The 280766-nt window shown below is 46.2% G+C and overlaps 12 protein-coding genes across 35 annotated transcripts; 8 read left to right on the forward strand and 4 right to left on the reverse strand.

Moving 5' to 3' along the window:
• Window positions 1-8396: 8396 nt before the first annotated feature.
• Lamb2 (laminin subunit beta 2) lies at window positions 8397-19996 on the forward strand. 4 transcript variants are annotated; one of them, XM_013116966.3, is made up of 33 exons: window positions 8397-8515; window positions 8604-8689; window positions 8822-8994; window positions 9078-9213; window positions 9297-9370; window positions 9768-9956; window positions 10058-10121; window positions 10364-10566; window positions 10655-10775; window positions 11082-11270; window positions 11436-11615; window positions 11732-11844; window positions 12061-12140; window positions 12211-12343; window positions 12526-12684; window positions 12761-12888; window positions 14739-14868; window positions 15023-15215; window positions 15291-15434; window positions 15620-15851; window positions 15928-16091; window positions 16181-16405; window positions 16492-16709; window positions 16799-16895; window positions 16984-17356; window positions 17448-17632; window positions 17706-17947; window positions 18028-18376; window positions 18654-18861; window positions 18939-19080; window positions 19259-19435; window positions 19513-19672; window positions 19749-19996. In XM_013116966.3, the coding sequence occupies exons 2-33, from the start codon at window positions 8605-8607 to the stop codon at window positions 19883-19885; spliced, it is 5403 nt and encodes a 1800-aa protein (XP_012972420.1). In that variant the 5' UTR covers window positions 8397-8515; window position 8604; the 3' UTR covers window positions 19886-19996. The 4 variants fall into 4 exon arrangements, with proteins under 4 accessions (XP_012972420.1, XP_021085641.1, XP_040596016.1 ...); XM_021229982.2 differs by having other exon boundaries at window positions 19516-19672; XM_040740082.1 differs by having other exon boundaries at window positions 8438-8521.
• A 193-nt stretch (window positions 19997-20189) lies between these two features.
• Usp19 (ubiquitin specific peptidase 19) lies at window positions 20190-32728 on the forward strand. Of its 7 annotated transcripts, XR_005874855.1 has the most exons (28): window positions 20190-20345; window positions 21936-22195; window positions 22404-22436; window positions 22571-22699; window positions 22786-22919; window positions 22997-23302; window positions 23460-23676; window positions 23805-23961; window positions 24054-24125; window positions 24240-24355; window positions 24454-24674; window positions 25135-25330; window positions 25410-25543; window positions 25639-25797; window positions 25879-25989; window positions 26608-26718; window positions 26808-26909; window positions 28321-28461; window positions 28546-28664; window positions 28891-29028; window positions 29109-29422; window positions 29525-29635; window positions 29724-29940; window positions 30019-30171; window positions 30264-30424; window positions 30503-30681; window positions 31603-32091; window positions 32254-32384. XR_005874855.1 is itself a non-coding variant. In XM_040740087.1 (27 exons), the coding sequence occupies exons 2-27, from the start codon at window positions 22072-22074 to the stop codon at window positions 32368-32370; spliced, it is 3972 nt and encodes a 1323-aa protein (XP_040596021.1). In that variant the 5' UTR covers window positions 20190-20345; window positions 21936-22071; the 3' UTR covers window positions 32371-32728. The 7 variants fall into 7 exon arrangements, 6 of the variants coding, with proteins under 6 accessions (XP_040596021.1, XP_040596022.1, XP_040596017.1 ...); XM_040740087.1 differs by lacking the exon at window positions 31603-32091 and having other exon boundaries at window positions 32254-32728; XM_040740088.1 differs by lacking the exon at window positions 31603-32091 and having other exon boundaries at window positions 24460-24674; window positions 32254-32728.
• Window positions 32729-37550: 4822 nt separating this feature from the next.
• Qars1 (glutaminyl-tRNA synthetase 1) lies at window positions 37551-45076 on the forward strand. The gene is made up of 24 exons (XM_005074941.4): window positions 37551-37711; window positions 37899-38046; window positions 38387-38496; window positions 38651-38726; window positions 38934-38998; window positions 39596-39649; window positions 39787-39847; window positions 40149-40220; window positions 40337-40422; window positions 40555-40641; window positions 41776-41875; window positions 41992-42070; window positions 42152-42260; window positions 42359-42489; window positions 42588-42680; window positions 42977-43114; window positions 43201-43288; window positions 43371-43514; window positions 43616-43720; window positions 43901-43993; window positions 44107-44234; window positions 44328-44394; window positions 44468-44593; window positions 44937-45076. The coding sequence occupies exons 1-24, from the start codon at window positions 37595-37597 to the stop codon at window positions 44985-44987; spliced, it is 2328 nt and encodes a 775-aa protein (XP_005074998.1). The 5' UTR covers window positions 37551-37594; the 3' UTR covers window positions 44988-45076.
• Window positions 45077-46167: 1091 nt separating this feature from the next.
• Qrich1 (glutamine rich 1) lies at window positions 46168-84143 on the forward strand. Of its 4 annotated transcripts, none has more exons than XM_040740303.1 (11): window positions 46168-46334; window positions 47796-47855; window positions 59930-60259; window positions 62181-63209; window positions 70112-70289; window positions 70845-70999; window positions 72835-72949; window positions 80810-80918; window positions 81262-81413; window positions 81837-81927; window positions 83158-84143. In XM_040740303.1, exons 3-11 carry the CDS (start codon window positions 59951-59953, stop codon window positions 83348-83350), a joined length of 2331 nt encoding a protein of 776 aa, XP_040596237.1. In that variant the 5' UTR covers window positions 46168-46334; window positions 47796-47855; window positions 59930-59950; the 3' UTR covers window positions 83351-84143. The 4 variants fall into 4 exon arrangements, with proteins under 4 accessions (XP_040596237.1, XP_040596236.1, XP_040596238.1 ...); XM_040740304.1 differs by lacking the exon at window positions 46168-46334 and adding an exon at window positions 46760-47033; XM_040740302.1 differs by lacking the exon at window positions 47796-47855.
• Window positions 84144-84386: 243 nt separating this feature from the next.
• Impdh2 (inosine monophosphate dehydrogenase 2) lies at window positions 84387-89803 on the forward strand. 2 transcript variants are annotated; one of them, XM_040740312.1, is made up of 15 exons: window positions 84387-84560; window positions 84947-84995; window positions 85668-85769; window positions 85870-85944; window positions 86261-86467; window positions 87240-87327; window positions 87399-87598; window positions 87682-87772; window positions 87860-87955; window positions 88162-88233; window positions 88874-89017; window positions 89100-89244; window positions 89332-89475; window positions 89565-89648; window positions 89738-89803. In XM_040740312.1, exons 1-15 carry the CDS (start codon window positions 84463-84465, stop codon window positions 89757-89759), a joined length of 1617 nt encoding a protein of 538 aa, XP_040596246.1. In that variant the 5' UTR covers window positions 84387-84462; the 3' UTR covers window positions 89760-89803. The 2 variants fall into 2 exon arrangements, with proteins under 2 accessions (XP_040596246.1, XP_005075001.1); XM_005074944.4 differs by lacking the exon at window positions 88162-88233 and having other exon boundaries at window positions 84388-84560.
• Window positions 89804-90089: 286 nt separating this feature from the next.
• Ndufaf3 (NADH:ubiquinone oxidoreductase complex assembly factor 3) lies at window positions 90090-91706 on the reverse strand. Its single transcript, XM_005074947.4, has 5 exons — window positions 91138-91706; window positions 90843-91038; window positions 90631-90697; window positions 90426-90526; window positions 90090-90345 (listed from the first exon to the last, which is right to left on the reverse strand). The coding sequence occupies exons 1-5, from the start codon at window positions 91344-91346 to the stop codon at window positions 90229-90231; spliced, it is 690 nt and encodes a 229-aa protein (XP_005075004.2). The 5' UTR covers window positions 91347-91706; the 3' UTR covers window positions 90090-90228.
• Window positions 91707-91842: 136 nt separating this feature from the next.
• Dalrd3 (DALR anticodon binding domain containing 3) lies at window positions 91843-97036 on the forward strand. Of its 5 annotated transcripts, XM_040740311.1 has the most exons (13): window positions 91843-92119; window positions 92351-92491; window positions 92782-92909; window positions 94446-94741; window positions 94844-95097; window positions 95172-95251; window positions 95328-95456; window positions 95693-95766; window positions 95862-95923; window positions 96034-96116; window positions 96200-96376; window positions 96452-96562; window positions 96661-97036. In XM_040740311.1, exons 3-13 carry the CDS (start codon window positions 92904-92906, stop codon window positions 96871-96873), a joined length of 1485 nt encoding a protein of 494 aa, XP_040596245.1. In that variant the 5' UTR covers window positions 91843-92119; window positions 92351-92491; window positions 92782-92903; the 3' UTR covers window positions 96874-97036. The 5 variants fall into 5 exon arrangements, with proteins under 5 accessions (XP_040596245.1, XP_040596243.1, XP_040596244.1 ...); XM_040740309.1 differs by having other exon boundaries at window positions 91843-92491; XM_040740308.1 differs by lacking the exons at window positions 91843-92119; window positions 92351-92491; window positions 92782-92909 and adding an exon at window positions 94172-94368 and having other exon boundaries at window positions 96661-96729; window positions 96822-97036.
• Wdr6 (WD repeat domain 6) lies at window positions 96583-103099 on the reverse strand. Its single transcript, XM_005074950.4, has 6 exons — window positions 102879-103099; window positions 98352-100833; window positions 98157-98246; window positions 97954-98070; window positions 97753-97871; window positions 96583-97674 (listed from the first exon to the last, which is right to left on the reverse strand). Exons 1-6 carry the CDS (start codon window positions 102976-102978, stop codon window positions 97208-97210), a joined length of 3375 nt encoding a protein of 1124 aa, XP_005075007.1. The 5' UTR covers window positions 102979-103099; the 3' UTR covers window positions 96583-97207.
• Window positions 103100-103266: 167 nt separating this feature from the next.
• P4htm (prolyl 4-hydroxylase, transmembrane) lies at window positions 103267-118610 on the reverse strand. Of its 3 annotated transcripts, XM_005074952.3 has the most exons (9): window positions 118133-118610; window positions 117835-117916; window positions 109551-109741; window positions 108756-108852; window positions 107620-107782; window positions 105060-105245; window positions 104360-104450; window positions 104085-104208; window positions 103267-103699 (listed from the first exon to the last, which is right to left on the reverse strand). In XM_005074952.3, exons 1-9 carry the CDS (start codon window positions 118484-118486, stop codon window positions 103479-103481), a joined length of 1509 nt encoding a protein of 502 aa, XP_005075009.1. In that variant the 5' UTR covers window positions 118487-118610; the 3' UTR covers window positions 103267-103478. The 3 variants fall into 3 exon arrangements, 2 of the variants coding, with proteins under 2 accessions (XP_005075009.1, XP_040596247.1); XM_040740313.1 differs by lacking the exon at window positions 105060-105245 and having other exon boundaries at window positions 118133-118517; XR_005874935.1 differs by lacking the exons at window positions 103267-103699; window positions 104085-104208; window positions 104360-104450; window positions 105060-105245 and adding an exon at window positions 107861-107963 and having other exon boundaries at window positions 107640-107782; window positions 118133-118521.
• Window positions 118611-124659: 6049 nt separating this feature from the next.
• Arih2 (ariadne RBR E3 ubiquitin protein ligase 2) lies at window positions 124660-180143 on the reverse strand. Of its 5 annotated transcripts, none has more exons than XM_040739498.1 (16): window positions 179979-180143; window positions 177292-177355; window positions 172295-172638; window positions 144540-144607; window positions 141447-141510; window positions 140220-140370; window positions 138996-139117; window positions 137968-138077; window positions 135280-135397; window positions 133827-133877; window positions 133714-133735; window positions 130372-130523; window positions 129898-130041; window positions 129372-129440; window positions 127136-127219; window positions 124660-126940 (listed from the first exon to the last, which is right to left on the reverse strand). In XM_040739498.1, exons 3-16 carry the CDS (start codon window positions 172541-172543, stop codon window positions 126869-126871), a joined length of 1476 nt encoding a protein of 491 aa, XP_040595432.1. In that variant the 5' UTR covers window positions 172544-172638; window positions 177292-177355; window positions 179979-180143; the 3' UTR covers window positions 124660-126868. The 5 variants fall into 5 exon arrangements, with proteins under 5 accessions (XP_040595432.1, XP_040595430.1, XP_040595433.1 ...); XM_040739496.1 differs by having other exon boundaries at window positions 172295-172641; XM_040739499.1 differs by lacking the exon at window positions 177292-177355.
• Window positions 180144-182876: 2733 nt separating this feature from the next.
• Window positions 182877-203256, forward strand: Slc25a20 (solute carrier family 25 member 20). Its single transcript, XM_005074953.4, has 9 exons — window positions 182877-183126; window positions 187996-188088; window positions 192016-192143; window positions 196807-196897; window positions 198633-198750; window positions 200805-200877; window positions 201239-201348; window positions 201957-202081; window positions 202945-203256. The coding sequence occupies exons 1-9, from the start codon at window positions 183022-183024 to the stop codon at window positions 203005-203007; spliced, it is 906 nt and encodes a 301-aa protein (XP_005075010.1). The 5' UTR covers window positions 182877-183021; the 3' UTR covers window positions 203008-203256.
• Window positions 203257-213659: 10403 nt separating this feature from the next.
• On the forward strand, window positions 213660-276383 carry Prkar2a (protein kinase cAMP-dependent type II regulatory subunit alpha). The gene is made up of 11 exons (XM_005074954.4): window positions 213660-214210; window positions 243089-243124; window positions 246880-246932; window positions 251493-251576; window positions 255302-255408; window positions 259815-259968; window positions 264252-264353; window positions 264503-264577; window positions 269174-269239; window positions 271777-271918; window positions 272962-276383. The coding sequence occupies exons 1-11, from the start codon at window positions 213955-213957 to the stop codon at window positions 273093-273095; spliced, it is 1209 nt and encodes a 402-aa protein (XP_005075011.1). The 5' UTR covers window positions 213660-213954; the 3' UTR covers window positions 273096-276383.
• Window positions 276384-280766: the final 4383 nt, after the last annotated feature.

Genomic DNA, 280766 nt, shown 5'->3' on the forward strand with positions numbered 1-280766 from the left:
GCTGCCAGCATTATTTGTACCCTAGCTCTACGTCCTGCAAACCTCGCTTGGTGGCGGGACCTGTGCCCTGGAGGCTGGCGATGTGAGCACACACGGAGGGAATGAGGAAACCTCAGCTGGTTGTGGTCTCCCCTGCATAGATACTGTGAGTCTTTCTTCTCTTTACATTGCACTGTGACCCCTGGACACTGTCCCTATGTGGTATCAGACTGAAACCAAAACTTGTTTCTGCAATCGAACCAGCAAGCAGTCCCCCTGCCATACTCACACCCTTAGGTTTACTTATTTTTCCTCTCTCTTTTGAAATCTTGGGGAAACCTAGGGCTCCAAATTTGGCAGTTGCAATGCTCAAGACACTTTGCAACCAATGTGTCATGTAGTATGCGAGCCTCTGTCATATAGAGCATGTGACATTAACCAGTTTTGTGGGAACACATGCCTACCTATGATGATGGTATGTGGCTTATACCTGCTATTAGTGGCCATGTTATCGAGAGTACTAGTGTATGTGGCTACAAACAGTTGTGAGTTTTTTGTCTGAGGATGCATTTGCCCAGTCATATGTCATATGTATTATGCATTATTGTTCGGACAGTCTTATGAATGGGTCATAGCAAGCAGTGAGCATGATAGGGTGGGTAGGTGGGGTTGAGAACAACCTGAAGAGGCATAAGAGGAGAGTTAGGATGGAGAGCTGGTACATGCAGATCCCTGGAAGCAAGTGTTTCTAGGAAGTACATGGTCAGTGACGGAATGGGATGAAGTCTTAAGCATATTTAGACCTTAGTGAGATCGGGGTAGAAGTCATCATTAAGGGGTGAGCTGGGTGGTGGCACACTGTTTTAATCCAAGCACTTAGGCGGCAGAGGTAGGTGGATCTCTGTGAGTTCAAGGCCAGCCTGGTCTACAGAGTGGAGTTCCAGGAGAGCCAGGGCTACACAAAGAAGCCCTGTCTTGAAAAATCAAAAAAAAAGTTATTTTGTTGTTGTGTTTTGAAAGAGATGTCTAGTTCATCTGGCCTTGAAGTTGATGCTTATTTATTTATTTATTTCGTATGTGTATATGGATAATTTGCATGTATGAATGTCTGTGTACACAGAGAGTATGAGAGTCCATTGGAACTGGAGTTACAGACTATTGTTAGCCACCATGATGGTGCTGGAAATTGAACCCAGGTTCTCTGGAAAACAGTCAGTGCTCTGAACCACTGAGCCCTCTCTCCAGTCCCAAGGATGCATCTTTACTAGCTGTATCACGTGGGTACCACAGCAGAAAGGACATCTCCAGAGTAGGTGGCTACAGTAGTTCCCTTCTACACCGCAAATCCTGCCCTGCCTGCTTTACTTCCTGAGACCAATGCCTGGTTCTCCTGCAGCTGCAGCCTAGGATGTGACCACCCGTGCAAGGAGATCTATGACTTTGATATTCGCATGTCCTACAGAAGGCACCGCGTCAGGTGCAGGGACTAACGGGCAGTCTCCTGTCTCTGGGGGGCTATGCAGCAACCTGTGAGGTAGACAGGGATTCAGGCAAGGGATCTGGAAACGGGAGAAATTTGGAATTTCTAGTCAGCTTTTCAGAGTCCAGATACACAAGGTCACAAGATGGCCTGCTTGAGTTTGGAGTCTAGTAGTCACAGAACAGAGGCTATCTCTAGCCGGGCTAATGCTGACTCTCCCTGTAGGCAGGTTCTGACTGTATTGTCCTGGACACTGTGTGCCATGAACAGAGTACCTCAAAGTATTATGCTGGGTATTAGACCAGGTCAACAGCTTGGCTTGGCTTAAGAGGGCCATAATAGTGGAGGTGAGGCCAGGTAGGCACATGTGTGGGCAACAGTAAAGGAAAAATTGGTTAGGCTATGACAGGAGGAAGAAACATAGGCTGTGTACTATATGTATTTGAGTGTCCAGGTAAATTGAACTTACCACAGACAAGGAGCACTAAGTACCCCTCTATCTACCTATTCCATCCCCCACAGATACTGAGATCCAGGCTCAGTTTTTGAGGGAGACCATGCTCAGAGTCCAGGATGTAGAACACTCAGAAGACTAAATAGCACCCTGGTGCAGGCCTAAGAGGAACTGGTCAGCTCACAGGGTCAGCTCTGTGGGAATTGAAAAGAAATTGGTCAATAGATGTATCCACCTAGGTACAAAAATACATTCTTCAGTATGTTGTCCATCTTGTTTGCAGTAATACAGAGCCAGGGACTTGGTGGCCCATGTTTCCATGCTCCTGTCTTGGCTAGTTTTGGGTGTCAGCTTGACACAAGCTAGAGTCAACAGAGAGGCAGGAGACTCCATTGAGGAAATGCCTCCACGAGATCCAGCTGTAAGGCATTTTCTCAATTAGTGATCAATGGGGTGGGCAGCCTACAGTGGGTGGGGCCATCCCTGGGCTAGTGGTCCTGGGTTCTATAAGAAAGCAGGCTGAGTCGGGCGTTGGTGGCGCACGCCTTTAATCCCAGCACTCGGGAGGCAGAGACAGGCAGATCTATGTGAGTTCGAGGCCAGCCTGGTCTACAGAGCGAGTTCCCGGACAGCCTCCAATACAATACAGAGAAACCCTGTCTTGAAACACACAAAAAAAAAAAAAAAAAAAAAGAAAAGAAAGCAGGCTGAGCAAGCGATGGGAAAGAAGCCAGTAAGCAGGCAGGACCCAACCATGGCCTCTATATCAGTTCCTGAATCCAAGATCCTGCCCTGTTGGAGTTCCTGTAAGTTTAAGGCAAATAAACCCTTTTCTTTCCAACTTGCATCTCCGTCATGGTGTTTCCTCACAGCAATAGAAATCCTAAAACACCTCCTTACCCGTGAGCCCTATCTCCTGCACAGGAAACTCTGATTGCCTCCCACAGGTTGTGTCCTGTAACCTGGACACAGCAGTCATGAATTTGGAGCAGTATCAGGAATGGATACATTATTCAGATATGGTGGCACACGCCTGTTACTCAAGAAGCAGCAGGAGGGTGAGTTCAAGGTTAGCCCCAGAAACAGGAGATTTTGTCTGAAAAATCAAAGAGAAAAAAGAAATTGGCAGTTAAGGAGACTGATTTGAAACCTGCAGCAGTTTTCATGGTGTAACCTACCATGATTGCTTTCGGGGCACATACTGTTTTAACAATGAGTTTGCCAGGTTTCTGCACAGTTCCTAATTATTTTTCTTTTAGTTAGTGTCTTACTATGTAGTTCGGGCTGCCTTGACCTCATGGTGCTCCTCCTTGTACCCTGAGTTTGGAGACTACAAGACTTTGGTACCCAGCCTGGCTCTAACAACTGGTTCTTGTTAAAGGCACGTGTTACCAGCGCCCGGGCCACCCGGCCCTTCTGTGTATCTTACTTTCATTCTTACGCTGTGGCTGGCCCTTGTTCTTTATTAGATCATACCTCTGAGTAATTGTTAGAGGCAGGAATGATCTGTGAAAGGTTAGGACAAAGTTACGTTACATTATCTGTAAGCGGAGTTTTCCAATCCCACAGTCATTCTCAAATTATCACTCAGAGGCTTAGTATTACTTATAAATGCTCAGCTGATAGCTTAGGCTTATTATTTTCTAATTCTTACAACTTAAATGAACCCATTTCTATTAACCTATATCTTGCCATGTGGCTTCATGGCCTTACCTGTTCTCTAGTTCATCTTGCTCCTCTGGCGACTGGCTTGCCTCTCTCTGACTCCACCCTTCTTTCTCTGTGTTTTCAGTTTGGCTCTCCCACCTAGCCTTATTCTGCCTTGCTATAGGCCAAATCAGCTCGTTTATTAAACCATTCACAGCCACATATATTCACACAGTGTAAAGGAATATTATTTTAAGGTGCGTTACATTTGTTTATGTTGCATTTAACTCTGTGAAGCTGTGATTCTTCGTCTGTCTAAAACACCTGATGATCTAATAAAGCGCTGAACTGCCAATAGCAAGTCAGGAGAAAAGATAGATGGGTCTGGCAGGCAAAGAGGATAAATAATAGAAGGAGAAATCTGGGGCAAAAAGGAGAAAGAAGCCGGGCCATGGTGGCGCACGCCTTTAATCCCAGCACTTGGGAGGCAGAGGCAGGTGGATCTCTGTGAGTTCAAGGCCAGCCTGGTCTACAGAGTGAGTTCCAGGAAAGCCTCCAAAACAATACAGAGAAACCCTGTCTCAGAAAATCAAAAATCAACGAGAGAGAGAGAGAGAGAGAGAGAGAGAGAGAGAGAGAGAGAGAGAAAGATAGGGCTAGCCACAGAGTAAGAGTGAAAGTAAGATATACAGAAGTGCCAGGTGGCACAAGAGCTAGTTCGAGGACAGCCTCCAAAGACACAGGGAAACCCTGTCTCAAAAAAACCAAAAAAAAAAAAAAAAAGAAGTGCCGGGTGATGGTGGTGATGGTGACACCTTTAACCCTAGCACTTGGGAGGCAGAGGCAGGTGGATCTCTGTGAGTTCAAGGTCAGCCTGGTCTGCAAAGTGAGTTCTAGGACAGCCAGGGCTGTTACACAGAGAAACCCTGTCTGGAAAAACTACACACACACACACACACACACACACACACACACACACACACACACACACACACACACACACGAGAAAAGACCAGAGCAAAAAGTAGTCAGGATAAATTAAGTAAAGCTGGCTAGCAACAAGTCAAGCTAAGGTTGGGCATTCATAATTAAGAATAAGACTCCATGTGTGATTTACTTGGGAGCTGGCTGGTAGCCCCCAAAAGAGCCTAAAGAACAAAAAAGCCAAAGCATGGAAAACAACCAAGTACACCCCAAGCACTTATCTGTCAAGGCTCTTGTGTAGGTCTGTGATCCCTACACTCTTCTCCAGGACATTGCAAGTGTGGAACTGGGCTTGTGCAGGCTTTGCCTCTTCCTTATGTTGGGGCACATACCCCACTTCTCCATCTCCACGCTCTTTTATCTAGTCAAAGGCTACTGTGGGGTTAAGAGTGCATGCTGCCCTTGCAGAGGACCAGAGTTCACTTCCCAGCACCCACATTTGGCAGCTCAAAATTGCCTGTAAATCCAGTTCCAGAGGATCCAACACTATATCATCTGAACTCTACAGGCACCTGCACAACACATTACATACCTACACACACACACACACACACACACACACTCACACACACCCCCTAAAAAAAGTACTTGCCAGGTTGTGGTGGAGAATGCCTTTAATTCCAGAACTCAGTAGGCAGAGGCAGGTGGATTTCTGAGTTCAAGGACAGCCTGGTCTACAGAGCAAGTTCCAGGACAGCCAGGGCTACAAAGAGAAACACTGTCTGGAAAAACCAAACAACAAAACAAAAACCCTACTATTATCCCCATTCTCTCCTGGGCTCTTCCACCATGTGCTAATTACCCATGAGATGAATACTGAACCTAGTTGCTACTTTGATGTGACTTCTCTACAACCCCAACTCTTTTGCTCCAGGTGACCGGAGTATTAAGCTACTAGTTGATATGACCTTGTTGTAGAGCATGTGTCCAATGGAGCTGAGGATCTCACCTAAATTTAACATCAGAGCAGGCAATATGAGCCATGGGCATAGCTAGAAACCCAGGCAAGGTGAAATGGTGTATTGGGTTCTTAAGAACCTTTCTGGAACAGCAGAAGTAGGGTTCAGGATGGGGCTGAGCTATATGGGGCTAACGCACAGGGGTCCAGTTCTAAACTTACTGCCTCCCAGCAACCTTGAGCAGTGATTTACGTAGGTAACTAGAGTCTGGAAAGGATATGATGCTCAACATTGCTCTACAAGTTCCAGATGGCCAAGCAAGTTTGGTAGAGCCGCAGAAGGGCAAAGGCAGCCTGATAGCCATGTTGTATAAGAGCTGGTACAGGCAGAAGCTGAGGGTCAGGAACTGTGGCGAAAGGCAGAGAGTAGCTGGAGCCACCTCGAGTGATGTAATGGGCTTTAGTGGGACAGGCTGGAACAAAGACATATGGGCCATTGTCAGAGTCAGACTTCTATGGAGATGTGAGCTGCAGTAAAGTTTGGAGTCAGGGCTCACTTAAGTTTAAGGCTGGGGTCACAGATGTAATGGAGATTTGGGTCAGGGTCAGAAGTCACATCTCGGGCTCAGATGGCTTGATCTCCAGAGCTGGCTTATTGCCTGGCACAGGGTGACCAGGTCCTGGAGAAGGCAGCCCATCTGCAGGCCCCAAAGCAGCGACACTTTAAGAGCATATTCTCCACAGCCGTGCCAGCAGCTGACTGCCATCTATGGACATCAGCTAAAAAGGAACGTGGCACAGCGGGAGAAGTTAACAGTTAAGTGTACTGGCTGCTCCTCCAGAGGACTTGAGTTCTACTCCCAGCACCCACATGGTAGTTCACAGACACCTGTTAACTCCAGTTCCAGGGGACCTGATGCCCTTTTCTGGCATCTTTGGGCGCCAAACCTGGAAGTGGTTCACAGGCATGCATACAGACAAAACATTTAGATACTTAAAAATCAGAAACATAAGAAGAGCCAGGTGTGGTGGAGCATGCCTTTAATCCCAGCACTTGGGACACAGAGGCAGAAGGATCTCTGTGAGTTCAAGGCCAGCCTGGTCTACAAAGTGAGTTCTAAGATAGCCAAGGCTGTTACTCAGAGAAACCCTGTTTTGAAAAAAAAAAAAAAAAAAAAGGACTCTGAAACCACCTGGGTTGTACTATAACCAAGAAATCTCATCTTGTACCCTCTGCCCTAAATGTGACTCTAGGATGTCCCCCATTGGCCCTCTAACCTTGCAATAGAGCTATCGAGTAACCCTCTTGACACCCTCTGAAGCCTTAACCCCACCCTACCACCTCTAACGCCGAGTTACCTAAAATTCTTTTTGTTTTTGTTTTGGCTACATGATCTTTTTTATTAATTAATTAATTTTACATCCTGACCACAGCCTCCCTCCTCTCTTCCCCACTTCTGTCCTTCCCCCACAGCCACCCTCTCCTTAATTGCCCAGAAAGGAGCAGAAAGGAGCAGGCCTCCCATGGACTTCAGCAAAGCATGGCATACCAAGATGCCATACGACTGAGCACCTCCCCCTGCATTCAGGCTGGGTAAGGCAATCCGGCATGAGGAATGAGTTCCCAAGAGCCAGTCAAAGCACAGGGGACAGCCTGATCTAAAATTCACCTTGAGTATCCCAGAGCTTCCCTCGGTAACACACAGGACCCCTCTAGGTGACTGCAGACTCTACTCAAGTGACAGAGAAAATCCAACGGATTGATGGTCCCGCCCCCATTCTCCTTTGTGAAGCGGAGAGCTTTCTCTGAAGAACACTCAGCATTCCCACAGGCGCCAGCAGCTTCTAGTAATCTTTGCTTGATCTCTAGCAATCTGTTCATAGCTGTGGCACTCAAAACAAGCTTCACAGACCCTGGACCCACCCTCTTCCCGCCTGAAGTCCCAGGGGTCTGGGTGGGGCGCAGCGCCTAGTGGGTGCACGCATTCCAACTCTACGCTCCCGGGCTGCCAGAGGACTGGAAAGTCCGAAATGGATAAATAGCCACAAGATTCGTATTCACTCACAGCTGCTGGGGTCCAGCGTCTGTCACCAGATCCCATATCCGGGTAGCTGAGTAGCCGCTGCCCATTTTAATCCGGAAGCAGGCAATGTTTCTTGCAACTCATTTGCTGTAGTGACTACCCACGTTCCAGTTCCACAGAGCTGTGTTTCAGCACTGTGTGGTCCACCCAGTGTCGCCCAGAGCTCAGTCCTACCGGTCCTTTGGGTCGCCATAACCTTCCCCCAGGTCCACGAGAATTTCAGTTTGCATCTACTTCATCTCCCTGCTGGTGCGGTAACCCTGGGAGTCTGCAGATAATTTGACGGTGGTTTTCATAGTGACACCACAGACAAAGGCCATAAGCTCCTCAGATCTGCCTTCCATGTCTCAAAGATCACAAACCCCCTATTTACCTTTTCCATTCCCCCAGTTCCATAAGCCCCCTTCCTGCCACTCCATCTTGCCCTGGTCTCTGTACAAATCTGGACTTTACGGATACATTGAAGATACACACCCACGAGTTCTCTGTCTTTGAGTAGACTACTCCAATTCTCTTTGGACTCCTCCCTTGTCTTTTTCTTTCTTTCTTTCTTTCTTTTTTGGCTTTTCGAGACAGGTTTCTCTGTGAGCTTTGGAGCCTATCCTGGCACTAGCTCTGTAGACCAGGGTGGACTTGAACTCACAGAGATCCGCCTGCCTCTGCCTCCCGAGTGCTGGGATTAAAGGCGTGCGCCACCAACGCCTGGTCTACTCTTCTAAATAAGTCTCACCTTTAAAAAATTGTGGGTAAAGTGGACAATGTCTGGTTCGTGGGATTAGGGTTGTTTGCAAAGCACAGAGATGTGGTAGGGGTTGGGGACTCTATCCTGTTATAATCCAGTCCAAAATCCACTCCATGTTTTCCTTCCTTCCCTGCTTTCCAACTTTACCCAAAGTCGTCAGACTCTCTCAGATTGTGGAGGAGTGACTGCTGGACAGACCCTGGGACAGACTGAGGACCTGGAGGGAAAGCAGCCCAGTGCCTACGAGGTCAGGGTCAGCATCAACCCCAAGGAAGGTAGTGGGCTTCTTCTTTGGACTCTTTATCTCTCCTTATCTCCATTTTCCTTCTCTTCAGGATGGAGTGGGCCTCAGGAGAGCCAGGGAGGGGCCAGCAGGGACAGCCTCTGCCTTGGGAACTTCGCTTGGGCCTACTTCTAAGTGGTGAGGGGCCTGGTGAGGCCTAAGGTTATGGGGTGTGACGGTAGGTCCAGGGGTGGCTGTCTGTCCCAGGGACCCGAGGGATGTGGCTGCCTCTTAGAGTCACTGCTGAACTGCTTAACCCACTGCCCCCAGTGCTGGCTGCCACACTGGCCCAGTCCCCTTCCTTGGATGTACTTGGCTGTTCTCGAGGAAGCTGCTACCCAGCCACTGGTGACCTGTTGGTGGGCCGTGCGGACAGACTGACTGCCTCGTCCACCTGCGGCTTGCACAGCCCCCAGCCCTACTGTATCGTCAGTCACCTGCAGGTGCTGCGGGGGCCTGGGTGAGCCTGGATCAGGGTGGGGTTGGCACTGGCTGAGGTACTGGTATTAACCTCCATCCAATACAGGATGAGAAGAAGTGTTTCCTGTGTGACTCCCGGCAGCCCTTCTCTGCCCGAGACAACCCCAACAGCCACCGCATCCAGAATGTAGTCACCAGCTTCGCACCACAACGCCGGGCAGCTTGGTGGCAATCGGAGAATGGTGAGTCCGTGGGTAGGTCATTAGAGTGATCAGGGCTTGTATATCAGTAACCTCAAAACCTTGACCTCTGCTTCCTGCTGTAGGTATCCCAAGGGTCACCATCCAACTGGACCTGGAAGCTGAATTCCATTTCACCCATCTCATTATGACTTTCAAGGTGCCTGCATAGCAGTGAACCTGCCCCAAATGCCCTGCTCTGCTCCCCAATGCCCCCGGACAGAGCCCTAACTCTACAACCCAGCTTCCCTGAATGTGCTCCTGTGCTGTGTTCTGACTACGTATGAAACGTGGTCATTTCTTGCATAGTTTCCATTGCTGAGCACGCTCCAAGCCTTTGACATCTCCTGTGCCGCATTCCTAGACTAGGTCAGATCCTAACCTACCAGTTAGAGGCAGCTGCCCCCCTGGTCTGATCACTGCCTGGTTTTCAGTCACCCCCACTTGTCTGTGAGCTACTTGGCAGAGATCATAACTAAGCAGGGCTCTCAGCAGCCCGGGCTGGGCTGAGGTCCCGGTTCCTGCGGATCAGGCATGTCCCCCCCCTCCCCAACCAGACCTTTCGTCCTGCTGCCATGCTGGTGGAGCGCTCTGCAGACTTTGGCCGCACCTGGCACGTGTACCGATATTTTTCCTATGACTGCGGGGCTGACTTCCCAGGAGTCCCACTGGCCCCACCACGGCACTGGGACGATGTGGTTTGCGAGTCTCGCTACTCAGAAATTGAACCATCCACTGAAGGCGAGGTAAAGGCTGGGGTCTGGGCGGAGGGTAGGAAGGGCTCTATGGGGTCTGTGGTGTATCTGAAGCAAGGTCCGATGCCTCTGTGGGCTTCCTGCCACGCCAGGTCATCTACCGTGTGCTGGATCCTGCCATCCCTATCCCAGACCCCTACAGCTCACGGATTCAGAGTGAGTGCTCTACTCTACCCCTGGAGACTGGCACAGGCCCAGTGTCCGGATGGATAGGGACTATTTGGGGCCTCAGTAACTATTTTGGGTGCTTCCTAGGGCAGATGCCAAGCCCAGTTTAGCTCTGGTAGCAATAGAAAAGAGGGCTCCCAAGGTGACCTTGGCAGCTGCAACCCCTGGGTGGGTATGAGGCTACCAGAGCTTGCCCGTCTAGTTGGACAAAACCCTCTTTCCCTTCTTAGACCTGTTGAAGATCACCAACTTACGAGTGAACTTGACTCGGCTTCACACACTGGGGGACAACTTGCTGGACCCTCGGCGGGAGATCCGGGAAAAATACTATTATGCCCTCTATGAGCTTGTTGTCCGTGGCAACTGCTTCTGCTATGGACATGCCTCACAGTGCGCCCCTGCACCGGGGGCACCAGCCCATGCTGAGGGCATGGTAAGGGTCTCTAGTGACTGGAGTGGGGTTATGGGGAGGTGTGGGCATGGCTAGATAGTGCTACCAACCTTCCTGAATGTCTTCACAGGTACATGGGGCCTGTGTCTGCAAACACAATACTCGTGGTCTCAACTGTGAGCAGTGTCAGGATTTCTATCATGACCTGCCCTGGCATCCTGCTGAGGACGGCCATACTCATGCCTGTCGGAGTGAGTGAGACACAACCCTAGAGCCTGGCTGTGGCCTGGTTCAAACCAAATGTGGGTTGATCAAGCCCTAAATTCCTAGGCTGTGGGTAAAGGGTGTCCAGGCCTTGATACCCCTGATGACCCTCAGGCCTCCTCTATAGTCTGCTCTGGCTACTAGTCCCATATGATTCTGAAGACTTGAAGTCCTGAAGCTGCCACCTACTAGTTCTGGCCTAGGGTTCCGACTAAAGTGATGACACTAACCCCCTTCCCTCGTCGCTTACCCTAAGGGCCTGGCTTCTCAATTGGCCTTTGCTTTCTTCCCAGAGTGTGAGTGCAACGGGCATACCCGTAGCTGCCACTTTGACATGGCTGTGTACCTGGCGTCTGGGAATGTGAGTGGAGGTGTGTGCGACGGTTGTCAGCACAACACAGCTGGGCGCCACTGTGAGCTCTGCCGCCCCTTCTTCTACCGAGACCCAACCAAGGACCTGCGGGACCCAGCCGTGTGCCGTCGTAAGGCTGGGACCGGGGGCGAGGGAGAGAAAACTGAGTCAGGAGCTAGGAAGCCAGAATTTGTGTGGTAAGGGCTTGGGGTGGACCCAGAACAGCAACAGGGAAGGCTTAGGACTGATGCTGGGCCATCGGGCTAGCATGATTTATACTCTCCTTTGTTCTCAGCCTGTGACTGTGACCCTATGGGCTCTCAAGATGGTGGTCGCTGTGATTCCCATGATGACCCTGTGCTAGGGCTAGTCTCGGGCCAGTGTCGCTGCAAAGAACATGTGGTTGGTGCTCGATGCCAGCAATGCCGCGATGGCTTCTTTGGACTTAGTGCCAGCAACCCTCTGGGATGCCAGCGTATGTGCTTCCTGCCATAACTCCTATGCTGACCCTTAACCCCTGGCCTCTTATTTCTGAAGCAGATGAACCTGAGCACTTCTTTCTACAGTGCTAATGGGCCTCTTTGACTACAGGTTGTCAGTGTAATTCACGGGGCACAGTGCCTGGGGGCACCCCTTGTGACTCCAACAGTGGAGCCTGTTTCTGCAAGCGGCTGGTGACCGGACACGGCTGTGACCGCTGCCTGGTGAGGCAGGGGGATCTGAGGCTCCAGGGTCCAGGACTTGTCCTCAAAGCACATGGCTGGGGGCGAAGTCCAGTGGGTGGGGACTGAGAACTTAGGGTCTAGTTCTGAATGAGAAGCCTCTGGTTTGGGCGGCCAAGGGTATAGAGCAGTGGTCTGGGGACTGGCTGGGAGTGTGGTTGGATTCACTGAGAGCCTCCATCAATCCCTTCTTCCCAGCCTGGCCACTGGGGCCTGAGCCATGACCTGCTTGGTTGCCGTCCCTGTGACTGCGACGTGGGTGGTGCCTTGGATCCTCAGTGAGTGCTGTGTGATGGGGGAGGGGGGAGGCAAAGGGGGTGGCCCTTCAGTAACCACAGCATCCCTCAGGTGTGATGAGGCCACAGGCCAGTGCCGCTGCCGCCAGCACATGATTGGACGGCGCTGTGAACAAGTACAGCCTGGCTACTTCCGGCCTTTTCTAGACCATTTAACTTGGGAGGCTGAGGATGCCCGAGGGCAGGTGGGAGCACTCACAAGATGTGGGTGGAGTGGCTAGAGGGGAGGGGTGCCTTGCAGGGACTGGGATGCTGTCCAGTCTTAGGGGGGCCTTGGCGGGAGAAATTGTGTTTGGGGCTGGCTGTGGCAGCACAGGTGGCACTTCACCTCAGTCCTCATCCCTGCTGTGACCGTGTCGACTCTCAGGCCCTTGAGGTGGTAGAGCGTCTGGCTACCAACAGAGAGACTCCATCCTGGACTGGCGCGGGCTTTGTACGGCTTCGGGAAGGTCAGGAAGTGGAGTTCCTGGTGACCTCTTTGCCAAGGGCCATGGACTATGACCTGCTACTGCGCTTGGAGCCTCAGGTTAGACCCTGTGACAGCTGACCCGTGCAGACATTCTGGATGTGGAAGAATCCTCTCCACGCTCCTCTTCCACCAGGTTCCTGAGCAATGGGCAGAGCTGGAACTGACTGTGCATCGCCCAGGGCCCGTGTCTGCCCACAGCCCCTGTGGGCATGTGCTGCCTAAGGATGACCGAACTCACGGCATGCTCCAGCCAAACACCCGGTGAGGGCACAGTGGCAAGGCTGCAGGTGCAGCCATTTTCCATGCAAATCTCCCGAAAGACCACATTGCTTTCTTACCTGTTCCTTCTTTCAAATCCGTCCTTCTGGGCGCTGCCTGCCAGGTCCGTGGCTATGCTCACAGGAAAGTCATAGATAAAACGGTCTGCTTTCTCAATGTGAGTTTCAGAGGTCAAGGCATTAATTGACCGGAAGTCATCCTATGGTAGTGATGTTTGCAAGGCAGTGGTATTAGAGAAAGGGTGTGACTGGTTAAGGTTTGTTACATTTTGCAAGTATTGCCGGGCATTGGTGGCGCACGCCTTTAATCCCAGCACTTGGGAGGCAGAGGCAGGCGGATCTCTGTGAGTTCGAGGCCAGGCTGGACCGACAATCAGAGAAACCCTGTCTCGTTAAACAAAAAACAAAACAACAACAACAAAAAAACATTTTGCAAGTATTTGTTTCCTATATCATTAGCTTTTTCATTACTCTGTTGGCCATCCTGGGCCTCTCTCCTTCTTTTTCTTTTTCTTTCTGTCTTTTTTTTTTTTTTGAGACAGGGTTTCTCTGTGTAACTTTGGCTATTCTGGAACTCATTCTATAGATCGGACTGGCCTTGAACTCACAGAGCTCTGCCTGCCTCTGCCTTCAAGAGCTGGGATTAAAGGTGTGCGTGCCCAGCTCAGATCCAAGATCTTTTTGTTTATTTGTTTTTGGTTTTGTTTTGTTTTTTGAGACGTGGATTCTCTGTATTATTTTGGAGGCTGTCCTGGAACTCGCTCTATAGACCAGGCTGGTCTCAAACTCACAGAGATCCGCCTGCCTCTGCCTCCCGAGTGCTGGGATTAAAGGCGTGTGCCGCCAACGCCCACCCATGTATCTCTTGACATTATAATCTGTCAGGTTTTCTTTTTTCTCATTTGTTATCTTTACGTATGTATGTATGTATGCATGCATACGTATAAGTATTTGTATGTGTATGCACATGAGCATGCGTGCACTGTGTGTGTGTTCTTGCACTTCATGTGTGCAGGTGCCCACAGAAGTTATTGTTGGATCCCTTGCAACTAGAGTTACAGGCTGTTTCAGCCTTCCAATGTGAATGCTGGGAGCCAAGTCTGGGTTCTCTGAAAGAACAGCAAGTGTTCTTAACTCCCTTCTCCAGCCCTGGGTTTTGGATTTTTGTTTTTTGTTAATTTCTTTGTTGTTTGTTTTTTTGTTTTTACGAGACAGCGTTTCTCTGTATTGTTTTCAAGGCTGTCGGTCCTGCCCAGCCTCGAACTCACAGATATCTGCCTGCCTCTGCCTCCCGAGTGCTGGGATTAAAGGCGTGTGCCACCACCGCCTGGCTTGTTTTGTTTTGTTTTTAAAGACCCAATTAAGCCAGGCATTGGTGGTTAAGCCAAAAAAAAAAAAAAAAAGAGAGAGAGAAAAAGAGAGAGAGAGAGAGATACATGGTTGCAGGCTCTGTATTTTAGGTGGCATTGGTCTGTGTGGCTGTATGATTCCAGAAAGCCACATCTATAGGACTCTTCTGTTCAGATTTCCTGTCAGGGACTCAGCAGGTACATGTTGGTACATGTTGGCTAGTCTGGCTCAGTAGTCTTTGCCTTGGTCAATTGGTTCGATTGCTATGAGTGGCAGTGTTAATGGCTGAGGATAGGATCTCTGTTGAGTTCAAGGCCAGCCTGGTCTACAGAGTGAGTTCCAGGACAGCCAGGACTGTTACATAGAGAAACCATGTCTCAAAAAAAACAAAAACAACAAAGTCAAAACAACAATAACAAAAATAACCATATGATAGGTGCATGGGCCCTGAGTGTCATCCTATGCTCTGCTCCCCACTCCCAGGTCTTTGGTGTTTCCCAGACCCATCTGCCTTGAGCCTGGCATCTCCTACAAACTGAATCTGAAACTGACGCGAGTGGGGGGACGTGTCTATCCCGAAACCTACTCTGGGTCTGGGCTACTCATTGACTCGGTGAGCGATCTTCCGCTCCTATCAGCAGCGATGGCGGGGCCTTTGGGGTGGAGATCATGGTGATGGTGGTGCCTGGGAGGCTCTGTGGCAGAAAAGGTAGGCGCTGTGGCAGCACTGGAGTCCGATGCGAGTTCGCTCTTGTACATCTCTTCAGCTGGTACTGCAGCCCCATGTCTTGGTGCTAGAGATGTTCAGTGGGGGTGATGCTGCCGCCTTGGAGCGCCGTGCCACTTTTGAACGCTACCGTTGCCATGAGGAAGGTCTGATGCCCAGCAAGACCCCTCTCTCTGAGGCCTGCGCCCCCCTCCTCATCAGCCTGTCCTCCCTGATCTACAACGGTGCCTTGCGTAAGTACTCTGGTTATGACTTGGCAGGCAGAGGTGGGGACCTAGCCTAATCTGCTCTTTCTCTCCCGCTCACAGCGTGTCAGTGTAACCCTCAAGGCTCACTGAGCTCTGAGTGCAACCCTCATGGCGGCCAGTGCCTTTGCAAACCTGGAGTGGTTGGACGCCGCTGCCATGTCTGTGCCACTGGCTATTATGGCTTTGGCCCTGTAGGCTGTCAAGGTATCTGTCTGTCTTTTAATCGTCCCTATTCTCTTTCCTTTCCCACTTCAAGATTCCCTCTTCCCCCTCGCTTCGCTCTTCCTTCTTCAACTCCACCTTGGATCCTATACTCTTGGGTTGGAGTCCCCTGTACTTCCCTATGATTCCTCAACCTCCCCACCCTGACTTCTCTACCTTATCTCCAGCCTGCCAGTGTAGCCCTGATGGGGCACTCAGTGCCCTGTGTGAAGGGACGAGTGGACAGTGTCCCTGCCGAACTGGTGCCTTTGGTCTTCGCTGTGACCGCTGTCAACGTGGCCAGTGGGGATTCCCTAACTGCCGGCCGTGTGTCTGCAATGGGCGTGCGGACGAGTGTGATGCCCACACAGGCGCTTGCCTGGGCTGCCGTGATTACACCGGGGGCGAGCACTGTGAAAGGTGAGCCTAGAGCAGCTGTGAGCGGCTGGTGGCTGGGCAGGCGGCCTGAAGATAACCCCCGCTCGTTTCCCTGCAGGTGCATCGCTGGTTTTCATGGGGACCCGAGGCTGCCGTATGGAGGCCAGTGCCGGCCTTGTCCCTGCCCTGAAGGTCCTGGGAGCCAGCGGCACTTTGCTACTTCTTGCCACCGGGATGGATATTCCCAGCAAATTGTGTGCCACTGCCGAGCTGGTTACACCGGTGAGTGGGTAGGGCACAGGTACGGGATTAGGGTGAGGTGGCTAAGCTTAGCACTCATGGATGGTCTCTTTCCTCTTGACTGTGGACAGGGCTTCGGTGTGAAGCTTGTGCCCCCGGGCACTTTGGAGACCCATCAAAGCCAGGTGGACGGTGTCAACTGTGTGAGTGCAGCGGAAACATTGACCCCACGGACCCTGATGCCTGTGACTCCCACACGGGGCGATGCTTGCGCTGTCTGCACAACACAGAAGGGCCCCACTGTGGCCACTGCAAGCCTGGCTTCCATGGGCAAGCGGCCCGACAGAGCTGTCACCGTAAGTTTGGCTGTGGGAAGAGATGGTTGGGGTGGGTTCTGCTGGGGACAGATTCCCTGGATTCTTGTGTCTCTTGACTTGCCCAGGCTGTACCTGCAATCCTCTCGGCACCAATCCCCAGCAGTGCCCATCTACTGACCAGTGCCACTGTGACCCAATCAGTGGGCAGTGCCCATGCCTCCCCCACGTCCAAGGCCTTAGTTGTGACCGTTGTGCCCCTAACTTTTGGAACTTCACCAGTGGCCGTGGCTGCCAGCCTTGTGCGTGCCACCCAACCAGGGCTAGAGGCCCCACCTGCAATGAGGTATGGAATCGTGGGTAGAGGGAGCCCGTCATCTGCCTCACAGGCTTAACTTTTGCTAGAGGCTCTGAGCCTTGCTGTTTATGTCCTAGTTCACAGGGCAGTGCCACTGTCATGTCGGCTTTGGTGGGAGGACTTGTTCTGAGTGCCAAGAGCTCCATTGGGGAGACCCTGGTCTGCAGTGCCGTGGTGAGAAACCCGGAGAGACGCGGTGGATAAAGACTGTCTTGGTATGCGTCACGGCAGCCCTCATTCTATGGTTCGTCTTTTTCTGCAGCTTGTGATTGCGATCCTCGAGGCATAGACAAACCTCAGTGTCACCGTTCCACGGGCCATTGTAGCTGCCGTCCAGGCGTGTCTGGTGTGCGCTGTGACCAGTGTGCTCGTGGCTTCTCGGGTGTTTTTCCTGCTTGTCACCCCTGCCATGCATGCTTTGGAGACTGGGATCGTGTTGTACAGGACCTGGCTGCTCGCACACGACGCCTGGAGCAGTGGGCGCACGAGTTACAGCAAACGGGTGTGCTGGGTGCCTTTGAAAGCAGCTTTTTGGACATGCAGGCGAAGCTGGGCATGGTACAGGCCATCGTGGGTGCCCGCAATGCCTCAGCTGCCTCTACTGCGAAGCTTGTAGAGGCCACAGAAGGACTGCGGTATGGATGGGACTAAATAAATACGGTGGGGTGGAGCAAAGGCCAAAAGACTTGGACTGAAGCCTCTCTAAACTGTCCCCTATTGATTTAGCCACGAAATTGGGAAGACCACTGAGCGCCTGACTCAGTTAGAGGCTGAGCTAACAGATGTACAGGATGAGAACTTCAATGCCAACCATGCAATCAGTGGTCTGGAGAGAGACGGGCTTGCGCTCAATCTCACACTGAGGCAGCTTGACCAGCATCTGGATATCCTCAAACATTCGAATTTCTTAGGTGAGTTTTTGGTTAACTAGGCAGGTGTACCAGAGCGAATTTTCAGCTGACTGACCTCTCTGACCCAACTTAGGTGCCTATGACAGCATCCGACATGCCCACAGCCAGTCTACAGAAGCGGAGCGCCGTGCCAACACCTCCACCCTTGCAGTACCCAGCCCAGTGAGCAACTCAGCAGATACCCGGCGTCGGACAGAAGTGCTCATGGGTGCCCAAAAAGAGAACTTCAGCCGCAAACAGTTAGCAAACCAGCAGGCGCTGGGTCAGCTCTCTTCACGTACCCACGCCCTGAGCCTGACAGGCATAAACGAGCTGGTGAGGTGCAAGTATGGAGTGGGGGTAGGTAGGGGTGGGTATTCTTCCCACGGAACCCTGATTTGTTTTGTGCCTGGCAGGTATGTGGGGCGCCAGGGGACGCACCCTGCACCACCAGCCCTTGCGGGGGTGCCGGATGCCGGGATGAGGATGGGCGACCCCGTTGTGGTGGCCTCGGTTGCAGTGGGGCAGCAGCCACAGCAGATCTAGCACTGGGCCGGGCTCGGCACACACAGGCCGAGCTGCAGCGGGCACTGGTAGAAGGTGGTGGCATCCTCGGCCGAGTGTCTGAGACTCGCCGGCAGGCAGAGGAGGCACAGCAGCGGGCACAGGCAGCCCTGGACAAGGCTAATGCTTCTAGGGGCCAAGTGGAGCAGGCCAACCAGGAGCTTCGGGAACTTATCCAGAATGTGAAGGACTTCCTCAGCCGTGAGTCTCCCCTGCGGCTTCCCTCGTGTCTGTGTGTACTTGAGGCTCAGGGTCTGCAATGGGCATGAGTTATGACCCTATGTCTTGCCCCTGAGTCCTTGTCCAGTCAGTGTCCCTAGGTCTCTGCCCATTGTACAGTCCCTATTCTCTGTTCACATCCTTATCCCTTTCAGCAAACTCCTATGGCATGTGCACTCTGAGAACCCACATATCAAGCTTATGTTTCCAAGCTCATGCTGGGGAATCTGTTCTTAAGCTCTTGCCTGTGTCTCCACAGAGGAGGGAGCTGACCCTGACAGTATTGAAATGGTAGCCACACGGGTACTAGAGCTTTCCATCCCAGCCTCACCTGAGCAGATCCAGCACCTAGCAAGCCAGATTGCAGACCGTGTCCGAAGCCTGGCGGATGTGGACACAATCCTGGCACATACTATGGGCGATGTGCGTCGGGCTGAGCAGCTACTACAAGACGCACAGCGGGCACGGTCTGACCCCAACCCTGGCCCCCATTCCTGAAACCTGGCCCTGATATCTGCAGACCCTGATCTCCCCTTTTCCTCAGGAGCCGTGCCGAGGGTGAGAAACAGAAGGCAGAGACAGTACAGGCAGCACTGGAGGAGGCTCAGAGGGCACAGGGTGCTGCTCAGGGAGCCATCCGAGGAGCAGTGGCTGACACAGAGAACACAGAGCAGACCCTGCACCGGGTACGGTCTCCCTAGGACATCAGGGGGACATGTACTCCGGATGTTTTGTTGTGTTTGGAACCAGGTCTCACTATGATAGCCCTGGACGGCCCAGAACTCACAGAGATCAACCTTCCTCTCCCTCTGAACCACTGGGACTAAAGGTGGGTCTGTTTCAACCTGGACCCCTCTGTGGCAGGTGCAAGAGCGGGTAGCAGGTGCAGAGCAGTCACTGAACTCTGCAAGTGAGCGGACTCAGCAATTGGATGCTCTCCTGGAGGCCCTGAAACTGAAACGGGCCGGAAATAGGCTGGCAGCGTCTACAGCTGAAGAGACAGCAGGCAGTGCTCAGAGTCGTGCCAGGGAGGCTGAAAAGGTAAGTTGAGGCAAAGCCACCCTGAGGGTTAGGACTCCACTGTGCTAGCATACTGACCCTGTCTTTTACATCTACAGCAGCTGCGGGAACAAGTAGGCGACCAGTACCAAACTGTGAGGGCGCTGGCTGAACGGAAGGCTGAAGGTGTGCTGGCCGCGCAAGCCAGGGCAGAGCAGCTGCGGGATGAGGCTCGGGGCCTGCTGCAGGCTGCTCAGGACAAGCTGCAGCGGCTGCAGGGTGAGGACCGTGCTGGGGGGAGCTAGGGAGGTGGGATTGCCGGAGAGAGACCTAAACTATTTCTTGACCCTTCTAGAACTGGAGGGCACCTACGAAGAGAATGAACGTGAACTGGAGGGCAAGGCGGCCCAGCTGGATGGGCTGGAAGCCCGGATGCGCAGTGTGCTTCAGGCCATCAACCTGCAGGTCCAGATCTACAACACCTGCCAGTGACCCCTCCCCGGGGCCCAGCCTTGTCCCCAAGCTCTGTTCCACACTCATGTCTGTCCACACGTTAAAGAGCTTTTGGCTAGCAAGTGCTTTCAATAAACCAGTGTGACCTTCCGCTGTGTTGTCTGGACGTTGATGGGAGGGGCGAAGGACCTAGGTACCTGGTCCTGAGTAGAATTCTAGCAAAGGCCAAAGCACCGGAACCCCTCTTCTTCCTTTCCGGCCCTCCCCAGAACTGCCCTTCACTACAGCACCCACCCTTGCCGGAAGTGCGTCATCAGCTCGCAGCTCCGCCTCCCATAGTCTTATCTAGAAGTCGAAACAAAACAAGCGGCTGAAGCGGCGGCGGCGGAGCCGGGACGGGGGAGGGGCGCGCCGGAACCGGAACCGACTCGACGCCGGAACCGGAATCGAGAGCGGGTTGCCAGGGCCCGAAGAGGGCTGGTGGTGGCTGTCTCGCTCGGTGAGTGGTGCGGGCCGCAAGTCGCTGGTTTGGCCGCAGTGGGAAGGCCGCGGTGTTGGCCTGCAGCGGCCTGCTCAAGGTCACGGGCCGTGCCAGCCTCGACATCTCGAGCCCCGCGGAGTGAGGGGCCCACCGATGCCGACTGAGCCGTTATGCTACATCTGTGGCCGGCTTCTCTGTTTTTAAGAGGACTAGCGGCGAGCGAGGGTGGCTTCCTGGAGGAGGTGGTGGCAGGCCTGGGATTCGGAGGTTGGAGTCGGATAGCAGCCTTCTTGGGGCGTTGGTCTGTGGTCAGTAACTCTGCGCAGCCTCTCCGACCATCTGGGATCTCTGGATAGTCCCTCTCCCGCTCTGACGTCCTGGGAGCATGGGGGAGGGACTGAACTTGTGAATAGGGCCTAGGTGTAAGGAGGAAACGGAGGGTGTTCTGCCCTCAGGCCTGGGCAGGCTGTTACCAGATTCAGCTCATCTCTCTGGCCTGACAAGGGTATTTTTATCACCCCATCTTCCCCAAGGGATCACAGACTGGTCATATCTCTTCTGGCTGTGCTAGCCGGGCTTGAGGCTGCCAGGGGTCCTAGGTCTACATTCCGTTCCGTCTCCACTCTCCCCTCAGTGTCTGCTTTCGAAAACTTCATTTTGTGTGGAGAGAGCCAGAATCTACACAGAGATGGGAAACTGATTAGGCTTCTGTGGATCAAAGCTGATGAATGAAGGAACCTGGAAATAGGGTGATGTCTGTTTCAGTGTCAAGCTGGATGCCCACCACCATGTCTCAACACTTGAGTTCACTGGTCTTTGGAGCTGTGGAGAGAAACTCCCATTTTAGTTGGAAACAAAGACCAGTTAGTTTCAGAAGCACGTTTCTGACAGCAGTGGGAGCCGGCAGGAAGCAGATTAGTCACCTGAATACCAGGGCTGTTTCTGGGCAGTGCAGCACCTGCGGAGGGTCCGTTTTCAGCTGGGGTCTGGCCTCTCCACAGCTGCTTGATGATCTCTGCCTCTCCTGCTTGCCTCCTTCACCTTCTCCTTGTCTGGTGACTAAGCAGCCAGTGAGAGTGAATGAAAGGACGCTCTGCTCAGCGTGCCAGTCCTGTGGGTTGGAGCCGTGGCTCCTGTCCAGAGGGTGAGCCTGGGCCCGGGCGGTGACTGCCTTGACCTAGCGCTTCCTCAGTGCAGCTCCCAGCATTCGGGATCTTTTTTTTTTTTTTTTGGTTTGTTTTTTGAGACAGGGCTTCTCTGTATTGTTTTGGAGGCTGTCTTGGAACTTGCTGTGGAGACCAGGCTAGCCTCGAACTCACAGAGATCTGCCTCCTGAGTGATGGGATTAAAGGCGTGGGCCACCAACGCCCGGCGCATTCTGGGTCTTTTGTAGATACTCAGGAGGTGTGGCCTGAAGCGGTTGCTGTTGCTTGAATTATTTATTTCCTCATAGGGTAGTCTCAGAGTGGGCATGGCTGCCTCAGATGGTGACAAGATATTAACCTTTAAAAGGCCAAGAGTGTCCTCAGTTGCTGATTCTGATTCCTGGTTGTAGGCAGGGAACAAATTGTTTGGCTTTGGCAGTGATTCCTGGTCTATTTTCATTAGGCTGTTGGTTCCTTGCTGAAGAATTTGGCTACAAAGAGTTGCCAAGATAGCTGGGCCAGGAAGAAAGCGCCGTAGCCCTGACCCAGACGCTGTTGCCGACCCTGGGGCACTCTGGCTGGCTACCAAGCGGCTCAAGATGTCTGGTGGGGCCAGTACTACAGGCCCAAGGAGAGGGCCCCCAGGATTGGAGGAAGCCACTAGTAAGAAGAAACAGAAGGATCGAGCAAACCAGGAAAGCAAAGATGGAGATCCCAGGAGAGGTAGGAGTGGCATTTCCGGAGTTCTCATGGTCCCTTCTTCCCATGCCTCTGGACATGCAGTGTAAAGGTCTGTGTCCTGCCTCCTTTATTATGGGTTGGTGCTGAGAGAAATACCTCAGCTTTAAAGACAAGGAGCTTGGCTAAGATCCAGATGGTGGGGTCTTGGGATCCGACGCCTCCTCATTGTCTGTTTTCCTCTTGTTGCCAGCGTCTACACCTCGAAAGGAGCAGCCCAAAGAGGGTGAGAAACGAATGGGGCTTTTGAGCGCTGCTTGAGGGAAGGGAGAATTCAACTCTCAGGTGGAGCAGTAGGTTTGGCTCTTTTACCTGTCTGTCATCATTAGCAGCAACTCTTCTGATCTCTTCTCCATATAGAATTGTTGCTTGATTGGAAACAGACCGCAGATGAGGTGACTGTTAAACTGCGGGTAGGAGCAGGTCCCCTACGTCTGGAGGAAGTAGACGCTGCTTTCACAGACACAGACTGTGTGGTGAGGCTTCCAGGTGTGTTCTTCTGCCCAGAGTGCAGTATTACCTTTGAGTTCTCTAGTATCCCTACCTCAGATCACTGTTAACACTCCTTTTTCCAGGTGGTCAGCAATGGGGTGGTGTCTTTTTTGCTGAAATACAAAGTTCTTGCACCAAAGTGCAGGCTCGTAAGGGTGGTCTTCTACAGTTGACACTACCCAAGAAGGTGCCTCTGCTCGCCTGGCCCTCTCTCCTGGTAAGCTCCCATTGAGTGTATGGGGGCTGGGGATACCCAATGTATTTAACAGGGCCTAACTGTTGTATCTTTGGCAGAAAAAACCTCTAGGCACCCAAGAGCTGGTGCCAGGGTTGCGGTGCCAGGAGAATGGACAAGAGCTGTCTCCCATTGCCCTGGAACCAGGCTCTGAGCCCCGCAGAGCTAAACAGGAAGCCCGAAACCAGAAGCGGGCCCAGGGCCGTGGTGAGGTAGGCTCAGGGACTGGCCCTGGAGCACAGGCAGGGCCCAGTGCCAAGAGGGCCGTGCATCTCCGCAGAGGGCCAGAAGGGGAAGGGCCCAGGGATGGCCCTGGTCCCCAAGGTGATGCTCCACCCTTTCTGTCTTCTGACTCGGCCACTCAGGTGAGAGTTAGGCACCTGTTTGGGTGTTTGGAGACTGGGGAAGGAATGTGGATTAGAGTGGGTGTCACCTGCCAGACCCAGGGCTAAATTTTGCCCTTTTCTCTCCCCTCCCTTCCCCTCCCTTCCTCTCCTGTCCCCTCCCTTTGTGTGTGGTTAGGTTGAGATTGAGGAGCAGCTCCATGTATCACCACTGAACCCTCAAACCAGTCTCCTGGGCTCAGAGAAGGATTTAGCCCATTTGACAGGGGAGAAGACAGTGGCCTCCAGGAATGGCCCAATCTCCCCAGCCATGGTCCAGAGCAGAGACTGTGAGAGAGATGACCACATCAAAGAGGAGATGGCAGTAGGAGCAGAGTCTGCAACTTTGGTGGATGGTAAAATGGGGATTGGCCCGGTAGACCCCCAGGTTGGGTTGCAGGGTTGATGGGTGGGTAGGGAGGAGTATAGTAACAGGCTGGAATTTGTCTTGGGTTGGTGGCACTGAGCCATGGTCTCAACATAGAACCAGAGTCCATGGTGAACCTGGCATTTGTCAAGAATGACTCCTATGAGAAGGGACCGGATTCAGTGGTGGTGCACGTGTATGTGAAGGAGATCTGCAGGGACACCTCTCGCGTACTTTTCCGAGAGCAGGACTTCACGCTCATCTTCCAGACCAGGTGTGTGACTGGGGCTGGGACAGACAGTGCCTCAAACAGGGATGTGTTTCAAGCTTCCTCTGTTCTTCCCCTTCCCCGCTCTGCCTCTGCAGGGATGGAAATTTCTTGAGGCTGCATCCAGGCTGTGGGCCCCATACCATCTTCCGCTGGCAGGTGAAGCTCAGGTTGGTGGTGCCCGGCCCCGTTACTGAGTCTCTCACTTGGGTTTCCATCTCTCTGGTTGTTCTAGCCTGGTCCCTGCTTTAGTTTCCATCTCTGAACTCGGCTTTCCCTGACAGGAACCTTATTGAGCCAGAGCAGTGTACGTTCTGTTTCACGGCCTCTCGCATCGATATCTGCCTCCGGAAGCGGCAGAGTCAGCGCTGGGGGGGACTGGAGGCCCCAGCTACACGAGGTCTGCACACGAGCTCCTTTCATTGCCCCAGCCTTGCCGATCAGAACCCCTGCCACACATGCTGCTAACCACCAGCCCTCTCATTCCCCCTTTTTAAGGTGCAGTGGGTGGTGCAAAGGTTGCCGTGCCGACAGGTCCAACTCCTTTGGATGCAACCCCTCCAGGAGGTGCCCCCCACCCCCTGACAGGCCAGGAGGAAGCCAGGGCTGTGGAGAAGGAAAAGCCTAAGACCCGATCTGAGGACACAGGGCTTGATGGTGTGGTGGCCCGAACCCCTTTGGAGCATGTAGCTACAAAGCCAGAACCACACTTGGCCTCGGTGAGAATCTTGGGTAGGGAAGGGCCAAGAATGAGGCTGGAAGCCAGGTGGTGGCACACGCCTTTAATCCCAGCACTTGGGAAGCAGATGCACGCAGATCTCTGAGTTTGAGGCCTGCCTGGTCTACAAAGCAAGTTCCAGAACAGCTAGGGCTGCTATACAGAGAAACCCTTGTCTCAAAAACCAAAAAAAAAAAAAAGGTAATAATAATAGTGAGGCTGGGCTGGGCGGTGGTGGCGCACACCTTTAATCCCAGCACACGGGAGGCAGAGGCAGGTGGATCTCTGTGAGTTCGAGACCAGCCTGGTCTACCAAGTGAGTTCCAGGACAGGCTCCAAAACAATACGGAGAAACCCTGTCTGGAAAAACCAAAAAAAAAAAAAAAAAAAAAAAAATAATAATAGTGAGGCTGGAGAGCATTAGGGTTGGTTGCTCTCTGATGTTTCCTTTGCTCCCACAGCCCAAACCCACATGTATGGTGCCTCCAATGCCTCATAGTCCGGTGAGTGGAGATAGTGTGGAGGAAGAGGAAGAGGAAGAGAAGAAGGTGTGTTTGCCAGGCTTCACTGGCCTTGTCAATTTAGGGAACACCTGCTTCATGAATAGTGTCATTCAGTCCCTGTCCAACACTCGGGAACTTCGTGACTTCTTCCACGGTGAGGACCAGGGCCAGGAGGCTGGGGCACAGGCAGGAGGGGCATCATTGCCTCTTACACCCTTGCTTGACTGTTGTAGACCGATCCTTTGAAGCTGAGATTAACTACAACAACCCACTGGGGACTGGTGGGCGACTGGCCATTGGCTTTGCTGTGCTGCTCCGAGCCCTGTGGAAAGGCACTCATCAAGCCTTCCAGCCCTCCAAGCTAAAGGTGATTTGTGATTGTTCCCACTCTTACTCAGCTATCCAGGGGCCTGGTGATTGGACACTAAGGCTTCTCATTAACACTTTGGCCTCCCTGTGCAGGCCATTGTGGCAAGCAAGGCCAGCCAGTTCACAGGCTATGCACAGCACGATGCCCAAGAGTTCATGGCTTTCTTGTTGGATGGGCTACATGAGGACCTAAATCGGATCCAAAACAAGCCCTACACTGAGACTGTGGACTCCGACGGACGTCCTGACGAGGTCAGTCAAGGCAGGCTTGTAGGATGGGGTTTTGTGTGTCTCAGACCTTAGGTCTCCTCAGTTCTCACCGTTTTTTCTCAGGTGGTGGCTGAGGAAGCATGGCAGCGACACAAGATGAGGAACGACTCATTCATTGTGGACCTGTTTCAGGGCCAGTACAAGTCAAAGCTGGTGTGCCCAGTGTGTGCCAAGGTGCGGTGGACTCCCCCAGAGAGACGCTCCCTAGTTGGGTGGGCTGGTTTGGATCAGATTTAGTTGAAGTTTGTGCATTTTCAGGGAGTGCTGGGCAAAATTGGGAAGGAAGGTGGCAGAGAGGCCTGAGGTTGTCTGTGGTCTAGAGAAGTCAGTAAGCGTCCTGGCTGAATGAAGTCAGAGGAGGGGGGATTTGGATGGAGTTGTGTGGTGTTGCAAAGAGAAATAAGGTGTGGCTCAGTCTGGAAAGGCATGCGGGATGCAGATGAAGGGACATTGGGACAGTGGCTAAGCTGCAGAGAAGGAACTGTGCCAGAGCAGGGGCATTGGGGGTCTAGTGCTCTGAGTGAGACTCGGGGTTTGCTGGCTGACTGTGGGAGCCCTGCATTAGGTCTAGTGCTCTGAGTGAGACTCGGGGTTTGCTGCTTACTGTGAGAGCCCTGCATTAGGTCTAGTGCTCTGAGTGAGACGCGGGGTTTGCTGCTGTGAGAGCCCTGCATTAGGTCTAGTGCTCTGAGTGAGACGCGGGGTTTGCTGCTGTGAGAACCCTGCATTAGGCTCTCCAGGATGAGCATCTTGATGGTTGGTGTCACCCTAGTGTCACCTTCGCATCCACAGGTCTCCATCACTTTTGACCCGTTCCTTTATCTACCGGTGCCTTTGCCACAAAAGCAAAAGGTTCTCCCCATCTTCTATTTTGCTCGGGAACCCCACAGCAAACCCATCAAGGTCAGTAACGAGCTTCTCCCCTCTGGGCTCTCGTAGAAAAACATGACTCTCCTCATTCCCCCACACTGACTTTACCTTTGTTGCCAAAGTTTTTGGTGAGTGTTAGCAAGGAGAACTCCAGCGCCAGTGAAGTCTTGGATTCCCTCTCTCAGAGTGTCCATGTGAAGCCTGAGAACCTGCGACTGGCTGAGGTATGTCTCTTTACTAAGTTTCTGCGTGTGTGGCCACATAAGGTGCTTTTGTTTTATGAGTATTTTAGCTGCTTATGTATATGTGTGTATGTGTACCATGTTATGTACCTGGTGCCCTTAGAGGCCAGGAGACAGAGTGTTGGATGTCTTGGAACTGGAATTATGAATGGTTGTGAGCTGCCAAGTGTGTGCTGGGAATGGACACTGCCCCCCCCATCTCAAAGAGCAGCCTTAACTGCTGACCGTTTTTCCGGCTCCACATTTGCATTGAAGCACAGACAGACAGACAATGTATCCTTAGTGGCATCTAAACACATGTACATGAATATAAATGCTTCTGCAGAAACCTAGATTGTGTGTTTTTATTTGATGAGACATTATTGAAACCAGGCATTGGTCTGTGTAACATAGGTTCCCTGAGTTCTCGGCCACCATTGGTTTATTCCCTGTGTAAGTGTGGATCGAATCTGCCCTTCCCTCTGGGTAAGGGGCTTTGGCAGAGCTCGTGCTTGCCAGGACTATCTTGCCCCCCTCTTCTTTCTTTCTCTTTCTCTCTCTCTCTCTCTCTCTCTCTCTCTCTCTCTCTCTCTCTCTCTCTCTCTCTCTCTCTCTGTCTCTGTCTCTCTCTCTCTCTCTCTCTCTCTCTCTGTCTCTCTCTCTCTCTCTCTCTCTCTCTCTCTCTCTTCTCTCTTCTCTCTTCTCTCTCTCCTCTCCCTCCTCTCCCTCCACTCTCTCCACTCTCTCCCCTTACTCTTTTCTCTCTCCTCTCTCCTCCCTCTCTCTCCCCCCTCTCTCCTCTTCCCCCCTCCTCTCCTTTTCTGTTCTCCTCCCCTCCCCTTCCTTCCCTTCCCCTCCTCTCGCCTCTCCTCTCTCTCTCTCTCTGTTTTTCTTGACTGGGTTTCTCAGTCCTGGAACTTGCTCTGTAGATCAAGCTGGCCTGGACTCACAAGAGATGCTCCTGCCTCAGCCTCCTGAGTGCTGCTGGGATTAAAGGCATGTGCCACCACTGCCCAGTTTACTTTCTCCATTCTTTCTCTGTTGAGTTTTCTCTGAAATCATCCCAGATCTGCATGCCAGTCTTCCCTTAAAGTTCAGCAGTTCCCATATTTCCTCTGAAGTGTGAGTGTGGAAGAGGCTCTTTGAATGTGAACCTTCCCTGATAACACCTTGTAGTCTTAGCGGGGACTTGCTAGTTATCATAGAGGCAGAGGCCCTCATTATGGAGGGTCAGTGGAGTTGACTCTTGCTCAGGCACTGTAATGTACTCTCTGCCACTGGACAAGCATATTCCTCTTTAGGCCGTAGGTCCTGTTCTTCCCATCCCAGTAGACTCCTTTGCAAGCAGGACTGAGGCCTTCCTGGCCTAGGGGAAAGGCTTATCCCGAGGCATCTTTATGTTCTTTATCACTAGGTAATTAAGAACCGTTTCCACCGTGTTTTCTTGCCCTCCCACTCACTGGACACTGTGTCCCCAACTGACATGCTCCTCTGCTTTGAGCTGCTGTCCCCAGAGTTGGCTAAGGAGCGGGTAGTGGTGTTAGAGGTGCAGCAGGTGAGTGGACCAGCCTGACCCCACAGGGCCTGGTGGGGGCTGGTCACTCCTGCTGGCTTTGCTGAGCCAGATGACCCACCCTAGCGCCCCCAGGTACCCAGCATCCCTATCTCCAAGTGTGCAGCCTGCCAGCGGAAGCAGCAGTCAGAGGATGAAAAACTGAGGCGTTGTACCCGTTGCTACCGTGTGGGCTACTGCAACCAGTGAGGAACCCCATGCTCCCCCACTTCCTCTACCTGCCACTTGCCATCGTGCCCTCCTCTCCACACAGCGGCACATATTTTAAGCCCTCCACCCGTTTGTCCATTTTATCAGACCTTGGGAGAGCCAGGGATGGCATACTTAGCCCCCAGGGCTCCAGAAAAGCCCTAATATATAGTTACAGCACTTAGGAGTAAAGCCCTAGTCTTACCTTCTTCATCCCTCCAGGTTCTGCCAGAAAACCCATTGGCCTGACCACAAAGGCCTCTGCCGCCCTGAGAACATTGGCTACCCCTTCCTGGTCAGTGTTCCTGCCTCACGCCTCACTTATTCCCGTCTTGCCCAACTCCTAGAAGGCTATGCCAGGTAAGAGCTCAGAGGACTAGTATGGGTGCTCAGTGTTGACCCAGCAGGTCAGAATTCTTATTTGCCTTGTCTGCTGCCAGATACTCGGTGAGTGTATTCCAGCCACCCTTCCAGGCTGGCCGTATGGGCTTGGAATCACAGAGTCCTGGCTGTACCACATTGCTTTCAACCAACTCCCTGGAGGCTGGAGATAGTGAGAGAGAACCCATTCAGCCTTCTGAGCTCCAGTTGGTTTCTCCTGTGGCTGAGGGGGATACAGGGGCTCCCCGTGTGTGGGCACCCGCTGATCGGGGTCCTGTACCTAGCACCAGTGGAATTTCTTCTGAGATGCTGGCTAGTGGGCCTATTGAAGGTTGTTCGTTGCTTGCTACTGAGAGGGTGTCCCGGCCTGAAGGTAAGATCTGCTGAAATGCTTTGGGTACTGCAGTAAAAAGTTGGGGAAGGTTGTTTAGAGCACAGTGAACAGATAAGCATTGATTATCATGCTTTGTCTTAGCTGCTGTGCCTGGGTACCAACACTCAAGTGAAGCCACGAATACCCACATGCCCCAGTTTTTCATCTATAAAATTGACGCATCAAACCGAGAGCAGCGGCTTGAGGACAAAGGTGTCTGATGCTGTGGGTGGAAGTTGTAGGGCACCTTGGGTTGGCTGCTCTGCACAGCTGTGTGACTCCTGTGTCTGCTCATCTGCAGGGGAAACACCACTGGAGCTAGGTGACGATTGCAGCCTGGCTCTGGTGTGGCGGAACAATGAGCGTCTACCGGAGTTTGTGTTAGTAGCCTCCAAGGAGCTGGAGTGTGCTGAAGACCCAGGCTCTGCTGGTGAGGCTGCCCGTGCTGGCCACTTTACCCTGGACCAGTGCCTCAACCTCTTTACTCGACCTGAAGTGCTAGCGCCTGAGGAGGCCTGGTGAGGACGGGGCAGCAAGCAGGTGGTGGCGCGGGGTGGAGGGAAACTTGTGGTTCTGACTTCTCTGTCCCCTACCAGGTACTGCCCACAGTGCAAACAGCATCGCGAGGCCTCCAAACAGCTGCTGCTATGGCGCCTACCAAATGTCCTCATTGTGCAGCTAAAGCGCTTCTCCTTTCGTAGTTTCATTTGGCGCGACAAGATCAATGACTTGGTGGAGTTTCCTGTTCGGTGAGCAGTGAGTGAGCCCTGGTGGCTGTGGACAGGGAATGGGGATCATGGGGCATACTAACTGCCTCACCCTTCTCTGACTGGGACTACAGGAACCTGGACTTGAGCAAGTTCTGTATTGGCCAGAAAGAGGAGCAGCTGCCTAGCTATGACTTGTATGCTGTCATCAACCATTATGGAGGCATGATTGGTGGCCACTATACTGCCTGTGCACGCCTGCCCAGCGATCGCAGTAGCCAGCGCAGTGACGTGGGTGAGGGCACACACAGTCAGTAGGATAGGTGGTGGGGTGGTGGTACAGGCCGTGTTCACACTCTCCCACCCTGCGTAGGCTGGCGCCTGTTTGATGACAGCACAGTGACAACAGTGGACGAGAGCCAGGTGGTGACACGCTATGCTTACGTGCTCTTCTACCGACGGCGGAACTCTCCTGTGGAGAGACCCCCCAGGGCAGGTCACTCTGAACACCACCCAGACCTAGACCCTGCAGCTGAAGCTGCTGCCAGCCAGGTGAGGCATTGGGGGAGGCCTTATAGGCTAGTTTGGGGACAGGGCTGGAGAATATGGCTTTCTTTATCCTAGTTATAAGCCCTTCAAGCCTACAGAAGTTAGAGATGGGGTTCCTTGACATTCGGGCCTCACCCAGGGGCATCCTGGAAGATACCCTAGGGACACAGTCAAAGGTGTACATACATAAACATGCTGGCACCAGTGTGCACAAAATTACAGGTCAGAAAACTGCCCTGAACCTCAGCAGGCACAGTAAGTACTCTAAGCTGACTAAACCTGACTTCTCCCAGCTCTCCCCCACATTCTCCATGTGCCAGCCTAGAGACCCTACTTTGTGATCACCTTCATGTTGTGTGTGCTCAAGATACATATCCCTGTCAGAGATGGCTGTCACCTCCAGTGGCTGTCAAACTTTCTGTGGTAACAGCCATCCCCACTGAACCTTCAGATCTTCTGTCTCATTTGCTGACAGTGTTCCATAGGTCCATGAGCATGGTCACTTCCTAGACCATCAACCTCCTTTCTATCACCTGTACTCCCTTGAGACCTCTCTGTCAGGCTCAAGAGACACCACACAGTGATCAGGATCTGGACATGGCTAATCCTGAGGAGAATGCCATGGGTTGGCTACTTATCCTCTGTGAGCTGGTCCCTTCTGTGGGAGGTCTGGACTAAGATCTTACCAGGTAACTCTACTGCCTTGCCTGTGAAAAGCTAAATGTGGATTGAAAGCTGTCTGGAGGAAGTCACAGGCTGTCAGGATTCTCATACTTAATGTTCCTGCTTACTTCCCTGCTACTTGATCTGGAACATGGGGTCCTAGGCCCAGTCACCTTGATGTGACTGCCTTGGCTAGGGGTCTCATGGAAACTGGGGCCTCCCCATCCTCTGGGTGCTGATGGCCCTTTCCACATACCATAGGCTTCCCGGATTTGGCAGGAGCTCGAGGCCGAGGAGGAGATGGTGCCCGAGGGGCCTGGGCCTCTGGGTCCTTGGGGGCCCCAAGACTGGGTGGGGCCCCCGCCACGTGGCCCTACCACACCAGACGAGGGCTGTCTCCGATACTTTGTCCTGGGTACCGTGGCGGCTTTGGTGGCCCTTGTGCTCAACGTATTCTATCCTCTGGTGTCTCAGAGTCGCTGGAGATAAGCTCATCTGCAGGCGCCTCTTGTGAGCTGGCCTACCTGCCTGCTCACCAGGCCACGCCTACCTTTGTGGTAGGGAACAACTCTGGGCTCTGGGCCTCAGTGTATGTATCTGATGGGAGATCTGTGGGGACTGCAGCCTCTGCAGGGGCAGAGTATCCTAGGGTATATGTCCATCCAGTTGTCTGTTCCTCCTGTTTCTCTGACCCTTGTCCTAGGGCTTGGCCCTGCTGCAACTATTTCCTGTATTTAAAGTGTTAATAAAGTGAGTATTCAGGCCCGATCTCGTCTCTCTGTCTAAACGCCGCTGCTGTCTGCGCCTGCCTAGGGGCCCTCCCTTGGGTGCCGGGGCTCTGAGCCAGCACCCCCGGGATGCCAGGCAGTATGCTGGGCAACCCCCAACCCCTGTCCTCGTATTCTGTTGCAGGGACTAGGCCCTGGCCAGGCCCCCGAGGTGGCCCCTACGCGGACAGCCCCTGAACGCTTCGCCCCCCCTGTGGACCGCCCAGCCCCCACGTACAGCAACATGGAGGAGGTCGATTAGCAGGTCCCTGGCTGATGGAGGGACTGGTTTGGGGGATCCCCTTCAGAAGGCCATGTCTTTGCCACTTTTCCTTCTGTCACTCAGAGGACACTGGCTCCACCAATGGGAAGTTGGAGGGCATGATTTGGGGGTGGGAACCTCACAAATTGTGACCTCATGTCAACTTGGTCCCTAGATTAGTGGGCCGTGGCTTTTTCAGCCGCCTTCAGTGCTGCGTGTTTCTGAGTTGTACCTTTGATTCTTTCTGACCTGCATTATAAACATTATAATTTTATTCTAAAAATTGTAATTTTTTTGCATTTTGGAAGTGATTGCTGCTGTTTAAATATATTTTAAAAATAAATAATAAATAAGCAGACTTAGTGACTGATCCACAACATGTTGTGGCCCTTCCCCTCCCTTCCACACTATCTGGTATATGTGTGTGTTTGTATTAAAGATCCTGAAGTTCTCTGATCTGAGGGGAGATAGGGTCACAGCTCATTTTCTCTGGGTCATTGTAGAACTTTCATTGTTGCTATGACAAACTGTCTGCCAGAAGCAACTTAAGGAAGAAAGGGTTTATTGAGGCTCATAGTTTGAGGGTGAAGTTGTCTTGGTAGAAAAGGCATGATGCAGTTGGTTTCATTGCCTCTGATATAAGGAAGCAGACCCTCACCTAAGTGGTAAATGGTACTACACTTTTTTTTTCCCAGACAGGGTTTCTCTGTATTGTTTTGGAGGCTGTCCTGGAACTCAGAGATCCACCTGCCTCTGCCTCCCAGTGCTGGGATTAAAGGCGTGTGCCACCAACGCCCGGTGGTACTGCACACACTTAATATCGAGTCTCCCAGGTGATTCTAGATTGGGTCAAGTTTACAGTGTTAGCCATCATAATAATGAAGCCCCCCCCCCCACCTTCTGTAGTATCATTCCCTGGAGGCTCCCTGCTACCTAGCATCCCATTGGTTCTGGCTTCCATGTTGAAGTGGCTGTAATTGGCATTAAGATTTTAGGGCATCCAAAGAAAGAGGAGTACCATGCATGGGTTAAAAGATGCAAACCCAGTTGGGCAGTGTTGGTTCCTGGCCTTAATTCCAGTACTTAGAGGAGGCAAAGGCAGGCAGATCTCTAAATTCAAGGCTAGCCTGGTCTATAGAGCGAGTCCAGGACAGCCAGGGCTGTTACACAGAGAAACCCTGTCTTGGTTCTAGGGAGGAAGATACAAACCCTGGATCGGGCTGGGGATAACCAAACAGCAGGTTAGAGACTACTTGCAGGGAAGGAAACCCCCCCCTCCCTAGGGGAACTCTCACTTCTTTCTTCTCTAGGTTCTGCAGTTTAAAAACATCTTCATCCCTTAAGAGAAAACACTAGGAACAAAAAGAGGATAAGCAGAGGACCAGAGACAATCATACTTGATTTCCTACTTTGGAGGGGTTCTGGGCTCAGACAATGGCTTTTGGCATTTGCCCAAGGCTACTCACCCATAGGTCGGCAGGCATACTTGGCCTCAAGGTCTCTGCATGTACCCTTGTACACTTTGTTCCAGTACCAGGGGTTTGTGTAGTCAATTGCTTTACCACTGAGCCAAGTCTCCAGCTCCTGTACAAACACAAGAAACTTCGCTTCTGTCTGGATCATACTGTCCCTCTGTAACCTCCGATTACTTGAGAGTAGAATGGGCCTCTTTAGAGGATGGTGGGCAGCAAAGGTAAGAAGCAGGTATTTGGGAGCAGAGCTGGAGAGAGATGGCTCAGTGGTTAAGTACTTGCTCGGCCAGGCTTTCTGAGGACCCGAGTTTGATTCCCAACACCCACATGTTAGGCAGCTCACAACTGCCTAAAACTCCGGCTTCAGGAATCTGACCCTCCCTGTCCTTGGGCACCTGCATGTCCACCTCCACCCCCAGCCAGAAACAAAGACTAGAGGCCAAGGTGTGGCTGGAGCCAGCAGCATCCTCAAGGCCACGGAGCCGACTACATGAAGCTCAGCATGCGGATCTCACTAGTTCTCCCCTTAGACTAGTTTGGGGTAGCAGTGAACTACTGGAAAACCCTAGTCACATGATCATAATTAGCTTTTTCCAGTGGGGACCCAGTATAAAAAGGCCACGTGGTGGTGGTGGCTGGGTGAGGGACCTTGTAGAAATGGAAATGCTAAATTGGGTTGGTGTTGTTAACTATGACTGCTGGAGGACCTGGTAGGTATAACAGGATTGTGTTGGGTCTGTAGTATGTGCAGCACTGTTATTCTTGAGCCCATGACACTGCCATTCTGTGGCCTCTGATACCTGTATGCTGTTAGTCTGTGCTTTTTAGACTTGTTTACGCACCTGGCTGCCCCCGTGCTATGACAGGTTTTGCTGGCTGCTACAGCTTTTCTACTTGGTCATTTCTTGGATGAAGCCTTCACATAGGAAGGGTACCACGTGGGCTTGGACCAGATAACTGCTTCTCACTTCTGTTCTATTAAGTCATGGTTCCTGAGGTCTGTTGTCACCTATCTCTTGTGACATGGCACTGGTGGAACTACTATCTCATGCTGTTACACTGAACTATTGAACCCATGGGGTGTCATGACCCTATTCAGGAGACCACTGCCAGGCCTGCAGGGTTTAGTGATTTTGGCAACTGAGTTGTAATGATAATCTTTGGGGTGGCATCAGGTATTGAGGAAACATTGGCAGTGGAAAGTTACTTGTTTTTTGTTTTGAGACAGGGTCTTGCTATGCAGCTAAGGCTGGCCTCAATCTCATGGCAATTCTGCCTCAGCCTCTTAAGTGCTAGGATAACAAGCATGTGCGACCATGCCTGGCAAGGTGGTCTGTATGGCTCTACTCATTGTGGGCACCTTTGTGTTGTGTTGGCTGGGTTTCTGCAACTGCAAACTTGTCACAGTGCTGGTGCCTGTCTGACACCACTGCCCTGCATCATTTATCCAACTTCCAAACCTGGCTTTCTACATGAATGCACTCTAGGGTAAGATGGTGGCCTCAAGATACAGGGTTGGATCTGGGCAGTGGTTTAACATGTGGCTCTGGTGAGAGCCTGGCAAGGTGGCCATTATGTGAGACTCATATGTAAACTCAGACATGAAACTTGGTCATTGGTGGGATGTCAGCACAAAGCAGGTCACAGGATATGGTTACAGCTTGTCAGACTCCTGCCCAGCCCTTGAAGATCCAGAACATCAAGGCTGAACTCCAGGTCTGAATTTGGGGATTTCTTCATCATTCTATTAACAGCAGCTGGCTTTCTCACTTTTCACATGAAGAACTTGTTTTGTCTCAGTCAGCAAGTCTTGGAAGTTAGAAGACTGGAAGATTGCAAGCACTATAGCCATAACCAGGGTCAGCCCCTTTCTGTTTCACACTGTCCCTGCATCAAAAGCCCTATGGAGGGATATGCTTGTGGGTTATGTTTTGTTTGCCTGTGTGTGTGGTATTTGCCTTCTCTGAAACAGGCAAGTGTTGGCACTAGTTGGCCTTCAATTCAGAGACATCACCTGCCTCAGCCTGAGTGCAGGGATTAAAGGCCTATACTTCCACAAATGATGATTTATTTTTACTGTATGTGTGTTTGCATGAGTATGTATCATGGGTACCAACCACATGTGCAGTGCCAGAGGAGGCCAGAAGAAGGCCTTAGGTATCCTGGAACTGGAGTAACAGGTAGTTGTGAACCATCATGTGGACCCAAACCTTGATCTTACAGAAACAAGACCATTAAGTGCTATTAATTCAATTAAAAATTTTAAGTGTGTGTGTGTGTGTGTGTGTGTGTGTGTGTGTGTGTGTGTGTGTGTATGCAGTACTCTGAGTCAGTTCTCTAATGCCACTATCTAGCCCTCAGTTTGTCAGACTTGTGCACAGGCCTGTATCTACATGCTGAGCCTTTATGTTTTGAGACAGGTCTCCTTGTATTGCCCAGGTTAGCCTCTAAGTTAGTATCCTAGCCTCACTTGTCAGGGGAAGCTTGGATTACAGGTGCAGGTCACCAGACCTGACACAAGATTTCTTTCTTTCTTTTTTTTTTTAAATAGAGAATCTTTTATTTTTAGTGTTTTCTTTTCATTTAAAATTTTATATTATGTATATAGGTATTTTGCCTGTATGTATGTCCACCACTTGCTTGCTTGCATGTGTGGTGCCTGTGGAGGCCAGAAGAGGGCATTAGATGCCCTGCAACTAGAGATATAGATGGTTGTTAACAGCTAGTATTGAGGGTGCTAGGAGTCAAACCCAAGTCTTTTGGAAGATCAGTTGAGTGTTCCCCTTAACGGAATGGAACCCAGGTCTTTTTGAAGAGCAGTGAGTGTTCCTCTTAACTGCGGAGAAATCTCTCCAAGCCCCCAGGTTATCTTTTATTTATTCCTTGACAATTTCAAATATGTAAACTGTATCTTTTTGTTTTCTTATTTCTTGAGACAGTTTCACTGTGTAGCCCTGGTTGGCTTTGAACTCACATGGAATTCACCTGCCTCTGCCTCTGGTATTTAAGGTGTGTATGCAGCCTCTCCCAGCAACAATGTATCCTACTCCCCAACCCCCCCCCTCTTATTATCCCTACAAACTTCAACTTGTTTGTTTGTTTTGGTAACCCAATGGATTCGATCAGTGCTGCCTGCAGCATGTTGGTGGATCTTGTTTGCAAGAGATCACAGAACTTCCTATGAACTCACACCTGGTCTTCCTTCCCTTCCCTCTCCCAGTAGGCACCTAAAAAAATGCTAAGTTTATGTGGTCCCAAATAGGCCATTTTACACATTTTCTGCAGAGATCTGGACCAGGACATTCAGGGAATTTATTTTTATCACGTTTCCATGACAATTCAAAAGCTTTGACGTTGAAAAACGCGACCGGAACTCACTTTTGCTCTCCGAGAACAGGATGGGGTTGGAGTCTTAGGGCTGAGACAGAAGAGGCCAACCGAGGCTGAGTCTTCCTGTAGCTTTGTTTCTAAACACTTTCACTACTCACGCCCGAGGCAGATTTCCTAAAGTTGCGTGGACTCCACCCTGCCAGCTGCCCATAGCAAGAGAGGCGGAAACCAACTGCCCGGAAAAGCCGGTCCAGACGGCTCTCCGGCTCTTAAATGGCGTTGGCTGGCTGGCGGGCCCCGCCCCTCCCTCTGAGGAAGGCCACCATTGGTTCTCTTCCAGGCTTCTCTTTTGATTGGTTAGTGAGCGAAGGTCGCTGTGCAGATGCGGCCTAAAGTTTCTTTTGGTTTCCGGTGCCCCTGCTATGGCTACTCCGGATTCGCTAGCGCTGTTCACCGGCCTCGGCCTGAGCGAAAACAAGGCGCGCGAGACGCTCAAGAACGCGGCTCTGAGCACTCAGCTGCGGGAGGCGGCGACCCAGGTGCCTACCCTTTCCCCGTGGCCTCAGCTGCTTCCTGTGCTCCAAAGCAACGTGGGACTGGGTCCAGATCTCGGTTTGCTCCGGGTTTCCCCCGGACGAGGGGGACGAGGAAACTGAGCGTCCCAGTAAAGTGATTCATCCTAACTCGCTGGGCTTGGGGCTTTTTCCCTGATCCCTCTGACTCCAGGCACAGCGGACACTGGGCTCTGCCATTGACAAGGCTACTGGGACTCTGCTATATGGTTTGGCCTCCCGACTCAGGGATACCCGGCGTCTATCTTTCCTTGTGAGCTATATAGCCAATAAGAAGATCCACACTGAGCTCCAGCTGAGCGGTGAGAGCCCTACCTGTGTTACCAGTTGCACCTTCGGTCCCTCCCTTCTGCCAAGACTCCTGTTTGCTTCTTCTGTCAAGTTGCTTTCCGGACATCAGGTTCTGGACAGGCACTGGGGCATGGAGGGAGAGACCTAGTATCCATAGGAGAGTTATCACAGCGAGAGGCCTGCTTCAGAGCACATGCCTCTTCCCTGTGGCCTCGGCTCTTTACCGTGGTCCCAGGACTTAACCTCTTAAGCACCCAAGTAGCCAAAATAATTGAAGTTTCATGGCATGAAGGCCCTATCTATCCACTTGTCACTCGTAGCTGCGATGTCCAATTGCCTTTCCTTTTTCAGCTGCTCTCGAATATGTGCGGAGTCATCCCCTGGATCCCATTGATGCTGAGGACTTCGAGCAGGAATGTGGTGTGGGTGTGGTGGTGACACCAGAACAGATTGAGGAAGCTGTAAGTCCTTTGCCCCAGGCTTCAGATGTCTCCTGGTTCTGGCCCCTGGAAAAGAGTGCTGTTACTTCTCTACCCAGACCTAGAGCAAGAGTGTGGGTCTCTAGAATGTTTCTGAAGAGAGTCATTCCTGAACCATATGGTTGGCTTTCTGCAGGTGGAGGCCACCATAAATAGGCATCGTTCTCAGCTCCTGGTGGAACGGTACCATTTCAACATGGGGCTGTTGATGGGTGAGTAGGATCTAAGGCAGGGAGTTTCTTACAGGTTGACCATTCTGGTCAACGTGTCTTCTGTTTGGGGCATATATGAAAGGGAGGTAAGAGGAGGAGCAGAGGACACCTTAAGTGTTGGTTCTGATCCCTGTGTTAGCTAGAACCTCCTTGAGGGGGAGGGAAGAACCCTTTGCCCCCTGCAGCTTCTTGTGCCCATACCCTTAGGAGAAGCTCGGGCTGCACTCAAGTGGGCTGACGGCAAAATGATCAAGCACGAAGTGGATATGCAGGTGGGTACCTCTCTAAGCGGAAGCTGGAATCCACTGAGGGTAGCGGAGGCAGTGTGGAGGGGGTAGTGTCTGTGTTGGGCCTCTGAGTTAGCATAACTCACTTTCTGTGAAGCTGTTTCCTCATCCCACAAATGGGTGATGTGGCCTTCCCCTGGATACGCTGGCAAAGAATCACAAGAGGACGACGACTGAGGTAGACTGTTTGTCTTGAGGCTGGGCCCACATTGTTCCTCTGTAAATGGTAACATTTGACACCTGGGCCCAGGATAAGTCTTCAGAAAGGAAAAAGCATTCAAGACTAGTAGGACCACATGAAGAAGCCTCATGGGCAGAGGCAGGCGGGTCTTTATGAGTTCAAGGACAGCCTGGTCTACATACTGATGCCAGCCAAGGCTACATAATGAGGTCCCATCTCAAATAACAACAAAAGAAACACCTTGAGGAGATAGGGAGGTAGGATGGGTTATATAGTATATAGGCTCTTGTGATGGTGCTGGCAGAGAGGCCAGGAAGCCCTTGATTCTGTGGGAAGGACTCCATCAGGAGATTCTTGAGAGAGGCCCCTTCTGGCTACACTTTACTCTGCTGTCTGCTCAGGTCCTCCACCTTCTGGGTCCCAAGATGGAAGCTGATCTGGAGAAGAAGCCCAAGGTGAGCTAGGCACTGCTCAGGATCTGGGGCTGAAGTAGAAACAGTGAGACTTGTGGCTGCAGAAGGGAGTGCTTGAGCCCATTTCATCAGCAGATCTTGTCCAGATAGAGTCTGGCCAATTCCTATTCTTCCCTTAGGCGGCAAAGGCTCGGCTGGAAGACACGGACCGGAAGACCGCAAAAGATGTGGTGGAGAATGGTAAGAAGCCTGCGGTGCTCAGCTCTGACTTGTGGACACTGTCTGAAGGACCTTACGGCACAGGCCTGTCAGGCCCTCTCTCTTTTTCTCAAGATTCCTGGAGTTTCCTTTGTTCCCTTTGCCCAGAGACTGGCATTAGAGACCTGAGGAGTTTGGCTCTATGGTTTCTGTCTCTGGGAATTGGAGACGAGGCGCCTGCTCAGATCTGGTTTCAGGATATTGATAGAAGCCATGGCTGTTTACCTGAGTTGGGTATGGTAGTTATATCTAGTAGGCAAGGTTCTTGATTTCTTCCCTTTAGGTGAGGTTGCTGGCCAGACCCTGTCTCTAATGGAGCAGCTCCGGGGGGAGGCCCTTAAGTTCCATAAACCAGGTAAGGAGGTACCTTGAAACTCTGGGGTGGGCTGGTGATTAGCATTATAGCTAGTCCTGTAGAGTCAGGATCCTTGGCCGACAGCCTGGTCATCAGATTTGTTCTGATCCTGGCAGGTGAAAACTATAAGACTCCAGGCTATGTGACCACTCCACATACGATGGATCTTCTGAAACAACACCTAGAGATCACTGGGGGACAGGTGTGTAGGGATGTGGCCAGGCAAACGCTGACTTGAGTCCCAAGCTGCCTCTACTCTGTGGTGAGCTCCCTAGGAGGGGGCGTCTGTTTCTGCAGGGTGATCTGAGCTCTAATTTCTGTTCCCTTCACTCAGGTACGTACCCGGTTCCCCCCAGAGCCCAATGGAATCCTGCATATTGGACATGCCAAAGCCATCAATTTCAACTTTGGTTATGCCAAGGTAATTGTGTGTCTATATCCCCTGGCAAGTAGTATGACTGCTGGCTACTTCTACTACTGTGTTCCAGAAAGCTATCTCTGTCTTGCCTTTTGTAGCTGATGACAGAGGCCATAGAGGGAAATCATATGTAACAGGTATCCTCAGGAAATGCTGGGTTCATTGGGAAAAAAACTAAAATAGTTCTTTAGATAGGGTTTTTACAGGCTGGAGAGATGGCTCAGAGGTTAAGAGCACTGACTGCTCTTCCAGAAGTCCTGAGTTCAATTCCCAGCAACCAATTGGTGGCTCACAACCATCTGTAATGAGATCTGGTGTCCTCTTCTGGCCTGTGGACATATATGCAGGCAGAATATTGTATACATAATAAATAAATAAATCTTTACAAAAAAAAAGATAGGGTTTTACTATGTGGCTCTAGATGTCTTTGAAATCATATTCACCTGCCTCTGCTTCTCAAGTGCTGGAATTAAAGTCGTGTATCACTGTGCCCTTTGGATGATGGGAGAATTTTTTGAATTCCTTTTAATTAACTTTTTAAATTTTTAGTGATCATCAAAAGAAGACACTAATTAAAAAATATTCTTCGTCCAGGTGTTGGTGGTACACGCCTTTAATTCCTGCACTGGGGAGACAGAGGCAGGCAAATCTCTATGAGTTTGAGGCCAGCCTTGTCTACAAAAAAATAAAATAAAAAAAAAATTCTTCAGGCTGGGAGGTGGTGGCACACATCTTTAATTCCAGCACTCAGGAGTCAGAGACAGGCGGACCTCTGGGTTTGAGGCCAGCCTGGTCTAAAAGCGAGTTCTGGGACAGTCAGGGCTGTTACACAGAGAAACCCTGTCTGAGAAAAATCAATTGTGTATGTGTGTACACATACCTGCACTTGTGCATGCACTTATGCACACTCTTTCTATTGCAAAGCAAAGACTGCGACTTGGTTCTTCCCATCATGATTTTTCAGATCAAACTCGGGTCCTAAGGATTGTGTAGCAACTGCTTTTGTCCGCTAAACTATCTCCCTGGCTGTATTTTATATTTTGATAAGCTCGAGCTATGAGAATGTCTGAGTTTGATGATGTGGACTGTAGGGGCTGATGGCTATGTGGGAGCTCACAGATGCTCCAACTCTTCTAGGCCAACAATGGTATCTGTTTTCTGCGCTTTGATGACACCAACCCTGAGAAGGAAGAAGCAAAATTCTTCACTGCTATTTATGACATGGTGACCTGGCTGGGTATGGACTGGTTGAGGCCTGGGCAGGGCTGGTGGGGAGTGGACTTCTTTGTGGGCCATGGCTTTGCCTGTCACTGTCTCTTGCTGGCTGTTCATACCATGTCTCTGCTGCTCCAGGTTACACACCTTACAAAGTGACGTATGCCTCTGACTATTTTGACCAGCTGTATGCTTGGGCTGTGGAACTCATCCACAGGTGAGGCGAGGCCCATAATGTTGAGCCAAGTAAATTGACCAGGTCATGGGCCACCTGCACATTCATGTCCCTTTTTCACAGGGGTCAAGCTTATGTGTGTCACCAGAGAGTGGAGGAGCTCAAAGGCCACAACTCTTTACCTTCACCATGGAGGGAACGGCCTATTGAGGAATCACTGCTGCTGTTTGAGGTGGCGTCCCACAACAGCAGCTTGGTTTGGGAAGGCCAGTGTGCTAAGGATGAGATGCTCCTGTGTTTAGAGGTAGCCTGAGTTCCTGTTCTCCTTAGGCAATGTGCAAAGGCAAATTTGCAGAGGGTGAGGCCACACTTCGGATGAAGTTGGTGATGGAGGATGGCAAGATGGACCCTGTGGCCTATCGAGTCAAGTATACTCCACACCATCGCACAGGGGACAAATGGTACACATTGGCATGGGGGTGGTGAGCCTGTGGATAGGGCAGTAGCCAGCGGGATAGGGCGGAGGGACTCGCTGGGGTCTACTGCCTATGTTCCACAGGTGCATCTATCCCACCTACGACTATACACACTGTCTTTGTGACTCCATTGAGCACATCACCCACTCACTGTGTACCAAGGAGTTCCAGGCTCGGTGAGGAGGCTGAGGTTATGGGAGGGCAGGGTCGGGGTCTCTCTTTTGTTTAGAGTGTGCATATGCATGTGAGTGGGTGTGTGGGTGCCACAGCCTGTGCGCTCTGATCAGAGAACAACTTGTGTGAGTCAGTTCTCTCCTTCCACTAAGTAGATTCCAGGGATGCAACTGGGTTCTTCAAACATGGCATTCAGGGTCTTTACCCGCTGGGCACTCTCACTGGCCTCTCGTGCCTTTTCCATGGTCTCTTCCTGACCACACAGGTGGCTAGTTCTAACCCTGCTTTTCCATCCTAGACGGTCTTCCTACTTTTGGTTATGTAATGCGCTGGATGTCTATTGCCCTGTTCAGTGGGAATATGGCCGTCTCAACTTGCACTACGCTGTTGTCTCAAAGCGGAAGATTCTCCAGCTTGTAGCAGCTGGTGCTGTTCGGTAGGTGTGGACCTTGGGTTCACCAGAGGCTGTAGTGCTAGTGACCTGTGCTGTTTAAGGTCTTCTGACTGTCCTCTTATTCATAGGGACTGGGATGATCCACGACTCTTCACACTTACAGCCCTGCGACGACGGGGTTTTCCACCTGAGGCCATCAACAACTTCTGTGCTCGGGTATAATCCAGTGGACTGAGTGGGTAGACACAGTAAGTGTGCCTTTGTGGTTGTGGCTATGACTGCTGAGTTTTCCTGGCAGGTGGGGGTGACGGTGGCACAGACCACAATGGAACCACATCTTCTGGAAGCCTGTGTGCGTGATGTACTGAATGACACAGCTCCACGAGCCATGGCTGTGCTAGAGCCACTGAAAGTCGTCATCACTAACTTCCCTGCTCCCAAGGTGGGCCTACCCGGTGTGTGCGTGACTGCATGGGCGTGGAAATGCCTGGGCATGGGAGTCCTCGTATTTGGGATGACTCAGGTACTTGTATCCTGCCATAGCCCTTGGACATCCAAGTGCCAAACTTCCCAGCTGATGAGACCAAGGGCTTCCACCAGGTTCCTTTTGCTTCCACTGTCTTCATTGAGAGAACTGACTTCAAGGAGGTAAATAGGGGTTTACTACTATGTGTGTGTTGGGGCTCTTTTAGTATCCTCATCTCTTCTGGAAGTCCATCGCCTTCCTGCTCTACCATGAACCAATCCCTAACAGACCTGGGATTGGGAGAAGCCTTGTACTTGCATGATGTTTATAGCTTCTAACATTTCTATGCTTCCTTTTTCCAGGAGTCAGAACCAGGCTATAAGCGCCTGGCCTGGGGCCAGCCTGTGGGCCTGAGACATACTGGCTATGTCATTGAGCTGCAGCGTGTTGTCAAGGTGAGGGGCAGCTGCAATCTTTCCAGACAGTGCCTGCTAGGGCCAAGATTTGTGTGGAGACAGCAGTCTATAGTGTTGCTTCCCTGGTCTGATTACGTCTTCCTTACTTCTAGGGCTCTAGTGGCTGTGTGGAATGCTTGGAGGTGACCTGTAGAAGAGCTGATTCTGGAGAGAAGCCCAAGGCCTTCATTCACTGGGTGTCACAACCTCTGGTGTGTGAGATTCGCCTCTATGAGCGACTGTGAGTGAACATCACTGGCATTGGGGCAGTCACAAGGTGGGAATTGCATGCTGTGGTTCTCCAGCTGGGGTCTGATTCCCATTCTGGCCACAGATTCCAACATAAGAACCCTGAAGACCCTGTTGAAGTGCCTGGCGGATTCTTAAGTGACCTGAACCCGGTAGGCTCATGGAGTATGAGTTGGGGGTGGTGGCCCTCTGAGCTGTATAGCTACTTGAATTTTCTGTCTGCAGGCATCGCTACACGTGGTGGAAGGAGCATTAGTGGACTGCTCTGTGACTTTGGCAAAGTCCTTTGACAAGTTTCAGTTTGAGCGCCTTGGATACTTCTCTGTAGATCCTGATAGCCAACCAGGACAGGTGCTTAACTTTATCCACCTACACCTTTCTGCAGTACCGATGGTGGCAGCTGTGCACTCTAGTGAACTCCTTATCCCTGGAGCTTTCTCCAGCTAAGGGAGGGTATCCATGTGTTACTTTTGAGGGAACTGGCACAGAATTTTATAGGGCCCTAACCTTTATTCTTGGAAGTAGCATGTGTGCATTGTTATAGCCCTCGTGAAACTAAGGCACGGTACAGTCTAGTCCCTTATCCAGTGTTAGTGTTGTGTCCCTTGACACATCACCTCTTTGCTGATGGGTGGGAGGGACAGTGAGGGGCCTGGTTCTGGGCTGTTGCCTTTCAGCTTGTCTTGCCTTTCAGCTTGTCTTCAACCGAACTGTTACACTGAAGGAAGATCCAGGAAAGGTGTGACCTGAAAACATGTGGACCTACCTCATCCTGGAGGCTGGGGTACCCTCACCACCCCATACTCCATTTCAATAAAGCGTAACTAAATCTCAGTGGAGTCCGTGTGCTGTTTGCCTTTCTAGTGTGAGGACCGGGGAGTCTTGCTGTGAGCTGGTGGTCATGGGAATGGGAATGGGCCTCCCCAGAACAGAGGACGAGGTAGTGACAGACACCAGTGCACTGCTTGGTTCTCAAGGCAGGTGCAGGGCTGCACTTAGTATGCTAGGCCTGAGGGCTGCAGCGAGGCCACTCCGCAGTTAGCAGCCCTAAGGAGGGTTAGGTTTGTGTCTGGGGCCAGGCAGATCAGGAGAGGCATGACCCGCAGTATGAGCATTGAGAAAAAGCCAGCTGGGGCTCGAGCAGTGAGATAAAGCACAAATGCTGCTGTGGCCTTTAAGTTTAGAAACCCGGGTCTCCCTGATGCCTATGCAGGGCTGAGGGAGGTCCCTGACCGAGCTGCACTTTAGGTTGGACCCCACCTCAGAAAATGACTTCCGGGGAGTGTTAGGTGCAGTTGGCCGGGTCAAAACAAGTGCAGAAGGCAGAAAGGACCAGCGGCAGGCTGGCTGCTCTCTAGGTTGCCCGGCTGCCGGTGAGGCTGTAGGTGAGTGCCTGCAGCTTTAAACCCTTCCACATTTTCCCTGTGTACAAACACGAGGCTGCCCGAGGCCCGCTTTAAGGTGGAGCTGACTGCTAGGCTGATCTCAGATGGGAGCTGACGGCGAGCATTCCAGAAGCTGTTTTCCCCAGAGTAGCGGCAAGCCCGAGCATCTCTCGGTCGTGGCACAACGTTAAACCGGGGCCCAGCTTCGCGGTTTGGGGGCCACCTTAACCACGAGGCCGAGGCAGGCCGGGCCACGCCTCGCGAGGAGCCGTGCAAGCAGGGGAGGCGCGGGCGCGACGTCTGAGGTGTGTTCACGAAGCACGCTTCCAGACCCCGGGCAGGAGCAAAATAACCCCTGGGCACTGAACCCCGGGCCTAAGCCCCTCCCCGCCATGGAGGGGCGTCCCTGGGCGTGGCGCTCCTTTCCACCCTCAGGGATGCTCGCTCAGTTCCCTCAGCCTCCCTCTCAGGCAGAAGCGTTCCCTTTAAGTCCGACCGGCAACTCTCGCGGGATCCGATGCCTAGATTCTCGCGAGAGGGGCACTCGGCTCCCATTGGTTGTGAGGGTTGAATGTAAGATGGCGCCCAGGGAGCTGTGAGGAGAAAATCCTGTCGGTCTTGGAGCAGCAACGGCAGAACCGAGGCCCCGGGCGGTGAAGCGGGGCCGGCGGGTAGAGCGGAGGCAGCGGCGGCGGTGGCGTCGCCGGGTGAGGGCTCTGGGGGGGGCGGGGATGCGGGAAGGCTGTGGGCCTGGGGCAGCAGGCCCACTCCACACAACGGCGGGCGGGGGCGGGCGGGCCGCTGCCGCTGGGCCCAGGCGACCTCGGGGCGGCTTCGGAACGGAGAGCGTCCCTCGGCTCGCGTGCCTCCGCCCCGCGGGTGGGGGAGGGGCGAGCCCGGGACCTGGGTGGGCGCGGCGCGCGGGCGCGCGCGGTGGCGGGCGCGCGCACGAGCATGTTTTTTTTTTGCTCGCGGTAACGCGCGCGCTGTGCGGTCCTCCCGTTGCGCGGAGCCGCTCGACGTGCGCGCTCCCGCTGACTCCTCAGCTGTGGCCCATGGGCTAGAGCGGCTTCCGGGGCGCGCGCCTCTTCGCGACCCCCCCCCCCCCCGGTGTTGCGGCGCGCGCCCTGCTGTTGGTTGGTCGGTCGTGCTGTCCCGAGTGCGCGCAGGACGCCCCTTTTTGAACCGAGGGCCGGCAGCCCGGCGGACGACCGACCTACTGCGTGGGGAACGTGGAGGGTTGGGCCCTTCCTGCTCTGGTGACGTCCGGGGCAGCGGTGGCCTAGGTCTGCAGAGACATCTAGCGGCTTTGCTGTCTGGCTTGCGGCTCCGCTCCTCTGTGAGGCAGACAAGATTGCTCGTACTAACTGAAGAATGCTGTTATTTAAGCCAGGCCCGTGTACTGGGTGGGTGCTCGGGGAGGGTGCTACCCTGCTTCGGAAACCGAGTCCTATTGGCCAGAGACGGCATTGGGTCCCCTTGGCTTTTTTCGCCTTGTACCGGTGCTTTGTGCCTAGGAGAGAAGGCTAACGTTACCAGGCCCCTCGTAGTACCTGCTTTTCTTCCATCAGAAACCGATTCGTCCATAAGCGCAGTTGATACACGTCACCCCTGTGCTCTCTGTAAAGAGACCTGCTAATGTGTGTGGTACCAAACTCTCCGAGCTTTAAAATTCCGCTTTAAACCCTTAAGTGCTGCGCCCCCACCCCCCAACCCCCGCGCCTGGGTGGGAGGGGCTTGCTTTTTCTGTTCCGAATAAGGGCCAGCCTTATTGATAAACTTGATCAATGATTTGCCTTTTTTTTTCCAATTTCTAAAGTATCCCGCAGAAATTTCTAAAGTCTACCCGTGTCACTATAAAAACCAAGTGACCTAACTCCTCAGCTTTTTTTTCTTTCTTTTTTTTTGTCCCAGCACTGTGATCTGTTGTCAAGGAAACTCTAGGTTTGTGAAGGAGAAATATGCACCTTTTTTCTAACACAAAACATCTACTAGTTTATTATACAGTTTTGGTCTGTTAAAGTTTAGGAAAAGCAAGCTAAAAGGAGTAATAGGAATCAAGTTTGATAGTAATGTTTTTTTTAATACACTGTATTTTTTTAAGAACAAAGTTTAAACTTAAAAAGAGGCTGAGGATGGAAGGAACTTCTTTGTTCTATCTTCTTCAGAATGTTAGAAGTCTTAAGAACTCAGGACAAGCAGCAGACATACATGCAACATGATGACTGGTGAGTTAAAATCATTCATATGCTGGAAGTATGTGTGCAGTCCGTTACCCCCTCCTCCCTTGGTAATACAGCAACGTTACAAATCCTGTCCTTCATTCTTGGTGTTGTCTGCTAGAATCCGCTAGCTACTAGAGAACTGCAGATGTGGGAAACTGTTGCTTGGACAGTGGTCCCTTAAGTCAATGGAACATGCAGGGCTACAGGGTTAACATTACAAAGCATCAACTAAAAACCTAATTTCTTTTTCCTTTTTTGAGACAGGGTTTCTCTGTGTATTCTTGACTGTCTTGGAACTCACTTTATAGACCAGGCTGGCCTGTAACTCAGCGATTTGCCTGCCTCTGCCTCCTGAGTGTTGGGACTAAAGACATGCTTTGTCTGCAAGTACATCTGCACACCAGAAGAGGGTGTCAGACAGTTGTGAGCTGCTATGTGGTTGCTGGGAATTGAACTCAGGACCTTAGGAAGAGCAATGAGTGCTCTTAACCACTGAGTCGTCTCTCCAGCCCCCTAAATGGTTTTTTTTTTTTGTTGTTGTTGTTAAAAAAACCTGTGATTTATTGAGGATGTGCTTAAACTTTTTGTACCTTTTAAGCTTGCTTATTCTGGATTATCTTTTTTAAAGCAATGTTTCCATCAACTATTATTTACCTGGTAGATGCCTTTTAGTCCTCTGGGATAAACTTTTCTACTTCTCCAAGAACCTAAACAGTTTTGTATCTCCTTGCAAAAGCTTATGTTGATGTTGTGTCTCCAAACAAAAGCTCAAAAAGGGGTTGAATTCTGCTGTGAATTTGAGTTAACTTGGAAAAAAAAACCCAACACAAATCAAAGCCTAGTTAGGGATTTTGGGTGTGGCTGTTCTCTTTAACAGCAGCCTCAAAATCAAGGGTGTCTTCTGTAAGCTTGCATGTGTTTAGTCAATAGTGGTTTCTACCTGATATGTTATGCTTCTTCTCTGCTTTTTAAATGGCCGCGCTCTATCTGTGACTATGTTTCTGAGTTGTCCTTAGAATGAGGTATTACCTTTTGTTTGCCCTCCTGCTTTTGGTCCCAGGTGTAAGACCTCTAAGTGCCAATATTTTACCTATAATACTTGATTGTGATTTCTGTTTTTAGTAGGCTTTTGTCTGTTTTTGTTATTTGGTGCAGGGGCTTGAACCGATAGTCTTGCACATGCTAAGCATGCAGTTCACCACTAAACTACATCTCTGGGCTGTGGTTTGTCTTATTAAACTGACTTGACTGCATGAAGAAAAAGATGTACATTTTTGCTTTCTTCAAAGGGGAAAGGAATGGTTCTTTGGACCCACTTAGAAAGCTGATCTTTTTCTCTTTGAGACGGTTTTAGGAATTTGGGGCTGGCCTGTTGCTGTGGAACATGATCTTGACCTTCTGATACTCTTGTCTCTGCCTCCCAGGTGCTGGGATTATAATAAGTATGTTGACACCAAACCCATTCCATGTGGGTTGGAGATCAAACCCTGGGCTTTGTACATGCTAGCCAAGCACACTAAAACACCCTCCCTTTTATGCAGTTTACAGATCAGATTAGTGTAACTACATCTAAGAAATAGAATGCCAGCATCCCTGTATCCATTCTTCCTCATAGCATCTATCTGGAGACAGCTAAACTCAATCTCATTTTTTAAAAATGTGTGGGTGTTTTGTCTGCATATATGTCTGTGCACTATGTACATGCAGTGTCCTCAGAACCAGAATAGGGTAGGGTGTTGGATCCCCTGGGACTGGAGTTAGAGACAGTTATGAGCTGTTTAGGGGTGCCAGGAATCAAACCCAGGGCTTCTGGAAGAGCAGCCAATGTGCTTAGCTACTGTTAAACCATCTCTTCAGCTTGATAATCTTGTTTTTTTTTTTTATATATATTTACTACCTTTGTATCCTGAAATGCATGTTTTGTTTTGTTTTTTAATCTGTATATACACGTGCAATCCTGTTTTATGATTATAATTATTTTCAAGACAGGGTATCACTGTGTACTCTGACTGTTCTTGAATTCACCATGTAGACGAGGCTGGCTATGAATTTACAGAGATGCACCTGTCTCTGCCTCCTGAGTTTACTTTATTATTGTTTTGTGTGTGCAACTCTAGTAGTTGATGTCCATTTCTGTATTGTTTTGTTGATACTCCATAATTTTCTATCCCATACTGGCAAACATCAAAATTGCTTCAAGTTTATAGATATTAGTGCTACTATGAGCATTTGTGTGTATTTGGTTGTCGTATACATTTAAGACTAGGGCTGCTTGGGTTTTTTTGTTTTGTTTTGTTTTTTAAAGATGATTTATTTTTATTTCATGTGCATTCATGTTTTGCCTGCATGTATGTCTATGTGAAGTTGTTGGGTCCCCGAAACTGGAATTACAGGCAGTTATGAGCCACCATGTGGGTGCTGGGATTTTAATGGAAGGGGTATTTTCAACTTTACTAGTCAGTGTTGGTGCTTGTACCAATTTACAACCCATCAGTATTTGATAAAAATATGGATTTTAAATTCTTGGAAGTGTGTGTTGTTTAAAAATATGGAAATACCCTTAAATATGTCATTTCTCAGTAAAGGCGTGGGATGGATGAGTGGCCCCAGCAATGGTTTCTTTGACAGAGTTTGTAGTGGGTTAGTATCTATAAGAATAGAAGTAGGTTTTCCACTGTGCTTCTTTGACAGTTAATTCTTTACCTTATTTAGAACAGGTAGAACTGACATATGAAAATTAGTCTTTTTTTTAATGTGAAAATGTAATTTTTAAATCAGACTAAGCAGCCGGGCGTTGGTGGCGCACGCCTTTAATCCCAGCACTCGGGAGGCAGAGGCAGGCGGATCTCTGTGAGTTCGAGACCAGCCTGGTCTACAGAGCGAGTTCCAGGACAGCCTCCAAAGCCACAGAGAAACCGTCTCGAAAAACCAAAAAAAAAATAAAATAAAATAAAATAAATCAGACTAAGCTGTGAGGAACCACATTGTCAGAGTAGTTACCTTGAAAAAGGTTTGGGGCTCAGGAAAGAGGCAAGACTGAGGCAACTTGGGCTGTCTTCCCTCAGAATTTCAGAACCTCAAAAAACTCGGCTAATCCAAAGGTAGCAAGTTATCTTGATTGTTGCAGTCAGTTGTGGCTTGAAGTCCTTGTTATACACTTCCCCCCTTACTGCTGTACTGACTAATCCAACAGACAAATCCTAAAAGGCAGAAATAAATGGCTCAAGAAGGGGTGAGTTTGGAGAGTAATAGAATTATCTCGTTTTATTTCTTGGTTTGAGACGGGAGTTCTTTGTCTAATAACCTTGGCTGTCCTGGAACTCTCTGTAGACCAGGCTGGCCTCGAACTTATAGATCCATCTTTGTCTGCCTTTGGTGTGCTGGAATTAAAGGCCTGCACCACCACCTCCTGGCTAGAATCATCTCTTAATAAATAAATGGAAAAAAAAGAAATGAATTAGGGAAAATACCCTTGGAAATGTTTTTGAGTAATCATTTCCGTGAGTACCATTGTGCTCTAGTAATGAAATAATAACTTGTATATTAAACTTTGGTCAGGCACCCTGTTAATAATAGCTCTACTAAATTGAGTAAGGCAAATAACTAGCATAGAGAAAGTGAGTGCCTTGGATCTCTTGGTGGGAGCTGGTTTGTCTTTATTGTTCTTCAAAGCAGCTGTTTACAGTTGCTACCTATTAGGAGCTACTGTGTTTTCTCTTTTTTCATTGTTAATCTCACCTGATTGCAGATACTGGGGGTACTCAATGTATTTCCACGCCTTGGTGGTTTTTAGAAGTCTTACAGTTTCTCTGCTGCTTTTCACCTTGGCTTTGTCTTGGCACTAATTAGGAGTCTTTTGTAGTGGGTAGTTTATCTATTATGGAGGTTCAGCCTTTGTGTGTTGTAAGCAAAACCTTGAAGATGTTAATGCTCTTCATTATGTAAATTTTGTTGTTTGATGATTTTGTTAGTAAGAGTTGAAGATTTTTAGGGAAAAGCATACTAAAAAAAGAATTGTTTCTGTCTCACTGTTGCAGTATAACCTTGGGGGTGGGTGAATGCTGACTTGTTAAGTATGTTGCTTGTTAATGCAACTTGTAAAGTAGAGCATTACATAAAAAGAAACTTACATGTATCATCTAATTGATAGTATTATGATATTTTGACTTTTTCTCCTAGTATATAAATTGTATTAGCTATCTTTTAGTTTTGTTTTGTATTTACACATCTAATTACGCTTCTGTGTCATGAAATATTTTCAAAATTATATGTGGCATTGGGGCAAGAAACAACTCCCTCATTCCTTTTTTGGGTTTGTTTGTTTGTTTGCATTTCGAGACAGGGTTTCTTGCTCTGTAGACCGGGCTGGCCTCTGAACTCACAAAGATCCCCCCTGCCTCTACCTCCAGAGAGGTGTGCACCACCATTTCCTGGCTCCCTCATTTCATTTTTGACATACCTTTTTCTTAGTTTAATTTAAAAAAAATTTTTTAACCAGGCTGGTGTATCCCAGGCTTGCTTCAAACTTGCTATGTAATCTAGGTTAACATATTTTCCAAAAATGGTTGTGGAGTCTGTCAGTGGTGGTGCATGCCTTTAATCCTAGTACTCGGAAGGCAGAGGTGATCTCTGAGGCCAGTCTGATCTATAGAGTGAGTTCCAGGACATCCAGGACTACACAGACAAACCCAGGCTCAGAAAACAAACAAAGATTATGGTTATATAGATGGACCAGTGGAATTTCGCTGAAAACTTAAGAGTTTTTTTGGTTAGGTTTTTTTGTTTGTTTGTTTTTGTTTCTGTTTTTTTAAGGCAGGATTTCTCTGTGTATCCCTGGAACTCAAGAGATCCCCTTGCCTCTGCCTCCCGAGTGTTGGGATTGAAAGTGGGCACCATTAAACCTGACTCACAGTATTGCTTCAAAGTACACCTAGGAGATATGTTTGGTTCCCAGAGCCGCTTAAAAATAAAATACACAGGCCGGGCGGTGGTGGCGCACGCCTTTAATTCCAGCACTCGGGAGGCAGAGGCAGGCGGATCTCTCTGAGTTTGAGACGGGTTGGACCGACAGCCTCCAAAACAATACAGAGAAACCCTGTCTCGTAAACCAAAAATAAAATAAAATAAAATACACAGAAGACAATATTACAAGTGAATGATTATCTGAACTTAATGGTAGAGAGATCTTTTAAATATTTTGCAAGCCAAGCATGATAGCATTGTCTTTAATCCCAGCACTCCCCACTCCCAAAATTTAGGGGGCAGATGGATCTCTGAGTTCTTTGGCCAGTCTGGTCTACATAGTGAGTTCCGGGAGAGAGAGAGAGGGAGGGAGATTGTGAGAGAGGGAGGAAGGGAGGGAGAGAGAGAGAGAGAGACAAAGAGATATGTGTGTGTAAAACAGCTTGGAAATTTTTGCTATAAGATTTTGTCTTTTTGTTTTCCAAAGCAGCATTTGTACTCCAGGTTGAAGCTAGTTTGGTGAACTTTTGGATTTGGGGGGGGGTATTCTAGTGTGATGGATATTTCAAGTTTGCAGGTTAAAAGGATAAGAAATGAAAATTGGCTGTGTTTTCTGTAAAAATTTACAGGTCTGGAAAGTTCTTTCAAGGTAACCTTTTCTAGTAAGAATTTTAAGTTCTATATCGGGGATTGCTCAGCAGGTATAGACACTTGTCACGAATCCTAACCCTTGAGTTCAATCCCTAGGACCCAAATGGTAGAGGTCAGAACCCAATGGATTGTCCTCTGACCTCTACACACATGCAGATATACACACAGATAAATGTAATTTTTGTTGTTGTTTTTTGAGACAGGATTTGTCTGTATAGCAGGCCTGGCTGGCCTGGAACTCAGTGTGTAGATCAGGTTGGCCTTGATCTCAAAGAAGTAGATCAGCCTACTTCTTTGTCTACCTCTGGAGTGCTGGGATTAAAGGTATGACCAGCTATGTAATAACATTTTTTAAAATAAAGTTCTCCCTTGAATCTATTTGTTAAAGTGTTTTAGCTTCTTTTGATTCTTTTTTATTTTTATTTTTTCAAGGTAGTTTCTCTGTGTAGCCCTGGCTGTACTGGAACTTGCTCTGTAGATCAGAGATCCTCCTGTTTTTGCCTCCTGTGATTGCTGGGATTAAAGATATGTTGCTAGGTTCTCTGATTTTATTGACTTGTAGGGAATTAGCCTAGAACTTTATATCATTGGGGATCTGAGTATTCTATTTTATAATGGGATGAAAAACTGGTAATTCAGCATTGTAGAAGACATACTAATAGGTTCTTATGTAATTTCACTCTAGTCCCCTTTAGAGTAGAAGGGTGTTTGTAATTAGATAAGAGTCCTACATATTGTGAACTTTATAATATTGAGATATTGAGAATTTTTGTTTGTGTGGTTTTTCAAAACAGGGTTTCTCTGTTGTCCTGGAACTCACAGAGGTCTGCCTGCCTCTGCTTTTTCTGAGTGCTGGAACTAAAGGTGTGCGTCACCACTGTGAGATAACTGAGTATTTTTGAGGCGAGGTTTCCTGTATCCCAAATTTCTTTTTAGCTGAGGAAGACCTTGTGCTTCTGATTTTCCTGTCTTATACCTACCTAAGAACCACTGTTTCCAGTTTATGAAATTTTGGAGATTGAACCCCTGAAAGACAAATACTTTACCAACATGCCTAGCCCTGCTATTTGGTATTTATTATGGGAGACATCTTCTTAAGGAAATTCCAGGAATGGTACATTCTGGTTCTTGCAAGTGAGTCAGTAAATTTGGGTCACTAACACTGAAAACCACCTGCTTTGAATCTAACAAAGCTGGGCATGGACGCTTTTTAATCCCAGCACCTAGGAGGGAGTGCAAGGAGGAGGCAGAGGCAGATGGATCTCTGTGAGTTCAAGACCAGTCAGAGTGAGTTCCAGGACAGCCAGAACAACACAGGGGAACCCTGATTCAAAAAAAAAAAGAAAGAAAGAAAAGAAAAGAAAAGACCAACCAAACAAAAAGATGTGTAAGAAGGGCAAAAGAGTAATTTTCAGGGCGGTCATGGGTGGCGCATACCTTTAATCCTAGCACTTAGGAGGCAGAGGCAGGCAGGTCTCTGAGTTTGGGACTAGCCTAGTCTACAAATCTAGTTCCAGTCAGAAGACAAGAGGCCATCATGGATTTCTTGAAAAGTAGATACCCTCCTAAGGGTAGTGGCTTGAAATAATTGAGTTTCTATAGGATATAAGAGCATATCTATTGTTTTGTTGTTTTTCTCCTCCAATTTTTCTTTTTTTAACTATGGGCCAGGTGTGGTGGTGTATGCCTTTAATCTCAATACATGAAATACAGAGACAGGCAGATTTTCAGCTTGCTCTACGTAGCGAGTTTCATGCCATTCAAGGCTACATAGTGAGACCCTGTCTCAACAGATTTTTTAAAATTAATTAATTTATTACTAATACAACACCCTGCCTCCATGTACACATCAGAAGAGGGCACCAGATCTCATTACAGATGGTTGTGAGCCACCATGTGGTTGCTGGGAATTGAACTCATGACCTCTGGAAGAGCAGTCAGTGCTCTTAACCTCTGAACCATCTCTCCAGCCCCCAGATGTTTTTTTTCTTTTAAATGTTTCTATGTGTATGTATGTTCACAGGTGCCTAAAGAAAACACAAGAGGGCATCAGGTCCCCTGGAGAACTGGAGTTAAATTGGTTTTAAGTCATCTGATACAGGTGGTGGAAATTGAATTCAGGTCCTCTGTTAACTAACTGCTGTATCGTCTCTCCAGTCCCATGTTGTTGTGTATTTGTAGAGAGAAGTATTCACAATATATGCATTATTATAAAGAATTGTCATTGGACCGTTTTGTTTGGAAGCATAATTTGTATATTATATGTAGAACACTCCACATAAATATTAACAATGTCAGCAAATTAATAGCCATAAGACCATCTGCTTTTTGGTTTCACTGTTCCTCCCAAGATGTGGACCAACAATTTGAGAAAAGTAGTACACTTCTTAGTATATTCAACTAGATTGTTCAATTTGTAGTTGTGAGTTACAGTTGTAACAGGAAGAAAGAATCTTTTTAATTTTATTCATGTGTATATGTGTCTGCCAGTGTCAGTAGGGATCAGAAGGCAGCATTGAATCCCCTAAAGCTGGAGTTACAGGCAGTTGTAAGCTACCTGACATGGGTGCAGGGATTTGAACCTGCATTCTCTGAAGAGCAGCCATCTCTCCAGCCCCAGAAGACTTTAATTCTTCCTCTTAAACCTTAAATTATAAATATAAAATTTATATATACATCTGTCATATGTGAACTGTTTAGAGAGGAGTGGAACACAGTTTTAAAGTCAGCTGGAGGAAAGTAGATGATTCTATAGCATAAGGTAGACTATCTCAATAGTAAAAGAGAGACTAGTGTTTATTGCTTGATGGCTCAGGAGGAATAAATCACTTTTCTAGACATTTAAGATCAACTGAGAGCCCTTTTTGGCAAGAAGCTTCTCTTGGTTTGTGTTACTCTTTCACCTGTGGCTGCTCTTGTTCTTAAGATAGGGCTGCCTGCCGGGCGTTGGTGGCGCACGCCTTTAATCCCAGCACTTGGGAGGCAGAGGCAGGCGGATCTCTGAGTTCAAGACCAACCTGGTCTACAGAGCGAGTTCCAGGACAGCCTCCAAAACCACAGCAGAGAAACTCTGTCTCCAAAAACAAAACAAAACAAAAAAAGATGGGGCTGCCGAAAAGAGGGTACCGCAGAGGTAGTGTTGACAGTCAACATAGGGTCCATAAGTCATTGTGCTTTTTGTTCCTGTTGACTTGTTTTTAAACTTCCATTCATTCATTCACTCATTCATTGTGTGTGTGGTATGGAGGTCAGATGATGATTTGTGGGAGCTGATTCTTTTCTTCCATGGTATACATTGTGGGGATTGAACTCAGGTCACAGGTCTTTTTTTTTTTAATCCTTTAGCCATTGTTGGTGCTTTTGTTTTGAAAGTCTTGTCAGTTGCTTTTGCTGCTCTTGCAGATGACCTTGAGCTCTGGTTCTCTGGATTCCCTCTCCTTGGGTACCAAACCCAGGGCTTTGTGCATGCTAGGCAGACAACTCTGCCAACTGAGTTACATTCCCATCCCTTATTTTTGTTTTTTGAGGCAAGGTTGAATGATGTAGTCCAACCTGGCCTTAAACTCATGATCCTCCTGATTTGGCTTCCTGAGTACTGGAATTACAGGATTGTGGCTCTGCCTGGGCCCAGATCATTTTTGTCTTAGATACTTGATGAAAAAAATGTACAAAATTGATTTCTGAATTTTAATAGTAACTTAGTTATTTAAGGTACTACTCAATTCCTTCCGATTTATCTTAAACTTCCTTATTTTTATTTTATGTGAATATCAGTGTTTTGCCTACATGTACCACATGCATGCCTCCTGCCACACAGGCTAGAAGAGGTGGTCAGATCCTCTGGAACTGGAGTTACAGGTGATTGTGAGCTGTCATGTGGGTGCTGGGAATTGAACCCTGGTCCTCTGCAAGTGCTTTTAACCATTTAGCCATTTCACCAGCCCCACTTACAGTTATTTTAATAAAATTAGTCAGTAATTACATGGTACTACTGCCTGTTTCTCAAGTATTTTTCCAAGCACTACACACACATATATTCTTTCTCTCATGTTAACTCTGAGGTAAGTGCTATATTTTATTCCTGTTTAATAGAAAGAAAAAATTAATTTAACTGGTTTGCCTAGAGTTGACACAATATGAAATCAAGTAATATGGCTCTAGAGACCATGTATTTAGCAAAAGAATAATCAGTATATGGCAGAATGAGATTTGGTCTTTCCTTTTTCCTCTTTCTCTTTGCTCTTAATGGTGTGTGGGTATATGTAGCATGTAGTTCTAGCTGGCCTCTGGCTTGGGATTCTATTGCCTCACTCAGCTGGGATACATGTGAATATGTGAACAAGAAGTACACACTAAGTTCAGCAGATTTTTGATGTTTCTTTTGTGTATTTGTCCGTTTGTTTGCTTTCAAGACAGGGTTTCTCTGAGTAACAGTCCTAGAACTCACTTTGTAGACCAGGCTGGCCTTGAACTCAGAGATCTGCCTGTCTCTGCCTCCTGAGTGCTGGGATGAAAGGTGTGTGCCACTACACCCCAGTGATTTTTTTCTTCTTTTTTTTGTGTTTCTAATGGGAGATAAAAGATGAAGAACATGCCCCCGTCTCTTAGGTCTTGCTAGATGGTATACATAAATAACTCTACCTAGTAATGGAAATAAAACATGCTAGTAGGGCCATGTGACCAGCTAAAGTTACACAATGAGACCCTGTCTCAAAAAGAAAGAAAAACATATCAGTACGTAAGTATCTGCTCCTTTAAAATAGTACTTAAAGAATATGCTTGAGTTTTGTTTTAGTGTGATAGTTTGGTTTAAAAAATGTGGAAGAGGACTGGGCGTTGGTGGCGCACGCCTGTAATGTCAGAACTGGGGAGACAGAGGCAGGTGGATCTCTTTGTGTTTGAGGCCAGCCTTGTCTACAGAGTGAGTGCCAGGATAGGCTCCAAAGCTACATAGAGAAACCCTGTCTCGAAAAACTAAAAAAAAAAAAAAAAAAGAACGGATGAAAGAAAAATGTGCAAGAGGGTTGGAGAGATGGCTCAGAGTTAAAGAGCACGGGCTGCTCTTTCAGAGGTTCTGAGTTCATTTCCCCGACAACCACATGATGGCTCACAACCATGTGTATGAGATCTGCTGCCCTCTTCTGGCCTGCAGGCAGAACACTACATGAAACATAAATAAACTTTAAGGGAAAAAAAAATAAGAAAGGTAGGCATATTATACTGGCTCATACTTGCAATCCCAGCACTCAGGAAGCTGGAGGAGTAGGGTTTACCAGCCTAGGAAACCAGCCTAGGCTACGGAGAATGCTAGGACAGGACTGGTGAGGTGGCACAGCAGGTGAGAGGCACTTACTGTGTAACCCTATGATTTTTATCCCCAGAACCCATGTAAAAGTAGAAGGAGAACAAACTATACTTGTCTTCTGACTCTGTACACTTGTCATGGCATGTGTGCCCATACATTATCCTGTACATTACTGCTGCTAATAAAAAGGAGAAACCTAAACATTAAAAACAAAAATACCTAACTAGGTGGTGGTGGCAACATGCCTTTAATCCCAGCACTTGGGAGGCAGAGGCAGGCGGATCTCTGTGAGTTCGAGACCAGCTTGGTCTACAAGAGCTAGTTTCAGGACAGCCTCCAAAGCCACGGAGAAACCCTGTCTCGAAAAACCAATACCCCTTCCCCCAAAAAAAAACCTCACAGAGGCCAGGCTTAGCACTCAAGGCAGATGCAGGTGAATTTCTGTGGGTTTAAGGCCAACCAAGGGTTCATAATAAGATCTTTTCCTTCCCACCCCTCCAGACAGGGTGTCTCTGTAGCTCTGTAGACAAGGCTGGCTTTGAACTTACAGAGATCCACTTGCCTCTGCCTCCTGAGTGCTGGGATTAAACGCGTGTGCCACCACTGCCTGGCGTGAGATCCTATCTTTAAAAACAAACAGCCGGGCCTTGGTGGCACATGCCTTTAATCCCAGCACTTGGGAGGCAGAGGCAGGCGGATCTCTGAGTTCGAGGCCAGCCTGGCCTACAGAGTAAGTTCCAGTACAGCCTCCAAAACAATACAGAGAAACCCTGTCTCGAAAAACCAACCAAACAAACAACAATAACAGCAAAACCCTACAGTTTATTTTGGGGGCAGGGGAAGATGAACACTTTTCATTGGAATATACATACATTTCTATTCTCACTGTCAGTGTAATTGTGTCTTGTGCATTTCAAGGTACATAAACGGTAGAGTTGGTAAAGGTGGCTCAACAGATAAAGCCATCTATTGCCAAACCTGATGACCTGAGTTTGATCCCTGAGACTCACATGGTGGAGAGAACCAACTCAAGTGGATTATCCTCTGACCTCCACACGCATGCCTTGGCATGTGCATGCGCCCCTCCCAATAAATTATTTTAAAAAATAAAGCATAATGTTAACAATAGCAAAATGTTGACTGTCCATTTTAATTCTAGGAACCCTAAGGACTCTGCAATATGAATAATTCTCTGGAGAACACCATCTCATTTGAAGAGTACATCCGAGTGAAGGCGAGGTCTGTCCCACAACACAGGATGAAGGAATTTCTGGACTCACTAGCTTCTAAGGGACCAGAAGCTCTTCAGGAGTTCCAGCAGACTGCTACCACCACCATGGTGTACCAGCAGGGTGGGAACTGCATTTACACAGACAGTACTGAAGTGGCTGGGTCTTTGCTTGAACTTGCTTGTCCAGTCACAACCAGTGTTCAACCACAAACTCAGCAAGAGCAGCAGATCCAGGTTCAGCAGCCACAACAGGTTCAGGTAAGAGAAAATATTAGTTGAAGCCTGTTAATAAACTTTTATTACTTTTGTTTTGTCTCACACTTTTGGTTAGTTACAATATACCTATACAGATGTTAGAAATGTTGGAAGTTATTTTATCAAGTGGGGAATACCCCCCTCCCCCAACGGTTTCTCTTTGTAGCTTTGGAGGCTGTCCTGGAACTTGCTGTGTAGACAGGCTGGCCTCGAATTCACAGAGATTTGCCTGCCTCTGCCTCCTGAGTGTTGGAATTAAAGGTGTGTACCATTGCCCAACGTGGGGAATCATTCATACTTAATGTGGCTTGATGATATCTGTGGCCACTGTAAACTATAAAAACTGCAGGTACTTGGCTGTTTGCTTTAGAGAGCTCAAACTACAGAAAGTAGATGCTAGCACTGAATTTGGATGTGACAACATCATGTGATTGAGTCTTTCCTTCCTTCTGTGACAGTCTGAGCAGAAAGCACAGGAAAGCTAGTTTTGACTCATTATGGAAAAGTGTGGCATTTGGAACTTGCTGTAAAATTAAAACCTGATGTATGGTGATCTTAATTTAGTTCATCCATCTCAAATCTCTGATCACCTATAGATTTCTGTGTGGCATTTTTTACCTGCTAGCCTCAAATAATGCTAACTAAGCTTATTCAAAATGGAGGAAGGAATACAATGGCTGATGGGGCATAGGCTCCTTTTTAGGGATCTCTAGAAGAAACAGTAGTCTCCTCCAAGTAGTTTTCTTGGCCTTATATTGTAGTTGAGTTTCATTTTACTTTAGATGCATGTATGTCTGTGTGAGGGTGTCAGATCTCCTGGAAATGAGTTCCAGTCTTGAGCTCCCATGTGCTAGGAAGTGCTCTTAACTGATGAACCATCTCTCCAGATCTCCCCCCCCGTTTTTTTTTTTACTTTTTAATTTTAGAGAAAATAAGTTTCCTGAGGAGGCCAAGCTGGGTGGATCTGCTCACTTTGGGTTCCTGAGTAGCTAGGATTACAGATCTGTGACAAAATACAGCTTTAGGGATTGGTTAGCTACTACTTCCAAATGTGTGCCATGGCATTTATGTACCTCCCTTTGCCCACATCATATACTCAGGATAATAATTTTATTTGTCTTTGTTTTTTGAGACAGGGTTTCTCTGTGTAACAAACAATCCGACTGTCCTGCAACTCGCTTTGTACACCAGGCTGGCTTTGAACTCAGAGATCTGCCTGCCTCTGCCTTCCGAGTGCTGGGATTAAAGGTGCATACCACAACACATGGCAATAATAAATTTTTAAAATTTAAATAGCATTTTTTCCATTTATTTTACATATTGACAACAGTTTCCCCTTGGTCCTTGCCAGCCACTTGTCCCCCTATTTAAATTTTTTAAAAATTAAAATTGTGTATTAATACTTGAGGTCATAATTTTATTTAGTTTTATTTATGAATGACGTCAGACTCAAACAACGGCTATTTCATGAATGTAGGTGTTTTGCCTGCATGTGTTGTGTCTGTGTAATGTGTGTGTGGTGCTTTTGGAGTACAGAAGAGGGCATCACATCTCCTGGAACTGGTTACAGAGGGTTGTGAACCACCATGTGGGTACTAGGAATAGAACTCAGATCCTGAAAGAGCAGCCAGTGCTTTTAAACTACTGAGTCAACACTCCAACCTTAATAAAAAAAATTTAAATGTATTCTTAAGTATATCCTTATACCACTCTACTCTTAGGCACAAACCCAAAGGGGCACATTTTCAAAGAAAAAAAGTAAAATTGAACAGAGTTCTCATGTTTTGTTCTTGGGGGCACTACTACTGCAGATGCCTTGACTGATGCAGTTCCCCTTGCTTACATTATACAGAGCCCGCCTAAAAACTTTCTTTAAGATTTGGATGTTGCTTGCTTTACTCACTGGTGAATCTTGTTCCTGCAGGTACAGGTGCAGGTACAGCAGTCTCCACAGCAGGTCTCGGCTCAGCAACTTTCTCCTCAGTTCACTGTTCACCAGCCTGCTGAGCAACCCATCCAGGTCCAGGTGCAGATCCAGGGCCAACCACCGCAGTCAGCAGCCCCCTCCATCCAGACCCCATCTCTGCAGAGCCCCAGCCCTTCACAGCTGCAAGCAGCCCAGATCCAAGTGCAGCACGTGCAGGCAGCCCAGCAGATCCAAGCTGCAGAAATCCCAGAGGATCATATCCCACATCAACAAATCCAGGCTCAGCTGGTGGCTGGCCAGTCTCTTGCTGGGGGCCAGCAGATTCAAATCCAGACCGTGGGTGCCCTTTCCCCACCACCATCCCAGCAGGGCTCACCCCGGGAAGGGGAACGGCGGGTTGGCACAGCCAGTGTCCTTCAGCCAGTGAAGAAACGCAAAGTGGACATGCCCATCACCGTGTCCTACGCCATCTCAGGGCAGCCAGTGGCCACCGTGCTGGCCATTCCACAGGGCCAGCAACAGAGTTATGTGTCTTTGAGGCCAGATTTACTGACAGTAGACAGTGCCCACCTGTACAGTGCCACTGGGACCATAACTAGCCCTACAGGAGAAACTTGGACCATCCCTGTTTATTCTGCCCAGCCACGGGGGGACCCTCAGCAGCAGAGCATTACCCACATTGCCATTCCCCAGGAAGCCTACAATGCAGTTCATGTCAGCGGCTCACCCACAGCTCTGGCAGCTGTAAAACTGGAGGATGACAAAGAGAAGATGGTGGGCGCCACATCTGTAGTGAAAAACTCCCATGAAGAGGTAGTGCAGACCCTTGCAAACTCTCTCTTTCCAGCACAGTTCATGAATGGCAACATCCATATCCCCGTGGCTGTGCAGGCTGTTGCAGGCACATACCAGAACACGGCTCAGACTGTGCATATATGGGACCCGCAGCAGCAGCCGCAGCAGCAGACTGCACAAGAACAGACCCCACCCCCCCAGCAGCAACAGCAGCTCCAGGTTACTTGTTCAGTAAGTGAGACCTAATCTGTAGGGCATTTTGCTTCCTTGATTTCCAGTGTACCATAGCACTTACCTATAGTGTGTGGATTATTTAACTCCCTCATGTTTGTTTTAACAGTGATATATTTGGGGAAAGGAAGAGAAGCAGATTAGGCTGTATAAACAGACAACAAGAAGTTTATGGTTGGAATTCGAAAAAATGATCAGTAATTCTTTTGTAGCTTTTAGAGAATATTTGGGGTGGCATGCCTATAATATTCTTTGTAATATCTTTATGATGAGTAAGGTTAATGCTATGATGAAGGGAAGACCCCAAAGTGTTTATTTATATATATAGTCTTTGGGCTACTTACATAAACAGCTGTAGTTGAACCATTAATGTAGCACACAGGTAGTAAATTTATGGTGGAGAGCGTGTGAGATATATTTTTCTTTTATTTGTCTTTGAATATAGTATAAAAAAGTTAAAAGACCTAAAATACCTCTTAGTAGGTCTATTGAGTGGTTCTAGATGTGGGGGTTCACACTTGTAATGCTGGCACTTGGGAGGCAGAGGCCAGTGGATCTGTTGAGTTCAAAGGCAGCTTGTTCCATATAGCAAGTTTCAGGCCATCCAGGGCTATGAAATGATACTTTGTCTCAGAAAACAAAGGAGGAAAGAAATGGAAAAATAAGGAAATTAGCAAATTGGCCTGTTGTGCATATCTGTTGAAACCAGAAACTAAGCCTGTGTAAGGATTTCAGGTATTAAGCTGGCTTGCACCTGTTACCTTGCAGAATGCACTCAGGCAGGACCCTGGTCAGCCCAGGGTTCCATGACTACTAGTCTGCACGCAGATGCAAAGGATCCCTTTAAAAGAAAGAACCCTGCCCACTTTTCTCTCTAACCCTCTCTTTCCTACTGTTCCCCTGGGGCAGACAGGATTTTTCCTGTCTCCCTCTTCTCTCTGTCTCTTTACAGCTCTTTTCTCCTGCCTCCTCCTCTTTCCCTTTCTAATAAAACTTCTCACTAAGCTCTGCCTGGCAGAAACCTTCTTCCTTTGTCCTCATTTTCATCTCCATCTTTTTCTACACCTGTTTTATTCTCAGTACTTTCAAGACGTTATCTGTAGAAACTAACTCTACTTTTATCTAGTTTTTGTTTGTTTGGTTTTTGAAACAGGGTTTCTTTGTATAACAGTCCTGACTGGCCTTGAACTCACTGAGATCCCCCTGCTTCTGCCTCCCAAGTGCCAGGATTAAAGGCAGGGCACCATCACCGCCTTGCATATCTAGTTTTCTTTTAAGGTGGTAATGTTATTGGTTGTGTAGGCTAATTTGATGTGTTTAACTGGTTCTCTTGCCTCAGCCTCTCAAGTAGTTGAAACCAGATGTGCACACCACTGCATGTATGGGCTTTTTGTTGTTTTTGTTCTTAATTCAGGTATCAATTTTTATTTCTTTTTTGTTTGTTTTTTTGAGGCACAGTTTCTCTAGGTAGCCCTGACTGTTCTGGAACTTGCTCTTAGACCAGGCTGGCCTCAATATCTGCCTCCCAGCCGGGCGTTGGTGGCGCATGCCTTTAATCCCAGCACTCGGGAGGCAGAGGCAGGCGGATCTCTGTGAGTTCGAGGCCAGCCTGGTCTACAAAGTGAGTTCCAGGACAGCCTCCAAACCTACAGAGAAACCCTGTCTCGAAAAACCAAAAAAAAAAAAAAAAAAAAAGATCTGCCTCCCAAGTATTGGGATTAAAGGCATGGTCCACTTTGGCACAACTGATTGTTTTATTTTATGTGTATGGGTATAGGTGCTTGCCAGTGTATATGTCTCTACATTATATGTGTGTGTTGCCTGTAGAGACCAGAAGAGGGTGTGTATGATCCTCTGAACCTGGAATTATAGGTGGTTGTTAGTTCTTTTTTTATGGTTTTTCAAGACACTGTCTCTATGAAACAATCTTGGCTGTCCTGGAACTCGGTGAGATTCACCTGCCCTCCTCACAAGTGTCTTTTTTTTTTTTTTTTTTTTTTTTTTTTTTTAGATTTATCTATTTATCTGGTGTGCAGTATTCTACCTGCATGTATACCTGCACACCAGAAGAGGGCACCAGATCTCATTATAGATGGTTGTAAGACACCATGTGGCTGCTGGGAATTGAATTCAGGACTTCTGGGAGACCAGCCAGTGCTGTTAACCTCTGAGCCATCTCTCCAGCCCCCTTACACAATTCTTTTTCTTTTTTCTTCCCTTCTTCCCTCTCTCCCTCTTCTCAAGATAGGGTTTGTCTGTATAGCCCTGGCTGTCCTGGAACTCACTTTGTAGATCAGGCTGGCCATGAGCTCACTGAGATCCACCTGCCTCTGCCTCCCTAGTATTGGATTAAAGATGTGTACTACCACTGTCTGACTCCACAGGTTTTTTGTTTTTGTTTTTTTTTTTTTTGTTTTTTGTTTTTGTTTTTGTTTTTGTTTTGGTTTCTCTGTAGGTTTGGAAACTGCCCTGAAACTCTCTTTGAAGACCAGGTTGGTCTCAAACTCACAAAGAGCCACTTGCCTCTGCCTCTCGAGTGCTAGGATTAAAGGCGTGTGCCACCACTGCCCCTGACTCCACAGTTCTTAATTTGGGATAAAAAGAACATTTGTGAACCATTCTTTCATTATAGGAATTTTGGGGTTTTTTGGTTTTTTTCAAGACAGGGTTTCTCTGTAGCTTTGGAGGCTAGCTGTCTTGGAACTCTCTGCATCCTGAGTGTTGGGGCTAAGGCATGTCTAAGGCATGTGCCACCACTGCCCGGTCCATTACTGGAGTGTTAAAAAAAGAAGAAGAAGAAGGATGTTGGCTGTGGTAGGGCAGAAGAAGAAGTCTAAGATCCCAGGTTCAATTCCCAGCACCCTCATTGTATGGCTCACAACTGTATCTAGGGAAACTGACACTCTCTTAATAGTCTCCAAGGGCACCTTCACTCATAAGCACATATAAACACATAGACATATACTCATAATTATTTTTCAATAAGGAAAAAGATCTGGAGAAATGGCTCAGCAGCGAATAGCCCTGACTGCCCTTCCAAAGGACCTGGGTTTGATTCTTAGTGCCCACATGGTAGTTCACAACTGTCTATAATTTGCCCTCTTCTGCCCCATTTCTCCACCCCTTATTTTTGTTTTTGTTTTATTTGAGACTGGGTGTCTATATATAGTTCTGGCTATCCTGGAACTTGGTGTGTAGACCAGGCTGGCTTTGACTCACAGGTTCTCCTGCCACTGCCTTCTGAGTGCTGGAATTAAAGGTCTGGCCTCTCTTCAAGCCTCTTAGAGTACCAGGCACACATAGTGTGTGAGCAGACATGCATGCAAGCAAAGCACCCATATGCATAAAATTAAATTTAAATGAAAAAGGAAAGAGGTGTTGGAGATTGTCTAGCACTCACATAAAAATACCAGGCATGGCAAAGAATGTGTGTGACTTCAACACTGGGATCAGAGACAAGTGAATTCTAGCAAGTCATTGGCTGACCAGCTTAGCAGAAACTGACCCAACTTGAGGTTCAGTGAGAGAACCTGTCTCAAGCAGTAAGAGTGTAAGAGTACAACCCTCTGTCTTTCCCAGTCCTCCTAAGGTATGCACATAGGTGTGTGTTCATATGTGAGCACACACACACAATGTTTTGAGCCAGGCATGGTGGTGCATGCCTTTAATTCCAACACTGGGAAGGCAGAGACAGGCAGATCTCTGAGTTTCTGGCTATAGCCTGATCTACAGAGCAATTTCCAGGACAGTCAGGATGGTTATACAGAGAAACTGTCTCAAAAAAAAAAAAAACCCACAGTATCTTGTCAAAGCTAATAGAAATGTGTGTGTGTGTGTGTGTGTGTGTGAGAGAGAGAGAGAGAGAGAGAGAGAGAGAGAGAGAGAGAGAGAGAGAGAGAGAGAGAGAGAGAGAGAGAGAGAGAATTTTCAAGCCAGTAGAAACAACTTTGCCTTCAATGGAAGTTATTTGATATTGGCCCTGGAGAGAGTTTCAGCAGTAAAGATCACTGGCTGTTCTTCCAGAGGACCTGGAGTTCAATTCCCAGCACTTACAACTGCCTATAACTCCAGTACCAGGAGACCTGGCATTCTCACACAGAAATGCATGCAGGCAAAACACCAATACACATAAAATGAAAAATAAATCATTAAGAAAAAGAAAGTACTTGATATCCTTCAGATTTTAGGGTTAAAGGTCTGTTAGTGTTGCTTAAGAATCATTGTTCAGACTTGGATATGTTGTAACATCTAAGAACCTATTATTAGGGATCTGTTTTGAGGTTGTTTAACCTTTTGGGAATTGTAACTGATACTCACAGATGTTGTCATTTCTCTTACATAGCTTACCTTCAAGATCATTGATGATGTACCCGTTCTTTTAGAATAGTGCCTTTTGTCTTTAGTGGTGGTGAATGCCTTTAATCCCAGCCCTGCGGGGATGGGCAGAGGAAGGTGGATCTGCATTTGAGGTCAGCCTGGTTTATAGAGTGAGTTCTAGGACAGCCAGGACAACACAGAGAAACCTTGTCTCAAAGAAAAGAGAAAATGGATTATGTTCTTACGGGTGAGAGCATTATTTGAGGAAAATCATAAAAAGTAGAACTTGAAGCTGGTGTGGTGTCACATGCCTGTAGTTCTAGCATACATAGGATGCTAAAGCAGGAAGATCAAGGGATTGAAGCCAGCCTGAAACTGTATTGAAAAAAATACCAAAAGTCTTATAAACTGGAAATACCATGAAGATTCTCTGTCTTACCTCTGATTTTACAGTGGCAACAGAATCTTCACTATTGCTTTACTATTTGGTTTTTACGAGACAGGGTTTCTCTGTTTTGGAGGCTGTCGGTCCAGCCCGGCCTCGAACTCACAGTGACTCGCCTGCCTCTGCCTCTAGATTGCTGGGATTAAAGGCGTGTGCCACCAACGCCCGGCTGCTTTACTATTCTTTGTCTATGAATAACTGGTGTAGACTGAAATTATCAGGGGAACATTGCTTCCTTACCCCCAATACTGGGATTATTATATGCATGGGTCATGTCCACCCCACCAGGGAAACTCCTTTTTGGATGGGTTTCTCTGGAGCTTGCTATGTAGTTTTTGAAAGCCTGTCTATTCTTGCAGGTTTCACTTTTGCACTTCCAACCAGGATTATACTTTGTAGTTGTTGTGTGAGACAGGGCTTTGGAGGCTGTCCTGGAACTCGCTCAGTGGACCAGGCTGGACTCGAACTCACAGAGATCCACCTGCCTCTGCTTCCAGAGTGCTGGGATTAAAGGCGTGTGCCACCACTGTCCAGCAGGATTATACTTCTGTATACCTAGTCCCCTGCAGTCCTGGAGACTGACTCTATGTCTTCTCTACTGCTCCAGCCTCCAGTGCTGATTCCAGTCCTTGGTCATAGAAGACCACTCAAATTATAGCCTGGCAACAGGGCACAGGCATGGGTGTTTTTCTACAAGTTTAGGTGATTTTTTTTTAAGGTAGAACAAAGATTTTTTTGTTTTGTTAATGATTTATATAGGGTTTTATGTAACATACTTAGCCTTAAAGTCACAATGTAGCTAAGTGTGTCCTTGACCTAGTTATCCTCTCCTCCTTCCTCTTCCTGTCTTCCAACTGTTGGCATTACTGATATTTACCACTGGGTTTGCAACTAAATTTTAAGAATCCCTACTCTGCACATTTGAAATTGGATATGTAATCTATAGTTTAGCAACCTTGTTTCTACTTGGGAGCTTGTTAGATGTGTGGCCTTCTCAGATACCAACCCAGAAGTTTTCAGTCACTTCATAAGCATTTAATAAAATGCCTAAGTATTTTAATTGCACAGTGAATTTTGAGGAAGTGTTAGAAAATAAACCTTTTTGGGGCTGGAGAGATGGCTCAGTAGTTAAGAGCACTGACTGTTCTTCCAGAGGTCCTGAGTTCAATTCCCGGCAACCACACGGTGGCTCACAACCACCTTAAATGAGATCTGGTACCTGTAGACAGAAGGCTATATACACAATAAATAAATAAAATATAAAAAGAAAAGAAACCTTTTTACTTAGGAAGTTTTTAAAAGACTGAAATATGGATCCTACCCTTTGGAGAGATTCTAGGGCAACTTGGGGTATTGGCATTGTAGGTTTTTTTGTGTGTGTGTGTTTCTTTTTTTTTTTTTTCTTTAACCTTTGGTGGGGAAGTTGATACAGGGCTTCTCTGTGTATGTTTCTCCTTGGCTGTCCTAGAACTTACTCTGCAGATCAGGCTAGCCTTGAAATCAGAGATCTTCCTGTCTCTGTCTTAGGTGCTGGGATTAACGGTGTGTGCCACCACTACCCAATTTTCTTTTTTGGTTTGATTTCATTCTTGGAGACCAAGTCCTGCTTACAGCCCTGGCTGGCCTTGTATTTGCCATAAAGGGAGGGTTGGTCCAAACTTGAGTTGACCCTGCAACCCTGCCTCAGTCTCCAAAGTACTGGCATTATAATCATGTATTATTGCCATGCTTGGTTTATACTAGTGTTTTTAAATGAGAATTAAAAGCTAGCAAAGTCCAAGTCTGTTATCCTGAATTCAGTTCCTCAGAACCACATGGTAGAAAGAGACCTGACTCACACAAGTTGTTTTCTGCCCTCCACAGGCACACCAATGACACAAGAATACAATTAAAAATCTAATAGAATATTAAATGAGAACTTGGTATAGTCAGAGCTCAGAAACATTGCATTGGCCCAGTTATATTGCTGCCTTTGCTGTCCTTCCAGTAAGATAAGCTCTCCAAAGAGTGAAAATAAGATAACAAGAAGAGTTTTTGTTTTTCCCAGTTGAATGAGTGGGCAAGTTTCATATCTAACATTTATATTAAAGGAACTGATGAAAAACAATATTGACATATTCTGATGGTTTCTATCTCCTAGGCACAAACTGTTCAGGTTGCTGAAGTTGAGCCACAGTCACAACCACAGCCTTCACCAGAACTTTTACTTCCAAATTCTTTGAAGCCAGAAGAAGGGCTTGAAGTATGGAAAAACTGGGCTCAGACCAAGAATGCTGAACTAGAGAAGGACGCTCAGAACAGACTGGCCCCCATTGGGAGTGAGTGTTTGGGAGGGTGGGAGGCTTGGATGTGTCTAAACTTCAAGTAGAAGACAAACAGAATGGCAGGCAGGTAGGTTCTGAGGACGAGAGAGTATACTTTGTGTCACAATGAATAGGATATAGTCTTTACCCTGTGGAATGAATGTGATTAATGGGATTGCCCCAAGATTAGATTTTTAGATCTGTGGGTTTCTAGAGTCAACAAAAGACCAAGGAAGAATGACTTTTGGGAAGAACTGGGAAGTGCCAGTGAGTTGTGCTTAAAGCCTGTCTTGGTTTGGGCTCATTTACTAGCTCATATTACATAGTGTGGTTTCTGGTCTTTTCTGCTTTCAATTCTTGGCCCTTAGGGAAAGGAAACCTATTGATGTAATAGCATAGTAGCATATGTTACTACATTAATAGAGCAATTCTGATCACAGATTCAAATGGCCATTCCAAGGCCTAACTCTGGGCAATATCCTCTCTGAACCCTCCTTTCAACAATCGAGCAGCCAATTAAGACATCACTGTTGCCAAGACTCCCATTCACCATTAGGACTTGTGTCACAGGGCGACAGTTGCTACGATTCCAAGAAGATCTGATCTCCTCTGCTGTGGCTGAATTGAATTATGGCCTTTGTTTAATGACACGGGAAGCTCGAAATGGAGAAGGTGAACCGTATGACCCAGATGTACTCTACTACATTTTCTTATGTATACAAAAGGTAGGAAACAAATCTTCATAGCAGCATGTTTGAACTGTGTTCCCATTGGATGACAAGAAGTAAAAGGACTGTAGTGGGAGGTGGAGACAGGTTGATTATTTTTTGTTTTGTTTTTCGAGACAGGGTTCTCTGTGGCTTTGGAGGCTGTCCTGGAACTAGCTCTTATAGACCAGGCTGGTCTCGAACTCACAGAGATCCACCTGCCTCTGCCTCCCAAGTGCTGGGATTAAAGGCGTGAGCCACCACCGCTGGACTTGTTGTACCTTATGTTAATACAAAACAATGGTTTGAAGGAGTCTGGCTAAAATTATATACAAATCTCTTTGGTTTTTCAGGATAATAGAAAGGCTTGTAGACTGGTGTTTTGGGGGAGCAGAGATAAGATTTCTTCATACTCAAGGCTCTAGAGGAGGATTCCCAGTATGATGGTAGAAGGCTTGTTTGTATGCTGGAGCTCGCTCTATTGCCTGGTTCTGCACAGTCAGCCTCCCAGTTTATTCCTTTCCTTCTGGTCCTAACCCAGAACTATTCGTAGAAGGCAGCTGTAGTTTAGTGATCTCCATTTACAAAAGAAACTAAGACTTGCATGTGTTGGGCCTGGAGACATGATTCAGCAGCTAAGAGTACTGCTCTTCTAAAGAACCTTTGTTCAGTTCCCAACACCTGCAGCTTCCAGGAGATCTGATGCTTTCTTCTGACCTCCGAGGGTACTAGCATACATGTGGTATACATAAATATGTGTAGTTGAACACTCATACACATAAATCCAAACAAAATTAAAGCTGGACATGGGTGTATATGCCTTTAATTCCCTTTAATTGAGGGGAACAGAGGCTGATCTCTGAGTTCAAGGCCAACTTGTTCTATTTTGTGACTTCTAGGTCAGCCAAAGTGACAGAGTGAGATCCTATCTCAAAAAACTAATAAAAATGAAAAAAAATTGGCATGTGTTATCACAATACTTTTAACAAGGTGACATCCCTGTTACCCCTGTCTTTTTCTTTTTTCCTTTTTTTTTTTTTCTTTTCTTTTTGAGACGGGTTTCTCTGTGTATCCCTAGCTGTCCTAGAACTCACTCTGTAGACCAGGCTAACCTCAAACTCACAGAGCTGCCTTTATCTGCCCCCCAAGGGCTGGGATTAAAGGTATGTGCTACTATGCCCAGCTTCTAGTCATGATTTTTTCCTTTATGACGTTTTATTTTTATGTGCATTGGTGTTTTGCTTGCATGTGTGTCTGTGTGAGGGTGTCAGATTTTGGAGTTATAGGCAGTTGTGAGCTGCCATGAGGGTGCTGGCCATGAGCCCAGGTTCCCTAGAAGAGCAGTCAGTCCTCCTAACAGTTGAGCCATCTCTCCAGTCCCCGAATTTATCCATGATTTCTGAGTCATTCTATTTCATGTGTATTCGTGAGTATCTTTGTATGTATGGCCACTATGTGTGATCAGTAGTGGCTATGCAGATGCTGGGAACTGAATGAACCTGGGACCTCCATAAGAACAGTAAGTTCTCTTAACTGCTGAATCATGTCCACAGCACTCTGGGGGCGGGGCATGATTTTTTGTTACAGTGTTTTGCTTATATGAATAGTATTCACAAAAAAAAATTCCCTCATTGGTTTAGATTCAGCTCTCAGTGATGTAAGGATGTGTTCATGTGATTTGAGGTGTGCTGTGAAAATGTAAAGAGCTTGACAATTGTTGTGTAATACTTTTTTTTTGTTGGACAGAATGGGTAGGGTAAGGAAATAGTAGTAGTGAAAAAAATGTTTTGTTTTTCTAAAGGTTTTTTACTCAACGGACTACCAGTAACATTTGTCAATTACTTTCCTTTTAGTACCTTTTTGAAAATGGAAGAGTAGATGACATATTTTCTGATCTTTACTATGTTCGTTTCACGGAGTGGTTACATGAAGTTCTGAAGGATGTACAGCCCAGAGTCACTCCTCTTGGTAAGAGTTTCCCTTGCCTTTAAATTTCCTTTTTTTTTTTTACACTTCAATTTCTTTTTCTTTTTTTCTTTCTCTTTTCTCCCTCCTTCCTTCTCTCCTTCCTAGCCTCCCTCATACATTGGTGTTTTGCCTACATGTGTATCTGTGTGAGCTGTCACATGGGTTCTGGGAATTGAACCCAGGTCCTCCAGAAGAGCAGCCCATGCTTTTATCCAGTGAGGCCTCTCTCCAACCCTCCACTTGGGCTTTAAGAAAGATGGGTAGCTAAGCTGATGTGAAACCAGCACTCAAGAGGCACAGTCATCAGGTGGCTCTGTCTGAGTTCCAGGCTAGCCAAGAGGACAGAGGAAGATCTTGTTTCAAAAGCAAGTACAAGAAAACCCAACAAAAAAAACCATGAGCAGCATCTTTGGTTGGCTGCAATTTTTTTTGTTTTGTTTTGTTTTTTTGTTTTTACGAGACAGGGTTTCTCTGTATTGTTTTGGAGGCTGTCAGTCCAGCCTGGCCTCGAACTCACAGAGATCCGCCTGCCTCTGCCTCCCGAGTGCTGGGATTAAAGGCGTGCGCCACCACTGCCCGGCTGGCTGCAATTATTATGTGAAGGAGAGGGCCTATGATTTACAGGCAACAATATGAGCCTCTGATATTTTCCTTCATAAGAAAGGAACCCTGAAAGCCGGGCGTTGGTGGCTCACGCCTTTAATCCCAGCACTCGGGAGGCAGAGGCAGGTGGATCTCTGTGAGTTCGAGGCCATCCTGGTCTACAAAGCGAGTTCCAGGAAAGCCTCCAAAACAATACAGAGAAACCCTGCCTCGGAAAAAAAAAAAAAAAGAAAGGAACTCTAAGGGTTGGAGAGGTGGCTCAGAGGTTAAGAGCACTGACTGCTCTTCCAGAGGTCCTGAGTTCAATTCCCAGCAACCACATGGTGGCTCACAACCATCTGTAGTGAGATCTGGTGCCCTCTTCTGGCATGCAGACATACATGGAGGAAGGATTTTGTATTCATAATAAATAAATAAATCCTTAAAAAAAAAAAAAAAGAAAGAAAGGAACCCTGTTTACCAGACATACACAACTGGTGGTTGTATGATTACTAGCAACTTTTCTTCTTGTCAAAATTTGTTAATCAAAATAAGAATCATAGCCAGAAGTAATATAATTACTTGTCATCCCAAGTAGTAGGGAAGCTTGAGTCAAAAAGTTTAAGGTCAGTGTTGGAAAATTGTAACGCCATGTCTGAGAAAAAAACTAAGTGAATGAAATAAACATGGAATCACCTACTATTAAAATATATTTTTCAGGGGCTGGAGAGATGGCTCAGTGGTACTTGTTGTTCACTGGGCGGTGGCGGTGCATGCTTTGATCCCAGGTAGCTTAATTTTTTTTCTCCAGACAGTTTCTCTGTGTTTTGCTCACAGAGATCTGTCTACCTCTGCCTTTGGAGAGCTATGATTAAAGATGTGGGCCACTACCATCTGGCTTGCTTTTAATTAAACAATTCATAGTCTTGAAGGAAGGGAAGGACTGAATGGGTCAACATGATCTGATGTTCTATGCAGGGAAGATGTTTGTTGTTGGAATTCACAGAAATCAGCCTGCCTCTGTCTCCCAATTGTTAGGATTAAAGCATGCCTATCTGAAAAAAAAAAAAAGCATGCACACACACACCCCAACAAAATAAATTATAGAGAACTATAGAGGAAGGAAGAGATGGTTTGGTGGTTAGACCTGTAATCAATATCCAATATATACATGGTTGACAACAATTTATAATTTCAGTTCCAAGGACAGAAGAAGGCACTGGATTCCCTGGAAATTGAGTTACGAATGGTTGTGAGTTACCATGTGGGTGCCAAAAATAAAACCTCAGTTCTTTGCAAGAACAACAAGTACTCTTTTGGGGGGGGGGGGGGGTGAGACAGGGTTTCTCTGGCTTTGGAGGCTGTCCTAAAACTAGCTCTTGTAGACCAGGCTGGCCTTGAACTCACAGAGATCCACCTGCCTCTGCCTCTGAGTATTGGCATTAAAGGTGTGTGCATTATAAACGTAGATTTTATAAGGAAGACAGCTTAAGCACAAGAGATTCACTAGCACATAGACATATATGCAGACAAAACATAAATGTTAAATAAATATTAAAAATAAAGCTGGGAAGGTCTGAATTCACATTGCCAAAGCACCCATGTGAAAAAAAATGGTTGTGGTCTGTAATCCTATTGCAAGGAAACACACAGGCTTACATATCCAGTCAGTGTAGCTGAATTGGTGGGCTGCAGTTTCAGAAAGAAACCCTGTTTCAAAATACAATATAGAAAGCAATTAAGAAAACACTATCTGCTTCCAGTCTCTACATATGCATGTACAGGCATGCATACACGTTAGCAAGCAAAAATCAGATTAACTTTTGATTTCGTGATGGCTTTTTAATACCAGAAGCACAATCTGGGAGAAATTAGCGAACTTAAGTAAAATTTACAAGTTGGGGCTGGAGAGGTAGCTCAGTTGTTGAGAGTATTTCCTGTTCTTTCAATGGGCCTGGGTTTAGTCCCCAGCACTCATATGGTAGCTTACAACAGTCTGTAACTTCAGTTATAGGGGATTCAATGCCTGCTTCTGGGTTCTGTATGTAGTACACAGACAAAACACCTATACATAAGTTTTAAGGGGAAGAAAAGGTTATAGCCAATTGCTGTGCATCTGGAGACCCTGTGCTACAACAGAACCACTTGAAATGAGTGTGCAACCAACATGGGCAATGATATAAGTGCAACTTAAAAAATAATTTAACTGATTTTGCAAAAGATAATCCTAACAAAATGGGACTAGATGTGATTCATACCTATGACCCTGAGTACTTTGCAGGTAGAGTTAGGAGATCACAATCACTTTACACCAGCCTGAACAACCTAACTCGGTGACAGTATTTATTTGTCTACTTGCACTTGGCCTTGTGTTCATTGATTCCTCCCCCTCCCATCAGTAACTATTTAATGCAGACATCAGAGATGGTTCAGTGGTTAAGAGTGTTTACTGCTCTTGCAGGGGATCTGAGTCCTTCTTCTGAATTCTGGGTACTAGGCATGCATGTGCCACATATACGTAGATCCAGACAAACACACATACATATAAAATGTATAAGTATGAAATAATATAAAGAACTTACACACACACGTCAAAGACTTGGAGGGGTCATCTTTGTAGGGATGTAGAGATGACATAGTTGGTAACCCTTGCAGGTACAAGGACATGATTTTGACCCTCTAGAACCCATGTAAAAGTTCCAGGGCATGACAATGTATGTTTGATAGGAGATTTCTGGGGCTTGCTGGCTAATTGGCATTCTCTAGGCCAATGAGAGGAACTGTTACAAAAGGTAAGCAGCATTCCCAAGGTGATCTCTAGGCCAATGAGAGAAACTGTTACAAAAGGTAAACAGCATTCCCGATCTCTAGGCCAATGAGGGAACCTGTTACAAAAGGTAGACAGCATTCCCAAGGAAAGCACCAGAGGTTCTTCTTCATCCCATAAAATATGCATATATATATACCCATACACACATGAATATAGACACATACATACATGCTTTTTTTAACCTATTGACAACTTTTTAAATAATTTATTTAACTTTATTTTATGTGCATTGTTGTGAAGGTGTCAGATCCCCTGGAACTGGAGCTACAGGCAATTGTGAACTGCCATGTGGGTGCTGGGAATGGAATCTGGGTCCTCTGAAAGAGTAGGAAGTTCTCTTAACCGCTGAGCCATCTCTCCAGCCCCCCCCCCCTTATTTTTTAGTTTTGTAAGTTGGCATGGTAGTACACTCTTAAGTTCAGTCCGGCAGGGTCTCTGTAGCCAGTAGCCAGTTCCAGGACCCTGTCTCAAAATAAAAGAAAGAGGAAATACCTTTGTAAACATATATTTGTAAAAGAATTAATTAGTTTTCTTATATTCATGGGCTTCTGGAGATTCAACTTGTCTTCATGCATACCAAGTAAATGGTTTACTGTGGAGCTACCCGAGTCTCTACAAAGTGTCTGTTTATTTTGGGACAGGGTTTCTCTATATATAGCTCTGGAACTCTCTCTGTAGACCAAGTTGGTATTAAAGGTAGGTGCCACCACTGATATAATTAGAGGTAATTGTGAACTACCATGTGGTTCCTGGGAATTGAACTCAGGATCTCTGGAAGAACAGCCAATGCTCTTAACTTCTGAGCCATCTCTCCAGCCCCAGCCAAGAATTTTTTTAGCATTCATGATAGGAAAGTAAGGATTTTTGTTTTTGTTTTTTTAAGTATAGGTTAGGTGGTTTAATCAAGGCAGTCAGGAGGCAGAGCCAGGCAGATCTCTTGAGTTTGAGGCCAGCCTGGTCTACAGTTCATTTTTTATTTTCAGTTCATTAGCAGTTAAAAGAATGAGTAAGGCCAGGCAGTGGTGGCACATGCCTTCAATACCAGCACTCAGTGAGGCAGAGGCAGTTGGATTTCTGTGAGTTAGAGGCAATGAGTTCTAGGACAGCAAGGACTTTCACAGAGAAGCCCTGTCTCAAAAAACAAAACGAAACAAAAGATTCATTGTTGGGGTCATGCCCCTATTCCCAGCACTCCTAGGAAAAGAAGGCAGGTGAATCTCTAAAATCTGAGGCCTCCAGCTGTACATGAGTTCCTATGAACTCCTATACTATGCATAATAAGTTCCAGACCAGGCAGAGATACACGGACCCTGTCTCAAAAATGTAAAAGTAAATAAATGAAACTTACACACTAAAAACAACAAAATGATCTTTAAAAAGAATCATTGTGAGGGTGGTGTATACCTTTAATCCCTGCAGAAGCAGGTGATCTCTTGAGTTCAAGCCCAGCCTACTCTACATGGTAAGTTCCAGGACAACTAGAGCTACATATGACACCTTGTCTCAAGACAGACAAAATAGAATCAGTGTGAATTGCCGAATGTAACATTTGATACAGTTCAGACCTGTTGCATTTTCTAGTGTACAGGCTGTCTGATCTTTGGGCATTTAGAACTTTTTGGTTTTTCGAGACAGGGTTTCTCTGTGGCTTTGGAGGCTGTTCTGGAACTAGCTCTTGTAGACCAGGCTGACCTCGAACTCACAGAGATCCGCCTGCCTCTGACTCCCAAGTGCTGGGATTAAAGGCGTGTGCCACCAATGCCTGCTAATAAATAGAAACAAATGTCGTTTTTTTTTTTTTTTGGTTTTTCGAGGCAGGGTTTCTCTGTATTGTTTTGGAGGCTTTCCTGGAACTCGCTTTGTAGACCAGGATGGCCTGGAACTCACAGAGATCTGCCTGCCTCTGCCTCCTGAGTGCTGGGATTAAAGGCGTGCGCCACCAACGCCCGGGCATTTGGAACTTTTTAAGACTTTCTTATTATGTATACAGTGTGCTATCTGCAGGTATGCCTGCACGCCAGAGGAAGACATCAGATCTCACTACAGATGGCTGTGAGCCATCATATGGTTGCTGGGAATTGAGCTCAGGACCTCTGGAAGAGCAGTCAGTGTTCTTAACCTCTGAGCCATCTCTGCAGCTTCCCATTTTTGCCTTTTAATATTATAGTGGTCTGTGGTAGCTCCCTTGACCTGATTTTAACAGAATATTCCTGTTTCATCTGGGGCATTTCTATCATGATAGTCTGTCAGTTGTACTTATAGTGGGAGGTGGTATTTTAGTAGTATAATCAGATGCTGTGGGTGATAATTTTTCTGGATTAAATTTGAATCTCCTTTCTCCTATGTTAGGAAGACCTGGTTCTTAGGCATTGAATTCCTTTATTTTTTTCCTCAACACAGTGCTTTTCTTTGTAGCCTTGGCTGTCCTGGAGCAGACTCTGTAGACCAGGCAGACATGGAATTCACAGAGATCTGCCTGCCTCTGCCTATTGAGTGCTTCTGGGATTGTAGGCATGCGCCATTATCACCCTTAATTGCATAGATGAGAATAAAGTTGGGGGAAAAAACAAAAACTAACTGTTGAGGCAGGTGGCAGAGTGATCCAAGAAGAGTATTCATGGTTTACCTGAGGAGAGGGCTGTGCTGTGCCATCCATCCTGTATTGTAGGGACTTGAGATGTGGTGAGAAGAAAGCACTTCCATTGCTGCTTTAATGTAATATGGACAGTAAATAGACCACAATGAAGCCAGAGGTAGGCATAGTTGGACACTGCAATTCCTGAACTCCTGAAGTGGTAAAGTGGTGATTTCCAGGTCAGCCTGTGGGTACATACTGAGTTGCAGGGTAGTCTAAGCATCAGGGAGTTACAATGCCTTGATTAATGAACCAAAGAAACTTGTGGGCCAGAAATGCCTTCAAGAAATAGAAATGCTTTAAATAGTAATAGCCAAGCAGCATGGCTCACACCTTTAATCCCAGCATTCAGAGGCAGAGGCAGGTGGATCTCTGAGTTCAAGTCCAGGCTGGTCTATAAAGTGAGTTCCAGGACAGCCAGAGCTGTTAACACTGAGAATCCCTGTCTCAAAATCTAAAAGAAAAGGACAGAGTATTTTTTCCTCCTTCTAGGAAGTGCTACCTTTACTTCCTGACTCTCACTTCTTAAAAGTAGGCTGTGTCAGCCCACCTGGTAGACATGTCCTCAGTATATAAATACTTGCACATCTTTAAAGGACTTGAGAACATAGGTGCCATAGTGCTCAAATCAAATGGCATGTTTCTACTTATTCAAGTTGAACCCTGTAGCTTTATGTTTACTTGGGTATGAGAGTAATAAACTGATATTTTGGAGGAAATATGTACTAATTCAAGTATCAGCCTCCCCCCCCTTTTTTTTTTTTTTGGTTTTTGTTTTGTTTTATGAGACAGGGTTTCTCTGTATTGTTTTGGAGGCTGTCGTTCCAGCCCGGCCTCAAACTCACAGAGATCCGCCTGCCTCTGCCTCCCGAGTGCTGTGGAATTAAAGGCGTGCGCCACCACTGCCCGGCCAGCCTTCCCTTTTTGTTCATGAAATTACCTTGCTTTCCAAAGATGGTGGATTTATATGCTCCATGTCTCTATGCCCTAGATACCTTGAAAATAAGATCTAAGGGCTGTAGAGATGATTCTAGGGTTAAAAGCATTTGTTGCTCTCGCAGAGGACCTGGGTTCAATTCCCAACACCCACATGATGGCTCACACCATCCATACATAACTCCATTTCTTGGGGATCAGATACCTTTTGACCTTCACAGGTACTAGGCATTCACACGGGCATACATACAAGGGAAACACTTATATGCATAAAAAAATCTTAAAAAGGGAAAATATGATCTGTAAGTATATGATAAGCATGGTTTGGGTTATAGCTTTATATAGTTTATTTTCCTTAAGCACTCTCCTTTTACCGTAATCATCTTTGATGGGGTAGGTAGATCAAATAGCATCAGTCATAGAATCTTGTGGCTCTTCATAGCAGCAACAAGCGAGGTGTCACCTTGAAACTTTTTTTTAATCTAGGATTTTTTAAACTATTTATTATACATACAGTTTTTTATCTGTGTACATGCATGTACTCCAGGAGGAGTCAGACCTCATTATAGGTGGTTGTGAGCCACCATGTGGTTTGCTGAGAATTGAACTCAGGACCTCTGGAAGAACATGCAGTGCTCTTAAGCTCTGAGCCATCTCTCCAGCCCCCATCTTGAAACTTAGTGAGAAACAAATACTCATTTTCAGGTTTTGCAACCCAAGGGCCTGTGCTTTAACTAGCTCTAGGTTATTTACCCATGTCCTTTGGATAGTTCTCCTGTTAGGGTTGTGTTCCTGTGTGTTCCTTGTCACTTCTGGTTCTAGTGTTTGTGGGCCTCTGTCATCCAGTTGTGCTGCAGTGGTATTCTATTCCACCTAGGCTATGTTCTGCCCAGCCATGTGACTGAAGAGATGCTGTGGGAATGCAAGCAGCTTGGGGCGCATTCCCCTTCCACACTGCTGACCACCCTCATGTTCTTTAATACCAAGTAAGTGTTTTAGAAGCTACATACTTACCTACTACTGGCATCTACCCAGATTGGAAATACCAGGAGTACTTCTGTATTCCTTGCCACATTTCAGAAATTTTCAGCTACTTTGGGTTCCATTTGACTGCTTTTTTGTTTAGTGAATGGTAAGGTGCAAACAGCCTTGCTGGATCCCTTCAATCCATTTTAACATGGCTCTTTCTCTAGACAATGTGCTTAGACATGGCCTTGCCCAGATCATGGGAGTAGGGATTGGTTCATCTGAGTCCAATATAGGGCTGAAGGTAAGACATCGAGTCCTCCTGACATCCCTCTTTTTGCCTTGCTTGCGCTTGTGGTCCAGGTACTTCCTGTTGAAGACAGTGGATCAGCACATGAAGCTGGCTTTTTCCAAGGTCCTTCGACAGACGAAGAAGAACCCCTCAAATCCTAAGGATAAAAGCACGAGTATCCGCTATCTGAAGGCCCTTGGGATCCATCAGACTGGCCAGAAAGGTAGTGAAAGGAACCAGGAATGACAGCAATCAGTGCTGCTTATCCTGCCTATGGGAATGGGTCTAAGTTGAGGTTGTTTGGACAAAAATTGTCTACTTCCTTTTTGTTGGCCAAAAACCGAGTATTTCTCACAGAATTAGGGATGCCCTAGGGAACATAGCTGTTTTCCTTTTTTCAGTGCCCATACATTGTCCCTTTCCTCTTACCCAGTATTTCCTTGTTGGGGTGGTTGAATGCTTAAAGTTACTGATCTAGGCTTAAACTAGTGCCAGGTCTGTCTTGTATGTGTGCATTTCTGATTATTTGTGTGTGCATACATATGCATGTTTATGCCACAGGTGCCACTTTGCAAGTGATCAAAGTCGTTTCCTCTTTCATCCTGTTGAGTCCTGTTGATTGAACTCATGTTTGTTTGTTTAATAGTTACAGATGACATGTATGCAGAACAGACAGAGAATCCAGAGAATCCATTGAGGTGTCCCATCAAGCTATACGATTTCTACCTCTTCAAATGGTGAGGAGGCTTTGTATGTTAGCCATACATGTGAGTGCGTGTTTGTGTGTTGGTAGGATGGGCTTTAACTCATGATTTCACTTGTCTACCTCCCAAGCACTAGGATTATAGGTGTGCTCTAGTAAATCTGACTTTCATAATCTGGAACTCACTCTGTAGACCAGGCTAGCCCCAGAGCTCAGAGATCCACTGCCTCTGCCTCCCTAGTGCTGGGATTAAAGGCGTGTGCCCCAACACCAGGCTTAGTTTTTTTCTTGTCTCAGCAGTTTATTATATCCTTTTCATATCAGTGTCAAAAGGAGCTTTTGTGGTTAGGGGTATTATTATGTTAGATTAAAACCCTTACTGGTTTCTCAACTGCTATACAAATAATCTTATATCATGAAAGAAACCTCTCCCTAGTGCACATCCCCTGCTTTTGGCCTATACTCAGGACTTTGCATCCAAGGGCATTAAGCTTTCTCTTCTCTACTGGACATAGCTTCAGGGAAACGTTGTCTTTGCCCCTGACTAATTCCTCTGTAGCACTCAACTTCTATCAGTTGTTTTGTGTTTGTGTAACTTTGTTAGTCAGGAGCTCTACTAATTTTTCCTGCTCACTTCTTTAACATCTGTACTTAATATAGATCTGGCACACATAGCCCTTCATTATATTTGGAATGGATGGATAAATAATTGTTTGTTGATGGAGTGTGCTAAGTACTTAAGAGGTGCAGCACTATGGGCTATAGGGGAAGTGAGCCCAGATAATATCTGTATTGGGTGAGTAGAGAAGGGTGTTGGTGGCGCACACCTTTAATCCCAGCACTGGGAGGCAGAGACAGGTGGATTTCTGTGAGTTCGAGACCAGCCTGGTCTACAGAGCGTGTTCCAGGACAGCCTCCAAAGCCACAGAGAGGAAAAAAAAATCCCTAAAGGTAGGTCTTGGAGGTGGAGTCTGCTGCAAGTGGGACATAGATTTAAGTAGTCCAACCTGAGGTGTAGGCAAGTACAGCCAGTGATTAATCACAGTGTGTTTTTGTAAAGGACAAAAAGGAAGCACCTTGTCCCTGGTATTTACAGTGGCCCCTATTGAGTTCCTGGTGTGGTGCATGGAGTGCTTGGAACTCTAGCTATGTTACACCTTCAGATCCCCTACCTCAAGAGCTGTTTATAGAATGTGTGGTTTGGAGGCTCATTGGAAGAGTTAAAATTATGCTATTATCCATCGTTTACTGAAATATTCTTCAGCCCCCAGAGTGTGAAAGGCCGAAATGACACCTTTTACCTGACTCCTGAGCCGGTGGTAGCTCCCAACAGCCCAATTTGGTACTCAGTCCAGCCTATCAGCAGAGAACAGATGGGACAAATGCTGACCCGGATCTTGGTTATACGGGAAATTCAAGAAGCCATTGCTGTGGCCAGCGCAACCACCATGCACTGAGGTGCCTCAGCCACAACAGACAAACAAATCCAGGAAAAACCAGACAAGGACTTTTACACTAAAGAAGAGGCCTCCATTTTTTCTTTTTCTTTTCTTTTCTATTTTTATTTTATTTTTCTTTTTTTCCTAATTGTAGTTACAATGCTTTTCAGGCTACTTCTGTTAAAAATGTAAAAGACAACGTTGCCCCTCTGCATCTTCATAGACCTGGGCGGACCCCTTGGTTCATGGGTCTCTGGGTTTTCTGAGAGCCAGATATTCTAGGAAGTGGCTGGCTTTTTCTTTCTCTTTTTTTCTTTTGTCTGGGGCATGGGGGACGGGCTTGGACAGTTGGGACAAATACGGGCCCTTCCTTCCTCAAGGAAGATGGAGCTGCTGATGGATCAACCCTCGTGGGAATTTCCACCTGACCTTCCCTTTGGACTGGCACGCTTTACTGACTACATGGAACCACGGTTTTCCTTCATGCTCAGACATAAGCTTAGCATCTTAATGAAAGAAAAATGAGGGGAACTTCGATTATGATTTTATTAAAGACAATTTCTATTCCACCCTCCTTTATGACAAGTGACATAGGTGTTAAAGTAAAAACTTTACCATACCTTTTGTTTTTTGTTTTTTTTTTTGTTTGTTTGTTTGTTTTTTGGCCTAACATTGAGGCCTTAAACCTGAGGCTCCTGTGCCTGATGGAATTCTTGTAACATACACTTGTGTATCATATAAAGATACCACTCTTTCTCTTATGTATTCTTATTCTAGTTGTTTATTAAGAATGACAAGCACGTCTTTTCAACACGCTAGTGGATAATGTGTCTTTATTTTGGGGAGATTTTTTCGGGAAGGCGGGGGCGGGAGGGGGGGCGTTGGGAAGGATGGGACCGGAAATAGACCTCCGGAATAAGGGCCTGTGAAAGCAATGAGCACGGGTTCCTGCCTCCCAGCTAGCTCCGCCTACGTATGGGCGTAGCCCCAGCACGTACGCCCTACGCTCTGGCGTCAGCGACGCACACGGCGTAGTGACGAAATCGTCTGGTTTATATTGGCGCGATCCGGACGGCGGAGGCCTCTGCGGCGCGGTCCTCGGAGGCACGCGTCCCTGTCCCTCGTTGGTCATGGCGGACTACCTGATTAGCGGAGGCACGTCTTACGTGCCAGACGACGGACTCACGGCGCAGCAGCTCTTCAACTGCGGGGATGGCCTCACATACAAGTGCGGGTCTAGGGCACCTATCTGGGCGAGGCGAGGGGGCCGCACGCTGGTCGCGGAGGCCGGATGAAGCCTTCCTGGGAGCCGGCATGGGGAACGGCTTCAGAGAATTACCTGTTTCTGGAGAATAATTGACACGTGGGAAGGACTGGGGTGGAAAGGGTAGTTTCAGCGGTACTTAGTACTGAGTCTTAAGACTGTTCTCTGGACATACGGAATTGTCAGTGTGCGGGAGACTAATGACAGCTAGCTTGTTGGCAGAAGACCCCCTGTCCCTAATCCACCCAGCACACGCGCTCGAGTACAACTCCCTGCCCAGAGCTTTATGGGATATGTGGAGACTCTAGGTGTTAGAAACCTGAGCGTTCTTCCCTGATTCCCTCCTACAGCGATTTTCTCATTCTTCCTGGGTATATCGACTTCACTGCCGACCAAGTGGTGAGTATAATAAGGGACTGGGTTTGTTTTGTTTTCTTTTTTGTTTGTTTTTCGAGACAGGATTTCTCTGTGGCTTTGGAGGCTGTCCTGGAACTAGTCTTTTAGATCAGGCTGCTCTCGAACTTAGAGGTCCACCTGTCTCTGCCCCCCGAGTGCTGGGATTAAAGGTGTAGGCCACCACCACCCGGTTTATTTTGTTTTTGAAATCGTCTCCCTTCAAGTCTTTGCGGCGCGTCTGGAAGTAGTTGTGTTGACCAGGCTGACCCCAGACTGCTCTGGCTTCTGAGTGAGTGCTGAGATCACAGTAGCATGTGGGACTGTGCCCATTCTGCGAATTGGGTTGTGAACATCAAGAAGTGGGAAGGTGTTGCTTGTTGGTTGCTGCTTTTTTTGGTGTTTTCGAGACAGGGTTTTTCTGTAGCCCTTACTGTTGGCCTCAAACTAGGATATCCACCTGCCTCTGTCTCCCGAGTGCTGGGATTAAAGGTGCGTGTCATCACGCCCAGCTGGTGCTGCTGCTTGTTAATGTGAGCTACAGGAGAATCGGCTTTGGGAAGTGGGGTAGAGTCGAAGGGATGGTCTTTCTGGGGAGCATGCTGGTCACCCAGGGCCATCTTATGGACCCTGAGGAATAAGTTGTGTTTTTCCTTTAGTGGTCCTTTATCTCCTCAGGATTTGACCTCCGCTCTAACTAAGAAGATCACACTGAAGACCCCACTGGTTTCCTCACCTATGGACACTGTCACAGAGGCTGGAATGGCCATTGCAATGGCGGTGAGCCTAGAGGGTCATGGGAGGACAAGGCAGGATGCCATCTCTGCCAAATGTTGTGCCTGGTATTCACCGCTTACTGACTTGAATGTTCATCTTGTAGCTTACAGGAGGTATTGGTTTCATCCACCACAACTGTACACCTGAATTCCAGGCCAATGAAGTTCGGAAAGTGAAGGTCAGAACGGCAAGGATCGTGGCCAGAATCTCCTGGGAATTACACAGAGGTGGGGTGGGGTGGGGTGGAGTGGAGGATTTGTTCTGCTAAGGGTCCTTTCTTCCCACTGCCGGGATCAGTTTCTGAGAAGAAAGGGCCAAGACCCTGTTTCTTAAGCTAGTGCCCGTGTTTCCAGCCCACCCTGTCCTTATTAGAAGGATTGGTTTAGTTCTGGGCACTGCCATGCAGGACACTTAGGCATGGACCTTATGCTTTAGACCAGGAGTTGATGAAACTGAAGCCAAAGATGCAATGACCTTCTCACTGTCTCTTCCAGAAATATGAACAGGGATTCATCACTGATCCTGTGGTCCTTAGTCCCAAGGATCGGGTGCGGGATGTGTTTGAAGCCAAAGCCAGGCATGGCTTCTGTGGTATTCCCATCACAGACACAGGCCGGATGGGGAGTCGATTGGTGGGCATCATTTCTTCAAGAGATATTGATTTTCTCAAGGAGGAAGAGCATGACCGTTTCTTGGAGGAGGTATGTGCCAATAACATACAACAACCAAGGTCTAACAACTCAGCCTGAAGAAAGCCAGCTTCTTTTTTACCTGTGTGAATTACTGATGGCCTCATTTTCTGGCCACAAAAAAAAAAAAAAACACCCTGAGCTGGGTGTTGGTGGCACACGCCTTTAATCCCAGCACTCGGGAGGCAGAGGCAGGTGGATCTCTGTGAGTTCGAGGCCATCCTGGTCTACACACCGAGTTCCAGGACAGCCACCAAACAATACAGAGAAACCCTGTCTCAGAAAAAAAAAATCACCCTGCCATGTTTCTTCATGATGTTTCTACATCCCTTCTACCTATAGGGACTCTGACAAAATACCTGCTATGTGCGCTGGCATTCATGCTTCATTTTTTTCCTATGCTTAAAGAGGGGGCTAGTTCTTCTTACAGAGGGGGCTAGTTCTTCTGAAAGAAGGGGCTAGTTCTTCTTAAAGAGGGGGCTAGTTCTTCTTAAAGAGGGGCTAGTTCTTCTTAAAGAGGGGGCTAGTTCTTCTTACAGAGGGGGCTAGTTCTTCTTACAGAGGGGGCTAGTTCTTCTTACAGAGGTCTAGTTCTTCAGGGCCTTTCTGGTTCTCTTTGCTCATATGTGCTCTTTTCCTTCTCTATGAGAGGCTTCTCCCTGTACCTTGTTCTTAGTTAAGTTTCTCTAATTTGAATGGTATAATGGCTATGATCCTTGGCTGATGTTGCCAGTGGGGAAGGGAGGCTCCTGGTTTGACTCTTCTGTCCTCATGACTCATCTAGATCATGACGAAGCGGGAGGACTTGGTGGTAGCCCCTGCAGGTGTCACCTTGAAGGAGGCAAATGAAATTCTGCAGCGCAGTAAAAAGGGTAAGAGTCCTGAAGGTGGGAATGGGCATGGAATCATTCAGGGTCCTGATTCACATCTGGCTTGTCTTCAGGAAAGTTGCCCATTGTGAATGAAAATGATGAGCTGGTAGCCATCATTGCCCGGACAGACCTGAAGAAGAATCGTGATTACCCACTGGCTTCCAAAGATGCCAAAAAGCAGCTACTATGTGGGGCAGCCATTGGTACTCATGAGGATGACAAGTATAGGCTGGACTTACTGGCCCTTGCTGGCGTGGATGTAGTGGTTTTGGTAAGCTACAACATTTAAACAGGATGGGACTGTAGGGGGTGATTGCCATGTCATGATGTAGCTAGAACTTCTTCCTGTCCTAGGACTCTTCCCAGGGAAACTCCATTTTCCAAATCAATATGATCAAATACATGAAGGAGAAGTACCCCAATCTCCAAGTCATTGGAGGCAATGGTAAGAATACAGCACTGGTGGGTAAGGGTTTTTGTGCTGTTACACTGGGGCCCTCACTATCTATCTATCCTGTCTGTTTCACTGTAGTGGTCACTGCTGCTCAAGCCAAGAACCTCATAGATGCGGGTGTGGATGCTCTGAGAGTTGGCATGGGGTGTGGTTCTATCTGCATTACTCAGGAAGGTAAAAATATGCTCTGATTGGGTCCAATGGCTCTCAGGGGAACTTGAGTTCAACATGGGCAATTCTAGGGCCAAATGGGCCTTTTGGATGGGTGACATGGCTGGAAGCAAGACAAGTTCTTGTCACCATCACCTGCCACTCTGCCTAGCCTGGCCTCGCTCCTGCTCTGTGCCCTCTCTAAACTCTGGTCTGTTTGTTTTATTTAGCGGCTCCCAAGATCCCACCAGACATAAAGTCCCACAGCCCCAAATGCCCTTCTACTGTCACGGGCTGCTATAGTAAGTCCGGCCCGGCGCACTGGCCCGGCCAGCTGCCCACTGCCCGGCTGCTTGGTTGACTGTAGCTGTAGCTCCCAGGGTTTGTGGTGCTGTTGGGTGGGCAGGGAAAACAGATGTACAGACCATGGTTTGGGGGCTGCTTGAGATCACAGCTCCTTCCTAGGGTGCTCATAGAGCAGGACCTCCTTCCTGAGGTAGGCCCTGCTCTGCCCACATTCTCTGCGGTAGGCGTGGCTCAACAGCCCATTCTTGAGCCTGCTCTCTTCTCCATTACCTCTGCCCCGATCTTGCCTGAGCTGCCCACTATGCAGGAAGGCCTAGGCCTGACTTGGTGCCTCTGAATACTAACTGCACGGTATTCTTTGCCCATCTATCTGATCTCAGCTGAACGGGGCTTCCAGGCTGCTGTAAATAAACTGCATGTGCCTGAGGCTGCATTGGGCCCTGCGCACGTGCACTGGGCAGAGGCAAAGCCATCCCAGCTATTTACTCTTCAAGGCAGATGAGTCGCAGCCATCCCAGACACTTCTCTTGCAGCTACTGACCTGGTATAGGTGTCGTCCAGGGCTCTGGGTCCTGTAAGTGGCCCCTTGTATCCCATCCCAACACCACACCTCCTCCTCTTGTCCCATCTCAACAGTGTTGGCCTGTGGGCGGCCCCAAGCAACAGCAGTGTACAAGGTCTCTGAGTACGCTCGGCGCTTCGGCGTTCCTGTCATTGCTGATGGAGGAATCCAAAATGTGGGTCATATTGCCAAAGCTTTAGCTCTTGGAGCTTCTACAGGTGAGGCCTAGTCCTGAGGGCCAGGTGGTGTCCCCTTTCTGTACTGCTCAGATTCCGCCCTAGCTCACTTATCTGTCCACAGTCATGATGGGCTCCCTCTTGGCTGCTACCACCGAGGCCCCTGGTGAGTACTTCTTCTCAGATGGCATCCGGCTAAAAAAGTACCGAGGTATGGGTTCTCTTGATGCCATGGACAAGCATCTCAGCAGCCAGAACCGCTATTTCAGGTAGGACAGACAAACAAGCCGCCCCACCAAACCCCTGCACTTAGTCTCATCCGTGGGGTAATTTTGCCTGTTTGCCTATTCCAACAGTGAAGCTGACAAAATCAAAGTGGCGCAAGGAGTTTCAGGAGCTGTGCAGGACAAAGGGTCTATCCACAAGTTTGTCCCTTACTTGATTGCTGGCATCCAGCATTCCTGTCAGGACATTGGTGCCAAGAGTTTAACCCAAGTCCGGTGAGCTTGGGTCGCTGGGGCGGGAATAGAGGGGGTGGGTGGTACAGGTCAGCTACTACTGTCTACGTCTAATGCCTGCCTTTCTGCAGAGCCATGATGTACTCTGGGGAACTGAAATTTGAGAAGAGAACATCCTCAGCCCAGGTGGAAGGTGGCGTCCACAGCCTTCATTCGTAAGTAGCCTTGTATGTGGGTGGGAGTTTCTGCCAGCCTCAGACCACCTCCTTCCTGCCCTGAACTCACAGATGCTCTCTGCCTACAGGTATGAGAAGCGGCTTTTCTGAAAAGAGGTCCAGTATATGCCTTGAATTTTTCAATAAAAGTTTTGGAAAAAAAAAGACACCTGATCTTTGAGTTCAGTAGGTACATGTAACTTTGCACCAACCACACCACAGATGGCAAAAGTACAGTCCTCGTTCTGTCAGCTCTGGCAAGTGCCAGGTTAGTTCTAGCTCTAAAGAAGTCAGGACAGCTATTGAGGTCTCCTTGAATCTGCATATGAGCAACACTGCCTCCCAGCCTGTCAGAGGCCAAGAAATCCTACATTGTATGGAGGAAGATGATTAACCCTTACATTTCCAGACTCCAAATCAGCAGCCACATTGACACAGTGATACTTGTATACAGGAGAAGCATAAGTTATTATCTGGTAAGCATGACAAGTGTTGGAAGCCTCAACAGGCAGAGTTGGGAAAGCACTGGGAGTCCCTGCACTCTGCAGAGTGCCAGTGCCCGCCTGGCTGTCCCTCTGTCTCACTCTGCTGTCTCTTGCAGAGAAGTGAGCATGGTCTCTCCAGGAGGGGGAATGAGGGCGGCTCCGGTGACTCGACCTTCATGGCACAGGAAGTTGAAAGTGGCACATGCATTGGGCTGCAATGAAAACATCACGATTAGCATGCCTGGGCGCAGGAGGCCTGGACCGGGTGGGGTTTCCATGACTGAAGACCTACCGTATCCTGCACCTCCACAGCGATGCCTCGCTGCCTCATGGCCTGTAGCACTTGGGGGTGCAGCCTCTCGGTCTTGTTTCCAGTGCCCACCACAACAATCTCTAAGGAAGGGAGACAAGGGTCACCAAGTGTTGGTTTGCAGCCCGCTGTTGAGGGTCTGAGGCAGGTGGCTACTTAGGACCCAGCGCTACCCACTCCCCCATACCTATTCTAGGCTCCAGCATCCAGAAAAGAGAGAAGCTCTCTTCGGTGATATCCCGATGGGATCCCACCTGTATGGGAGCAGAGACCGTTCAACGTGTTAAATCTACAGTCTAGCCACAGCGATACTAAACAGGCAACAAGATAAAGCTAAATTTGCTAGGAGGGAGTGGCTTTTGGCTCTCGAGTTAAATTTCACTGCAGGGTAGGGCTCACATTCCATTGGACCACCGTCTGTGGGAGCAGCGCGCAAGGGCCAAACACGCGGTTTCCGTTGATCGTGAAGCCTCTGCTATTGTAGCTGTCGATGTACACAGCCTGAGGGAACTCGTTTTGGAGCAGAGAGATGCGTGTCCGCTGATACAGCTCATCATCCGCGGGAGAGAGCCTGTGGCCCCGTCGCGGTGTCCTCCTACGGAGGGCTAAAGTCAGGGACTCGTGGCTAGGCCGTATAACTGCGAGACGTTAAGATCTAGGGCAAGGTGGTCAGGGGCGAGACAGGGGGACTCACCACAGCAGATCCACGTGCCGACAGAGACGGGAAGGTTGCGCTCGGTACAGGTGTCGAAATGCAAGAGCGGTGGCCATGGCTGCCCGGCGTGTAGTAACCGGGTCGCAGGAGTGATGGGATTGCAACGTTGTCTGTGTCAGCGCAGCCACAGCGCCCCTTGCGTCCCGGAGGGCACCGCGCAACTTGGCCGGCGGAGCGGGAGCTGCCATCTGTCTCAGTAGACTCTGTCCCCCGGTGCGGTTCCTGTGTCAGCACCTGTTGCCCACCCCGCCCCCGGCCTCCACCGACTGTCCCTGGGGGGTGGGGTAGACACCTGCTAGCTCGGGTGCCCTCCCGGTATTGTCTAGGCACAGCTGCGGCCTGTTCCTCGCGTTCTCAGCCATTATTCAGGGCTCCCGGGGCGGGGCAGCTGCGCACCTGGTCCTGTTATGAACACCTGGCCAGGGTGTGGTGCCAGCCTCCAGGCCCCTAATCCCAGGCTTTGGAGAGTCGGGCTCCGTGGGCGGGGCGGATGGCTAAGGTTTCCCCAGCTAGTCTCCAAATCGCTGCCCTCCCCAACCGTCACCCGCGCGACCGTTGGCGGCGGCGCGGCGCTCCATGAGAGGCGTGGCCGGGCGTGGATTGGCTTCCCGGGAGCGCGAGGGGGTGTGGCCAGATGGTTTCTCCTTAAAATGGCTCCAAGTCTGCGGACAGCTAGAGCCAGCGGAAGGGCACGCCGTGGCGGTGCTGGAGTGTGTGTTCGGGTGGGACTGACTGGGCCGAACCGGACCCGACGTGAAGTAGACAGCGCCGGAGCATCACCCTGTCCTGGCGCGCTCTTCCTGCGCGTACCGAGAGTCTCCCCTCCCCCTGTCTTGAGCCGAGTCTAGGGCCTACTGGTGCAAGGGTCGCTGACGGCGAGCGGCTTGGACATCTCTGCGCACCGGTTCTGCCCCGGCCTCAGGGGAACTTTGTCGCGTCCTCTGTCCGCTGGACTAGACGGGTGGGATGCTCGACACCGTCGGGGCTTTGGCTATGGGGTTCTTGCAGGGCCGGTTGCAGTGGGTTCTGGGGGAGGCTGTCCTGCCCCTGCTATGTGGGCCGGTTTGGCCCCTGGCACTTCGTGAGCTGGCAGCGTCACCGGACAAAGAGCCCCGAGCCTTGGGGTGTCCCAGAAGTGGACGCGTGGGTTTACTTCCTCTCGGGTCCCACGGGATCGCTTCCCTCTTGGCAGATTCCGAAGCCCGCCCGTCACCGTGCCAGTGGCTCCTGCTGCTTGGGGCTCGCAGGGCTAATCCTGCCCTTCTGATCTAATCCGGATCGGGACCTGGTCCCGGGGGAAGCCCCCACCTTCTCCTATTGTTCTGGGGCCCAGGTGAGCGCCTCATTCTCACTAGACTGGATTACACCACCTACTTGTCTGCCTACTGGAAAGGGATGGGCGGGTTCCGGTTTGGCCCCAGAGCGAGTGACCAGGGGCAGGAGCCCTTCTCCAACGGCTGGAGAGCGGGCAACGGAATCCCAAAAGCAGCTGTTGTCTCCAGAGCATTCCAGCTGCGCTTGGATTTCGTTCCCTGCTCTCCTGCCTGAGCAGCGCCCTGGCCCAGATGCGGTGGTCTCTACCCTCAGAACCACTGCTGGGCATTCTAATCTCCCATCTCTCAGGTGCACCCTCAGGCTGATGGTGGCCGGCAGACACGACGAAAAGAGCTCAGGCTGATGGCCCTCTCTGGAATCCCCGGAGAACACTGACGAGGGAGGTCCTGGGTCCTCTCTGTAGGGCCGCAATGGCGGTGAGTCCCACAGGGCCGCCCAGCCCGCAGCTCGCTAAAGATAGCGCTTCACTTCCTGGGGAAAAACCACCCCAACCGTCTTCATGGAGGGAGAAAGTAACTTAGATCACCAACTTGCCGGAGGGCCTCAGCCCGGCTGGCAGCCGTGCCCACAGCATGGAAAGTGCTTTGGAATGACACGATCACTCCCGTTGAGTGGGCACCCAAGAAGCCATCGGGAATGTCGTGTCCGCCCAATGCTCTTTGTGCACCTCCCAAGCAGGGCCTCAGAGCCCTGGCCCAGAGAGAGGAGCCTTGCCAAACTTTCCTTATTCCTAGATTTCACTCTTCTCCGGAGCAAAGTTCACTAGCTGGATTCATTCATTACTGTGGGCAATGGAGACTTCCGTTACATTGAAATGAAAGCGTTTGGACAGAGGAAGGGTTTCCAGCAGCGTGCTCCACATGAGATCTCTGAGTAGTTGGGTCTTTTCATGGTCACATGTAATTGTCTCAAACTGGCCAGTTATCTAAAGAACAATCAAAGGTGCCGGTGACACCAGGGAAAACATTAAAGACTGGAAATTTTGATGACTCAGGTATCAAGAGGTGCAATTGTATCAGATTGGACTTTTATTGGGAATAAAGACATCCCATAGTGCAATCAAGGAAAGTGTGCAAGTGATAGGAAGGAACTCAAGGGTTTTAGTTTTTCTTTTGTTTTTTTAAGTAGGCACTAAAGTGTCTTTAATGGAAGATGGGCGTGGTGGTGCACGACTTTAATCCCAGCACTCAGAGGCAGAGGCGGCCGATCTCTGAGCTCTAACCCAGTTTGGCCTACAAAGCTAGTTCCGGGACAACCAAGGCTGTAACACAGAGAAACCCTGTCTCGAAAAACTAAATAAATCAAGTGTCTTTAATGATACAACTTTATTCCATTACCAATTTGACATTTTAATCTTGTTTAAATGGGGCAAAAAATTGAAACATCACATAAGCACAAAGATGTGAAACTTTGATGACAAAGTTTGGTGACAAAGTGTCTAGCCTGGTGACAAAGACCCAATGCCAAATTAATAATTCAGGGTGACGATGAAAAAAACCTTAGGCGCAGAAAGGACCCCGAGATTTTGGGTCTAGGGCTCACGAATGCAGGAAAGACTGCCGGGAGGGAACGAGGGAAGCAGGGGGCTGAGGTAAGATCGCTGTGGTCCACTCAGGAGGGTCCACAGCCGGATCCCCGCCCCAGCCAGGCGGACCTCCCGGAAGCTCTACGGTTAATTTACTTCCTGTTCCGCTCACTCTTCCGGTCGTCATGGCGACAGGGCGCCTTGGCGTGGGGGAGACGCTGGAGGCCCTTAACGCCGCGGTGGGTCCTGGTAGCCCGGTGTGGTTCAAGGAGACGAACGCACGGCACCTGCGTGTCCGTGACTTCTTGGCGCCGCGAAGCGCCCTACAGGCGCGCTTCAGGGACGGGCAGGTGGGTGCCTGCTGGACGGGGATCTCCAGCCCGTGTCAGGCCCACTACGGTCCACTTACACGCCCATCTGCCCGCAGGTGCCAGAATGTGTGTTCAGTGCGGTCACCTGCCTGCAGGGTCCGGGGGTGGCCCCTGTACTGCGCTGCGCGCCAACCCCCGCGGGTTTATCGCTCCAACTCCAGCGCCCCGCTGTCTTCGAACGTGTACTCGGTGCCCTGGCCTCCTATGCTACTCCCGCCAAGCCTGCCTCGCCAGGCCCGCGAGTTGTTCTGCATTGCCCCGCACTGCGCTGCAACCCGAGCACACTCCGCCTGAGCCAGCTGCGTGCTGTGCTCGTGGCCGATCACCTAACGCGGACGCTACGAGCTCATGGGTAAGCGCGTGTTGCAGTTTGCGATGAGACAACGGAGAAGGTGGTAAGTCATGGCGATCTGGGCCTGGTTCGCAGGCTGAGACACCCACCCTTGCTTTGTAGGGTATGTGTGTGCTCAGTGCCCTCGGTGCGGGACCCGCACATGGCAACTTTCCTTCAGAAACTTCGGGTGGACTGGCCCACTACCTCGAAGAGCACCTCGGCTGAAACCCTGAGGACCTGTGTGCTTGCAGAACTTAATTCTGCTTCCAAGGAGGAGACACTGCCCCCTGGCGTCCTAGGCCGACTGTGTCTGAAGGAACTGGTAGAACAGAGACATGCAGCTGGCTATGACCCCAGCATAGACAACTGTTTGGGTAGGACAGAGGCCAAAATGGGTGGGGGGTCGCTCTGCACTGCCGAGTTCCTAGCACCTCTCTGTTTTCTGTAGTGACTGAGGATCTGCTCTCTGTGCTGTCTGAGCTGCAGGAGGCTGTGCGCCATTGGCCAGAGGGCGGCTCCCCAGGCCTGGTTAGTGGCCCTAGTCTTGACCTCTGCCCACACTGGTTTTCTGCATCTCTGTAGTAACTGTCCTGTCTCTCCTCAGGATGGGGATCCAGACTCTGGTGTAGATGGCTGCGTAGTTGTACACGTGGTGAGCTGTGAGGAGGCATTCCAGCAACAAAAATTGGATCTGCTTTGGCAAAAGCTGGATGACCAGGCTCCTCCCAAGCAGGTTGGTATCAAAGATAAACTGCCTTGAAGGTTTTTGGGAGGCCCTTGAAAACCCAAAGGGCCTGCTGGACTGCTGCAGAGGTCCTGTGACGGCGGACTGTCTGGAGGGCCTAGGCTTGGGGAGGCACTAAGACTCGTGGTACAGATTGAGAGAACCAAGCTAGAGGAGTAACCGAGGTGGGATCCTTGGCGGCTGGAGGGTAGTGCCAACTGGGCTGAGCCCTTGCCCTTTCACAGAAGCACCTGGTCTGCGGCCCAGTGAAAGTAGCTGGCGTACCTGGCACCCTGTTGACTGCCCCGGAATACTACGAGTGAGTGAGTTGGCGGCAGAGCAACCGAGGCCAAGGGCAGCTGAGATGTGGGCAGGGCTTCCGCTGAGGCCTTGCTCACTGGCTGTCTCTCCTAGGCTCAGATACACTCAGGTGTGTAAGGCCTCAGCACTGAAACATGGAGGGGACCTGGCACAAGGTATACCTGGGAGACCCTGCCTGTGCCCTCAAGTACGAGCAGGCCATTTGTACTTGTACTCCTTGTTCCCTGTCTGCAGACACTGACCGACCTGTATCTCTTACCCCCAGACCCAGCGTGGACCGAGAACTTTGATGTCCTCTCTGTGGCCACCATCAAATTTGAGATGCTGAGCACAGCTCCGCAGAGCCGGGTAAGCCAGGGTGTTTCCCAGCACCAAGACTGAGGAGGAGGGCGTAGCGCCCACGCCCTCTAAAGCTGGACTCCCTTCCCTAGCTCCTCCTGGCGGACAGCGCCATCTCCACAAAGGGTACAAAGAGTGGCACTTTTGTCATGTATAACTGTGCCCGCCTTGCCACACTCTTCGAGGGTTACAAACATGGGATGCAACAAGGCCTGTACCCTGCTTTTCCACTTGTGAGCAGCCTGGACTTCTCACTGCTCCACGATGAGGTGAGTGTTCCTCCTGAGAAACAGCCACAAGCACAAGGCTTGGACTGGTCCTCCCGGCACCCTTGTCTCCCACAGGGAGAGTGGCTGCTGCTTTTCAACAGTGTCCTTCCCTTCCCGGACCTGCTGAGCCAGACTGTGAGCCTGGCCAGCACCCCAGGGCTCCACATCACTGTCCGCACGGAAATGGTGAGACACGGACACGCAGACACTACACACTAGTCTTTATTCTGGATTGTGACACAAGAACGGAGACAACAGCTCAGTGATTCAACCTCTGTCTCTAGGTGTGCAAGTTCCTGGTGCAGCTCAGCATGGATTTCAGCTCATACTATAACCGAGTACACATTCTAGGGGTGAGCACACAGCAAAAGGGTGTCTGGGGGACTTGGGGACACAGGATAAAGACAGGGAAACAAGAGGATGAGCCTGGTTCCTTTTCTTTCAGGAACCTCGGCCACACCTCTTTGGTCAGATGTTTGCCCGCCTACAGCTTCTGAGGGCGGTACGTGAGGTGTTCCACACAGGCTTGGCTATGCTGGGCCTCCCTCCACTGAGCCACATCTAAGGGCTCAATAGCTGGGAATGGTTACAAAATCAACTGGAAAAAAAACACCTCACAGATGTTGGCCACTTAAAGCCAAAATAAATAGTTGTATCCCACTGAGGAGTGAGGCATATTCTTGGTCCGCCTATGCGGCACCCTACTGATGTGTTCCAAGTCAATATGGCTCTGCCCCATTCCTCCAAGCACACTGAGCATAGGCACAGACAGCAGATACCTGCTCCACCGTCCACAGGCAGCCCATGTTCAGTTCTCCAACCACTGACAACTCAGTCATACCAGTTGTAAACCTCAAGTCCTTGGCCCCCAAGAGCACAGCGGTGCCCAAACTCAGGGCTCACAGGCCAGCAGTCCATGTCAGCAACATCTGGCACATGGTACACAGTGCTGTTCATGAAGGTAGGCTCACCGCGCCCCAGCCGCCAAAAGGTCAGCCGTTGGTCTATGGAGGCTGAGACCATGAGGCTAGGACTTAAGATCTTGAGGCCTGTCACATGGGCAGCGTGTGCACAGGGGACAGAGTATTCCTCTAGGACACACAGCTGGGGCACCAGCTGCTCAGCCTCTCCATCGGCCTCCTGCGCCTCCGGCATCTTCACGGCAAGGATGAAGACGTGGAGGGACCCATCCTCACTGCCACTGGCCACAAGATGGTGGCCCTCGGGTGTAGGCAGGGTGTGCAGGCTGTTGACACCACAGCTGTGGGCCTGGACGGTCAAGCAGGGAGAGCCCAGCTCTGGAGGGAGAGAGTGGATATTAGGTCCTGCCTAGTCCATCTTGTGTGACGGGTAGTGGCGGCTGACCCAGTACTTACGGTAGGGAAGCCCAGGGTGTGCTGGAGACCCCAGGGTAGTGGAGCCGCGGTCCATTGCAGTGGTGAGATCCCAGAAGGCCAGGGTGCCGTCCGTAGCTGCACTGCACAGGATCAGCCTCCTGTGCCAGAGAGGGCAGCCGGGTCAGTGAAAGGGTGGGAAAACAACAGGAGCCCTTAACCAATCACAGAGGACTGTCTCACCGCCGCTGGTTGGGGGCCTCGTGTGTGAAGGAGTGGACTTTGAGAACACACCGCTTATGGTGGAAAGTCTCAGCAAGCAGGTGCAGAATTCGCCCAGAGTCCTGCAAGAGAAAAAGCCTGGGGGCGGGGGAGGGGGGTCATCTCAGAACCCATCCTGCAGAGCTCACACCCTGTCTCCTCATCCACTGGCCCCAAGTGCTCACCTCACCGCTCCATCACTACAGGCCGCAGCCACAAGGGGGCCATAGCCAGGCTTGTCGGAGTCAAACTCACAAATAGCGAGAGACATGTACCTGCAAGGAGACGCAGCTGTCAGGTGGAGCCCCAGGCCGGGAGACACCTGCCTGTAGCTTCCCTACAACGACCCCACTCCATGCCCACGACGGAGAGCGCGTTACCTGGTCTCGGGGTCCACCTTGACCATCCGATGCCGGTTGCGCTGCCGGCCCCAGTACTCATCTAGGCGGTGGGATGAAAGGTGCATGACGTGGCAGGCGAGGCGGCTAGGGGCACTGGCGTCCGGCGTGACCATGAGGCTGAAGCAGTGCATCTCGGCTCGGCCCCCTGCAGATACTACCTGAGCAGTGAGGCCTGGTCGAGGGTCCTGTGGGCCACCCGGGGAACCAATGCCCCACACCGCCAGAGCTCGCACTGAAGAGATATGGTTACAGACAGCTGTGAGCGCGTGGGCTGAGCCCGTGGTTGTGGGAAGTGCGAGGACACAAACTGTGGTGTCCTCGCTGCATGTAAGCACGATGTCAATCAGACCAGGCCCCTCACTGCCAGGCTCCAGGTAGTCAGGAAGTTCCAAGCTGGGTACCTCAAATTCAGGGCCCAGGGTTACAGTGCCTACACGCTTTACACATGTGATTTCACGGCCATGCAGACCCTCTCGGAGAATCACGTTTGGCCGAGTGCAGCCACCTAGAGCCCGATAGAGCATGACATCACCATCCTTAAGGTAGGCAAAGGCCATGGCTGCCTCGGTGTCAGAAAAGGCCCAGGAGCGGTGTCCTCCACCACAGTTGACGATATGCAGTTTCTCATGGGACCGGGGGCTCCACACTATAAACTCATTGGCATGGAAACCCAAGATGACCATGCTTCCATCAGGCACCATGCGAAGCCCAGCTATCCAGTTCATGCCTCGACAGGACTTCTGCCTTAGGACCGGCTGGAGCTGGCCACCATGTACAAAGAGCTGGTAGTAGGAGCCATCACGCCCTGTGCTGTATACATAACCACCGTGACAGGTAACTGATGTTACACCCTGTTTCCCATGCAGAGAATGAAGGGCAGACACTGGGCCTAACCCTGTTGCAACATTCTCAGACGCACCGCTGCCACCACCAGCCGCAGGTGCCTCAGCTTCAGTAATGGCCTTGCTTCCAACCCCAGGACTTTTGAACAGACTTGGTCGGGCAGGGAAGAGCAGCACAGAGCCACGGCGGTCTCCACAGACCAGGAAGTCACCTGGGGGCAGGAAGGCACTACATGTGTGCCATCTCTGCTTGCTTGGGGGAAGCAGGTACCTGCAACGTTCCTTGACAAAGATGGCCTTGCCAGTGGGTGCAGCTGAGATCTCCAAGCAGGCTACTACTCCACCAGGGCCTGATGCCAACAGCAGAAGCTCCTCATAGCCTCGGAGGGCCCAGCTCAGGCTGTGCACCTTCCCGCTGAACAGGTTCTGGTCCACAGCAGCAGTAGGAGTGTTGATGGGGACAACCTTGACAAGACCCTCTCCATTGGCCAAGGCACAGAGTCCAAAGCCTTCAGGGCCAGGAGCTGCTTCCAGCAGAGAGTAAGACTGAAAGCGATTGTCCTCCAGCAGCTGCTCCCAGCATTTGACCTCCATGTCATAGAGGTACAGGGCCCCTGCATCAGTCACTGCCAGTACTCTCCAAGATCCAGCCAGAGTCACAGCCTTGAGGGCACCTGGCCGGCTAGGAGACTTGAAGCACAGAGCTGAGACGCCCAAGCCTTGGTACCCACGACCTACCAGGTGCCAGAGCCGAATGCCTGAGTCATCACCCCCAGTGATCACCCAGGCTTGTCTCTCATGAGCAGCGATGGCCCGGATACCTCGACCCTGGTGACCCCGAAAGGCTTGGAGGATCTCACCTTCATGGCTCCACACCAAGCAGACACAGTCCTCTCCTGCACTAATGAGATAATTCTCTAAGAGTTTCACCTGCCACACACGGGCACTGTGTCCAAAGCAGTGACCAATATTCTGTACCCGACCCCCAGGCACCCGGAGGTCGCCCACCTTCCAGATACGGACACTTCGATCTTCTGAAGCAGTTGCCAGCAGGCCCTTGCTTTCCAGGTATGACATGCTGAAGATGACACCCACGTGTCCACTAACCCGCCGGTCAGGTGCCACAGGTTTGTTGTCTGTTAAAGCAGTTGCTGGATACCAGACCAGGAGCTGATTGGAAACCGCACCTGCCACTATGGTCAGTTCCTTCCAAGTGTCTCCAATCAGGCAGGCTGAGGACAGGGTGCACCTGTCTGTGCAGGGCACGTCCTGCAGCATGCACCCTATCACAGGGTCATACAGCACCACTGAGTTGTGGCCCAAGGCCAAGGCTACATTGCCTTCAAGCCAGCGTACATCCCAGATCCAGTCGGACATGTTCCACAGGCCAGAGCGCCAGAGCTCTCGAAGATGGCTTTGACCCCAGCTAATTTTGACAATTCTGAGTCCCTTACTCCCAAACACAGCTACCATGGCCTCAGAGTCAAGGTCTCCTTTGGGCTCTGGTCGCACTCGGAAACCATGGATAAGAAAGTGGCCCAGCAGGTTCTGTACTCGCTTCACCATCCGGAGATGCCCACCAAAGTCCAAGTTGTACACCAGTAAGTCCGGCCCCTCACCTAGACAGAGGTAGAAAGCCATGTCAGAACCACTCCCCCTAACGCTGTGGTCCGTGACAAGAAGGGAGCACAACACTTCTTAACATATAACCTAATGGCCGGGCATTGGTGGTGCACGCCTTTATCCCCAGCACTCGGGAGGCAGAGGCAGGCGGATCTCTGTGAGTTCGAGGCCAGCCTGGTCTACAGAGCGAGTTCCAGGACAGCCTCCAAAGCCATAGAGAAACCCTGTCTTGAAAAACCAAAAAAACAAAAACAAAAACAAAAAAAAAAAAACATATAACCTAATGTATCAGGACACAAAATCCTACTAAGCCTAGGAAGTCCTTGCCTCAGCTTCAACTAGACTTCCATCTCACACATGTGTGCTTCTCAGTCCTTTGTTTTTGTGGTGAGGTTCTCCCACACAGCCCAGGTTGACTCTGAATTCTAAATCTCCTTGCCTTGGCCGGGATCCCAGCAGGGTGCCATTGTGCCTGGCCACCAGTCAACCTTTATGTATACTCACTGGGGATTCTCCCAGGCGCGCATCATTCTTACGCTTCAGATGGGAAAGCCTCCTCTGCTCTATTCCCCAAATTCTCAGCTTCGCCTGTCTCTACATGCATCCTTCCTGACTCTCCCTCAGGGAAAGGGCTATGTCAACCTTTCCACACTTTAAGTCTCTAACCAGCAAGTCGATAACCCCGTGCACATCCAGAGGAAACGGCAGGAGTGGGAGCAGGAGCATACCCACACCTCCCAGGCCGGGGCTAGGCTTGAGCTCTGACCTCACCACGGGACAGCTGTGGGCCCTCGTATGAGACTGAGGCTTAGAAGGCCTCAACAGCACCAGACAGCAACAAGAACCCTGGAAGGTAGAGGTGAGGCACTGGTAGCAGGTCTCTAGACGGCTCAGCAGTTCAGAGCACTGCTCTTCTGGAGGACTTGAGTTCAGTTCCCAGCACAACTGTCTGCAACTCCAAAATCTGACAGCATCTTCTGTGTTACCACACCTAGCTTATGCTCAGAGGCTTGTCCAGTGTGTCCCTCCACACAAACTCACACTTCCTGGGCAATCTCCTACTCCCCACACGTGGATAGAACCCACAGACGCAGACCAACAGACATTCCCAGAAATGGATGGCAGCTTCCTTCTGGCCATGCTGCAGCCATCTGCCACTAACCCAGCCTCCCCAAGTCATTTCAGTCCCTCACCCCAACAAACATCCCCAGCCCAAACCGCGAGGGCTCCACATGACTTCACTTCCGAAGAGTCTGCTGGCCCCACCTCACTGGAACAACCCAATATTTGCACACACACACACCCCCTTATCAACTGTCCATTATACCCTCGACACATGGACACACACACAACCGCTGGGCTGCTGATGGTTGACCAAGGGCAGAGTAGTCAGTGCCAGGGAGCCTCATAAAACGGGCCACCACCATCGCCAATAGCTAGTGGCTTCGTATTAGGCCTTTACAAGCAGACACCGGGTCATGTGATTACCGACCCAGTGGCCTGGAGCCCCAACCATTTCAGGAGGGACCTCAGCCCCGGCCCTCCCCATACTGCTCTACTCAGAGAAGTCTCACACGCAATTTTTGGCGACCAAACCCTCTTCAGATCCCTCATCTTTGGGGGCGGAGCCTCAACCTCCCCAGAGGCCAAGCTCGTGCCACGCCCCCTGCGACTGTCCATTCTTTACCTCCCCACTACCCGTTCTTTACCTCATCTGAGTTCATTTGAGAGTGCACATGCCCTTCCCCCAATATGGAACGACTGCATCCCTCACACCTTCCCGCGTCTCTCCCCACCCTTTCCACGCTGGCTGCAATTTATGAAGAGCGGCCGCGGCTACATTAGACTTCTGTCTCTCGAGCCCCGCCCCCCTCGGGCTGGTCCTGTGTTTCCGCCACCTCGGAACCGGCCTTATCTCACGGCCAGCCCCCAGCCCACAGCCCATCCTCTTCCCTGGGGCATCCTTTGTCCCGAAGCGACCGCCCCAGGGGACCGGCTAGATCTCCGCCCGCTAGCACGACTAGAGCTGACCAAGCCTCACCCGCCAGCAGCCGGTCCCCAACGCACTCCAGACCCGTGACCGGGAGGAGTATGAGCTCCGAGGTCGCCCGCGGCCAGACGAAGTCCCCGAGAGCCTCCATGACGCTCCTCAAGCTGCTACAGCTGCCACAGCCAAGAAGAGAACTGCGCTCTCGCGAGAACCAGCCGCCTGAAAGCCGCGTTGCGAAGCTGCGGTTCCCCTAGCTACAGGTAGCAGAGCCCCGGCGCCCGGCCGCAGACGTCCAATGACGACCCTCTACCCCACGCGATCCCGCCCCTGATTGGCCCATCAAGAGAGCCGCCCCGCCCCGCCCCCAGAAGCTGGCGGGGAGAGCGGCGGCCCTGCCCTCCCCTCCCCCAGGCGGGCGCTTAGCTGGTCTGCACCTGGCTCCAAGCCCTGTCGTTTTATTTGACGGAACAGCATGGAAGCTGAACACCAATAAATAACGTGAATGTAGGACCTGCGCCTTTCATCGCGGCTGCAGGCGGGGAAGGGGAGGGCAAGATCGGCCAGAACTTTAGTCTGCAGTAGAACAGAGGACCTGCAAGGGGCTTTGACGACGTTGGGCAAGCAGCTCGTGACTTGCGTCTTGGCCTCCCGTCAGAGCTCCACGCGGGCATCACTGTAGGCCCTGTCCAAGGCCCACTCGGGCTGCGAGTCGGCGCCACCTTCCCGCGCCAGACGAGCCATCTCCTGCTGGAACAAAGCTTGTCGTGCCCGGCTAGGGTCCACATTGATCCAGTTGTTAGCGATCCATTTGGTGCCACGGGTGACCAGGCAGCCGCCATGCAAGGAGTAGTCGTCCACTTCACCCACCCAACCTAGGAGAAGAAAGTGGCATGAACGAAGGGACACGTGGGAGGGACCCCTAGGTTGAACCTGCCTGAGCTGTGCAAACACCTAATCCCCATGGAAGGACTTGGCGTCTCACCCGTTAAGACATGGTCAATACGCTGGCCCTCTGCCCAGCTTCCTTGTTGCTGAGCCTGTCCATAGATAGCTCTCTCAGCCTGGGTTGTTAGAGAATTTCCCTAGCCCCAGAGTAAAGAAAGGCTGATGCATGAGGAAAACGGGTGGAGATACCCCAAGCGGCTGCACTGTGGCCTAAAGAAATCACTGGTTATGGAAGAAGGCTACTGAAGAGCAAACAGAAACCGCCCTCAGGTGGCAGAAGGGAGAGAGAGGCTCCCTCAGGGAAGCCCTCACCTTGCCCGTCAGGCAGGTAGTTGTACCAAAAGACTGCAGTTCCTTGCTGGGGCTTGACACGAAGGTTTCCCTTGTCACAGTGCCTTCGAGTGTCTCGGAGGTCAACATCACCCTGAATTAGACTCTGTGGGAAACAAGGTCTTTTGGACTGCCTGCCATTGTACGGTCAGGCAGCCCACGTTGCCTCGAGGGGAGATAGATATGTGCCCTCACGCCAGGTCTGGAAGGGTGTGTGCACTGCCCACTCACAGACGGAACAGCCCAGTGGCCCTTACCATCTCATCATAGGTCCTGTTGTCTGCTACAGGGAAGACAGTCTCGCCCCCACCGGTGACGTTGTTCAAATAAAACAGCACTGTCATGTAGCTGTAAGGCAGGGGGAGGGGCTGCTGAGCGGATCCCCAGCTGTGGGTACTGCTACTTGTGGGCAGGGTTACTCAGGGGCCACAGGTCTGGCTAGGACGGCCTAGACACTTCCAACCCTGTACTCACAGAGTCTCTCTTCTGGTGTGGCTGAGATGACAGGTGTACTGAGGAAAGCTATGTGACTTTGACCAAAGCCCTGGCTGGAAAAGGGAAGCTTGTAGAAGAAGGAATAACATGCAAAGTCTGCTTGCAACTGGGTGGACGGAGCCAGAACAGCCACATGAAGCCCTGACTGACCTCGTGCAGGCAGAGGGACACAACTGTGCAAGCCAGGCTGAGATCCCCACCAGTGGGGTCAAGATCCATGCTTATGAGGGCGAGTTTCAGAACCTGTGGGTATCTGGGTCTGTTCTTATTTGAGTAGACTCAATGGCCAGTAGCCACCACTTTCCTGATACACCATAAACACTGAAGGAGAGGCTTGGGGGAAAAGTAGGGGCATGGCTGACCAGGGTGACCCTGCGTATTCTTGGCCCTACCAGGCTATTCCTGTATCCTCAATGGACCCAGTCTGGGAATTGAAGCCGACCCCAGGTGGGAGTTACTTGCCGACAGGAGGTCTCGAAGGGTACAGACTCATTGGCCACAAGCTTGGTGTGGGAGCAGATGGTCTCTGGGTACACAGGTCCGCTGTCCACATGGGCATGGTAGTGGCCCCCCTCACCGTATCGTACAACCTGCAGTGGCTCACTGAGCTCCACAATCTCCGGTGAAAGGCGAGTGAGGCGCAGCACCCTGGTAGGCAGCAGGCACTCAGTAAAATGGCCAGCTTAAGGAGCTGACCAAGCTGGACCCTGGGCTAGCCACAAGCTTAACCCTGTTCACCTCTCCTGGAAGTCCCATAAGCCAGGCTAGACGTGACTTCTAAGAACAGGGAGATTGAGCTAGAAATGTAGTGTAATTGTAGTGTGCTTGCCTAATGTGTACAAGGCCTTGAGTTCAATCCCAGCACCACACAAACTGGATGTGGTGTGTGCTGGTAACCTCAGTATTCGGGAGGTGGAAGCAGAAAGATCAGAAGTTCAAGGTCATCCTTGGCTAGATAGCAAGTCCTAGGTGAGTCTAGAGCACATAAGACACCACACACACACACTCACACACACACTCACACACACATACATACCACACACACCACATACACTCACACTCACACCACACACACACTCACACACACACAGTACACATTCACACCACACACACTCACACCACACACACTCACACCACACACACACTCACCACACACACTCACACCACACACACTCACCACACACATACACACACACACTCACACCACACAGCACACATTCACACCACACACACCACACACACACATCACACACACACACACTCACACCACACACACACTCACCACACACACACCACACACATTCACCACACACATACACACACACACTCACACCACACAGCACACATTCACACCACACACACACCACACACACACATCACACACACACACTCACACCACACACACAATACACATTCACACCATACACACACACTCACACCACACAGCACACATTCACACCACACACACACACTCACACCACAAACACACACACTCACACCACACACACTCACACCACACACACAGTACACATTCACACCACACACACACTCACACCACACACACATACACTCACACCACACACACACTCACATCACACACAGCACACATTCACACCACACACACACTCACCACACACACTCACACCACACACACTCACCACACACATACACACACACACTCACACCACACAGCACACATTCACACCACACACACCACACACACACATCACACACACACACACTCACACCACACACACACTCACCACACACACTCACACCACACACATTCACCACACACATACACACACACACTCACACCACACAGCACACATTCACACCACACACACACCACACACACACATCACACACTCACACCACACACACAATACACATTCACACCATACACACACACTCACACCACACAGCACACATTCACACCACACACACACACTCACACCACAAACACACACACTCACACCACACACACTCACACCACACACACAGTACACATTCACACCACACACACACTCACACCACACACACATACACTCACACCACACACACACTCACATCACACACACAGCACACATTCACACCACACACACACTCAGACACACTCACACCACACGCACACATACACCAAAAGGTCTGTGGTGGTGGCCGTGAGCCATTTACATCCCAGGGTGCCAGACATAGAGATATCCAATTAATAGGGAAAATAAGGTGGTTATTAAGTCAGACTCAACTCTCCTCGCTGGAACAAAGTTGTTCATTCAAAACCTCTGATTTTATTTTTTGTTTTCTTTCTGCTGTTTGTTAGATGGGGTCTGATGTAGCCTAGTGTTGGAACTCTGGAGCCTAGAACAATCTTAGACTCCCCCTCCTAAATCCTAAGATTGTAGACATGCACAGCAACGCCTAGCTTTATGCAGTGCTGTGATCCAACTTCACCTTTGTGTGCTAGGCAAGCGCGTCAGCAACCACCTTAGCCTCATCCTTCTGGACTTTTTGAGACAGTTTCACTGTCAAGTCCAGGCCTTGGCTGCACACTGCCGCATCACAGGTGTGAGACACCAGCCTGGCTTAGGAAACCTCTCTGTTCAAGGATGGGGTGTCTCTGAGCAGAATTAACTCCTTGTTTCCTTAGCTAACAGAAAATAAGTGATTTTTTTTTTTTTTTTTGGTTTTTCGAGACAGGGTTTCTCTGTAGCTTTGGAGGCTGTCCTGGAACTCGCTCTGTAGACCAGGCTGGCCTCGAACTCACAGATATCCACCTGCCTCTGCCTCCCGAGTGCTGGGATTAAAGGCGTGCGCCACCAACGCCCGGCAGTGATATTTTTTTTAATACCAGTTCTTTGCACCACAAAGAGGTCTAATATGCCTTCATTAGTCAACTGTTTTTCAGAGGGTTGAATTCCTGTTCTAACAACTGGAATTTAATCCCAAATACTTTATCAGTTCCATTCCTTTGGTTCTGGCAAAGGACCCTGCACTGGAAGAATGATCTCAAGTACTCCCTTACCTCTGGCGGATGGCCCGCATGACATGATGAGCTCCCTCACCCTGGTGGAGCCAAGTGTGGTGGCTGTTCCTCACCAGCTCATTGGATTCTGCCTTATGGCTCCTCATGTACTTGTGGAAGTCCCGAAGATCCATGCTGGAAAACTCCTGCAGACTCAGCACGCCTGCGCGGGGTATGCTCGTCAGGGCCTGCCAGGCCCACGTGCAGTGAGCACAGCGGCAGGCAGCACCTCCCTACCTACCCCAAAGGTAGCAGCAGCCCCTGGCCTCAGGCACTGGGGGCCATGCGCACTTGTCCCCACCTGGACTCGGGTCAGATGAACCTGGTTTCTGTCACATCGGGCCCTGAGGGAAGACCCAGAGAAGTTTGTTTTCTGTTTAAGCCTTGATTTGGTCCCGAACAGGAAGAAGCCCAACCCATATTGGAGAACCAGCTCTACAGCCAGGATGGCCCCAGGCTCTGCAGCCTGCCCTTTAGGAGTGTGTGAACATGCTCCAACCTACAGAGGGCAAAGGGAGGTAGAGGACCACCTGTGCTGGGTATCCTCCAGAACATTCCTCACTGTAGTGTGACGGCAGGACTAGTTCCCAGAGGTTCCCTCGAGTCCCATCCTGGCTGGAACTCTGTTGGCCAGTCCTTCCTGCTACAATTCCAGTCATCCTAGCAAAGAACTGATCCCCGCCCCATGAGAACAGACTCCTCTGTTCCTGCCCAAGCCACTAAGCAGGGGTACCTCATCCGGGGCTCGCTCTGGGAGAGTTGGTGGCTTTGCTGTGATTCTGACAACAGAGCTTCCACCCCTTGTCCCAGATTCCACTAAAGGTGAGGGTGCTGAGCCACAGGTTCCAGCCAAACTTTTCACCCTAGGTCCACTAGACTCTGCCTCATACAGCCACAATGATCTCCAGGAGTTTGTCATGTAGACTGCCACCAAGGAGAATGGGGGGGGGGGTCTGGCTGTCCACCTGCTTCCCAGGGGTTAAAGCAAAGCTGGGTCTTCCCCTCCCTTGTCTGTCCACTTTAAAAGCAGGGTGTGGAAGCTGCCTGCTGCAGGGGAGGGGCCAAGCTTTCCCGGGCAAGCTCCTGGGAGGACGCAGCAGCTCCCAATCTCAGAAATGTGAAGGGTGAGAGCTCACCATCACCATCAGGGTCTGCCTTGATCGCAGAGTACATCTCTTGAATGTTCTCTGGGGTCATCCACCGTCCATTCCCTAGGCGAGTCTGTGCTAGGACCTAAAGCATAGAAAGGTCCTTCAGCGAATGGTCCCCTGTTAGTAAGGGATCACCAAAATAAATAAGGGCCAAGTGCTGCTGTAGAGCTACAGACTTCAATGGGGGAAGACACAGGATATCGATATCGTGAGGTCTCTGTGAAGAAGTGAGGAGAGCGGACGTCTTATGGCATCTGTGAAGGAAGCCAGAAAGGAGGTACTCATGCCTGAGGGCTGCATCCATTCCCAGACCTGCCGGCATTGAGGCCTTCAGGAGGCATGGTTGACTGCTTGGAGGCAGAATAAACACAGGCCTGCATCATCGTCCTCAGATACTCCAGGGAGGGTGGGGGAAGGCAAAGGCCTGGTTACCAAGGCAGGACAGGAAGCAAGAGGAAGCTGGGACCTAACGACCAGGACCCTCAGCTGACAGGCACTTCAGAACTCCCACTGAGTCATCATCTGTAGACTGACAGCAAGGGACCCAGAACACAGGAGACACCTGCTGAAAAACTAGTGGTAAACGCCTCACCACAAAGGGATTCTCTTGCCCTCCTCAGTCTCGAGGGCAGTAAGGGACTCTGGGTCTGAGCATACCCAAGCAAGCCTGGGGTAGCATGTGACGGCAGTGGCCAGGACTAACTTACACCAGTGGCAGGGCAACTGGAAAGGGAATTCTGGGTACTCTCTACAGTATGTGTTCAGACCTGGGATGCTAACCTCTCGGAGCTGCAGGCGACCATCATGGTTCTGGTCCAACAGCTGGAAAAGGTCCAGCTGGCTGAGCTGCATGGTACTCATCGCCTCCTCATACTCTTCAGTGGGCAGGATCTGGCTTCGCTGTAACCCCTTCATCTGTGCCAGGTGGATGACCAGGCGGCACTCCTCGTCACTCAGGAAGCCCGGGATTTCTGCAAGACGGGGTGGGTAATGCTGACAATTCAGTTGAAGTACTAGGCATAAGTACTCCTCCCCCTCCTCAACAAGATTCTTGGGTATTTTTTGTCCCTTGGTGGCCATCGGGGCTGGAGGACTTTACATGTCCATTTACCACCAACTGTATTTCTTATTTTGTTTTGTTTTTTGAGACTAGGTTTCTCTGCGTAACAGCCCTAGCTGTCCTGGAACTAGTTCTGTAGACCAGGCGGGACTTGAACTCACAGAGATCTGCCTGCCTCTGCCTCCCGAGTGCCGGGATTAAAGGCTTGTATCAACACTGCCTGGCTTGATGATTTTTTTGAGAACGTGTTCTTACTGTGTAGTCCTGGCTGGCCAAGAACTCACTCTGTAGACCAGGCTGGCCTCAAACTCACAGAGATCTCCCTGCCTCTGGCCTCCTGAGGCCAGAGGATTAAGGGGATGTGTACCAGGCGTTGGTGGCGCACCCCTTTGATCCCAGCAGCCGGGAGGCAGAGGCAGGGGGGATCTCTGTGAGTTCCAGACCAGCCTGGTCTACAGAGCGAGTTCCAGGACAGCCTCCAAAGCCACAGAGAAACCCTGTCTTGAAACACCCCCACCACCACCACCCCCGCAAAAAAAAAAAAAAAAAAGAGGGTATGTGCCTCAAAGGACTGTAAATTAAGGTTGAGTTGTCTTGCAAGGTTTTTTTTAACCAGTGTTTGGGATGAGGGATCTCTCGTCCTGTCTCACTGGTAACAACACACATTTTCATGGGGATGGGAACTCGTGAGTGAGCTGGGGCAAAGATAGAGAACATTCATCTACCTCAACATGAAACCTGAAAGCCACAGGATGAATTGAATGACAGAGTTTTGACCTTTTTTTTTCCCTTAACCCAATTTACGGTAGGCTAGGGATGGTAGCACTGATCAAGTCCTTCAGTCTTCGGATGGCTGACATGACCTCAGAAGTGACGGTGAATGTAGGTGGAGGCCCTGCCTGGGTGCTGGGATCAAAGACCTGGTCCACCATTGCTCAGCTGAATTTTTATTTTAAAGGTCAGAGACACAGTGACTGCTTCTTGCATTCAGTTTTCCTTTCAGCATTGTTCAGGGTTTCTCTGTGGCTTTGGATGCTGTCCTGGAACTTGTTCTGCCGCCTGGCTTTGTTTCTGCTGTGATTTTGCCACTGTTATGAATAATAATGTAAGTATCTTGATATTTCTGATGGCTGTAAGGGTCATGACCCGCAGGTTGAGAACCACTGCTTAAGTAGATCGAGGCCTTCCCCTTGTTCTCCTGCTCAAGTGGTTGCAGTCTGTACACCAAGGGCTGAGTTACCCAGTGCTGGGAAGTCCGTGGGATCACATAGCACGCTGCAGTCCTCTGTGCCTCTAGTACAGACTGTTCACCCTGGCTGTGGCTACATGTCCACAGAGCACCAGCCACCAGCTGACAGGTGCCTGAAAGAGCTGGACCTGAGCCTCAAATGTGGGCAACCCACATCTCACACCCCAAGTGCTTCCAGGCCTTGAGAGACAAGAAGTCAGCAAAGAATAGGCTGTACTGCCGCCTGCAGAGTTGCTTGCCATTTCTCCCAGTCATACTTCAAGCATGACTAAGCATTCACAGCCAAGAGGAAACTGGCCCTACAGCAAGGATGGGAGCCATTTTCACTGATGACCACAGCTGATCACTCTGCCAAAGGCACTCTCAACATTGCTTACAGCTCCTGAATTTCTCCACTTGTGTTAGAAGCCAAGCCTGCCCAGGTAGTGGTGCAAGCCTTTAATCCCAGCACTCAATCAGCAGGGGCAGCTGCATCTCTGTGAGTTCGAGGCCAGCCTGGTCTACACAGGGAGTTCCAGGACAATCAGAGCTACCCAGAGAAACCCTGTCTCGAAAAACCAAAACAACGACAAAAAAAAAAAAAAAAAACCCTTAACCTCAGCTCATTAAGACCAGGGCAATGGGAACTGAGAGAGGGTTTTGGCTTCTGTTGACACTGGTGGTATTGGACAGTGACAAGGCACCTGGGGCCCAACCAAGTGCATGCACCATTCATTCCCCAAGCCATGGCACTGTCCCATGTACACAGGACACCCGGAGGTGTATCTGACCCACTTTCTGGTTCATGACATAGCAGCCAAGCCATTCAGTAGCAGATTGTCTGTGGCCCCAACTTGCACGGGGTTCCATCCCAATGCTCCCGTTGTCTTCCTCTAATCCCTCTTTGCCTCGTGTGCCTTGACAAGAAGGGCGGCATCTCCCGGGGGGAGGGAGTGGGTAAATGTGGTACCCCCAGCCAGGGCCTGTTCTGGAAGCCAGCTCCTCATTGGTCCCTCAACCACCTGTCAGTATTGGGTGCTGATGTGGGGAAGGGAGAAAATGAAGGGGTTTTGTTGTTGTTGTTTTGCTTTTGGTTTGGCTTGGATTTTCGAAGACAGGGTTTCTCTGTGGTTTTGGAGCCTGTTCTGGAACTCGCTCTGTAGACCAGGCTGGCCTCGAACTCACAGAGACCCGCCTGCCTCTGCCTCCCAAGTGCTGGGATTAAAGGCGTGTGCCACCAATGCCCTGCGAAGGTTTGTTTTTGTTAGTGTTCCTAGCAGAGGTAAGCAAGTACCCTCCGAGAGCTGGCATAGGTCAGAGGTCACTGATGGGGTTTGGGTTCCTGGTTTGTAACTACAAACTATGAAAGTCTCTTGAAACCCAAAAAAGGACAAGAGGCAGTTCATGTCAAAATGGAGATCAAGGCTCCTTTCCAGTGGAAACGTGGCGGCTCTGTCTGCCCAAGGGATGCTGGCAAGGGATGAAGTCAAAAGGTCACGAAGCCGATTGTTCTAGCCCAGCCAGCTTGGCCTCCGAACAGCGTTTCCTCAGTTCCCTCTGGGAAGAGAAAGCCCCTCCCAGAGCCGAAGCCTCCGGATTGTCAGTAGCAGCGAGAATGGATGCTTTCAGAACTCAAAGGCAAGGGCGCTGTATGCTACGCCAGTTCCAGCTCCTGCCCTGGCCAGAAACTGCATGCAGTGTCTAAAGGGCTTTCGGAGAGGGCGGGGAGGTGGGGGGAGGGGAAGGGGCGCGCGCGGGGGCGGGGGAGTGCTGCATGCTCCTTCTGGGTTGGAGGTGAAGATCCAGGGTGCAAGCCCCACCTCGGCCCTCTCGGGATGGGGGGATGACGGTGGGGGAGGTTACTTGGAAGGCTCAAGTCTGAGTTAGCAGGAAGGGGAAGGAGACGAGGGGGGCAGGGCTGAGGTATGAGATATGGCCCAAGCAGAAAGCCAGGCTGCAGAGCTGTTGCTAGGTGACCAGAGTGTTGTTGCCCAGCAACCACAGAGTATTCCTAGCTACAAGGCAGTGCTAGGAGCATGAGAGGCTCCACGTGATCACCCTGTTTCTCCCACACCACAGGGTCACTACCGTGTTGCAGCCAGTGACAGGTTTTGTAAGCCAGCTGTGTGCCCTTCACAGCCTGCTGTGGCCTTTCCTGACCAATTATCACGCAGAGAGACTTCCCCGTGGGCTACAATCTATGTCACAGCACAGGTCGAGGGCTCCCACTCAGAGTACCCTATTTGCTCCTTGGCACAATGTCTCCAGTATGCTCAGTGCCATGGTCAAACCACACCTTTCAAATCAATCCTGAAGGGGCCAGGAAAACCAGGCTCAGGTGGGGGAGGAGACCCCTACAGCAGGCAGCTGTCTGAAAAAAAAAAACCGAGGCGCACAGGTGGAGGGTGGGCGTTGCACCCCATACACCTGTGCAGCACGGCAGCTGTAGGTCTGTGCCTTGCAGGCTCAGCAGAGGGGCCCTTGGACACGTGCATCAGTGACTGGAGAGCTCTGCGTGTGTGACACCCTCTACATGTGTGTGTGACGGTGAACATGGCGGTCAGAGAGCAGAGGACACACCCAGGCTTTTGTCCTTGCCTTCTGCCTTGTCTGAGGCAGACCCTTCTCATTGTTCATCATTGCTTCCGGAATTCTCCTGTTTCCAGCCCTTACCTTGTCATAGGAACACTGGAATTACAGGCGTGCACTAGTGGGCCTAGCTTTTATGTGGGTTCTGCGAATTTGTGTGGCCAGCACTTGCAGACTGAGTCATCAAGCAGTCGTCCCTTTAACCTCATTCCCATGGGTGTGAGCAAAGACACTTGTAAGAGGGACACCCAGATTCTATGCATAATTAGAATAAAAAATATGCCGGGGTGGTGGTGGTGGTGGTGGTGGTGGTGGCGCATGCCTTTAATCCCAGCACTTGGGAGGCAGAGGCAAGTGGATCTCCAAAGTACTGGGGTTAAAGGAACGCAAACCAGGCACAGTTGAGAGGATCAGAGTTCAGATCTCCAGCACCCAAATTAAAGTGTAGGCTGGGATGACCCTAGCTGCCCACTGGCCAGCCAGTCTGGTCTCATCAGTGAGTTACAGGGTTAGTGAGATGGCACTTGCCACAGAAGCCTGTCAGCCTGAGTTCAATACCTGGGACCCATGGAAGCAGGAGAGAACGGACCTCCACAGGTGTGTTCTGGCATGTGTGCCTGCATTCATATTCATACATACATACAACAGTACAAAAATCCACATGTAGTGTTGACTTCTGTATACACATGTGCATGTACACATACACGCATATGTACACATATACACATATGCCAGATGTGGTGGGTCATACCTGAAACCCCAGCTTTTAGAAGGGAAAAGCAAAAGGATTATCCCAAGTTCATAGTGAGTTCTGGGGCAGCCTGAGCTACAGTTCGAGAGTCTATCCTAAAAAAATTCCAGGTCTAGAGAGATGGCTCAGTAGTTAAGAGCACTGACTGCTCTTCCAGAGGACTTGAGTTCAATTCCCAGCACCCACATGGTGGCTCACAAATGTCTGTAGTGGGTTCTGAAACCCTCTTCTGTCATAAAGGCATAATGCAGATAGAGCACTCACATACATAAAATAAAATAGATAAATCTTTGAGATAAAACAGAGCCGCTGTAGGACAGCAATATCCCTAAGGAGGTGTCAGTGAATTACAAAGGTCGTTTCTGGGCAGGGCATGGGGGCACACACTGGGCTACGTAATAAGGACAGCCAGGCCTCCCCTGTCTCGAAACAATGTCAAAGGTTCAGATTCTTTTTCACCTCACAGGGCAGCTGGCCCCCAGGGTTCCAGATCTTTTGGAAACACGGACTCCAGCCATGGTCTACTTTGCAAACGCTTAGACGAGGACTTTTGTCACCTTGATCTCACTTGCCAAGTGTCTCTAGGAACAAAAACAGGAAAAGGAAGTGTTCCCTAAAGAGAGAGGCAGGACATGGACACACAGGCTTGTTACCCCTGAACTTGGGAGGATGAGGCAATAAGGATCCTGAGTTTGGGGCCAACCTGGGCTACATAGCAAGTTCTAAGTCCTTGTCCCAGTTCAGATCCCGGCACCTGGTTAATCACAGTTGGGAGCTAAGAGCAGCAGGGGGCAGAGCTCAGAGCAGGCCCATCCTCCTCAGCTCTGCCTACCTCTTGAGGATAACAGTGGCCATCAGAACAACGGACAGGCAAGAACAGAAGACTGGCCCACACACTGCTCCTTCCTGGGATGAGGCGTCCTTTGGATCATCTAACATCATCTAACACCACAGCATTCAGGGACTGCTCTGGACCAGTCTCCCCTGTGATTTCCCTTTTTCAAAACTAGATTTCTTTTTGTATGAAACTTTTTTGTTGTTGTTTTTGTTTTTCCCGATACAGAGTTTCTATGTGTAACCCTGGCTGTCCTGGAACTCACTCTGTAGACTAGGCTGGCCTTGAACTCAGAGATCTATCTGCTCCTGTAGACCAGGCTGGCCTCGAACTCACAGAGATCCACCTGCCTCTGCCTCCCAAGTGCTGGGATTAAATGCGTGCGCCACCAAAGCCAGGCTTAATTCTGGTTTTTCAAGACAGGACTTCTCTGTGTAGCCTGGCTGTCCTAGAACTCACTCTGTAGACTGGGCTGGCCCCACTCACAGGTCTGCCTGCCTCTCGAGTGCTGGGATCAAAGAAGTCCACACAGCTTCCACTCTCTTTTTATTCTGCTGTTGTTTTGTTTGTTGATATCTACTTCTGATATGTAGCCAAGGCATGAACTCAAATTCAGGATCCTCCAGTCTCTGCCTCCCAAGTTCAGCGTTAGCACATTGCCAAGTCTATTAACTGTATGTTTGCCAGTTTCAGCAGAAACAGGGACCCAATTTGATGACCTCTCCAGAGTACTGTCCTCACATTTCTTCTGTTGCTTGTAGTTTGCTCTTGGGAATTTCAAATCTGGGTTTTTTTTTTTTTTTTTTTTTTTTTTGGTTTTTCGAGACAGGGTTTCTCTGTGGCTTTGGAGGCTGTCCTGGAACTTGCTCTGTAGACCAGGCTGGTCTCGAACTCACAGAGATCCGCCTGCCTCTGCCTCCCGAGTGCTGGGATTAAAGGCGTGCGCCACCAATGCCCGGCCCCAAATCTGGGTCTTTAATTATCTTCATGGGACAAGCTGCAAATTAAGAGGACTCTAGCCTGTGGCTCGCCTATGCTAACATAAACTTAGATAAATGCAGACTGGGTGGCTAATGAAAAGAAACCGAACTGTCTGTTCCCAGGCCTGGGTCATCCTTCCCTGACAGCCCACGGGCTGACTCTTACCCGTCCTGCATGTCTCTGCTCAATTATTTCTCCAGGGAGGACCATTTGTTACTCTGCTAAGAGTTTCAGCACGGGGTAAAACTGTACCACCTCACATCCAGCTGTTTACTCTGCTCCCTCCTCATTTGAATGTTAGCTTCAGAAAAAACTGTTTCTAATACCTGCATTGGGACCTTACATGGGCTTCAATGTTATTCAACAGTAATATTGATAATAACGGCTCACAAACGTGTACAGCTCTTCTCACAACCCATGCATGTGACGTTGTTATTTATAGCTATCTGTAGCACCAGGCAGAGCCCTCTTCGCTCTATGACAGGCACACACTGGGTTTTGCTCAGGCCCCTTCTTCTAAGATAAGATTACATTTATTTATTTGTGTGTGTGTGTGTGTGTGTGCATGAGGGGAGATCAGAGGACAACTCATGGGAATGCGTTCTTTGTTTTCACCATGTGGGTCCCAGGGACTGAGTTTAGATTGTCAGACTTGTGGCAGCCACCTTTATCTGCTGAGCCATCCTATCCCAAGCCCAGAGACCTTTTTGTTTGTTTTTTCGAGACAGGGTTTCTCTGTGTAGTCTATCCTGGAACTTGCTCTGTAGACCAGGCTGGCCTCAGACTCACAGATCCACCCGCCTCTGCCTCCTGGGTGCTGGGATTAAAGGTGTGCGCACCACGGTCTAGCTAGGGCTGCACAAATTTCACCTCGGAAAGGTCAATGAGTGCGGCCCCCTCACCTTGTTGACATCCGTAGTCTTTGGAGGCCTTTGGTGTCTTCACAGCTTGTGTCAGGGTAAATGAGATAACATTCAAAGCCTATCATTTCCTAAGAGCTCAGAAAGCAGGAGCTGTGTGTGATATCGCTAAACAGGGTCACCCTGAAGGGCTCTGCTCACGAAGGACGAAACACAAGAATCCTAAGAATCTCAAATACTGGGAGCAAGAAGCTGGGCCTCTGGCTTGGGGGAAAAGGGGGTTGATTGCGGGTACCAGTTTATTCCGATTTAGACAGCGTGATTCTCATCCCACCACAGGATCAACTTTAGGAATGACTCCCCCTCCTCCTTCCCCAGAGGCCCCCACGTCAGCTGGCACCTGGCCATCAGTTTCCCACCCCGATTTAACTCTGGAATGTGACAGATTAGTAGCATAGTCTGTGCAAAGATAATTTCAATACACTGTTTGGACACTTGTCTCAGGGCCATGCTGCCCAGCCTATGACAGAGGAATCTGCTGAGGGGAGCACGGTGCAGGGAGGGGAGTGTGCCAAAGGCACCCATGTCCTTCTGTTACCGAGAAGTGAGCTCTGCTGTAGCGATCCTCGGAATGCAGAAAGCGCTTTTCTGCAACGCAGTCGTGTTCAAAATGTTCAAAATAGAAAACATGAGGTCAAAAGAAGCCTCAGGGTGGACACTGCAGCCCCTGGCCCTTTCCGGAAGTGTCCTACAGACTTACCAAAGAGCAATGGCTTGAGGCTGAGGGTTCGGATGAAGTGATCCCTGCCTGCCACCAGCTGGACTTTCCGCTCATACCCCACCTAAAGGAAAAGTACAGAGGGCAGCTGGTGGGTCAGGCCGCACTGCTCAAGAAGAGTCCCGTGTCAGGGCGCGACAGTGGGAAAGTAAGCAAGCGAGCGCGTGACCCGGACACAGTGATGCATGGGGTCGCATGGGAGCCGCAGCTGAGCCACGGTCCGGTCCAGCTTGGCTAGGCAGTGCCCGGAGCCTGTCGCAGCGCGGGGAAGTGTTCTTACCTTGATGCCCTCCAGCCGAGTGAGGGGACCCAAGGTTGGCACTGATTGGGGGCTCTGGTCGCGGCGCTGAGGTCTGGGGTCTGTGCTCTCATCCCCGTTGCTGTAGTGGACGAAGAGCAGCAGTGCTAGTACGTTGCCCAGGTACAGGTGCACGAACACCATCAGCACCAAGAAGTAGGCACGGGAACAGATGCCCCGGGGCTTGCACAGTGGCCGCACCGGTGCCTCCTCCTCATCGCCTGGTCCGGTCGCCGGCACGGAAGGGCGATGCTCTGGCGGCAGAGGCCACTGCAGGTTTGAGGCCTTCTCGACAGCCTCAAGCTCAGGCCGCTGCACGGTCGCGGCCGCCGCCATGGCGCCCAGGTCGCGCGCGCGCTCAGGGGAGGGGCCGCGGGGGTGCTCGCGTTGCGCAGTCTCCGGGACCAGGACGATGGAGTCAGCGCGCACTACGGTCACTAGGAGACCGCGCTTCGGGATGCTGCGCCTGCACACAGCCTATCCTGTCGGTCCACTGAGATGCAGGGACCTCGCTGGCACCGGGGTTGCACCGTTAGGACAGACCCATTGCTATTAGTAGTTTCTTGGTTCCCGGGTGAAGGCGCCCTTCCAGAATTGCATAGCGGGCATTTTCTTGCTCCTGGGTGAAGAGAATTGGGAAGTGACAGAAAAGAGACGCCGCGCTTTATGAGTTAGTGTGCTGCTGCTGCTGAGGCAGTGACTGCACACCAGATGATCAGTTTACAGAGCCTGAGCTTGTTTTCCTTTAATTTAAATGTTTGTGTATATGTGAGTGACTGCATATGCGTACTGCACTCCATGGGTGCCTGTGTTTGCAGAGGGCAGAGGGGCTTTGGAGCTGGGGTTACAGGCCTTTGAGTAGCCACCTGGGTGCTGGGAACCGATCTTGGATCCCCTCCAAATGCTTTAAGTGCTCTTAACCCAACACTCATCTCCAGCTTCCGGGTTTGTCTTTTTCCTTTCTCTTTCTCCTTCCTTCCTTCCTTCCTTCCTTCCTTCCTTCCTTCCTTCCTTCCTTCCTTCCTTCCTTCCTTCCTTCCTTCTGAAAGACCCTCAGTCTTTCTCTCAGGACCCTAGCCCCAAAGACCACCAGGGAGCTGAAGTTCGCTGCAAAACGCAAGAGGATTTTATTAAGCAGGCGCGCTGGGATTCAGCAGCCTTAGGAAGGAGTGAACTCCGAGCAGAAATTACAGCAAGTTTTTAAAGCCTAAAGCCGCAAACGGGGTGGTGGGGGTACAAGGGGAGTTTGGAAGTTGGTGCCAGACCTTCATGAATCACATACGCTTGTGGCTGTCTGGCTTGTTATCTGTCTCAGGCAACGTCTGAGCCCTGGCTGAACTTTGTGACTGACCTGGAACCTTGAGGTCTGGGAAGTATTTTCAAGTCCTTGAGGACCACCAGGGGAAGATGTTTAAGTGTAGTTGCTCACGTCCAAGGACGGGACAGCTTAGTAATTTTCCAACTATTGGGGGGCTAACTCTTGGGGCTCTTCCTTCCTCCCCCCCCCCACTTTCTTTCTTCCAGAACAAGACAGAGTTGCAGATAGCTCCGGCTGGCATATCAAACTGGCAAGGAACTGAGGATGAGCTGATTCTCCTCCTCCTCAGATCCCTGCAGTTTCCCATGGCCTTCCTGTAGATACTCTTGAAGGCCCTTCTGGGGTCAGGCTGGACCAAGGCAGTCGTGCAAGTCACGATTTAGGAAAAAGCTGCCCAGTGTGCAGCGGTTGAGACCCAGAGTAGGACTCTTCCTGGTGGAGTCCTGGAATCAGGAAGGTTGCCTTGTCCGTCCGTCTGTCTCCCCCCACCCCAGCCCCCAGTAGCCCTCAGAATGAAGCAGGTGCTCAGGTTGTGGGAACACTTGCCTCAAAGTCACTGGGTGGGAAGAGGGGGAAAAAGGGCTTTTCCCTCACCAGGATACCCTGGCCTCAAGAGAAAAAGAAACTCTGATTACAAAAGCATCTGGCAAGTGCCAAAGGCCTTATTAAACTCTGCTTTTCTTTTTCTTTTTTGGTGTTTCGAGACAGGGTTTCTCTGTATTGTTTTGGAGGCTGTCCTGGAACTCACTCTGTAGGCCAGTTAGCCTCGAACTCACAGAGATCCACCTACCTCTGCCTCCCAAGTGCTGGTATTAAAGGCATGCACCACCAACGTCCAGCTTTAAACTCTGTTTTTCTAAGGCTGGGTTACCCTCAGGAGATATACACACCCTAGGGCAACTGACACACCCCACTCCCCAATGCAATAAAGAACCATATTACTAAGGCTACACTTTCTGGGCCCACACAGGACAGGTCATTTCCTTCCAATATTCTACAATGGCAGGCTTCATCAGTGCCCTAAATGCCAGAACATATTAACTAGTCTAGTCAACCTAATGTTCCCAGCTCACAAGAGGATAGATTCTGGGCTTTTCTGGGTCAGAAGGGAACAGGCAGCAATGAGAAAGGTGATTTAGCTGAAGCATGTTGTTCTGAGACACTACAGGATGTATTAAGGCTTTGTTAGGGGAATCGGCCTCTGATGGACTGAACTCCAAGTAGCCTTGCAGAAGCCCCCCCCCTTTGTTTTTTTAAAAGACAGGGTCTCTCTGTAGCTTTGGAGCCTGTCCATCACTGCCCAGCACAGAAGCCCTTTTTTTTTTAATATTTATTTATTATGTATACAGTGTTCTGCCTACATGTATCCCTGCAGGCCAGAGAGGGCACCAGATCTCATTACAGATGACTGTGAGCCATCATGTGGTTGCTGGGAATTGAACTCAGGACCTCTGAAAGATCAGAAAGTGCTCTTATCCTCTCCAGCCCCACAGAAGCCCTTTTAACGATGGTTAAACAAAAGGGAACTTTAGCACTGGGTGGTGGTGGTGGCAGTGGTGGCACACACTTTTAATCCCAGCACTCCAAAGGCAGGGCAGGTGAATCTCAGTGAGTTCAAGCACAGCCAGGGCTACATAGAGGACCCCCCCCCCCCCCGCAAAAAAAATCCTTTTAGCAAGTCATTTCCAGCATAACAAAACCTCTTATTTGATCTAGTTGTCTGAGGGAACCCTACTTAAGCAAATCTCAGTATTTGTAAGAATTCCAGGTTTGCCAGGAATGTTTGTCTTTTTTTTTTTGTTTTTCGAGACAGGGTTTCTATGTATTGTTTTTGAGGCTGTCCTGGAACTTACTCTGTAGACCAGGCTTGTCTTGAACTCAAGAGATCTGCCTGCCTCTGCCTCCCAAGTGCTGGGATTAAAGATGTGTGCCACCAATGCCCAGCTGTCTTTTATTTTTAAAGACTTACTATGTATATAGCATTCTGTTTATATGTCTGTCTTCAGGCCAGAGGAAGGCACCAGATCTTACTAAAGATAGTTGCTGGGAGGGAATCAAACTCAGGACCTTTGTAAGATGGGCCTGTGCTCTTAACTACTGAGCCATCTCTCTGGCTCCCTGCCAGGAATGTCTTATCACTGTCATGCTAAGGCTCTGAAATTCCCAAGGAAGAACTCCCATAAATCTCAGATAACAATCACTAATTATTTACCAGAGATTGCTTGAAGGCCTAAATAGCCATCACTCCAGAGTAAATGACAGGTGCATTGGCTCTAATTTTTCTACTACAAAAGCAGTGATGCTATGGGAATGTCACCACCAGTGTTCCCCCATCTTCATATGGAGTGGGAGCAGAGATCTCTAGTGGCATGCCTGGTTGTCCTACACTAAGGCAGAGGCGGTAAGAATATGGTCCCCCAGAATTTATTTCACTGTGTGTGAGCACGTGTATGCAGGGGCTTAAGACTGACACTGAGCCTTCTTCCATTGCTCTCCCCCATACTCAGCAAAGCAGTTTTTCTCACTTGAGCCCGAGTTCACCAACTCAGCTAGTCTAGCTAGCTACTTGCTTTGAGGATTCCATCTCCACCTCCCCAGTACTGGGATTATAGGTAGACTGCAATGCCTACTCTGAATTTATTTAGGTGCTGGGGACCTGAACTCTGGACCTCAAGCTCATGAGGCAATCACTTTGCCTACGGAACCATCTCCCCAGCCACCTAAAATCAATTCATGAAGGAGTGTAGCTGCTGTCTTAGTCTCGAATCTGGACATGGGTGGTCCACATCTATGCTCTCAGTACTCAGGTGAATGCCAGACTAGGCTACATGGAAAGATCCTGTCTCAAAAAGTTTATGGTTTAAACAAATCTCTACTGCCAATACTCAAATTTCTTAGCTTGGGTGTGGAAGAACGTGCCTGTAATCTCAGAGTCAAGAACCCTAGAGCCCGGAAGCCCAAGTTCAAGGTCTGGTCTACACAGTAAATTCCAAGTTTTCTCCACTGTAGTTGTCTTCCAATTACTCTAAGGTCCAACACTTTTACTTATTTTTATTATGTACATTGGTGTTTTGTCTGCAGTGTATCTGCGTGAGGGTGTCAAATTTTGAAGTCACAGACAGTTGTGTGAGATGCCATGTGGGGTGCTGGGAGTTAAACCTGGCTCTTCTGGAAGGACAGACAGTGCTCTTAACCACTGAACCATCTCTCCAGACCTCCAAGAAACCCGTTTCCAACTGTTGATAAATACTTGAAAGGAGTAAACTAAACTCAAGGGCTTCACTTCTAATAATTTAGAAATAAAGGGACCAGACCCTCACTCAGCCCCCTGCTTTAGTAACCATGACAGGCTACAGAAAAGACACACCAGAGTCTAGGGCCAAAACTGAACACAAACTCCAGACCTGTCCCCCACCCAGCCTCCTAGATGCTTGGTTCCTGGGAACTGTTTGGCCACAAAAGAAACTCTAGGGGAGACCAAAACCTCCCCTGTAGTCTGTAGGATATAGTTCTGAAAACTATTGATATTTATGTACAACAGGCCACCTGTAAGTAACAAAACAATGCCATAGAGACCACAGAATGTTCCTTCTCAGCACTGACCAATGAAAACAATTGGAGGATATCGGTCTAGCCCAGCCTCGAACTCAGAGAGAACCGCCTGCCTCTGCCTCCTGAGTGCTGGGATTAAAGGCGTGCGCCACCACCGCCCCGCTCCAGCTGGCATTTTTTTGTTCTTACCATCTAAAAGTATGTGTATATATACATGAGAGTGGAGTCAGAGACAAACTGCAGTTTTTTTCCTTCTGCCACTTGAACCCTGAGGATCTTACCCAGCTATCAGTGAAATAAATCCTCTACCCACTTAACCACCTCTCCAGGGATACTCTGTGTGTGTGTGTGTCTGTGTCTGTCAGGTCACTTGTATGAGTAAGGGTCACCTGGGTGTGCTGTTTTTTTGAGACAGGGTTTCTCTGTGTAACAGCCATCAACGCCTGGCTTTGACATTCTTTGTGTAAAGACCACCCACGACAGAAGGGCGGTGGTGGCACACGCCTTTAATCCCAGCACTTGGGAGGCAGAGGCAGGTGGATCTCTGAGTTTGAGGTCAGCCTGCCTGGTCTACAGAGTTCCAGGACATCCAGGACAGTCTCTAAAACAATACAGAGAAACCCTGTCTGGGAAAAAAAAAAATCACCCATAGTGTAAAAGCTATGGTACTTTGATGCCACTGACTTTTCAAGGAGTGCCCTATGCTTCACTGGTTCTGGGTCTTGCTGCCCAGTAAACATACTCACTAGTGGGGCTGGAGAGTTGGCTCAGTTAAGACCACTTGCCCTGGCAGAAGACCTGGGTTTGATTCCCAGCGCCCACATGCCTCCTCAGGCACACACACGCTCGCACGCACGCACGCACGCACGCGCGTGCGCACGCACGCACGCACGCACACACACACACACACACACACACACACACACACACACACCACCTACACCCACATAGACAAAGGAATCACCAGTGACAATTCCGTCTGTGTCCTGTGAACTAGAAAGTCTGCCTGGGTAGTCTTCGTGTCCTTTCACACCCCACTGTGTCCCCAGCTCAGAGCACGGCACACTGGAGGTCAAGCGGCGTGTGGAGGGTAGCCCACCAGATGCTGGTGTCCATCTCATCTACAGTCCTCACTAGCGCTGCTCAGATGCCTGACAACACAGATCAGGACTCAGCCCCATCGTCAGTCTTTGTTCCCAGTTTTGTCCTTGGCCACATGATCTGCACCCTCTCTGGAGGAACCCAGGGGTCTTCAATGGTAGGGTGGTGTTCCTACCTTAATCCCAAAATGTCTGCAGGTAATGGTTCAATCTGTCGCCAAGGAGAGGAAAACTAACATTTATTTATTTTGTTTGTTTCAAGACAGGGTTTCTCTGTATTGTTTTGGAGGCTGTCCTGGAACTCATTCTGTAGACCAGGCTGTCCTTGAACTCAGAGATCCGCCTGCCTCTGCCTCCTGAGCACTGGGATTAAAGGTGTGCACCAACAACACCTGGCTGAGAACTAACACTTGTAAATTACTTCTTTTCCCCCCAGAAGAAAAACAGTGCTAAGTCTGGCTGGGCCTTCCAGCCCCTGGAGGAGGGGAAGGACAAAAGGCAGCTACCTGGATACTTCGAAGGAAGACTCCACACATTTCTATAATCAGAAACTCAGTTTATTTTGAATAAGCCACTCAAATTTGAGCAGATGACATCGCCTCAACTTTTCTTTGAAGAAAAACAAGGATCTGGTCAGTTCATGAAAACACATCTTTCTCTACCCCTTGCAGGGCAAAACACCAAACCAAACAAAAACAAAAACAAAAAAAAAACAAAAAACAAAAAAACAAAAAAAAAAAAAAAAAAAAAAAAGGAAAAAAAAAGAAAAGAACCACCTCTGGCTGACCTTTCAGATGTCCCTGATCATGTTAACAAAAGGCGGCCTCCACAGGTGCAGCCCCACCAGCTCTGGCTGACAGAGCCTCCTGCAGTGCCAATGGTCGGGCCGCAGCCCAGGAGTAGGAGCAATGCAGCTGTGCAGTTCAGGAAGTGCCCAGGGGCTTTAGGATGCGGAGCTGCAGCTCTGGTCCCATGCCAGGGCCACTGAAAGGACTTGATGGAGAAGTCCGTGACTCAGCACAGACTTCACATGCCACCCCCGGACCCTGCAGCGGGAAGGAACACTCCTTGTTTACAACTGTCTCCCACTTTTATTTGGGGTTCAAGCACTATTTACTAAACCACTTCTCCCAGTTCACCCCACACCCCTCATTGTCGGGGACAACATGAAGAGGCAAAACCTGAGGAGGTGAAAGAATGTACAGCTGGCCGAGTACCCAACAGTCACAGCTGTCACCTGTCTTGAAAACAACTCAATTTTACAGCTTTACATGGTACCTAGGTAATTGCTGACAGGAGGTGAAATGTATGAATATCCAAGAGTCTGCATCGTAATATTCACAGATTTCTCTATGGGCTCTCCCAGGAGTCCAAGGAGGCCCTGTCAAGTATAGACAGCTCTGCCAGTCTTAGAGGGGAGGCACTGAACAAAGCCACAGAAAACCCAGAGATCACAGATCTAACTTTTCAAAGGCCCACAGGACCAGGTTCAAGACAGGAAGGACAGCAGGCACGCTGCCTGTTCCTTACACTCGACTGTGCAAGGACCGGTCCTTCCCTCTGGCCAGCCCCTTCTTGTACAGGAACTGGGACCACAAACCAGGGGCTGCCCAGCCTTAGACTCCCAGACCTTAGAGATGGGGTCCTCTGATCGCTGCAACTAGGCAAAGGGGAACACACCCCACCCCAGAGAAGTTTCTGGCCACACTCCAGGTTAACATAAAAATAACTTGTGCAAACCTAGCTGTTGAGCCACAAGGCCCATGCCCTTGGAAGGGCCACACTGATCTCTGACCTTCATGTTCACAAGAACACATTAAGACAGTGTCAGACATGGCCACATGTGACCCTGGTCAGAGTACACCACTTGAATACTGGATCAAAAGGAACAACCAAAGAAAAGGAAACTTATTTTGGGGAACAAGTCCTTTCAAAGGTGGATCTCTTATCTTTGAGACAAAAGGAAGCACCATGCTGAACTAGGCTCCCAGTCTGGAGGTGCAAACGCCAACCTCTGCTCTGCCGTGGGTTCAGGCTTGGTGGCTCGACTCAGTGAGTCTCACATTCAATAAAAGCAAGCCCACAGTGAGACCCTGCTCTGCTCTGTGCCCTTCCTGCCCAGCTAAGGCAGGAGGTACATGACTCTGTACTCTGTGACTGTTATGCAGGCCAACTCAGTTCCCCACCATCTGCCACCCACACTCTTCTCTTGGGACCCCAGCTAAGGTCACACAGGATGCTGGACAGCAGAGACCACCCCAGGGACCCTGGCAGCAGACATTCTGAGGCTCCGTGGGTGGGCAGCATCAAGTTACATTCTAAGTAAAGTAGCTAGAGGGTAAACACTCCAATGCCAATTTATTTTCAAAAGGGCTCTGTGTTATCTTATGGTTTGCCTTCTTTTCTTTCAAATCGTACAACCTTTGAAAATTACATAAGTTGTAATGATCTAATACTATTAATAGCCACTCAGGAAAAAAAAAGTTCCCTCCCTCCCAACAACCATCCAGGGAGAATTTAAAAGTCCTTACTAGAGGCTAGTTCAACATGGCCTCTTCCCTGGTAGAAACAAAAAGCAAAAAGATAAGGAGAAAACAAATTGACTAAGAGGTGTGTTGCCAGTGTCTCTCAGGAGTGGGGCCCTGGCTGTTGCCTGGGGTCGTGAAAGGCAGAGCCTGCAGCATGCAGTACGGTAGCCGGAAGGCCTCACAGCTACATCTTCCTCACCCCGGCACACCCACAGCCAGCTTAGGTGTCGTGAAAATCCTTCAGCAGGGTTCTTCTCCGCTGCTCCGCTATGTGCATTTGGTTTTCCAAGTCCTGTACAAGGGACACACAGCAGGTGTTTACAAGTCCCAATGTTAGGAGCAAAGAGTAAGCAAAGCCACAGCCATTGTTATCAGGGGCTCCAAGTTGTCTAAAACAATCGCTCTTCCGCCGTCCTCTGCAGCAGCTGAAGTCCCATGCCCATTACAATCCCCTTTCCTTACCTGCAACAGGGCAGAAGGCACTTACCCCTCTGTCATAGCTGTCTGCACGCTCAACTTTCCATGAGAGGTTCTCGATCTCAGCCTCCAGTTGAGCCTGCTGGTATTCAAACTGTATGGGCAGAGCAGGAGGGTCAGAAGGAGAGGGGGCTGTAGCTGGGCAGGGCCTGCAGATGGAGGCACACGCAGCACCTCAGGCTCGAAACAGCAACTGACAACCCTGTCACTGTCCTGAGAGTGCCTACTACTCACTGTGCCTGAGCTGGAAAACAACATCCAAAGAGCTCCATAAGAGAGGAGCAGGCAGCCAGGAAACATTTGCCTTCCACCACCAACAGAAGGTGAGAAACGTAAGCCAAAGGAAAAGATGTTCCCAAAATATTGGGACACAGACGCTGCAAAGGTGAAGTTAAGAGGGATATTCTCAAGACACTGTATGCATTCAACACTTCACTTTCCCCCAGCTAGCTAGCCTATCAAAGCCTCAAAGTCAAGGCTAGGAATGTGTCTCAGTTGGTGAAATGCCTACAAGATGTACATAGCCTTAGGTTCAGTTCCCAACACTGTGAACGGTGTGTGGTGACTCATCACTGCAATCCCACACTAAGGAACACCAAGCTCAAGGTCCTCCTTGGTTACTTAGCAAGTTTGAGGACAGCCTGAGCTACATGAAACCCTAACTCTATATACTTTTCTTGGTCTTATTTGTGACAGTGAAAATGGAAACAACTGTCATTTCAAATGATGATACATTAAAGCAATATAGATGGAGCATTTATAGAACCACTAAAGAAAAAAAAATTAAGTCTGGCCGGGCAGTGGTTGTCCACGCCTTTGAACCCAGCACTCGGGAGGCAGAGGAAGGTGGATCTCTGTGAGTTCCAGCCTGTGAGTGCCAGCCTGGTCTAAAAGAGCAAGTTCCAGGACAGGCTCCAAAAGCCAGAGAAACCCTGTCATGAAAAACAAAACAAAAATTTCAGTTTGATAATTGGTGACACCTGTAACAATGATAAACTTGTAACAATAAAATGTGCACATGTATCCTTGTTTGAGATAGAGTTTCTCTGTATAACAGCCCTGGAACTTTCCTTTGTAGAGCATGCTGGCCTCCAAGGCACAGAGATTTGCCCTACTGTTTCCTGAGTACCCGGAGTAAACTATTGAGTGCCACCACTGTACCAGGTCATATTTTTTTTAAAGACTTATTTATTATGTATACAGTGTTCTGCCTCTACACCAGAAGAGTTGCTGGGAATTGAACTCAGGACCTTGGGAAGAGCAGCCAGTGCTCTTAACCTCTGAATCATCTCTCCAGCCTGATTTTGTTTTTTGAGATAAGGTACTGCTATGTTACTATAGAATATTGTTTTAAGGTGTATTGTATTTGTTTATGCTGTGGAACATTTGTTTTAATAATGCAAAGATGTGTTGCATTCTTTCATTTCATTTGTCTAACTCTGTGAAGCTGTGATTCTTTGCCTGTCTAAAACACCTAATGGTCGAATAAAGAACTGAATGGCCAATAGCAAGGCAGGAGAAAATAGGCGGGGCTGGCAGGTAGAGAGAATAAATAATGGGAGGAGAAATCTGGGAGAAGGAGTAAGAGAACAAGGAGGAGAACTTCAGGGGCCACAGCAGTAAGAGTGAAACTGAGATACACAGAAGAAAAGGAAAAAGACCAGAGGCAAAAGGTAGTTGGGATAACTTAAATTAAGAATAGCTGGCAAGAAACAAGCCAAGCCTGGCGGTGGTGGTGCACGCCTTTAATCCCAGCACTCGGGAGGCAGAGGTAGGTGAATCTCTGTGAGTTCGAGGCCATCCTGGTCTACAGAGCTAGTTCCAGGACAGGCTCCAAAACAATACAGAGAAACCCTGTCTCAAAAAACAAAAACAAACAAACAAAAAAGAAAAAAGAAAATGCTGTGATCTTGTCACTCACCCCCAGTAGGATAATGAATAATATAAATGCTATGTTTACTTTAAGTGATACATATACATTACTTTGGCCCCAGCAGAAACGACCATATCCAAGAGGAAGAACTAGAGGAATAAAAGAGCAAATATAATGTAATGATGTGCATGGCATGGTCACTGGCTATCCAAGGTCTGATTACAGATGCTCAGGGCAGAAATGGAATTTTACAGTAAGACAGTTTGACTGTATTCTCACAATGACCTGGTCAGAGCCCTGTTCACATGCCATGTACTGGTAAGAATGGGCCCCTCTAAAAGCTGCAGGATACAGAAAGGCAACTCTAGCTTACCAGCTTTTTCCTGGGACCAGACTCCATGTAGTAGGCATATGGATAGGTGTACTGCAGGGTGTATCGACACTGTGAAAGGAAAGAAAAAAGGACCTCCATCTTCCTAACTGACCCGCAGCGCAGTGGCTCTTACAATTCACACTCAACCATGCAAATGGCTGCAGATATGTGGACCTTAAAGCAACGAGGCCAAAACTACAGAGATGGTGGACTCCAGACACAGAGAAAACTGAAACAAGAATGGTCACAGATGCCGACACTGAGTTATTGCCACCAGTTACCTCATGGTTTTTTCATCTTTAGTCGGCTTTCTCAGTGTTGGCAGGGGGCAGTAAAACTGCTCACACATAAATCTCTGGGACTTCTGGTATATTCAGCACAGGGAATGTGCACTCATAGATGCGCATGTAGAGCTACACACGGCACCAAACTCCACCTCTTTTCAGAGGTGAACTCTCAACCCTATTGTTTACAGCAAGCAGGGACAAGGCTGGGACTAGTGACGGAAGAGGGAGAGGGCAGATACCTTGGCCAACAGCTTAGCAGCGTTCTGCAGATATTGCCAGTCAATCCACGTTCCCAAATTGTTCATAACCCTCTCTTGAATCTTTTCATGAATCCGCTGGTATGTCTGTGCCTCTAGCTGTAAACTTTTGTTGTGGTTTTCCCACTACAAAGCAGAAGAAGGAAAAATGTACAGGAGTCCCACTAAGGTACAGGGATCAACACAGGAGTTTAGGACAAACACCGTGGGCCATGCCCACAGGTGGAAAAGACTGACCATGATCTGTCATTCAACTAAGGTAATATCAGGTCCTTCTCCATTCAGCTGTGTCTGTCCTGCACAACTGAAAAGCCATATTTGCAAGAGGCAATACTCAGGCAGGTACAGGAGCTCCATTCACTGACTTCCACATTTACACGGCATCCCAACGATCTCATTTCAGCAAGCCAGTGCAAGAAACCTACTCTGGAGGGCACGATATGACAAGACACCTACCCTCTCAAAGTAGAACAAGTACTTCTTGAGGGCCTCCCTGGCCTGGGCTTGCTGGCTCTGGTTGACAATGTCGGGATTCTCCTTGTACCGACTACACTCATAGTATTCACTGCCGTGTGTCTTCCAATCTCCTAGACACATCCAGCAGAAGTCTGCACAGAACAGAGGGTGAGTCATTCACCTTCGCACACTCCTCTACAACAGAGGGAAAAATCAGTAGGACGAAGGGCTAACCCGAGCACTAAGTATCAAGGGCGCCTCTTTGCAGAGGGATGTGCAATTCTCAATCTTGTCACAACTGACTGTCCCCACAGCTTGTCAGGATAGCCAATGGCCATGAGCACACATGCTGTGTGCCTTACTGCTGACTGTACAAAGTCACTGGTCAGCTTGGTCAACGCCATTGTAAGAAGCAAACAATACCCACATGAGGCCCCTCTGGTCACCTAGAACACACGCTGCCCATATAAACTACTGTCCTAATTACTTACCTAAAATTTTATATGCAAGTCTGGAAACAAAAGCTTTTTTCTTTTTTGGTGCATGCACACCTATGCAGTGCACACACATGGAAGACAGAGGTCAATTCTAGTGTTGTTCCTCAGTTGTCATCTTATTTCATCCGTTTTTCCCTCTTGAGACAAGGTCTAGGGTTCACCCCTTCAGCAAGCTCCCAGAGTTTACCTGTCTTTGCCTCTCCAACATTGGGATTACAAGTATATACCACCATAATGGTTTTGTTACTTGGGTTCTGGGGACTGAACTCAGACTGCCATGTTTGAGCATGTATTAGTAAAAAATCTCTATCTACTCAATAGTTCACAGGCAGAATTACAAGTGCAATTCTGTTTCCCCACTGAGGAAGGAAAAAAAAATCTAAAATTGCTATGTAGGGTTGGAAAGATGGTTCAACTATCTGCAACTCCAAGATCTGACACTCTCACACAGACATAGGATCAGGAAAACAACAATGTGCATAAAAATGAATTATAAAAAATTCTCTGCTTAAAAAAAGTATGCTATGTATTCTAATAACAACTGTCATCTAATAGAGGTCACCTACCAATTTTGTTAGACATCCAAGATCTAGTCTCTGTTGTGTTGTTCTGTTTCTGCCAGAGAACCTATTAGTGGTAAATCCTGTTCCCCAGGATTTATACTTTAACTTGGGCACTGACTTTCCAAAAGGAGTTGTTAGGGCATTTTGGAGAAGGAAAAATCAAATGCAGCCAGGCACATTTATTCAACTCCTGTTTCCTGGAGGTCCTCATCTAATAGTGGGTTAACATGGTCCCTTCCTTATTCAGTTAGGTTGCTTTAAGGGATAATACATTGCTTAGGGTTGTTCTAGTAAGTGACAGAATTATACAGCAAACTGTGGCTGTGGGGAGATAGGGAGACGAGGATTCCTAAACACTAGAAATATCTGATGGAGTCTGTGCACTTTTCTTCCTTTTCTTTTTGGTTTTCAAGACAAGGTTTCTCCATGTAGACCAGCTATCCTTGAACTCACAGAGATCCACCTGCCTCTGCCTCCCAAATGCTAGAATTAAAGATGTGTACCAGGACATCTTCCTTTTCTTCTTATGCACCAGGGTAATTGTTAGGAGACCCAAATTGGCCTCAAACATTTGTACTCAACCAATTCTTTCTTTCTTTCTTTTTTTTGGTTTTTCGAGACAGGGTTTCTCTGTGGCTTTGGAGACTGTCCTGGAACTAGCTCTTGTAGACCAGGCTGGTCTCGAACTCACAGAGATCCACCTGCCTCTGCCTCCCAAGTGCTGGGATTAAAGGCGTGCAAGCCACCACCGCCCGGCTGTACTCAACCAATTCTACTGCCCAGTTTCTCAGGGGTACCCAACATATAACTTCTTTTAGGAAAAAACTTTCACTTGGTTCCCTGCAAAGAGCAGCAGGAAGCCTGACCACCATTCTTCTTTAAACACACGTGGCAATGCCCTGCTGTAAGTGCATGACAGAAGACTTCTCCCTCTAACAAGAATCAGTATTGTAAAACTGTCTATAACTTTACCAGACACTCTTAATTACAGAAGGCTTGTGGGAATAGCACCAGCATGGGCCCCAGCAAACAGTTAATTACCAGGTGTGATGGTGCTAACCTTTAATCATCACTTGGGAGGCAGAGGCAGGTGGATCTCAATGAGTTAGTAGAGGACAGCCTGGTCACATAGCTAAAAAGTTCTAGGCTTGCCAAGGCTACATAGTAAAACTGGTCTCAAAATAACCAATCAACAAAGACCTCCATTCCCAAAGAAATGGTCAGTCTCGGGGGCTGGAGAGATGGCTCAAAGGTTAAGAGCACTGACTGCTCTTCCAGAGGTCCTGAGTTCAATTCCCAGCAACCATATGGTGGCTCACAACCATCTGTAATGAGATCTGGTGCCCTCTTCTGGCGTGCAGGCAGAACATTGTATACATATTAATAAATAAATAAAATCTTAAAAAAAAAAAAAAAAGAAATGGTCAGTCTCCTGCTCAGCAATGAAGAAATTGTGGGCGACTATCTGAAACACATTTTCTATTTGTAGGAACTTGATCTGGCAGGAAGGAAAGGGAAACTATCGATCTGTAGCTACGTAAACTGGTCCTGATGGATGGAGACCCAATCAAAGGTCTTTCTGGAAACGGCTCTGAAGAACTGGTTTTGCAGCACCATGGCAAAGCCATGGACAGCCTTTTCTAAAAGACACACCTCTTATGGTATCTCAGAGAGTCCTCTTGGTATCTGTTTTGGCAAAAAGAATAAGACACACTAAAACCTTGAACTGAGTGTGTTGGTACATGCCTGTAATCCAACCACCTGTGAGATAGGGTCAGAGGATTGCTTCAAGTATAAGACCAGCTAGGACCTTGTGCCTGAGCAGGACCCTGTCCATAAAAGATAAGGAAAAAAGAGGTAGTATTGGGGCCAGGCGGTGGTGGCACACGCCTTTAATCCCAGCACTCGGGAGGCAGGCGGATCTCTGTGATTTTGAGGCCAGGCTGGACCAACAGCCTCCAAAACAATACAGAGAAACCCTGCCTTGTAAAACCAAAAAAAAAAAAAAAAAAAAAAGAGGTAGTATTGGATGGCTGAGGAGCATGAAGGTCACACAAAAGGACTTAAAAAATCAGCAAGATGGCAGTTGAATTATAAAAGAATGCTCCCCTCCACAAGAAAATGGAAAGTTGCTCTTATGCCGGTTAGAGTGATCTTAAGTGATGGAGGCCCCCCCTTTGTTTTGCCATTTCATTACAAAAGAACTCACTATAAGTAACGGAGAACAAAACACAAGAAGCATAACCCATGCTCCTGGACCGGAGACCAGGCCTGGGACTCACCGTGCTTACACTTGGAGCATTGCTGTCAGAGAGAACAGAAGAGAACACATTAAGGAAGAGTACTTTGACCAAGGGTTCCAAGTCACACATGCAAACCCTCTGTTTCTGCTCACCATGTGATTGCAGCCTCCGTTCTTCTCAATACAGATGTTGCACTTGGGACACTGAGGAGACAGAAAGGTGCCATTAGGCTTACACATCATCAGCCCAGTTCTAAGAAAAATTACACAAAACTCCAGGCACGCGTGCCCAATAGCTCATCGCAAGCACTTCTGAGGAGGAGTGTTTCACTTAAATGTGGCGGGTCGCTGAGGCTGGAACAGCAATTCAAGGAACCGAGGTCAGCATGTTTGGCTCTGTAATAATATGAGTACCAGCTGAGCCCCACTAAGTCTTCTGCCATCTGTCCTTGCTGTGACACCACTCAGATTAAGCCCAGGCTGAAGCAGCAGAAAGCCTGCATGCTGGGAGAATGGCCACCCTGGACCAAGTCCTGGTGAGCTAGCTTGGACTTTGGCTTCCAGAAGCGGGTCTGGAAACCACCTCTCACTTGAAAAAGGCTAGCAACCCAGCACCTAGTCTGACATGGAGCCTCCCATTAGAGTGAAGCAGTCTGTGTAGAGATCCAAGTGAGTCAGTGAGTGAGTGACTGCATAGGGAACAATGGATGCTTTAATGAATACTGAGAATATCAGGGTTTCTATTACAGTCTTGTTATTTATGAGCTAGGCCAATTAACCACTCCACTCCCAGGGCTACCAAAGCTTGGTACATACTTATTTTATAGTTAGTTTTCCTTTGGATCAAACTTTTCTAATTATTTTGGAATTTTATTAAAATAATGCCATCTGGGCCTAGAGATGGCTCAGCAGTTAACATCACTGTTGGCTGATCTTGCATATGACCTGGGTTCAATTTCTAGTGCCACACAGTGGCTCAAAATCACCTGTAGTTCCAGTTCCAGATGCATCATGTATGTGGTGCACATACATGTATTCAGGCAGAACATTCATACATATACAGTAAAAAAAAATTGTTTAGTTTTATTTTGAGACAGAGTCTCTCTCATGTAGTTCTGGCTGTTCTGGAAATGTTATATGGACCAGGCTGGCCTCAAACTTACAGAGATCCAGCCAGGCAGTGGTGGCACACATCTATAATTCCAGCACTTGGGAGGCAGAGGCAGGTGGGTATCTGTGAGTTCGAGGCCAGCCTGGTCTACAAAGTGAGTTCCAGGACAGAGAAACCCTGTCTCGAAAAACAAAAAGACAAAACAAAACAAAAAACCCCAACAACCTTACAGAGAGATCCATCTGCCTCTGTCTCTGCAGTACAATGATTAAATATGTGGGCAACTAGGTCCAGCATGGAAAAATAAATATTTTTTCAAAAATAAATGCATCCAAGGATAAAAACTGATAAAAATATACTAAGCATGGCCAAGAGTCTAGAGTCTCTATAAGTTCCTAGGCTATGTGCTGTGCTCTCAGATGGCCACTCTTGCGGGCAGAGCCTTGGGGAGCATTGCTTGGGGAAATCCCATGCCAGGTAACACACAGTCCTTACGTCTTTAGTGTGAGCACTGATGTAGTTAGCTGTTTCAGAGTCATCTGCACACTTCGTGAGCCATTTCCGGATTGTGGCGCAGTCTGTGGGGGCGTGATACATCTGTCGACACTTAAAACTTAAAATTGGAAAAGAAACACATTCAAATAGTCATCAAGTTAGTTTCAAATTTTCCTGAATTAAAGCTTTAGACAAAAATCACTTTTTGAGGTCGTAGGGACTTTACTCACACAGGATTATAATGAAATACATTGTGAATGTTTCTTCAACTCCAGCCTGAGACATGCTCAATAGGCCCCCCTGAAGTTCCTCCTTAAACACCTTGGATGGTATTAACTCAGCTTCAGCAGTCCCCCGACCCCATATCAAACTCAAGGCCTTGCACTTTACTATGACGCTACATTCTGTGCCCTCAAGTCAGGTTTGTGGGGTTTTTTGTTTGTTTTTTCCTGCAACAGAGCCTCATATGTCCTAGACCAGCCTCCAAAGACTACCTTAAACTTGCGGTCTTTCTGCTTCTACTTCCTGAGTACTGGCATTACAGGCATGAGCCAAACAGGCCTGGTTGTTGTGGTATTGAAGATAAAATCCAGGGCTTTGTGTACAACGCAAGCACTCTACCAACTGAGCTACATCTCCAGCCATAAGCTCAGCTTCTTGGCAGGCAAGTACTCAGAAGGTACTCTAAGGAGCACCTTCAATTCAGGGTTAAGGTAGAACTGAAACTTTTGGGAGTTTCTCTACACCTTCTGGCCAGATGTGCAGAAGGACTCACAAATGCCAGAACTTGTAAAATCTGGGGGTCCTAATACATCTGACAAGAGTTGAAGCAGAAAAAGAAACAGCTTTTTTCTATAAACCGACAGTAAGGTCCACAGGCAGACAGCAGACACATGCCTTTGGGAAAGAAGCTCTTGATGTGAGATCAAGGTGGCAAAGCAACTGTTCAGTTCAACTCTTGGTGGGGCAGAGTCCTTCACTGTCCTGAAGGGCAGAATACACACTCCCATTTATTGTGAAGCTTCTCTGAAGCAGACCATCAGTCTTCCAGGGAGGTGCAATTAGGACGGACCCTGATTTAAATTATGACTCTGCTATTTACTAGTAGGTCCATTTACCTCATCCTTTGATTTCCTCACCGAGAACACATACTGGTGACAGAGGCAATCTCCCAGTTGTGATATGTAGGGAAAATGGCTGGACAGTGCTCATCACTTGGAAAGAATTTGTTAAGTTTTGGCTATGCCCATGGAATTTACTGAATTGGGAGTACCTAAGGATTAGAATTCACCCATGAATTAATAGTTTCATAAAAGTCAGTCCGTACCAGTTAGGCGGCACATGAACTCAATCAATACCAGCTCTTGGGGTGCACACTTCTATGATTCTGAGGTCAGCCTGGGCTATAAATAAGATTCAGGATATCCAAAGTTACATAGCAAGACAAAACAACAAAAAACCGAGGTCAAATTAACAAAAAACAAAGTCAAAGGGGTGTGGGGAACATAGCTCAGTTGATAGAATGCTGGCCTAGCATGCACATGGGGCAATCCCTAATAACATATAAATTGGGCGTGGTGTTGCAAGTCTGGAATCCCAGCACTGTGGAAGCAGAGGGAGGATGATCAGATGTTCAAGACCATCCTTGGCTATACTGTGAATCTGAGGTCAGACTGAGTTAAACTAGACCTTGCCTAAAAATTTTTTTCTAATTAAAAAAGGTAGCTAAGCCGGGAGTTGGTGGCACTCGCCTTTAATCCCAACACTCAGAAGGCAGAGGCAGGTGGATCTCTGTGAGTTCAAGGCCAGCCTGGTCTACAATAGCTGGTTCCAGGACAGTCTCCAAAGCCACCGAGAAACCCTGTCTTGAAAAACCATAAAAACAAAAAGTAGCTAAGAAAAGTTTTTTTTTTTTTTTTTTTGGTTTTCGAGACAGGGTTTCTCTGTGGCTTTGGAGGCTGTTCTGGAACTCACCCTGTAGACCAGGCTGGCCTCGAACTCACAGAGATCCACCTGCCTCTGCCTCCCGAGTGCTGGGATTAAAGGCGTGCGCCACCAACGCCCGGCTAGTAGCTAAGAAAAGTTTAAAACAGAGAAAGCTGCAGCATGGTTTACAGAGCAAGTTCCAGGACAGCTCCCAAAACAATACAGAGAAACCCTGCCTCGAAAAAACAAAAAACAAAACAAAACAGAGAAAGCTGAAATGTTCAAGTCATATGTAAATTGTCAGTAAAGGTAGACAATCTCTGGGTTGTGAGTATAGTATAAACCTAACGGGCTGGAGAGATGGCTCAGAGGTTAAGAGCACTGGCTGTTCTTCCAGAGGTCCTGAGTTCAATTCCCAGCAACCACATGGTGGCTCACAACCATCTGCAATGAGATCTGGTGCCCTCTTCTGGCCTGCTGGCAGACATGAAGTGCTGTATACATAATAAATAAAATCTTAAAAAAAAAGAAAAAAAAAAAACAAAAAATCCCTAACATATTCCTGCCAGTTATTTGTCTCCAAAGTCTATTCATTTACCAAAATACTTCAAGGACACAAACTGCAGGGCACAAATGTGGCCACTACCAGCAGAGTACTCTACTGGAACATCTCTCCAGGCCTGTCCTCACATACAGCAAGTGTACTCTTTGGAGGAAAATGGGCCATGAGCCCAGGACTTCTCAGCGCCCACTCCCTCTTACCAGAAGACCTCGTTGCATCGATTGCACTGCACTCGGCGAGCTCTAGGCTCTTGTACCCGAATAACCATGGGGCAGTCTGCACCAGGGCACAGCTGGAGCTGGTAATGACTCTGTGAACACAAAGGAACATGATGTTCAAGTGCTTCTGCTCTTCTAGCTGAGAACCTGTTTCAAAGGACTCAACAAACTTAGGATGAAGAACAAATATTAACAAGTTACCGAAGACAATCTTTGTTTAGCTTAAAACAGGTTTCCACGTCGGGTGTTGGTGGCACACGCCTTTAGGACCAGGCTGGCCTTGAACTCATAGAGATCCTCCTACCTCTGCCTCCTGAGCGCTGGGATTAAGGGCTACCACCACCTAGCTCCAATAGCAACTCTTGAGCTATACCAGACCTGTGCTCACTCCCTCATAAGCTTGCTCAGCTTGTTTAATCAACTGTGTACACTTTGAGATGACTGTTCATATTATGGAAATGAAAACCAAGACTCAGGGCTGGAGAGATGGCTCAGTGGTTAAGAGCACTGACTGCTCTTCCAGAGGACATGGGTTCAATTCCCAGCAACCACATGGCAGCTTACAACTGTCTGTAATTTCGGTACCAGGGAACCCAACAACCATGACAAAACATCAATGCACATAAGAATCAATTAATTTAAAAAACAAACCAAGATTCAGGTAAATTCATGAGCAAGTGGTCTCATAACAAGAAAGTAACACAGTGGTTTATCTGACCCCACAGCCTTGATCATATATGTATTTTTAAATTAAATTATGTATCTATAAATGGGGAGCAGGTAGATATATGCATGAATCCAGGTACATAAGATCCCCTGAGGCTGAAGTTACAGAGGGGACATGAGTGCCGGGAACTAACTCAGGTCCCCTTCAATATTCTAAACGGCTGAGCCATTTCTCCAGCCCCAAGACCTATGTGATTCATCACCCACCATCTAAAGGCAGCTGTGATTATACTATGTAAGGTAGGCTCAGGAGGACAGAGGGCAAAAGACAGGGTTGCTCATACCTCCACATAGTCCCTAAAGAGGTAGCGCCTGTATTTATCTCTCAATTCTTCATTGGGAAGCAAGGGAAACACAAAGTCCTCTGGTGTTCGGAGTGGACAATCCTGAGCCATACACGAGACTCCTGTTGAACAAAGATAATGTAATGGATAGCCAAATTGCAGAAGACACATACATCTACCTAATAGTTCAACCAACAAATTATAATTTCATATAGGATATCCTCTGTCCAAAATATTTATCAAAAACTTATTCAAAGAGAAATTAGCATGTTTTCATAGTAATGTAACACATATATCAGCATAAGCATCACTAAATAAAATTACAGGGTTGGATGTAGTGGCTCACAACTTTAATTCCAGCACTGGGAACACAGAGCAGAGGCAGAGGTGGGGGGGGTCTCAGAGAGTTTGAGGCCAACTTGGTTTACATAGTGAGACCCAGGCTAGCCAAGGCTACACAGCAAGACGTGTCTGGCTGTGGCTAGCCTTGAACTCCGGATGCTTCCTCCCAAATGTTGGGATCACGAGCATTTACCACCAGACCCAGGTTAACATATTGAGATTCTGCAGGTAACAATGAACATGGTTCTAATTAGTCTTAATAATATCAAGTCACAGAACAACAAACACTCCTGTAGCTGGTACTAAAATCTGATATAGTCGAGGGAATCAAGACATGGTAGCCAGTTCAAATGACAGATCTCTTAAAGGTGAGAAAATCTCCTTGTATTCACACCAATATCCGTAAAACCATTTATTTCCTTATTTTGCTGGAGACTACAGAGAATTGTGCTACTATTTTAGACTGGAATTTAGAAACCATCAGACTCTGGGTGGTGGTGGCACACACCTTTTAATTCCAGTACTTGGGAGGCAGAGGCAGGTGGATCTCTGTGAGTTCGAGGCCAGTTTGGTCTACAGAGTTAATTCTAGAACAGCTAGAGCTGTTCACAGAGAAACTACCAGACCTAACTATAAGAACCTGTCAATCACAGAAGAAAAGTTCAGTTAAATGAACTGGGTTCCCCACCCCAGTACCCATATGATGACTACAACCAACTGTAAAATCAGTTCCAGGGAATCCCATGCCCTCTTCTGACTTCCACACATACCATGCCCACTTACAAAACACTTACACACATAAAATCAAAGGAATAAATGTCATTAAAACTTGACAACAAAGATTTATTTTGAGAGTCACATTTAAGCTTGGTGCAGACTCACCTACACCAACACCGTCCTTGACAAGTACTGAGCAATGCTGCTCCCAGCAGCTTCGGCAAAACTGATGTTGGCAGGCCAGAGAGAGTAGGTTTTCCTTCCGCACAAACTGCATACACACTGCACAGTGGTGAGAAGGATGGACTGTGGGGACCTAGAGAGAGATGTAGCCACATAAGCCAAAGACTAACCATCAAATTCAGTCTTAAAGGTTCTGAAAGATCGAGCAGGGTGTTGGTGGTGCACGCCTTTAATCCCAGCACCCGGGAGGGAGAAGTAGGTAGATCTCTGTGAGTTCGAGGCCAGCCTGGTCTACAGAGCAAGTTCCAGGACAGCCTCCAAAACAATACAGAGAAACCCTGTCTCGAAAAACCAAAAACAGACTACCTCCTGGGTGCTCTGACACTTGGTAGAAGACCTGGGTTAGGTTCCCAGCACCCACTTGGCAGCTCACACCCATCTGCAGCTCCAGTTTCAGAGGATTTGATGCCCTTTGCAGGCCTGTACTCCCATCAGACATACATGTAGTGCACAAGTATACATGCACACAAAACACTCATAAGTAAAGTAAAATAAATACATTTGTTAAAAAAAAAAAGAATCAGGCATGGTGGTGCATGCCTTTAATCTCTGCACTCGGGAGGCAAAGGTGGCAGTTTCAGGACAGCCTGGTCAACATAATGTGGCAAGACCCTGCAAACAAATAAAAGATAGGGGGAAGAAAAAAAGGGAAAAAACAAGGGGATAATTAGGAGCAAAATAAGGAGCTTGGGCAGGCTATATAATACAAAAACAAAGCTGATGCTAACACTGAAGACAGAGACAGCCATGAACATCCAAAGAAGCCTGACTAAAACAGGAGACACTCAGGACTGGAGAGATGACTCAGCAGCTGGGAGCACTGGCTGTTCTTCCAGAGGACCCAGGTTCAATTCCCAACACCCACATGGCAGCTCCCAACTGTCTGTAACTCCAGTTTCAGGGGATCTGATACTTTCATAGGCATACATTCAGGGAAAACAAGAATGCACATGAAATAAAAATAAACAAATTAAGAAAAAGGCGGTGGTGGCCAACACCTTTAATCCTAGCACTCAAGAGACAGAAGCAGGTGGATTTCTGTGGGATCGAGGCCAGCCTGATATGCAGAGAGAGTTCCAGGGCAGCTATGGCTATACAGAGAAACCCTGCCTAGAAAAACCAAAAGACAAACAACCAGGAAATACTTGCATGCTTTGATGGATTAGGCTGAACTCGAGCCTCCACAAGCAGCTGAGCAGAATTAGACCTGTACCTAGAAAACAAAAAGGGCAGAAATAGAGAATCAGAAACTGAAGACATTATTAACTCTCAATAACAGAACCATCACATATTGTGCTTGCATTAAAGTTTTTTACCTTGTCAGCACAACAATCCATGTCTATAATTCTAACACTGAGCAAGTTTGAAGTCAATGTATTCTACATAGTGAGTTTGAGGTTATTGCTAATGGTTTCCTTATTGAACCAAGTTTCCTTTTATCTCAATACAAATGTTCTTTTAATTTTTGGGGAGGTGGCAGGGGCAGAAATGTTGGAGACAGGGTTTCACTATGTAGACCAGTTGACCTCAAATTTACAGAGATCCATCTCTGCTTTCTAAGTACTGAGACTGAAGGGTGTGCCTCTATGCACAACTGGTTTTATTTGTTTGTTTCTTTTTTGTTTTTTTTTTTTTTGAGATAGGGTTTCTCTGTCCTGGAACTCACTCTGCACACCAGGCTGGCCTCAAACTCACAAAGTCTTGCCTCCCAAATGCTGGGACTAAAGGTATGAGTCACCACCACCAACACCACCTGGTTGGTTGTTTTTTGAGATAGGGTTTCTCTGTGTAACAGCTCAAGCTGTTCTGGAACTCATTTTGCAGACTAGCCTGGCCCTTTTAGGTCTTGGTATGTTTTATGTTTTGCCTGCATGTATGTATGTACATCATATGCATACCTAGTGCCATGCAGGCCAGGAGAAGGCACTGGATTTCCTGAATCTAGAGTCAGTTGTAAGCTGCCATGTGGTGCTAGGAATTGAATCTGGGTCCTGAGACTGCTCTCAATGGCTGAACCACCTCTCCAGTCCTCAAAAAGGTTTTTTTTTTTGACAGAAAAGATAAATGTCTTCTGATGAGAAGATAGTATAAAATGCAACCATATTAAATACAAAGCTGAAGAATGCATACAGCGTGTTTATGTTATAGAGTTATAAAATTGTAAGAGTATAAAAATATGGGATGAAGATGGAGCTCAGTTAGTAGAGTACTTGCTTAGCATACACAGGATACTGGGTTTGATGTCCAGCACTACAGTAACTTTGGTTGAACATGTATGCAATTTCAGTACTCAAGAGAAAGAGACAGGAGAAGCTACCATGCCCAACCTGAAGATTATTTTTGATTGTCAGGACTTGGGGGTTCCACTGCTCCTGACTTATAGTAGGTAAAGCCCAGAGGTACTGCCAAACTTCATATAGTTTATGCAGTAACACCCCATTCCCCAATAATTATTCCTTCTAATCATTGATCTGTATTCCCATGTACTTCAGCTGTTAAGGGCGGGCAGATCACAAGTTAAAGGCCAGCCTGGGCTACAGAGAAACTTATTTCACCTAGATTACTTAGCAAAATCCTATTTCAAAATAAAGGGTAAAATAGGGCTGGGGATACAGTTCAGTGGGAAAACACTTTGATGGCTCAGAGGTTAAGAGCCCTGATTGCTCTTCCAGAGGTCCTGAGTTCAGTTCCCAACAACCACATGCTGGCTCACAGCCATCCATAATGAGATCTGGTTCCCTCTTCTGGCGTGCAGACATATGTGGAGGCAGGATGTTGTATTCATAATAAATAAGTCTTTAAAAAAAAAAGTGAGAGACAGACACCGAATAATTTCTCCAAGATGTCAACAACAATCACAATGGGTGGGCAGACACTGAAGGATGATAGGGACAAATTCATCTCCCTTTCACCAAGATTAAATTGGACATCTTAACAACTTATTGAACATCCTACCTGTCTAGGACATATTCTAGGTAGTTTTTGTAAATTTGACACAGCTAGAGTCACTGGAGAGGAGGGACCTCTAGATACTGAAGCAATTTCATCTTTCCACTGATCATCTTACCTATCCAGGGTCACGACGACTAGTTTTTATGTCAATTTGACACAAGCCAGAGTCACCAGAGAGGAGGGAACCTTGACTGAGAAAATGCTCCCATAAGATCAGGCTGTAGACCTGGCAGATTAGCACACACTTTTGATCCTAGCACTCAGAGGCAGAGACAGGTCGATTCTTGGGGTTCAAGGCCAGCCTGGTCTACATCATGAGTTCCAGAACAGACAGAGCTACATAATAGCTTTCTCAAAACAAAAGATCAGGCTGTAGGCAAGCCTGAAGGGCATTTTTTTCTTAATTAGTGATGGTGAGGGCCCAGCCCGTTGTGTGTTTTGCCACCCCTGGGCTTGTGGTTCTGGGTGCTACAAGAAGGCAGGCTGAGCAAGCCATGGAGAGCAAGTCAGTAAAATAACACCCCTCATCATGGCCTCTGTATGGCTCCTGCCTTCAGGTTCTTGCCAGGTGTGGATATTCACCTTGGCTTTCCTCAACGGACTGTGATTCAGGATACGTAGCAAATAAACCCCTTTCTCTCCAAGCTGCTTTTAGTTATGGTGTTTCATCACAGCAATAGAAAAGTCAGCAATATACAAGAATTTTAGATTTCTTTTTTTTTGTGATCCACAAATTTTATTTATAATATTTCTGTTTTGTTATCTGATTTTTTTTAAAGATTTATTTATTACATATACAGTGTTCTGTCAACACGCCAGAAGAGGGCACCAGATTGAATTGTAGATGGTTGTGAGCCACCATGTGGTTGCTGGGAATTGAACTCAGGACTTCTGGGGGAGCAGCCAGTGCTCTTAACCTCTGAGCCATCTCTCCAGCCCCTGATTTTTTATTACTAATACGTAAAATAGTAGAATTTCCGTCCACTGAACTGTTTATAAGGCTAGGAAATCTGCTTTCTTATTCAGTCCTTGCTGAATAAGAAAATTGGTGTCTGATAAGAGTTTTATTGAGTTACATTTATGTTAGTGTGTGTGTGTGGTTCACATGCAGAGGTTGGAGGACTTTTTAAAAAAGAGTTGGTTCTCTGATGCGCTCGGCCACTGCGCTCTCTCGGGCTTAGCGGAGGCGGCGGAGAATTTTAGATTTCTAACACACACACACACACACACGCCAAAATGTCAACAAAAATCACAGCGGGCAATTTTATCTCCTTTCCCCAAACATCTTACCTGTCCAGAATCTCTGAGATTTGCCAGTGGAAATTAACTAATATAAGTTTTGCAACTGAATGAGATACCTGTAAGAAACAAACAAACAAAAAACACAAATTTTAACTGTAGTTTTTCATAGAGCTCTATAGTTTGAGAAGTATATATCTACCAGTATCTCATATCCAAATTCTTTCTCCTAGTTACATGCTTTTTTAAGTTACATTTCTTGTACTAGTTATTTTACACATCTCTTGTTCTTGTTCTTTGTTTTCATTAATATTTACTACCAAAAAAAATTAGAAACTCTCACTGAAAACTGAACCAAAACCATCCTTTCTATAGTAATTAAAAATGTTGCTGGGTGGCAGTAGCCCATCCCTTTAATTCCATCCTTTGGGAGGCAGAGGCAGAGGCAGACGTACCTCTGTGGATTCCAGGCCAGCCTGATCTATATAGTTGAGTTCCAGGACAGTAAGCTATATATTAAGATCCTGTCTTGAAGAAAAAAAGTGATATCCAACATAAGCAAGAGAGCTTCCCAACTGGGTTCCCAAAATGTGACGCATATTCTCATATGCTTATGCTATCCTGAGGCCACACACAGAGTATGCTTCTAGTTAGGACTAGCAACACACCTCCTCCAGGCTTTGATTTCTTGCTTTATACTCCATAAACACAAAATAAAGACTTTAAGGTGAAATTAGCAATGGCACATAATTTTAATCTCAGCAGATGAATCTCTTGTGAGTTCAAGACCAACTGAGTCTACAAAGGCAAGTTTCTGGCCAGCCTGTGCTACAGTGAGACCCTGTCTCAAAATAAAAGCTGGGCATAGTGGTACACACTCTTGGGACTTAGAAGACAGAGGCAGGCAGGTCTCTGGTGTATAGACCGTATGTACTCAGGCTAGCCAAGGCTACATGTGAGACCTTGCCTCAAACAAACAAACAAACAAACAAACAAGTAAATAAGAGTTTTGTCATTGTTGTTGCTGCTTTGGTTTTCCAAGACAGGGCTTCTCTGTATAGTTAGACTTAGCTGTCCTAGAACTTGCACTATAGATGAGGCTGACCTCAAACTCAGAAATCCACCTGCCTCTGCCTCCCAAATTCTAAGACTAAAGGTGTGCACCATCATGCTGGGCTTAAAAATCAACTTTAAATCTCTGGATTCACAAAATGCAAAAAGCCCCCAACTGCTAAACATTTTACAACTGGTTTTACATAAAAGCTGACAAAAACCACCAATTCTACTGTGAACTCTTCTTCCAAGAGAGTAAGAGGATACATGCACTACTAAGTTATTTGTGAAAATAAGAACAGAAAAATATCTTATATGTTGCAATGGACAACAGTGTAGTTAGGAATAGTATAGCTACTGACACAGAAAAGGTTTTACTATGGTTTTTCTTTTGAGAGAGTGTCTTTTCTTCCTCAGGTCTGCCATTACAGATGCACATCACCTTGTATATGATAGGCAACCGACTGAGCTGTACTGCCTGCCCCAGAAGTTTACACTTCCAAAGTAGGTTAAAGAAGCAAGCAACAATATAGCATTTGCTTGTTAGGGAACATAATTATCTTATACTAAGTGGAAAGTAAACCAGCTGCAAAACATCATAAGTGTTAAGACAAGGGTGGGAGCCAAAAGGCTGGGATGGGTTTGGAGTCCTAGATCAGGCTTCCCAGAGGAAGCATAGTATTCAGATGTTATTGAAAACATGAAAGGCCAGTAGATACCTCAGGATACAGACATAACTGACCTGTAAGATAGTCCTACCTGGTTCACAGAGATAAACTCAGGAGGAAGACATAGTAACCAACATGGGATTCCCCAACTCTGGAGCTCAAGTCATCCCTGAGACTAAACAAGGCATATCCCAGAACAACATTATCTGAAGCCATTCAATTAATGAATGCCTTCCTGTCTCACAGGTCAATTGCATCTGGATAAAACCAAGGGTGCAGGCTAGCTGACTTCTCTTGGGGCAGGGGTTCCTACTATCTGTCCATGAAAGAAGGGCAGACTATACACATTGTTAAACAGTTTTCTTACTGGGGCCCATGGAGACTTTTGGCCAAGGTTCCTAAATCATGGATAGTAATGTCTTTTAACTATTACCATAGTTCATCTCAATAGACCATTAACAACAAAGTGAAGTGACATACCAGTTATTTTAAATTTTAGTAGCTGCATAAATACAGTTGTTAGGTACAAATTTTATTTCACATTTAGATAAGGTCTCACTACTTAGCCTTGTTTGGCTAAGAACCTACTATGCAAAACTAAGAGAGATCCACCCGTCTGCCTTTTGAGTATCGACATTAAGGATGTATGCCACCATGCAGGGTCACTCCCCCAACCCCTTACAGCATCTCACTACTTAGTGATGTAGCCCACGCTGGTTCCAACTTGTGATCTGTGGTGGTTTGAGAGAAAAAGGCCCCCAACCAGAGTGGCACTATTAGGGGGCATGGCTTTGTTGGAGGAAGTATGTGACTGCAAAGGCAGGCTTTTATGTGCAATCCACACCCAGTGTCTCAGACCACTTCCTGTTGCCTGTTGTCAAGATGTAAGGACTCTTAGCTCCTGCTCTAGCACCATGTCTGCCTGCAGCTGCCTTACTTCCCGACGTGAGGATAATGGACTACCTCTGTACTGTAAGCGAGTCACCTCAATGAAATGTTTTCCTATATAGAGTTGCCACAGTTATGGTGTCTACTCACAATAGAAACTTCAGTAAGACACCACCCTTTTGCCTTAGCCTACCATATGCTGGGGTATGGTGTGTCCTACCACACCTATTTACAAATGCTTGTGCTCTGATCCTCAGCTTTTGCCTCCTGAGTGCTGAGGACCAACGTGTGACTTTGCTCAACCACATCAACTGCTTTTCACCCTGACTTCTGTTTGATTTGTACTTAGAGATAACCTTGAACCCTCCTGTCTCCTGGGATCACAGGTATGGGCCACTAGATTCAGCTGTTCTGACTTCCAAGCATCTTCTTATAGAGCGGGCATGGGCCCAGCAAAGGCACTAAAATCACCACAGAAGACTTAGATGGAGTCTGTAAGCTAAAAAGAAAAAGGGGGTCAGTGCTGCCCTGCAAAATTACATAAAGCCTATACAACTGGATCAGGATTAGATACCTACTCAATAATGGTGATTAGTTAGTAATTTATGTGTGCTCATGTAAATGTGTATGCACATACTCAGGGGTCACATGACAAATTGAGGTATCAGTCCTGTCTCTGTCTAGCATCTTTTTTTAGACAAGGTCTTTGGTTGTTTGCATTTTAATACACCAGGCTAGCTTAAAAGCAATTGATTCTTCTGTCTCCACCTGTTTGATTGTGGGGTTATAGGTATGAGCTACCAAGTCTGGTTTTACATGGTTTTGGGATCTAAACTCAGATCCTCACACTTCTGTAGCAAATACCTTACCCACTGAACCCAACACCACATACTGATATTAATCTGCGGGTTTTCAAAAGAAATTTTGTGGGGGTTGAAGAGATGATGACTTAGAGGACAAGAGCACTGGCCGCTATTCCAGAAGTCCTGAATTCAATTCCCAGCAACCACATGGTGGGCCACAACCACCTATAATGAGATCTAGTGCCCTCTTCTGGCCTGCAGGCATAAAGAACATTGTATATATAATAAATAGATCTTACAAAAAAAGAGGAATTTTCCTTTTAAAAAAATGGAATTTAAGCCGGGCGTTGGTGGCGCACGCCTTTAATCCCAGCACTCGGGAGGCAGAGGCAGGCGGATCTCTGTGAGTTCGAGACCAGCCTGGACTACCAAGTGAGTTCCAGGACAGCCTCCAAAACCACAGAGAAACCCTGTCTCGAAAAACCAAAAAAAAAAAAAAAAAAATTTAAGGTACTTATTTGAACACTTTACTTAGTCTGATTCCTTGATTTCAACAACACTAATAGTCACGACAAAGCCTCAGAATTAACACAAGAGGAAGAGCTCACTTACACTAACAAGTGGCTCTGTTGACGCCAGAAATGTACTGATTAGAAGTCTGTGTATATCCCAGCAGTTGAGTTTTCGTAAGGAAAGATGACAAAGGACTGGAGAGATGTCTTTACAGTTAAAGAGCACTTGCTGCTCTTGCAGAGAACCTAGGTTCATTTTCCAGCACTCACTATGGTTGATAACTACCAATAACTTAAGTTTCAAGGGACCTGAACACTTCTGGTACCCATGGACTCCAGGCACACACATGGTGCACATCTATACATACAGACAAAACACATACACACATAAAATAATAAACCACTTGAAAAGAAAGAAAAAAGACAAGCATTTAAAAACCGACAGTGGCGGGGCACGGTGGCTCCTGTCTTTAATCCCACCACTGGGAAGGCAGAGGCAGGTGGATCTCTGTGAGTTCAAGACCAAGCCTGGTCTACCAAGCGAGTTCCAGGACAGGTTCCAAAATACAGAGGAACCCTGTCTCGAAAAACCAAAAAGAAAAGTGACTATGTTATATCCACAGTTTGCAGACACTATGAATCTGAAGGAATTCTGAAACCACTAATTCACGGAAAATATGGCAAGATTGGACCTTATCCAGTCAGCACATAAGGAGAAGCTGTATCAGTGGTTCTCAACCTTCCTAGCGCTTCGATCCTTTAATAGAGTTCACCATGTTGTGATGACCCAACCATAAAATTATTTCATTGCTACTTTATAAGTGCAGTTTTGCTACTGTTATAACTAATAATGCAAATATCTGTGTTTTCCTATGGTTGTATGCACCTCCTGTGAAAGGGTTGACTGAACCTCAAAGGGGTCACAAGCCACAGGTTGAGAACTGCTGATCTATAAGAAGCCAGATGTCAAAGAGCCCTCCAAGGAAAACACCACAGGGATGGAAGAGGACAAGTAGTGAGTAGTACTTTAGAAGAGAGCACCAGATCTTAGTCAGTACAGCAACCATGTGGTTGCTGGGAATTGAACTCAGGACCTCTGGAAGAACAGCCAGTGCTCTTAACCTCTGAGCCCACCAATGCTTTTTTTTTTGTTTTTCGAGACAGGGTTTCTCTTTGGCTTTGGAGGCTGTCCTGGAACTAGCTCTTGTAGACCAGGCTGGCCTTGAACTCAGAGATTTTTTTTTTTTGGTTTTATGAGACAGGGTTTCTCTATATTGTTTTGGAGGCTGTCGGTCCAGCACGGCCTGGAACTCACAGAGATCCGCCTGCTTCTGCCTCCTGAGTGCTGGGATTAAAAGGTGTGCTCCACCACCGCCCATCCCACTAATGCTTTTTAATACTCCAAGAGTACAGTAATTTATTCCAAACCCTTTAAAAATCAACTCCCCAGGGTGCTGGAGAGAGCTCAACTGTTAAGAGCACTTGTTCTCCTAGAGGACCTAGGTTCTATTCCCATAATCCAAATGGTGGCTCACAACCACTTATAGTTCTAGTTCCAGAGCATGACACTCTCTTCTGACCTCTTAGGGGAACCAGGCACACACAAGGGACATATACATACACATAAGCAAAACAAGGCATAATGTGCACACATTTCTAAGACAATCTTTTAAAATCTGGAATTATATGTTTTGTTGGGGGGGGTTCTCATCATGTAGCCCCCTAGCTGGCCCTGAGTCTATACAGCCCCATGTGTCTCTGTGCACCGTGCCCTGGGTTTGCTGTTGGGGTTTGTTTTGTTGGGACTGGACAAGAACTCAGAGATGTGCTTGCTTTTGCCTCTCAAGTGTTGCTTTCTGATACAAAGTCTCATGTAGCCCAGGCTGGTCTAATCCCTATATGGCTGAAGATGACCTCCTGGACATCCTGCTTCTACCTCCTAATCTTTAGAATTGCAAGCATGCTCCACCACACCTGATTTGTGCGCTGGAGGTCACCACCAGGCTTCAGGAATGCTAGAGAGGGACTCTACTTACTGAACTACACCCTCAGTCCCAAACTAGACATTTGTTTAGTATTATTCTATTATTATTTATTACTATGTAACCAATAACTGTGTAGGAATGATAGTGTCGGTTATTGTTGAATAACAAACCATCCTTAAACTAGAGAAACAAAACCTAAAAACCTCAGCAAAACAGGTAATAAAAGCACACTACCTGAATTTGGCATCACATTCAATATTAAGAAAGTAGCATGAGGGCTGGAGAGATGGCTCAGAGGTTAAGAGCACTGGTTGCTCTTCCAGAAGTCCTGAGTTCAATTCCCAGCAACCACATGGTGGCTCACAACCATCTGTATAGAATCGGACTTCCTCTTTTGGTCTGCAGGCAGAACACTGTACATAAAATAAATTAACCCTGAGTTTGAAGCCAGCCTGGCCTACAGAGATAGCTCCAGGATAGCCAGGCCTTACAAACAAACAAACAAACAAAAAACCCATAATGATAGAATCAGGAAGCAAGGCTATATTTATGATTTGATTTATATGAAATTTCTAAAAGAGACAAAGCTTCAAAGACAAACAGTAGTTGCTTAGGACTAAATGTGGGGACTGACTGCAGACACAATGAACTTTTGGAGTGATGGAAATGTTTCAAAGTTGGGAATTGTGGCAGGGTGTGGCAGTGCACGCAGAGGCAGAGGCAGAGCATCTTTGTGAGTTTGAGGCCAGCCTGGTCTACATAGTGAAACACGATCTCAAGAAACAAAGCAATACAAGGATTCTGGTAATTGCCAAACAGATGTAACAGACATATAAATTAAAACATATAACTGAATGTTTTAAATTGGATGAACTTAATTCCTATATGAGAATTTCTGTAAAGCAAAGCTGGGCATGCTAGCACTCAGGAGGCTGAGGCTGAGCCTCGCTTGAACTACTAAGTGAGTACCTAGTCTGCTAGGGCTTCATATAAAACCCATATTTAAAAAGAAAAAAAAAAGCTTGCTGTTGGTGGTGCACACCTTTAATCCCAGCACTCAGGAGTAAGAGGCAGCCGGATCTCTTTTGAGTCTGAGGCCAGCCTGATCTACAGAGTGTCTTCCAGGACAACGAGGGTTACACAGAGAAACCTGGTCTTGAAAAACAAAACATAATTGTCTCAAAAAAGTATATTAAACAAACAAAAAGTAAAACATCATAGTGCACACCTACAATACCAGCAGGAGGTTGGAGGATCAGGAGGAGTTCAAAGTCATGGTTGCTTAGCAAGTTCAAGACGAGCCTGTGCTCTATAAGACCTTGTCTCAAAAACAAATCAATAATCTAAAAAACTAATTGGGCCCCTGAGATATTAGTATAAGTGAATGATCTCTATCCAAGCTTCAAGAACTAAAGTCAATCCCTGAAAACCATGGAAGAAAAGAACTCTTAGAAGCTGTCCTCAAATTTCACAGGTGCACTCACACATAACATCACACACAATAATAAAATTAAGAGAAATGTTCAGGAAAAGAATAAGGCATAACCACATGTGTGGGGACATCTTGTTCATATAACAAATAAAGCTTGCCTGAAGATCAGAGGGCAGAGCTAGCCATTAGCTAACCATGGAGGTCTGTACAGACTGACTGAGACGGCTCGGTAAAGAGAATATAAGTGAGATGAGACAGTTTGGAGGACTTAGTAGAGGTAAGAGGTCTCTCTGTGGCTGGCTCCTTCTCTGACCTTTCAGCATTTACCCTGCTATCTGACTCCGGGTTTTTATTATTAAGACCTATTAGAATTTGGGTTACACACATTTCTAATTTTTCATAATAAAAGTTGTAAGACAGATCTTAATGGCAACTGTGGAACTACAAATTACTCATAGTGCTAATCCCCATCCAGGAAAAGAGGACCTGGTTGTCAGTCCACATAACCCTATCTAGCTGCTTAATAATGTTTGGGTTTTTTTGTTTTGTTTTTTCTAGACAGGGTTTCTCTGTGTAGCCCTGGCTGTCCTGGAACTCACTGTGGCCTCATACTCAGAGGTCCTCTACCTCTGCCTCCCGAGTGCTGGGTGAGACTGAAGGCGAGCATTTCCTCAGTTGTTTAATAATGTAATGCCTGGCTGTGCATACTTATTTTTTTAATTAAATTTATTTATACTTATGTATGAATGTTCTGCATGTATGCCTGCAGGCCAGAACAGAGCACTAGATCTCATTATAGATGGTCGTGAGCTACAATGTGGTTGCTGGGAATTGAACTGAGGACGACCTCTGGAAGAGCAGCCAGTGCTCTTAACCCATGAGTCATCTCCCCAATCCTATGACTACTTACTTTTAAAGTATGGTACTGAGCCTATGGAGGGAAGAAGAGAAAAATAAAGAGGATCCTGGCTAGTTTCCACTGAACAAACAGCAGAGATCTACTGGGTACTTGGACGACGACAGTGATGATGTGTGGAGCTGCTCATGTTAGAACTGCAGGTGGTAAGACTCAATGTGCACTCCTGGATACGCAAACAGAGAACTGTGAAATACATAGGGAGGGATGCAGGGAGAGACTAGGACTTCTGGAAGACAGCGGTTATCAATCCCCTGCAGACATGATTAGTAAAACAGTTCCACCATACCGACAACAGGTGTGCGGTCAGGACACCGTCAGCATTCTCACAGGAGATCAAAGCCTCATCAAAGCACACTGGGCTGCTTTTATGTCTGGTTCCATCTAAATGTCCTAAAGTATAAGTCTCCTTTGCCGTGTACTTCTATGTTCATTCTGTTTTTTCCTAAAGTGTCCACTATTCCAAAGATTGTGTCCCTAGCCTACTCAGTCACAGCTAGGCAGAATCAACATTACAAACACCCTTTACTTTTACATGACATTCAAAAGGGACTTGCACTTCTATATTTTAAGAAAAATGTTTATCATTTTTTTTTTGAGACAGGGTCTATATAGACCAGGCTGGCCTTGAACCCAGATCCTCTTGGATTAATGACATGTACTATCAACCCTGATCTAGATTTGATTTTCTTTTTTTTTTTTTTTTTTTCGAGACAAAGTCTCAGTATCTATTGTAAGCTACTTTGAACTCATGGACCTTCCACATCAATTCTCCAGATGCTGGTATTACAGGCAGGAGCTACCATATCTGGAGTGCATTTTTACTTATAACCCTCAAAATTCAAACTCTCCCTTATGACTTTGCTTAAAGCACTGATTTTTATTTTTCTAAAAGTTTAGCTGAACATGATGGTTCATGTCTTCAATCCCTGCACAGGAGGGTCAGAGACAGGTAGACTTCTATGTGTTCGAGACCAACCTGGTCTGCATATTGAGTTCCAGGACAGCCAGGACTATATAATGAGGAGGAGAGCAATGTCCAGGAGGACAAGCACAATCTTGTCCACCACCACAGGGACTGGAGACAGGGCTCAATGGTTAACAACGGGTGACCTAATTCACACACCACATGGTGGGTTTGACACTGTCTCTAACTTGAGTTCTTATTGCAGAACTGGCGCACATGCTGAGGTCAGAAGACAATTTGTGAAGTCAGTTACCTACTTTTACTTTTCGTTTTTTAAGACAGGGTCTCACAATGTAGCTCTGGCTATTCTGGAACTCAATATGTAGATCAGGTTTGCCTCTCAAAGAGATCCACCAGCCTCTGCCTTCCAAGTACTGCGCCACCATGCCCAGTTAATTGCTCCATGAATCAAACTTGGGTGGTGGCCAGGTTTATGTAGCAAAGCATCTTTACCCAATGGCAATCTTGCCACTCCTGTTTTTTTTTCTTTAGATTTTGTTTTATGGCTGCACAAAGCTGATGCACACCTTTAATCTCTGAGTTTGAGGCTAGCCTGATCTACAGAGCAATTTCCAGTACAGCCAGAGAAATACAGAGAAACCCCGTCTCAAAAAACAAACTATTTTAAGATGTTTCCGGCCTTGAATCCTTTGCTTGCACACCACTTGTATGAATGGTGCCCAAGGAAGCCAAAAGAGGGCATCAGACCCCTGGAACTGGAGTTACAAAAGGCTGCCACGTGGGTGCTGGGCTCTTAACAGCCAGCCGTGTCAAATCTCCATTGTTTGTTTGTGACATAAGATTTGTTATGGAGTTCTGCCTGATGGCAAGACTAGAACTTGATATGCAGACTGGCTGGCCTTGAATGTAAGCGGATTCTTCAGCCTCTACCTTGTGAGTACTGGAATAAAGATGTATACCTACTATTTTAACAAAGGTTAACTGATTACACAGTGTGAATTGTAGTAAAAGTCTACGCAATCAACCTGACCAAGTCTAAGATGTCTCATTGAATGTTTTGCTACCAATTTGCCAGTTCCTCAAATGTCACTCAATGCTCCACAAGGAATGTCTGTTAGTCTGCTTACTGGCCTGTCTTTCATCTGTCAACACTGGTCCCTAACCTCACTCAGTGTAACATACACACCAAGATGAAGAACCCTTTCTCACTTGAGCAGGTGCTAGGAAAGAGCTATGACTGTGGTGCTGGGGAGGGAGCAGCCAGCAAGAGCCTCTGAAGAGCAGAGGAGACTCCAGAAGCCACACCCCTGTCTCTGCTTGAGGACTGGGGGATGGGGTGAAAGGTCGTTGGGTGAACTTCATTCCTCAACTTAGGGTTCCTCAGTTTGAAGAAAGACAGGGATGGCACATGCCCAATTTTGGAAAAAACAAGTCCTGGTCTGGCCTTGAACTTGAAAAGCAAACTGCTCGACAGGTGAGAGGCCCTTCTGGCAAAAGAAAAAGCCTGCCAGTGCTGGCCTCACTGAAGAGTGAACAGCAGGCAGCTGGGGAGGGGTCAGTGGAGACACTGCTTGCCAAGCAAGCATGAAGCCCGGCAGTTAGGATCCCCAGTTCCCTTTCAAGCGCAGAGCAGGCTTAGTAGCCTACCTGTACTCCCAGCATGCTCAAGAGTGCCACAGATAGGATCCCTAGGGCACACTGATTAGCAAACTCTGGGCTCAAAGGCCCTGACTCCCTATAGAAGGGGGAGAGCCATTAGGAAGAATACTTGGACCTCTTGTCTCCACAGGAATGCACAAGAACGCACCCAATGTCTGTCCATACACACTTTGAACATGCATGCATATATGAACACGCCACAGATGAGAAAAAAATAAAGGGTGGACACAGCCCCAATTTTCTGGTGGCCTTTTATAGAATCAAAGATGGGGTTAGAGCATAAATCAGGTACAGTCCATCTTTCCTGGCTTTCTGCATTGCCCCGACCCTCAATACTGTAACACGATGATCAGACATTGATGAGTACCTTTCCTTCCAGCCTGAAGGCAGTGAGGTCACTTTTGTTGTCATTTGCTCTGTCCAATGCTCTACATTTACCTATAGCCTCAGTCCAATACAGCATCTTCAGAAAACATTTTAACTGCACACATCAAAAAGGATTGTTTCTAAGCATCAGTGCTTCCCAAAGGTAACAGGCAAACATCTATCACCCTTTTTAGTCTGTATTTGTTGAAATTGAAAGGTTATCTCCTTACGATTGACTTTCAAGCAGTTACCACTTGGGGACACTGTGTTACAGAGGTATCTAAAGAAGTAGGCAGCAGTAGGAAAGTCAAGTTTTCCTTTCTGATTTCAAAGAATCGGTAAGCCGGGCGTTGGTGGCGCACGCCTTTAATCCCAGCACTCGGGAGGCAGAGGCAGGCGGATCTCTGTGAATTCGAGATCAGCCTGGACTACCAAGCGAGTTCCAGGACAGCCTCCAAAGCCACAGAGAAACCCTGTCTCGAAAAACCAAAAAAAAAAAAAAAAAAAAAAAAGAATTGGTAAATATGCCGGGCTCTGGTGGCACATGCCTTTAATCCCAGCAGTAGGGAGGAAGAGGCAGGCAGTTCTCTGTGTGTTCGAGACCAGCCTGGTCTACAGAGCAAGTTCCAAGACAGCCTCCAAAGCCACAGAGAAACCCTGCACCCCCCCCAAAAAAAGAAAGAAAAACAAAAAGAATTGCTAAATATGCTGCTCAATTTTATTCATGCTTCATAAGCAAGGTTAGGGAATGAAGAGGAGAGACCACAGGGAAATTCAGTATTTAGTTAAGATTTCCTCACTGAGATGTAATGACATCCATACAAATATTTTAGCTGCTATTACCAGCAAGTGGTTCCAATCAGAGCTAACAATACAGAAGCCTACAGCCTCAGCATTTCCTAAGATGTTCTAGAGCAGTGGTTCTCAACCTTCTTAATGCTATGATGCCTTAACACAGTTTCTCGTGCTGTGGTGACTTCCAGCCATAAAAATGTAGCCTTTTATGGAGAAATTGTGTTAATGGGGGTGGGGTGGGCTTTGAGCTTTCAAAAAGTCCACTTCAAGCTCAGAGTCTCTTTCTTCCTGCGGTCTGCAGATCAGGATGTAGAACTCTCAACTAATTCTCCAGCATCATGTCTGTCTGAACGACGCCATACTCCCCCGCCCTCCCCCACTTGATGATAATGGACTAAACTTCTGAAACTGTAAGCCAGGTCCCAGTTAAATGCTTTCTTCAATAAGAGATGCTGTGGTCAAGGGGTCTCTTCACAGTAATAGAACAGTGACTAAGACAGTAACAAACCCTCAGTTCAGAGTCTTAGATAAGGCAAGTCCAATAGCAATTTGGTTCTAAGCATAGAAACTCTGACTTGCTGCCCTATTGAGGTTTCAATTTTATGCACTGTAATTTTTCACCACTAGGTTCTTGAACAGAGAGAATACTTCAGTGAAATTGTTTTTCAATCACAAGTTGCAAGTCCATCTCACGTCTGTTAGTAACATCACAAATTTCTTTCTGAGCTCCCAAATCCCAACCTCCTCAAATATTCAAGCAAGTCATTATTAAAATTTTAGTTACTCTAGTAAACAATTGCATCCCTGGCCTACAATGTACTAAAAATACCATGGAAGATAAATCTTGCTCCTTAGGGAAACTGAAACACAATGAACATTCAGGGCCTTTGTCTTAGGAGCCAAGTATCTTTGGAAATTCTTAAAGTAATTTCTAAAATGAGGCCTATTAGCTGACATCTTAGAGCACTTGGGTAGGATATGTTCAGTATTAATGTATAGAGTACACTAGGAGTAAGCAGGAATCAAGACACACACTGAGTAATTTCTGCTCCTGACAAAACCTCGAGAAAATCCATGACCATGATCAGTTATCTTCCCTTCCTCTTGCTACCTACAGCTGTCTATCCTCAAAGACAAGTAAGTTTCAAAACTTGCAATTAAAAAACTTCCCCGGGAAAAGAAATCCAGCAGCCCACCAGAACTGTCACAACCCTTCCCACACTTACCAGTGCCATAGGGAGGATGCAGCCGATGGCAGTGAGCATCAACGGCCTGAAAAAATACAGGTGGTAGTTTCAATTTTTATTTACAATTCTTCTTGCCAACTGCCTGAAATCTTTTAAGGCTACACCAGTAGTTCTTCATGCCTCATCCGGGTAAACCACTTGGTGGTTCACTCACATTTGTTAACAAAACAACACTAGTCACTAAACAAGCCCAGATGAAGGAGAGCTGAAACAGCTTCTGGGCCTGGGGCAGAAAAGGAAAACTCATTTTAAAAGATCAAGATGAATGACTGTGGGTCTTAGGTGAGTGGAAAAGCAGGGAGATAACGTAATAAAGGGGCAAGAGAAGAAACAAGAATAAGGTAGAGACCACAGAAGTGAACAGCAGCCACCAGGGTGAGTCAGCTCAAGCAGTGGCAGTGGTGTCCCACTGACTACAGGCAAGGCTCACCTGAGTCCATTTAATTCCCCGAATCTCAAACCTACATGTTCTCAGCCGCTACAAGGTCAGCTCTTAGGCTGACAACTCTGCTCCCACTCACTTTCTTTACAGATCTGGAGAGAGGACTTGTAGTTAATTGGGGGTATCTACATGTAAACATGCTTTCAAAATCTGATAATACACACAAATTTGAAGATTGCTAACTGGTCTAACTGAATTCATTCCTGACATTATGGCCTCTGTTCATTAAAATCAATACCAAAAAAACAAAACCAAAAAAACCAAAAAACAAAAAAACTAAACCAATAAAAACTAAACCAAAGATTTCACTCAAAAAGATTTATGCAAAATATGAGAAAATAGGAAAGTTACCATTTCTTTACCATGATATTTTTGTCTGTTCTCAAGACAGGGTTTCATATAGCCCGGGCTGGCCTCATGCTCTATGCCAAGAGTGACCTTGAGCTACTGATGCTCCTGCCTCTGGCTCCCAAGGGCTGAGATTACAGGTGTGTGTCACCATTCCTAGTTTATGTGATGCTGAGGATTAGACGGAGGATCTGTGCATACTAGCTAAGTACTCTACTAACTGAACTACATCCCTACCTTGAGAGCATCTTTAAAATTATGAACAATCCCTAACATTAACAAAAGTAAACACTGAAGCTTATTTATTAATTAACCTGTTTTAGCATCAACTTGTAACTAGGTTCACTGTATCTCCATTGTAACCCCTACTCATCCTCTAGATTACCGCCAAACAAATGCCTATTTTTTAGGGTGCGTTCAATCAACTGAAAAATTCTTGGAAAGTACTAAGTACAAAAGGTGGCCTGTAGCTCCTTTTACAATAGCTGCCATTTCAGCAAATGAAGGTCACATCCAGTAACCACAGTAAAAACAAAAACAAAAAAAAAACAAAAAACCTGTAGAAAATGAACAGAACACAGCCACAATACATCTTATCAAAAAATGACTTCAATGGTTTGCCTCTTTCAGCTAGGTAAGGCGGAGCACCCCGAATACTAACCAGAGATGCACACGGTCCCTTTGCCCTCTTCTCCTGAAAATGTACTGCAAAGACATATATATATATATATATATATATATTTTTTTTTTTTGGTTTTTCGAGACAGGGTTTCTCTGTGGCTTTTGGAGGCTGTCCTGGAACTAGCTCTTGTAGACCAGGCTGGCCTCCAACTCACAGAGATCTGCCTGCCTCTGCCTGCAAAGACATATTCTAAGGAGTAACAAACTCTACAAGCATGTATCAAAGACTGAGCTTCTGCTGCCTTACCAAGCAATCCTCTTTGCTAGGCTCAAGTCACAGAACCTTTTTCTGTTAAACTTTGTAAACAGGAAGAAATAGAAGTGTTTTTAAAGTTGAGTTGCCCCAGCCCACTTTAAATAATGCTTTCTTTTCTGTCATACCCAAACACCCAAGAGGAGCCAGCACTGCTCCCAAGCTATTACCATCCACCTGTTTGTGTAAACCTATAACCTACTGAATGTTAGAAGTCTTCAGGGCTTTCCCAGCACATAGTGATTCAGCTGGCGAGGCCAGATACTACCCCTCTGAGGACAGTAAGAATGGATGGTGCGTTGGCTGGTCTTGCTATACGAAATTGAATTATCTGAAAGGAGAGGATTTTAATTAAGAAAAATGCCTCCGTAAGATCAGGCTGTAAGCGATTTTCTTAATTAGTGATTGATGGGGGAGGGCACAGGCTGTTGTGGGTGGTTCCATCCCTGGGCTGGTGGCCCTGGGTTTTATAAGAAAGAAAGCTGAGCAGCATCCCTCCCCATAGCCTCTGCATCAGCTCCTACCTCCAGGACTCTGTCCTGACTTCCTTTGATGATGAACAGTGATTCGGGAGTATGAGCCAAATAAACCCTTCCACCCCCAACTTGCTTTTGGTCATGGTATTTTGTCACAGGAATAGTGACCCTGACTAAGACAGAGAGCTGAGAACCCCAGAACATTTCAGGAAGGCAAAACACAGTGAGAGGACAAGAGGAAGGAGTCACGCAGGCTGGGGTCAAGAAAAGCCACTTAAAATTTTTTCAAGTAAGCTAATCAGAAGTATTTGCAGTAAAGCCGGGCGTTGGTGGCGCACGCCTGTAATCCCAGCACTTGGGAGGCAGAGGCAGGTGGATCTCTGTGAGTTCGAGGCCAGCCTGGTCTACAGAGCTAGTTCCAGGACAGTCTCCAAAACAATACAGAGAAACCCTGTCTCGAAAAACCAAAAACAAAAAAAAAAAGTATTTGCAGTGGATCCACCATTGCAGAAGTAGAAATATGGGAAAGAATATGATCAAAATATAGTGTATGAAAAATTAAGCAGAAATAGAAAAAATATTTAACCCTTCTCTCACTATTCTTTAAAAAAAAGAGGGAAAGAAATCAAAAGTTTTAAATTATCTTAAGGTAGAAGCCAAACTATTTCCATTCCCTTCTTGTTCTGCATCTATTTGAACATTAAAACAACAGAAGACTGCAAAGAATGTAGCTTAGTTGGTAGAGTGCTTGCTTAATGTGCTGGATACCCTGGGTTCAATTTGCACGCCTTCAATTCCAGCACTCGGGAGGCAGAGGCAGGCTGCACTCTAAGTTCAAAGCCAGCCTGGTCTACAACGCAAGCTCCAGGACAGGCTCCAAAGCAATACAGAGAAACTGTCTCGGAAAAAAGAAAAGAAAAAAAAAAAAAAGATGTAATGCTCCCCTGGCTGCCCATGTTTGAATCCAGCCTGGGCTATTAAGACCTGTCTAAAGAAAAAACCACAAAAGACATTCAGGAAGTACTTACTGAAAAACTATTAGGCAGTCACTACCAACAGACCTGAGTTTCAGTTGAGTCTGAAAGGTATTACCTTTCCCTTTTCTTTTTTCTGTCTTTCTTCAAATGCTGGCCAAAAGTTACTCTGTCTCTCAAGTCATGTGGCTGATCTCTGGGACTGAGCAGCCTTACTTCATGCAATATGGATTTTCAACTTTCCTAAATATCACAGGAACAATCTCTAGGCCACACACTCTCCTCTGAAGCCTCGAGCTGGGCCCCACAGTGCAAGTTACCCTCAGCACCACTGTCTGCCATGATCCTACTAACCCTGCTCAAAAGTCTCCAATTGCTTTTCTAGTCCAAAGTTCCCATTAGTCCATATTCCTCCAGGCAAAAACATGGTCAAATCTATCACAATTCCCCAGGTCCTGGTGCAAAACGCTGTCTTAGTTTGGGTTTTATTGCCATGAAGAAACAACATGACCACAGCAATTCTTATAAAGGAAAACATTTCATTGGGGCTGGCTTACAACTAAGAGGTTTAGTCCACTGTCATTTTAGTTGGTAAGCATGATGGCACAAAAGGCAGATACGGATTGGAGAAGCTGAGAGTTCTACATCTGGATCGGCAGGCAACAGGAACAAAGAGTGAGCCACTGAGCTTGGCTTGAGCTTCTGAGACCTCAAAGCCCATCCCTAGTGACACACTTCCTCCAATAAGGCCATCTGTCCTAATCCTTTCAAATGTGACTCCTTATAAGCCTACGGGGCCTGTTTTCCTTCAAACCAACACACCCTCCCAAATGTTGGGATGACAGATGTGTGCCATCATGGCAAATTTTGGATTATGTGTTTGTTTCTGTGCTTTACATGAAAAGCCACCTTGCTCTTCTCCTTAAAGAAGTTTCTACTGGCAATTGGAGAGATGGATCAGCAGTAAAATCACCAGGATGATTCCAGAAGATCCATCTTGATGCCCAGCATTCACATGGTGGCTCACAACCATCTCTAACTCCAGTTTCAGGGAATTCAATGTTCTCTCCTGGCCTCCCTGGGCACCAGATACATAGTGCACAGACTTAACATGCAAACCAAACAACTATACACATGAAATTAAAATATTTGTTTTGTTTTTCAAGACAGTTTCTTTGTGGGTAGCTCTGGTTGTCCTTGTAGACTAGACTGGCCTCAAACTCAGAGAGATCTATCTGCCTCTGCCTCCCAAGCACTGGGATCAAACACGTGGGCCACCACTACCCAGTTTAAAAACGTTTCTATTAAATCTTCCAACATCCCTAAGTGCTGGAATTACAGGCCAGTGCCACAACCCCTGGTTTTATGTGGTGTGAGTTTTGTGCATGCTAAGGTAAAAACACTCCACACAGAACATGTTCCTCCTGCTCACCCTGTGTCAATACAGTTATAGGAAAAAATTGGAGGCTAGATGCTACATGTCTATAATCTCAGTATTTAGAAAGTTAAGTTGGGTCTGAGTTTAGCTATTTACAAGACTCCGAAGATCTGTGAGTTCGAGGCCATCCTGGTCTACAGACCAAGTTCCAGGACAGCCTGACAGCCTCCAAACAACACAGAAACCGTGTGTGTGTGTGGGGGGGGGGGACTTCAAAGAGAGGTGGGAAGATTGACTGATAGTGTTCCATTATGCTATCACATTAAAAAGAAACACAAGCTGGGTAGTAGTGGCCCATACTTTTAAATCCCAGCATTCAGGAGGCAGAAACAGGTGGATCTCTGTGACTTTGGGGCTAGTGTGATCTACAGAGTGAGTTCCAGGGCTACACAGAAAAACAAGTTCGAAACACATAAAACATTCCTATTTTTACTTATGTGTATATGGGTGTGTGTGCACATGTATATGAGTATGTGCCTATGTGTGCAGGTGTCCATAGAGCCCTTGGACCTGAGTTACAGATGATTGCAAACTATAGGATGGGGGGTGTCACAAACTGAACTAGAGCCCTTGTAAGGGCAGTACCAGCTAGTTTTTAACTACTGAACTGTTTTTCCAGCCCCCAATTTCAAAACTTTCCAAACACATTATTATGCCTGAAGGTATCATTTGTCATCTTTCCAGTTACTATTAAAAAGGGCGTAAGAAAGAACTCACTGTATCCTGACAAAGTAATGTTATATTTAGATATCAAAAATAGCACAAAAGGAGCAGGGCAGGGGTTGTGCCCCTTTAAGCCCAGCGCTCGGGGGGGCAGAGGCAGGCAGATCTCTGTGAGCTAGAGGTCAGCCTGGTTTTCAGTGTGCCAGGACAGGCTCCAAAGCTACAGAGAAACCCTGTATAGAAAAACCAAAGAGAAAGAGAAAAAGAGACACAGATAAAAACTATCACAAGAGGAGACAGCAAGATGGTTTAGTGGGTGAAGGGCATTTTATACCAAGCCTGCTGAATTGAGTTTAATCCCAGGTCTCAGTATCAGAAAGAAAGCAGCTGTTGTAGAATATTACTTGAAGATGTGTTACATTTGTTTTAATTATGCAAAGACGTGTTTCATTCCTTCATGTTGCATCTGTTTAACTCTGTGAAGCTGTGATTCTTGGCCTGTCTAAAACACCTGATAATCTAATAAAGAGCTGAATGGCCAACAACAAGGCAGGAGAAAGGATAGGCGGGGCTGCTGTCTTGGAACAAAACAACAACAACAAAAAAATGTAATTCCTACTCTTGGAAGCAGGATCAGAAGTTCAAGGCTGCCAGCAAGTTTCAAGTCACCCTGAGCTACATAAGACCCAATCTCAAAAATAAAAAAGGGGCTGATTTGATGTTTCCATTGGTAAAGGCCCTTGCTGCCAAGTCCGATGACATTGAGTTCAAAGTGAGGGACTGGACTCCTGAAAGTTGTTCAACGACTTCCATGGGCTCTGTGTCACACCCATCCATGCATACTAAATAAAATGTAATGAATTTTTTTTTCCCAGACAAGTTTTCTCGGTGGCTTTGGAGGCTGTCCTGGGATTAGCTTTTGCAGATCAGGCTGGTCTCGAACTCACAGAAATCCACCTGCCTCTGCTTCCCCAGTGCCACAAACACCCGGCTGTGTAATGAATTTTTAAAAAAGAGAGAAGTAAAGAAATTTAGTCAATTCTCCCAGATAGAGACATTGTGTTCACAGGTGACTCTGTTCTAGTTCCAAACAAATCCTTATCTCCACTGAGGCCAGAACTTGGAGTTATCTCTGTAAAGATGTGTGTTTGTAAAGATTTCAAATACTCCAAAGAAAAGAAACAGATCGCATGTCTACAGGCAGTTTAAGGAGTAATTAATGCTCAGAAGGCAGCAGTTCAAAATGGACATGAGAAGCATCCTGCTTTCTTAATCTATACTTTGTTCAGTCTTTCCTATCTCTTCCTCCTTTAGGAGGGCAGCTCAAATCTCCCAAGTCTTTCTTAGACTAATAGATAAAGTGGAACACAAAGAACTAAACAGGAACATAACAAGTCAGAAGAAATCCAAGTAACTAACGTCTTGGTAACAAGGATCCCCACATCAACTCAGCACTTTGTCAGGTAGTGGTGTCAACAGAAGTAGGGAACCAAACAACACAGCAGTCAAAGCCCCCGAGGAACAGGTAATTTGTCCTCTGTCCTCTCCTGGTCCCTACCCAAAACTCATTTGTTTTTATTTTGTTTTAGTAGATCCCAGGAGAAGGCACAGGGGTTCTAGTTTTACAAGTAGACAACAACTGCATATGCACAATCAGATGCACCAAAGAAATGCTGCCAAGAAAACTCCTCAGTGGGACCCCACCATACAGCCCACTACAATCCTGACAAAGTTTTTTTTTTTTTTTTTAATTTTTGTTACTTGAGACAAGGTTTCTCTGTGCAACCCTGGCTGTCCTGGAGCTCACTATGAAGACCAGGCTGGCCTTGAACTCAGAGATCCTACTGCCTCTGCCTCAGAAATGCAGGGAACGCATTTTTATGGAACCACAGCCACCATGCAAACATTGTCATTGATCTGATCCCACCCCCCACTGATAAGTAATATTTATCCCAAAATACTTATGTGCCAAGCACTTTACACCCATAATCACATTTAATGGTGTGGAGGAGGTATTACAAAATGAAGTCTAGCAATTTTGAGGGACTTGATTGGGGTCACATTCTAGTAAATGGCAGAAAAAGACTCAATCATATGACCACTCATCCAGGCTATGGACAAAGCCTAAGACTTAAGACTACATTCATAAAGGTACTCACAGCAATACAACTAATCTCTTAAAAACAACAACACACACCAAGTACTCACCCAAAGTTCAGAGGAGGATATCTGAAGCAAATTACGGTTCAAGAACAAGACAATGTTATACAGACACTTAGAATAACTGTAAGGGCAAAGCCAAAAGAGCATGGAAACATTTGACATATGTGTGCTAGGAAAGCAGAGCACACCTTTACATATCCTGCACGTGTGTATATGATTTCTAGAATGTAATATCCACAAGGATTTTTTTTAATCTATTTTGTTCAGAGCTATTTTTCCAGTGCCCTGCACACTGCAGGTATTAAATACATAATGAACAAATAAATGAATTGCAGCAAAGTAATATATATGAACAAGAGCTGAGGGATAACAAGGAAGAAAACTTATTTGTTAACGGAATCACGAATAATGTTCTTTAATACTGTAGTTAATTCCCTAAAAGTAAGGTTTTATATATGAACAAATTCAGGATCAGAACTTGTTCACAGTTTAGTTTTTAAGGCAAACAGAAAGCACAAGACGACAGACGGGAAGCAGACCCACAACGGGACGCAGAGCTGCTTCTCTGAAGGAGTCAGCATGGTGGCCTGTGATGCCAGGCACACAGCAATCTAAGGTGGCAAGAAAGCGACAACGTTCAACTAGTTGCAAATCCCAATGTCGTGTTGAACATTTCTCACCTCCCTTTACATCAGTAAAACACGAGATTTCCAGCTTAAACCACAAATATGTCAACATACTGGCCATCTATCTAAAACAAAATTCATTCCAGATTGTACTTAAGTACAAGCAAAGAAACCTGATACCAAGTGGCAACAGAAATCAGATGGCTCAACTTGAAAACATTCCCCATGAGCAACAAGAAAAGAAACGAGTATGTAGATAATAAAACTAACTTCTTATAATCCAACTATTCCAAAATAAAGGAAGTCAATTTAGTAATTAAGTCTTCAGATATTATTCATGTATCTGGTGCCATCTAAGAAAAAAACTAAAATTATTTTCTTAAAGAGTATCAATAAAGCCGGGCAGTGGTGGCGCACGCCTTTAATCCCAGAACTCGGGAGGCAGAGGCAGGCGAATCTCTGTGAGTTCGAGGCCAGCCTGGTCTACAGAGCGAGTTCCAGGACAGCCTCCAAAACAATACAGAGAAACCCTGTCTTGAAAAAACCAAAAAAAAAAAAAAAAAAAAAAAAAGCAATAAATTGAGCAACAAAAGCATCAAACCAGATTGGTTTTTTTAAAGATTTATTTATTATGTATACAGCCTTTCTGCCTGCATGTATTCCTGCACACCAGAAGAGGGCACCAGATCTCATTACAGATGGTTGTGAGAACCATGTGGTTGCTGGGAATTGAACTCAGGACCTCTGGAAGAGCAGCCAGTGCTCTTAACTACTGAGCCATCTCTCCAGCTCCCCATATTGTTTTAAACACAACACTATAAAGACTTCTGTATATGAAGTCAGAAGCCTAAAAATTCACCATTTACCCGCAAATGGGGAAAAAAATGACTTAGAAGAAGAGTTTAACATGATTTTTACCTATATCCTCTTGAAGAGCAAACACTATAGATTTTAAAATAAATTCAAGCAAGAGTGAGAGGATGTAGGGAACATTTCCCCAGCTCTACTGCAGTTAGTAACTCATGAAAGAACGGTCATAAATATTAATATAATTAATTTTCCTATCCACAAGGCTTGACAAGCGAGCAATAAACACACTTCACTGGCACACCAAGTCCTGAAGTTTTCAAAAGTTTTCTTTCTCCTAGTAACAGACACTTCAAAATAGTCCGTATTTTATTTCCCTTTCCCTACACATCATATAATCTCACACTTGTATAGAAGGCTCACTGCCCCATGGGGTCTGAATGTCTTTACTATCATTTGGAATTGTTTTATTACATTGACTTGTTCATTTGAGGTTGTGTGTGCGTATCTATGTGAGTACAGCTGTGTGGGAAGAGGACAGTCTACAAGACTCAGTTTCTCATCCCATGAGTCCTGGGGAGTCAACCTCAGACCATGTGGTTTGGCAGCAAGCCCCTTTACCTGCTGAACCATCTTATCAAATCCTTTCTAGCTTACTTTTAGGGCTCTCCTGCCTCAGTACTAAATTCAGGTAGTGGCTTTTGGACGAGAGTGAATCCAAAGTAGGTATTTCTTTTCCCTCTTGCAGCAGGTAGATGGGGCCTTGAATATTTGCTTCTCTGACCACACTTTGAAACATGATTCTAAGAATATAAAAGAAAAGGGGTATAGGGGCTGGAGAGATGGCTCAGCAGTTAAGAGCACTGGCTGCTCTTCCAGAGGTCCTGAGTTCAATTCCCAGCAACCACATGGTGGCTCACAACCATCCTGATCTGATGCCCTCTTCTGGAATGCAGGCATACATATAAGCAGAACACTGCATACATAAATCTTAAGAACAAAACAAAACAAAAAACCCCGAGATATATTTTGCAGTCACTCACCTATCATCATCCATCATAGCCCTGACCAGGCCTTGTTTGGGACTCTGCTAAAGGCCAAGCATCCCCCCTCCACCCTGAACATACTGTTAGCATGTTTCAAGAGTCTCATGAACAGCCAGGCATGATGCTAGGGGTAAGATGATCAGGAAATCTGAGCTATATAGTAAATCTGGCAGCAGTCTGGGCTACATGATATTCTGTCTCAAACAAGGGAGGTGGGGTCACTGGAAAGATGGTTCAGCATCAGTGGTTAAGAGTGCTTAGGGATCAATCATGAGGACCAGAGTTCAGATCCCAGCACCGATGTCAGACAGCTCACTGACATTCTCTCTAGCCTTAGTGGGTACACACACACACACACACACACACACACACACACACACACTTACACATACTCACACAGAGACATAAATAACTACTTGTAACTCCAGTTCCAGGGGCTGTAACACCCTCTTCTGGCACCATGAGCACCAACCATACAAATAGTACACAGATATACATGTTGGCAAAATAGCCATATACATAAACATTTTGTTGTTGTTGTTTTTTCAAGACAGGGTTTCTCTGTCCTGGAACTAGCTCTGTAGGCTGGCTTTGAAGTCTCAGAGATCTGACTTCCTCTGCCTCCTGAGTTCTGGGTAAACATTTTTTTAAGTCTTAAATAAATGCAGTTGAGAGCCAGTGAGATGGTCCAGTGTGTAAAGGTACTCACTGCTAAAGGTGATGACCTGAGTTCAGTTCACAGAACCAGTTAGTGAAAGGAGATAATCAACTCCTACAAGTTGCCCTCTGACCTCCACATGTACAGGAAAACCACCCCCAGATAAATAATGCAAAATAAGGCAGGGGTGGTTGAGGGTGATTGGAAGACGCCTGACACAGCCTCTACACACAGGCATACACATCCCCATGTGAGCACATGTATGTCCATGTGCAAACGAATGCAATGGACATACCACAACATACACAAAAGACAAGGGGGATAGAAGAACTAGGTACGGTAAAGGCACATATAGGAAGGCAGTGACATAAGGGCTCACTGGCAGCTAATTTAGCCTGCTCGGTGAGCTCAGCCCCCTCTCCCCCCAATGGACCTGAGGAATAACACTTAACGCTGCCTTCAAGCCTCCAGCACAAGAACACTCACAGGAAGAAAATTAGCAACAAAGGTTAATTTTTTTTGAGACAAGGTCTCTCTATTATGTAGCTCTGACTGTACTGAAATTTTCATAGGCCAGGCTAGCCTCAAACTCACCAAGATCTGGCTACCACCATACCCAGAGTAATTTTTCTTTAAAAATTACTGTTACATGATCACTAAAAAAATTATCCACATAAGACTTTTTCCGCTCCCAGTTTTACAGTGAAGCACTCAATCTGCACTAGTCTCACCCCCCACAACTATTTGAGTACTATAGTTTTCATTTATTAACAGACATTTCCTTACTCTTGATTTGACTTTCACTGCATTTTATTTTTTACAGTGCAAGGAACAGAACCTAGACCCCTGTGAATGCTGGACAAGAGTTCAAAAACTGAACTATGTTTTTAACCCTTCATTTTCTTTTTGTTTTTTGTATTTTTTTTTTCCTTATGTAATTCTCCTGGCTCTCTTGGAACTCACTTTGTAGACCAGGCTGGCTTCAAACTCAGAGATTTACTTGCCTTTGCCTCTTGAGTGCTGAGATTAAAGGTGTGCACTATTGTGCCTGGCCCAGGCTAGCTTTAAACTTTTTGAGACAGGGTTTCTCTGTGGCTTTGGAGGCTGTCCTGGAACTCGCTCTGTAGACCAGGCTGGCCTCGAACTCACAGAGATCCGCCTGCCTCTGCTTCCCAGTGCTGGGACTGAAGGTGTGGTGTCTTTTAATTCCTGCACTGGGAAGACAGAGGCAGGCAGAATTCTGTTAGTTTAAGGGTTTCCAGGTTTACATAGTTCCAGGGCAGCCAGGGCTACACAGTGAGATAGTGCTCTTGCAGAGGGACCATGTTCAGTTCCCAGGGCCCACAGCAGCCAGCTTACAAACACCTGCAATGCCAGCTCCAAAATGATCCAACAGCTCTGCCGCCACACACAACTTTAGGAATGATGATTTATTATTATCTTTAAAGAAGTTAGAAGAACTAGGCAGTGGTGGCACCTGCCTTTAGACCAGCACTCAGAAGGCAAAGGCAGGCAAACATTGAGGCCAGCCTGGTCTACAGAGTGAGTTCCAGGACCGCCAGGGCTACAGAGAAACCCTGTCTTGAAAACTGGAAAAGGAAAAGAGGAACTGTCAAGTATCTGGGTTTGTACTTGAAAGTCTCACTGGACCATAGCTGTTACCATGCTCCCATTTATGCAAAGGACTCACCTAAGCTTTCAAAATCTGTGGTAACTTTTCTGGCCCACTGAAGGCTGATAACCAGCTCAAATACCAATCCTTGTTTGATATATAATAACATACAGTTTGTTAGGTATAACTGTCATTTTATCATTCTTTTTCCTTAGAAAAGCGACATATGGTCAGCTCCTGAAAAAGCCTTCTCTAGATCTTAATACATTTTTTTTTGTTCTCAGGGCTCCTTTAGATTGCTACTTGTGCTTTTCACTGAGTGAATCTCCTTGAGATCCCCTAGGGCATTTCCACAATTCTGGTAAAACAATACAGGGCATGTAGTATGTGAGAGATTTTTCTTTCACATAGGATCTCACTATGTCACTATGTAGGCTTAGCTAGTCTAGAACTCAAGAGATCTGCCTGCTCTGAGGGATTTTTGAGGGGGTCAGGAAAATGTTGTTCAGGACTGTATGTATTCCATGCTGGCTTCACACACCTTGTGTAGTTTAGGATGACCTTCCTTGAACTCAATTCCCCTGCATCTACCTCCAAGAGCTGGCATTAAAGGCCTAGAGGACCATGTCCAGGCTTTTTTATGCTGGATATAGGTTTTTATGCTGGACAACAGACATAACATACAATAATTCTTTCTAGAAATTCATACATGACACACATTGGGATTTCCTTTTAAATAACTAGAAGAAAATGTATTAGGTTGGAATGTCTTCTTTTATTTGGTTATTTTTTTGATACAGTGTCTCATGTAGCATCAGCCAGTTTTGAACTCACTATGATCTGGGGCCTTGAACTCACTAAGATCTTTCATTGTCACCTCCCTAGTGCTTACAGATGTGACACCATGCCCAGTCAAGCATGCCTTCTGACCTTCTATTTGGCATATTTGGGGAAGGAGGGGCATGCATGACAATGCATTTGTGGAGGCCACTGGGTAATTGTACAGCTGGCTCTCTCTGCACCTTTACAAAGACTCCAGAGAGTGGACTGAGGTGCTCAGGCTTGGTGACTAGTGCTTTCACCTCTGAGCCAGCTCACCAGGCCCACTGACCTTCAATGTGATCCAGCAAAATCCATGGAACAGTTCACGAAGGAAAGTCACCAAAAAGCAAGGATAAATGTTGTCATTCTCACATTATGGTGAACATCTTACAAAGAAAGCACACTGGGAAAATGCCTAAATAAGCATTTAAAAAAAATTGTAGATACCAAGAGGGCAATAACTGGTCTGACACATAAGATTCCAAAATTATGCTTGTTTAAGTGGTTAAAAACAAAACAGCATCTGTTGGAATAACTGAGTAAGTCAGTTGTTTAAATGTTGTATTGATACCCCCAAATACAAACTCTGAGTACTATTTTTCCTAAAGTTACTATGAAAATGCTCATAATACCTGATATCTGGTGGCGCACACCTTTAATCCCAGCACTCGGGAGGCAGAGGCAGGCGGATCTCTGTGAGTTCGAGGCCAACCTGGTCTACAAAGTGAGTTCCAGGACAGCCTCCAAAGCCACAGAGAAACCCCGTCTCGAAAAACAAAAAAAACCAAAACAAAACAAAAAAAAAACCTGATATCAATGAGTTCTTCAGCCCAAAGGCACTGGTCACAGGGCAAACCAGGGAATATGAACACTTTTAAGACACTTATAAAGAGTTGTGTAAGACAATGGCTCAGATGCCCATCATTTCATCAAGAATCACATAACTCACTTTCCAAAACAAGTTAAAGCTGGGCAACTCTGTCAGATACTTCTCATCTGTCTGGAATTTATTCTACACCTCCTTGGTTATTATTTTTTTTAAAGATTTATTTGTTTATTACAAATACAACACCCTGCCTCCATGTACATCAGAAGAGGGCACCAGATCTCATTACAGATGTTTGTAAGCCACCATGTGGTTGCTGGGAATTGAACTCATGACCTCTGGAAGAGCAGCCAGTGCTTTTAACCTCTGAGCCATCTCTCCAGCCCCCGGTTATTATTATTTTTTTAATGTTTTTGTGTACATTGGTGCTTTGTCTGCATGTGTGTCTGTATGAGGGTTACAGACAATTGTGAGAGCTGCCATGTGGGTGCTGAGAATTGAACCCAGATCCTCCGGAAGAGCAGTCAGTGTAATTCTTAACCTGAGGACATTGGACATTTCTGTTTCAACACAAGTTAATATGACAAAATACGCAAATGACGCAATAAATACATAGGTTTGGGTTTCCAGCTATACAGATAAATATGTAAGTCATTAGTTAACACATCATCTTACAATTTAACCAGGGAGATTACATTTGAACTGACAGCAGTACTCACCTTTAAGGCAGAGGCTAAGCTGGTCATATGCTCATGGAGGGCACCCTCAGACTCCTTATAGGTCAAGCAAGTGAACTGGTACTCTTCAGGGTCAAAAGCATCAGCCCCCTGTTGCTCCACATCACTGGCTACTCCCACATAGTAGTCCTCTATGTCCCCAGGGTCCTCTTCCTCTTCCTCTTCCTCACAGTTTGGGTCATAGTCCTCTTCATTGCTGTCAGACCCCTGGCTGTTCATGTCCACGGACATCTTAATATCCAGCCAAGTTGCAGGTCAGGAAATCAGTTGCTTTTTTTCCTCCCTCCAACTTTTATTGTTTTCTCAAATGCATTAGCGCTTTTTGTCTTCTAAGAGAGAGGAAAAAAAGTATAACTATTTCTCTATTAGAAATTATAGTGGAAATCATCAAGAATCAAAATAACACAGCCCTAGCCCTGCTCCTACTAAGTGTTATCTCAATTCTTACTCAGATCTGCCTGCTTCCTGAGTGCTGAGCGTAAAGGTGTGCAATGCCAACCACCACTGCCCAGCTGTCTATCTCAAATCTGGTTTCATTAAGAACACCTCAGTGTCAATCAATCTTGCTGGTCTATGCTTATCAAAGGGAAATCCTTTCACTAAGAGACAGAAGCCCATGATGACAAACATGAAAGGCATGAAAATGCAAAGATATCTTCCCCAGGACAAGGACTCATATTCTAAAGACACTTGTCTTCAATCCTGAAATCAATTCAAATCTGGTACCAGCATGGTAGAAGTGACTCAAGTTATCCCCTGACTTCTATACAAGCAGCACTCACACACAGACATACACAATAAACTAATGGCTTTCTTTTTTAAAGGACCCCAGAATTCCAATGGATTTGCCCTTTTTGCCAGAGTTCAGGGAAAAATGTATCTTCATAGTTAGCTATACAAAAGGGAGACAACTCTAAAGATTTAGCTACTCAGGTTTAAAGTTTTGCTAATCATGCCTCAGGAATGACAAAGAGAATATACAATGAAGAATACAGTTCTATCTCACTAGGACTGAAAGATAGGTGCATAGATCAGAATCCTTCAGTATCTTCCTCTAGTCTACCACATTAAATAATTTTCCAATTTTAAGAGTTCTGCTGGCCGGGCGTTGGTGGCACATGCCTTTAATCCCAGCACTTGGGAGGCAGAGGCAGGCGGATCTCTGTGAATTCGAGGCCAGCCTGGTCTACAAAAGCTAGTTCCAGGACAGCCTCCAAAGCCACAGAGAAACCTTGTCTCGAAAAACCAAAAAAAAGAGTTCTGCTAAAGCCTTGGATGGTTGAATGTGTCTGCAGCGAGCCCTTAAGATGCTGAGTCAAAAGCTGGGCAGTAGTAGCCAAACCTTTAATCCCAACACTCAAGAGGCAGAGGCAGACAAAACTGAATTGGAGGCCAGCATGATCTACAGAGTAATCCTGCCTCACAGAGATCCGCCTCCCAAGTGCTGGGATTAAAGGCGTGTTGCCACCACTGCCCAGTTAGGTATTTTTGTTTTTAATGTTTAGGTTTCTCCTTTTTATTAGCAGCAGTATATGTACAGGATAATGTATGGGCACACATGCCATGACAAGTGTACAGAGTCAGAAGACAAGTAAGTATGTTTGTTCTCCTACTTTTACATAGGTTCTGGGGATAAAAATCATAGGCTTACACAATACGCACCTCTCACCTGCTGTGACACCTCACCAGTCCTGTCTTAGAATTCTACGTAGCCTAGGCTGGTTTTGAATTTAAGGTTAAACCCTCCTCCTCCAGCTTCCTGAGTGCTGCGATTACAAGTATGAGCCAGTATAATATAACTACCTTTCTTCAACATTTCTTTTTTTATCCCCTTAAGGTTTATGTTAGCCAGGCGGTGGTGCCGCATGCCTTTAATCCCAGCAGGCGGATGGCTGTGAATTTGAGACCAGTCTGGTCTACAAGAGCTAGTTCCAGGACAGCCTCCAAAGCCAGAGAAACCCTGTCTCGAAAAACAAAAACAAAAAAACCCCAAAGTTATATTTCATGCATATAGTGTTCTGCCTGCAAGCCAGAAGAGGGCACCAGATCTCATATATATGGTTGTGAGCCATCATGCGGTTGCTGGGAATTGAACTTAGGACCTATGGAAGAGTAGTTAGTGCTCTTTAACTCTGAGCCATCTCTCCAGTCCTCTTCCACATTTGTTTGTTTGTTTTAGTTTTTCCAGACAGGGTTTCTCTGTGTAGCTTTGCTCGGTAGACCAGGCTGGCCTTAAACACACAGAGATCCACCTGCCTCTGCCTCCTGAGTTCTGGGATTAAAGGCATGCGCCACCAACGCCCAGTCCTCTTCCACATTTCTTAAACCAGACTATCACACTAAAACAAAACTCAAACATATTCTTTAAGTACTAGATAGAACAGGCTGAAATGACATTTTCCATCCAGTATCAGGCCAATCCCATCCTTTCTACAACAAGCATTAGACAGTAATGTGGCAAGCAGAATCACTCCCATACCTTTCTTTAGTCTAGGCACATGGGAGCCTAAAACACGTGATGGTCTAATAAAGAGCTGAACAGCCAATAGCAAGGCAGGAGAAAGATGGGGTGGCTGCAGGCAGACAGCATCAAAAGAGAAATCTGGGAAATGAAGGGACGGGAGAACAAGGGAGAGAAGGATGCTAAGGGCCAGTCACACAGCCAGCCATGGAGTAAGAAGGAAAGTCAGATATGCAAAAGATAAAAGCCCAGAGGAAAAAGAAAGAATGCCTAACTTAAGCTGGCTAGAAACAAAGCCTTATTTATAATAAGACTCTGTGTGATTTACTTGGGAGCAGGGTAGTGGTTCCCAAAAGAGTAAAGAATATAGAGTAAAAACAGCAAAGTGATGTTTGTAACTTAACCTCACTATTGCTTTGTTTTGTTTTTTGAGACAGGGTTTCTCTGTGTAGCTTTGGAGTCTGTCTTGGGACTTGCTGTATAGACCAGGCTGTCCTCAAACTCAGAGATCCACTTACCTCAGCCTCCTCCCAAATGCTGGTATTAAAGGGTTAAAGACGTACATACACCGCCAGGTGTAACTTAATCTCTTTCATAATATTTCTCTTTTATTCTTGAGAATTTCATACTTGTACACAATAAGAACATACCACCCCTCTACAATTTAACTTTTTGAGTGTAGGTGTGGTATATGCTCAGGTATGTATTTGTGTCTTCACATGCATATGAAGGGCAGGGGTCAATGTCTTCCTGTACTACCCTCCACCTTGCTTTTTGTTTTGTTTTTCAAGACAGGGTCTTACTACATAGCACTGGCTGTCACCAGGCTAGCCTAGAACTCGAAGGTCTGCTTGCCTCTACCTCCTAAGTGCTGGATTTAAAGGTGTGCACCACCATCACCCCACTAATCTTGCTAGCCCTCCATTTTTTTGGTTTGTTCTTTTATTTTGGGACAGGTTCTCATTATATATAGCCCCTGCTGTAGTTTTGCCAGTGAACTTGTGGTGGTGGCCACACCCTTTCGGCATGGTTTCAGGTTCAGGTGTGACCCCTTGTAAGGTAGAGGAGGGGCTGGCTTAAGCTCTCTTGGGCTCCGGTGAGAGCATCTGAAGGGCCGAGACTGCATCTTCTAGAGCAGAAGACAGCAGGGGTTATTTACTCATCTGTGAGGGGCTTCCCTATTAAATACCTAACTATTGTTTATCTTGGGTTTGGTGGACTCATTTAAACCCTACCTTCACCGGGCTGGCCTGAATCTCACTATTTATACCATGCTAGCCTCCAAACTCATAGTAATCCACCTGCCTCTATCTCCCAGATGCTGAAACATTAGGGGCATGCATACCTGGCTTACCTTTTCTTTGATTCAGGCTTTTCCCTGAACCTGGGCTCACCAACTGGCTGGAGGAGCTGGCCAGCATGTATTAAGAATCCTCCTTTCGCCAGGCATTGGTGGCGCACGCCTTTAATCCCAGCACTCGGGAGGCAGAGGTAAGCAATCTCTGTGAGTTCAAGGCCAGCCTGGTTTACAGAGCGAGTTCTAGGACAACCTCCAAAACAATACAGAGAAACCCTGTCTCGAAGAAAAAAAAAAAAAGAATCCTTTCTCTGTGCTTCCAGCACTGGAATTGCATGCTATGGAATAATCCTCTCATACACTGTAATGATTTGTCACCTGAATTGGTATAAAAAGCTGATTGCCCAGTAGCCAGGCAGAAGTATACGCGGAGCAACTAAACTAGGGTTGATGGGAAGGAGGGTAAGATCACAGGCCAGAGGGAGAATGAGTTGATCATATAAAATGGGAGAAGTAAAAGCCAGGAACATCAAAAGAAAAACAAGCAAAAATAAAAACCAGGAGCCCCAAGCCGGGCGTTGGTGGCACACGCCTTTAATCCCAGCACTCGGGAGGCAGAGGCAGGCAGATCTCTGTGAGTTCAAGGCCACAAACAAACAAACAAACAAACAAACAGGAGCCCCAGGCCAGCAGATAGATTAACAGAAATGGGTTAAGTTGCTGCTACAATTAATCTAAGCTTCTGTGGGATTATTTTAAAATGGCTGTGGCCACCAACACCCACCACATCTAGCTTTTCATTAGGTTGCTAGGGATTAGAATTCAGATCCTCCAGTTTTTGTGACAAGCATTTTACTGAGTGAACCAGAACCTCTGTTCCTGCAATTTGTTATGGTATTTGTCGTCTTTAAGAGAAAAAGTTAGCTGTCAGGGCATGCCTTCATCCCAGCACCAGGGAGGCAGAGGTAGGCAAATCTGAGTTCGAGGCCAGCCTGGTCTACAGAGTGAGTTTAGGCCAGCTAGGGTTCTCTCTAAAAACAGTAAGAGAGAAAGTTAACCTTGGACTGAAAGATGGTTCAATGGGTAAAGATGCCCGCCACCAAGCCTAGCAACTTGAGTTCAACCCCTGAATCCACATGAAAAAAGAACCAAAGTAGTACTCTGACTTCCACATGCACATCAACATAATAAAATTAAGGAAAGAGTTAATGTTTAAATCACCTGCAGTTTTTAAAGATCTTTCCTGAAGGTACCACCCAAATAGTCTGTTTCATATGATTTCCATCTGAAATGAAAAGAAACAATATTGATGTTTTAAAAACTGATATCCTAGCCGGGTGGTGCACACCTTTAGTCCCAGTACCAGGGAGGCAGAGGCAGGCAGATCTCTGTGAGTTCAAGGCCAGCTTGGCCTTCAAAGAGAGGTCCAGGACAGCCTCCAAAACAATACAGAGAAACCCTGTCTTGAAAAACAAAAAACAAAAACAAAAAAAACAAAACAAAACCCTGATATCCTAGGGCTGGAGAGATGGCTCAGAAGTTAAGAGCACTGGCTGCTGCTCTTCCAGAGGTCCTGAGTTCAATTCCCAGCAACCACATGGTGATAATGAGATCTATAATGAGATCTGGTGCCCTCTTCTGGCCTGCAGACACACAAGCAGAACACTGTATACAAAATAAATCTTTAAACACCCCCCATGATATCTTGCTCTTGCAAGTTTATTGTTTTGTTTTTTCTTCTGGAACAGGGTCGCCATATAATGGCTATCTTGGAACTCTATTGCAGAACAAGCTGGCCTTGAACTCACAGAGAACCACCTGTCTCTGATTCTCAAGTACTGGGATTAAAGGCTTGTGCTACAGTGCCTAGTTGTATTTTGGTTTATTTCACATGGCTGTGGGTGGTGTTCATCTGTGAGTGGAAGTCAGAGGATAGCTAATGGAAGTATGTTCTCTCCTTCAACTCTGTGAGGTCCATGGATTTAACACAGGTCTTCAAGGTTGACAGCAAATGCTTTTACCTGCTGACCTATCCCAGTAGCCCACTCTATCTTTGATTTTCTCTGTAGCTTTGGAGCCTGTCCTGCAACTTGTCCTGTAAACCAGGCTGACCTTGAACTCAGAGATCTGTCTGTCTCTGCCTCCTTAATGCTGGGATTAAAAGTGTGTGCCACCACTGCCCAGCATAGTCACTGTTTCTGAGACAGGATCTTGATATGTATCCCAGGTCTGTCTTCTCCTATGGAATGTAGGAACTATAGGTATGCGCCTCTTCGCCCATAGGAGGAGGAGGACTGAATCCAGAATCTCACACCTGGTTAGCTATATACTAAGTCTTCGACCCCCTACCCTCTTCTAGGGTCTAAGCACCTCTGACTGTCCTGTAAGTATGCAGAACTCTGTGAGTTCAAGGCCAGCCTGGTCTCCAGAGTAAGTTCCAGGGCAGTCAGAGCTGTTACACAGAGAAACCCTGTCTTGGGGAAAGAAAGAAAAAAAAAAAATCAAACACAAGAAAACTGAGTCCTGGTTTTGTTCAAAGGGGCCAATGTGCTACTTTCTTAAATCAGAACATATTCAAGATGTTAAATATGCCTATATCTCGGACAGGAATGACATAATTAGTACTTTTTCCAAGAGCCAAAGTCATCTTCATAATGCCTACCTCTCATTAAGCTGGCTTCCAAGACACGGAGACATAGTCATATACAAAAGCATAAAGATCTCTTAAAATTGACTAACAGATGTTTACTCCAATTATAATTCGTGGCCCTCAATGGTCATTTATTAACTACATTTTCGAAGAAAACTACTTTGACGAAAAATACCAATCAGCAACTTGTTTTAAAACTCGGCATTGACCTGGCATGGAAGCCAGCACTTCGGAGGCAGAGAGACGTATCTCTGAATTTGTGGTCAACCTGGTCTACATAGTGAGCTCCAGGACAGCCAGGATGTAGAGTCTGTCTAAAGACAAAACAAAAACCAACAAAACTCGGCACCGTATCTGTCCTAATAATGGCACGTAGCCACTAAAAACATGGAGCTATTTAAAATGTACTTTAAAAACTAAGTGTATGCCGGGCGTTGGTGGCGCCTTTAATCCCAGCACTCGGGAGGCAGAGGCAGGCGGATCTCTGTGAGTTCGAGGCCAGCCTGGTCTACAAAGTGAGTTCCAGGACAGCCTCCAAAGCCACAGAGAAACCCTGTCTCGAAAAACCAAAAAAAAAAAAAAAAAAAAACCCTAAGTGTGTTTCTCGTAAGTACTAACTACATATCAATTACTAAATGGCCATGTGTGGCAAGTGGATACCATACTCAACACCAAAGGTCTAGAACGTGTTCATCGTGACAAAGTTCTATGGGACAGAGTAACAATCAGAACTAAGGCGAACTCGTCGGAGAACACTACCGCCTCTCTCGAGTCTAGACCAGTGGCGTCGGGCGTGACCGCACATCTCTCTCCGATGCGCCGTGGTCTTCCAGAGATCCGCGCGGACACCGAACCCACGCGCAGAAAGGACCTTTTATATGACGGGCGTTAACAAACTGTACGAGAGACGCAGCAAAAGCTCCCAAACACGACCCGAGCCTCCGAGGTGGCGCGTTTTCCAGGAGCGCCCAGCGGGCCAGGCCCAAGTGTACCGGCGCCCGCCAGCCAGAGACGCTGGCCTCCGACCTCTCGGTGAGCTCAGGAGGCAACGCAAAGAGAAACCCCAGAGACACACCGGGAGCTTAGCGGCGCCGGTTGTTGCCTCCGGGATATCTCCCAGTCAGCAGGGAACGCCGCGACCCGGGACACCCCGACTCGCAGGCGGCGGCGAAGGCGGAGCCCCGATCGCGCCGGGGAGGCACGAGGGGACCCCCCCCAGACAGAGTAAACAAGGCCTCGACTCCCGCCGCGCACTTACCGGAAGCCGCGGCCTTGCGGCCGCAGAGCCCAGGCCGACCAGACCAGGTCAAGCCGGGCCAAAAGAGTCTGACTGGGGCGTAGCGGCAGCGGAGGCGTCAGCGGACACAGGTCGGGCCCGCGCTGCTTCCTCCGGCGGAGTCGTCCCCGCACCTCCGGAAGTGTTTTGCGCAGGCGCGTCACTTCCGGTAGGGGTCGGCCCGCGGTCGTCCGAAAGGCTAAGAGGCTTCTAACAAATGCGTAGTCGTAGGAATTGCTTCCTAGCGGTGTTGCATCGAGACTGCTGAGAGGTCGCTTTTGAATGAATGGTATAGATATTTCTCTCTGCTTTAACCTTCCAGTGTAGCACGAATTCTAATTGGTCTTAATAAAAACCTCAAGTCAGATATAGGGAAAAGTGCTGAAAAACCAAAAGCAGAGCAGCCAGCCACTAGTACTTACCTCAGACGGCATGGGCGATCCTGTCTCCAGGAATCCTCACACTGAATGCATAAGATCCTTTCTCTCCCTTCTTATATTGCTCTCTCTGCCCAGCCAAATCCCTTCCTGTTCAGTGAATTCAAGCCGTGCCGTGGTGGTGGCGCATGCCTTTAATCCCAGCACTCCGAGGCAGAGGCAGGCAGATCTCTGTGAGTTCAAGACCAGCCTGGTCTACAAGAGCGAGTTCCAGGACAGCCTCCAAAACAATACAGAGAAACCCTGTCTCAAAAAAAAAAAAAAAAAAGAAAGAAAGAAAGAAAGAAAGAAAGAAAGAAAGAAAGAAAGAAAAAAAAGAAAAAAAGAAAAAAAAACCCCACTCAATTAATACCATGCTTCTGGGGGGCAGTTTAAATACCCTGTGGGAAGCCGGGCGTTGGTGGCGCACGCCTTTAATCCCAGCACTCGGGAGGCAGAGGCAGGCGGATCTCTGTGAGTTCGAGGCCAGCCTGGTCTACAAAGTGAGTTCCAGGACAGCTTCCAAAGCCACAGAGAAACCCTGTCTCGAAAAACAAAAAAAACAAAACAAAACAAAACAAAAACCCTGTGGGAGTGGTCTTGAGCATGTCTGGGGGAGGAGTCATCATTTGGCAGACTTTCTGAGATTCAGCAGGGTTTGGAGGGAGATAGGGGAAGGGGACTTGGGTGGAACTTTAACCATAACATTCCAGACTCTTTGGGTATATGGATCCCTGGGGCTGGGGTGAAGCTCCCACCATAACAACTACCTTCCTAGCCAGCCACATTGACTTTCACTCACCTTACAGGACTGATATTTTTTGCTTTGCTTTGTAAGTGACCCACAATATAGCCATGGTTGGTCAGTTTTGCTACTTGACTACCAGGCCCACAATTCATGCATCTTTTGTGCTTTCTTCCACAATTTTTGCCCACAACATGTACTTAGGACTCAAGTCCATTCTAGGACTGGTCACCAAGTGTTGTGGATAGATAGGAGGCCCTCTCAAGTAGCAGCTGCTTCATGATGTCAATGCCAGAGTAAGGCCAGTGATGTTAGGTAGTAAATGTTTGGCTGTGAAAATCTGTAGATAACCTCTTTCTACCTTTTCTCAAATGTATGTTCTGGTATTCAAGACACTCATCTGAGTGGGGTGTGGTGGTGAATGCCTGTAACCACATTACTCAGGAGACTGAAGCAGAAAGGAAAACTGTGTATAATAGACTCTTTTATGTAGAACTATAACTTGGGGGACTTGGGAGTTGACTTGGCTGCTAAGAACTCTTGCTGCTCCTTCGGAAGACCTGAGTTCTGTTTCCTCTGTGATCCACATCCCAAGTGCCTCACAGTGTCCTGTAACTCCAGTTCCAGGGGATCTAAAGCCATCTTCTGACCTCTTCACTCACATATACACATAAATAAACAAAACAATATTAGGGTTTTTTTTTGGTTTGTCAAGACAGAGTTTCTCTGTGTAACAGCCCTAGCTCTCTTGGAACTAACTCTGTATACCAGGCTGGCCTAGAACACACAGATATCCACTTGACTGTGTCTCCTGAGTGCTGGGATTTAAGGTGAGAGTCAGCACTCCCAAGGATAGTATGTTGTAGGCTGTCATGGTTTTGTTACAGCAATAGAAAGCGAACTAGGACAACCAGTATACATGGGTGCTTAATTTGACAAAAACATATCCATGTAAGTTGTGGTGACACCAGTAGAGGATTCAAATATTACATTTCCTGCAAACTAATGTCAGCTATTACTTTTGAGTTACTGGTAACAGATGCACTCCAGTAATGCAAGGGGGTGGGGGGATGGGGGGAGACAGCCTTTCTATAGATGTCTGCACTGAAAAATTGCAGAATGAATATGCTCACCTATCAAGCGCCATTTTATAGGAGAGACTTGATGGGACCTTGGATTTTGATCTGGAGTCTTGGGACCAATTCCAGCCCCCTTTCCCTGCAGGTACTGTGGGATAGTTGTCCTTAGGATTCTAATACATGCACTCAATAGTGACTAAGAGCATTTGTGCTCTTGCAGAGGCCCAGAGTTCAGTTCGCAACACCCACAGGGAGGTTCATGACTGCCTTTTTCTGGCTTCCATGGGCTCATGCACACACAGAGACTCACACAAAAGCATAATGGTTTTCAGAAATTTAGAGTCACTCTCAAGCTCCAGTATGGTGACATAACCCTGCACACCTATAATCTCTTGGGCTTCATGTGCTGTACCATAGTGGTACCTAAAAAGGGTGTATGCGACCTCTGTGGAGTGCACGAATACATAGGACTACAGAAGACCAGAGGGGGAAAAAAACTACTCAAGTCCAAGAAGGCTTCCTGGAGGAGTAAGTCCATGGCAGACACTCCTAAGCCCCTCCCATTCAGCGGCAGGAAAAACCCCTCCCACTGAGGAGGAGCTGCGGCCGGAAGTAGATTTAGGGCGGAAGCCTAGCTAGGCCAAGTGGGCCCGCCTTCCGACCTGCCCTAGGCTCCGCCCACCCTAATGTAGGCGAAGGGTCAGCGGAGCCTGAAGTGTAGCTGGGGCTGTAGCGCCAGACCTAGACCGCCCGGAGCTGCCCGACAGACTGACGGAAGACTGACCATGGCAGACGAGCCGAAGCCCATCAGTCCGATTAAGAACTTCCTGGCCGGCGGCTTTGGCGGCGTGTGCCTCGTGTTTGTGGGGCACCCCCTGGACACGGTCAAGGTGCGCGGAGTCCGGGTTGGGGGCTTGGGGGGCGGGGAGGCCCGAGGCGATCCGGAAAGTAGGGTCCCGGTGAGATGCTGCCTCTGGACAGGAGTGGGGCGGGTAGATGCTTCCGTGGGAAGTTTACGGAGGGTTGGCACGTAGTTTATAAGTAGAGCGCCGTCTGCTTAACAGGGCGAAAGGCTCTGCGCTTAACACCCTCAGCACTCAAAAAGAAAAAAATCTTTAGAACCAGTCTAAGGAGTCGGCAGAGGCTGTCTCTCACGCCCCCAAAAGCCAGGCAATTCCTATTTCAAGGTCTTCGTTTGACAGCCTTTTCTGACCCTACACTATTTCTTTGGAGATGAAAAAGAAAACCTCTCTCTAAACCTGTTTCCAGTTAACCTAATATTTTGTTATAAAGATTGAAACGGGGTCCCTGTAAACCCAGCCTCCCCAAAGCAAAGGACAAAGGTAACATAGGTGTCCTTTGACACAGTCTCGTGCAGCGAGCGTGCCTCATAGCTCCTCTTGTGCACTTTGCTTTGCCCAAGAGGCCACTTTCAGCCAGTCACTCACCGCAGGGTAAGTGTCATAACCTATTGCATAGTCGTTCCCATAGGAAGCAGTGTCAGGTGAGGGAATTGTGGTCACAGGAAACTCACTAGACCTTCTTGAACCTTTCTCTCCTCACCCCTCTGTTCTTCCCCTCACTACCCTCAACAAGGTCTTGCTGGAGACCAAAGTCTGTATCCTGTTACTTATTGGTTTGTTTTGTTTTTATTCCTAGATGTAGACTTGAAGGAAAATGATAGGTCTGATAGGTCATAGCAAGGATAAGCCTGTGGGAGAAATGAGTCTTTTGTGTGTGTGGATGTGTGTTGCTGGGCATGGAACCCAGAGAACACATGAGTCTCATAAGGGTTGGTAACCTATGTTGGGGGCTTGTGAGGGTATCACATCCAGTTTCCTCAGAAAGAAAATAGTATGTAAGGCTTCTTCCTGTTGGCAGACTTGTACAGCAGGCTATCTGATGGCTTCTGTTAAAGCTAACCAAAGCCAGAACACATTCTGGAGGAGTCTGTAGTATTGGGAGGGAGCCTGTGGTATTCTGCAGTGTGACATCAAATCTTGGCAGGCAAGGAAGACTGTACTTGTGTTACTGCTTCTAAGGCAGTGGTTCATTCAAGTAGCTCTATTTATATGGCCTTTATTCCTAATCTTATTCTACAGAGGCAGAAATCTTGTTCTGCAACAAAAAACAGTATCCTTACCATCTCCTTATATAAATGTTGCTCAGATCTTGTATCCTCTTGTTCTTGATGTTCCTCTTAGCAAGGGCCCAGTGACCTCTGTCCTGAATTATAAATGACTAAAAATGCTCACTGACATGTTGACACCAGAAGACTTTTCCTTTTAGCATAAGCCAAACCCACAGATTGCTGCCTGCTGTCCTTTTGACCTCAGAGAACGAGGTGGTCACCAACTAAACCCTGATACTTTTGTGATTTTTTTTGTTTTCTTTTGGTGGTAGGGTCTCATGTATCCTGTGCTGACCTCAAATTCAGTATGTAGCAGAAGACGACCTTGAACTTCTGGTCCTTCTTCCACCACCCAAGTTCTTGAAGGATCTTTCAGAGTTTCAAGGCAACTGAGTCATGGCCCACATGTGCTGTTAACTGAGAATTGTAACACTTCAGAACTGGGGCTTGGAAAATTTTTATGAGAGGTAGGGTTGGAGCAGGCATTGAGAAACTGGATGATTGGATCTCTGTGAGTTCGAGGCCAGCCTGGTCTACAAAGCGAGTTCCAGGACAGCTTTCAAGACAATACAGAGAAACCCTGTCTCGAAAAACAAAAAACAAACAAACAAACAAACAAAAAACTGGATGATTATTTCAGGACATGACAACCCGAGCCTTTAATCTTAGCACTCTGGAAGCAGAGGCAGGCAGATCTCTGTGAGTTCCAGGAGCAAGTTCCAGTACAGCTAGGGCTGTTACAAAGAGAAACCCTGTCTTGAAAAACTAAAAACAAACAAACAAAAAAAAAACAATAAAATTAAAAAAACAAACAAGATCTGGCATGGAGAGGTAGGTGTCTTAGGTCTTAGAACACTGGAGACTAGCAGTTTATAAAGGACAAAGATTTATTTCTTACAGTTCTGGAGGCCAGGAGTGCCAAGACCCATAGGTCTATGTCTGTCCAAGGCTGCTTGTGCTGTGTCATCCCATGGAGGAAGATGGAAGGGCAAGAGGTCAAACTCAAGTCTCAAGTCTTTTTCCAGCTGGCACTAATCCATTCATGAACAAGCACCTTCCATCAGGTCTCACCTCCCAACACTGTTACTGCATTTTGGGGTTAAGTTCCAGCATGTAGTTTGGGGCAGGAGTAAAGGCAAGGCCAGTATGAGCTTGGAGATGGGTTAGAGTGTGACGTCAGCTGAAGAAGCCTTTAGGTCCTCACTGGTTGGGACGGCTGATGTCTACCCTATTTTGTTTTGTTTTTTTTGTTTTTCGAGACTGGGTTTCTCTGTGTAGTTTTGGAGGCTGTCCTGGAACTCGCTCTGTAGACCAGGCTGGGATCAAACTCACAGAGATCTGCCTGCCTCTGCCTCCTGAGTGCTGGAACTAAAGAGTGCACCATCGACAGTGATGGTGCCGCCGCCGCCGCCTGGTCAGGATGGCTGATGTCATGATGAGATAAACTGAAGGAACATTGAGAAGAAAATCACTGGGGTGGGCATGTAGCTCAGTAGATAGAGCACTTGTCTAGCATTCATGAAACCAGCACCACGTAAAACCTAATCAGTGTGCCTCTTAATACCGGCACTTGGGAAGTAGAAGCGGAGGGCTAAGAAGGTCAAGGGCATCTTGTGCTACAAATTGAATTTGAGGCCAGCTTGGGATACATGAAATTCTACCTCAGAAAAGTAAGTAAATAAAATAAAAATGCTGGTCTACATTGTGATCAGGCCAGCTGGGGTTATATAGTGAGATTTTGTTTCAAAACAAACAAAAACAAAAATCATGAAAAATAACCATAACACTTGGGAACTGGTGGCAGGAGGGATTAGGAATGCAAATTCATGTATTTGGCTACATAATGAGTTTGAGCTAGTCTGGCTTCATAAGACTCTGTTTCAAAACACCAAACCGAGGAGACTTGGGATACGAAGCAGCGGTAGCCCCTGGACAGTGTGACTGTTGTGTGCTGGACACCCCGCAGATTTGCATGTCATTCCTACAGGCCAGGGAACAACTTGCTAACCCTTGCTAACCCTGCCACCGTAAGGGTTTATAAAGACGCAGAGGAAGAACATGTTGAAAGCGTGAGGACAACCTTGAGAGGCATTCGGAGAACAGTTAGCAGGAAGAACACCCTGGAAAAAGACTGAGAAGTGCTGGCTGTTTCTGTTACAGTATAAAACTTTACCCTAAGCCTTAGGGGCTAAATAAAGACTCATTAGATGCTCACTGTCTTTGTGAGTCGTATTTGGGGGGAGCATTTTGGGTGGGTGGTCTGCCTTAGTTCTGTTTCTTTTTGAGATAGATTCTCTTGTAGCCAAATCTAGCCCTGGACTCATTATATAGGCAAAGATGACCTTGAACTCTTGGTTCTCCTGTCTTTACCTCCTAAGTACTCCCATGCCTAGCTTGGCTTAGTGTTGTTTTCTTTTTCTTTTTTTTTTTTTTTCTTTTTTTTTTTTTTTTTTGGTTTTTCGAGACAGGGTTTCTCTGTATTGTCTTGGAAGTTGTCCTGGAACTCGCTTTGTAGACCAGGCTGGTCTCGAACTCACAGAGATCCACCTGCCTCTGCCTCCCGGGTGCTGGGATTAAAGGCATGCGCCACCAACGCCCGGCTAGTGTTGTTTTCTTGTGAAATAGGAAGATGCCTAATGGTTTTGGGATGTAGCATAGTCACTGGTGGAGTGTTTGCATGCACCAAGCCCTAGGTTCAGTCCCCGGTATGACATAACACCAAGCATGGTGTTGATGAATACATATACACACACACACACACACACACACACACACACACACACATAATTTTGTACCCAATGAAATATTCAGTGAAAACAATGAAATTGTTGTGAGGGTCTGTGGAGAAAGTAGGAGGGAGATGGATTATGTGCTTGAGATACACTTTATACATGTATGAAATAATCAAAGAATAAATACAAAAAGTACTTGCGAAAGAATGTGATGATGAAAGCAAAACCAAAGCCAGGCATTGGTGGTGCACGCCTTTAGTCCCAGCACTCGGGAGGCTGAGGCAGCGTCGAGACCAGCCTGGTCTACAGAGAGTTCCAGGACAGCCTCCAAAGCCACAGAGAAACATGTTTTTTCTGTCTCAGAAAAAACAAAGCAAAACAAGCAAAGAGATGAGGAAGAGCTGGCTCAGCTCAAGAGCAGTTACTGCTCTTGCATAGGACGTTTCCATTCCAGCATCCACATGGCACTTCACCACTGTCTGTAACTAGTTGCTGAGGTTCTGGCCGACTCTGGGCACTGTATGCATGTGGTGCACATAATATGATCAGGCAGAACACTCATAAACATAAGGCAAATGTATATGTTTTTAAGGAATGAGAAACCCAGTCTCAAAAACCAAAAATAAATAACAAATAAATAGTATTAATGAAATAGTGAATCTGAATCTACCTATCACACTAAGGAAATGCTGAAGACGTCCACAAAGGCGTACATTTCCTTGATTAAATGAAGTTGAAGGGCTGAGGATATAGCTCGGTGGGAAAACTGCTTATACAGGGTTCTAGGTTCACTCTCCAGCACTGTAAGGGGGAGGAGGAGGAACGGAGAGGAAAAGAGGAAAGTTGGATCATTGCTGGTAATTCTGGAAGGTAATTATTTTAATTTCTGGTTTCAGGTCCGCTTGCAGACACAACCACCAAGTTTGCCTGGACAGCCACCTCTGTACTCTGGGACCATCGACTGTTTCCGGAAGACTCTTATTAGAGAGGTGTGCTTTGGATGCTGGGCATCCCTTACTCAGGCAGGGGGCTGTATTCAGGGGTTGGTACTACTCTCCAGGGGAAGAAGACAGCTGTGTGATTCTGCTGTAGCTCCATAGCTATATTCTCATCTGCCCTGGAACCTGAGAATTGCAGCTACCATTTATACAAATGAACGAAGCCAATAAAATGCCTCACTCTTCTGGTTGCTGGAAGTAGACAGTGGAGAGTTAGCAAGGTATAACTGAAGCTGTGAATTGAGTAAAAATTCACCTCTTGCCATGTGGTGGCACAGGCCTCTAATCCAAGCATGTGGAGACTTAGGATAAGAAGATCTGAGTACAAGGTTAGGCTGGACTACACGGAGAGCTCCTGTATCAAAAAACAACAAAGGGGGCTGGAGAGATGGCTCAGAGGTTAAGAGCACTGGCTGCTCTTCCAGGGATCCTGAGTTAAAATCCCAGCAACCACATGGTGGCTCACAGCTATCTATAATGAGATCTGGTGCCCTCCTCTGGTGTATAGGTATGCATGGAGTCAGAAAGCTATACATATAATAAATAAATAAATAAATAAATCTTTTAAAAAAAGGGTTTAGGGGCTGGAGAGATGGCTCAGTGGTTTATAGCACTGACTGCTCTTCTAGAGGATCCAGGTTCAATTCCCAGCACACACATGTCTGTAATACCAGTTCCAGGGGACCTGACAGCGATGTCAAAACACCAATGGACCTAAAATAAAAATAAATATATTTTTTTAAAGTTTTTTTTTTAAATGGACGAGAGAAATGGTTAGCAGTTGAGAGTGCTTACTGTTCTTGCAGAGGACCTAGGTTTGGTACCCAGCACCCACATGGTGGCTCACAAACATTCATGACTCCAGTTCCTCTGAGGACACCAGGCACACACATGTGCACATGCATATATGCAAGCAAAACATTCATAAAATAAATACCTGAAAACCAACAGCAACAACAAAACACCAAACAAAAAATTGTGTGAGGTTTGGAGAAAAAAGAGAGCAGCAGAATGTCCACACTCATAGACAGGAACATTTAATTATGTTAACGTTATTTGGTTATATAATTTTTACTACAATGTGATTTTTCCCCCTTTGGTTTTTCTTTTTTTTTTTTAAGATTTATTTTGTATGTATACACTGATTTATCTGCATACATGCCTATGTGCCAGAAGGCATCAGATCTCATTACAGATGACTGTGAGCTACCATGTGGTTGCTAGGAATTGAACTCAGGACCTCTGGAAGAACAGTCAGTGCTCTTAAACTTTGAGCCATGCCTCCTTCCCCCCTCTTTGGTTTTTCAAAACAGGGTTTCTTTGTAGCTTTGGAACCTGTCCTGGAATTCACTTTATAGACCACACTGGCCTCAGACTCACAGAGTACCACCTGCCTCTGCCTCTTGAGTGCTGGGATTAAAAGCATGCACCACTACCACCTGACAATAGAATGTGTGTTCTGGGGCCTTTGGAGGTCAAAAAATGGAATGGGATTTTGTAGAACTGGAGTTATGGATGGTTGTGAGCCACCATGTGGTCGGAGTTTAAGCCGATTCCTCAGCAAAAGCAACAAGTGCTCTAAAGGATTGAACCATCTCTGTTCCCTTTCTTCTTCTTTTTGATGTTTTGAGATGTTGTCTCATAGTGCATCCCAGTAATCCTTCTGTCTCACTCTCCTAAGTGTTAAGATTACAATTACACTAAAATACAACTTGCATATGATTATCTACCAAGCAGATCTTATTAAATACTTATTAAAACTGAAGAGTGGGTGTCGCCTAGAAGTATAAAGGTGCCAGGAAGGGATGGGCTCATCCTTGGTGTAGATGTGTCCAGGATTCCTGCAGAACTCATTGTAGGAGGAAGGAATTGAGGCAGGACCTGCTCAGCTCTCTCACCAAGGCCGGACCTATGTTTCTGCTTTAGGGCCTTCTTCCTTATCTATCCAGTACTCAGGGGGAAGGCTGATCAGTGCCTTGGGGAGGCTCTAAACTCCAGTTCTACCCAGAGTTCTCTGCCCTTACAGAAGAGAGCCAAGTCTACATTTTTCTTGGTCAACAATTTTTCTTGGGCTGTATCCTGGGTATGGGTGTAAATCCAACTCCTAAGTCAAGTCTAAGTAGCATATATTTATAGTCTTGACACAGGGAGGCTGAGACAGGAGGGTCACCAGAATCGAGTTGAAATTCAGCTTGGGAAATAGAACAAGGAAACAAAAACCAGAAAGAAAACAATAAAGATCTAACTCTTTGCAGAATTTAGTAGGCATCACTAGTTCATATTTGTACACCTCCCTCTTTTTCAATGTAGCAGACTTAGCTCTGTTTTCTGGAGCTGCAAGACATGAGTTATGTTTCATGAAGCTGGCAGACCACTGTGGAAGGGGAAGTAGGTGGGTTGTCAGGAGGCAGGTGTGTCCGAGGACATGGGCCTCCTTCTCGTCCCAGTGCAGAGCTGCGGGAGACTTTGACGGACTTTGTCACACCCTGCTCTTGTGCCTGCCTCCTGACCTCTGTCCTGTCCCTGCTACTGCCTCATGCTTTACCCATGGTACATGCGCCCTCAGACTGTAGCAGTGCCAGACTGCTGTGGGATCAGTTTCTCTGTGGCTTTAGAGGCTGTCCTGGAACTCACTCCATAGACCAGACTGGTCTCGAACTCACAGAGACCAGCCTGACTCTACTTCCTAAGTGCTGAGATTAAAGGCGTGTGCCACCACTGCCTGGCTCCATTTCCCTTTTGTTTTGTTTTGAGGTGCCAGGGATTAAATCCAAGTCTTGTGCATGCTAAATACTCTGGGCTACATATTCATCCCCCAATTTACTATTTTTGTGATTATGACTGTTTTGTCCTTTCCCCCCCTTTATTACTTTTTTTCTTTTTGAGAGAGATTTAGTCTTATTTTGAAGCCCATGATGACTCTCAGTCACCCTACCGTTTCCTGAGTGCTGGTGCCCCAGGCGTGTGCCTCCATTCCCCACACTCAGGCTTTCCTGAAGATGTGTCATTCTAACAGTCGGGGCTGGTGGCGCACGCCTTTAATCCCAGCACTCGGGAGGCAGAGGCAGGTGGATCTCTGTGAGTTGGAGGCCAGCCTTGTCTACAAGAGGTAGTTCCAGGACAGCCTCCAAAACAATACAGAGAAACCCTGTCTCTAAAAAACCAAAAAAAAAAAAAAAAAGATGTGTTATTCTATATGTGAGTGTTTGCCTGTGCGTGTGCTTGTGCTCTTTCCAAGCTTCTGCCACCCTACTCCACTCCACTCTACTTCCAAGCTCTTTAAAAATATTTTTTATTGTCCAGGTGTGGTAGCACAGGCCTTTAATCTCAGCATTATGGGAGATAAAGCATAATCTCTTGGAATTTAAGGCTGTCTTGGCCTACATAAGGAGTTTCAGACCAGCCAGGGGTACAGAGTATGACCCTGTCAAAACAAACAAACAAACCCTGAGACAAATTTCCCAGGCTGATCTTAAAACTCAGACTGTATCTCTGGCACATCTTTAGTCCCAGCATTCAGGAGGCAGAGACAGGTAGTTCTCTAGTAAGTTAAGGCCAGCCAGTTACATAGCAAGCTCCAGGACAGCCGGACTATCTAGAGAGACCCTGTCTCAAATAAATAAACAAACAAACAAATGAATGTGAATGATGCCTGGGGACTAACACCTAAAGATGACTTCTGACCTATACATGCAATCTGCATGCACATGTACACTTAAACATGCATATATGAACACACACAAATTTGGGGGTGGGTGTCTTTGTGCATGAAAAAGGTAAAGAAGAGGTCAGAGGCTACATGGCTTCCCGTTTTGGAAGTGGTAGTGGTGAGCTCTTGCTAGGCCCTTGGTTCGATTCCCAGCACCGAAACAAGAGTGGAACTATCTGAAAGCAGATTCAGTTTCTGTTTCCTTGCAGGGGATCACAGGGCTGTATCGGGGCATGGCTGCACCCATCATTGGAGTCACCCCTATGTTTGCTGTGTGCTTCTTTGGTTTTGGTTTGGGGAAGAAATTGCAGCAGAAATCTCCAGAGGATACGCTTAAGTAAGTATTTTCAGGCAGCTCTCAGTGCTGTTCTTGTTGGTGGTGTGACATGTGTTGAGGGAAAGTCTTGACAACTAGGCTGTTCCTTGGGTCCTAGGGCTGACTTATAGGCTGAGTTCCCTTCGTTCTGTGAAATGAAAGGCTAAAGAAAAGAGCCCTTCCTGCCTCTTTGCCAAGTTGTCATTAATTTCTTATCCACAGTGAATCCCTACTGCACACTGCTGTTTGGGGAACTGAAGGCTAAAATGCATGTCAAGTGCTGTGGGCAGTGCCTGGTGCCACATTAAGGACAGAAGTAGACTTCTGTTACCTGGTTAAGAGATGGCGTAGTGATGAAGCCCACTTACTGCTTTTGCACACAACCTGGATTCGGTTCCCAGTGCCCACACAGTGGCCCACAACTGTTTGTAACTCCAGTTCCAGAGGATCAGATGCCTTCTGACTTTCTCAGGCACCAGGCATATTCATGCTACATATACCTACTGGCTGGTAAAACACTCGTGCATATAAAATAAGTTTTGAAAAGGATTCCCTATGTAGCCAAGGATGACCTTGAACTTCTGATCCTCATGACTACCTATTGTGTCTTCAGATTACAGTTGTATAACACCACCCCTGGTTTTATGCAGTGCAAGGGATTGAACCCAGGACTTTGTACATGCAAACATTCTCCCAACTGAGATATATCCCTAGCCCTTGTATTTTCTTTAAATTAAAACACATTTGTTTTGTTATTATATGTGTGTGGGTGTTTTGCCTGCTTGTATATCTTTGTACCACATGGATGCAGTGCCTGAGAAGACCGGAAAAGGTGTTATATCTCCTGGTATTGACATTTCAGAGTGTTATGAGCTGCCTTGTGGGTACTGAGTGTCGAACCTGTGTCCTCTGGAAGAGCAGCCAGTGTTCTTAACTACTGAGCCATCTCTCCAGCCCGGTAACATCTTTTAGTAAATATTTAGAGTTAGTTTGGGTATAAAGAGACAATTGAGCTGGGCGGTGGTGGTGCACACCTTTAATTCCAGCACTCAAGAGGCAGAAGCAGAAGGATCTCTGAGTTCCAGGCCAGCCTGATCTACAGAGTGAGGTCCAGGCCCGCCAGGGCTACACAGAGAAACCCTGTTTTGGGGATGGGGTGGGGGTGGGGAGCAATTGAGTACCTCAATATTAAAAAAAAAACAATGTACAAGCTTCTCCGAATGCAGGGGAATTTTGAGTGAAACTCTTGATTTGACAGGGTGTCCTGGAGTCAAACAGGAAGCAATCCTAGAAAGGCTGCAGGAAACACAAGAACCCCCAAGGCTGGCAAGATCAGGGCGTGGTGTGATTGTATTGTGTCGCCATGTCAGCCTACAAGAGAGCGAGGGTCTAAGATGCAGATGAGGTGTTTGTAATGTGAGATTCTGCTCCTGGAGTCATGGTGTTCTGAATGTGTCTAGCTCCTGTAGAGAATGTAAGGGCCCCAGATGTGTGATGCTCACAGCTGTACCATGCTTATGGGCTGTGTTCCCATGCAGTAACATCAGCATGAGAGAAACACTCTTCCTCTAGAAACAGAATGAGATACTCAGCACCCCATCCGACCGTCCAGTCGGCCTTACAGTGGTTTCCTCCCTACAGGCATTTAGCACAGAAAGGAGTTTTACCAGAGCTCTGAAATGGAAACCCAGGAAAACCCAGCAGATACCTCCTGGAATGGGGTTGGGAGTAGCAGAGTAGGCCAGGTTTCATAGCATCCACATGGTGTCCTATGTACACACAAGATACTATTTTGGGAACAGTCCTTGAGTTTGGGCATCGCGGCAACAATGGAGGTTGATGGTGTTAATAGGGGCAATTTAGTTACTGAAATGTAAAAGAGCCGTGCAACCTGGGACTGTGAAGCTGGGCATATATGTGAGAAGTCTCTATGCCACCTGGGTCAGACCTACAGGCAGAGAGTAGGGTTTGTTTCTGGGGAAAACTGTCTGCCAATTAACGGTGGTTATAGTTTAAAAAATGGCAGTACCGAGGATTGAGACTGAACCTCACACATACTGGACTGGTACTCACTGCCCACTGTGTTAGAAACACAGCTTTTATTTATTTTATTTTGTTTTACCTTCTTGTTTGTTTGTTTTTCAAGACAGAGAGTTCCTCTGTGTAGTCCTAGCTGTCTTGGAACTCACTCTGTAGAGCAGACTGGCCTCAAACTCTTATTTTACTTTTTTTGATTCAGGGTCTCACCATATGCAGCCTTGCCTGGCCTGGAACTCACTATGTAGACCAGGATAGCCTCAGACTCATAGACATCCACCAGTCTCTGCTTCCTGGGTGCTGGGATTAAAGGTGCACACTACCACACTCAACCCAGCCCTCTTTTATTTATTATTTATTTGTTTACTCTTTACTTTTGAGGCAACTTCTCACTGTGTTGCCTAGACTGGCCTTCAATTTATTCTGTACCTGAGGCAATCCTTGAACCTGTAAGATCTTCCTGTCTCACCTTCCCAAGTATAAAGGACTACAGGCCTCCACCCAACTAAAAAATGTGTACACTGCTATGAACTGGTGCAGCCATTTTGGAAGACTAGTCACATCGCCAGCACATGTGAAAATACTCTGTGCTAGACGTGGTGGCACATGCCTGTACTTAGTGATCAGGAGTTCCAAGTTATCCTCAGCTACATAGTGAGATCGAGGCCAGCCTAGGGTATAGATCGTGTCTCAAAAACAAAAGCAGCACCCTGTAAGTTGGTTCTGTGGCCCCTGTTAAAAGACCAGGCCATCCTAGGCAATATAAGACCTCTGCTGAAATGAGACAAAAAGCAAAGTCTTTTGACTGTTGAGCTGTGGGCTGTGTGCTTAGCTTGTATGTCTGTAGATGTGGCAGCCTTTTTGAGGTGAGAGCAAGAACTGGATTGTCAAGACTGCTGCTGTTCCTAGAAGCAACCTCAGCAAGACGTCCCTGTTGCTGTTTAGCATCTCTTTCCGTTGTGTTGGACTCCTTTGGGGAGACTGGACTGAAGGCTCAGTTGTCAGAGCTTTGGACTAACAGGGCCTGATGCAAATAAATTGTGGGGCAGAGGAAGGAGGGACTGTGGGGGACAGAGCAGGATGGGACGTGACTCTGTTGAAATGCTGAATGTGACTTTGTGTCCCGGTGTCTGACCATGCTGGTATTATTAATCCCAGAAAAATAAGACCTTGCTAAAGGTGGCACAGACAGCTTTAGTGATAGACACTAGGAGTTTAAGACTCCTTCTCATTCTCAGACTGCTTTATTCTGTGGGTTAGAGTGAGGACCCATCATTCCTAGGCACCTTCATTGACTTAGCTTTCCCAGCACGTACATTACTTCCGGTCCTCATTACTGGCTTGGTATGAAGGTGAGGTGTTTGTTTTGTTGTTTTGTTTTGTTCTTTCTATACAGGGTCTGTAGCCCTAGCTGTCCTGGAACTTGCTCTGTAAACAGGCTGGCCTTGAAGTCACAGAGATCAGTCTGCCTCTGCCTCCCAAGTGCTGGGATTCAAGGCTAAAGGTGTATGCCACAACTACCCGGCTGAAGGTTAGTTTTTTTTTTTTTTTTTTTTTTTTGGTTTTTCGAGACAGGGTTTCTCTGTAGCTTTGGAGGCTGTCCTGGAACTCGCTTGGTAGTCCAGGCTGGCCTCGAACTCACAGAGATCCACCTGCCTCTGCCTCCTCCCGAGTGCTGGGATTAAAGGCGTGCGCCACCAACGCCCGGCTGAAGGTTAGTTTTAAATGTCATTTTGCTACAACTTAGAGTCACCTGTGAAGAGAGTTCCAATTGTAGTAATTAATTGTCTTTATCAGGTTGGTTTGTGGACATGTCTTTGTTGTTAATTGATGTAAGAAGATTTAGCCCATTGGGAGTGGCATCATTCCCTAAGCATGGGCTCTGAACTATATAAGACAGAAAACTGGAGAAAGTGAAAGCAGGTAGCATGAGTGCATTTGTTCCTCTCTGCTGTTGACTGTAAATGTGATATAACTAGCTGCTTGACTTCCTGCCTTAGTTCCCCAAAATGATGGGTTGTAACTGGAATTGTAAGGCAAACCCCATCTTTCCTTTGGTCAGAGTATTTTATCACAGCAACAGAACTGAAACTAGAACACTCGGCCCCCCCTCAGCCTGTGGGATGGCCACAACCATTCTCCTTGACCTTGAAGCTTTTCTGCTTGAGTCTTGACTTAGTGTTCTCGGCCCTTGGTGGCCCAGGGTATGTGATATTGGAAGGGAATTGGGTCCACCAAGGTTTAGACATCAGGATAGAGGCTCTCCTTGCACCACAGCAACCCAGTATTTTACAGCCAGGAAATGAAGACTTGCTAAGACCTGGTAACTTGTCCAGAGTTACTGAACACAGCAGGCTCAGATATGTCTCTATAAAGCTTTTCTCGTGCTAGGGGATTGCAAGTGTGCGTCTCCTATGTGTGGGCTTCAAGGGTCTCCTGTTCTTGACATTGGGACCTTTGCTCTGGTAAATTTGACATCAGAATTTACCCAGAATCTGGTCTTTGTGCAAAATCTGACTTACTTGTGGCCATGCTTCTCCCAGTGCACGTACATATTTTTCCTGACAAAACCATTCTCTCTGCTTGGATCGCCTCAGTCCTTGGTGGATAACACAGATGGTTGCTTCTGGTTTTGTTCTCAATGCAGCTACCCGCAGCTGTTTGCAGCTGGGATGTTATCTGGTGTGTTCACCACAGGAATCATGACCCCTGGAGAACGGATTAAATGCTTACTGCAGGTAAGGGTGTGGTCTGTGAGGAGGATGAAAGCACACAGCTCTGCATGTGTGTTAGTATTTTTGTGGGTTTCTTGTTTTGAGTCACAGTCTTGCTATGAGGCACAGACTGGCCTCAAACTCATGATCCTCCTGCCTCGGTCTCCCTATACTTGTCTTACAGGCAAGTGCTGGGGTCATGGGCATGTTGGGCCATGCCTGGATTTATATTTATGTCCATCCTTTCCCCTCCTCTATGAAATATTGAGGCCACTTGGGCAAAACAAGGTTTTCAGAAACATGGAAGAATCAAGAGCTAGGTACCAGCTGCTGTGGGGCAGATGCTGAAGTCCATGTGCTATGGTACAGAACCATAATTCCATCAGTCTTGAGACAGGAGCTTGCCACAGGTTCATTGTTATCCTGGGCTATAGAGAGAGTTATAGGCTAGCCTGAGCTACATAAGGATACCCTGTATCAAAGTAGCAAAAACAAAAACCCAAACAAACAACTAAGGATTTAACTACTGTACAACCCAGCAATTGTATAGTCCTGGGTTTTTAATTCAGAGAAATAAACACTTAAATCTCTGTGTAAAGTGTGTAATATCTTTATTTATAATAAACCTGAACTAGAAAGAACAATGTCCTCAAATTGGCTGTATACCTGAACATTTTATACCACCTTGAAATTAAAAAAATTATCAATGAGTCATGCATAGTGGCACACGCCTTTAATCCCAGCACTGGGAAGAAGAGGCAGGTGGATCTCTTTGAGTTCGAGGCCAGCCTAGTCTACATAGAGTTCCAGGACAGCCAAGGTTACATAGAGACCACGTCTCAAAACAAAAACCACACAGGAGCAGAATTATAGAGTGTCATTTACTTGATCTTTGCTGTAAATGGAGACAGAGCATCTTAGGCAGCAGCCTCCTTCCTGCCTCTGATAAAAGACAATAAATATGGTTCAGTGGCAGCGTATCTGCCTAGCATGTGCAAGGTCCAAGGTTCAGTCCCCCAAGAACAGCTTTGCTGAAATACGGGTTGCCTTTTTTTCCCTTTTTTGAGACAGGGTTTCTCCGTGTGGTTTGGAGCCTGTCCTAACCCCAGCTCTGTAGACCAGGCATGGGGCACAGACACTACAGTGCATGTGACTGTGGAGACAACTCTGTGGAGTCAGTTCTCTCCATCCACCTTCATGTGGGTCCTCGGGGTCAAGCCTGGGCCCCAGGCGTGGACAGCCGTGCCCGCCCCACGGAGCCAGCTTGCTGGCCGTTTGCTTTTCTTTTTCCGAGACAGTGTCCCTTTCCTCTTGCTGCTGTTGAGCAAGTTATCTATTGAGTCTTTTGTTTCAGCCTTATTTTCCAGTTTGAAATTTTGATTCTTCTGTGTATACTCTAATTTCTCTGCTAAAACTATCCATTTCTTTGCTGTGGCTATTTTCATGTTTCAAGCATATTCATATTTTTTATTAAAGAATTTTTTATCATGACTGCTTTAAAAATCTTGGACAGTCCTAACACCCTGGGGTCTTGTTGGCATTTATTGTCTTTTTATAAGCAAGCATGTACATAAGCATGTGGAGGCCAGGGCTCAGCCCAAGATGCTGTCCCAAAGGTTCCCACCTTGTCTCTTGAGACAGAATCTCTCATTAGCCTGAGAGTCAATGATTCAGCTAGCCTGGCGAGTCAGGGAGCCCCAAACCTGCTGGGCCAATGTCAACATTGCTGTTTGACTTGATGACCTTCCATCCCTCCCAGATTCAGGCTTCTTCAGGGGAAACCAAATACAGTGGTACCTTGGACTGTGCAAAGAAGCTCTACCAGGAGTTTGGGATCCGTGGCTTCTACAAAGGGACTGTGCTCACCCTCATGCGAGGTAAACTCTGAAGCACTGCACTCTAGGTCACCTGGGAAGGTCTGCTGATGAGAGTCTGTCACAGAGAAGCTGGACTTCAGATCAGTGTTGACACATGTGTGTCCTGCTTATAGGCAGTGTCACCCAGTGTGGACACAGAAGTGTAGAGGGAGAGGTTTATCCTTCCCAAATGCCTTCAGGGGTGGAGTTATGACATGGGAAGGCGTGGTTACTAGTTAGAAGTCATGACTGCAGGGATGGGAGGGAAGAAAGGCTTAGAAGTAGTGGAATCTCTTCAGGGCTGTGCATGCTGGCAGTGCTGTACCATTGGGCCACACCCCCAGACCTCCTCTTGGTTTTAACAGGCAGGGTTCCTGAGGCAGAGACAGTCTTATCCTGAGATGGCAGCTTGAGGGAAGGCCAGACAATTAACTGTGATTGTAACTACCAGAGTTGGGGCATCGTGGTGACCACCCACAGGGTACTTGGAAGATAATTATAATTACATCATGTTTGTTTACACTCACACTAATGCTTGACTCTCAGCAGCAGCTGATAGCTACAGGGTGATTATTAAAAACAGGAGGGCATTGGTGGTACACACCTTTAATCCCAGCACTCGGGAGGCAGAGGCAGGCAGATCTCTGTGAGTTCGAGGCCAGCCTGGTCTACAGAGTGAGTTCCAAGACAGTCTCCAAAACAATACAGAGAAACCCTGTCTCGAAAAACCAAAAAAAAAAAAAAAAAAAAAAAACCAGGAGGTAACTGTCTCCACTCCAGGAGGCAGAGGCAGACAGCAGATTTCTGAGTTCTGAGCCAGTCTGGTCTACAGAGTGAGTTCCAGGACAGCCAGGGTTACACAGAGAAACCCTGTCTCAAAAAAACAAAGCCAAATGGACAAAAGATATAGGGGTTGGAGAGATGGCTCAATGGTTAGAAGCACTGGCTACTTTTCTATAGTACCCAGGTTCAGTTTCCAGCACCCACATCACAGCTCACAAGTGTCTGTAACTCCAGCTCTAGAGAATCTAATGTTTTCTTCTGGCGTCTATGGGCATTGCACACACAGACATGCAAGCAGGCAAAATTCTCATTCACATAAAATAAATGTGAGTTGTGAGTCTAGCCTTTAACTGCTGAGCCATATCTCTTGCACATAAAATAAAATATAAAGCATAAAAAATTAAAAAGGATGAACCAGGTGGTGGTGGAGCACACCTTTATTCCCAGCACTTGGGAGGCAGAGGCAGGCAGATTGCTGAGTTCGAGGCCAGCTTGGTCTACAAAAAGTTCCAGAACAGCCAGGACTATACAGAGAAACCCTGTCTACAAACAAACAGATAAACAAACAAAACGATGTAGCTGCTGAAGAACTTGTTGAGATATTCCCCAGGAAAGAGCACACTAATTGGTCAGTTCTGAAGATGAATGCATACAAGTAACATTATACAGACCAAGCAGGTTGGATTTGTGTATTTATCCTATATGTGTGTATATATGTATACATATTTAGTATATATTTAGTATAAATACATATTTATACCATATAAATATAGAAAACAAAGAAAAAGGTTATAAATTTGCAAGAGAGCATGGGGTTGGCACGGGGTGGGGGGGCATTGGAGAGAGGAAAGAAAAGGGGAAATTATGTAAGTATAATCTCAAAAAAATAAAAAATTACCTGGGCCATGGTGGCACACATGTTTAATTCCAGCACTTGGGAAGCAGGGGCAGGTGATCTCTTTGAGTTTGAGGCCAGCCTGGTCTACAGATCTAATTCCAGGACGTGACTACATAGAGAAATCCTGTCTTAAAAAAACAAAATAAAGTCTGGTGTTGGTGGCACACACTTTTAATCCCAGCACTCGGGAGGCAGAGGCAGGCGGATCTCTGTGAGTTCGAGGCCAGCCTAGTCCACAGAGCAAGTTCCAGGACAACCTCCAAAGCAAGACAGAGAAACCCTCGGAAAAACAAACAGAAAACAAAATAAAAAATTGTTCAGGAATCTCTGAATACTCTAGTGCCTGTAGACATTTTATTGATTTTTTAATTCACCTCTTTCTTGCCACTAACAGATGTTCCAGCCAGTGGGATGTATTTCATGACATATGAATGGCTTAAAAATCTCTTCACTCCCGAGGGAAAGAGGTGAAAAGAACATTAGAATGTAGAAGCCATTTTCCCTCTTCTGGGTAGGTTGTCCCCTCCCATAGGTGGGTGAGTCTGAAACAGACAGCAATAATTGTTCTTGGCTCCGTGTAGTTTTTCCTTTAGTAGCTGCTGGAGTGCAGCTAACATCTTTTACTCTGTGCCTTACTCGGTGGACGGGCATTTTAAATAATGTATAGAACCTCCTCCAACAGAGTGGCAGCTTCCAGGTCATGGACTTTGACCCTCCTCCCCCCAAGGATGAAGCCCTTTCAGTAACTTCTTCCCTGAGTATGATAGAGGGACTGGTCTGAACACCACTGCCAAGATTTTGTCTGACTGGGATTGTGGTGTTCTGCAGTGTCAGTGACCTCAGTGTACCTCGGATCCTGGTGGCTGGAGGCTTTGCTGGGATCTTCAACTGGGTTGTGGCAATCCCCCCAGATGTGCTCAAGTCTCGATTCCAGACTGGTGAGTGGTGGAGATTTGGATGGAGTGGGCCCTAGCATTGACTACCCTGGGGTGTAGGAGTTTTGTTTTTGTTGTTTGTGAAAGGGTCTCATGTAGCCCAGGCTGGTCTCTAATTTGCTCTATAACCGAGGCTGATCTTGAATTTTTGTTCCTCCAGCATCTATCTCCCAAGTGCTGGGATTATAAACAGGGGTGCACCGCCATACCTGGTGAGTGCTCAGGTCTTAAGATTGAGGATATATTCTCTCTTTTCCATGGCAGAATCCAATATCTGACCAACCTTCTCCTTCATATTTATATTCTAGAAGCCTTAGGGTTTCTTTCATGTCAGTCTAATGGACAAGAGTCCATCCCACACCTCCCCCTCCCACAACATGACCCGAGACTGTTTAATTCAATTTTTAACTCCCTTGGCACCAGTAATCCAGACATTTGTGCCTGCCCCAGTGTCAACTGAGTTGTGGACGACTTCTAGATGGCCTTCAAGGTGTCCTTGCCCTGGTGCTACCTCTGACCCAACATTTAATTATTAGATTGTCTCCATGTGGGTTGCCGTGGTCAGGTCACAAAGCTTCCTAGAGCTTAGAAAATTGGGTTCTTCCCTACAGCCCCTCCTGGAAAATATCCCAATGGTTTCAGAGACGTGCTGAGAGAGCTGATCCGGGATGAAGGAGTCACATCCTTGTACAAAGGATTCAATGCAGTAATGATAAGAGCCTTCCCAGCCAATGCAGTGAGTATCTGACAAGGGCTGTGGGTTTTCCTCCTGGACTCGGTGCAAGGAACTGGCTTTTGCTTGCTCTTGGGTTTGCCAGAGCTTCCTCGTCTGCTCGCTTTCCTGTAGTTGCCAGCATTGCCTTTGGAGCTCTTTAAGATCAGAGATTTGAATTTCTTGATCTGGTTATCAGTATCAGAAGTGGTGGTTGCAGGCATGTATTTTCTCCCTTTCCTGCCTTTGTTTTCTCCCCATCCTTCTCTTCTGTTCCCCCATTGGTTTTAAAAACAAGGTCTCTGTATGTAGCCCCCCCCCCAACTCTCAAGAAAAGTGCTAGGATTATAAGTGTGTGTTATCACACCCAGCCTTGGCCATGCACATTTTAAAATTTTTATTATTTTATGTGCATTGGTGTTTTGCCTTCATATTTGTGTGAGAGTATCAGATCTTGGAATTGCAGGTAGTTGTGAGCTGCCATGTGGGTGCTGGGAATTGAACCTGGATCCTCTAGAAGAACAATCAATGCTCTTAATCAGTGGGCCATCTCTCCAGCCCTAGCCATGCACATTTTACTCTTGGGAGTAAGTGACTATAACTTTCTTTTTCCCCTCTCCTCTCCTCTCTCCCTATCTCTTCTTTTGAAGGGCCCCACTGTATAGTACAAGTTGGTTTCAAATTTAAGATCTGACTTAGCCTCTGGAGTATTGGGTGTACAGGTGTCCTCACCACATTCAGCTTAATTTGCTCACTTAATATGGGAGGGAATGGGTTAGGTAGGGAAGGGGCTCTGGTATTGACGGCTAACCAAGCATGGTGCTGCAGGTGGTGTCTACAGATGGTCATCCTCTGCTGATTTTTCTTTCCACCCAACTTCCTCTTAGGCCTGTTTCCTTGGCTTTGAAATTGCCATGAAGATCCTTGATTGGATTGTCCCCAACTTGTGAGGCTGAGGACTGTTCAAGACTTCTGGATGCTGGACAACTGTTGCTGAGAAGCAGTGGGCAGGACTAGGTAGTCCTGAAGGGTGAGGGAGGGGAATGGTGGAATCAGAGCTCCGGGCATGGCTCTATAGGATGGTGAAATTGTTGCCTTAATGACATCCTCTACCTTGTATAACTTGGTGTGCCATTTTGAAACTTGAATTTAGAAGATTTCCAAAGAATTGGAGATGGAATAAATAGTTTATAGACTTACTACCTTTGGCCATTGCCACCTACTGGTTGACTGACAGCCCTACTACACTCAAATACTCCTCACTGAAGAGTTGATGGCTGACTCTCTGGAGGCCCCTTGCCTATTTTCAGCCAGCTAAACCAGAAGCTCGGATCTTCAGTCGCTAGCCAGGTAAACCCAACAGATTTCTTTTTTTTTTTTTTTTTTTTTTTTTTTTGGTTTTTCAAGACAGGGTTTCTCTGTGACTTTGGAGGCTGTCCTGGAACTAGCTCTTGTCGACCAGGCTGGCCTCGAACTCACAGAGATCCGCCTGCCTCTGCCTCCCAAGTGCTGGGATTAAAGGCGTGCGCCACCAACGCCCGGCCAACCCAACAGATTTCTATGGTGCCATTTACTGCTGGGCTGCACATAGAGTTGTGGTTATGAAGCCTGCATCTGTCTACCAAATGGACTAGGTAGATATACCTAAGAACAGACCACTTATTAGCTACTGTTTGATATTTTGCACAAGAAAATAATAAAAAAATAAACAAGAATTGTCTAAATTCCCAGGGGAAGGTGGAGAATTTCCCCTCCTACTCAGTGAAGACAGCCCCAGCCTCCTGGGTAAGTGAAAGCCATAATGGAGGAAGGCTCTGTTTACACATACTTTACCCCTCAGAGCACCCAATTTTAACAGGAAACAATAAATATTGTTTCTGATTTTTGCATTGCGTGATATTTTATCTTGTGACTCAGGAACAGTTCAGCAGGGTAGGCTGTGCCTTTGGAGGCTGTCAGGAATAGGTGTGTATTCCTGGGACTTCTGCCTGGACTTCTGGTTCCCTTGATATTCCAGGGAGGGTGGGTGGGGCCCGGAGGCTTCCGTGGTGTCAGTCTGGCAGACAGGCCACCCCGGATCCTGGCTTGTAATCTGCCCTTTGATGCATTCTCCTTTCTCTCTGGAGCCATATGGCTCTCCAAGTTTATAGATGGAGAGTCAGTTCAAAAAAGACAGACGCAGTTCTGAGTTTGGGGATGGCTGTGGGTGTGCCACTTGCTGTGTGATCTGATCTAGTTAGAGGGAGATGGGACCAGGATCCCTAAGCTGCTTGGTCCTTGTTTTAGCTGATGGAAGAACAGCTAAGTTGCTTGGTGGATGGGAGAGCTTGCTAAAGGGAGCCTAGATTTTCCAGTATTGTCCTGCTTGACCAGAAGTTAGTTCCACTGTCACTTCCTGCTTTGGGAAAGCCTGAAGAGACACTTGGGACTTTGGTGTTAGAACCATCACTCTGAATATGAGAGGGACAGACACACCTCACTTAGGAGTTAGGGGTGTGTAGCTAACCTTGCAGGAAGCTGAAGATGAGAGAGTTCAAGGAAGGAAGCTGTGTTTGAAGGAGACTGTGAATGATCAGATGAGAATTACGGCCGGCCAAGTAGAGGCCAGCCAGGAGGCTAAGAGGGTAACTTATTTGTTTGTTTGAGGCCAGGTCTTATGTATTCCAGCCTGGCCTTGGATTCTTTGTAGCTGAGGAGGATGACATGGAACTTTTTTTTTTTTTTTTTTTTTTTTTTTTTGGTTTTTCGAGACAGGGTTTCTCTGTCCTGGGACTAGCTCTTGTAGACCAGGCTGGCCTCGAACTCACAGAGATCCGCCTGCCTCTGCCTCCCAAGTGCTGGGATTAAAGGCGTGCGCCACCAACGCCCGGCCAACCCAACAGATTTCTATGGTGCCATTTACTGCTGGGCTGCACATAGAGTTGTGGTTATGAAGCCTGCATCTGTCTACCAAATGGACTAGGTAGATATACCTAAGAACAGACCACTTATTAGCTACTGTTTGATATTTTGCACAAGAAAATAATAAAAAAATAAACAAGAATTGTCTAAATTCCCAGGGGAAGGTGGAGAATTTCCCCTCCTACTCAGTGAAGACAGCCCCAGCCTCCTGGGTAAGTGAAAGCCATAATGGAGGAAGGCTCTGTTTACACATACTTTACCCCTCAGAGCACCCAATTTTAACAGGAAACAATAAATATTGTTTCTGATTTTTGCATTGCGTGATATTTTATCTTGTGACTCAGGAACAGTTCAGCAGGGTAGGCTGTGCCTTTGGAGGCTGTCAGGAATAGGTGTGTATTCCTGGGACTTCTGCCTGGACTTCTGGTTCCCTTGATATTCCAGGGAGGGTGGGTGGGGCCCGGAGGCTTCCGTGGTGTCAGTCTGGCAGACAGGCCACCCCGGATCCTGGCTTGTAATCTGCCCTTTGATGCATTCTCCTTTCTCTCTGGAGCCATATGGCTCTCCAAGTTTATAGATGGAGAGTCAGTTCAAAAAAGACAGACGCAGTTCTGAGTTTGGGGATGGCTGTGGGTGTGCCACTTGCTGTGTGATCTGATCTAGTTAGAGGGAGATGGGACCAGGATCCCTAAGCTGCTTGGTCCTTGTTTTAGCTGATGGAAGAACAGCTAAGTTGCTTGGTGGATGGGAGAGCTTGCTAAAGGGAGCCTAGATTTTCCAGTATTGTCCTGCTTGACCAGAAGTTAGTTCCACTGTCACTTCCTGCTTTGGGAAAGCCTGAAGAGACACTTGGGACTTTGGTGTTAGAACCATCACTCTGAATATGAGAGGGACAGACACACCTCACTTAGGAGTTAGGGGTGTGTAGCTAACCTTGCAGGAAGCTGAAGATGAGAGAGTTCAAGGAAGGAAGCTGTGTTTGAAGGAGACTGTGAATGATCAGATGAGAATTACGGCCGGCCAAGTAGAGGCCAGCCAGGAGGCTAAGAGGGTAACTTATTTGTTTGTTTGAGGCCAGGTCTTATGTATTCCAGCCTGGCCTTGGATTCTTTGTAGCTGAGGAGGATGACATGGAACTTTTTTTTTTTTTTTTTTTTTTTTTTTTTGGTTTTTCGAGACAGGGTTTCTCTGTCCTGGGACTAGCTCTTGTAGACCAGGCTGGCCTCGAACTCACAGAGATCCGCCTGCCTCTGCCTCCCAAGTGCTGGGATTAAAGGTGTGCACCACCAATGCCCGGCCGACATGGAACTTCTGATTCTTCTGCCTTCCCTCACAAGTACTGAGATCACAAGTGTGGTCACCACAGTCAGTTTATGGGTGCTTGCTGGGGACCGAACCTAGGACTTTTTGCATACTAGACAAGCACTTTACCAACTTTGCTATATCTTCAGCCAAAATTTAATTTTCACTTTTTAAAAGAAATCTTTTTGAAAGATTTTTCATTTTGTGTGTGTGTGTGTATGTGTGTGTGTATCTCTGTCTCTGTCTCTCTGTGTGTATATGTGTATGTGTCTGTGTGTGTATCTGTGTGTCTCTGTGTGAGTATGTCTCTCTGTGTGTGTATGTCTGTGTGTGTTTGCATGTGGGTGTGTGAACATGAGTGCTGGTGTTTGAGGAGACCAGAGGCATCAGATCCCTGGAACTGGAGCTATAGCTTCTTGATGTGGGTGTTGGGAATCAAACTCAGGTTCTCCTGGAAGAGCAGCAAGTGCTCTTACCTGATAAGCCATCGCTTAGCCCCACCCCCATTTTATTTTTTATTTATTTATTTTTTGTTGTTGTTTTTTCAGAGACAGGGTTTCTCTGTGTGGCTTTGGAGCTTGTCCTGGAAGTCGCTCTGTAGACCAGGCTGGCCTCGAACATAGATCCACCTTCCTCTGCCTGCTGAGTGCTCGGATTAAAGGCATGTGCCACCATCGTCCAGCCTGTTTTTTGTTTTTTTAAACAGGGTGTCTAAACATGTAGACATACTGGCTTCAAATTCATTGTGTTTTTTGTTTTTTTAAACAGGGTGTTTAAACATGTAGCCATACTGGCCTCAAACTCATTGTGTAGCTTAGGATAACCTTGAATTCCTGGTCTTCCTAAGTGCTGGAATTATTGTCTGTATGTGTTCACAATGCATGTGAGCAATTTTATGTGTGGTGTGTGTGTGTGTGTGTGTGTGTGTCTGTCTGTCTGTCTGTCGGTCGGTCGGTCGGTCTGTCTGTCTCATGGACAGCTACAGGCACAGTGTGCAAGTGTTGAGGCCAAAGGAAGAAGTTGAGTAGTTGAGTGTTGTGCTTTGAGACAGTCTCTCACTGAACTGGAGCTAGGATAAGAGTCACTCCTAGCAATCTCCCTCCCTCCACCCCCTCGCATCGCTGGGGTCACACACACACACACACACACACACACACACACACACACACACACACACACACACACACACAAACGCATGTATGATCGTGGTTTTATGTGGGTTCTAGCAATCTGAATTCAGATCCTCTTACTTGTACAGCCAGTGCTATTACTTTCTGAGACATTTCTCCAGTCCTAACTAAGAAAAACAAAGGCAAAAAATGGGGCCCTTTGCCTGGGAATGTTAATTCAGTTTTAAGCCTACCTCTCTTTCTGGAATATCTTTAGTATCTCTTGACTAGGAGATGGTCTGCCTTTTTTTTTTTTTTAAAGCAAAGCTATCAGCCAGGTGGCAGTGGCTCATGGCTTTATCCTAGCACTCAGGAGGCAGAGGCAGGCAAATCTCTAGCCAGCCTGGGCTGCACAGTGAGTTCAGGACAACCAAGGCAACACAAAGAAACCCTATTTCAAAACAAAAAGAAAGCAAAGTTACCATGAATTTACTATGGTGATGGAGAGTACAGACTTTAGATTTTAAGTGCAGATTTGAGAGGAGAAACACTTCAGAAAAGGAGAGCAACAGCCAGGGCATGGGTACAGGCTTCTGTCCAGAAATCTCATCGCTAGACTGAAAGCTCTGTCTGAGTATTTGCATTTCAGCCAAAATGCCAGCCAGTCCCATAGTGTAGAATCATGTTCCTTTGGAGATACTTCCCATTTGAAAATGAAGTGTTTTGCTTCCTTGATATTCATGATGGGGGAGATTACTTTATCCCTTTGCACTTTCAGAAGATGTGAAGTCAAACAGGGAAGCCCCTGGAGGCATGCTTGTGAAAAGAACAGAGCAGATGGCAAGTGACACCCTCCCAGCCAGGGCTCACTTTTATGATGTACTTTGAAATGCCACCTGTTCCATATATATCTCTTCTCGACAGGAGTATGAGGGATGGGGTGGGAGTGGGGAATTTGGGACCTCCCCAATGATTTCTCTGTTTCAGTCAAGTGGAAGCCAGACGGTGATTGATCAGGGATAGTGGCCTGATTCAGAAAGTTTTACAAAGTCCTAACTAGGCTAAGGGTGAAGGACAGGAGAGGTTGCTGTAGCAGTGGCCATTCAGAGGCACAGTGCCACTATTCTCTGATACAAAGATGCATCTACCCTGCATTTTGCTCACACAGCCTTTTGAGGCGAGAAGCACAATCTGAGCCCCCATCCTCCAAACATAGACTCGTTTCTTTCCTTCTTTGCATCCCGTTATGTAACCCAGGCTGGCCTTAAACTTGCCTTGAAGGAGTGATCCTCAGGCTTTGGCCTCCCAGGAGCTGGCATTATAGACATGTAGCACTGTACAAAGTTCCCCTCTACCTTTTTGTCGTCTTCAGGTTCTCTCATGTCACCTTTCCCTCCTCCTCCTCTTTCATCAATTTTAGGATAGTACAGGGCCTGTCACTTCACCTATTCAGGAGGCTGAGGCAGAAGGGTCTCATGATGAAGGCCAGCTTTGACACAAAGTGAATTCAAGCTGTGCCGTGGTGGTGGCGCATGCCTTTAATCCCAGCACTCCGAGGCAGAGGCAGGCAGATCTCTGTGAGTTCAAGACCAGCCTGGTCTACAAGAGCGAGTTCCAGGACAGCCTCCAAAACAATACAGAGAAACCCTGTCTCCAAAAACAACAACAAAACAAAACAAAAACAAAAAATGAAGTGAATTAAAGGCCAACCTGGGCAACTTTGTGAGACTACCTAGAAATAAAAACAAAAAAGGCCTGGGACTGTATGTAGGTCAGTAGTGCTTAAGAGATATGTGAGGTCCCATCTTCAATTCCCTGTTTAAAAAAGAAAAGCAATGCTAGTGATTAGAATACATGTTCTGCCAGTGAACTATACCTTCCCCCAGTCTCCCAAGTCTATCCTCAGAGAACTCAATAATTAGATTTTTTTTACCTTCACTTTCAGATGTAGAAAGCCCAGCCAGGATAAAGTGATCTACAAAGACCATTAGCAAGTTGGTATCAGAATAGGGACCCTGTGTCTAGGTGGCCTGAAGAAACTCTTATGATGTTATCAGAAGTCCAGGGGATAACTTGACCCAGGCTGTGGGAAGCCTGTCTCTATTTCTGGGTCAAGGCATGTGAGTCAGGCCAATGTCAAATACAATCCTGATTGTCACTGAAAAGGCCCCAGGGTCCACTGCTCCCTGAGGGCTCCCATTCTGCTTTCTCTGCTATGGTAAGTACTCGAAGGCTCTGATCCTCCAGGTTTGTTTATCATGCTTCCCAGTGTTTTTCCTTGCCCTAAGGTATCTCAAAAACAGATCAATGGTCAACTGCAGACACTGACACTTTCTTGGGACACAGTGTCCCAGCAAAAAAGGGGTTGTTGGCTCACAGGTACAGAAACAGGTGGCCTGGGAATTAACTGCTCCCTGGAGCATAGATGTTTGTTAAAATAGATCAGACCTCCTAGATCAAAGACTGTGGCCTCTTGGGGCAGGCATTATGTAGACTAAAGAACAGATGGGTGACAGCAAAAGAAAGTTCCCCAGTATTTCCCGCTAATCAGGCTCATGATTGCATCTAAGGTGAAACAGACAAAACCGCAAGTGAGTGAACTGGAGGACTGGGTTAGTGAGGGACTGCATACAGGTGTGCTCAGATAACCAGCAAGTTCCGGGGACGGGGAGGGTTCAGTCCTCACCACTGGATAAACCGAGCATGGTGGCACCCTGTAATCTTAACAGAGGAAGCAGGAGAATCAAGAGTTTAGGTCATCAAATGGCCTCTCAGTCAGGTGAGTGGGCTGTTCTCACCGGGGTTGAATTCTCTTAGTAGGTAAAGGGTATGAGGTGAGTAAGCTGAGACCTAGGCCAAGGGCAAGACTTGAAGGAGTATTATTAGCTTGTCCGTCCCTTGGGGAGGGGAATGGTTTTAAGTAACAGACCTATTAAGAGTATAGGAAGTTCACTGTTTTATTAGAAAGAGCAGTTGGTACCCTGCCTGAGTTTGCTTTCACCAAGCTCCTCCCTGCTGTTGGGCTAAACAGCATGTGTCCTACCTGTGCAAACTCTGCATAGGCAAACTCTAATTAGCCTCATTGTATTCATGTCTGTATCTGTGGCGGGTGGCATGGTCTATGCAAGATGTTCATTACCTGAGGGGTTGTGGGGAAGACAGCATAGGATGAGGGGGCCTTGTTCACTGAATTGTTCACTGAATTGCTCTTCTGAAGGTCTCTGCTCCAGCCCTTTTCCATCCACTATTGTCACTTGTTCTTAGCAGTTGTTTGTCAGAATAGCTGTGGTGGGTTTGGTTGCCATGGTAACAGTCAGTGGTGTAGCTGGACAGGCTTGAATGCAGATGGATTCAGGACAAAGGTTGAAGATACAGGGCTCAGGTCCCGGATGTTCTTTTTTGTTTCAAAGCCTTTTAGTTAGCTTAAGTGGGCAGTCTTGACAGCTCTCAATGCTGTACTTATTATTGAAGGGTAGGGAAGAGATAGACCCCTCCCTTTGGAAAGACCCCTCCCTTTGGAAAGACCCCTCCCTTTGGAAAGACCCCTCTCTTTGGATAGACCCCTCACTGACTGTGTGTGGAGACCGATGAGGAGCAGCTGTAGGGTTTCTAACTTCTGTTCACTTCAGGCCTTCGAGGGTTTTGTTGGGTTCTGGGTATTGAACGCAGGGCCTGGCAGTAAGTACAACCTCTCACTGAGTTACATAGTTACATCCTAGACCCCTCTTTTTTTTTTTTTTTTTTTTTTTTGGTTTTTTGAGACAGGGTTTCTCTGTGGCTTTGGAGGCTGTCCTGGAACCAGCTCTTGTAGACCAGGCTGGTTTCAAACTCACAGAGATCTGCCTGCCTCTGCCTCCTGAGTGCTGAGATTAAAGGCATGCACCATTGCCGCCTGGCTAGACCCCCTCTTTAAACAACTTTTTAGATTGATTTTTGTGTATTAGTATTTTGCCTCCATGCATTATGTGCACCATGTGTGTCTGCAGAAGTCTCTGGCTTCTGGATCCCCTGGAACTGGAGTTATGAATAGTTTTGAGCCACTATGTGGGTGCTGGGAACCCAACAAGAGCAACAAGGATTCTTAACCTCTTAGCTGTCTCTCTAGCCCCAACCTGCCTGCTCTTTTCTTTCTTCCTTCCTTTCTCTCTTTCCCTTCCTTCTTCCTTTCTCTCTCCTTTCTATTTTTTAAAGAAAAAGATCCCTCCGTGTTGCCTAGGCTGGCCTTAAACTCCTGTGCACAAAAGTGATTCTCTTGCCTCATTCTCCCGAGTAAAATGGGGGCTGCAAGTTATGTGCCACTACACCAGGGTAGGGTGTCCTTTGAATGCTGTTGAGCAATGCTGCATCTGTGAACAAGTCAGGAAGGCCCGAAGCCAAGAGGGTTTCTGCACACTAGGAGACCCTGTCCACACCCAGCTCTGTCAACAGCCTTTCTCTCCTCTATTTTGTAATTGGGGTCAGAGTCCTAACTCTTCATATGCCTGTGCCCCATTTAAAACATGTAAGACCTGATAATGTGAGAAGATTAGGACTTGGTGTTGTGAATTTACCTTTCCAGAAGGTTGGCTGTAGGATTGCTTGAAGAGCGGCAATTCCCTAGGTATTATGGTGCAGTGGGAGGCAAACCCAGGTTTTCTGGGCACTAATGGCAATGTTTGAATCTTGGAAAACTTGAGTCAGTCCAAGGGCAGTAAAGACCTGTCTCCACTGCTTGTCTTTGTCTTTGTCTTTGTTTTGTTTTGAGATGGTCTTATGTAACCCAGGCTAGCTTGGACTCACCATATAGCAGAGGCTGGTACTGAACTCTTATCCTGCCACCTCCATCTCCCAAGTGCTGGGATTACAAGCATTTACCTACCACCGTGCCTGACTTCAGATTGCATGTCTAATGTGGCCTTCATGTTCTGGGATTAGAAGCATGGCTTTGAAGGAAAAGATAACCGTTATGAGATTGTGAAGTCAGGAGAGCAGTTTCTGCTTGTTGTTGTTGTCCTGAAATGTATCATTCATTCATCCAATCTTCACAACTTTGCAATAAACACCCAGCCAACACACTGGACCCTGCTTCCCCACCACTTTACATCCAAGGCTTCTCTCTCTGTGGGGTTAAGGACCATAGTCAGGGATGCACAGCTGTTTGTAATCACAGGCCTACGGCCTCTACACTGAGTACCTCAGTGAGGTTCTCAACTGTCACTCAGCTCACAGCAGCACTGAGATCTTGGGTTTGTGCTAAGTCTGTATGGGCGGTGCTAGAGATCTTAATTAATACTGGGTAATACCAGGTGGTGCTTAACCATCTCCAATACCCTTCAGGTTCTCACATCTACATCTAATCAGCTGCTGGCTGGTTCTGGCAGGGAGAGGGAGGACTTTATTAGTCTCACTGGGTCTTGGGCCAGCACTGAGATTGTGGCTGGATATCCCAGGAAAGATATCTTCTTTTGTTCTATTCAAGTTTGGTGACAGGAGGAAGCAAGTTGGGTAATAGCCTGGCCTCTCCAATTCACCTCTGCCCTCTTCCCAGAGGCAGAAGGCAACAGTCCCTGAGGTCTGCTCAGCTTTATCAAATAATGTGGCCCAGGGCCAGACTTGAGAGTGGGGAGGAAAGAGGTTTGGAACGGGGTGGAGGTGCCCAAAAAGAGGAACAAGGCCAGAGTTGTGTTCTGCTCCATGCCGACTCCCTTTTCTCATTGTCCACCTTTGGTTGAGCAAGCTCTTTCAGGGTTATTTCTCTGCCTGAGGCTTCCAAATGACTTGTCTCACTGAAACTTTTACTTCCTACAAAGCCTTCTTTTGACATCTCATGGTCTCATACTAGACTCCTTAGGACCTCGTATTCAGTTGCACTGTCATGCCTGTCAGTCAAGGTGGTCCTGGCTTGACCAGGTCTTTGTTCCTGCAGTACTGGGTTATTAGACGACTTTCTTCCAGTTCGTCTCTGGGCGAATCCCATTCAATTTTGGGGGTTAGCATTAATATCATTCCTTAGAGTGAACCCTCTGCTCCTCCACTAGAGCAGGAATCAAGGTGAGGTGGTCCTGTGTCATCAGTCCTGGCGCCGTTAAGAGGCTCTCAGCATGTTCTGAAAGCATAAGTGAAAGGTCTTTGTGACCGGGCGAGACGCACTAGCCAGCCTGCCTCGCAGCTGGGTCACTCCTTCCTCATCCCCGGGGCCTCCCGCACCTTGACCATGGACTGCTGCAGGAGCGGGCGGCTCAGCGGCGCACGCGCACTGTGGGCCATCTCTCGGCGGGGACGCGCACGCCCGAGGCCGCGTGCGTCACAACCCGGGCGCCTGCCGCGCCCGTCCAGCTTGCCAGCCCGTCGGTCCCCGCGGCGGCGGCGGCGGCGGCGGCTGCGGCCGGGTGACAGCAGCAGCGGCGCCAGGCTGGCTTGGTAGCGGAAGGGTCGCGCGGCCCGCACAACAAACGCAGACCCGGCCGAAACAAGGCGCGACGCGAGGAAGGCCGAGGCGGGCCGCGCGGGAGACCGCGGGCGCCGAGTGACAGGCCGGCGTGAGGGAGTGCGCAGGTTGCAGCCGCCGGCGGCCCCTACCCACCGGTCCCCTCGGCCGTCGCCGGCATGAGCCACATCCAGATCCCGCCGGGGCTCACGGAGCTGCTGCAGGGCTACACTGTGGAGGTGCTGCGGCAGCAGCCGCCCGACCTCGTCGACTTCGCGGTGGAGTACTTCACACGCCTGCGCGAGGCCCGCGCCCAGGATTCAGACACGCTCATCGCCACCCCGACGACCTTTCACACGCAGGAGTCCAGCGCGGTCGCCACCATCGAGGAGGACGGGGAGAGTGACTCCGACTCGGACGATCTGGATCTGGAAGGTAGGCGGGCGGGGAAGGCCGAGGTGCGAGGTGGGCACGGAGCGGAGGGTCCAGGGTGGGACCAGCGGATCTGAGGGCCCGGCGCCCGGCCTTGCCCTGGGCCGAGACCCGAGAGCTCTCTAGTCGAGCTGCTTGGGTTTCCCGGCGTGTGCCGATTCCAAATTGAGCTCCGCGGTTCTCTGAGCCGGAACGTTCACAGAGAGTGATTTGTCAGATCTAGCCTTGAATGAAGCGTGCGCGTTCTTTGGTCCGCGTGGTGGCGCGGAGCTTAAGTCGGTCCCGCCAGAAGCTGCTTTGCCCGTTGCTTTAGACCCCATAGCCTGCTTCCTTTCCGAAGGCTAGAGCATCTGTACTCGGCAACTTGTCCTGAATAAGCAGGATGATAACTTTATTTGCAAAGATTTAGGTTTTGAAAGAGTTACTGTCGGAAACCATTTTTTTAAAAAGATTAGCTTAGGCTGCCCTCGAACTTGTGGCATCTTCCTGCCTCTGCCCCAGTGAAAACATTTCAAGCAAACACATGAGAAGGCAGATAGACTGAACCCCTTTCTCAATGCTGTCACTCACATTCAACAGTTGAACCAATCCCCCTCAATGCTGCTATATTCAATAGTTGTCAGTATTTTTCACCTTTCCCCAACCTCCCTTTGCTTAAGTATTTAAAGGAAATTTCAGTTAGGTCATTCCGTCTCTGATCGGTTAATTATGCATTTCCTTTTCTTAAAATGTAATTGCTTAAGAATTTAGAAATTTAAGATTTCTGTATGAGTTAAAACAGTTGAATAAAATTGGTGAGCATAATCAATACCTTGTTTACTGTGTTGGTTGCAGGAAGGTGTACAAGTAGCACTGTGTTCATTTGATTTGAGTAAGGGTGTCAAGGAGCAATTTCATAATTTCATGGTTGCTTCCGCTGTGCTCCATTAGCTTAATAGAGTCAGCCTGCTTTTTAAATTTTTTATTTATTACCTTTTTTTTTTGAGACAAGGGCTCACTATGTAACCTTGGATGGTCTGCCACTAACTGTGTAGACCAAGTTGGCCTTGAACTCATGAAATCTGCCTGTCTCTGTCTCCTGAGTGGTGCTGGGATTAAAATGTCCAGCCCGATGCCCAGCACCTGCAGGTTTGTTTTTGATTATGTGCTAGTGTGTATGCCACACGTGTATATTTACTGTAGTCTGGTGCTGTCAGAGATCAGAGTACATCAGGAGCTGGAGTTACAGGCAGTTGTGAACTGTCTAATGTGAGTGCAGAAAATGCACTCAGGTCCTTTGCAAGAGGAGCAGCATTCAGCCGGGCGGTGGTGGCGCACGCCTTTAATCCCAGCACTCGGGAGGCAGAGGCAGGCGGATCTCTGCGAGTTCGAGACCAGCCTGGACTACCAAGCGAGTTCCACGACAGCCTCCAAAGCCACAGAGAAACCCTGTCTCGAAAAACCAAAAAAAAAAAAAAAAAAAGAAATGAAAGCAATGATAACCATTTTCTAGGAATAAGGTGGGTTTTTGTTTGTTTTGTTTTTGGGGGGGGTTGGTTTTGGTTTTTATTTTTCGAGACAGGGTTTCTGTGTATTGCTCTAGCTGTCCAGGAACTCACTCTGTAGACTAGGTTGGCCTCCAAGTACCACCATGCCCGGTTTACTAGGATGGTTATTAATGAAAATAGTATACACACACACACACACACACACACACACACACACACACACACACACACACACACACACGAGTGTGAATAAGTTGAAACCCCAAATTGGACTGTACAATGTCCAGCCTATATTGAAGTTATTTTAGTAGGTCCTCAACAGGTTAAACATTGAATCCATAGAGTGGATATGTAGCCAAAAGATCTGAAAGCAGGTGGTTACATACTTGCATGATTAACTGATCATTGTAGTGTTATTCACAGTAGTGAAAATTCAAATGGATGAAGTGTCCACAAATAAGACAGTATGTACACAAACACACACAATGGAATGTTATTTAATCTTAAAAAAGAAATGGAATTCTGATACAGGCTACCAATACAGATGATGTTACAACATTGAAAACAGACTAAATGAAGGTGGTGGGCATAGTGACTCATGTCTGTTTCAAAAAAACCAAAACAAATAAAGTAAAAACATGCTAATTGAAGTGAGCCAGATATAAAGGACAAATATGGGATTTCACTTATAGAAGGTACCTGGAGCTGGGCCATGGTGGTTTACACCTTTAATCCCAGCACTTGGGAGGCAGAGGCAGGCGGATCTCTGTGAGTTCAAGATCAGCCAGGTCTACAAGAGCTATTTCCAGGACAGTCTTCAAAGCCACAGAGAAACCCTGTTTCAGAAAAAGAAAAAAGAAAAAAAGGTACCTATAATGTGTGTGTGTGTGTGTGTGTGTGTGTGTTTGCATGTATGTGTCTGTACACATGTGCCCAACCCCTGGAGCTAAAGTTACATACAAGGGGTTGTCAGCTACCATGTGGTGCTGGGAGTTGAAACAGGGTTCTCTGAAAGAGCAGCCAGTGGCCTTAAGCACTGAGCCAACTCACCAGCCCCTTTTATTTTTATTTTATGTTCCAGCACTGAGTCACAGCCCTCCCTTCAGAGTATTGTAATTAGTGAGTGCAAGACTTCTGCTGGGATAATAAAATTCTGGAGTCGGATGGTGTTGATGGCTGTCATTACATCCAGCTCTTGGCTCCTTCTTTTGAGTTTTGCTGTGTTGCCTAGGTTGTTTGCAAACTCCTGAGTTCAGGTGTTCCTCCCTCCTTAGCTCTTTTTGATGTCAGTATGCTTTGCCTTCTGTTTCTGGTCATTGTTATTTGGATATGCCACATTGTATGATCAGTTAATGGTCTCTTAGATGTTTCTGCTTTGCAAGTAGAGTGAATGTGCTGCTCTAAACTCTGGTGCATGTTTACCCTGTGGCTGTATATTTTCATTTCTCTTGGGTATATAACCAGAAATACCAAGCCCTCCCTCCTTTTTTTCTTTCCAGACAAGGTTTAGCAACTGAACTCAGGCCTGAACTTTCTATCCTCCTGCCTCAGCCTTCCCAGTGCTGAGATTGAAGACTAGTACCACCACTCTAGACCCAGCCTCCTTTTTCTCTTTTTCTTTCTTTAGATAACTCAAATGTAGATGGTAAGAAATAGATTTATTAAGGAAAAATGAAAAAATAACTCCTTTGAGTGGGAAAGACTTCAAGTGAGAAATACCCGAACTACTTTTTTCTTTTCCTTTTTATTGCTTAGAAGGGTCTCACTGTGTAGCCTCGGCTGCCCTGGAGCATGCTATGTAGACCAGGCCGTCCTTGAACTTACTAAGCTATGCCCTTCCCTATACTAGAACAAACTAGTTTCTTAAGTGCTTACCATTTTACATTCCAACCCCCAGTGTATTGAGGATTTTAATTCCTCCATGTCCTTCATGGTTCTAATTTGCATTTCTCCAGTGATGGCTAATAATGCTTGGTGAGCATCTTCCTGTATCCTGTTGGTCATTTGTGTACATCTGCAGGATTATCTTCAGATATTCTAGTTCAAAAGAAAAATTATTTTAATTTTTAGGTTAAAAGCCAGGCATAGTGGCATGTGCCCTTAATACAAACACAGGCAGAGGCAGGTGGATCTTAGTGAGCTCAAGGCCAGCTTAGTCTACAGAGTGAGTTCCAGGACAGTCAGGGCTATGTGGAGACTGTCTCAAAAGAACAACAAATTAAATAAAAAAAAATTAGATTTGGGGGTAGCAGGAGTTATTCATATACAGTGGAAGAGTAGCCAGTGCTCTTAACCACTAAGCCATTTCTCCAGTCCCTCATTCATTTATTTTTAGTGTATGTGTGTATGTGTTCACATATATATGTGCATGTGTATGCCATGTCTGGCTTGTGGCAGTCAGGGGACAACTTTTTTGGAGTGAGTTGTCTTCCCATCATATGAATCTAATGGGTTGAAGTCGGGGCCTCAGGCTTAGCTAAAAATGCAGAGAAGCCAACCCTGATGATGAACACCTGTAATCCCAGCAGTTAAGACAGGATTGGGAGTTTCCAGTCAATCTGGCTACATAGATAGAATATCTGCAAAACAAATTTTTTAATAATTCAAGCAATTGGATATCCCTTTGCAAAAACATATCAACATACACAAAAATAGCTCCAAATGTGCTGAAGAACTGGTTGCAGTATCTGAAACTATAACTCATAATAAAAAATAAAAGGGCTAATCAACCCATTTCGTTTTGTTTTTGAGAAAGGGTCTCATGTAGGACCTGGATAACCTTGAGTTTACTCTGTGGCCAAAAATGACCTTGAGGTTGGGATCCTCTTGCCCCCACTTCCTGCATGCTTAGATTACAGGCATGAGCCACCACACCTGGTTTTCCATTTTTTTGTTAGTCTTGTGGCTTCTTTGGAGCAGATTAGTGAGGCTTCAGGTTTGGTGACTCCATAATCATTAAGTACTCTATTTGGCTTGCTGTTTTCAAACCAAGTGTTCAATGCTTAGTGTCTCTGCTTACAAAACAGAAACACTACCTGCTTGGCAGTGTGCCAGGGTTCTCGTGTTTAGATTTTCAGATGATTCTGAGTTTGGTTAACTTCAGTGCACACCAGATTTTAAAATTGGCTTACAGGTTGGATGTGGTGATGCACAAAGGGTTTCATAAGTGTGAGGTCAGTTAGGTCTACATAGCAAGTTCTAGGGCCATCTGAGGCTGCATAATAAGACCTTGTCCCAAAAGAGAGGGGGGTGCAATTTAGTAAAATGAACGAACATTACTAGTCTCTTTTTTTTAAAAAGATTTATTTTTATTATTTTTAATTGTTCCTGTATGTATCTGTGTGTGATTATATGCACATAATTATATATACCTACAGAGGCCAGAGGCATTGGATCTCCCTGGAGGTAGAGCTGTAGTTGCTGTGAGTCCCCTGATGTGAGTGGTGCTAGGAACTGAACTCTACAGGAGCAGAGCATGCTCTTACCTGCTGAGCATCTCCCCTCCCCAGTTTGTTCTTGGCTGTCTTTGTAAAGATCTCTGGGATCTCATGTTGTCTGGGCTGAAAGAAGGCTCCAGAGCTTAAGTGCATGCTTTCATGTGGAAGACAGATCCACCTCTTGTCGTAGCTTTCTTTGGTGTTTTGTTGTTGATTTTTGTTTTTTGAGACAAAGCTCCTTGCTAGCCTAGAGCCCACAAAGGGTAGGCTATGAGGCCAGTGAACTCCAGAGACATCTGTCTTTGCCTTTTTAGTACTACAAGTACGAGTGCCTATCACCAGGCCGGACTCTCTACATAGCTTCTGGTGATTGAACACAGGTCCTCTGTAAGTGGAGTTTCTCTCCTGCCCACCAGTTCCCAAATAAACACTCAAAGGCTTAATATTAATTATAAGTGTTTGGCCAATGACTCAGGCATATTACTGACAATCTTAATTAAATTACCCCATTTTTACTAATCTGTGTATCACAATGAGGCCATGGCTTACTGGTAATGTTCTGGCATCTTACCCCTTTGCAGCTCTATTCTGCCTGGCCATTGGCCAAATAAGCTTTATTAATCTACTAATATAAGCAACACATATTCACGGCATACATAAGGACATCCCATGTCAGTCCTCATGCTACACAGCAACTACAGCAAATATTTTAAGTATTTTATTTCTATGGAACTGTCTGTCTTAGCCTTGTTTGTTTTTCCTTTTTTGAGAGTATCTCATCTAGTTCTCAAACTTACTAGGTAGGTGAGGAGGACCTTGAACTCCTGAATCTCCTGCCTCCCCCTCCAAAATCCTGGAATGTGGGTGTGTTCCACTCTTCCTGGGTCATGCAGTGCTGGACATAAAATGCAAGGCCTCACTCATGTTAGGCAAGCACTCTATCAGCTGAGCTACATTTTCAGCCCTTCTTAATGTTTGCACTGTCTTTTTCTTGTGAGGTATGTACATACACACTATTTTTCTTTCAAAGAGAATTCTTGAAGCTTTTGAAATTCAGGGTTTTCTTCATGGTTACAGATGTGTTCAATGTTCTTGAGCCCTTGGATCCTATCTGAGTTTGTTATAAAGATTACTCAGGCTTGTCTCCAGAAAAATCAACTATGAGAGTTGATTTTTTTTTTTTTTTTTGGTTTTTCGAGACAGGGTTTCTTTGTGGCTTTGGAGGCTGTCCTAGAACTAGTTCTTGTCAACCAGGCTGGCCTCGAACTCACAGAGATCCACCTGCCTCTGCCTCCCGAGTGCTGGGATTAAAGGTGTGCGCCACCAACGCCCGGCTGAGAGTTGATATTTTAAGGCAGCCTTACTACCACCATTACCACAGTCTCCTCTTTTTCTTTGAGCATCTATCTCTGTATAGTTCAGGCTGTCCTGGAATGAGCTCAGTATGTAACTTAGACTGGTCTCAAACCCATGACTTCCATGCTTCTGCCTACATGCAGCAATAACAAGTGTGTCTGTTTCTGGGTAGAACAAAGGAGTTAGAATCAGTTATAAGTCAGTTATTGACAACCCAGTAAAAACTCTGGACATAAAGTTTTGTAGCTCTTCCTTGCTGATGAGCACACTGCTCTGCTGGGAGGGAGATGTGCCCTGGTTCTGTGTGGAAAGGCTATAGAAGCTTGAGTTCATGACCCTTCCAGCTCTAGTGTGTCTCATCATTTGGCTAGCCTTGATTTGGATTCTTTACTAAAAGCATCCCAATTATAAAGTTAGCACTGTTTTAGTTCTTTGCATTTTTTGGGCAGTCATTCCTTGAGGGATCCTGGGAACCCTTCAGTTTATATATAACTGAACCAAAATTTTTGTGGCCTGGTGACCACCAAGATGCAGTTGTCATCTGAAGTAAGGGCAGTCTTGTTGTGGGCCATACCTGTATAGCTACTTTCCTCATTCTGTGACCAGATGCCTGACAAAGAGCTACGTAAGAGAAGAAGGGTCTATGTTAGCTCACAGTCGGAGGGTGCAGTCCATTATAAGTTGAAAGCAGGGCTCACACAGTCAGGATGCAGGGTAGAAGAGTGCTTGTGCTCATTTGGTTTCTTCCTTTTTCCGTCTTTGCTCATTTTGGAACCCTAGTCTAGGGTAAGGCCTCTTTCCTTTGTTAAACCTTCCCTCCTTTGCTAAATGCTTCTGGAAAAGATATGCCCAGAGTTGTCTTCTAGGTCATTCCAATCCAGTCAAGTTGACCATGAAGATTCATCATCATGGTACCTTTGAGTTTGATGCTGACACTGGTTAGGTAGCCTTGGATTGTATTGAGATATGCTAGGGTTGTTTTTAATGAGGGGTGTTGAACTCAGGGCCTCAAGCATGCCAGCCAATGCCTTACCACCAAGTACTCCCAGCCCCCAGTTTGTGTGCCTGTGCACAGCATTCATACAGTGCCCAAGGAGGCCAAAAGAGGGCATCAGAACCCCTGGAACTGAAGTTAGAGAGGGTTGTGAGCTGCCATGTGAGTGTTGGGAATCCAATTTGTATCTTCTGTAAGAGCAACAAATGCTCTTAACTGCTGAGCCATCTCTCCAAACCCCTAGAATAATTCTTATTAAATTGGAGACCAGATGTAAACTAAGAGGGTGGCTACCAAAGAATAGTGTCCATAGCCTTTGGGCCATTCTGGTCAGAGTAACATGAATTCATTCATGCATGGGGAGGGGGTTGTTGTTGTTGTTTTGTTTGAACCCTGAGTCTCATGGATCCTAGGCTAGCATTGAACTTCTGATCCTCCTGCTTCTGCCTCCCAAGCACTGGGATTGTAGGCATGTGCTACCACATACAGCTGTTTAGTAGTGTGTGTGTGTGTGTGTGTGTGTGTGTGTATACATTTTCCTTTTTGAGACAAGGTCTCATTAATAATTTAGCAGTACAAAGGGCCAGTTATTACTGGTAGCTCTGTTGTCCTGGAACTTTCTTTGTAGACCAGGCTGGCCTTGAGCTCACAGAGATCCATCTGCTTCTGTCTCTGAGAGCTGGGATTAAAAGTCCATGGTACTATGTATAACTCTGTTCAAGGTTTTTTTTTTAATACCTGCTGAACCATCTTACTGGCGCTCCACTTCTTCTTTTCTTTATACAATTACATAGGCAACATTCTGTCTTGTTGACTTCAAATGGAGATGATATGGGGCAAAATATCAGTACTCTGAAAAATTTTCCCTTTTCCATTAATGGAAGGTCCAGTAAGCTCATTTTATATTCTAATAAGTTACTTTGGTCAACCAAGAAATTCCTTATAACCATGTTCTCCTGTCATTTATCATTGTAAAAGGAAGGAACATTTTGTGCCTTTTTTTTTTTTTTTTGTACATAGCTGCTGTTACATGCAGGGCAGTTTGTCCCTGAGTTGGGGTAAATTACTATGAAAATGGCTCTAGTTTTCTGTTCCAGTCAAACCTCTTTACATAAACTTCTTGTTTAAAATTTAAAAAATAAGTGTTTTGTTTTTTAACTTAAAGCTTTTTTTTTTTAACTTTAAGCTTCTTATTTAAGCAATGTCCTCCCACAAGCAAAGGGATACAAAACAAAGAAAGAAAAAAATCCCGTGAGTGCCCCATACACTTTTCTGGTCCACATACAGAGTAACGGTCCAAACCAGTGCCGTGGCCCTGTTGCCTAGGTGATGGTCCAGGTTCTCGTTTGTCCTCATACCCGGCCAGAAACGGATCTACCTGAGGGTTATGGAAGAGGGAATGATTACCTTTTTCCCAGGGAAAGGGCTTGGTGCTGATGTGGAGATGGGTGTTGGCGATGAACTCGGATCTTTCAAACCCTCCATGGTGATGCGACTTGAGGAAAACGTTGAGCACCCTCACTCCCACCCCGCTCTGCACCGTGATGTAGGTGAGGACTTCGAACAGGCAAGCTGAGGCCCCGACTGTGGGCACCATTCCATGTGGACCACTCTACCGAGGGCGGAACCAGCCTAACAGCCCAGAAACCGGGGTGCAAATACTGCCGCCGCCATCTTGGACCTAGGCCTTTGATGTTTTTGTTTTGTTTTGTTTTGACACAGGGTCTCTTGTGGCCCATTTACAAACTTGAAGAGTGCAGTGTTTTATAGACTAGCAGTTAGCTTGCCTACCTGAAATTATGGGTTCCATGCTCACCTCCCTCCTCACCAAAAAAGTGTTCAAAATGTGGAAGTATCTGGAAACTCATTTTTTTATTTTTTAGCAGCACAAAGTTATTACCGTCCTCACTTTTCGGAGTGTGCTTGAGTAGGTCAGGGTCAGTAAAAGACGTGAGTAGGAGGGCAGAAGAGAGGGCCGCTCACTCATTTTTAAGTTGAATGATAGCAGCCTCAGATTAAAAAATTTAAACCTCGTGGTGGCTCACTCCTGTAATCCCAGCGCTTGGGAGGCAGAGGCAGGTGGATCTCTGTGAGTTTGAGGCCAATCTGGTCTGCAGAGCAAGTTCTGGGACAGCCAAGGCTACACAGAGAAAAAACAAAACAAAACAAAAGCTCACAGGCCTGAGCAGCAGTGCCTTGCTAATTCCCCGGGCCTACTTTGTTTCTGTGTTGGAGGTAGTTTTACAGTTAGGTAGCCCTAGCTGGTCTGGAAGCGGCTGTGTAGACCTGCCTGACCTCAAGCTCCTCCTCCCCTACCTTTCAAGTAACAGAAGGCCAAGGATTATTTTTATATTTAATGATAAAATTGTATAAAATATTTAAATGGTTCTGAAGTCAAATCTAGAGAACAAGGTATATTCATAGAAGAGTGACTATTTCTACCTTACAACTTTTAATTTCTTCCCTTTCTAATCAGTAGCAGTGGTTTTCAATTTTTGGAGTTTAAAAAAAATGTCAGCTGGGTGATGGTGGCACATGACCTTAATTTCAGCATTCAGAAGCAGGTGGTTCTCTGTGAGTTCAAATCCATCCTGGTCTTCGGAGCTGGTTCTAGGACAGCCAGAGCTTCACAAAAAGACCCTGTCGTGAAAAAACAACAACCAAAACAAAACAAAAGCCAGACATGATGAGGTATGCCTTTAATCTCAGCAGGTGGATCCCTATGGGTTTGAGGCCAGCCTGGTCTACATAAGGAGTTCCAAGATAGTCACAGCTGTATAAAGAGATCCTGTCTCAAGAATCCAAAACAATAACACAAAAAAGGATTGGTGCTCATATCCAAGCATGATTTAAAGGGGAAATTAGAAAAAGGATAAACTCAAATATCAGTGTATTGTACAGGTTCCTAGATGATTTTGATTGTCATGGACAGAGAAAGTTAAGAACTGGTGATATGTAACTCTTTGTAGTTTTAACAATATATTTTTCCCCTTAAAAAGCAAAAAAGATGATATGAGCTTTTGGTTTTTATAAATGCCAGGCACATCCTGCTAAGAACTCTGAACAACCTCAAGCAGCTGTCATACAGAGTGCATTTAACAAATTCCTGAGTTATACATCCTCCCACTGGGACTGGGGAATGTCAGTGTGTGATACAAGTTCTCAGAGGTTTTTTGTTTTTTTTTTTTAAGAAAGCTATGATTGAGTTATTTAAATGAAGTCATTCTACATATTTTTACCATTCTAAAAGTTAAGAGTACCGAGGCATCATGAATATGCCTAGGGACCTGAATATAATTGAATGATTCAGATTTACTAATTAGCTTGATGTGTTATTTCCTTTAAATTACTAGTGTATGATGTGACTCATGCCTTAATTTAAAAATTTGTGAAATTTTATTTTCATTTATTTTAGTGCTTGAGATGAGATCTCACTGTGTATCTCTGGCTGGTCTAGAGTTTACTATGTAGACCAGGCTGGCCTCAACTCATAGAGATCCACCTGCCTTTTCACTCCAGAGTGCTAGGATTAAGAGACATGTGCCACCATTCCCGGCATAAAATTCTGTTTTCTTTTTTGTTTTGTTTGTTTATTTTTATGCCTGGTGATGGTGTCACACACCTTTAATCTCAGCACTGAGTAGGCAGAGGCAGGCAGATCTCTGAGTTCAAGGCCAGGATGGTTAACAGAATATGTTCCCGGACAGCCTGGGCTACACAGAGAAACCCTGTCTTGAAAAGCCAAAATAATAGTAATACTAATAATAACAACAACAATAATAAATTTATTTTTATTTTATGTATATGAGTATTTTGTCTACATTGTATGTATATGTATTACATGTATTCATGCATGCAAGCCTCTGGAAGCTTGAAGGAAGCATTAGATCCCTTGAAATTGAAGTTACAGATGTCTGTGAACCTCCATGGGGTGCTGGGAATTGAACACAAGGTCTTTGTAAGAACAAGTGCTTTTCACTGTTGAACTCTCCAGTTCTGTGAAAATTTATTTATTTATTAATTTATTTTAGTTGTGGGACAGGGTTTCTCTGTGTAGCCCTGGCTGTTCTGGAGCTCTCTCTGTAGAGCAGGCTGACTTTGATCTCACAGAGATCTGTCTCCCAAGTGCTGGGATTAAGGCATTTGCCACCACTGCTAGCCTTAGATTGTTTTTGAAGATAGTTTTACTCTGTAACTCAGACTACCCTTAGCCCTCCTAAACGTTGGGATTATAGGTTACCAATTCTGGCTCAGAAAGTAGATACTTAATAGGTTCATATATGTTTATTTCCTGCTGGCAGATTTGTGCTAATTAAATTCACTTAATATTGACTTTATATTCTATCTTTGTCACAGTCACCAAACTTCAGTCTTTTGTTCTTTTGTTTAGTTTTATGTTGGGAATTGAATCCCAAGTCTGACATACACTAAGCATGTACCACTGAACTACACTCCCAACTATGTGTTTTGATTTGTTTTGTTTTCTGAGACAGACCCTGGCAAACCTAGCCTGGAGCTTGTTATGGAGATAGGCTGACTTTGAACTTGTGGTAATTTGCTTGTCTTGCCTTCTATGTGCAGTGGTTATAGGCCTGTTTTACAATTCCCAGCTCTATTTTATTTTATTTTATTTTATTTTTTTTGAGATAGTATCTCTGAAGTAAACTTTCTGGTTGGACTTTCTTTGAATCGCCAGCCTGAAAATAGTGACATGGAAACTTAATTATGAAAGCTTGGTCTTTAGCTTAAATTTGTTCCCAACTAGCTCTTATAACTTAAATTACCCTGTTTCTATTATTCTGTGTTCTGTCTTGTGGCTTTTACCTCTTTTCCATCATGTATGTCGACTTGATCCTCGCCTTGATGACAACTTTCTCAAATGCTTAGATTCATCTCCATTCCCTCCCTCCCTCCCTCCCTCCCTCCCTCCCTCCCTCCCTCCCTCCCTCCCTCCCTCCCTCCCTCCATCTCTTTCTCTCTCTCACATTCTCTCCTGCCTAGCTATTGGCCATTCAGATCTTTTTTGTTGTTATGTTTTTCGAGACAGGGTTTCTCTGTGACTTTGGAGCCTGTCCTGGAACTAGCTCTTATAGACCAGGCTGGCCTCGAACTCACAGAGATCCTGCCTCTGCCTCCCAAGTGCTGGGATTAAAGGTGTGCGCCACCACTGCCAGGCTCAGACCTTTATTAAGCCAATCAGAAGGTGCTTTTCCACACAGTTATGATCAGATAATTTGCAGCATGCTTCAGGTAGCCCAGGCTAGCCTTGAACTACTTACTGATCCTCCTGCCTCTGCTCTTTAAGTTCTGAAATTCCAGGCATATGTGGTACATAGATATACATGCAGACTAAATACCTGTACACATAGATTGAATAAAAATCAAACCAGACAAAACAGGGTTGGGATCAGCAAAATACCAGTAGCCAGAAGGGAGTGGGAATAGATCACAAGAAGTATTCACCCTGCAGTAGAAAATAATTCTTTGGAGCCTGCTAAGTTTTGTTGGAGTTTTTACTTCTGACTTAACCCTTAGCCCATACTACACCTTGCTTCTGCCCATACACAGTCAAGTTCTGTACTTAGGTCCTGAAAAGTGTTCTGCTTCCACCCTGACTCATTATTACACTCAGACCATGCATTTAGGAGCCTATGAGAAGTAATTAAAATGGTGGTGGGAGACTTCTGTAGTACTGCCCCAGTCGTAGGGAACCAGAAGAATCGGAAGTTGTAAAGTTGATTAGTTCTATTCTGGACTTGTTGAATTGCAGGGCCAGCTTTCAGGGCTAGAATTCCGGCTGACATTCAGCCAGTAGTGGGAATGTGAGTCTGAGGAGGACAACAGTCACGGGTGAAGCTTGTCTTTCATGTTTCTTTGCCTTTGTATGTGCCTGTCCCTTATGCCTGGAAGCTGCCCTCTCCCTCCTGCTTCCCGGGAACTTGCCCGGGAGCTACTTGCTGTTCCTTCCTTCCTTCCTTCCTTCCTTCCTTCCTTCCTTCCTTCCTTCCTTCCTTCCTTTCCTTCTTGCTTTCTTTCTCTTTAATAAATCAACCAATTCAAAGGTTCTTTTTCTGCCAAACAACAACCCTATAAGGTATATGCTATTATTATCCTGTTTTTATAGATGAATGAGGAAATTGAGACTCAGGTTAAATAACTTGTTCAAGGTCTACTACTACTACTACCCACACAGCTTGGTACCTTGACCTGACTAGGGGTAGTGAGGGACTGAAGAAAGCCAGGCATAGGGACAAAGAAAAACTGGGGTGGATGGCTGTGCACACTGAGAGCCGCCACAACCACAGCAGCAACCTAGAACCTCAGTATTGATGTGCAGTGCGGAGGGTTAGCTGCTCTCTGCAGCCGAGCAACCTCAGGCTGCAGACATCCAGGAGAAAAAAGCTGCAGTTACTTGTTTTTACACATACTGATGATCAGTTAGTTGGTCATGAACACTTGTATTTGCACAGATGGTCAACTTTCACACTTGGCCCAGAGAAAGACTTTGCCAGTTCTGAGCCAGCCATGAATGGGGAAGGACTTAGCAGTTCCCACTGGTCCATGACATGGGCTTGCCCATGTTGACAATACACTTGCGTTCAGGGCTTTCTCCACTCCCCACAGTCTGTAAGTAATTGAGGTGGTTCTGGGATTTGAACCCAAGCTGATGGCTCAGACTTCAAACTCAAAACCACTTTTGTCTTACTCCTTTCTAGGAAAATGGCAAATAATGTGTGAATAAAGTGTTCACAGTGGTAATTTCTGCACAAGCTCTTATTTTAAAAATTTATTTTTCAGTATTGGCAATTAAACCCATGCCTTGTGAATTTTAGGCAAGTACTAAAACCATTAAGCCAAACTCCTTTGGAGTACTTTTTTTTTTTTTTTAACAGAAGGGATTTGATGACAAAGGTTTTCCCTTCCAGGATAGTCTCTGAAAGGGGAACTTCTAATTCGTTCTTTTTTTTTTCTCGTCTTGTTAACCGTTTCTTCATGTCTTATTAGGGCTATGTTGCTGGTCTTTCCTTTGGGTATTGTACTCCCGTGGTGATGCTATAACTGTGTTGTTGTTTTTTTTTTTCTGTGATAAACATTTATGACCTTTCACTCCCTTGTAGAAGATTTCCACTTGTTCCTCAATGGTTTTTGTAGGTTTATTTGTTTGCTTGTTTTGTTTTGTTTGCTTTTGGTTTTTGAGACAGGGTTTCTCTGTGTAGTCCTGGCTGTCCTGGAACTCACTTTGTAAACTAGGCTGGCCTTGAGCTCACATAGATCCACCTGCCTCTGCCTCCCGAGTGCTGGGATTAAAGGTGTAACCACCACTGCCTTGCTCTTTTTGTAGTTTGGGGTTTTTTCTTTTTCCTTTTTCTTTTTGCAGTTTTTGATCCAAGCTGGAGAGCAAACCAAGCTTTTTCTGTCCCTTACTTGAAGTCACAGGAAGACTTATGACTGGCTTGGCTTGGGTCAGGTTCCATTCAGCAGTGTTACTTCCTGTGGCAGTGTGTAATCTTCCCCAGCATGGATCATGTGCACTGTCCTGTAGCTAAATTAGAAGTGGGTAGCACCATTGGGAATGACTAGTCAGCCTTGAAACTGAGAGAGGTCAGTTCTCAAGCATAGCCACTGTAGTCTAGCTTGAAGAAGAGGGAGTCACCGGTGTCAGGAGGTGGGCAAACTGACTCATTGCTGTGACAAGCTGCTTTAGTTGAGCAAATGCTTACTCTGCTCTGGCTGGAATACCAGAGTGCCTATGAGAGCAAGCAGAAGAAGTTGGGGCATTTTAATTTGCTTTGGAGCCATAATTAAAATAATAGAATGGTAGAATTTATTTTTATTTAAAAGTATAAAATGAAGGATTTTTGTGAGTTTTGGGTCAGCCTTGTCTACACAGGGGGCTCCAATTCAGCCAGGGCTACATAGAGAAAATGTCTCAAAAACAAAACCAAGCAAAAACCCAGAACACACATACATGTGTATATGAGCGTTTAATTTAATCACATCCTTAAACCCTGGCTTGACTATTGCCTAGTTATGTGATGATAGTCATCTGAGTTTCGCTTTCTTCTACTTTAGAATGGGGTGGGGGAAAAAAGAGTTGTGAGGAGTCTGTGTGATGATGACTTTAAAATGGTTGGCAAGCCAGGTGTGGTGGTATGTGCCTTTAATTCCAGCATTAGGGAAGCAGAGCCTGCAGATCTCTGTGAGTATGGCGAAGCCTGGCTTATATAGTGAGTTCTAAGACAGCCAGGGCTACATAGAGGCAGTCTCCAAAAAACAAAACAAAAGGGTGGGGGGTTGGCATATTTACACACAGTAAGACTTTAAAAATTCTAACTATGAACCAGGAACTAGAGAGATGGCTCAGTAAGTGAGACTTGCTGCCAAGTCTAAAGATCCAATTTTGGTCCCAAGAACCCACATGGTGAACAGAGGGAACTCAATTCTGCAAGTTGTTTTCTGAGTTCCACACATGTACACACACAATAAACAAATGATAAATTGTAACTAACAAAAAGCATTTGAACAGGGCTGGAGAGATGGCTCAGTGGTTAAGAGCTCTTACTGCTCTTCCGAAGGACTCAGGTTTGTTTCCTGGCACCCACACGAGTGGCACCTGTAAGTCCACCTCCAGATGACATCCTCTCGACATCTCCATGCCCCAGCATTCATGTAGCATTCCCTCAACACACACAAAATAAATAAAGGAAATCTTTAACAATATTTGAGCAGGCTATCCAGGATGAGATAATAGTTCTGAAATTTTTTATTTAATTTTTTTAAATTACATTTATTTATTTAATATGGGGAGGCTGTAAGGATTTAGGCTTTATGCTGGCCTGCCCCTGTCACCTGGCAGAATGCACTCAGGCAGTACCCTGGTCAGCCCAGGTGCAAAGGACCCCTTTAAAAGAAAGACTCCTGCCCATTTATGCTCTTTTTCCACTTTCTCTTTTTGCCCTCTCTTTCCTGCTGTTCCCCTGGGGCAGACAGGACTTTTCTTGTCTCCCTCTTCTCTTCTGTCCTCTCTCTGTCTCTTTACCTCTTTTCTTTTTCCTTACCCCGTTTCCCTTTCTGATAAAACTTCTCACTGAGCTCTGTCTGCCTGGCATGTTTGTCCCTCTGCCTCCGTTACCCTCGCCTGCCATGGAGTCTGCCAAGGTTCCCCACACGCTTTATCATAACAGAGACATCCCAGGGCTTATCCATGAAGGTTAGAGGATAACCACGGGAGTCAGTTCTCTTCTGTCATGATCAAACTCAAGTTGTTAGTCATGGTAGCAGCTGCCCCCTGTGTTATCTGATGCTGGCTCTCAGTTTTTATACTGAGATAGTTAGTGTCTTACTAAGTTGCCCAGGCTGACCTTGAATTCTGTTGGTAGCCCAATAGGTTTTGAACTCTTGCCTCTGCATCTTTAGTGCATGGTACTGTTGTCTTCACCATTCCCAAGCTCCTTTTCTAGTCTGTGTTTCTTTAGTTTTTGTGTTTCAGTGTACAGAGTATTTTGTCCAGTTTGACCAGTATGGCTAGCATAAAATTAGACACATTTTTTTGTTCTTTATAGAAGACAGCTGTGTTTACATGTTCTGAGTTTAAAATATTCATGCATATTTCAGAACTAAAAATTTTTTTTTGAGAATAGAAAAAGATGATTTCTGTATTAAAAGCACATTACAAGCAGAAATGCTATAAACAATATCTTCAGTAGAGTGGCCACTGCAAATTGGGTTACTAGAGAAAACAATGCTTTAAGCCAGGCTGATAGGGAAGTTCTGTCTGGAGTATTGCTGTTTCTTAGTCCTGGGGATTGATAGATCTGAGGCAAGCACTCTGCACTGAGGCACGTCTTCTACTCTGGATTCTTCTAACTAGTGGGCCATACTGTTTTGTTGGTTGTCATTTGTGTTTGCACCAACAGTTATTGTCACATAAGCAGAACAAACATTTTATGGTCTTTTTTTTTCCCTCGGCTTTTCGAGTTAGGGTTTCTCTTTGTAATCCTGGATGTCCTGGAATCACTGTGGCTTAGGCTAGCCTCAAACTCATAAAGATCGTCTCCAGAGTCCTAATATTAAAGTCATACATCACCACGCCCAGTGAAAACAGCTTCTTTTTAAAGCGAGCTCTCTGTATATATGGGTTAGCTAACTTTTAGTTGAAAATAGTGAGTCATATCCTATCCCAGTGATGAATATTTTGATGCATATTGGCAATAGTATGAATTTAAGTGAATATATTTAGCAAATATATACAAGATCTGTGTAGTAACAATGAATGGCTCAGTCATCAAGCCTAGTAACCTCAGTTTGATCGTTATAACTTAAAAGGTGTAAGGAGAGAACCAATTCCACCTTCATACACACACTGTAGAATTTGCTTTTGGTTTTCATCCCCTTACATACAGTCATGAGCACACACACACACACATATACACAGAGCCTGTAATGTGTCAGGCTTTGAGACTCTATGGGTAAGCAAAGATAGACCTAATTTCAATACTTGGGAAATTATAGTCAGGAAGGGAGACCATGATAAGTAAATGACTTAGATCATTTTAGCATTATGCTGTTGCATCACTGCCCTGAAGGGAAGGTACTTGGTTTTCTCAGAGCCTATGACAGGAATATGACCTCATCTGAAAGAGAAAACTCTTAGTTTCAAAGGCTTCAATAGGTGTTCACTCATCGGGATGGCTTGACTAGGGATGATGCATATAGGCTCATGTGTTTGGCATAATCATCAGGGAGTAGCACTGTTTGTGAAGGGTTAGGAGGTGTGGTCTTGCTGGAGTAGCTGTGAACTTGTTGGGGGAAGTGTCTCGCTGCAGGGGGGATTTAAGGTTTCATAAGCCTATGCATGGCTCGGTTCTCTTTCCTGCAGCCTACAAATGAGGATGTAGCTCTTAGCTGCTGCTCCAGTGCCATGTGAGCTGCCATTCTTCCTGCTTGAGATGTCAGGTGCTGGGAGTAAAGCAAGAACTCTTAACCATGAGCCATCTCTCTTAGGTTTCATGCTGGGGTAGCCTTTTAGTTCGTGGGGCTGATTTTGGTTCAGAGCACAGAGTTCTTTTGTCATCAGACAGTTAAGATGACTAGACTTAAATTCATATATAGCTACTTTTCATAAGAATTTAAACATGAAAATGTTACGTACTTTGGTAAATCACCTTCAGTGAACATACAAACATTAAGAACTGGTTTTACTGGGAGGTGGTGGCAGCGCACATCTTTAACCCCAGAAAAGTTAGGTGGATTTCTGTGAGTTTGAGGCCAGCCTGGTCTACAGAGCGAGTTCCAGAACAGCCAGGGCTACACAGAGAAATCCTTTCTTGGAAAAGGAACAACAACAACAAAAAAGGTGGTTATAGTGGTGAATGCCTATATTCCCAGTGTTTGGAAGGGGAGGCAGGAAAATCAGGAGTTTGAGGCTAGCCTTGGCTACCTGAAACCCATTTCAAAAATCAACAACAAAAATTAAGTAATGATAGCTCTGGATTTATCTGTGGCTTTTTCTTCAAGGTTCAAGCACTTTTTTCTTCTCTTCTTTTTATGAAGGTAGAAGACTTTTAAAAAGTCTCTCAATAATAAAACTATATACAGTAAGAACAATTATCAAATAAGGTTTACATTCACAATGTCCAGTCCATGTGTATTTAGCAAATTTGGAGAAATTACTCTGTCATTTATTCTATCTTTTTTCTTCTTTTTGAGACAGGGTTTCTCTGTGGCTTTGGAGTCTGTCCTGGAACTAGCTCTTGTAGACCAGGCTGGTCTCGAACTCACAGAGATCTGCCTGCCTCTGCCTCCCGAGTGCTGGGATTAAAGTCATGTGCCACCACCGCCTGGCTGTCTATTCTATCTTGATGAATCCAACATTTTATATCTAAACCATTTTTATTATAATGTATTACTATCCTAATAATATTGTTTTAGACCTTAAAATATTTTCTTAAATAAACAACTTAAGCTTTTCTTTCTTGGCCTTATAAACTTTACATTTCTTATGTCAGTTTCTTTTATGAATTTGGTAGAAGGAAAGCTGTAACTGTAACTATCTCACCTTCAGCTCCGTCAGAAGCCCAGGAAGGATATAATATTATTATTGCTTAAGTAAACAAGAAGTTAGGAGCAAGCAGATTCTAGACTATAGGAATGACAGAGACAGCTGGCTGCCTGGACAGTCACTCAAGGTTCCTCTGCAGTGTTGGGGCATCCATCTTCAGCCTGCAGGCCTACAATACCTGAAGGACTGTCCTACTCTGCCTTGCCAAAGTTCAACAGATGTCTTCTTTTGTGTCCTGCTTACCCAGTTTGGACTGCATTCTGCCAGCAACTGAGGCAAGAGCAGTTTCTTTGCCCAGTGGCTAACTTTGCCACAATGAAAGCAAACTCCATATGGAGTTCTTCAATGCCCCTCTGTAGAGTGTATTTTTCTTTGCCAGCCACTTTGGTTTTTCACCCAGCCAGCCACCTGGGCCCTGCCACAGTTGCAGTCCCCAAATAACACACAAGAATTATAAGCTGTTGACCATTTGCTTGTTTCTTACGGGCTAGGTCTGACTTGATTATTAACCAGTAATTACTCATATATATTTTATAAGAACTTTGCTAGGACGCATTCCTGCTGTGTCCATTCCTCCTAGGAGTCACATGGCGACTGCTCAGTTCACTACATTTCCCAGAATCCTCCTAGACTCCTAGTCCCACCTATTTTGCTTCCCTACTGGCCAACAGTGCTTTATTAAACAACCAATAAGAGACAGATTTTCAGAATGACATCTCCCATCACCCCTCGTCCTGCCATGTCTCACTGCCATGAAAAACCTTATATTATTAAATGTCATATTCTGTAGGTCTTTGAAGTGTTTGAAGACCATCTATTTAATATATGTCTTAAAAATAAAAAATTAAATTAAAAAATTCTGTTTGACTTTGAAAACATAACTAACATGACTACAAATTTGATATAGGTGGCTAACTACTAACCTGTCTTTATTATTATAAATAGTTTTTAAGGACTAAAACTTTATATTGTATTTTTAAATGAGCTACATAGGTATAATACCTTAAACAAAACTAGAAACATATATACAATATGTTAAACAAAAGTAACCCTAATTTATATCAATATACAAAAATCCATACCAATTTAAAATATTTGAGACTTCTGATTGTTTAAAAGTAGACATAGCAATTTACCTGTTTATCCCATCATTTCTTTACTATATCCCTACTTTTTCCCTTCAGAAAGAGATCCCTGAATCTAATCTCCTTTGTTCAGTTTTTTTCTTGATCATTAACAATAATAACTTGTAGCCTCTCCCAAATGATGACAAACATCCATGACCAAAAACCACCTCCCCCCCATGCAATGTGGACGTTATATTCTCTAGACTGCTTCGTGTTGTCTGGGGGCAACAGCATCTTTAGGGGACCCTGAGAAAATTGGGATAATGGTCAAGTCTTGGGAGAGCTAGTTGTATTATTTTTTGTTTATTCTCTGTGTGATGGGAAAGTATAAGGCTTATCAGAAGTTTTGGCTGGATAGTCTGTGAGGCTGAACCATTTCATTTCTGGTTGCAGAATTTTGAGGAAACTGCAACAGAGGCATTCTGAGAGGCTGGATTACCTGTGCTACTTGTCTTCATTGGTATTTGGTCCTTTTTATAAAAAAAAAAAAACAAACTTTTAAAGGTAACACATGTATCTGCATTAACACAAGTATGGAATGTGCAGTGTGCACAAGTCAGTTAAAGATTTTTTTTGTTCTATGTTTGAGCAGGTAAAAGGCATCTGTCAACTTTGTAAGTCAGTTTGGGCTTATAACCAAACCTCTATTCATGCCATATACATCACCTGTCCTATAGTCTTTCTTGGTTTCTTTTTTCATGGCTGTAGTCAAGATTTTTAGTCAAGATTTTCAGGGGGGTCTCCCCCAATCAAATCTGATCTTCCTTAATTTTGAAGAGAACTGTTACTTTTTGTTTCCTGTGGAAACAAAGGCATAACCCCTCCCCCAATGCAACATATTTTCTGACTTCCATTTTGAAGCTAAGACATTCTTAAAATATATAGGTTGGTTTAATTTAGCAGTTTCCATAATCTAGTATCTCTCAGCAGCTGTTGTTTTTTATGCATTAGCATTGTAAAAAACTCAAAATCAGCAAAGCACTATACAGGATCCAGATACCTTGTGTATTTCCCATCTTTACGTGGCTTTTTTATATTACTTTACTCTCTCTTTTAAAGACTTCATTATATTTAAACAGCTTTTTTCTATGACTGTCTATAATCATTTTCTTTTCTTTCTTCAGCATCTAAGCACATTTTTAAACATACCGTTCCTTTTTAGAGGTTCTCAGTGTCTGGACCTGGCTTTACTTAACACCTGCAGCATTCTCTGATCAAGTGAGACAAATCTTAAATTGCCATGTCAGTCAGTGCGTGGTGCTGGCTGGCTCAAGCCCACAGGCAGCAGCCGAAAGCCAAACACCAGCCTGCCTCAGAGACTGCAGGACTAGGAATCTACATCTGGCTTCTTGTCCAGAACTTTGCTTAGGTTTCTCAGGCCCTATGTTTGGATATTCGAGCCTCCACTTTCGACACAAAACTTGTTTGCTATTCCTGACATGCAAGGATATGTATATGGTGCTGAAAGTTTTTGTTTGTTTTGAGACAGAGTCTCACTATGTAGCACTGACTGATGTGGAACTTTGCAGATCACACTGGCTTTGAACTCACAGATATCTACCTGCTCTGCAAACTCTCTAATGTTGGGACTAAAGGTACAAGCCCCCACATCTGGCCTAGCACTAAAATTTTAACTAACTAACCAACCAACCAACCAACCAGACTGGCCTCTGGAACTCACAGAGATCAGCCCGCCTCTTCCTCTAAAGTGCTGGGATTAATGGTGTGTGCCACCACCGACCGGCTTTATTTATTCTTTGTGTTTTTTACATCGTACATCCTGATCCCATTCATTTATTTCCCTGTCCCTTCATATCCACCCCCCTGTCTTTGCAACCCCCCCACAAAAAAATAAATCTTAAGAGAAAAAAAGGAAAGAAAAAGGGAAAAATCTCATAATGGAAGCTGTAGTGTGACACAGTGAGTCACACAGTAAACCTTTTTGTTCATACATCTTTACTTGCAAGTGTTCATTGCAAAGAGTCTGGTTCAGAGTCTCGGGTTTCTGCTACATTACTGATGCTGGGCCCTCACTGGGACTCCTCTTGGATAACTTGGATAAACAGGACTGGCTTCTTCACATTCTCCTGCAGATCATAGATGGGGTAGGTGTTGGGGTGGGCTAACTCATAGCCCTGGTTCTGGGCCTGGGTAGTTGCAGGCTTGGTCAGCCACCAGCTGCCCCCCATCCTCACCACCAGCCTGAGCTCTCCAGCATTGCTCTGGCTAGTTCACCCCTTGCAATAATGAGCAAGGGGGCAAGGCCAGTTCCCCTGCTTTTGTGCTCTCGGGGTTGGTTCTCCCACACCTGGACCATCAGGGCCAGCTCTGCTGTGTGTTGTCCAGGTAAGGTGCAGGGGCCACTCTCCTGAGTGCTGCCGCTGGTGTGGGGCAGGGCCAGCTCTCCCACCCGTGACAGGCAGCTTGCTGTGGGCAGGGGGAGCAGCATCGCTCCTCCACCCACACCACCATACGGCAGATGAGGTCTACAGCCAGGTCTTTCATGCTCATGTACTTGGGTGGTCCATCCGTACCCCTGTCAGTAGGGTCAGTTCTGCTGTGCTAAGCACTTAAGTTTTCAGTTGTAAGGTCTGGTCCATCAGCTTCTGGGTCAGGCTGAGGTACCTCTGAATGCTTCATGATCAGTTGGGTCATGTGTCCATGGGGAATCAACATCAGCATCCTTCATTTTGGCCAGGACATTGCCCACAGTCTTCTCATTCTCATCCTCAGCCACGTAGCAGAGGTGGGCCAGGAAGACCCATGATAGATATATAGTATTTAATTTGGTATTTCTTGTGAAAACAGGTGAAATTGTAGCATTCATATTCATCAGGTCCTGTGTTCTAGCTTTTAGTATTGCAGATAATCATAATGGTGACATGTAGAGAGCCTCAGACTGCTGAGAACAGAGAAAGGCTGCTATCTATCTACTTGAAGAGGTACCATGTGCCCCCAGAAATCATTCCACAACCAGAGCTGCAGGCTGGCTGGTGGAGATGGGGCAGAATGCCAAGATCTCTCAAGTAACTTTTTGCTAGGCTCTCAGATCTACCTTCAGGTTTTTGTTTGTTTGTTTTTGTTTTTTCTACTAATTCTCAAATTTCTCTCTCCTACCCCTTAGTTACAGGTCTATGCCTTGTTTGTTTGGTTTTGTTTTTAGAGATAGAGTCTTGGTATATAACCTAGGCTGGCTTCAGATTTGTAATACTCCTGCCTCAATTTCTCAAGCACTGGGTTCACATGCATGTTCTGCCATACAAGGGTCTAAAATTTTCTGTATATGGGTATTTTGCCTGTCTGTATGTGTGTGTACCACACGTGTACCTGGTGCCTATAGAGGACAGAAGAGGATGTCAGATCTTCTGGAACTAGAGTTTAAAATGTCTGTGAACTGGGGCTGGAGAGGTGGCTCAGAGGTTAAAAGCACTGGTTCTTCTTCCAGAGGTCCTGAGTTCAATTCCCAACAACCACATGGTGGGTGACTCACAACCGTCTGTAATGAGATCTGGTACTTTCTAGAACACTGTGTACATAATAAACTTAAAAAAAAAAAAATGTCTGTGAGCCACCATGTGGTTGCTAGGAATTGGGTCCTGGAAGAACAGCCAATACTATTTTATTTATTTATTTATTTATTTTGGGGGGGGGGGGAAGAGCACATTAATCATAGTTTATTATAGTGGTGGGGGAGAGAATGGAGAAAGAAGACATAAGAGTGAAATTAGAGAGTATAAGTGGGCGGGGGTCTGTCTTTTAAAGGGGTCCTTTGCACCTGCGTACAGACTGGTTCTCATGGACCTTTGGGCTAGCCAGAGAACTGCCTGAGTGCATTCTACCAGGTAACAGGGCAGGCCAGCGTAATGCCTGAACCTTTCATTCTCACCTTTACTTATTATTAAAAAGAGGTGGGGTGTTAGCATGGCAAGTCAGGGAAAAAGGGCATCAGAGTTCTCAAGACTGCTTCCTGCTGACCTAGGGGGCATTGACTGACTTTGGGGAACCTGAGAAAGCTGGGGTGCTGCCACGTCCTGGGGTAGCTGGTTGCTCCATCGCAGTCCTGGCTGTGTGGAACTCTGGCACCTTTGTAGACCTGGCAAGATATGAGCAGAGTAGAGGACAAGATTAATTTAGAATTTTTTTCCCTTAGGTCCTGGTATTTGAGGGGAAGATTGTAAGATGAGGGAGGGGTTCCCCAGGGGCTCTAAGATGAGGAGAGGGATTCCCAGTACCAGGGAGAGGTTGAATAATATTTGGAGTGAATCTGAACTGTTAGGGTGGGTCCAATTTGGCTCCCTGGAACTTTGAGTTTGAGAAAACATAAGTATTAGACACATTAGCTGCATATTTGTGTTAGAAGCAACTTGGCTGAAAGCAGTAACATTTTTAAAACTGACAGATATTTTTTAGCATAATAAAAAGTACCTTGATCTTGACTTTGCAGTTATGATTGTATAGTGGTATAGTTGTTTAGTACTCTGCTGGAGTTAGATTAGTAGCTTATCAGAACTTTATTAATTATTAAGACTATAAACAGTAGCATAATAAAAAGAGAGAAATCTGGAACATATTTCATTCTTTTAACTGTCTCAACTCACTTTATTACATTACCTTTTTTTTTTTTTTTGAGACAGGGTTTTTCTGTATTGTTTTGGAAGCTGTCCTAGAACTAGCTCTTTAGACCAGGCTGGCCTCGAACTCACAGAGATCTGCCTGCCTCTGTCTCCCGAGTGCTGGGATTAAAGGCTTGCGCCACCAACGCCCGGCTACATTACCGTCTTCTATAGATAAACCTTAGAATACCTTTTCCTAAAATCTGTTTTGTGACAGAGCTTTGCCTTGTCTGTTACTTTAAGTTGGCAAAGCTACCAGTCATCAAAAGCATCAGAGTTCTTGAGAAGGATAAAATTTTACCTGAGTTAATGATTGAAGAATAACAGAGACTCACCAGCTGGCTGCATGCACAGCCACCCCCAAAGTCCTCCATAGTTGTTGAAGTCAGAGAGGCTTTTTTGTTTTGTTTTGTTTTTCGAGACGGTTTCTCTGTGGCTTTGGAGGCTGTCCTGGAACTAGCTCTGTAGACCAGGCTGGTCTCAAACTCACAGAGATCCGCCTGCCTCTGCCTCCCGAGTGCTGGGATTAAAGGTGTGTGCCACCACCACCTGGCAAAGTAAGAGGCTTTTAAGGACACTTGCCTTCTGCTAATTGCATGGGACCTGTGGTGGATTGGGGACTTTTTAGGAAGACTTCCGTACCATTGACCCAAGCAACGTGGAGAAAAGTTAATTCTACTGTCCTCTTGTCCACTGAAAATTCCTTTGCAGCAGTTGAGGTGAAAGGCAGGGTTGGTCAGTGGCCAGAGTTGCCACTTTTGTGGGTGGAGTTTCTTCAGTGTCCACCATTCTTCTTGGTGGAAATGGGGTGGGGCCAGCAGCTGGCCTGTTTCTCTTGTTATCAAAGCTTTTTAGTAAAACATTTAAATGCCATTTCCTCTAGGTCTCTGAGCATTTTGAGGGCTGTCTGTCTGTTTAGTTTATCTTAGCAGATAAAATTTATCTTTAGTGACTTGTCTTAAGTGCATAGGTGACTAGAGAAAAATCCCTTTTGTAATAAAAGCTTTACCTTTGTAAACAGCTTACAGGAAAGACTGGGTGGCATAAATACTCGTTAATTTGAAATAGATCTTTATTACTTTAAATGTTTACCATCATTTAAAGATATAACAATTTAGAAATATTTGATACTTAGCACAGTTGAATTTAAAATGTATATAAAGTTACCTTATATTCCTTAAACAGTGGCTACATATAGATACATTAAACAGGACTGGGTAAAAGTATAATTTCTGATCCCCAGCATGCAGTATATTGTAGCAGACAGACAGATTTAAAGAGACAGTCAGTGATGAGAAGGCAGATCTGCTGCAGATAGAACAGGAGCCCTGGAAAGGCACAATATTCCATAAACAAGCCATGTGAAACAGGGCCAGTGAAAGATGAAATTAAAGACAAAAATAAAAGCCCGAATGAATTGTATCTGTCAGTAGGCTTTGCAGCAGAAGCTGGCTAGACTGAGCGGGCGTGCCTACAGCTAGGTTATGCAGTAACATGGTGGTCCCCAGGCTAGGCCGCATGGTCAAGATGGCAGCCCCCATAATCACATTCCCGTCTGCCTGACAGCAGAAGTGACCTTTTTTTCTCCACGAGTGAGGCAGAAAGATGTGTGACCACTGTAGGTCTAAGAGACAAATGAACTAATGTCTGAGAAGTACAAAACATGAAAACGTTGAACCTCATTCATGGGGAAGAAAATGAAAAGCTCTCAGAGCGTCCCGAGCAGACGCTAACCCAGGCCAGGCCATTGTAAGCCGGTGGCATCCGCATGGAGAAGAAACACGGTAGAAGCACTGCTGGATGTAAAAGAGGAATTTGCCGGACACTCTCAGGTGGGAGTTGATTCTGCTCTGACATAGGTTTAGCCACGATGGGAAGTGGCAGGAAGCCTCTGTGGCCTGCGGAGTGTTAGCATGCAGGGAAGAGGAAAGCAAGACAAGGAAGAGTAGAGGCCACACTCTCAGCTATGGATCACTGTAGAATATGGGTGCCAAAAGCGGCACATGGTTTGATATGGGGCATGGACAGCTTCCATGAGAGGCAGAGAGCGAAAGCCTATAATCTCCAGAGTCCCAGAGACTAACGGAGGATCAATGCGAAAGGCACGGGTCAGGGCCAGGGCTCCTGGAGCCTAAAAGACACTTGGTCACCCAGTACTGGGATTTTCCACTAGTCTGAAAATGAGAGAGACCCAATCTCGATAAGTCCTAGCTCATGGAAGCAAGGGAGGGGCGGGCTTACAAGACATGGCGATGGGGGTAGAAGAATCCAGAGATCCTTAGTTGGAAAAGCTCCCTGCAGTTCACAGGTTGTCAGCACCTCAGACAGTCAAGGCAGTAGGAGATGCCAGAAAAACCTGTCGAGTCACGGCATCAAAATGTTGTTACTTTGCTTAAGATTAGAAATTAGAAGGTAGAAAGGGAAACACGTGTGATCATGGAACCAAGACCGGTGCGATAAATGGAGCACAAGCCTTGGAGGGCACATTAATCATAGTTTATTATCTCGGCGGGGGGGGAAGAGTGGGGAGAGACAAGAGATAAGAGATAGAGCCTGCTGAGTCATCTCTCCAGTGCCACATAATAAATAAATAAATATATATACATATATATATATTTGTTGTTGTTTTGTTTGTTTGTTTTTTGAGACAGAGTTTCTCTGTGGCTTTGGAGGCTGTCCTAGAACTAGCTCTAGTAGACCAGGCTAGTCTCGAACCCACAGAGATCCGCCTGCCTCTTACTCCCAAGTACTGGGATTAAAGGCGTGCGCCACCACCAGGCTGCCATATATATTTTTATAGTTACATTTATTTATTGTCAGGAGCAAACATGTGTCACAGCATGTGTATAAACGTCAGAGGACATATTCCAAGAGTTTTCTTTCCACCATATGGGTTATAAGAATGAAATTCAGGTTATCAGGCTTGGTGGCTAAAAGCACTAACTACTCTTCAAAAGACCCTGAGTTCAGTTACTAGCACCCACTTGGTGGCTCAACCTGTCTGAACTACCTTTCCAGGGGATCCAGTGTCATCTTCTGGCCTCCGTAGACACCAGGTATGCATGTATGTGGTACATTGGTATACATTCAGGCAAAACACCTATACACATAAAAAATAAAATCCCAAAAGAAAATTTAATTGAGTGTGTGTGTGTGTGTGTCTGTCTGTCTGTCTGTGTGAGTATATGTAAAGATAAGTTCCAGGTTATCCTTAGCTACATATACTACATATACATATATAGTGTTCCTAGAAGCCAGAAGAAGACAGTCTTGTGAGCTGCCTAACTCAGGTCTGGGGCATTGAAGTTATAAGGAGCTTTTCTTTTTAGGGAAGTTTTTTGGCTGGCCTTGACTGCCTGCCTTGGCTTCTCCAGAGCTGTGACTGAATTCATGCTCCATTATACCAGGCCCTAAATTTATTCTTGTTTGTTTGTTTAGTTTTTTAAGACAGGGTTTCTCTGTGTAGCCTTGACTGTGCTGGAGCTCACTCCATAGACCAGGCTGGCCTTGAACTCAGAAAGAGATCTGCCTGCCTCTGCTTCCCAAGTGCTAGGATTAAAGGCGTGCACCACCATTGACAGGGAAGTATTTTCTGTATTGTCTTTATATGAACAACAGTAATATGAGCTCTATGAGTTGTATGAGTAACAATAATTTGTGGTCAAATATGGAAGCGTGTGGACTGCCCCACCAGTAATTGTGGGTGGTTAGTTCTGTTATCAGAGATCGTTGCAAAAAGCAGGGTAAGAAGAGGAGGCATGTGACACAATGGTGATGACTAAATGTTAACTTTTTTCCTCCCACAGTTCCGGCTCCTAGCAGATTTACTAGACGAGTATCAGGTATGTGCTCTCTTTTATGACATATGGCTAAAATCCTAAAATAAGATAGGACTATCTTTTTTTAAAGCTTTTATTGTGTTTATATTTTATGAATATGAATGCTCTGCATATATACCTGCAAGCCAGAAGAGGGCACCGGATCTCATTATAGGTGGTTGGGAGCCACCATATGGTTGCTTGGAATTGAACTCAGGACCTCTGGAAGAGCAGCCAGTGCTCTTAACCTCTGAGCTATCTCTCCAGCCCAAGATAGGAGTATCTTAAGTGAACATAAATTCATCTTTAAACTGGAAAGATAAACTGGTAACAGTGTATATACTTATTTTTTTATTTAATTTAAATTTTTTTGGTTTTTGGAGACAGGGTTTCTCTGTATTGTTTTGGAGGCTGTCCTGGAACTCACTCTGTAGACCAGGCTGGTCTCGAACTCACAGAGATCCACCTGCCTCTGCCTCCCGAGTGCTGGAGTTAAAGGCGTGTGCCACCACTGCCCGGCTGTATATATTTATTATACTAAAGTAAAACTACCTGTGAGTCCTTAGAGTAAATATGTACATATATTATTATAATTGGTCTTTTTGCAAATCTGTGTCATAATATTTTTCCATATTTACAAATAAAAAATTATTTTCAAAAATGATTCTTCATGTTGCTGTTTTTAGCATCCTAGATTATACTGCCATTAAATTTTCTCATGAGTTTTTGAGTCACTTGAACTATATTTTAGTACCAGCATGGAAAGTGGTGGTCTCTGGTGAGAGCCTGAACATTGTCTTGGTCTTTTCTCTTTTAGAGGCAGTGTATGGATAGGGCTCCAGGGAAGAGATATCCCGGATATGCCTCGTTTACACCATGATTTCAAGAGCAGGCAATTTAGTTGTAAATACAACTTCAGCTCATTTTATTTGATGTTCTCGTAGTTCACAAAAATTAATTCTTCCAGAATACAGAAAACCTGTTTGTATTCCCCACCCTCCCTCTTTGAGTCGGGGTCCTATGTGCCTCAGGCTTCCCCATTACCCTATGAGTTCAAGGATGACCGTGAGCTTCTGATGTCTCACACGTACATATTGCTTGATTTATAGGCGTGGCCACCATTCAGTTAGTGTTGGGCATGAACTTTGTACTCTACCAACTGAGCTAAATCCCCAGCTCTCTAGTTTTTTGCTTTCTTTATGGGACTAGCTTGATAACATTTTTTGTTACATGTATTATGGTCCAAGTTTTATTATTTTTTCTAACAGATATAAAATACTTTTATATAAAGTGAAGAACCACACATAGCAAGGCATGCAGAATAAAAGACCTCTACAAAGCAGGGGTGTGGGGGTCAATGTGGGTCATTCTGGGACTCTGAAAATCAAAAGTCCCAGATTATTAATTTTTAAATATTTAATGCTGGGCAGTGCTAGTGCACACTTTTAATCCCAGCACTTGGGAGGCAGAGGCAGGTGGATCACTGAGTCTGAGGTCAGCCTGCTCTACAGAATAAGTTCCAGTACAGCCAGGACTTCACAGAGAAATCCTGCCTTGAACCTCCCACCTCCTCCAAAAATGTATTTTTAAAATATATTTATGTATTTTTAAGATTATTTATTTATTTATTACATATACAGTGTTCTGCCTACATGCCCAGAAGAGGGTACCAGATTGAATTGTAGATGGTTCTGAGCCACCATGTGGTTGCTGGGAATTGAACTTAGGACCCCTGGAAAAGCAGTCAGTGCTCTTAACCTCTGAGCCATCCCTTCAGCCCCAAATGTATTTATTTTTATATCATATTATTGGTGTTTTGTTCACTTACATGTCTGAACCACATGATTTCCTGCTTTCCAAGATGGCCAGAAAGAGGGTATTGGAACCCTGGAACTAGACAATCGTGAGTGAGGTGCCCTATGAGTGCTGGGAACTGAACCTACTTCCTCTAGAAGAGCAGCCAGTACACTTAACCACTGAGCCACTTCTCCAGCTCCCCAAATTATTTTTTAAATAAGTTTTTTGTTGGTGGTATTTTTCTTTGGTTTTATTTATTTGAGACTGGGACTCAGCATGTAGCACAAGAAGGATTCATGGATTTGTTTTGTTTTTTGTTTTGTTTTTTTGTTTTTCGAGACAGGGTTTCTCTGTGGCTTTGGAGGCTGTCCTGGAACTCGCTCTGTAGACCAGGCTGGCCTCGAACTCACAGAGATCCGCCTGCCTCTGCCTCCCGAGTGCTGGGATTAAAGGCTTGTGCCACCAACGCCCGGCAGATTCGTGGATTTTTAAAGCACTATTTCCTTTTGTTTGTTTTTGAGACAGATCTTGCTATGCAGCCTAGACTGGCAGTCTTCTTGTTCACGGCCTTCCAAGTTCTGGAATGCAAACACACTCTACCATACCTGCTTGCTCTAAGTCTTCCTTTCTTTTTTCTTTTAATTTATATGCATTGGTATTTTGCATGCATATATAATCTGTGTGAGGGAGTTGGGGCCCCTGGAACTGGAGTTACAGACAGCTGCAAGCTTCTATGTGGGTGCTGGGAATTGAACTGAGAAGAGCAGCCAGTACTCCTAACTACTGAGCCTTCTCTCCAACCCCTTTCTTGATACAGTTCCAAATTAGTGTTAACTGTCTTTGAAATGTATAAGTCTATCAGTTTCAACAATTCATTTATCATGGGCTGGAGAGATGGCTCAGGGGTTAAGAGCACTGGCTGTTTTTCTAAAGGAACTGAGTTCAATTCTCAGCAACCCCATGGTGGCTCACAGCCATCTATAATGAGATCTGGCGCCCTCTTCTGGCATGAAGAGACACATGCAAGCAGAATACTGTACACATAATAAATATTTTTAGAAAAATTTCATCAAAAATAAAAGGGGATTTGGACTTCTTATGTGTGTTGAAGCTTTAAAGCGCATTCACAGAAATGTGTGTCAGCATCTGTGTGTCTATGCAGTGAGTGTGCTGACTAGTGATGACTGACAGGCTAGTTTACTGGGAATCTGATACTGTGTCAGCCACTTATTCCTAAGTGATAATGCTCTTTACTAAATCGTGTTGCCTTGTAAGACTTACATGCTTGCAATGTATTAAAGTAGTATGCTCTATTTTCCCTATAGTTATCTTAAACTAAAATGTTACTAACAGTTGTTTAATGTAATTTAGAAATTCAGTGAAACTAGATTATGCCTCCCTACCAAAGCTATATGTTAAAACCATATCAATATGATTATATTGAAAAATGATCTTTAAAAGGTTATTAAGGTCATAAGGAAATAGGACTGTTATCTGTAAAAAGAGGAAGAGTGGAGAGATGACTTGCCTGGGACATGCTTTAATGAAAGTTTGAGGGTCCCTGGCACCCACATAAATGTCTAAGTGAGGCAGCACACATCTCTAATTTCAGCGCTGGGGGAAGTGGAGACAGGTAAGTTCCTGCAGCTCACTGGCCAATCAGCCCAGCTGAGTCTGTGAGCTCCAGTTAGAGACCATCTCAAGAAATAAGGTGGAGGCTTGGGTAGTGCACACGCCCTTAGTCCCGGCATTCAGGAGGCACAAGTAGGTGGGTCCTATACAGTGAGGACCAGGTCAGCCAACGCTACATAGTGGTAAGACTCTGTCTCAAATACGTACGTACGTACATACAAACTAAACAGACAAATAAGATGTAGAGTGAATGAGAAAGGCACCCTCTGGTATACACATGACACACAATACTTTTTACCTAAAATCACATATTTTATAACTTCCTTTTTCCTCTCTCTCTCCAATTTTAGTCTGTGCAGAAACCTATAACCCTGATGAAGAAGAGGAAGATACTGATCCAAGGGTAAGAACTAAAGCTAAAATGCTATGTAGAACTGTATTTTTTACTAATTTCTTGTCTACTGAATACCTCAGATGAATCACTAATAGTGAAAGTAAGTATGGATTAAAATCTCAGTGAGAGGTCAGATGCTCTGTCTCATATACAGACCCTAGCTTTTAATGTTTGTATGCCTGTGTGAGTGTGTGTATAGACTATAGTCCACAAGAGAGGAATAAGATGTAGAGAAAAGTTAAGAAGGAGGGCAAGCCAGGCGTTGGTGGCGTACACCTTTAGTCCCGGCACTCGGGAGGCAGAGGCAGGTGGATCTCTGTGAGTTCGAGGCCAGCCTGGTCTACAGAGTGAGTTTGGACAGCCTCCAAAACAATACAGAAAAACCCTGTCTCAAGAAACTAAAATAAGTAAGTAAATAAATGAAAATAAAATTAAAGAGTACCTATGGGCTTCCATTTTTTGTACAGTAGATTGAAACTAGCCCTGGTTGGGAGTTTGGTGAGGAGCACCTGACTAGCATTGCAGAAACCTAAGACATAGTCAAACTCAGCAGACACTAGGCAGAATTCTTCCCAAGGATTCCCAAATGGAGATGGAAAAAACCTAAAATGATTCTTTAATGAAGGATTATCACCTAGGACTAAATTACATAATATTCAAGGGAAAATAATCTGTAGCCATTGAAAATAATTGTATAATTCAGGATCAAATGCCATAGCATATATGTTTAAATGAGGTGCTTCTTAATTTTATAATTTTGTAAAATAAAAATAATTAATGCATTTGTCTGTCTGTATTTCTCTGCAGAGACTTATACCTCAAAGAGTATATCCTAGATTGTAACCATGGTTATGATAGGATCCTCGTTGACTATGTTTTTGCCAGACACAGTTTCTCTGTAGCTCTAGCTGTCCTGGTACTCTGTACACCAGGCTGGCCTAGAGGTCTGTCTGCCTTTGCCTCCCATGTGCTAGAATTAAAGACATGCACCACCACTGTCCTGCCTGGTTTATTGTTTTAAAGTTCAGTGTTTTAGATTTATTTGCTTTTATGTGTATGAAATTTTACTTTCATATATAAGCACCACATGCATGCCTGGTTTCTGTGGAGATCAAAAGAAGGCTGTTGTGAACTACCACATGGGTGCTGGGAACCAAACCCAAATCCTCTGAAAGAGAAACAAGTGTTCTTACCTTAGACCTGTTTCTGTAGTCGCAGTTTTGTTCTTAATCCTGTATGAGTGTGTAGCCTGCATGTGTGTCTGTGCTGCATGTCTGCCTGGCACCAACAAAGATCAGGAGAGGTCATCAGAGCCCCTGAGACTGGAGTTGTGAGCTGTTATGTGGGGCTGGGAATGGAACTCAAGTCCTGGAAGAGCAGCCAGTATTTTTAGCTCCTGAGCCATCTCTCCAGCCCCAGCAGAACCTCCATTATAAAACTTTTGAATAATTAACATAAATTACCTTAACAAAAGAAAGTATGAGCTTTCACTTTTAAAAGCGTGGTATTATAAAAGACACTTCTGTGGTCATGCATACCTTAAAATGAGTAACCTATGAAGGATTTCTGAAGCATTGTAATAATATGTGCCAGATGTGGTGATGCCCACCTTTAGTCCCAGAACTCCATTAGCAGGGGCAGTCATTTCTCTGTGAATTTGAGGCCAGCCTTCCCTACATAAAGAGATTCCAGGCCAGCCAAGGCTACATTTTGAGACCTTGTCTCAATAAACAAAAATGTATAAACAGTAAAAAAGTGCTACCATTGAGTGATTATTAGAGGTGTACAAACTTGAAAAAAAATTAAACTCTGGATATTGTAAAATTCTTGAAGACTTTTCAAACTTAAAACATTTTTTCTAATTTCCTATTGCAAACATGTGGTGTCTGTTCCCTTTTTTCACCTTTATGTGAACTCAGAGTGAACTCAGGTTGTCAGACTACCACAGCAAGCACTTTTACCTGCCGAGCCAGCCCCTCATACACAATTTAATGTATTTATTTCTGGTAAAAACCATGCTTAGGAAGTAGCTTAATAAGTCTCTCAATCACAATATCAATGTTAGGTTGTAACTTTTTTTTTTAGTTCAGTAAACATTTTGGTTCATAATGTAATAGTTTTGAAGCACCTACTAAGTGAATTTAAGGCACTGTTTTAGAAACTACATATATTATTTAACCCTATGACAACTAGTTTGTAAATTACTATTATTAATTGATATGTTAGCTTGTAGCTTATATAGCTGTTGTTAATTACCATGTCCATAGATGTCAGTGACAACATGAACTCCTGATTATTTGAAAATACTCTTTCTAGGCTGGAGAGGGCTCTGCTGCTCTTGCAGAGGACCTGGGTTCAGTTCCAGCCCCACAACAGGTGGTTCTCTACTGCCTGATAATTCCCTTGTGGGTGACTGGGCAGTGATGGCCTTTGCAGCACCTGCACTCACATGCACCCAACACACACACACACTTAAAAATAAAAATAATTTAAACATGTTTTCTACCCACAGTTTTTCCCATCTTAAATCAGACCAGCATTGTTTATTTGGAGTCGTCCTTAACTCTTCTTGCTTTTTTTATCACTTCATCTAATTTTTTCAATAAGTTTAGTGTACTCTGTCCTCAAAATCTACTCAAACTTCTCTACTTCTTGGTGTTTTGTCTTCGGCACAGTGGCTGCACCTTAATCTACTGCTATTTTTCATCCAGCAATTGCAACTCTGCAGTTACCAGCCTGCAACCTGGCAGGAATTCCTTTCATGCAGGCACTGGCTCTGCCATTGTTGCTAAAGGTAGCTTTAATTAAATCCCTTTCTATTTATAAATAAAACTCAAGTCTCAAAGACTGAGTTGAAAACCTGTTAACCTGGAGCTGGAGAGATGGATGGCTCAGCGGTTAACAAAACTGACTGCTCTTCCAGAGGACCCACCCCGGTTCAATTCCCAGCACCCACATGGCAGCTTACACCTGTCTATAACTCCAGGATCTAACACCCTCACACAGACATACATACAGACAAAACACCAATGAAAAAAATCAAAATAAGGGCTGGAGAGATGGCTCAGAGGTTAAGAGCACTGACTGCTCTTCCAGAGGTCCTGAGTTCAATTCCCAGCAACCACATGGTGGCTCACAACCATCTACAATTCAATCTGGTGCCCTCTTCTGGCATGTAGGCAGAACACTGTATATGTAATAAATAAATAAATCTTTAAAAAAAAATAAAAATAAATAGTTTTTTAAAAAAATTGAGTAGCACCTCGTTAACTTTTTCCCCTTGTTAGTGGCTCCCAAAAAGCCCTGTCCTTCCCCTCTGCCAGAGCCTAACTCCTAAAGCCCCCTCACTACTGTGTCTCTTTATCTCTTCAGGTGCTGCCCTCTGATGCTCCATGATTACCTCCTGTCAACTAGTTGCTAACTCAGTATCCTAACCCAAGGTTAATTTTATTTAATCAATGCAAATGCAAACAGTGTGATCAAATATCCCCCAACATCTTGGCACCTTCTTGGTTACCACCTGGTGCAAACAATAGTGTAAACTTCCCAGCTTCCTCTAGGCCTAACTATAATCCTAATCCTAACCCTTCTCTAACAGCCTTGTGATCCTTCAAATATTAGGTCTCTTCCTGAGTTGATAACCCCAAACCGCCCCCAAGCTGTTAGAGAAAGTTCCTTTTTTTTTTTTTTTTTTTTTTTTTTCGAGACAGGGTTTCTCTGTATTGTTTTTGGAGACTGTCCTGGAACTCACTCTGTAGACCAGGCTGGCCTCGAACTCACAGAGATCCGCCTGCCTCTGCCTCCCGAGTGCTGGGATTAAAGGCGTGCGCCACCAACGCCCAGCCAAGTTCCATTTATTTTATGACCAATGTATAGTGTCCTCTATGAATTTGGACATCCCTCCAACAACCAGCCTGTTCTGATTTTCCCTGTCTACGCCAGTCTCATCTCTCTTAGTTACCTGTTACATCTGCTGTTAATTCTCCCACCAAAAGATGCCTTGCTCTTCCCACAGCGATCTTACCACTCACTCCTGATCTGCTTGAGGTCTTAGCACCGTTGTCACTTCCTCAGTGGGACTTCACCTAGCTGTCAGAAACATACTCTTATACTTACCTCCCTTGCCTACCTTTTGTCCTTAACCTTGTCAGTCTCAAACATAATTTATGTGTTGATAGAAGGTAAGGTCATACAGTTTTATATGTGTTCACTATTGTCTCCAGAGCTGAGAGTGCCTTGAACTGAGGAGGTGTACAGTATTTATTGAAGGAACAATTTATAACCCTCTGCTGTCCAGGTGAGACTTGGGAGGCTCCCAGGGGATAGCTGATGACTGCCTGCCACACAGACAGCAGGTGGCTCCAGCATATTCTTGGTACTTACCTAAACCATTTGATACTTTTTACTATTCATTTGTGTGAAATAAATTCTAAAAAAAACCTACACATAACATATTTTTCTTTTTTTTATCCCCCCTGAACTTTTTAGGATAAAGAAATACATTAATTTTTAAATGGGTGATTTTCAAATGGAATAAAATAATTATCTTGGCTATATTTCAATTGACAGGTGGTTCATCCCAAAACTGATGAGCAGAGATGTCGGCTTCAGGAAGCTTGCAAAGATATTCTTCTTTTCAAAAACCTTGATCAGGTAACATTGATTTGATCCCTATAATGGAGATGTGGTTTTGTTTTAAGGTAGAGTCTTGCTGGGCAGTGGTGGCACACACCTTTGATCCCAGAATGAGGGAGGCAGAGGCAGGCGCATCTCTATGACTTTGAGGCCATCCTGGTCTACAGCCAGGGCTACAGAGAAACCTTAAAAATAAAGACAGGGTCTCACTATGTAGCCTTGGCTAGCACCAGAACTCCCCATATAGACCAGGTGAGCCTCAAACTCACAGAGATCCACCTGCTCCTGGCTCCTGAGTGCAGAGATTAAAGTCACACACCTACTGAAGATGTTGCTTTCAAATGCCTTTAGTAATACCAGCAATTTAGAAACTACGTACTTAAGTTACACTGCTAAGAAAAGCCAAGGTAACATGACCCTGGCTCTGTTTGGAGGATCTGAATGTATTTGGCAAAGGAATTGATTGCCATAGAGATGCTGCTATGTGGTTCTGTTACCATAGCTGTCAATCCACTCAAAGTGTGTGATTGTTTCTTATGTTTCACATATCGGACTTCTTGTAACTTGTGTATCTGTAGGGTTTGATACAAGATGTATGGCCAAATCTCCTTCCCTCCCTCTCTCTCCTCTCTCTTTCTCCCTGCCTCCCTTCCCCCTGTGTGTGTGTGTGTGTGTGTGTGTGTGTGTGTGTGTGTGTGTGTGTGTGTGTGTACACATACATCATGGTGCACATGAGGAGGTCAAAGGACAACTTCTGCTATGTAGAATGCCTTTCCTTTTTCTGTGCCACGTGACTTTTTTGAGACAGGGTTTCATATGGAATTCACTGGTTATCACTTAGCTAGACTGGCTTTCTACTGAGTACTGGAAATCCGCCTGTCTCTACCCACCTATTGCTGGGGCTGTGATGGACATCTGTACCTGGGTTTTATCCTCATGCTTTTGTATCAAGTACTTTACCCACCAAACCATCTCCCCAGCCCCAATTTAACATCCTGTCTATAGCAATAGGGAATCTTCAGAGTTTGTTCTCTCCTCTGCTTTGAAGGCCATGTACTTTGAAGCTGCATGAATGACTGAGGTACTAGACCTATTTCTGGGAAACCCATACTACCACCAAGAAGATTGGATTAGAGTTCCCTTACTACTGAATATCTCATCAGCTCTTCCTGGAATCTGGCTGGTCTGAGCTCCTGACTAAAGGGAGTAACCATTTCTGCTATTTGTCAACCTGCCTGTTAGTGGCCATATGGCTTATAGGATTACCCACAACTTTATTCAGAGTTTATTAGTCCAAGATTGAATAAAATAGGACAGTGAACTGAAGGAGCATCCAGTTTATCTGGAATACAGTTTGGTGATAGCTGTTTTCTCGGAAAGACCCAGCCATATAAATGGAAAGGGGAATTTCTTTTTTTTTTTATTTATTGTTAATAAAGCCATTTGTCAATTTTTTAAAAGTTTTTTGAGACAGGGTTTCTCTGTGAAACCCTGACTGTCCTAAACTCACTTTGTAGACCAGGCTGGCCTGGAACTCACAGATATCTACCTGCCTCTGCCTCCTGAGAGCTGAGATTAAAGGCGTGCGCCACCAACACCCGGCCTGATCTCTATTTTTAACCTCAGTGTAAAGCTGATATTTTTTTGTGTTCCCTGCCCCAATATTAATCCTTCTGTCTAACAGATGGACTCCAGTTCAAGGCTGAGACCAGTATTTGGTCAGAATTTAGTACTGGTGTTTCTTTTTTTTTTTTTTTTTTTTAAGATTTATTTATTTGGTATGTATACAGTGTTCTGCCTGCATGTATGCCTGCAGGCCAGAAGAGGGCACCAGATCTCATTACAGATGGTTGTGAGCCACCATGTGGGTGCGGAAATTGAACTCAGGACCTCTGGAAGAGCAGTCAGTGCTCTTAACCTCTGTGCCATCTCTGTAGCCCCTGTTGTTTCCTTTTTATTATAGTTATTCATATGCTTGCTTTCTGGTTATGACATGTAGTGTTGGTAAGTGTATTTACATGTGTTGTACATACGTGAAGCTATGTCCATTAGATACCACTTCTAAAGTAACTTTGTGTGGTAAAATGTTCTCCTTAGATTTGCTTCCTTTAGTCATAAAAATTGAGGTAGAAATTAATCCTTTTTAGAGGTTAGTGCTATGCTGGCCTACTCAGAGGCTGCTCTACAGATAATCTCCAAGACTCTGCTCTTTAGATTGGGTAATCTTGTTACTGTCCACACCTTTTGAAAAGTGACAGCAGTATAGTATACTGGAGCCATCCAGGTAGGTGACACTTGTGGTGGGACTAAGGAAATTGGAACCATGATTTATATGTTCAGTTTTTGTGTAAGTTGTTGAAAACCTTTTATTTTTAAAATAATGATTTACACACTAATTTATGAAAATTAATGGATTTCATTGTGACATTTCCATATATGTAATGTTTCTTCCAGCTGCCCATCCTCCTCCTGTTCTCCTATTCTCCTTTTCCTGTCCTAGTAGCCCATAGTCCTTCATTTTCAGGTTATCTTTTTCTGTTGTTCAGTTTTCACATGTAAGAGGAAACATGACCACTGTCCTGTGTCTGTCTTCACTTAACATGATGCTGTCCATTTCCTACAAACAACATGATTTCATTTTTCTTTATTGACCTTATTTTGTCGATATCATATTCTCTTCTCCCTCTCACATACTGATGGGCATATAGGCTGATTTCATATTTTGGCTTTTATAAATAGTAACATAAAAATGAATATGTATTTTTTTGTCTGCTGACTTCATTTCCTTTTAATGAATATCCAATAGTGGTATAGCTGGATATATGCAGTTCTGATTTTAGTCTTCTCTGGAGCCTATACTGTTTTCTATAATGGCTCTACTAATTTACATTCCTACCATCTGTATATACACATTCCTTTTTCTTCCTATCCTTACCAGCATTTGTTATTATTATCATTTTTGTAATACCCATTCTAATTGGGGTGGCAGGAAATCTCAATATAGTTTTGGTTTGAATTTCTCTGATGACTAAGGATGTTGATATTGAGGCTCCCCCATTTCTTTTCTTTTTTTAGATGAGATTCCCATACAAATATTGTAGTCTTGCCTTGAATTCTGCCTAGATAATCTTGCATTTCTGATCCTTCTGTTTCTATCTCCCCATCGCAGGAATTAAAGAGGCTATTTATTTTTTTATTTCAGCTCTAGAAGTCAAACCCAGGGCTTCTTGAATGCTAGGCAAACACTCCACCAAGTGAGCCATATCCCTAGCTCTCTGTACTTCCTTTCTCTTAAAATTTATTTTATTTACTGTGTATACAGTGTTCTGGCATGTATGCCTACATTTTAGAAGAGGGCACCAAATATCATTACAGATGGTTGTGAGCCACCATGTGGTTGCTGGGAATTGAACTCAGGACCTCTGGAAGAGCAGCCAGTGCTCTTAACCTCTGAGCCATCTCTCCAGTTCCTGTCAAAAACCAAAAAAAAGGTTTGACAATTGTGCTGTCTGCTAAAGGCATCCAAAGCCAGATAGTACAAAAAAACTTATTTCTAATAGCTCTTAGGTTTCTGTTTAAATTTTGGTGGTTATCTTGTGTAGAGCCTTACTATATAATCTTACAAATTGGGATAAATACAATCTTTGTGAGGTGTTTTGGTTTTTGCTGAGGTTAAGGGCATGGCTGACCATTATGCTTTCTCAGTAAATGTAAAGCGTCTGCTCTCTTGGTGTGTGCTTTAGGAGCAGCTCTCTCAAGTCCTCGACGCCATGTTTGAAAAGATAGTCAAAATTGATGAACACGTCATTGACCAAGGAGATGATGGAGACAACTTTTATGTCATAGAACGGTAGGAGATGCTTTGTAATTATTTGGTTACACTTCCCTGTATTCCTAATTCAGGACAAAAGCCTCATCTTATACTATGTTCATTCCAAGGAGGTCTAGTGCAGGGTAAACCAGTCCTCCAAAGCCTTTCAAGGGATCACAGCTGCCTCTGTCTATTGCTGTCCTGAGTAAAACCTGTATCTGGGGAGATACCACTTGTAGTTGAATATCTTTCTAGTTAGATAAATAATGGCATAATGTGCTTTGTAAACTTGCTATTTGCCAGTGTTCAATTGAGTTTATTCCCCCTGAAAAGTGTCCATGATTGTGTATTGTCTTGTGTCTCGGATTTTCAGCTTGCTTTAAAAAATGAGTGTATTCCCCTTACCTGCATGCCCTCAACACTTTCTGACTCTGTATCAAGTGTAAATCATGTTGGGAAAAATGAAGTCTGGGTTTATGTCCCTGACTTACTGCATCTTAACCCCTTGAGTTGTTAGTGTTGTTCAGAGGAAGAGTAGGGGTTCCTTCACTATTAAAAAAGGTTTTTTTTAAGCTGCTCGGAGGGGGTGCACACCTTTAATCGAAGCACTCAGGAGACAGAGTTAGGCAGATCTTTGTGAGTTCAAGGCCAGCCTGGTCCACATAGTAAGTTCCAGGACTGCCAGAGCTACACAGAGTATCAAGATTTACTTTTATTAATGTTTATGCATAGTTACATAAATTTGTGTGTATACATAGAAATAAAGGTTATTATTTTTTATTTATGTGTGGTGGGGTGGGAGAGTTGGGGCGAGTGGGGTTGTACATTCGAGTACAGTGCCCACAGAGACCAGAAGAGGACGTCAGATAGATCCCTTGAAGCCGGGGTTAAAAGATTGTTGGAATCTGCCTGACAAGTTTGCTAGAATCTAAACTTGGATCATCCGGAAGTGCAGTATGTGCTTTTAACCACTGATCCAGCTCTCTAACCCTTCCTTCTGAGGTAACTTCAAATTTTAAAACAAAACATAATCGGTTGCAACTAATATAGAAAATTCTTGTAAACCCAGCCCTCCATGTTAAAAATTCTGCTATATTTAGCACATTAAATTGTTCAGAATAAGTTCTAGAAAGCTAGGCATGGTAGTCTGCAGCTCTCTGTAAGCACAGCAATAGGGATATGGAAGGAAGAGGTTCAGGAGTTCAAGGTCGACATCAGCTGCTTAGCAACTTCAAAGTCAGCCTGAGTCATCTGAGGCCCTGTCTCAAAACAGCACAAAGTTTCAAATATAATGTTCCTGTATCTCTGAGCACCTCCACCTGTATTTCCTAAAAATAAGGACATTCTCTATGGCACATAACATTTTAAATCAGAAATGAAATGAACATTTTTAATGTTTTGCAGCTAAGGTATAGGTCTTATTTAGAATTTTCTAATTGCTTCCCCAAGTTTTGGGATTCTTTTACTGGTTGCCATCAAGTAACTGTTATAAATTTAGCTTATCAGACCTTTGCTTGTTAAAATTTTTTAAGTATTTTGGTTTTTTTACATTTATTAATTTGTTTTATGTATATATGTGTGTGACATGCAGGCATCAGGACAGCTTGCTGGAATGAAATCTTTCCTACCATGTGGTGCTCAGAGAATGAACTCAGGTTGTCAGACTTAGCAGCAGGCACCCTTAGCTGTAAGACATCTCACTGGCCCATGTTCAGAGGAAGTTTTAAAATTTTTATTTACTCGTATATCTGTTTGTGTGCATGCATGACACATATGTGCAGGTAATGGTACAGGCCAGAAGAGGGTGGCATGGAGCTGGATTACAAGTGGTTGTAAACTGCCTGGCATGAATACTAGGAACCTAGCTTGGGTCTTCTTCAAGTACTGTTAACTGCTAAGTTATTCTCTAGTTCTGTTTAAATTTGTTTTGCTTCAAAACAAGGGTTTCTTTATGTCGTCCTGGCTGTCCTGGGACTCTGTGTGTAGACCAGGCTGGCCTCAAACTCACAGTTTGTCTCTGCCTCCTGAGTGCTGGCAATAAAGATGCCACCACTCACAACTTTCTAAATTTAAAATATATATATTTGTATGGATGTTTTGCCTGCATGCTTATCATGCCTGGTACCCACAGAGACCAGAAGATACCATTGTATCCCCTGGGACTGGAGTTATAGATGATAACTATATACCTGTGTAAGCTGATGTATCATGTGGTTGGTGGGAATTGAACTTGGGACCTCTGGAAGATCAGCCAGTGCTCTTAATCACTAAGTCATCTCTCCAACTCCCTGTTCAATTTTTTTTTATTTTAGAAACAATCTTATTTTACATATCATTCCCCCAATCCCATGACCCCCATGTTCAAAATGTTGGATGAAAACTTTTGCAACTTCCTGTTTACCTTTTGGTTCCTTGATACTAGGGGCTAATTACAATTAAAGAATTTTTCCGGGGGGGGGGGGGCAGGGCACGGGAGGAAGGGAGGGAATGGGAGAGGGACCTGGAACTGACTTGTGAAGCAACCTTGATTCTTATCTAAATTTAAACTGGAAAATAAAATTAAAAAAAAAATAAAAATAAAATTTAAAAAAAAAGAATTTTTCCATAAAAATTTTTATGTGTATGAGTGTTTTGCCTGCATGTATGTCTGTGCACATGTGTACCTAGTACCCACTGAAGCAAGAAGAAGTCATTGGACTGGTTGAGTTACCCTGTGGGTTCTAGGAAGCAAACCCTGGTCCTCTGTGCCATCTCTCCAACCCACAAATAATTGTTTTTGTAACTTTTGCTGCCATAAATATTGTCTGGTGGGTAGCCCTGCACATCTTTTCAGTATCTTTATCTCTTTTGGAGTGACTTCACAGGCACTTCCTTGTGCATCTATGTGTTTGTGATTTCACGTACGTTAGTGTGGCTACACCAGGGTTTGGAAGTAGATAGGCTCCTTCTTTGGCTTAGGGCTTGCTCCCTGGTTAGTATAAGCCAGCCAGCCAGCAAACTCAGGGACTTATCTGTCTCTCTTTGCACTTCTGGTGCTGGGATTGGAAGTGCAGGCTCCATGACTGACTTCTGTTTGTTTGTTTTGAGATAAGGTTTCTCTGTATAGTCCTGGCTGTCCAGAACTTGGTCTATAGACCAGGCAAGCTTCAAACTCACAGAGATCCACTTGCCTTTGCCTCCCTAGTGCTGGAATTAAAGGTGTGTGCCATCATCACCCAGCACGAAAGCACTTTCCAACTCAATCATCCCCCCAGCCCTCAAAGGATCTCTTTGAGTCACTTGTTAATGTGTTATTAGTTGTCTTACAGAAGTTCTGAAAGTTTGTTTGCTTTTGTGGTGTATTGAGCATACCTGTTTCTCTAAATGGTAGTCATTTCTGAGTACTTTTTTTTTTTAAAGATTTATTTATTTATTACATATACAGTGTTCTGCCTACATACCAGAAGAGGGCACAAGATTGAATTGTAGATGGTTGTGAGCCACCATGTGGTTGCTGGGAATTGAACTCAGGACCTCTGGAAGAGCAGTCAGTGCTCTTAACCTCTGAGCTATCTCTCCAGCCCGAGTACTTTTCTTTTTTTCATTTTTTTCAACATTTTTTTAGATTTATTTATTTATTATGTGTACAGTGTCTGTCTGTATGCCTGCATACCAGAAGAAGGTGCCAGATCTCATTACAGATGGTTGTGAGCCACCATGTGGTTGCTGGGAATTGAACTCAGGTCCTCTGGAAGAACAGCCAATGCTCTTAACCTCTGAGCCATCTCTCCAGCCTCCTGAGTACTTTTTTGAGCAATTTGCAACTAATAGGTAGAAAGTTGTGTCATTATTTTATTTTAATCAGTTCTATCCTTGTTTCCAATAAACCATGAAAGAAAAACTTTACAGTCAATACTTTCCACAGAATACTTGATAAAATTCTACATCTTTTTCTTTTTGTAATAAACTGTTTATCAGACAAGATATAGTGGCTTAGCCTCAAAAGCGCTCAGGAAGCCAAGACCAAGGGTCAGGACTTCAAGGCACTGCATGTACATGGTGCACAAATATTCATGTGGGCAAGACACCCATACACAAGAAATTAAAAACAAAATAAAACCAAATGCAAAGATCATGTGTATATTTTAGCAAAATTATGTTGGTTATCCCCCCTTTTGAGACGGGATGTTATGTATCTTAGACTCCCCTTAAACTCACTGTGTAGCTGAGAGTGATCTTGAATTCTGATCCTCCTGCCTCTGACTCCTGAGTGCTGTAGTTTATAGACATGCACCACTGTGCCTAGTTTATCTAGATCTGGGAGAAAATTCAGGTCCTCCTGTATGCTAGGCAAAAACATTACCATCTGAACGATGTCCTCAGCTCTGCCCCTCCCCCCTTATGTTTTACATGTGTCAGTCACTTCTTAAACTTATAGAAGTAATTGTTTTTTGTCATTCTTCTAGGGGAACCTATGACATTTTAGTAACAAAAGATAATCAAACACGTTGTGTTGGTCAGTATGACAACCGTGGCAGTTTTGGAGAACTAGCTCTGATGTACAATACCCCGAGAGCTGCTACCATTGTCGCCACCTCAGAAGGCGCCCTTTGGGGATTGGTGAGTGAGAGAAATGCATGGTGTAGTGTTAACTGTCTTTTATAGTCAGTTATCTAAAATATATGCTGTAACATGTCTCATGTAAATGTGTTTTTCCATTTTCCTTAATGACTTAGCTTTACTCTAAGTTAAAGAAGCATCAGTGACTGTAACCTTGTAGTGACAGAGCTCTTGCTACATTTTTGCTTGTTTTTAATTAGACAGAGAGAGATAACTGTGTTAAGTAGTCCAAGGGGGCTATAGAGTGAGACCCTCTCAGCAGTACCCATGTGCACACACAAGAGGAGGAAGAGGAGGGACCGCAGTGGCGATGGTGGTGCTGTGAAGCCCTTTGCTAGTTAGCATTCCCATCTCTGGTTGTGTCAGTAGCAGTTTACTTTGTGTTCAGTCATCCACTTGTCGTTTGTCTACACCCACATCCGATGCTAATGACCGTATTCAGGGAAATGGAATTTTGCATTAAGTAAAATACTATGGTTCTTGTATCATTTTATCTACTGTCTACCTAGTTTCTTCTTGTATTGTTATGTGTCCATAATCTGTAACTCTTCCTTCAAAAATATAATACAAATTCCTTATTTCACTTTTGTTGTTGTTTTTGTTTTTCAAGTCAGGGTTTCTCTGGTAGCCCTGACTGTCCTGGAATTTACTCTTTAGACCAGACTGACCTCAAACTCAGAGATCCACTTGCCTCTGCCTTCTGAGTGCTGGGATTAAAGGCATGTACCAGCCAAGAGTTGGTGGTGCATGTCTTTAATCCCAGCACTCAGGAGGCAGAGGCAGGCGGATCTCTGTGAGTTCAAGGCCAGCCTGGTCTACAGAGCAAGTTCCAGGACAGTCTCTAAAACAATACAGAGAAATCCTGTCTCAAAAAAAAAAAAAAAAAGGCATGTACCACCAGCACCTGGCCTCCATAGTTCCCTTTTTTTTCTTTTTCTTATTATTTTAATTTTAAATAGCTTGTTTTACATATCAATCCCAGTTCCCTCTCCCTCCCCCTCCTCCTGCACCCTCCCCCATCCCCCCATCCTCCCACCCTATTGCCAATTCCTTCCACATAGGGGACATCTAGAGTCTGTCATTTCACTCAGGGTAGGGTCCAGGCACTCCCCTAAGAGTCCAGGCTGAGAGAGCAACCCTCTTTGTGCTATGGACACACGATGTCTGTTAGTGTTCGAGGGATAAACACTGATCCACTACTCAGGACCCCATAGGTTGCCCAGGCCCCCTCACTGACTCTCACACTCAGGGGGTCTGGATCAGTCCCATGCTGGCCTCCCAGCTGTCGGTCTGGGGTCCAAGAGCTCTTCTCCTGTTCGGATCATCTGTCTCTGCTGTTTTTGCCAGCCCATTCTTTGCCAATTTGCTCATCGCTCCTCGCTGTCTATCGCTGGGTTCCTTGGGTTCATTTCAGTGTTTAACTGTGGGTGTCTGCCTCTGCTTCCACATAGTTCACTCTTAAAATAAGGGTATCTAGTAGTTTCTACTTACCTTTAAGAATTAATTTATATCATAGAATTAACATTTTTTATTAATAGAATCAATGAACCCAAAATTTCAAAATCTGGTAAAAAAAATATATATAAATGTATGTATGTTTAAAAAAAAAAAAGTGAATCCTGCCAGGCATGGTAATGCACACTTTGATCCCAGCATTTAGATGTAGAGATAAGTGGATCTCTGTGAATTCCGGGCCATTAAGGCTTCATAGTGAGACTCTGTCTCAAAACAAACAAACAAAAAGAATGAATCCCAAACAACAAAAACATAAAGAAATTGATGCTCCAATACACACCGTAAAGTTTAAAAACAATAGACAGAGCTGTCTTGAATGCAGAGGTTTCACATTATGAGTGAGAAAACCGAAGTGCTGAGGAAAAGCCCTGTCAGCCAGCATCTCGTAACCCCTGACAACGTCCTTAGAGAATTAAGTTCACTAAAGGGAATGAACACCTTTAGTCCTCTTGCACACTTAATGCCTGTGGGAGTGTCCTCTTCAATGTTCTACTGGCTGTTCCTCAAAATTAGGTAGGCATCTTAGGGGTTTTGTTTTTTTCTGTTCACAGCTATGAGAACTGGCCTTGCACAGCATAAAATGAGAGTTCTGGGAAGTATAAAAGCATGCATACAGAGGATCGAGGATTGCACTGGGCTGAGATATAGCCCAGTGGATGGAGTACAGAAAGAAAGTCCTGGATTCAATCCCCAGCACTGCATAAAACCAGGCATGGTGGGACTGGAGAGGGCTCAGTGGTTAAGAGCACTGGCTGCTGTTCCAGAGATCCTGGGTTCAGTTCCCAGCACCCACATAGCAACTCACAACTGTCTGTAGCTCCAGCTCCAGGAGTTCTGACACCTTCACACAGATATACATGTAGGCAAAATGCCAATGCACATAAAATAAAAATTAATGGTAGCATGTTCTCATGGTTACATGATGAGTTCAAGAGCAGCCTGGCTTATATGAGACCTTGTCAACAAATGAATAAATAAATAAATAAATACATAAATAAATACATAAATAAACAAACAAATTGGTGAGACTGGAACCCCAACACATAAATCATTAAAGAAAATCTCAATTCTTGTCAGCTAGAAATATAGTTTACTTTTGTAATTGTAATGATTTGGTAACATATGTAATTATAAAATGCTGTTTCCTTAACAACTTCCAAACATAAAGAAGGGAACTTAATAATTATCATCTTTCTCAGTCTTTCTTCTTTTGAGATAGGATCTCACTGTGTAGTTGTCTTGGCTGGTCTCAAACTCATAGAGATCTGTTTGCCTCTGGCTCCCAAGTGCTAGTATTAAAGGCATGTGCCACCATACCTGGCAACAGTTTATCAGACTTAATTGCCCTCTTTCTACAATATTCTTGACCTAGATTGGCCCAGAAAATACATAGAAATTGAATTTTAAAGATAATGGCATAATACTCCAAAATATGAAAGTAACCTCTTACATGTGATAAATTCTTACTTAGAATTCAGAACTCAGTGGCAGACGATGCAAGTGTGAGAGCAGTCAGACCCAGAAGTTCCTGTTAAGCAAGCAGATAGTGAAGAAAATGGAGACCAACTTAACTAAATGCCAGAGAGCTATAAAATAATATACTGTAGTTTAGGGCAGGGGAGGATAAGAGTTTGAAGTCAGCCTGGTCTACATAGTTGTTCCAGGACAGCCAGGACTACACAGAGAAATTCTGTTTCAAAAAAGGGAAGAAAAAAGAAGACTTAAAACAAATTTGGACAGCACTAGAGATTGAACAGAGGACATCCTGCATTCTAGACAAGTGCTCTTATTACTGAGCCACATTCCAAAACCATTTTGTCTTTGTGAGGCAGAACTAAGTTGCTCAAATCGGCTTAGAACTTTGGGACCTTCTGCCTAACCTTTCTGAGTGGCTGAGATCGTAGGCTTTCACTGTCATGCCCAGGAATTCATCCTGGAAATGATTGTAGCATTTGCCTTCTATAATTTGCCCTAATACATTTCAGTTCAAATGTTTTCTTGAACTAAACACTTTTAAAGTCAGTACATACATACATATATGCATTTGTATGTATCATTTGCAAAAATTCTTATATATTTTATGCTTTGGTGTTTTTTTGGGGGGAGGGGAGACATTTTGATACAGGGTTTCTCTGTATTATTTTGGAGGCTGTCCTGGAACTCTGTAGACCAGGCTGGCCTCAAACTCACAGAGATTCGCTTGCCTCTGCCTCCCGAGTGCTGAAACTAAAAGTGTGCGCCGCCACCACCCTGCCTTTGTTTTGTTTTTATTTGAAATAGGGTCTCACTGTCACCCAGGCTGGCCCAGAACTCACCGTGTAGCCCAGAGTGGTCTTGAATTTATGGTTTTCCTGCCTCAGCCTCCTAAGTATTATGGCATGGGCCCTATATATTCTGTGTTGTCTCCTCATTACAGTTGCATACCACTGGAGGGCAAGAACAACCTGATTATTTGCCCTTGCTTCTGACTTTTGAAGGGTGTTTTTGGCATTGAGTAATGATTGTGAGCACCACGTGTTTAGGGGAGTTTTGTTTGTGTTCCATGTGTGGCCCATAGGTGGCACACTCATTAAGCACAGCAAGCTACAGGTTTGGAGCCTTCTGCCTAGCACAGGTGAGAGGGTTTTTCTTCCAGCACCGTTCAACTCTGTTGCTACACTGACTTCCACAGGTCTCTAGTGTCTGCTGTGGTTCAGCTATTTATAACATAGATACTCTCTTACACAGACATGTACTAGAATTTTCCTATTTTTTTTTTTTTCTTGTAGGACCGGCTGACTTTTAGAAGAATCATAGTGAAAAACAATGCAAAAAAGAGGAAGATGTTTGAATCATTTATTGAATCTGTGCCACTCTTTAAATCACTAGAGGTAAAGTTTGAATAAGAGTCTGTTTGTGTGATTTAGGAAAAGCTGTTAAAACTTCTCTTAGGTTTTCCAGTAATAATGTTCTAACCTATTTCTGTAACAATGGCATTCAATCAAGGCTTTTCCTTATACTGTGTAACTATGTTCTGTAGATGTCAGAACGAATGAAGATTGTGGATGTGATCGGAGAAAAGGTCTATAAGGATGGAGAGCGAATAATCACTCAGGTGCGTTGGGGTCTCACACTGCTCCTTTCCTGGGAGTCATCATCTAAAGGAATGGCGCATCACTTGTGGAGGAGCATGGTAATGCTCACCTGCAATGCCAGCACTTAAGAGGCCAAGGCAGTATGTTCACAAGTTCAACGCCAGCCCAGGCCACATTGTATTACTCTGACTCCGATAGAAAACAAAGACCTAGCTGGTCATGATGGCACATACCTTGAATCCCAGTACTCAGGAAGGAGAGATGGGCAGAACTCTGAGCTTGAGACCAGTCTGGTCTACATAGTAAGTTCTAGGTTAACCAGGGCTATGTAGAGATACCCTATTTAAAAAAAAAAAAGGAAGAAAAAAATGCAAGCCAAAATGTACATGTCTTCCATTATTGGATGGTGTGTTGTCCTTCCTACAAAGACCTCTGAAGTCCTTGGTGTCCATCTCCCCAATACATGGATATTTCTTGTTGCCCTTTTCCCTTGAAGTACCAGGGATTGAACTTACCACTAAGCAAGTCTTCTGCCACTGCATCCTCAGCCCTTTTTATTCTGAGACAGAATTTATCAAGTTGTCCTCAACTCAGAAGCCTCCTGAGTCACTGTGACTGAAGGCATGTGCCACCAGACTCAGACTTCCATTCATTTGGGGGTGGGCTTCTGTTGGATGTTACTTTCTTTTGACCCTGAGTAAGCTTTATTAATCTGTATTAGAAACTAGAGAAAACTAGGGGCTTACACTTTCTATTGTCTCTGCTGACACAAAAGCAACCTCTTGATGATGTTACACCAGAATCTTCAGCAGTCAGTGATAATCAGATCTATGAGATGTCTTGATATGTATATGTGCTTTGTCTTTTTTTGGGTAATGTAAGATCACCATGCAGTGAACTGAACCTTTATAATTAAAGGAAGACTGCAAAGTGGGCATAGTGCTACATGCCTAGAATCCTACCACTTAGGAAGTGGAGGCAGGTGGGTCAGGAGTTCAGGGCTACTCTCAGCTACATAGCAATTTCTTGGTTTTTCTTTCTTTCTTTTTTTTTTCTTTTTCTTTATCTTTCTTGTTTGAGACAGGGTGTCTCTGTGTAGAAGCCCTGGCTGTCCTGGAACTCAATTTGTAGACCATGCTGGCTTTGAACTTACTGAGATCCACCTTCCTCTGCCTCCCAAGTGCTGGAATTAAAGACTTGGTCTACCACCTCCCTGCTTTGTTTTGTTGTTTTGTTTTTGTTTGTTTTTTGTATTTCTTGATTTTCGAGACAGGGATTCTCTGTGTAGCTTTGGAGCCTATCCTGGAACTTGTTTTGTAGACCAGGCTGGACTGGAACTCACAGAGATCTGCCTACCCCTGATTCCCAAGTGCTGTGATTAAAGGTGTGTGCCACCACCCCTTGACCAAAATGTCTTTTAAAAAGTATTATATAATAATTTTCTCTGCCCGCTGTGTTTGTATTTTAATTACATGCAAATAGTTTTAGGAACTTTTTCCCAATACAAACGTCTGCCAGTAGGTCTGACAAGAACACTGGGAAGGTATCTGAAAGAGTTGAGTTAGGCACTGTGTCTGCCCTTGAACACAACTGGGTTGAGGAGGATAGTTTTCAGATCAGTGTGAATTCCAGCCCTGCAGAACCCTGAGAACTAGTCAAGTCTTTGATGAAAGAGAAGAGAAAGGCCCACTAGAAGAGCTTTGACAAAGTATTATGTTCATTCCAGGTTACATCTCTGAATGACTTTGCTTTCTAGGTTCCCTCATGTAATTTAAGATTAGGATAAACAAGATTGAAGTAATAAACTCTGTGATATGCATATGATAAAAGTCAGAGTATAGAAAAGGAAGTGATTAAACCATGCTATTTCACAGAGAAAATATCATCTGAGCTGGCCCTGAAAAGTGAGTGCAACTTCTGTTTCACAGGTTTATGTAAAACTCAGTTTTTGCTTTGAATATACAAAATACAAACTCCATGAAATGTTCACATTTACTTTTTGTTTATAAAGCAAAGCTTTGCTTAAATTTATATTACATACTTATTAAGGCAAGAGGTTATATACATTAGAAAGCACGTTTGCTTGTCTCTCTCATCTCACGTTACTGACCTGGAGTTGGTACTGTCTGAATCCCAGCAGCATGTGTGCAGACCAGTGTCCTCTTCCCTTCCTTATAATCATGTGCCTCCTTGCTCAGACTCGCCAGAGACTTGTCAGTTCTCTTGCTCATCTCTATGACCAAATTTCTGATGGAAGCAACATCCTAAAGAGAGGGAAGGAAGGTTGATTCTGGCTCACGTTTTCAGGGACTGTCAGTTCATCACAGCGAAGGAGCTAGTCGGTCTGTGGTAACTGTTCCCTCAAGTAAAGACAGAATGAGGAAGTAGATGCAGAGCAGGGCTCGGCTGTAACTCTGACAGGCCCACTCCTAGTGACGAAGGTAGGCCCCACATTCCAAAGGATCAGTAACTCCCCAAGAAAGTGTCACCAGCTGGGGGCCAACTGTTCAGACATATGAATCTTTGGGAGACATTTACATCCAAACTGTAATATAAACTCTCCTTTTAGATTTTTGACAAGGTCTTGATCTAAGCTGGCCTCAAACTCACAGCAATTCTTCTGCCTCAGTTGTCTGAGTGCTGTGATTATAGGCATGAGCCTATAATCCAGTCCCAGCCCAGCCTGGGACTGGATTGCCTCAGGCAAGTCACCCTTAACTGTGCTGTCCAATTTGGGGTTTGAAGTGGTTAGTCACACTTAGGAAGAGTGTCCAGTCCACACCAGGCCGAGTGTGTAGCCGTGTACTGTGGAGGCAGAGGACAGAGGGCTGATGAAAGTTTGGCTAACCTGGCTTACACACTGAATTCCAGGCCAGCCAGATATATGTAGCTGGACTGGTCTCAAAACAAAACAAGCAACGATAGCACATAATTGCTATTGAATTATCCACGGTTTCTTCCAGAAGTTCACTGTGAGGGGTGAGAAAATGAAATAAGCCCAAAGCTCTTCTCCCTTTTCTGCTCTCCTGAGTTTCACTTCCTTCTAGCTTTTGCTCAGACTTCATCATTTATTTAAGTAGCTAGTCCCTCTTACCTGCATTTGAAAGCCTGTGGTCCCTGTTCTGCTCTTTTCCTATAGCACTGGCCATCCTCCAGGACAACTGTATAATTTACTGATTATCATATTTCTTGGTTAGTTTGTTTTATTCAGTATATATCCCTCATTTTCCTGGGCCAATGCCTGCACACAGTGAGAACGTAGTGCATTATTTGTTGAATTACCTGAATGGCAAAGGGAAAACCTAAAGCTTAGAAAGATGGCATGAAAGCACCTACTGCATGAAGGCAAAGCTGTCCAGATAGATCCGTGCTGCCTTCTCTGTGTATATAGACAGATGGACAACCCTGACTCTGTGTATATGGGAGGACGGACAACTTCGGTTCTTTGTATATATGAGGGAACGGATGGACAACCTCAAGTGTCATTCCTAATATACAATCTTCTTTAAAGAAAAAAAATAAAACAAACAACAACAAAAAACATCAAGGTCTCCTAGGATGTGGTGAGACACGCTTTTAATCCCAACACTTAGAAGGCAGACGCAGATCCCTGAGTTCGAGGCCAGCCTGGGCTCTACAAAGCAAGTTCAGGACATTCAGGGCTACATAGAGAAACCTGTCTCAAAAAGCAAAAACAAAACAGATAGATAGAAAAACAAGCAAACAACCAAACCAAGACCCCTACTGGCCTGGAACTTGCTGAGTAGGCTAGACTGGCTGGCTAGCAAGCCTCAGGAATCTGCCTGTGTCTGCCTCGCCAACACTGTGTGTCCCACCACAGCTGTCTCCTCCTACCTCAGATATAGGTTCTGAGGATTGAACTCAGGTCATTGTGCTTGGCTTGCAGTGCCTGAGCTTCTCCCCAGTCTCTTCTCAAGGATTGTGTTTGTTGATCAGGATTATTCCTAGACCTCTGTCTTAGTATGTGCTCTGTTGCTGTGAAGAGCAACTCTTACAAAGGAAAACATTTAATTGGGGTGGCTCACTTTCATACAGTTCAGAGGTTCAGTCTGTTAACATCATGTCAAGGAGCGTGGCGTATACATGCAGACACGGTGCTGGCAAAGTAGCTGAGAGTCCTACATCTTGCAGGCAACAGGAAATGGTCTCTGACACTGAGTAAAACTTAAGCAAACGAGTCCTCAAAGTTGGCCTCACAGTGACACACTTCCTTTAACAAGGCCAGACTCCCAATAGTGCCACTCCCTATGGGCTTATGGGGCCAATTATATACAAAACACACAGCCTCACACTCCAGCAACTTACCTTGATACTGTTTGCAGTATTCTTGTTTACTGGTCCCTGGAATGAGTTTCAGCACACCAACATAGCCAGTCAGAACAGCAATGCTGTATAGTTGGTGACCTGGTGATCATATTCCTGGAAATGTGTCAATCATGGTTGAGTAATGTTCTTAATGATCAGGATCCTCAAATTTGTTATGAATTTGTTAGCCATTAATCTGCTTATAGAGTTGGAGATGGAGACCTGAGGTCGTTCAGTGCTGACAGTCTTCAATGCTATATGTAACTCTGACCCGAGTTCCTCTCTTTCAGGGTGAGAAGGCTGACAGCTTTTATATTATAGAGTCCGGGGAAGTGAGCATCTTGATTAAAAGCAAGGTGAGTTTGGGTGGTGCTGTGCCAGATGTCCTCCCAGGAAGTGTTGACTTTATACAGTGTGACCTGTGTTTTAGAGTGTCAAGCCATCGTTGTTCTATGAGGCATGTGACTCCCACTAATAAAAATTTTAGTATATTTTCTCTTATCCTGATTTTGCCGCCATCATATAATTAGTGAGATGAGGGATACTGACCTATAAATGAGGAAAATATAAAATCACTAATACAGGAACATCGTGTAATAGGTATGTATCTATGAGGTTGGATGTGAAGAAGGCATCCTGTTTCTAGAACACTGTCAGAGAAAGTCTCCATTACATTCCTACTGTGGTATTTGTGGATAGAGAGGTGTTGATAATTAATGATTTGTAGATGACTTGTAGGTGGGAAGAATGCTTTGCTTTTTTTTTTTTTTTTTTTTTTTTGGTTTTCCACGTAGGGTTTCTCTGTGGTTTTGGAGGCTGTCCTAGATCTAGCTCTTGTAGACCAGGCTGGTCTTGAACTCACAGAGATCTGCCTGCCTCTGCCTCCTGATTGCTGGGATTAAAGGCATGCAAGACCAGCCTGGTTGGTCTACAGAGCAAGTTCCAGGACAGCCTCCAAAACAATGCAGAGAAACCCTGTCTTGAAAAACCTATATATATATATTTGGTGAAATAGTAAGATATATATATATATATATATATATATATATATATATAATCTGTTGCAAGATATATTTAGTAAAGGTTTAAGCAATTGGCAGGGAGGATGTGGAGTCAGAAAGACCATGCATTCAATAGTCTAGACTATAAGTGAGGTCCTGCCTCAAAACACCAAAAAGAACTAAAGGCAGTGCTGTTATTAATGTCCAGCTTCATACCATGCAGTATACAAAAAAGTTTCTTTCCAATTAAAAAGGGTGAAAACCAAGCTACTTACATTTACTACTGTCTAAATGATAGCTTGATTCTTTTTTCCTAATTGTCATTCTTTTTTTATTAATTCTTAAATTATTTAACTTTTTACGTATGTTACTCCCAGCTCCCTCTCCCTCCCCTCCTCCCCTGCTCCCCACCCCCCAAACCCCCACTCCATCCCCCCCTCCCCAGGGAGGGTGAGGCTTTCCATGGGGGGATTTTCAAAGTCTGTCACATCATCCCAGGCATGACCCAGGCCCTCCCCGGCATCCCAGGCATGCGTCCAGGCTGAGAGAGCACCCGTCCATGTGGAATGGGTTCCCAAAGTCCATCCATATGCCAGGGATAAATACTGATCCACTCTCCGAGGTCCTACAGATTGCCAAGGCCTCCTTTCTGACACCATGCATGCGCGCGCACACACACACACACACACACACAAGAAAATAAAATATTTTCAAAAACTGGGTAAAACAAAAACAAAAAAGGGGGGCTGGAGAGATGGCTCAGTGGTTAAGGGCACTGGCTGCTCTTCCAGAGGTCCTGAGTTCAATTCCCAGCAACCACATGGTGGCTCAAAACCCTCTATAATAGGATCTGATGCCTTCTTCTGGTTTGCAGATAAACATGCAGAACACTCATTTAAAATATAAATAAAATAAGAATTTTAGAATAAGAAAAAGGATTAGTCAGGCATGGTAGCACACACTTGTAATCCAAGCACTCAAGAGGCACAGGCAGACTCAGCCTGGTCTATATAACTAGTTCCAGGCTAGCCAGAGCTACAAAGTGAGACTCTATCTCAAAAAAAAAAGTGGAATTAAATTTCTATAACATTACTGGTCCTTAGAGACTGAGACTGATTCTCATAATTTATTGTTACTGCCTTACTTTGTAGATGAATTTGTAAGAAATGTGAAACCCAGAGTGCCAAATAAATACACCATAACACATATGTTTAAAGGATATAGTTAACTTTTTAAGAATGGAGGGTACAGTACTAGTGTAAGTACACATAGTGCTTTAAAAGAAATGTCACTGTAAAGACAGTCTTGATCCAACACATATTCTTGAGCTTTGGCTCGTCACTAAGAGAAGAATTCATTATTGGGAGGAATTAGCAGAAGACCTTGTGTTCCAACTGTGCTTCAGTCACATCTCCCAGAAGAATTTGTGATCTCCACTGAAAGTGCTGGAATTGACTGGCTTGTGTTTAGCCATTGTCTGAAATGTGTTAGAGTTAGGTGGAGCCCCAAGTAAAACAACTCTTCAGCTATACCAGGCCCCAGAGAGCTGTCTGTTCAGTTTACAGGATACAGTTAAGAGTTTCTGGGCTGGAGAGATGGCTCAGAGGTTAAGAGCACTGACTGCTCTTCCAGAAGTCCTGAGTTCAATTCCCAGCAACCACATGGTGGCTCACAACCATCTGTAATGAGATCTGGTGCGCTCTTCTAGTGTGCAGGGACACATGGAAGCAGGGTGTTGTATTAATAAATAAATTTAAAAAAAAGTTTCTGCCAAGCAAATTCCTCAGTAACTTTGTTGAACTTTGTGAGTTAACAAATTTGACTGTCTGCAACTGGACATGCCCAGCTGTGATCTTAGAGTCAGCCCAGTTCTTATTCTTTGCCTATTGTAGACTAAAATGAACAAGAATGGTGGGAACCAGGAGGTTGAGATTGCCCACTGCCATAAGGGGCAGTACTTTGGAGAGCTTGCACTGGTCACCAACAAACCCAGAGCTGCTTCTGCCTATGCGGTTGGAGATGTCAAATGCTTAGGTAAGAAAAGTTCTTTGTGAGGGGCTAACAAGGTCCCCCCAAATCTTAGACAGTTAATAGTTGCTGGGGGAGGGGAGAGATTGTCCTCATAGGGTAGCCACTGATAAGTTGCCCATGACATAATCCTAATTCAACTTTTATCTCTCCCCCCAAAACAAAGACATGAAATGAGAAGAATAAAAAGGAACTAGCTGGCGGGGAAGAGGAGGGGACAGGTGGGAGTGGGAGAGGAGGTGGGGTGGAGTGAATATGATAAAAATCATACACATGACCGGCAGCGGTGGCGCACGCCTTTAATCCCAGCACATGGGAAGCAGAGGCCATCCTGGTCTACAGAGCGAGTGCCAAGAGAGGCTCAAGAGCTACACAGAGAAACCCTGTCTCGAAAAACCAAAAAAACAAACAAAAAATTATGTACATGTATGAAGATGCCATAATAAAAACCATTATTATGTAGTATTCATATGTGCTAATAAAAACCTTAAAATAGAAAAGAAAATTCTTTGTACATTACTAATTTTTTTCTAATATACAGGGTTTTGTTTTTGTTTTTTGTTTTCCTGTTAGCAAGCCTTGATTTATTCAGTCCAACTCATTTGGACCTAGGTCTGGGTATTTGTGTAAATGAATTCTTAAAGCAAAGCTTTTTTTGGTGGGGGAGGTGTTGGGCATTGAACTTAGAACCTTGTACATTCTGAGCACATGCTGCACCTCTAAGCTTTATCCCCAGCACAATAGCAGTCAGTTCTAAGCAGTGAGCAGCCCCGAGTAAGACAGACACACAGCACCACAGCCCTGAGGAAGCAGCAGAGATGAGGGCAGGTGGCCAGGTCTGTGGAGGAAGAAGACAGGCAGGCACTGCAGTGCCCAGTTAGTCTTCAGCGTAGATGCAGTCCTGCATTCCTACAGCATCCCTTTCCCAGTGTCCTAGACGGAATCTCCTGTAGCGTGAGGAAGTGGTACAGGGAAGGGTGGCGTGCAGCAGATTGTTTCACCTGTCAATGTAAACAAACCCTCTCTCCCACACTTTTTTAACAATGCAGTTATGGATGTTCAAGCATTTGAGAGGCTTCTGGGACCATGCATGGACATCATGAAGAGGAACATCTCACACTACGAAGAGCAGCTGGTGAAGATGTTTGGCTCCAACTTAGATCTGATGGACCCTGGGAAGTAGATGTGACGATTCCCAGAGCCTTCTCAGTGTGACACCAAACCTTCCAGTCAGCCACAGAACACACACAGAAAACAGACACGACAGAGCCGTTCCTGCTGCTGTCACCGCCGCTGCCATTGCTGTGGTTAAGGGCATTTAGAAATCTTGAGAGTCAGCACTGAAAGATGGACGGAGGCCCCACCCCCACCTCCACTTTGCTTCTGAAAGCCCATCATTAGACCACTTACGTAACAATTTACTTCAACCCAGGTTTCACATCTTTGGTTCAGAATGGCCTGTCTCTCCAGCAATTTAAGTGCCTGATACAAAGTCCAAAGTGTAAACATCCTTTCCTCTCTTGCTGCTAATGTTGCTTCTGAAAGTTACCCTAAGGTCTGCAGAACCTCCACAGTCCTTCTCAAGGGAGGAAATGGTACAGCCTTCAGTCTCCTCATTTGTCTTTTGAGAAAGTTCACAGCATGTTCATAATTGCTGCCTTCGCTTCCCAGTAGAAGATGGTAGCAGTTATAATGGAGGTCTGTGCCCCAGTGGTCCTGTACTATTTGCTGGCAGCTACACAACATATAGCTGTGTCCAAGCCCATAGTGATGCTCAGAAAAAGGCCTCTTGAAGGCCCAGCAGGTCCATACAGAGCAGACTGATAACTTAGATTCACCTTAGCAAGAAACTTGGACTCAGCACTCTTGCCAGTAGCAGAGAGCCAGGAAAGGTTATCTGGGTTAGCGTTTTTGTTGTTTGTTCTTAGCAAGTTTTGTTTAACCTCTGTGCAGCTTGCATAAACAAATTGCTGCCATTTTCTAAGGCATCAGGAGTAGCTGGTTAGCTCAGCTGGCTAGAGCATGGTGCTGATACAAGGAGCCAGGATCTGGAGGTGTCATCGCTTTATCTGACCTTTAGTTCCCTGAGCGCCCCTTGCCCGTCTTGTTCGCAGTTGCTCCGCTGGCTGATGACTATGGCTGGCAGGAGGCTGTGCTGCATAGAGTCCTTCTTCTCCTTCCAGCATTGTCGCATAGCTTGGCTAGGAATCATCACTTTTGAAAAGAAACTAATTTTTTTAAGGGAATTATTTCTCTATTTAGGGAATTCATCTTGGACATATCCATATATACATGGAGTTTGTCAGCTGACTCATACTTTTGTCCTAAGTATCTGTTTTCAAAACTTGGTATCACTGGGGAAGGGGGTGGGCATGGCTCACTGGCAAAGCAGGTATGTAGTGTGTGCAAAGCCTTGGGTTTGATCTCCAGCACTGTACTAACCACAGAAAGAAAGGTTGCCATTTATAAAATTAGACTTACTGTGAAGGCCTTTCTAACTGTCTCTCTCAGCTTTTGCCATGGTCACTGAAGCCAAGAAATGTCCAGAATAGATGAATCACCACAATTTTAGAAATTACTAACTTTTTCTTGTGTTCTATGAAGTAAAGCAGGACTCTTCAGACTGCCCTAAGTAGCCTGTGTTACAGTTCTGGAAATTGTACAGCTGTAACTACTACTCCAAAGCAGGCAGCTAGCACTGGAAAACCTTTGTGGTGATCCCAAATTTTCCTAAGGTCCTTTTCTATGGTATTACTTTATTAAAAAATCAAACCTTGTACTTTGACCGAATAACACCTGGTTCTTGTAAAGGTAAGAGGTGCACTGGGCTCCAGGAGCAGCCCAAAAGTCTAGCTCCCAGACCTTAGAAGAACTCTGAACCCCCATGCCAGCATGGGTTAGGACTGGTTGTGAATCTCATGCCAGAGTTATGCCTGCAGGCTGCTAGGGGTGGGCGTTCTCAGCCTGCCCTCACATCCCAGTCTAGTCTTCAGAGCCCCCCTTGTCCCCTGTCCTGCCACACTGATGGCTGCTCTTTTACAGGGTAGAAGTCATCAGGTGTGAGTTCTGCTCTAACTACTGATTGAGCCCTCACTGCAGTGTGACCCCTGTGTCTGCAGAAGGGACTTGTTGTTAAAGGAACTAGTGCAGGTGACGAAAGGCTGTTACCACAGTGCCAGGACCTGACAGTGTTCCATTCTCTTTGCAGCTTAGAGAGTCAAAGGTGACAGAGCAGGTGTTACTCAAGGTCTCAGTGTTCTTGTGCCAGCAGCCTCTACAGCCAAACCCCACCCGGGGGAGAGCCAGATCCCTCTATTAGCGCATCTCTTCTGAGGATTAGAGCTCCCCCCTCTTCCTGGCTTTGCTATTGACTTTGGCTGATAGAGAATAGTCCTCAGAGCCTCGAGGTCCAACTGCAGTATTTTCCTTCCTTTCTGTCCCCAGCTTTGCCTACTCACTCTTCTCTTGATTGAATTCTCTGCAGGATGGGCTCTTGTGTTCTTGTCCTGAGTTCATACTCTTCATCAAGAATTCTGTGTCCCTGATACAGAGTCTCAGAAACCAGCGTTGAGCTTTTCTCTAAGCAGCATAGTGAGCAAATTCAGCAGCAAAGTGGCAAAAAAGAAAGTTCTCCAGCTGGAGAGATTGTGTTCACCCCCATTCCCCGGATTCCCTGCTGGTGGTAGTGGAGCCCATAGGTGCTGTTGGTGCCCTGGACACACAGCATTTTGTGGCGTGTCACGGCCTTCATTTTAAAAAGATGAAAGCATTTTGCACAGAGAAAGAAAAGGACCCATGAATGTCATCTTTTATCTTTCTCAGTCAGTTGACATTGGAGTTTTTGTTTTTGATACGCATTTGTAAGCCAATCTCGCCAAGTTATGGGTTGTGTTGATTTTTCACTACGATTACCTCTTGTTCCTCCTGTCTTGACTGCTGACGTTCCTCTGATTCTAATGTCTATTTTATGGGAAGCAGCCTTCCCAGGGGTTTCCTATTACACACTGCAGGGCTATCTTTATACTTAAAAAAATGGGGATTTGCAGAAAACCATTTAGCCCACCTTGAGCAAGGGTTAGATTCCTTGGTTTTTGTTGTTGTTTTGTTTTTAATTCATTGTAATAAAAAAATCCAATTAAGCGTTATTGTGCTACCTCAAAGGTAAAATATTCTAAGGTCATCTTTTGGTCCTGAGTTCTATACATGGTGTTTGAAATGTCTTTCAATTGGAATTATTTTTTAAATTGTTGGGATGAATCTTATTTTAACCTGTTTTACACTTGTGTTTTAATCTCAATATATATGATTGGAAAGCAAACAATTCTTGATCTATGGTAGTGAACATAAAATTAAAAGTCACTGAGAATTAATCATTGTTTGCTATAAACAAGGTTGAAGGTTTTTTTGTTTTGTTTTTAAAGGAAACTCTAGGGCTTGGCTTCACTCTTGATTAATAAAGGCTGACAAATCATGTATGACTTTTGTGTAGTCTTGTATTATATATTTGTCTTCTCTTTAAGGGTCTCAGATCATCTTAGCACTTATCTGACAAATACATTGTTGGGATGGATAGGACCCTTAAAAAGGGAGAAGACCTGGGCATTTGTAGTAATTAGCTTCTACACAGAAGCAATCAACATGGGAGGGGGTGGGTAGGGAGAGAAGGACTCTGAGGTGTATTGTAAGGGATGGGTTCGCCGGGCGTTGGTGGCGCATGCCTTTAGTCCCAGCACTCGGGAGGCAGAGGCAGGTGGATCTCTGTGAGTTCGAGACCAGCCTGGTCTACAAGAGCTAGTTCCAGGACAGCCTCCAAAGCCACAGAGAAACCCTGTCTCGAAAAACCACAAAAAAATAAAAAATAAAAAAAAAGAATGGGTTCACGTGATCATTGAGGCAAATCTGAAGACCAGCAGGGTGAGTCAGTAAGCCCGAGCCTCAGGAATATGCTGTTTCGTTCTGGTCTTAAGTTCAGAGTCCTGAGAACTGGGCCAGCCAGTGCTGTGGTGCTTGTCTAAAGGCCAGCAGGCTGCAGAGCAGTGAATGGCTGGCAGCAGAGCGGAAGACATGTGCCAGGTTCAAGGCCAGAAGGAAAGTTCTCTCCTGCTTACCAATGCAAATCCAGATCCCTGCTTGTGTTAGGACAGTGCTCTATCACTGAGCTACATCCCTAGTCCAGCCCTTTAGTTCCACTCAGGCCTTCAAACTGATCTGGTCAGATAAGGCCTCTAACCACGTTAGGCAGGTCAATGTGATCCAAAACATAAACACTCATGAGAACACCTGTAATAATGGTTGACCAAATATCCCATAACCCAGCCAAGAGGACACACAAAATGAACCATCACAACGTGGTATATTGCTGTAGATAAGAGCAAAGATACCCATGGTACCTCTTGCCCAGAAGATACCAGTGATAGCAGAAATCATTTCCTATCTGCCAGGATCTCACTACTCTGTATTAATACAGCTAGACTAGCAAGGGTGACAGCCTACTGTACTTTCAGTGTCTTTCCCAGAGAACAAAGGAAGTTAACTGGGTATCATCATTGGGCAGAGATGCCTGACCAAAGGGGCCAAGTGATATAGGTACATATAAATTGCCTATCTAGGTACCGAGAAACTGACTCTCTAAAAGCCAAAATGGTCATGTTTCATGGCTTTAAAAATTAAATACTGATGCATGCCCTTAATCCCAATACTTGGGAGGCAGAGGCAGGTGGATCTCTGAGTTTGGTCTATAGAGCTAGTTCTAGAATAGCCAAGGCTACACAGAGAAACCCTGTCTCAAAAAAAAATGGGGGTCACAAGGGTAGAAAGTGAATGTGGGTGGAGGAGTGGGAAGTGAGTGATTGAGGCTCATACGAAATTCTCAAATAAAAATATATGAATGTTCTATTTTTGTAGTTTGGGTGGTGATGTCTCAAGAAGCTCCAGGCAGATGACAGTGTCTCATCAGTCTCAGCGCTGAAGAGGGCGCATCACATGAAAACTTGAACCAAGAGGCTAAAAATCTATCCCATCAAATTTGACCACCTCAGTAATCTTAATAAGTCGCTGTTTTGTAACAATACATTTTTTGAATATGCAGATAAAATAGGAGTATTGGAAACATAATGAATATTCAGTTCCGAGTTGCCAAGATCTGGGTTGAAATGTTATATAGTATATGTGACACAGTTCATTGACTGGACAAATCCTGATGACCAATTTTGAATATCCTTAACACTTTAAGCCCTTGGAATTCCAACTAACAGCACTGTGGTCCACCAAGGGAGGTAGACCTTCCTACCAGTGCTGACGGAGTTTCTTGCCTGTATTTTTGGATTCCTGTAGACAGCAACTGTGGCCTTCCACTTTAAGGATGATGCTTCTAGTGTCTATTGCCTTGGACCAAGAAGCAGGTTCTGGCTCTCTCTCCCTCTCTCTCTCTCTCTCTCTCACCCTCCCTCCCTCCCTCCCTCCCTCCCTCTCTTTTTCTTGCCTCTTTTTAAACAAGGGATATAAACACATAAGCATACAACAACTCCTCCTCCCTCATATCATGGATTCTGCCCAGCAGGGGGAGGCAAAAGAAAAGGTTATATTGGTGAGAGGATGGACTCCTCAGAAATTCTCGTCTTATTTCATGTCACTTGAAACATGAAAAAGGTTGACCAGGGATGTATTTTTGGCCTAGGTTGCCATCTGTTAAGACAGGTGGCAAAAAGCAGTTTTTCCTGCCCATATCTGTTTTGTATGGCCTTGATTTCATCAGGGAAGTCTAGGACAGTGCTGCAGTTTTCCACTTCAGTCAGCAGGGGCCAGGCTATGCCTGGGCAGCCTTGGGCTCTTGGCTTCCAAACCTAGAACTGCAGCCCGTCCCAAGTGAGAAAGGAAACCTCACCCAAGCTCCAAGTCCCCATCAACCTCCATATCTCAACCCAAATCCCAAATGAAGGACAGTTCCACAGGCAACTGAAACCTTGGCAGTACATAGCCGGAGTGGGAAAACCTGTCCCCAGACAGACCTTGGCATTCGGGGCACCACCCCAATCTTGGGACTCAAGCTGGTTCCATTATGCTGACAGCTGCTGGTTGGAGGCTACCCAGAGAACAGATTGGAATTCTTGTCCTGAGCCTCAGGTTTTCCCTCTGTGGAACCACAGACTTATGAGAGGGCATCCATCCATTCTGCTCCTGGCTTTGCCTAAAGACCCTCACTTACCAGCTGGGGGCTAAAGTCCAAAGCTAGGACAGGTTAGGGTCCAGCAGCTTTCTTGTGCTCAGTTCAAGACTAGAATATTTGTCCCCACTCCCTGGCACAGAGTGGGCCTTGTAGCTGCAAACCAAATAAAGCTAGTCTCTCTAAACCTTACAGGGAGGGCCAGGCTCAGGGCCTGCAAGGTAACTTAGTGGGTAAAGGCACTTGCCATCAGACCCGATGAACTGAATTTGATCCTCAGAAAACACATGGCAGAGGAAAAGAGCCTTTTCCTGCAAATTGTCACCTGACCTTCACTCTGGCGTCTGTGTGTGTGTGTGTGTGTGTGTGCTGTCTCCAGTTCATATATCTCCCCCATCCCCTATACAAAATTAGAAACTAAAAAGATTGGTTTAAAAAGCCACAAAGGCCTGCCTCATTACATGGAGGCAAGGGCGCATGGCGAGTGTGGGTGGGAACCAGGCTCACCGCCTGGGCAACTCTCCAGCACAATGGAAGTCTTTCAGCTGGCCCTCAGGGCTGTGTGCTGCCTGGAGGCACTAGGGACAGAGTGTGCGTGTACTGGAAGTGCTGGGAACCGCCCCCACCCTGGCCCTGTGGAATCCTTTTCTGGGTAATTTTCCTGTTTGTTCTGGGAGAATATCCTAGCGATGATTTGTAGCAGCCAGCTCCTTCCCTGAATGACCCGTGATCTGTGGCTGTGGGTGGGGATGGGGTCACAGCAAACATGAAACCCACCAACTCCCATGAGAACATCACGTTTCAGCTACACTTGTGTGTCTAACCTCAGGCACCAGGCGCCCAGGGCAGACTTGAAGTTCTGGGGACTGGGACTAAGGGGAACAGCTAGCAAATTTAGAAGCACAAAGGGAAGGGGATTCTGATTTATGTCTGGTCCCAAGTCAACTTTACCTGCTTCCAGGCCCAGATGCTAGCAAAGAGGGTGCTTCGTAAGCCCCCGGCTATAGCCAGAGAAGGGCCGGAAGAAACCAGATCTGACCTGGTGGATCTATCTGGAGGACCTATCTGGGTCATCTCCCAACCACCCTTCTCCAGGGTCCTTATAGTATTGCTGCCTTGCCTGAAGGCCTTGTGTAACGCCGCCGAGTATCCTTACAGTGACCCACGCCAATGACCTTACCATGTTTACAGAGAGAAAAAGCCACAGGTTACAAGTGTCAGAATGTTCCTTACCCCTTAGCCATCCTCCAGCTCCTCCCCATGATCCGTCCCTTCCTTGACAACAACCTGGAGGTGTGCTTGTGCTTGCCATGCAGTTATCACTTCAGGGCCTCCCACGCTGCCACACCTCACCCCTCCCTCCCCAGACACCTCTCTCCCCAGACCCCTTCCTCCCCAGACCCCTCCCTCCCCAGACCCCTCCCTCCCCAGACCCCTCCCTCCCCAGACACCTCCCTCCCCAGACCCCTCCCTCCCCAGACACCTCCCTCCCCAGACCCCTCCCTCCCCAGACACCTCCCTCCCCAGACACCTCCCTCCCCAGACACCTCCAGTGACAACCAGTGCATATGCCAGCTCAGCCAGATCCACCATCGCTGGCTCAGGCAGTTGTGACAGATAAATGCTACCTCGCTCACTTGCACGCACCAGTAGTCCACAGCCCTCCAGTAGTCCACAGAGACCCCTCCAGTA

This window comes from Mesocricetus auratus, unplaced genomic scaffold, assembly GCF_017639785.1.
Source record: "Mesocricetus auratus isolate SY011 unplaced genomic scaffold, BCM_Maur_2.0 Super-Scaffold_100691, whole genome shotgun sequence".
Classification (NCBI taxonomy): domain Eukaryota; kingdom Metazoa; phylum Chordata; class Mammalia; order Rodentia; family Cricetidae; genus Mesocricetus; species Mesocricetus auratus.

What these genes read in the sequence shown, in the direction of transcription:
- Qrich1 (XM_040740303.1), top strand. Translation starts at nt 59,951, where the DNA reads ATGAATAATTCTCTGGAGAACACCATCTCATTTGAAGAGTACATCCGA. An exon ending in AGCAGCCACAACAGGTTCAG is followed by an intron (nt 60,260 to 62,180) that starts GTAAGAGAAAAT and finishes TTGTTCCTGCAG; the next exon opens with GTACAGGTGCAGGTACAGCA. An exon ending in CCATCAGACTGGCCAGAAAG is followed by an intron (nt 81,414 to 81,836) that starts GTAGTGAAAGGA and finishes TTTGTTTAATAG; the next exon opens with TTACAGATGACATGTATGCA.
- Dalrd3 (XM_040740307.1), top strand. Translation starts at nt 94,204, where the DNA reads ATGGCGACAGGGCGCCTTGGCGTGGGGGAGACGCTGGAGGCCCTTAAC. An exon ending in ACTGCCCCGGAATACTACGA is followed by an intron (nt 95,767 to 95,861) that starts GTGAGTGAGTTG and finishes TGTCTCTCCTAG; the next exon opens with GCTCAGATACACTCAGGTGT. An exon ending in TCTCACTGCTCCACGATGAG is followed by an intron (nt 96,377 to 96,451) that starts GTGAGTGTTCCT and finishes TGTCTCCCACAG; the next exon opens with GGAGAGTGGCTGCTGCTTTT.
- Impdh2 (XM_040740312.1), top strand. Translation starts at nt 84,463, where the DNA reads ATGGCGGACTACCTGATTAGCGGAGGCACGTCTTACGTGCCAGACGAC. An exon ending in ACTTCACTGCCGACCAAGTG is followed by an intron (nt 84,996 to 85,667) that starts GTGAGTATAATA and finishes TTATCTCCTCAG; the next exon opens with GATTTGACCTCCGCTCTAAC. An exon ending in GAATGGCCATTGCAATGGCG is followed by an intron (nt 85,770 to 85,869) that starts GTGAGCCTAGAG and finishes TTCATCTTGTAG; the next exon opens with CTTACAGGAGGTATTGGTTT.
- P4htm (XM_005074952.3), bottom strand. Translation starts at nt 118,486, where the DNA reads ATGGCGGCGGCCGCGACCGTGCAGCGGCCTGAGCTTGAGGCTGTCGAG. An exon ending in ACAGGACCTATGATGAGATG is followed by an intron (nt 104,209 to 104,359) that starts GTAAGGGCCACT and finishes TGTTTCCCACAG; the next exon opens with AGTCTAATTCAGGGTGATGT. An exon ending in CTACCTGCCTGACGGGCAAG is followed by an intron (nt 103,700 to 104,084) that starts GTGAGGGCTTCC and finishes TTCTTCTCCTAG; the next exon opens with GTTGGGTGGGTGAAGTGGAC.
- Prkar2a (XM_005074954.4), top strand. Translation starts at nt 213,955, where the DNA reads ATGAGCCACATCCAGATCCCGCCGGGGCTCACGGAGCTGCTGCAGGGC. An exon ending in AACTTTTATGTCATAGAACG is followed by an intron (nt 255,409 to 259,814) that starts GTAGGAGATGCT and finishes TCATTCTTCTAG; the next exon opens with GGGAACCTATGACATTTTAG. An exon ending in CACTCTTTAAATCACTAGAG is followed by an intron (nt 264,354 to 264,502) that starts GTAAAGTTTGAA and finishes TATGTTCTGTAG; the next exon opens with ATGTCAGAACGAATGAAGAT.
- Arih2 (XM_040739499.1), bottom strand. Translation starts at nt 172,543, where the DNA reads ATGTCCGTGGACATGAACAGCCAGGGGTCTGACAGCAATGAAGAGGAC. An exon ending in CGATGCAACGAGGTCTTCTG is followed by an intron (nt 135,398 to 137,967) that starts GTAAGAGGGAGT and finishes TCCAATTTTAAG; the next exon opens with TTTTAAGTGTCGACAGATGT. An exon ending in ACGGAGGCTGCAATCACATG is followed by an intron (nt 133,736 to 133,826) that starts GTGAGCAGAAAC and finishes TCTCTCTGACAG; the next exon opens with CAATGCTCCAAGTGTAAGCA.
- Qars1 (XM_005074941.4), top strand. Translation starts at nt 37,595, where the DNA reads ATGGCTACTCCGGATTCGCTAGCGCTGTTCACCGGCCTCGGCCTGAGC. An exon ending in GCTGTGGAACTCATCCACAG is followed by an intron (nt 42,071 to 42,151) that starts GTGAGGCGAGGC and finishes CCTTTTTCACAG; the next exon opens with GGGTCAAGCTTATGTGTGTC. An exon ending in GTAGCAGCTGGTGCTGTTCG is followed by an intron (nt 43,115 to 43,200) that starts GTAGGTGTGGAC and finishes TCTTATTCATAG; the next exon opens with GGACTGGGATGATCCACGAC.
- Lamb2 (XM_013116966.3), top strand. Translation starts at nt 8,605, where the DNA reads ATGGAGTGGGCCTCAGGAGAGCCAGGGAGGGGCCAGCAGGGACAGCCT. An exon ending in CTACAGCTCACGGATTCAGA is followed by an intron (nt 10,122 to 10,363) that starts GTGAGTGCTCTA and finishes TTCCCTTCTTAG; the next exon opens with ACCTGTTGAAGATCACCAAC. An exon ending in CAGAGCAGACCCTGCACCGG is followed by an intron (nt 19,081 to 19,258) that starts GTACGGTCTCCC and finishes CCTCTGTGGCAG; the next exon opens with GTGCAAGAGCGGGTAGCAGG.
- Ndufaf3 (XM_005074947.4), bottom strand. Translation starts at nt 91,346, where the DNA reads ATGGCAGCTCCCGCTCCGCCGGCCAAGTTGCGCGGTGCCCTCCGGGAC. An exon ending in GATGCTGGAGCCTAGAATAG is followed by an intron (nt 90,527 to 90,630) that starts GTATGGGGGAGT and finishes TCCCTTCCTTAG; the next exon opens with AGATTGTTGTGGTGGGCACT. An exon ending in CTGTGGAGGTGCAGGATACG is followed by an intron (nt 90,346 to 90,425) that starts GTAGGTCTTCAG and finishes TTTTCATTGCAG; the next exon opens with CCCAATGCATGTGCCACTTT.
- Slc25a20 (XM_005074953.4), top strand. Translation starts at nt 183,022, where the DNA reads ATGGCAGACGAGCCGAAGCCCATCAGTCCGATTAAGAACTTCCTGGCC. An exon ending in ACCCCCTGGACACGGTCAAG is followed by an intron (nt 183,127 to 187,995) that starts GTGCGCGGAGTC and finishes TTCTGGTTTCAG; the next exon opens with GTCCGCTTGCAGACACAACC. An exon ending in TCTCCAGAGGATACGCTTAA is followed by an intron (nt 192,144 to 196,806) that starts GTAAGTATTTTC and finishes TTCTCAATGCAG; the next exon opens with CTACCCGCAGCTGTTTGCAG.
- Wdr6 (XM_005074950.4), bottom strand. Translation starts at nt 102,978, where the DNA reads ATGGAGGCTCTCGGGGACTTCGTCTGGCCGCGGGCGACCTCGGAGCTC. An exon ending in TGTAGTGATGGAGCGGTGAG is followed by an intron (nt 98,071 to 98,156) that starts GTGAGCACTTGG and finishes CCCCGCCCCCAG; the next exon opens with GCTTTTTCTCTTGCAGGACT. An exon ending in GAGGCCCCCAACCAGCGGCG is followed by an intron (nt 97,872 to 97,953) that starts GTGAGACAGTCC and finishes TCTCTGGCACAG; the next exon opens with GAGGCTGATCCTGTGCAGTG.
- Usp19 (XM_040740083.1), top strand. Translation starts at nt 22,072, where the DNA reads ATGTCTGGTGGGGCCAGTACTACAGGCCCAAGGAGAGGGCCCCCAGGA. An exon ending in TCCAGCCCTCCAAGCTAAAG is followed by an intron (nt 25,544 to 25,638) that starts GTGATTTGTGAT and finishes CTCCCTGTGCAG; the next exon opens with GCCATTGTGGCAAGCAAGGC. An exon ending in TTGGTGGAGTTTCCTGTTCG is followed by an intron (nt 30,172 to 30,263) that starts GTGAGCAGTGAG and finishes CTGGGACTACAG; the next exon opens with GAACCTGGACTTGAGCAAGT.